Below are 288358 nucleotides of genomic sequence, written 5' to 3' on the forward strand. Positions count from 1 at the left end.
TACAAAGCAGTTACAGCTATTTTTCCATCACAGTTGATGAGAAAAGACAGAATCAGGAACAGGACAGTCTGTGATGAAGTTACCACTGTTGTTGGAGCAGCCGTGTGTGTTCTTTAAAACCCTAAAACAAATCTAGATCAATCTTTGTGCGCTATGGTTCCCCAAATAACACAATAAAATTAAATCAATCAGTAATTAAATAAATAAATAAATAACATATAATATAATAAAAATAAATGAACACTTATATTCGATCGTGTAGATGTCAATTCTCTTCACTTTTCAATAGTAGTATGCATAGAGGGAAAGGAAAGACAATAGCATAATCCTGTGTGGTATTAAGTTGAACTATACAAACACAATGAAATAGCGAATATGATATAGATAAAATAAAAATCATTATAAAAAGTTCAAAAAAAGAAACTTCACCGACTATTATTGAAAAGTGAAGAGAATTGAATACATCTACACCATCGAATATAAGTATTCGTTTATTTTTATTATATTATATGTTATTTATGTCATTACTGATTGAATTAATTTTATTGTGTTATTTGGGGAAACCATAGCGCAGAAAGATTGATCTAGATTTGTTTTATTTTGTATATTTGATTTGAGTGTAGAGTCTCCCGTTTTAATCCATCTGCAGCTGTGGTGTGTGGAGCGCTGTCAGGGCTGCTCATTATTGGCTTTCATCTTATTAAAAACCCTGTATCTTAATTGTTATAAGTGTCGAAGTCGTATAACTGGATGAACGAAAGTATATTGGTTAATATTGTTTCATTGTGCGATTGCACTCAGTACACATGGCATACGGCGATCACAAGGTAAAATACGCACGTACACACTCGCATTACAACATTTAGTTATTAATATAATTCATATTCATATTGGTTCCGTTACACAGTCATTTATGAGCAGATAGTATTTAGTTTATTATTAGTTTATATAATATGATTATATGTACACTTCAGTGTTATTTAAGGTTCAGGTTATAAGAAAGGTGTCATGTCTAGTATCATATTAAACCCCTTTTCACCAGCAGCTGTCCGGTGCATTCGGCGAAGAGATCGCACATTGCATACTCTAGTTATTGATGTTAGGGAATAAACCTTTAATATGATACTGACCATAAAATGCTAATAGACTAATTGTAACTGGAGAGTCAGGCGGGAAGAACAGAGCTCATCTCCTGGAGAGATGACCCCCAACTTTGGATTCCTTAGATTGAACCAGCCTATGACCTGTTTACCCTGGACCCATCTGATGTCTGGACCTATAGAAGCAAGCCACACCATCTCTATTGTTCACTCTGTAACACTGACTGTATATATAATCATAGCTGCACCCCCACCAGTCTCAGTCTACTCTGATCACAGTATTCAAGGGTGAATTACTGCAACTGGTGCCCGTGGTTAGCGCAGCGGTATGTATGAATCTTTTGGTATTGACTGTACTGTACTGTATCATAATATAATCATGTATTGAACTGTTAAACTTTGCATCTGCTAAAATAAATCACTTTGTGCGTTAGAAACACATACAATCACTTGGGCAATGCTTATTTGAAAACGATAGAATTACTTTAATATAAGTATTAAGCAATACACACGATTAGTAATTTAATCCAATAGTAAATAAAGTACATAAAAATGTATTATTGTGTAACAATGTAGATGATCATTTGGGACATGTGATATCAGTGTAAAGTAAAGATGACACATGATTTTAATAAGAATGGGTACTACCATCTAGCCCACTTGCCCCCTGATTCGTGGCTCACCAACTAGAGAACAGATTTATTAACAAGGTGGTACCAGAATGTTTAGAGAGTCACCTGACTTTTACTAATGGTAACCTTAGGCACACATCCTTCAACACAACAAAAAACACTTTTTGCCGAAACTAAGGTTACCTGACAGCATAACGCGCGTTGGCATTATAATAATAAGAGGTCTCTTAGATTAAGACGGGCATAGATACACTTTATATTAGGATAGAGACAGCATCCTATAAGCCGCAAGTGAGAACGTAGCATTTAGGAGGCAGTCAGCAAGACATCCCCTGCCATAGCAGTTATATAGCTTCCAGTAGACAAGCCTAAGGGGGGAATTCAATTGGCCGCGTTACTGTTAAAAGTAACGCGGCCTGCGCATTATTACCGCTATTACGGTAATAGTGCGCGTTATTACCGTTATTACGGTAGTTCTAATGCCGGCTTTTTGCCTGGTTAATATTACTGTAATAACGGTAATATCTTTAGAGTGCGGGACTTCGGGGGGAATTGAATTCCCCCCTAAGGGGCATATTCAATTGTCAGCGTTACTTGCAAAAGTAACGTGGCTTGCGCACCATTACTATTATTACGGTAATAGTGCGCGCAAATACCAGCTCAGGGAGCTGCCAGCTGAAATCCGGCTTAGAATTATCGTAATACCGGTAATAGTCTTAACGCCGCGTTACTTTTGCTAGTAACACGGACAATTTAATTCCCCCCTAAGTATAGGAATACAAATAGATACATTCATTTAACAGTTTGCAATATAGCAATCTAAAATGTTTCTTACAGGTAGAACAGGAGGATGTGCTGAAGTGTAGTAATGTAAGGATTAGCTGACATAATTTAATCTCTATTAATAAGAAAGGTTGTGAACAATATATAAGCCTCAATAGCATGAGAATATAAACCTCAATACATATAGACTACTGAAGTGCTTCCAGCAATTTTTAGTATGCACATTATTGTTTATTCACATACACTCTTCTTTTTATATTTCGCTGTTTTACTACATTGATTTTAGGAAATAACAAATAAAGGTTAATTTTTAAATAAACAAGATGTTTAATAAACAATAAAAATACAAAATAAATAAGGGAGTTCTTTGTGCACCACACTGAGCAAACTTCTTTATTTTATGTTAAAGCCTTCCAGTCTCCCACTTAACTACCTACCTTATCCTCTGCCTCTCCCCCTTCTTTCCCCTTCCCTGGCTCCGTCCCTCTACTCTCCCTCTCTCCCCTGCGTTTCTCCGTCTGTCCACCCCTCCCCTTAGATTGTACGCTCCTCTGAGCAGGGCCATCTCTCCTCCTGTTTCCACCACTTCTAACTCTGCTCTCCAGCTACTTTGCCCTCCTCCTTAAGGGCCCTCCTCCCCCCTCTGGGGGCCTCCCTGTCTTCCGCGCACTCCTTTTGGGCCCCGTCATTTGCGGATACTCCCCCGCCCTCACTAGCTGTGCATTGAGCTTACCGAGTTACTGTGCTTCATGTTTACTGTACTGTGCTGTCTTACCTTGGATTGTAATTCGTTTTTGTCCCTGTACGGCGCCACGGACACCTTGTGGCGCCCTATAAATAAAAATTATTAATAATAATAATAATAATAATATGTTATTACTATGGGGCATAATCAATTGTTGGCGTTACATGTAAAAGTAACGCGGCGTGCGAACTATTACCGTCATTACGGTAATAGTGCGTGTAAATACTGTTATTACTTATTATTATTATTAATTTTTCATTTATAGGACGACACTAGGTGTCCGTAGCGCCGTACAGGGACAAACAAAATTATAATACGAGGTGAGACAGCACAGTACAGTAAACAATAAGCACAGTAACTCAATGAGCTCAAAGCACAGCTAGGGTAGGGGGAGGGGAGAGGGGAAGATCCGCATATGACGGAGCCCAAGAGGGAGGGCATGGGTGACAGGGAAACTCCCAGAGGGGAGAGGAAGGAGCGAGAGGGGACAGGGGGAAAGAGGGTCCTCAAGGAGGAGGGCTAGGTAGCTGGAGAGCAGAATTAAAAGTGGTGAAGACAGGAGGAGAGATGACCCTACTCAAGGGAGCGTACAATCTAAGGGATTACGGTACCTTTCATGCTGGATTTCAGCTCGCAGCTTCGGCTTCGTATTACCGTAATAATGGTAATACTTTTAACGCTGCGGGAAACGGCAACAATTGAATATGCCTCTATATGTTCATATCTATTGTCCGTTTTGTATATTATTACTCTTTTTTAATTTTATTGCTGTTTTGTTTTCATTAACTGCTGGCAATCATAGCTGTGTGATTATTATGAATAAAGTACTTACTTGGTGCGGTAATCTCAGTGTTGGTCGTTATGGGACCACTAGTACTTAAGGGTGTTGTTCTGGGCATAGCCATATTACACCGGTCCGTATTGCAGCACCACCGGAGCATGTCACCAGTTAAAGTGGTATTGCAGTCCTGTGAATTCAAGCAATCCTTTTGCCGATTTTGAAGTCTTTCATCTGTTATGGAAATACAATGATACATCATTTAAAGCAAGAGTGTACGGCTTATTTAAAGCTCTGTGCCAACCAAAGTGTTGTGAGGTGCCTATTTCCAGGGCTCCTGGGCGCCTCCAGTTTCCCAGGAAAGTCAGGTTTTTGCCTCTAGATCTTTAATTAATGGGATGTAGACATGGGAGGAATATCCCCAACACTGCTGCCTCTCTGAAACAGTAGCAGCATAGAGGAGAGAAGGGCTGGATCATTAGAGATATTGGGGGGCCCTCCGGATCAGTGAAATGTTGCGTCAATTTGTCTACACATAAGGGTGGAAAAAAACAGACACCCATTTGGGATGCCCATATTACATATGGGGACTTGTTAGTATAGTAAGCCGTTTACCAGACACAAGGACCAATTGGATTTACAGTCCTGCTTGGAAATAAACCAAATTACTATAATTGCGAAATTCTTAAGTTTGTTGATTGATGTGGGCCATGGGTGCTGATATTTACCTGTATCGCTGAATGGGTGGACAGTATAATTCTTTAAATATGTCTCCGACTTGAAACGCCCCCTTGTGGTGTAAGAGTGTATGTGGAGGGGAGTTGAAAGGTTGATAAATGTGAGAGGTTCAGAGAATAAGAGGTCTGGGAAAGAGGACTCGGGTATCGAGAGCGTGAGAGGAGCGGAAGATGTTCAGAGTGAGAGTACTGAGGGGAGGCCTGGAGGATAGAGAGAGAAAGAGAATACTGAGGAGAGGCCTGGAGGAGAGAGAGAGAGAGAGAGTACTGAGGAGAGGCCTGGAGGAGAGAGAGAGAGAGAGTACTGAGGAGAGGCCTGGAGGAGAGAGAGAGAGAGAGTACTGAGGAAAGGCCTGGAGGAGAGAGAGTACTGAGGAGAGGCCTGGAGGAGAGACAGAGGAGAGAGAGAAAGAGAGTACTGAGGAGAGGCCTGGAGGAGAGACAGAGGAGAGAGAGTATTGAGGAGAGGCCTGGAGGAGAGAGAGTACTGAGGAGAGGCCTGGAGGAGAGACAGAGGAGAGAGAGAAAGAGAGTACTGAGGAGAGGCCTGGAGGAGAGAGAGAGTACTGAGGAGAGGCCTGGAGGAGAGACAGAGGAGAGAGAGTATTGAGGAGAGGCCTGGAGGAGAGACAGAGGAGAGAGAGTATTGAGGAGAGGCCTGGAGGAGAGAAAGAGATAGTACTGAGGAGAGGCCTGGAGGAGAGAGAGAGAGAGAGTGTACTGAGGAGAGGCCTGGAGGAGAGAGCGAGAGAGAGAGAGAGAGACTGAGGAGAGGCCTGGAGGAGAGAGAGTACTGAGGAGAGGCCTGGAGGAGAGACAGAGGAGAGAGAGAGGTCAAGTGTTTCAGGATGTGCTGTATAGGATCATTTAGTAAAGAATGACGTCATAAAATTAGAGGACAGCAAGGAGTGAAGGCATTCGAGAATTTCTTAGATTTAGGGACCTTTTAATAAAAGCGCATTAACTCCTTTTGCCAGTGAATACAGTTTTGCCTTTAATAGGACATGCTTTCATTTAATTCATTATACTGTTGGGGTAAGTACTGGCAATAACCACACCGGCAATGGCTCCTAATTGGGAGCCTGTTCATCAAGTATCACAGCAGAGCTTGCACTTCCACAATACCTGGGCTTTTAGATCCATTGCTCACGCACCAAGATCACATCTTACAAGATACATCATCATCATCATCAACAACATTTATTTATATAGCACAGGCAAATTCCGTAGCGCTTTCAAATTTGGACACGCATAACAACGAAGTACGGCCCGGCAAAGAGGTAACTGTAGTCACTCAGGCCAGTATTACCAGGGCAGCTGCTGTCCTGGCAATAACGTTTTCATAAATATATTAAGAAAAAAATGATCACTGGTGTAAGCAGCAATAAAAATGACTTTACTTGTCTCAATGATAAATAACGATCGTGATTATTATGCAACTAAGGTAAGAGGAAGACAAAAGGAATGAGTTCAGGAAAAAGGCACCAATAAAACTTATTGAGTGTTTTCTAAGACAGTCTGAGAATTAAGAGATCAATTAATAAGTGAAACCGATATCAATCTTCAAGTTGACATAAACACCCTGCAGATTATTTTCCTGAATAAGGCGGAGGGACACGACTCATTGTAACGTTATTATGGGACAGTTCACAGAACATTATAACCAGTATAACTCACTCCTCCACAATTCCATTATCACACATTGCATCTCCGGACCACATGTCTTAGTCACAGTAGCCATCTCCGTACAGTCATTTAAACATGAATAACACTCCAGAGAATAACCTGGAAAACAAAGCAGAGGTAACATCTAGTAAACGTTATTTTTGTAAAATGCTAAAGAGGTGGAAGGAAAAAATTCTGCACTCGTTCATATAGTTATACCCACCTTGGCACATTAAGCCATGCTTTTAGTCTATGACATTAATAAATAAGTAAAACTAGTCAGTCAATGTGCTCCCTTTGACTGCAAAAATGTGTTGCTGCAACTGGAGACAAAGAATGCTCAGAGCATAGTAAAGTTATAGCTATCACTGCGTCTCACGGAGATTATTGGACAGCATTTAAAGACATGTACAATGTGTAACCCAGTTAAAATAATTCTAGCAGAATCCCTGGATACATAGGTAGGTAGATTAGCAGTTGAAAGTAATTCACATTGCAGGTATGTAATTAGCCCTCACTAACACCACGTTCACACTGACCTAAAAACCCGGGATATTGCCGGGGCGAGACCTGACGATCCGGGTCATGCCTCAGTGTGAACGGGTGTCCCTGCATCTACCTGGGTCTCATGACCCGGGAATTAGACCCAGAACTTTTGCAAACTTATTCCCAGCTCCGTCCTCCGTGAACGGTGTAACCTGGGTTTTTCAACCCGGGTCTCACATAAAGGATCTCATTATGAGGATTAGGGACGCTGGTACATCTAATCAAAGCTCCTATTGTGTGGACTCACACTTAGTGCCAGGGCAGACCCAGGTTCAGTATGCACGGGGTTAACCCATTAATTTCCTGGGTCCAAGGTGCAGTGCGAACGGGGTCTGATGAGCTGGGATGCTCTGTGACACGGCAATATACCGAGTTCAAAAACTTGGGACATTGCAGTGGTGGCAGTGTGAACGTGGTATTACTGTGCTCAGTTCTGGAGATATCACCTTCAGAATGATAATGATAAACAGAAGAACATCCAAAATATGGGCTATAAAACAGTGCAGGGTCTTAAGACAACACTTCACTAAAAATCGCTTGAGGAACTTAAAATCTGGCTGAATAACTTAGGGGATAGAAGTGAAATTGGAGAACATAATAGAAGCAAAAAGTTTAAGAGAGACATTATTCAAAATAAGAAAAAGTCCACTAATAAGGAAAGACATTCTAAGACTGCTAAAGAAAGTTCAGCAGTAATAATTTTACTAATACAAAATACGCAAACAAATTACTAATGCAAAACACAGCACAGGTACAGTACAGACAGCAGCAGTGTCAGTCTCCTCCTCACACACTACTACACGATATGTATACACAGCACAGGTACAGTACAGACAGCAGCAGTGTCAGTCTCCCCCTCACACACTACTACACCATGACATGTATACACAGCACAGGTACAGTACAGACAGCAGCAGTGTCAGTCTCCCCTCACACACTACTACACCATGACATGTATACACAGCACAGGTACAGTACAGACAGCAGCAGTGTCAGTCTCCTCCTCACACACTACTACACCATGACATGTATACACAGCACAGTACAGTACAGACAGCAGCAGTGTCAGTCTCCCCCTCACACACTACTACACCATGACATGTATACACAGCACAGGTACAGTACAGACAGCAGCAGTGTCAGTCTCCTCCTCACACACTACTACACCATGACATGTATACACAGCACAGGTACAGTACAGACAGCAGCAGTGTCAGTCTCCCCCTCACACACTACTACACCATGACATGAATACACAGCACAGGTACAGTACAGACAGCAGCAGTGTCAGAGTCCTCCTCACACACTACTACACCATGACATGTATACACAGCACAGTACAGTACAGACAGAAGCAGTGCCAGTCTCCTTCTCACACACTACTACACCATGACATGAATACACAGCACAGGTACAGTATAGACAGCAGCAGTGTCAGAGTCCTTGTGCAGTGCTACACAAAGACATGTATAAACAGCACAGATACAGTACAGACAGCAGCAGTGCCATAGCCCTCCTCACACACTACTACACCATGACATGTATACACAGCACAGTACAGTACAGACAGAAGCAGTGCCAGTCTCCTTCTCACACACTACTACACCATGACATGAATACACAGCACAGGTACAGTATAGACAGCAGCAGTGTCAGAGTCCTTGTGCAGTGCTACACAAAGACATGTATAAACAGCACAGGTACAGTACAGACAGCAGCAGTGTCAGTCTCCTCCTCACACACTACTACACGATATGTATACACAGCACAGGTACAGTACAGACAGCAGCAGTGTCAGTCTCCCCCTCACACACTACTACACCATGACATGTATACACAGCACAGGTACAGTACAGACAGCAGCAGTGTCAGTCTCCCCTCACACACTACTACACCATGACATGTATACACAGCACATGTACAGTACAGACAGCAGCAGTGTCAGTCTCCTCCTCACACACTACTACACCATGACATGTATACACAGCACAGGTACAGTACAGACAGCAGCAGTGTCAGTCACCCCCTCACACACTACTGTACCATTACATGTATACACAGCACAGGTACAGGACAGACAGCAGCAGTGTCAGTCTCCTCCTCACACACTACTACACCATGACATGTATACACAGCACAGGTACAGTACAGACAGCAGCAGTGTCAGTCTCCTCCTCACACACTACTACACCATGACATGTATACACAGCACAGGTACAGTACAGCCAGCAGCAGTGTCAGTCTCCTACTCACACACTACTACACCATGACATGAATACACAGCACAGGTACAGTATAGACAGCAGCAGTGTCAGAGTCCTTGTGCAGTGCTATACAAAGACATGTATAAACAGCACAGATACAGTACAGACAGCAGCAGTGCCATAGCCCTCCTCACACACTACTACACCATGACATGTATACACAGCACAGGTACAGTACAGACAGCAGCAGTGTCAGTCTCCCCTCACACACTACTACACCATGACATGTATACACAGCACAGGTACAATACAGACAGCAGCAGTGTCAGTCACCCCCTCACACACTACTGTACCATTACATGTATACATTCATTCAGTCAGTCTCTGCATTGAATATTGAATTACCAATATGGCATCTGAGGAAGATGATGAGAACTGAGATTATACTTGTCGTCTGCATCTTGTGAGCTCTATCTGTATCTGTCTCTCTTTACTTTCCACTCTCTAATAAATTTCACATTTATGTTTCAACAAGTCAATGAGCTGTGTTTTGTCCCAACCAACCTCGCCCCAAATTAATTAATGACAATAGTTGGGTGTGTCGGGATCTGCCAAGAATTTGGTTTTTGATTTATCTATTAAACATTATAAACACAAGAAAACAAACTGTTTCTACGTAATATACCTTAGCTGGCTTGATAATGTGGATAGTGTCAGAAATATAGTGTTTACATTGTCTGAACATTATTCCAATAGTCTACGTTTAGCCTGGAATGCTTGCCTAATTATACATACAATAATGGGGAAGAGTACTATTAATGATTTTTATTTTATAATATCTGAAGTACAAATGTCAGGGTAAATAGCAATATTATTAGAATGTATATAAAACAACTATTTGTGTGATATTACAGAAGCCCAGTATTCTAAGTATCCTCATAAACGACAATGTTCTATTCATATTCTGATTGTTTTAAAGATATTTCCACACACAAAAAAAAATTCCTCTTTCTCCCGAGAGGCAGCTAATTAAACTGTACGTGAGCTGTTTATTACAATTGTACTTATTTTGGCAATAAATATTTATCCTTTGTCTGCATTCGTCAAAAAAAATACCACTGAGGCAGCTGGGTGTAAAGCAGCTGCCCTGGAAATACTATCCCAGAGTTCTAAGAATTCAATGCTGCTTCACCTGGCCAGTCTCCATTGTTGAGTAAAGGCATGAATTTTGATATCAGTACCTGTTATGTGCGTATTGTCGCTAACCAATAACGATTGTCGAACCTCGATTTGTGTTTCCAACACACAAAGATTTATTCGCAAATAGTAGAATAATATGCTCAAGCGAAGTGATAATAAATAAAGCCGTTACTTATCGCAGGCGCTCTGGATCCAGTGCAGTCATTCAATCCTGAAGTCTTGGGACAAGATGTCTGAACACTGGATGTGAAGCTGCTGCTTATATACACAATGAAATACAGTAATACAATGAAGATGGTATAGCTTGCATCTATTGGTCAGGTCTCAGGAAGGTCCAAGGGGTTGTCAATCATTGGCTAGTTCATCCTAAGGAATCAAAAGGAGGGGGTCACCTCTCCAGGGGGTATGCTCGGCTCTTCCCGCCAAGATTCCTTAGTCTTAAGAAGTTCATAATTCCCTATCATTCATAACTTGTGTATGCACTCTGCGATTCCCTCGCAGAGAGAACCAAACAGTAGGATATGTAAAGAGGTTTATTATGATACCACTCATGATATGATTCCTTCAACCTGTTCCGTGTATTTCACTAATATGCATGTAACTCTAATATAACATATAAATACTACTATATTTCGACATAACTGACTATGTGTTGCAACTACCATTAATGTGTACTATATTATTAGTATGCGTGTTTGTGCGAATGTATGGTAAAAGACCAATAATTGTTGCTGCCACGTGTAGTGGATGCGTACGCCCTTTCATGCCGTAGCGTGCCCATGTACGTCGTAGCGTATCGTACGCATCTTTTCAGACAAAGACAACCAAGTTTGCTCGACTTTAATTGAAATGACTTTATCCAATTTGCTGACTTCGACAACCATTTAAAAAAATAAAAATAAGATTTATTTAGAATAAATTACACATACATTAATGGTTTTAAATAGAATATTTAACTATTTTATTTATATTATGTTTGGTGTTAATGTAAATAAATATAAGCAATATAGGCGTTAGGTGACAACCAATATGTGATTTGTGCAAAAAACAAACCAGGTGAACCATTAATGATATTATAACAGGCTGCTTTTTTCTTTGCAAGCGCATAGCCTAGAAACAGAAGTGCCACACATAGTGTTTCAAAACATAATATGAATAGTGATTGATTTAATGTGATATAGCCACGTACCAAAATACAGAATTTGAAGGCTTGATTACAATTACTTGAGACAACAGAATGGAAAGAGGGGTATCGATGGGTGACTGTTGTTGTCCAGGCCCTATATACTTCAATTAAACACATTAAAGAAATAAAAACAATTAAATAATATTTGGAATTAGATAGGAGCCTAAGTAATTATCATAAAACTTTCATATGTGACCTGGCTTTAATTATTCTTTCACATAACTATTTTAAATTTTTGAAAGTGTTTTACCTCCAAACATACGGTACAGCAATGGGTACTGAATTTGCGCCCAGCTTCGCTAATTTGTATAAGGGAAAAATGGGAGCTTGATTCCTTCTATAATAATAACCCTTACTCTCAGTATATTATTTTTTACTGCAGATATATTGATGATATTTTAATTATTTGGGATGGTTCATTGGATATTCTTGATACATTTTTGAAACCATAAGTAATATTTAAATTACTCTTAGGTTTACTACTTTATCTAAGACAAATGAGGTTAGCGTTGATTTCCTAGATGAAGACCTTTATTAAGCAGGTTGATGCTAATAGTTACCTCCACTATGATATCAGCAGCAGCAGCTATTTATATAGCATCACTAATTCCACAGTGCTGTACAAAGAACTCACTCATATCAGTTCCTGCCCTACTAGAGCTTACAGTCTAAATTCCCTAACATATACACAGACAGACAGAGAGAAAGACTAAGGTCAATTTGATAGCAGCCAATTAACCTACCAGTATGTTTTTAGAGCGTATGAAGAAACCGGAGCACCCAGAGGAAACCTACGCGAACACAGGGAGAACATACAAACTCCAATAGCAGACACCTTGCTAAATGGAAGAATACTATCTCTCTTTCACTGTTCAATCTCATTAAAAGAAATTGCTCGGATGCTAAAACATGAGGAGCATTTGAAGATCTATGCATTATTTACAATAGTACTAAGAAGCTCTTTCTGCACCTAGTATGTTAAAGAATAGAAAAAACAATAAAAAAGAGACCTTTCGAGTGAAATCTATTAGTGTTTTTTCAAGTGTTCAACTTGCAATGTGTGTAAACTAGTGGATATTTCTAATAAAACCTTCTGAGACTTCTCTAACACTAATGAATTTAAAATTGAGAAGCTAATGAATAGTCAAAAAACCTCAGTTGTATACTTACTGGAGTGTCCATGTCATTTAAAATATGTTGGCAAAACAAAGAGAGTTATCAAACTACGTATTCAAGAACATGAACGGTCCATTAAAAATAAATCTGAATTACATTTGGTTTCGAGGAATTTTGTTAAACACCATAGAGCGAAAACTAGTGGTTTGAGGTTAAAATCTATTGAACAGGTTATGTTGGGGGATGAGAGGTGATTTGGCCAATAAGCTACCAGGTAGAGAGCTGTATTAGATATTCAAACTGGGCACCTTGACACCTTCAGAACTCAATGAAGCATTTGAAATAGCACCTTTTATAAACTGATATTACAAGATATTAATATGTATTTCTTTTATTTATTCTCTTCTCTCTTCTCCCTTTCTTTTACATCTAGATTTGTTTAGTATTAGTATTATCTATATGTGTTATCTTATTTTTTATATATGTATTTTTTAAATATGTAATTTTTATATTTGTATTTTTGATCTATGTATTCTTTATATATGTATGACTGTATTAACATTAAGAATGTGTTTATATGGCTGAAAAGAATGCAAGTATGGGCCCATGGTCACTAATAAAATGAATATCATAGAGCCCTGAATATGTTTTATTTGTAGAGGTTTTAACCTGATTTTATATATTATTTAGTAATAAAGATTGTAATCTTCCCTGTAGGGTAAAAATATCTGTTGCTAAAAACATTTGTAATTATAAATTGTCTCTATTGTCGCATTCATCTTCACTAAAATGGCGTCTATATTATGGTTATGGGATTGGATTACTGTTTCATAAAATTAGGTTTTGTTATTTAGATTAGTGAATATCTGTATAGTTATTTTGTATCCTTTCATCAATATGGATGTATTATATATGATGCATAGTGTCATTCTAATTGTGTGATATTGCTGTTGTCACCGATATGGATTTTATAACCACCAACAAAATGGCGATTTATATTCCGGGTTCTATATTCCATTTGAATGGTGTCCGTAAATTAATAATCGAAGATATGTTTTTTTCCCCCAAACACGTAATTCTGTCAATATGCAATTCCTAATTGACCATTTACAAAGAAAGAGTGAAGAAAGAACTTTCAGCATTCTGTATCGCAAATTAAGTTAATGGGGGAAAGTCAACTTCCGGTGATGTGGCGCGTGGACATCGGCGCAACGATGTCCGCAGCTCTCATTTCCGGCCATTATGGTGGGAATCTTCACTCATTTTTCTGCGCACCTCTATGGGTAAAAATGAACAGAGACGTTGACTTTCCGGAGACACCTCGCGCCGTATTGTATCCACCCAAAAGGTTTTCCTCAAACAATTTCCTTCAACATTTAGTTGTTTTTTTTTACATTCATAAAAATGGACAGTCCAAATACAAAAAAGGTATTTATTGTATCAATGGGAATGCAAGCTAACAGTATGACATTTTTACACTTTTGTATTTAGTTTGTACTTTCGTTTCAATTAATAAATGTGCCTGTGGGGATTCTAAAGACCAACCTGGTGTGATGACATTTTCTTTGTGCGTGCCTGTGGTCCGGAGTAGGAGGGCTCTTTAGTCTCCCTCTGGTGCTGCTGACTTCAAGACACTACCTTGCAAAGAACATACGATACCTAGAGACTGAGTTGGAGGCACTGTGCAACGCTGAATACACGGTAAAGAGTCTATTCGCAGACAGGACGCACAAAGATTGGTGCACACACCCTAGCAGAGTGAGTGAGTGTTACATCTATATATTTGTTATTGTCTGGTTTGATAATACAACTCTCTTACCCTGTTAATTATTATTATTATTATTATTATTATTATTATTATTATCATTTATTTGTTAGGCGCCACAAGATTTCCGCAGCGCCGTACACAGTACAAACAGTAGACTATACAGGGTGAAACAGTACAGAACAATAAACAAAATACCAATACTTCAGAAACTCCAGGCAGGCTGCTGCAATAAGCACGGAGCAGAAGAACAGGTGAGGAGACAGGAGGGAAGAGGGCCCTGCTCATGTGAGCTTACATTCTAAAGGAGGGTAGACAGAATCAGGCACAAGGGGAGCCAGAAGAGAGAAGGGAGAGCGAGTAGCGGAGGTGAGGGGTTAAGTAGATGGTTGGTAGGCTATGCGGAAGAGGTGAGTTTTCAGTGCACGTTTGAAGCAGCACAAAGTAGGAGAGAGACGGATGGAACGAGGGAGGTCATTCCAGTGAAGGGGGGCTGCACGGGAAAAGTCTTGGATTTTGGAGTGGGAAGAAGTGATAAGAGAGGAGGAGAGGCGGCGATCATTGGCTGAGCACAGGGAGCGGGCCGGAGTGTGTAATGCACACACTCCCCTTTTACTGGCTAATAGAAAATCTAGAGCCATTCTATATTGTAGCTAGAGGCCCTTACTCTCCCTGTTAGTTTACCTAATGCTCATTGCTCCACTTTGTCCTTGTTTAGCTAAGATAAGTATTTTAAACATCAAATGTGTTTATTACATTTTGGGAGGATGCTAATGAGAAATGGATGCATGCCCAGACTTGATTGAACACCCAGAAAATACACATCCTTTAAGGATGTGAATAAGAATTATAACATGTGAAAAAGAACATCAAGCTTATTTGTAGGTACGTAAAAGAACATTTAGTTATTGAAAGATGTTGGGAGGTTCTGTGAAATATTTGGGGGATATAGTTGTTTATGAACTAGAATGACTTTGCAGTCTACATAGTCTTTTATTAAGCGTAAGCTGTAAGCTGTATAAAAAGCTAGTTAAGAGGTAAGTGATATCAGAACATGATCGGCACTATCTAAGACGATTGCTGTGAACAAGCCGCCTGTGTCATATACTCTACTTCGCTCTCTTGTCTCCCGATTGTCAAATTTTCTAACACTCCCTTTATGGCTAGAAAAATCCCATCAGCAGGAAATAAGATTCTAAATGCTCGTTCTGTTTTCCTTATGATACTGTTGAATTTTTATTCCTAGCACAGTATTGAAGTCAGTATAAAGTAGAGATGCTCAGGCTCGGTTCCTCGGAAACCGAACACACCCAAACTTAGGGGATCTGAGTACCGAGCCGAGTCGCGCGCCCTCAGAATTGAAAACAAGGCAAAACGTCATCATGACATCGTCGGATCTTGGATCTCGCGAGTTTTGGTTTCCATTTTAAGATCCAAAATAACGGTTTAGGGAGGGTGGCCCCAAGGACAATTCCATCATGGGAGGGAGGGCGGTCCCAAAGACAATTCCATCTTGCACCATTTGTCTTTTCTGCCACTGCTGTGTGCCAATGTTTCCTAGATGTGCTAGGAACTGCCGTGTGTTTGTGTCATTGCTCTGTCGCTTACCATCCAGCCAGGTCGCTGCAATCTTTGTTCGAAAGTGTATTAAAATAATATTGTGACCTGTGAGGTGGTCAGAATTGACTGCAAATGAATTGAAATTACTGTTATTGAGGTTAATAATAATGTAGGAGCAAAAAAAAAGAGCACAATGAAGTGATTTTAGCATATTTTAGCAATTTTTCTAAAAAATACAAAACACACGAGGGTGATTTTTGCCAAAACCAAAACACGAAGCTAATCCAGATCCAAAGCCTAAACCAGTTCACGGGGGTCAGTGAGCATCTCTAGTATAAAGTGCAACATAGCTCATATATGGGGTTTTTTTTGGGAAATCTCTATAACAATGTTCTATATAACAATAGTATGGTCCCACATATATTTACTTAAAAACAGATTGGTAAGCATTATTTCTATGAGTTATTTCACAATAGTGTATAAATTGGCTGAAAGCAACCTTACGTTTCTGCTGATTCTTCTGACTTAAATGTATTATAATTATATATATGCAGCTGCATGTTCTAAATTTTATGACTCGTGTGAATTGTTTGTTTTTTTAATGTGTATCCAATAAATCAATATTGTTTGTATAAAAGTGAGGGAGTTTTCTATACATTGATGGTAATTTATCACTAATAGGCATGTATTTAATAACATTTTAATTTTGCTAATTGATTCACTTGAGATATTCACAGTTTGGATTGATTGCCATAATGAAGTACAACACCAATTAGCTACAGTAAAAACATTAGAACTGCAAATATTTGGGTTATATATGATTTTTGGGGGGTTGGCAATTACTCCCCTTTCTTCTGCAGCTGTTTTTTCTGTTGCCTTTTTTTGGAGCACCAATTAGAAGGACTTATTTTGTGTTATCCTACTTTCTTAAACCTACTAGCTTGTAACAATATCTTTCTATGAGCATAAAATAAAAATATTTTTCTAAGTTTGAAAACGAACATCAGATGCAGTCAATGGCCTGATTCATTAAGGAAAGTAAAGCAAAAAAATGAGTAACTTTGAACCTAGGCAAAACCATGTTGCAATGCAAAGGGTGCAAATAAGTTTATTATTTTGCACATAAGGAAAATACTGATAGCTTTATTTTTACACTGACATTAAACGTTGATCTAGGATATACCCTAACCCATTTATCTGTCATCACATTTTAACGATTCCGCTCCTAGTTTTCAACAAACGACTGTAGAGTATTTGTTTGATATTTTCATTGCTCACTTATTTAACACGAGAGTTCATTCAGACAGCTTTAAGACACTAGTGACGTTATGGAATCCTCTTAATATATCAATGGAACCTTGTAAATCTCAGAAGGACAGACTGATGCAGCAATTCTGTTTGATGTTAATGATGAAAGTGTACATTTATATAAGACCACTCATTTTTCTCTCCCTGCTTATATATGTAAAGTGCATCCCCAACACTTGAGATTTTGTTTCCTCTCCCTATGCTCTCTTTACTTTTTTCTAAGATTTGTACTAGTTTCTCCTTGTGATGTTCAATAAGGAAATAATTGTTATATTAGCAACGGGACGCAGAGGAACAGAGCAGGAAAGGTGTCCATCCCCGGCACTTCCTGTCAGTGAGGCAGTTCATCCTCTAGTGATTGACCTTCTCGCAGCCATAACACTTTATTTTCAGTAGGGGGTCCAGTGATCTCTAATAAAGTTTAAGTTTACCTAAAATTTCCATCATCTTGGAGGAGTGGGACAGCCAGTGGAGGACTTAGTACCATTGTAGGTTCAGTGGCTATGGTGTACGGAGGTGAGCAGGTTAATACTACCACACAAACTGCAAAGGCGGTATTTCCTAACACACATGGAGCAAGAGGAAATATCTAATATCTAAGTAGAATACTGTGAATAAAAAAAGACATGCTACTGTATCGTGTTTAGTTTCCTGCTCTCTTTGTTTGCTCTTTGGTAAATTACAAACTAATTAGGGAGATTTAAAGCAATTATGTGGTATTGCCTTGGATTAGGCCCAAACCATCTTGAGGTTTGTGTAATATTGACATACAATCTGTGCTGTGGTTGTAATGTTTACTTAATCAGCTCAATATGCTTATTATGTGAACACAATAAGAACTGCAGCCCACAACACTCCCATTTTTATAGAGAATGATCTTCAAAATATCATTTTGAAAGCTTAGAGCAAACAAAAGAAATGACCTGGAAAACGTGAACAGAATATTTTGCTGATGGTCAGCTTTTTTTACGAAAAAATTAAGGTATTACATTTATTTTAAATGATGTCTTATTATTTCACAGCCTTTAACATGAAATAAAAAATGGATAGGGTTGGGTATTTTGATTTGAACTGTTGTGGGGGGTAGGGTGATTATATAACTTGGGATGGTTAGAACAATTTTCATGCTGGTAAAAGTTGAACACATTTTGCAGAAATGTGTAACATGCCGTTCACTGGGGCAAAAAAAATAAGATACCAGCAACTACAAGCATTTGCCTTTCATATCATAAACTTTCGGAGGGTAGAAAACTCTAAAAAATCATGTTTTGCTCAGAGGCAGGGACCATGTGGATAGCAGGCATGTCCAGACAGCGGGATCGCTAATCCCGGCATCTGCAGTAATTTCAGAGCACTTTTATTGAATCTGTACTATGTTCCAAAATTCTTACAAAGCGCTCAACCGAACCTTGAGGCAAGATCAGCAAAAGAGAGATACAAATCCGATCATGGTACAACAATGGTCTGCTCCTGTTTTCCCTATTATTTTCCCATGGAAAAACCTGAGTTTCATTGAGGAGTTGGTGTTAAGTGGTGATCAGGGGCGGAACAGGGACCCATAGCAAAACTTGGGTAGGGTTTCAGCTGTAGCCTCAACTCAAAGGCCCATGCTCTACTCTGAACAAAACAGAGAGGTGGCCTCTTCTTAGCATGCAAGGTTTTTTTCAAAGCAGATCAGACTCAGAATAAGAGAGAGAGAGAGAGAGAGAGAGAGAGAGAGAGAGAGAGAGAGAGAGTTAAAGAGAAAGTGAGAGAGAGAGATTTAAAGAGAAAGTAAGAGAGAGAGAGCGAAAGTGAGAGAGAGAGAGAGAGAGAGAGAGAGAGAGGGAGAAAATGCGAGAGAGAGAGAAAGAAGAGGAGAGAGAGAGAGAGAGAGAAAGAGAGAAAGTGAGAGAGAGAGAGAAAGAAGGGGAGAGAGAGAAAGTGTAAGAGAGAGAAAGTGAGAGAGAGAGAAAGTGTGAGAGAGAGAAAGTGAGAGAGAGAGAAAGAGAAAGAGAGATGAAGAGGGAGAGATGGAGAGAGAGAGAGAGATAGAGAGAGAGAGCAGACATTGAAACAGATTTAACCTAAAAAGAATTTTGTATATAGTTAGCTCATAAACAACTTCTCTACATAATAATAGGCAAATTAAATGGTAAACAAAACCTGAAAATGTTATATCATAATGTAATAAACACACATCGGTTCTGTCAATGCAACTGTGTAGTCAACTTAAAGTATAATGTTTTACAAACCACAACACATCGCAACTAATTAATTAAATAATATTATATGTTTTTTTAATCACAATCCTGATATCAATAGCTATTCAGTCATAAAAGGACAAAATACACATAGAATAGTAACCATCCATGAACTACGTGAACTTATGTCTACATGTCGTGTATTAAGCAAAAAATGGCTCAACCAATAGGCAATATGTTCTCTACAGAGCAGCAATTAACTCATTAATGAACAGTTAACAGATGGGTGTGTCTGTTCTGTATATACAAATCTGCTGAACAATAAAACAAATATAACTAGGCAAGTTTATCATACAATTGTCTAAAATGAATGTGAAATGTCCTCTACACATGATGATAGTTCAGTAGAATAGTGAATTAGAACCTACAAACTTCATAACATGATGTATTACTCCTGTCCCGATTGCGTCAATAAATAAACTGCGTATCGACAGTGTCGTCTATTAGTAGGAACAACTTGAAACAGAGGTTTAAATACATGATATCAAACATCACTAATGCAGATTTCTATTTTTGTATATTGCCCATGGAAAGCGCTGCCTCGTCATTAAAAGTCAAATATAAATTTATATATAAATCATCTATGTAAATGTAAATCAAACTAGAGTATTTTAAAAGTCATATACCGATATACTACTCATCAATGCATTCTAATGATCCATATTTTAAAAACTGTGCTGCTGAAGTGCATTCTAGAACACTGTGATGAATATAAACACTATAAACAATATAAAGAGCGTCATGAAAACATAAACAAATAAATAATTAAACTTTCTCTATATGAAATATCACAATGTAAAGTCAGTACCTAATTTAAGAAAACAGAATGAGGTCAACTGTGAAGGGACATCATGTACTAAAACAAGTTTGTATCATCAACCAATAGTCTGTGAAATGTTTGAAAAAGTTATAAGATATAATTAGGAATAATCTATGAACTAAGTGAGTGTGTCCAAGAGAAAAATGGAATATTTATTAAAACCTAAATGCATCTCTACCACCAAAGGTCACTTAATAATGACAAAGATTGAAATTACTCTAAAAATGAAACTATATTAATATATTAATCCAGTCCATTGATAGTCAATGTTTAAATCCTTTCATCTACATGTTCTATATGTTGGAAACTAAAAGTCTCCAAATTTGTATTATGTATATTAATAAAATGTCTAAAGAAACTATGGGGTAAATGTATCAAGCTCCGAGTTTCAGGCAGGTTTGAAAAGTGGAGATGTTGCCTATAGCAACCAATCAGATTTTAGTCATTATTTATTTAGTGCATTCTACAAAATGACAGCTATAATCTGATTGGTTGCTATAGGTAACACCTTCACTTTTCAAACCTGCCTGAAACTCGCAGCTTGATACATTTATCCCCATGAGTTTGTAACCTATTCTCAATATTTCGAATATGTTCTTTTATACTAATGTTTAATTGTCTTGAAGTTTTTCCTACACAAAGCAAATTAGTCACATTCAATAGCATACACAACATATGCTGTCTTGGATCTCCTATTCAGAAATTTACATTCAGTGGGAGAATTGAACACAGATGCAACAGATTGATTCCATTTGGTAAGATAAAACAAGAGCTGGCTACTGTAGGTCCCTCATGTCATTTGGGAGTGTTGATTCTCCCTGCTATACAAGCAATTCTGATGAATTTGGGAAGTGCCTAAACAGAAGAAGATTGAAAACAATGGGACATGTATCGGCTTGTGCTGCCATTCCCTCCGTAGCTGACTCAAGTAGCTCTAGGGGACAAGTACCACACAAAGCCAGGTTATACTAGTACGTCTAGTAGATCTTCTGTTAATTAGCATTAAGTTATAATTTTCCCACATAATATGTCTAATATGCATACAGATGGAGAGGTGTGTGTGAGACGTTGGCTGTATCTGGAATTAATATGGGAAGAGGTGAGTCAAGATATCAAAGGCCCTGAAGGTAGATGCACAGTTTAGGACAACACCTGCACGGATGTTTTGGAAACAGCGATCTATCGGCATGACACTTCTCTGACTTTTATTCCTTCACCCAATTGTCCTTGTACTTTTTATTTTATATAATTGTGGGTTTGTCCTTATTCTCCAGAGTAGAAAGCTGGGAAATAAAGTCTGTTTGTTTTTTGCGTTTCACTTTGTGTACCTGCGGTTCTCCCATCCAGCATCACACAGATTCTTCTGTTATATGATCTAGATTAATGTTGGGCGGCAAGATAATTTGTGGCCATTAACTGGTTAATGCCTGGGCAAGCACGGTGGCTTAGTGGTTAGCTCTTCTGCCTCACAGCACTGGGGTCGTGAGTTCAAGTCTTGACCATGGCCTTATCTGTGTGGAGTTTGTATGTTCTCTCTGTGTTTTACGTGGGTTTCCTCCGGGTGCTCCGGTTTCCTCCCACACTCCAAAAACATACTAGTAGGTTAATTGGCTGCTATCAAAATTGACCCTAGTCTCTGTGTGTGTGTGTGTGTGTTAGGGAATTTAGACTGTAAGCTCCAATGGGGCAGGGACTGATGTGAGTGAGTTCTCTGTACAGCGCTGCGGAATTAGTGGTGCTATATAAATAATTGATGATGATGATGATGATGATGATGAAAGGCCAATCTTAGGGACTGGGTCCAATGTGGCATCTAGAAGCATTAAAGACAACAATAAATTCTGCTTGTAAAGGTCCTATTTATCCTCTTTGCGCCAAGTTTTGTGTATTTTTGCCAGTTCCTCTCCTGGATCTAACAGTGGCATGGCCATATTATGCTCTAACCGAAAAAAAAGGAGTTTGAGAATGACTTTTTATGGCCCTTTCAATTATAGGTTTTGGCTTTATTTCATATTGGCACATTTGATTTCACATTAAACATTTTGTTCTTTTCAGAAAACAATAGTTATGTAGCAAATGAAGATAGAATGTCAAACATCTCATGTTCTGTCAAGGTACAGAAACTTTTACACATACATTTGTCAATGTTATTAGTAGACCTTTTAAATAAGGCCACTTGGATTTTCAGTGCACTGGTCCTTTAAGGGTTGCACCGTGTAAGTCCACTACAAAGTCCTACAAGTTCACTTACCGGAATGCAGATTACTTCACATCACGACTCGCTGTGTTTTGCCGGCTGGAGAAAAAGACGTCATCACCAACCGTGACTTGGCTTAAAGCGGCGATGGACGGACCCGCCTGTCATTTATATCATGTAAGTATTATGTAAGTATTATTTTAGGGGTTAGGGTTAGGGTTAGGATTAGGGTTAACCCTAACTCCTAACCCTAATATCCCTAACAGCCCTAACCCCCGAAAATAGCACTTATATGACATAAATAACAGGAGGGTCCGTTCATCACCACTTTAAATGTGTGCTGAACTGTGTTACCTGTTTATGCTGAGGATGGTTATTTATTTCATTTTACTTTTTTTGTGTCCCACACAATCTTAGACTTTGATTATTTGCCAAAATTTGGGTTTTGAGTTTTATAGGCCTGTATTAATCTCTGCGATGAAATTTTGTTTTATTTTTCGTTATATTTTATTGTGTTTTTGCTGTGTATTCATTTATAATATTAAAGTAATTTAATGTTTTGTACGTATGCCAGAGTATCTAATTGGCCATCTGTATGTATATGGTTATTTTTTATAAGAATATATTATATATTTATTATTAATCATCTTCAGCGCTGTTTGCTTCAGCTGTTTTGTTCTATGTGTTGCAAATTCAGCTGCTGGTGATTATTTGGGTATATATTATTTAAGCTATTGTCTTCAGTTATCAGCCAATTTTATTTGCTGAAGTTGATTTCAAAATATTTTGTTTTAATTTTTTGGGTTGGATCTGTTTCAAATCTGGCTTCTCCAGGGGATAGCTAAGTTGAACAGATACAATTGTTTGATGGGCGAGCAGACCTAATGGATTACAATGTAGCCTAAAACATTAGTTCATATAAATTCCTAATATGTTTACAAATCTAAATTGGTCTTTTATTTGTAGTTCATTTATATAAAGTGTATTACATTTTAGGCTTATTGGTCAGGACATGTTAAATTAAATTGGTGTATTCTCTTCTATGCTGAGATTTTGTAAGCTTTGTTGGGATTTTTTCTCTTTCTTGTACCTTTGGGTAGTTTTACGGAATAAGTGTTGCGTGGTGTTGCGTGGTAAGCCTTTTAATATTTAGTTACATTTTCTACCATCTACTCACAGTTAAGTTCAGGTCTCCGGAATGAGTTGTAGCATGGTAAATTCCTAATCTGAGCCCCATGAAAGAGGGGGGCACAGGGCATGTAACCCAGTGACCCCCTTAATCTGACTTTGTATATGACCGATGTAGGAGGCCGAACACATTGTTGTTTGGCACATTGGCCAAGTGACAGGATAGGCCCACATGTGGCCACCATTCATTTTGATCACCATAATACTTTCTTTCAAACTTGTTTAGTACCAATTAATACTCTAATACAGCAGTTCCCAAAGTGTGCGCCGCGGCTCCCAGGGGTCCTGTGGCACTGTCACAGGGGTGCCGTGGCCAGGGGGGAAAAAAAAACAAAAAAAACGTACTAATCCGGCGGCGCCCGGGACCCAGCATCCTCCTCCCTCCTCGCTTCTCACTGAATGTCGGTCATAACGTCATCACGTCCGACATATTCAGTGAGCAGCTGCAGGAGAGAGGAGCTGGAAGAAAGAAGACGGAAGAGAAGACAGAAGAAATAGAAGAAAGAAGATCAAGTATGGTAGTTATTCAGGAGACCGTGGCATGGGAAGTTAGAGAAGCTGGGATGCTCTCAGTACAAATTGACACCACTCAGGATATCACATCAAAAGATCAGTGCTCTGAAATTGTTCGGTATGTAACAGATCAAATTCATGAGAAGCTCCTTGCAGTGGTAGATGAATGTACTGTGAATCTTCATCTGGAGAATACTTCCTTAACTTGGTAAAGCAAGTTCTACAGTCATGGAACATAAAACTTCGCACTGGCAGTTCTACTGATGGAACAGCAAGCATGAAAGGACAATATAGAGGCTTCTCAACATGGTTGTCAACGGAATCTCCAGACCAAATTCATGTCTGTGTTATACGCATGTACTGAATTTAGTTCTGCCAGATACCACAAAGGTAGTTATTGCAAGTGCATCGTTATTTGCTTTAATGAATGATGTTGCAGTATTTATTCGAGAGTCTTATCAGCACATAAATACTTGGCTTAATGTCAGCCAGGACCCTCACCATCGAAGACACTCTGTGATCGCTGAAACTCGCTGGTGGTCTTAAGATGCAGTACTTAGAAAAGTATTTGTACATCGACCTGGTTGGCACATTGGCAAAGATTGAAGAGAACTCAAGATCTAAACCTAAATTGCGCATAAAAGCAAAAACATATGTAGAATCTCTTCTTAAATACGAGACCATTCTCACAGCTCAAATATTTCTTCGTACATTTGAATTTACATCACCATTGACAAAATATCTACAAACAAGTGGTTTGGACATATTAAAAGCTCATCACATGGTGTCTGGGACACAGGAAAGTCTCAAGAAGCTTGTTGGGGATTTTGATGTGGTTAAGAACACTGCAGATAATTTCGTAATGTGGGCAAATGACAAACTGCAAGATCTTGAAAACTGTGACCTTGAAGTACAGACCACCCTGCCTCAAAAAAGGTTAAGGAAGATAAAAACCATGGCTGGCGGGTCTGCTCAAGACGACGTAATATGTGATACTATTACAGCATATAAAATACAAGTACACAATGTGATCCTTGATGTAATCACTGAGAGCATAAATCGATGTTTTCTTGCCAGTGGATCACCGTACGCTGACTATGCTTGCCTGGACCCTAGGAGCGTTTCCATCATAAGAGAACAAGGATTTCAGATCCCAGCAATGGAAGATTTAAGTAAAGTCTTGATCAAATTTGCTCAGCGCCCTGTCTCTTATCCACTTGTTAGTTCAGATGCCAGTGATACTGACCCTTGCACAATCTCCTTTGATTTTAAAAGGAAGAGACAATATATTTTTGCCTTGTCCTAATTAATTTACTAATATACTGTTACTACCAGCAGCCACTGATTGTCCTACACTTCCCTCTCTCACACACCAATCTCTCAGTACACATTAGGAGCAGACCGATCTGTAAATAAACTGATAAGATTTGTGCAGTAAAATTACAGTTATTTCAACATACATTGCGTCTTTCACCCTGTCCAAGCCACTTTATGAGCACAGAATTGCAGAAAACATCCTACCCAGATGCTATCACTTCTAGAATGGGAGCTGAGAACAGGAGGTAGGGCTATATATAGAATATATTGATCCAAAACTCACGAGATCCGACATTTAACCTCAAATGACGTTTGGCCTCGTTTTCAGATCCGAATTTGGCGTGAAAACCCGAGTCACGACTTGGCTCGACTCTGTACCCCAAAATTCGGAACTGTTGGATTTCTCCTTGTGATGTTTCTGTACATGGGAGAAGCAAAATACAAAATACACTTATGAGTGTGTTTAACCATTTGCATATGTCTGAATGAAAAAGAAACACTCAACCGAAACATTTGTTGGAAAAATATATATTTGTTTTTTTACACAAACCCTCAATGCAATTTAGTTCTAAAGCAGCAATTACAAAGGTTCAAAATATCTATTTTATATGGTGGGATTTAGGTGTATTTCAGGTGGGAGTTTTGACATTACAGTTTGGTATCTAAAACAAGCTCTAATATTCCTGTATCTGCTCATTTGCTTAGTGCTTCTCTTCCATGACCTCTTGTGGCCAACCGGTGAACTGCCATCCTCTGAAAGTAATATTGTACATTGTTTTCAGTCATTGAAATGCATTTAATTCAAGTAAAAAAAAATGTAACATTATGAATGATGTTGAAATGCAAATTAACATTTGACTAGTGGTCAGATCTAAAATTATCCTGACCCTTGATGAACCCTCATTATATACATTATATATAAATAACCCACTATAATTTTCATACATCTAAAGTCCTTAACGATTATTGACCAAGTACAGGATGTCTTGAACATTTGTATAATATGTCAAATAATAGTACTATATAATCTAGTTTTTCTAAATCAATAGCGCGACTAGGAGAATCGGTGCTGTCGATATTTACACCCAAAGACGTTTATCACATAATATCATCATCATCATCATTTATTTATATAGTGCCACAAATTCCGCAGCGCTGTACAGAGAACTCACTCACATCAGTCCCTGCCCCATTGGAGCTTACAGTCTAAATTCCCTAAAATACACACACACACTACTATAATATAAATGCGCACACCACTACATAATGTGACCACGCCCCCTTCTTGTGCATCCACAGACGAATTGCTGAGATTTACTGCATGTGAATATATATTTAAAAAAGGAAATTATTGTACAGTATTATGTCCATATCCAGTGGTCATATAATATTGGGAGTGGTTGGTTTACTGTACATTCCTGGTAAGTACTGAGACTACATAAATTAATCACATAATATTAAGACACGTAATTGCATATTTAATCTGAAAATGAGTTATGTTACTGTATATTTTTTATTTAAGCAATGTTGTTATGTGCTAGTCCCATCCTCTGCAGGCTGGCTACAGGGGCAAACGCAGGATATGAGGGGGGTTTCCACACCAGTGGGCGTGACCAGCATGCATGGGGGCGTGGCCATAATTTTAGACAGTGCTTGGCTGCTCTCCAACTCTTCCTGTCCCCATAATATACATGGGCAATGCTGCGTGTACTACTGTTAGGTGCACGCAGCTCTCCCTTTTCAAGCAGAGCCGTGTGAAATGGGAGCAGGATCCAGCCACCTCAATTATACAGTGCCCCAGGCCTGGAGGGGGGTTTCCAGGCACTAGGAACCCCCACCCCCCTTCCTCGGTTTACCTATGGGCTATGCCTCCTCTATGATATTAAGTGGGACCTTGCCATTGGTTTTTCCGATGGGCCCTTTATGCCCCAGTGCGACACTGCCAACAACAGACATGTTATCCTTTGCCTGCTTACTTCAAAACTTGGGACACAGAGACCAGCAGGAGACGAAGACTGATCACAAAACGGTTTTCTGACCCAAGTTAGCAAAAGTCCTATTAACAGCCCTGACTCAATGAGCCAACCCACGTGTAAGAACCATCCTCCCACTTACTGCATAACTAATCGCTTCTGATGCAGAGGTCGCTTGGTGTTAACGTCAGCCTAATGCCCTGAAGCACAGAGACACACAAAGTAAAAGTGCATTTTTAGCATAAATAGCAGAAGAAGATATTTAATGTCACACTTCTATTATGATTAATGGTTCATTGTTGTTACTGAAATTGCAAATAGGGCCTTGTAAAATTGTTATTTGTTTCGGAAGATAACCTTTGCCCAATCCCAAGGAAAATTCATTCACAGCAAAAATACTGTTAACTCTAAACATGATTGAATCATTTTGTATATCTGTATCTTTGTATATAAAGGAGGCCATACAGCTCGAGCGTGCCACCGAACGCCAGACCCATTCACATTTGGCCATACAGACACAACCAGGATCTAACAGGGCACCATGAAACGTCGGTCGGAATCGATGGGAAATGCTTTTGGTTCACATTTAGGGCCTGACAAATCTTCAGACATAAGTCTCGTTGTGTTCTGTATCTTACTCTGCTCGTCCTCAGATTACGCCACTGAACGCAATTCATGTCCAAACGTAACTGACACTTCTGATTGTCCACGATTTGAAGGGGGGATCGGGGGTGGGAATGCTCGGATGTACGCAGACAATGTAAAGTAAGGTCGTGCCGAAGTCGTGCATAACGCACAATCGGCCAATCCAAGATCAGCGCATCTCTCAGGTTTTTTAACCATATCACTTACACCAGCTACAGGGCAGGCGTCAGTGCCGACTGATATTGATGACTGACACGTATGCATGATAGAACATGGGTTTGCAAGTAATGGAAGCTATAAAAGTGGATTTTATGTACAGTACACATTAAGAACATCCTGAATTATGTATTTCATGTAAAAAAAATATGTATATTTTTTTTTACTTTACATATATTTTTTTACTGCTTATAGTATTATTAGTTGTAAATGAATTTGATAAAAAAAAATGTTTTTCATGCGTTCTGATAGGACCTTATATTGCACATATACATGTGCGTATCCTGCAGTCTGTTCTGTCTGTCTGCATACGGCAAGTAACGTATAGCAGAGCGTACGTATATCCTTATACAAGCGGAAACGTTTCTTGACATCCGCTTGAATATGGGCATACATGTGTGCAAGTTACATCCAATTTATTCAAACACAACTTACGTTCACATTGCATTCTAAGATGAATCGGACTCTTAGGGCTAGATTTAATAAACTGCGGGTTTGAAAAAGTAGAGATGTTGCCTATAGCAACCAATCAGATTCTAGTTATCATTTATTTAGTGCATTCTACAAGATGACAGCTAGAATCTGATTGGTTGCTATAGGCAACATCTCCAATTTTTCAAACCCACAGTTTAGTAAATATACCCCTTAAATGTCCATTCTGACCAACATCTGACAAATCCTAGTTAGATATTCGTTGGCGCCTGCTGTCTTTACACACAGTGATCTGCAGCCAATTATTTCTCAATCAAACTATGACTAAATACAATGTTTGTTTATAGGTCTTTGCAAACCCTACTGGTAGGAGACTGAACATTTTTAGAATAATGCAGGTGACTAAACAATTCTATAATGTCACAAGATCCCTTATAATTTTTTAGTCATAAAATCATCATCCTCAACATTTATTCATATAGCGCCAGCAAATTCCGTAGTGCTTTACAATTGGTTACAATAGTTTCCACATTATTTACCTCATAAACTGGTTGTATTGCTTCCTCTCCACTGTGCTGTTTCACAAGTCCCTGTGTTACATCATTAGGAATGAAAAAAAAACGTTACTGTGGATTAATTCAGACAGTATAGGTTGGTGAGACAGAAACGGAGAGACACAGTGAGGAGCATGTATAAAATGCACACGAGTTAAAAGTACCAACAAGTGAACATAAAGCACACAAGAGATGCAGTATATTTTAATTGCAAATATTATTTATGCTTCCCTCCTTGCAATTTCTTGAAACAGTTTGGATGGTAAAAAGGGGGAATAATTACCTTTATGAATTAGAGCAACACATTTTTAAGTATGTTTTATTAGTTCACTCAGAGCAAATCACTTCTTGCGTTTCTTCTTCAAACTGGCATAAGTGGATGTGTAGGAAATGGAGTGTGAAGAACTTCATCATCATCATCATCATCATCATCATCATCATCATTTATTTATATAGAGCAACTAATTCACCAGCACGTCAGTTTCCACAGAGACAGTGTCGTTGAGGGTGTTAAAGGGGCGATGCAAGGATGCGCGCTCTGTACAATGTCCATGACTCAGTAAAAATCTTTGCACGGCAGGCGAATCCTTGCATCGCTGCCAGGGGCGATCGCAGGGGGGTTTCTGGTTCTCCAGAAACCCCTCCCCTCTGCGAAGAATGGAGCTAAACAGTGCCCCTACATAGCAGCACTGTACTGTACAGCAGCCGCGGCGCTGTCAAAGAAGCGTCCGCGGACGTACTACAATACAGCACCGCCGCGGACGCTTCTTTCACAAATACTTGATAGTTTATTTGTACACTGAAATTTAAAGTTGATATTTGTGTGCTACATGAAAAAACAGTCAGTATTTGACTTATGTGCAAAACAGAACACTAATTTGCACCCCTTGCATGTAACATGGTTTTGTCCAGGAGACTGAAATAAGAAGTTTCTCAAGTTAAGATCCTTAATGAATCAGGCCCCTGGTTCTAAACAAGACACTTATGTGCATGTTTGGAGGTATGGTGTTCACTGTGATTGGTATGCGTAGGCACATGGGCACATGGGCACTTGTATTTGGATGTTAACAGTTATGAAGTTAAAATAATGGTAAGTTAAACTTCACAGTTTACTATATTTACTGCGAGTTTTCCCAAGCTGGTGTTTACTGTCACCTTTTACAGTCATAGTAATTGTTATTAATGCTGGCATGTTGATGAAAAAGTAAGATCTTTCGGTCATTGTCTACCCTACTATTTGTATGGAATAGGGCTGGACAAATCCTGGTTACTAGGTCGTTACGGCATCCAAGAAATGTGTCTTCATGACCAGAGCATTCCGTGCACCCGCCCTAGTCGCTGAGCGGAGAGCTGGATTAGGGTAGCAGCTCACTGTGCAGTACATAAGCGTGAACCTGGTTCCCAGCGATTGCTGCTCACATACACAACGTTATAACAATAATGCCAATGGACACACAGGCTGGCACTTTGAGTGTGATAGCGGCACAGGCTGCCACTGTAAATGTGACAGGGGCACAGGCAGGCACTTTAAGTGTGATAAGGGTACAGGCTGGCACTGTAAGTCTGATGGGACACAGTTTGGCACTGTGTATGATGGGGTACAGACTGCCACTGTAAATGTAATTGGATTCCAGTTGACACAGTAAGTGCGATGAGGACACAGCCTGGCAATATAAGTTGGATGATGCTTAATATTTGGGGTAATTATAAGTTGGTCATTATTACAGATTGAGCTATTTTCTCTGCTAAAAGCATCACAACACCCCTACAAAGTTCACCTAACTCGCAAATTGCTTGTTATAATATTGCTGCTGGTGCATTACGGTGTACAAACCGCACATAAGACCACGGGATTTTGCGAAATCGCACTTTAGAAAATCTACTCCTTTCAAAGGTTCTTTGCCTTCTGAGAATCTGTCACCCAAATTAGTGCCCTTTTTTGTAGCAGGTAAGTGGGGTCATTCCACGGGGATCCTTTGATACCTGAAACAATAGCTTTGTTGGTCTGTGAAGGAGACGATATTCCATCGAAGAACACGTTTTTCATTAGACACCATTCTTGGAGTATATCAGTGCTATTGTGACCGGAACTCAGTGTTTTCACTGCCAGCAATGTGCAGCAAAACAGAGAGTGTGAACACTGCACACAAATCTCTAAGTATTTCTAAATATTACTCAAATTCATTACCAGAGCCAGTTTTAAACCTGGCACCAAAAAGTCTGCCACGAATGAGGTACAACAACTTGATTTTTTTATGGTTCATTGGTACTTTTTACAAGGCTTGTTTTATGACAGGAAGGAATGGTCAACCAGGAAAAGAGATAACATAACCAGAAATAGAAATCAAGATCACATGTAAAGATGTGGAGGTTATATTTACAGCAATAAATTACATAAAAAAAAACCTGCACTTGCAGATCACACCTTCAAAATTCACATGAGATAGCAGAGTGTCTGCCGTTAAATTATAAAGGTACAAACAGCTGGCGCACATTTGTAGAAAGTATGTAAAGACCCACACTTATGACACCCACATTTTTAGAATGTCACAACAGGAACTATCAGCATTCTTTCCAACTTGTCTTAGGGGCTGATGGGGAGGAGGATGGTTAATGAATAGTACAACGAATCCACTCCGCTCTGCCACAATCCATCTCTCATTACCTCCTCCCATGCTTGCCTCCAAGACTTTCTCCGTGCTACACCCAATGTTTGGAACTCCCTACCACGTCTCACTCGACTCACCCCCAGCCTTCAGTCCTTCAAACGCTTACTCAAAACTCACCTTTGCAAGCTCTCCTATCCTACCACCTCCTGACCATCTTATCCATCATCTCCTCTTCCTTCGCCTGCCATCTGCATTTTCTCCCAGTTAGTCCTACTGTCTCTCACCACCCCTCCCTCTAGAATGTAAGCTCTCGTGGGCAGGGTCCTCTCTACCTATTGTCCCATGTCTGTCTACTGTCCCACTCCCTCGTACGTCCTGTCATGTCTTTTGCTGCACTTTTTGTGCGTTCCCATAACATTACTCATGACGGAAAAAAATAAGAATAAGATCATGCTGGACCCTTTTTTGGTAATGGTTAAATTCCGCACATCATTTATCCCACGAATATGGAATCAACTACCGATTAAATTGGGACATGAAAGTACTTAATTGTTGCATCTGATCAGGATTGTACTCCACATTTGATGATATCCTCATTCTTTGATTTGCAGCCGCATCCGGGTCTAATACATACAGTTGCATAAGCTTTCATTGGTCCTTATTTGCTGGATGCAACCTTCCTGCTCGATGGTAAATTTGACCTTTAATTCGGAAACAATAGTAACAGTAGCCAGGTGGCAGGGAAATATTAGCACCCATAGAGGCAAATGCTAAAGCACTATTAATTGATTTTATGTTGTCAAAGAAATGTGTTGAATATTCATTCCGTACTTTCACTAAGTGCTCAATAACAGGGCCAGAAATTATTGCACCTAATTTGACTTTACCGTTGTGACAGCATTGATTGAATAGTTTGTCAGATGGCTGCTCAGCCGCAATATGCTTAGCGTTGCAAAATTCACAAACACTGTTTATGGGACCACAGTTATGAGCATTAATATTTGTGTCATCAAATTTACCAATATCATAAATGGCGCGGCATCTTGTTCGCTGACTTTGCAGGCGTTGACGTGATATTACCTCTGTCCTGTTCGCTCTTCGTTTGTATTCTATGTGATGGGCAATTTGCTGAGAAGTCAGACTTGCACGGTGATGATGATCACGTTCGTGTTCTCTTTGGTCACCAGTCAAAGTTTGTCATCGGGCTTTATCCCGCTCCGCCCTTCGTCTTTTTGCTGCTTCTTGCTGTGCTCCCACAGCAGACATTTGCCTTTCATCTGGCATCGCAGTTACACTTTGTTGCTTAAATTAATTAGTAAATTCCTATTAACTTAACAGTAAGTGCAAATAAAACGAATGGATAAAAAATCGAGTCAATTTGGAGCAGCAAAGGTCGTTATAAATGATAACTGCCACACAAAAAACATAAATAATACAAACAAAATAAGCCCAAGAAATTAGGAAAATCTCATTAATAGCCATAGTCAAGTACACAAAAGAGTCATTTGCAAACATTTTACCAAATTTGTGATAGGGGCACAAGAAGGCACTGTATGTGTGATAGGGGCACAAGAAGGCACTGTAAGTGTGATAGGGGCACAAGAAGGCACTGTACCTGTGATAGGGGTACAAGAAGGCACTGTACGTGTGATAGGGGCACTAGAAAGCACTGTGTGATAGGGGCACAAGAAGGCACTATACGTGTGATAGGGGCACAAGAAGGCACTGTACGTGTGATAGGGGCACAAGAAGGCACTGTACGTGTGATAGGGGCACTAGAAAGCACTGTGTGATAGGGGCACAAGAAGGCACTATACGTGTGATAGGGGCACAAGAAGGCACTGTACGTGTGATAGGGGCACTAGAAAGCACCGTGTGATAGGGGCACAAGAAGTCACTGTACGTGTGATAGAGGCACAAGAAGGCACTGTACCTGTGATAGGGGCACAAGAAGGCACTGTACCTGTGATAGGGGTACAAGAAGGCACTGTACGTGTGATAGGGGCACTAGAAAGCACTGTGTGATAGGGGCACAAGAAGGCACTATACGTGTGATAGGGGCACAAGAAGGCACTGTACGTGTGATAGGGGCACAAGAAGGCACTGTACGTGTGATAGGGGCACTAGAAAGCACTGTGTGATAGGGGCACAAGAAGGCACTATACGTGTGATAGGGGCACAAGAAGGCACTGTACGTGTGATAGGGGCACTAGAAAGCACCGTGTGATAGGGACACAAGAAGTCACTGTACGTGTGATAGAGGCACAAGAAGGCACTGTACCTGTGATAGGGGCACAAGAAGGCACTGTACCTGTGATAGGGGCACAAGAAGGCACTGTACATGTGATAGGGGCACAAGAAGGCACTGTACCTGTGATAGGGGCACAAGAAGGCACTGTACCTGTGATAGGGGCACAAGAAGGCACTGTACATGTGATAGGGGCACGAGAAGGCACTGTACGTGTGATAGGGGCACGAGAAGGCACTGTACGTGTGATAGGGGCACGAGAAGGCACTGTACCTGTGATAGGGGCACGAGAAGGCACTGTACGTGTGATAGGGGCACGAAAAGGCACTGTACGTGTGATAGGGGTACAAGAAGGCACTGTACGTGTGATAGGGGCACAAGAAGGCACTGTACGTGTGATAGGGGCACGAGAAGGCACTGTACATGTGATAGGGGCACAAGAAGGCACTGTACGTGTGATAGGGGCACAAGAAGGCACTGTACGTGTGATAGGGGTACAAGAAGGCACTGTACGTGTGATAGGGGCACAAGAAGGCACTGTACGTGTGATAGGGGCACAAGAAGGCACTGTACCTGTGATAGGGGCACAAGAAAGCACTGTACGTGTGATAGGGGCACAAGAAGGCACTGTACATGTGATAGGGGTTCAAGAAGGCACTGTACGTGTGATAGGGGCACAAGAAGGCACTGTACCTGTGATAGGGGCACAAGAAGGCACTGTAAGTGTGATAGGGGCACAAGAAGGCACTGTAAATGTGATAGGGGCACAAGAAGGCACTGTACCTGTGATAGGGGCACAAGAAGGCACTGTAAATGTGATAGGGGCACGAGAAGGCACTGTACCTGTGATAGGGGCACAAGAAGGCACTGTATGTATGATAGGGGCACAAGAAGACACTGTACATATGATAGGGGCACGAGAAGGCACTGTAAGTGTGTTAGGGGCACAAGAAGGCACTGTAAGTGTGTTAGGGGCACAAGAAGGCACTGTACGTGTGATAGGGGCACAAGAAGGCACTGTACGTGTGATAGGGGCACAAGAAGGCACTGTACCTGTGATAGGGGCACAAGAAGGCACTGTATGTGTGATAGGGGCACAAGAAGGCACTGTACATATGATAGGGGCACGAGAAGGCACTGTAAGTGTGATAGGGGCACAAGAAGGCACTGTACGTGTGGCTGGTACTGTAAGTCTAATGAATGGGACACAGAATGGCAGTGTGTGAAAGGGCTCAGATTGGCACTGTGTATGCTGGGGTACAGACTGGCACTGTAAGTGTAATTGGAATCCAGTTGGCACAGTAAGTGCAATGGGGAACACAGGCTGGCAACATAATTTGGATGATGCTTAATATTTGAGGTAATTATAAGTTGGTCATTCTTACAGATTGAGCTATTTTTCCTGCCAACAAGCATCACAACACCCCTAAAAATTTTGCCTCACTCACAAATTGTTTATTATAATATTGCTGGTGCATTACTGTTTATAAACCGCACATAAGACTACCAAAAACCATGCAAAATCGCACTTTAGTAGATCTACTCTTAAGTCTTTCAAAGGTTCCTTCTGAAAATCTATCACCCAAATTAGTGACATTTTTGTAGCAGGCAAGTGGGGTCTCTCCACATGGATCCTTAGTTACTAGAAATAATAGCTTTGTGAATCTGTGAAAGAAAAAGATATTCCATATCGAAGAACACATCTAGAAGAAAAAATCTACAGATCATTATTAAACAGCATTCCTAGGGGTAAATATATTAACTTGCGATTAAAGCAAATCGCCGATATTCTGCGACTTTGCCGGCATAATATACACCTGCAATGTGTTTAAAGGCAATATTTGCCTTTAAACACATTGCCGTTTTAAATTTTGCGGCAAAGTCACCGAATATCGGTGATTTGCTTTAATCGCAAGTTAATACATTTACCCCTTAAAGTATGCCAGTGCTATTGTGACCGGAACTCAGTGTTTACACTGCCGGCAATGTGCAGGCAAACAGAGAGTGTGAATGCTGTAGACACAATGCTGGCACACAAAGTCCTTGTGCGTCACTCACTTTTCTTTCAGTTGTTGAATACAGAAACTATACACATTATCAGAAATCTAAATAATATCAATTTATTTATACCTGTATATTTTTCATTATCAACAATGTATCGCTAAGTGTTTCTTATTATTATTCAAATTAATTAGCAGAGCCAGTTTTTTACCTGGCACAACAAAAGCCTCCCACTAGTGTGGTACAACAACTTGATTTTTTATGTTTCATTTGTACTTTTTACAAGGTTTGTTTTATTACAGGAAGGAATGGTCAAACAGGAAAAGAGATAACATGACCAGTAATAAAAAAATCAAGATTACATTTAAAGGTGTGGAGCTTACACCTACAGCAATAAATGATAAAAAAAAAAAAAAAAAAATTTGCCCCTGCTGATCACACCTTCACAATTTAAAATTTGAAGAATGTCACAACAGGAACTATCAGCATTCTTCCTGATCTGTCTTAGGGGCTGGCTGGGAGGGGGTTGATTAATGAAGAGTACAAAGAATCCAGAGGAAATTAATTGATATCAATACATGAAGATCATTTCTCGATAGGCAGGAAGGGAACCCTGTGTCATGAAGGTCCATGGAATGAAGGGTGTGGAGGAGAAGAGGTTAATGAATAACTCTGAAAGCAGCAGAGAGGCCCAGGTTGATGAGTATGGAGAAGTGACACTTAGATTTTGCTATAAGTAGCTCATTGATCACTTCTGTGAGTGCGGTCTCAGTAGAATTTTGGGCTAGACTCTCTTCAAACCCAATTGAAGAGAGTCAAGAAGGTAGTGAGGGGAGAGGAAGTGAGACAGAGGAAGGGTGGTGGAGAGATGAGGATAAGGTTGATGGATTTTAGCTTCAAGGTAGATGGGAAGACCTAGAGGTCAACAAGGATCATGGATAGGTTGGAGAAGAACAATGAAGGAGGTGAAGGCTCCTTTGCAGCCCTCTGGCTGAGGTAATGGAGTAAGCAGCCTCTTCAGCTTGTACACATGGTCCAGAACACTAACAGGAAACCCTATTACATGACTTCAATAATCTCAAACGTAATCTCAGTGTCTGCTTTGCTCCACAAAACCAGATGCACCATTGCATCTATTCCACAGAATGTCCTCACAGAAAACACAAATGTCACAAGCTGTTTTTCGCAAACCCATACACTTTGGTGAAAATCTAGGCACAACTGTGCAAAGGGAAACACACATTGGGACCATAAATGATTTTGCACTCTGCGGTGGACATTTTGCACTTGGTAAACTAGTCACTTATATGTTAAAGAGATATGTAATGTACTCATACCACTGGGAAATACACCGGACAAGGAGAGACAGGTATGGGCAGGTGGTTGGTGTGCCCTGGTGAGGTTGAGATAGCTTAATATCAGACTGATTCATCTGCAGTCTGCCGTGTAAATTATCCAGAACAGACTAAAATGCTTTTTTCCAGGGCAACCAAATCAGTGCCATTGTTCTAACTCTTTTTAGCATTTGAGTAAAACTTGCTCACTGGTGAATTTTTTTTTGTTTCAAGAACTTGCTTACACTTCAGTCAAATTTGCTAAAATTGTATTACAGTTACTATGTGGGGGTAAGGGTCAGCCTTACAGCAAATGCCCATCGGCGGACCAAAACAAGCTGGAGCAAGAAGTGAGACAAGGGAAGAGAAATGATGTTCCGCAACCACAGTTGTTATTTAGACAAAGTCTGTCAAATGGAGTTGTAAGTGAAGGTGACCCAAGTGAGGGTAAACCAGGTGTTAAAGAAAGAAAAGGGCTTAAATACAAAAATGGGAGGGATTAATTGAAGGAGTTAAATATATTGAAGAATAATTACCAATTTGTGGAAGAAAGGTCAGACAATAACATTAAAAAACCTGAAATAGTTCTGAATTGGTAAGGGGGGTATTGGTAGATACGAATATATTAGGTCTACAGATTGGGAAGGGTAATCAAAGCAAGAGAGATATAGGGGGAGGTTAAGGGTAGGGGAGTGAGAAAAAGAGGGTAAGGAGCAAGTTGGATGGTATGGAAAGGTTGAGGAAAGAGGGAGTGGGGAAGGTAATCTAGACGAAGGCAGCTGTGGGGACTGTAAGATGGAGGAAGGAAAGAGTGTTGGTGACTCTTTAGAAAATCAGAAGGAGAGCTGAAGATAGGGGAACAGCGATGAGAGGCCTGGACCTATTGGTCATATTTAAAGGACCTTTTGAAGTGGAAATATTGGACCTTAGAGTAGAAAAAGTAGGAACTAACTTCATTCCTGTGAACCTAGAAGGGACAGTGTCAACTGTATCAGGAGAAGAGGGGAGACTCGTAAAGAAAAAAGGATAAAAGCAAGAATTGTGATCACGATATTTGGAGGTGGCAAACAATGAGTATGGGAGACAGCTAAGACGAACAGCAATGTCCTCCCATCTGGTGTAATTGTCAAAAGAAGCAGCTCTTCTGAGGAGTCTGGAAGACAGAAGACTATGTTTGCTGTTTCAAAGTTACATTGGCATCATACTATATTTTAGTAGTAACATTTGCAGTAAAATGGACCATCAGCCCATCTTCAGCAAATCATGTATGTTCATAGTGTATAAGTTCATGTCATAAATGTATATCCTGTGTTTACACATTTCAATATGTATATGCTATGTTAGCAGTGTATTATAAGTTTTAAATGTTTCCCCGTTGCCCCCCAAATGGACACATTTTGGAATATTTAAAAAATCTGGCCCTTCCTATTGAGTAAACAAATGGCAACAAGTGATCCTAGCTGTGTGGAATTTTATTTTAGATGCACATGTTCCTAACATCTTCTCTATTATGCCTAATCTCTTAACATCAGAGCATTTAGGCATCATGAATGTTCAACACATGTCCTTTGCTGTCTCTGTTATAAGTTTCATCTCTCTGTTTTATGTGCTATGCTCTGTTTGAATAAATAGAGCATAGCACAAAAATTGAACAATGATTCATTGTTTCTCTACTTTCCATAGATGTTGAGGAAGAATAGCCTTCACCACCATCCACAGGGCTGAACCTTCATCACCAGAGACACCCCAACACCTGTCCAGACATCTCCAGGGGCCCAAACTCCAAAGCTGCATCAGGGCTGCATCTATGAAACACAATGAACAGGTCATGGAGAATCAGCGCCAACAAGTGGCAGTGCAAGACAGAGAAGTAGAAGCTCTGGCAGGTTGGATGGTTTTTTTATACTTTCTTCTTTCATTTTTTTTGTATTTTAAATAATAGACTTACAGTTCGATTTTGAGGTTTTGCAGGTGCTCCCAAGTCTTCCCAAGAGAAATTGGCCTCTGCACATGAGAGCCAAAATATAATAATGCAAAGAATATTTTCTGTGCTTAAAATAATGAGTGGCTACATTATGGCATCAGCATCTGTCTTAAGTGGTCCATCTGGGGTGGGTCAGCCCAGAGCTGCAGGACTCAGACTGCTGCTTCAGCTCCTTCACCCACACCCAGATGCGCCCCCAAGCACCAAATCAAGGGCTTGTTTAAAAAAAAATGAAACAATCATGTTAAAAATATAATTTTCTTAATAAAATGTTTCTGCTTACACAAATTTGTGCTAGCAATATTTATATAGCCATACATATTGCCATATTAATGCATAGGGTATTATGTACATTTTGAACATTAAAAATGGATTTTAGAGGTATAATAATAAACATCCATGTTATGTTGCAGGGTGACAAATGTGTGGTGCCCTTTCAAAGTATGGAGGGTCTATTAAGCCCATTAAATAATTCAATAGCAAATAACTGGTAAACAGGATTTTTAGGCATAATGCATTACCTGGCCTGTATGTAATATTTCTTGAGCTTGGTAACCTCTGCATTGCTTCATATTCCAACATGATCTTAGCAGGAAAAATGTTGTGGTATATAGTGGTAATAATGTGTCACACACAATTTTTGTCGCATATATGAGTGCTCTTTCAGAGTGGTCAAGACAACAAAAATGCCCCTTGAGCAAGCCAAAGAGTCTTTCTATAATGAATCTGATAGAGGCATATGTCGAAATGTATGCCAATATAGGTTATGTGGCTGGATGTAACAGAGGAGTAAGGAGCCACAGTCACAAGAGGGTAAGCACTGTCTCCAGCATGAGGGCTCTTACAGAGCAGTCAAAAAAGCGTAAACACTCTTTGAGCAAGTCAAGGGGTTTTTCTATGACCAAGTTGGTAGATGCATATGCTGAAATATATGCAAATGCTTGCTCTGTGGCTGGATATAATAGGAGTGAGGAACAATGGTCTTAGAGAGTAAGCACTGTCTCCTGCAATTAGAATAAACACATTTTGAGACACAAGACCAATGTGTGTTTAACATGCATGTTTGTAAAGCATCACATAATATGCTGTTATTTGACTTTAAGCAGAAATGCGCATGGGTTGCCACATTTGTACGTGACCCTGGCATGTTGTGACCGAGAGGAAAGAAATGTGAACAGTTACACAAGAAATATTACTAAAAAAACACTTGGTGAAGTGGGTTGTAATACAAATGGACATCATTTTAAATTGCACAATGTTGGAAGCAATGTATTTGTATGCAGCAATCAAAAGCATAGTCTTTGCTTAGGGCACTGATCTTTACCACAACTGCCCTAAAAGACTGGAAAAGACATATTAAATACATTTTGCTACTCTCTGTGCATACATGTGATGCAACTACTGATAAGACAACTTTTGGTTGTTTGTTTTGTCAACATCACCAAAAGTATTAATGCAGACACATTATTGTTACACGATTAAACTTTTCCATACACGGAGCAATGTTCCAGCATTGGGCTTCCATGTATTTATATACATGCAGGTCCTAAGTCTAGGCAAGAACATGATACAGACACCATGGACATTTTGAATGAGTGCAGTACACACTTACAAAAATAGCCATGCGTGCCTTGTTAATTTTTGCCATATCCATGATTGCCTCATTAGGAAAAAATAATGGGTACTCCTAGGAAATGTGACAACCAGGCTAAGGACAAGGAGAGATGCATAGCATATAGCCTGTACATTCATGGAATGGTAATGTTTGCAGTTAATAAAGATTGACTCATTTCACCAGTGGTACAAGGGCTACGTGTGTGTCATTCACTGCTCCTATGACACGCAGAAAATCAGCAATGTTTTAAATTTGCTATTTTATATGCAAAAGGGAGTCCTTATCCAATGGGAATTTATGAAACTGACTTATATTTGACAGGAATGAGGTTTTACCTGTTTTAGTAGACGACTGGGGTTACTGGGTTGTGTGGAGTTTGTATGTTTTCCCTGTGTATGTGTGGGTTTCCTCCAGGTGCTCTGGTTTCCTCCTAAATTCCAAAAAACATACTGGTACGTTAATTGTCTTCTGGCAAAATTAACCTGTGTGTGTGTGTGTGTGTGTGTGTGTGTGTGTGTATGTGTTAGGGATTTTAGACTGTAAGTTCAAATGGGGCAGGAATTGATGGGAATGACAAATATTCTCTGTACAGCGCTGCGGAATTGGTGGCGCTATATAAATAAATGATGATGTTGATCCTTGCCACCACAACTACTGTGGTCTGGATTGACCCAAACACACAGAACTGTAACAAAAACAGCAATTTAATAAGTGGTGGTATTGCTCTGCCTACCATAAGCACAAGGACAGAGTTTCCAAGGAGACCTGCAGTGGGAGCTTTAACTGGCATCCCGAAAGAGGCTTACACATACCCTAGAAACACGCTCCCCTGCATGTGTTCCTGCTCACGAAGGCAGCACCTCCCCGTGAAGATGCACAATAGAAAATAAATCTATACGACACATGAATACAAAATACAGAAGAATTATGTTATGTGTCTTGCAAGTCTCCTTTGATAAATTAATTAAAAAAACATTTAAGGGTGTGGACCAGGCCAAAGCATGCTGGGGCTTGTAGTTTCACAATACTTGAAGAGCCACTGATTGGCCAGGTCTGGTGTAGACACATTCCACATTTATCATTATGTAAGTGTCTTAGTGTCAAGTGTCTTGAAACAGTATATATATATATATATATATATATATATATATATATATATATATATATATATATATATGTATGACATTCCAGCATGTATGATACATTTGCCAGATTTTCAACCAACTAAGTATTTTGTAGAAAAAAAACTTTTTAGTCGAATGTAAATAAAAGAATACAGAAGATTAAACTAAGTAATCTTGCTTGATTGTCAAAGAATAGTTCTGTTATAATGAAGATCTTGGCAGACACAGGTACTTAACATCTTATCTGTCGCAGTCCTTAAAATGCATGGTCCATTTCTTCAAAGAAAACAAATCTGTTAGATAAATTAGGCATAAAAGTGAATTACATAGATGTTTCTTAACGATAAGACAGTATATAGTATATGCTTACAGTGTTGTGTCAAAAATGCAGATACTGCATTTATCCACAATGTTATTACTATTGTGTGACCTGAGATCTATTCAGTAAAGTGAGAAAAAATACATTTTTACCATGTTCTTACAGTGTTACTAGGAAAATGCAGCAAACGCACTTAAGCATTACAATTGTAATTAATTAGAAACACCTTGTCACCTGTCCCCTTACCACTGTCTGAGTACAATAGGGATCTTATTTGCAATGATTGTCGTAGAGACTGCAAGTACAAAATATGAACAGTGCATCGGTAGCTACAACTCAAGAGATGGTCGGTGAATTCTCGAAAATTTGGACTCAGTTACGATCTAAACTTTTACAGTCCTTGGAACAGCATAAACTCCTTGCTGATTGTCACCGAAGGAAGATTCCAGTCCTTCACGTTGCGGATAAGGTTTGGCTGTCCACGCGCAATTTCAGACTCAAGCTACCATCACTGAAATTCACTCTCCGATATATTGGTCCCTTTCCCATTTCACATATTATTAATGCGGTTACCTATATGCTCCATCTACCTCCTGCACTCCGCGTGCATAATTTACTTCATGTTTCCTTATTAAAACCATTTGTCCTCAATGAATTTCCAACCCTCAGCCTCCGCCTCCTCCTATCAAGACGGCCTTGGCCGACGAATATGAGGTTGAACGCATCTTGAAATCACGATCTTTTCACTGTAAGACTCAGTTCCTTGTCCACTGGAAGGGTTATGGCCCTGAAGAAAGGTCCTGGGTGAATAAGAAAGATCTACTTGCTCCTTACCTGCTGTCAAACTTTTTGAAGAATCAGACCTCCGACTCTTCTTCTTCAGGGGAGGGGGTACTGTCAGGCGCCGTCTCCGTACTGACACTTGGTGCAGGAGACGGACGCCTGCACTCTCTCGGCAGCCGTGTCCTGTTGCCTAGCAACAGGAGGCTTCCTTTTTCCTCTGCACGCTGTGCATGCCCATGCTCACTTCAGTTGTTTCCCGTTACTAGGCAACAGGACGCAATCTCCATCACCCAATCAGGGTGCACCTTATGGTTTATATAGCGCCCACTGACACCTGTAAGGTGCCAGAGTATTGGTTCACTCTTATTCCAGCGCTTCCTGAACTTCTGATGCTGTATTCTTCGGTTCTGACTCGGCTTCCTGTTACCATTCTCCTGCGTTACGTTTCTGTACTTCGCTGTTCGGCTGGTTTGACTATTTGGCTTGACCTGACTCTCTGGATCCTCCCAGTGTACCACATCACTGGTTTGGCTTTGACCTGGACTGCTTGTCTATGCCTGTCTACTACTGTCGCTACACCGGTGACTGTCTTGGAGAACCGCGACCTGCGTACCCTCTGCAGTTAAGCCCAAACTCCCTTGCGGGAGTCCCTGGTGAATAACAGGGGTACGTTAAACTCTGCACCTCCCTGTTCAGTTGCACTAATACCGGTTAACGGCCATCTCTGCAATTCCGTGACACACAAGAGTTAACTTTGTTAGAAACCAATTAGCTTACCAATATGTCTTTAGAGTGTGGGAGGAACTGGAGTGACTGGAGGAATCAGACACTAGGAGAACATGCAAACCATGCACAGATGGGGCCCTTATTGAAATTAAACCCATGACATTGTAAGTCAGCAATGCTAACCACTTCCACCATCATGCCCTTATCGCTTCTTTAAAGGGTCAAGATATTTGAATATGTTTTTTTATAACTATGTTTAAGTTTCGTCTAAATTGTTTCTGATTGTAACCAACAATTTTGCTATTACTTGCAGTGACAAAGCCATGGATGGGCAGTTGGGGGCATGGGCCCCTGGGTGCCAATATACAAGTGGCGTCAAATGACAGCTGTCAAGGGTACCACCTAGCGCGTGTTCTGGGTTCCTTAGAATTCTGAAAATTCCTTGTAATCCAGGAGGAGGAGTCGCAGCGCAGCAGTCTAAGAGCCCCTGCCATGCTCATTTCACTGTGTCATCAGGAAAGGCAACATCTTTGCATTCCGCTTGTCATGATCGGGCAAACAGAGTAGCGGCATAACTCCGCCTGATTAACTCTCCAATCTCACTGGACCACCAGGGTAAGTGTAATGATTTATTCTGTTACCTAAAAACATTCTTCAATAATATATTTTATATGCACACAGTGCCGTAGCACAGAGACTGCAGTTAAAACAATCCCTGTCAGCATTAACTGTGGGGAAGGGGGGGAATGGGGGACATTAACTATGGGGGGGAGAGGGAGATATTAACTGTGATTGGGGGGGAAGGGGGACATTAACTGTGCTTGCGGGGAGGGGAGAGGGGGGCATTTACTTTGGGGAGAGTGGAACATTTACTGTGATGAGGGAGTGGGGGGGGAATGTACTGTGATGAGGGATAGGGGGTGCATATATCAGGAGGGGGGCCCCGCCAGATTAGTTAGTACTGGGCCCCACAGTTTCTAATGGCAGCCCTGTGAGGTGCGAGGAAGAGAGACTTGGTCACAGTTTGCTTGGATCTTTTTTTGCTGAATGTCAACTAAGTGCTGGCACTGTGCACACTGCCCATTTTACAGTTTATTTGGGATTGCCCAAGCATCACTCTTGCACAGAAGCAATAAATCATCCCCCTCTAAAGTTCAACCATCCAGAATAAACATAAGAAGAGTCAGCCTTAACGTATTATATTGTGCAAGAAAACTGGTATAAATACAGCTAAAGTGGGAGGAAAGAAGAAGAGGGTGTCACAATCTAACTGTAAGAACAAAATACAGAGGAACACTAGGACAAGCAGAGTGCCATGCAGCTTACACATCTCATACCAATCGGCCTTTTCTTTCTCCTCAATTGTCAAATAGGTAAGTATCGTGGAGAGGAAACTGACACTGCTGCTCTCTGTACTGTACCTGTGCTGTATATACATGTCATGGTGTAGTAGTGTGTGAGGAGACTGACACTGCTGCTGTCTGTACTGTACCTGTGCTGTGTATACATGTCATGGTGTAGTAGTGTGTGAGGAGACTGACACTGCTGCTCTCTGTACTGTACCTGTGCTGTGTATACATGTCATGGTGTAGTAGTGTGTGAGGAGGAGACTGACACTGCTGCTGTCTGTACTGTACCTGTGCTGTGTATACATGTCATGGTGTAGTAGTGTGTGAGGAGGAGACTGACACTGATGCTGTCTGTTCTGTACCTGTGCTGTGTATACATGTCATGGTGTAGTAGTGTGTGAGGAGGAGACTGACACTGCTGCTGTCTGTACTGTACCTGTGCTGTGTATACATGTCATGGTGTAGTAGTGTGTGAGGAGACTGACACTGCTGCTGTCTGTACTGTACCTGTGCTGTGTATACATGTCATGGTGTAGTAGTGTGTGAGGATGAGACTGACACTGCTGCTGTCTGTACTGTACCTGTGCTGTGTATACATGTCATGGTGTAGTAGTGTGTGAGGAGGAGACTGACACTGCTGCTGTCTGTACTGTACCTGTGCTGTGTATACATGTCATGGTGTAGTAGTGTGTGAGGGGGAGACTGACACTGCTGCTGTCTGTACTGTACCTGTGCTGTGTATACATGTCATGGTGTAGTAGTGTGTGAGGAGGAGACTGACACTGCTGCTCTCTGTACAGTACCTGTGCTGTGTATACATGTCATGGTTTAGTAGTGACCATGGGGTAAATGTATCAAGCTGCGAGTTTCTGGCAGGTTTGAAAAGTGGAGATGTTGTCTATAGCAACCAATCAGATTCTATCTGTCAATTTGTAGAATGTACTAAATAAATGGCAACTAGAATCCGATTGGTTGCTATAGGTACCATCTCCACTTTTCAAAACCGCCAAAAACTTGCAACTTAGCTTGCTTAGGCACTGAGCTCTGTATCTGTTGGATTTTTGACCGATTGTTTTTGACCATCCTTGCCTGCAGCCTGAACTGATCTTAGCCTGTTTATGGATTACCCTTGTCTGTCGCCTGCCCTGATTATGGTTTGTGACACCTACTATTCTGTTTGTCACATGCTATTATTTTGGACTGTACCTTTATATTCAGTTACAATTTGTCATCTGGTATTCACTCTTTGTTGTTTTTTTTTTGGGTTATTAGTTTTCAGTATATCCTTTGTAAGAACCAGTTTATAAATATAAACATATACTCTTACACTAATACTGAGTACCTGTGAGCATATATAGCTCTAGTGGGAAATAGGGGCTGCTATAGGTTAATACCAGACCTTCAGTTCAATATGTTTATTAAACAACTGTTGAACCTCCTTAGAACATCCTTCTGTATATTTCTTTTAGACTCTGGTGAGACCTGGCGAGTGAGCTGCCTAAATGGCCTACTCTCACCAGTTTCCACATGGTCCATCACCAAGGAAGTTCTACCTGGTCTTCCACAATATAGCTTCTCAGAAAAGTGCAGCACTGACTCCAGCTGCTCCCTCTAAGTGGCGATGAGCTGCCCAACCCTGGCAAGCTTCCTATATACCCCCCAAAACCCTTGGCATCAACAAGGAGGCCAGGTAATGGGTCACTACCTAGTTACACCATCAGTGAGCAGCAAGCCGCTGTTATCAACTTCATACACTTGTGGTATGTCTTGAGCAAGTTTATACGGTAGATGTGCTGCCACCTATTATGGCTGTCAAATGACACGATATATTTAGTAATACACAAAATAGAGGTCGTTCGATCAATTATGACAGGTTTAGGATAAGGTTATCTAGAAAAAACTATTTTTCTAAAAACGAAATTTTATGTATACATGGTTGTTCTATGTAGTCTTTTTTAGTTTTTCTTTACTGGCTGTGTGCTGGGGGATTTTTATTTTGTTTTTCCACTATGTAGTTAGTGTCACTCATGCATTCTGGGACCATGTATTGTCCATCTCACGCATAGAGGAACTTGTTCTTTGTTAAGATCCTGTTTGTTCCTGTGATCGAGACTATAGATATAATACTCTTATCCATATTTCGGATGTCATGCTTTGTGCTCAGCATCCTTTCTTGGTATTCAGCCTGATGCAAAAGAGTCTGGATCCAAAGTAAGCTGTTGAGGAGGAATTAGTCAGACAATAGTCCTGGAGCAGCTCTACACTCTACCCAGAACCGTAAGAGGTTCCAGATGCTGGTGAAGGAGCTTGATGGTGGCAGCAATCTCTTCACCATATTGTTACGTAGAGTAAACTAGCAGTTGGTGAGTAGCTGGTTTGGCCAAATGATGCCAATAGGATTGTTCAGTGATGCCGTCTAGCTAAACCGCAAAAAGCAGCTGATAAACTGACGGGGTAGTAGACCCCTTGAGAACATGGTGTTGCTTAGCTGCTCTCTGTCCAGTCCTGTAAATACATGTGTTAGTTTGCTAGCATGAGAGGGAAGGTAATGCAATTTCATGTCTGTATAATTGATAGTTTTCTATTTTCCATAGGTAATTCTCTGGACTGCTATGTATGTACCGACACACAGTGTAAAACCTTGGCCAGTATAACGTGTCCTACAGGGTTTGAATGTATGACTGCCGACACAATGATTGGTGAGTTCTTCTGACCAAAGATATTTTTATAGTATCCCTATCATATAATAAGGTTATTACATAGTCAATGGGAAGAAAAAGGACATGAAAGGATTATGAGGAGGCCGCATAAAAATGCAATTTGCGTAATATTTGTCGATAGCACTTGCCCACAACTTGCCCCTGTAGTTTTTGTTGAATGTAGGTTTTACTTCTGACCACTTGTGCTTGGAGTAAAACGTACATGTAAGATCAGTGCAGTAGAGGGATGGAGACACAAGTAAACTTAGACTTGCATGTCATTTAGAATGCTTATTTTTGCGCATCACGTAGGCCGGGTGCGACTCAACATACAGCCATAGGAATGTAATTGTATCAACACATTTTGTATGTATACAACTCCAAATATTTTTTTTATCTGACGGGAAATACTTTAACTGGATCCCATTAAAAGTAATGCTTAATAAGTTGCCTAAAGGTGCTGTCCCCATAGAGTTCTATACGGACAGCGGTAAGTGCCAGTAGTTAGGTTAATTAGCGATAACCCTTTGTTAAATAAGAAAAAGTGGTGAAAGAGCCTTTTGCAGGCGTTTACACCACTACTTTGTCTCTTCACTATTTGCCAAGTAGACCCCTAAAATAATATGCCTCAAATGAAGAAGAAAAAAAGCCTTCTCAATTTCAAAATAATAAAATTTGTTCCAGGATCAACATCCCAGCACTGTGTATAATAATTAAGCAAAAAGAACCACCAAACCACTTTAAATATCTCCAACCAAAATGTAAAAGTTGATGTAAACATGTGTATGATGGAGCTATATGGCTTCAAAGGTTTTTTTCATTTTATTTTTCTTCCTACTAAATTTATACTTTTTATGTTTTAACTTTTAACCAGATGGTTTGTTTTAAGTGTTAGCATTTATAGATTAAGTGTAACCTGGATTTAACAGCAGAAGATATATGTTAGATCCTGGTTACATTTTAGACAGATCTCCCGTACTTCTCCCTTGGCATTGAGATGTGTACTGCTTTCATATAAGGGTTTTGTATAGAAATCTGATGGTCGGGAAATATAACCGGGCCACCGAAATTGAGAAAGTCGATAGGTATGATCTAGGACATAACAGAGAACTTTTATTAAAGACTATTCTTAAACCAAGTTTGAAACCCACTGCTCTAGAGACTCGTACTTTGTCTGGGATGATGATAATGATGATGATGATTACAAATTAGACTGTAACATGTAACAATATATTTTCCTCTCTTGTGCAGAAAATATTAAAGTTCAAGTTAAGAGTTGCGCACCTAGCGGTACCTGCAACAATCCTGCTCTTTCTGGTTCTCCACTTACCACAACCTGCTGTAAAACAAACCTCTGCAACTCTGCCATCACCAACATGATGTCCATCGTTACTGCTGGGCTCTTGGTTCTGGTGTCTCTGTGTGTCTCCATGGTTTGATGGGATCCTGGGCACGCACCTCCAATGGCACAACTTGACACCAGCTGGGTGAACACACGACAGCATCCTCTATTGTAACATGTAATCCTTCACACTGCCATATAATGGTCACCAAAGCTGGTTTTATTGTCAGAATATTCAATAAATCGAATTGCATTTATTCTGTTTTAATTATATTAATATAACTGTATATCTGTGTATACAACTATGTATGTTTGTATTGGGTGTTAGTTATAAAGAGCAATCATGCAAACATAATTGCAATTCATTTAATTAGAAAATCTTTCATAGTTTTGATGAGATAAGAGTTTTAATGCTCCTTATCTTTGTCATAATAGAGTCAGCCATTCTGTAGGCTGAACAAGTGCAGCCTATCGGTCAACTAGCAGCTAGTGATAGCTTAAATATTTCTGCACACAAAATAGCTGCCCCTCCCACATTATGTGTTGGTAACAAGCCCACCTCAGTATTTTGCATTCTGTGTAAAGATTCTAGCCACCGAATGAACCTCTGCCTCTACAATAGTATTAACAATGACTCCTGTAGGTTCAAAGAATAAATAAAATCCTAAAAAGGAGAATTATAATAAAGAATACATTTTTTAATTATGCTTCTAAGTACATTTATTGCATCAAAATAATTTAACATAACATGCTAAAATGCTTTGATCATAAGAAACTGCCCATCAACATGCCTATACATTAATTGTCCCTCACTGGGATAATTCATTTTAAATATAAAAGGTGGATGAACCACGCAGCATTTTAGAAGAAAAACTGAAAAATTTCAGTTGAAGGAAGCGTTGGTCCTGAAGTTTTAGTGGAATGAACTTTGTGCATTTCCAGTGAGAAGCTCAATACTGTAAAAGTAGAAACAGATTGCAAAAGATTTAAAGGCTCAGTAGGAGAAGAAAAGAAGCGTAAGATAATGGTAGCTTAAATATCTCATAAAAAGAGAATACTAAGAAATCCTGTACAACTAAAATTATAATAAAGTGAAGTAGATTAAGGATAAATAGAACTAGTTATATAGAGAAATAGAGCAATTATAGGGATAGAAAAAGCCTTCAGGACCGATATGTGGTACGACTGCAACTTGCAAACCTCATCCACAAAATATTTCAAACAACTGATAAAACATAACTCCTAGGCAGGTAAATCACCTTTAAGGAGTGAGTGCTCCGTGACTTCCTAAGTAACAGGGTACAGAAACAAACAGTAAATACACGTACATTCAGAGCAAATGGAATACAGTTGTTCGGCAATTATATCAAAGTTGATAAATTATTCACAAACAATATATCTTCCATGGATCAATACAGTTGTTAGAATCAAGCATTTAAATCCACTTTGTCACAAAGGATGTATAAAAAAAAATAAACAGTTCTTAACTCATCACTTGTGTGACCTCACGCGTTTCTTCATCCTTGTTCTGCGATTTCTTCAAAGTAAGGAAAGAACATACACGGTTTCCCGGATCTGGGTTTAAATTAATGGGCTGAATCAATTAATTTCTACCACTATGTTCAAACAAACAATAAGCTTAAAATTTACAGATCTTACAAAACAAAACAAAGTGAATCTAATATCTACAACTGAGAAGTGTAGTTTTTTTACAGTTATATTTAAAATTAGTGAATATAAAGCTGGAAACACTAATTATATTGCTCATGCTGCAGCCGTCACTTATATGAGCTAGGAATCAATATAACCTTCAGAGGCATGTTTTGGGAGATATCTGGGTATATAATCCTAGGATCTTATCTAAAAAAAAATCTTGATTTTAAAAAGCAATAACTAATATTTAATATATTCAACTAAAAATTCAGAAGCATAAAGACAAGCATATATAGCCATATTGAATGAAGTAGATAAATATGAATATTACTAGAAATCACTGTTATAACACATGTGAAAGGGAATTATTAAAAAGAGAGAGCCCTTAAGAATGATTTTTTTCTTGCCATGAAGAAGCAAAGCAAAACGCGTGCCAGACATTTTGCCGTGTATCACTTCTAAATCTAATCAATGGAGGAATGAATGGCAGCTGCCTAATCTATGTATGAATGACCAGAGATAGAAATTTACTCAAACATATAGGAACAGAATGTGTGTGTAAGACAACGAATCATCTAATGCACACAACAATTGGTGTAAATGAATACAAGAGTCTCATTACACAGGATCAGTCCAACTGCTAATCAACTTCTATCAACTCCAGAGTTATAGTAGGAGAACTATACAAGCACGTAATCTACATGTTTTAAACAAACTATAAGAGCCCTTTTGTGATCAGCCAGCTCCTGATTGGCAAGGTCTCCCGAGAGAAAGAGCCCGAGACCAGAGGTGGATCAGGACTCTGGGGGGCCCGGGGCACTTAAGACACGGTGGGCTCCCTATGATGTCATATAGTTATCATTTTAGCCAGACTTTAGACAGATACACAGTCAATACTGTGTGCACTACTGTTCAACAGTACAGAAAAGCTCTGCTTTCAAGAGCACTACAGTGTGAAGGGGGACATACCTTTCAACTGTCCTTACAGTTGGAACAAACCCTGACTAAGTGAGACAGTTGCCCAAATTCTGCTGGTGTCTTTATCTCAGTTGCTGCTTTTCTTGATCCTGGAATGTAGGGGGCCCTATTTGGAAAAGAAAATTGTAACATGTGATACCCCACTAAAGTGGGATATCCCTTTAAGATATACTAGGATTGCTGGCAGCCATGTTTGTGGCATTTTGAGGGTGGCCATCTCTGTATGGCAAATTGTGCACTAGAAACCTCTCTCTATTCTACATATGTCACAAGATTTTATTCTGTATTAAATAGAGGTCACTAAAATGCTCTTTGTATTGTACAGAGATCGTTAGAATGATCATTTTATATTGTATAGAGGTCAATAGAATGTTCTCTATTGTTTAGATGTCATTAGAATGCTCTGTGTATTGAATATAGACCACTAGAATGCTCTTTTTTATTATAGAGAGGTCACTAGAAACCTCTCTGTGTTGTATAGAGGTCCCTAGAATGCTCTCTACATTTTATATCACTTGCTTGACAACAGGTCAATTGAGGCAATGACTGAGAATGGCTGGAAGCCTTAAACGTCGTCCATGTATCTTCACAACTCAAATTCTTTCCTTTTAAGGCTATGAATTTCTAAATACGAAAAGCAAACCATGCACACAAATGAAACACTGACAGCCATTTCTTCTACTCATTCTCCAGTGATTTGCATTTCCATAAATAATCTGGTTGGTTTCTAACAACCCAGCTTGTTTAGAGTCATGTAAGGTCACTAAACCTGCAGTCATGTTTTGTGTGTCTGGTTTTCGTCATGGATGATCGATAGTGTAGTGTGTCTCAGGTAAGAAAGACAGGGACCCTGTACAAATATCCAGGTACATGGCTACTATCAGAATGGACTGAGTGTTTATAGTATGATATATTACCCTTTCCGATCATTCCGGGCTCTTCAACACAGTATTAATTACAAGAAATCACCAGATTCTCTTTTGTTTAAATTGAGAAGAATCCTGGAAGTTCTCATCTCACCAGTCTCTACGGGAATTCAAAATAGTACATCTGCAATTTAAAGGCAAGAAAGTAATTCTCTTACCTCTCTGTCTGTATGTATTACCCAGTATTGTCTTATTAATGTTTGTTCCCAATTGTAAAGCGCTACGGAATTTGCTGGCGCTATATAAATAAATGTTGATGATGATGATGATACTTTGCTCATCTACTTACCATTTCACCAGAATCCAGAATTAAACTTACCACAATGTTATATCCCATATGAAATGTTACTTTGTATCCTTATGTTTTACTAGCAATGTAATAAATATATTGTCAAGAGCAGAATGATGGAGTATCACTAACACAATCGTCAGCAGGTGGCGCAATAGTGCAACAACACATTAATGACATTTCACATTAGAAGGAAAGCATAAAGATAGGGGCCTGGTTTTGCAATACACAGTAATGTATTAATTATTATTAACATTGTTGATACAGGACATAACGAGGACATAAGAAACGTTCTACACAGCAAGTTGTTACGTTTAGATTTCACCTCTTTGACATGTGTTAGGATTTTTTATGGAATAAAGGCAACATATATCTCTTTTCTATATGTTCAGGCAGCGGTTGAAGTGGGAATTTAGAAGTGTCAGTATGGAAATTCAAAGCGAATGGCTGGAGCTTTAGGGATTTTGATAGTATGAAATTAATTTTATATATGCCATTTAACATAATATAGTATATTATAAAATATATTCGATTATGCATGATTATTCTTACATTTTGTATGTACCAGTTTTAATAAATTGCACATTTTGTTTGCAAAATTAATCAAAGTTTAAGCTCAAAATAGAGCAAATGTATAATAGTTTATGACTGTGTGAGTAGTTCTTATATGCCTCTAGATGTGAGTGTGAAAATGTGGGAGCAAAGGTGGCAGTAGGAAATGCGGTATGTCTGTCAATATATAGTATATGAAATATATGAACTCAATAATAGCCACTTACTCATACTTGCCAACTTTTCCTCGTTTGGCTTCAGGGAGATCCTGGGAGAGGTGGGGGGTGGGGCTTGATGAATCGCATCATTTTGGCCTGCCCCCTAAACGATTGTCACAATTTTGGCCAATTACAGCTAAGATGATGTAGGCGGCATATGCGTTAAAGAAAAGCAGCTAATGAATCTCTAGAGACTGAAGTGTCTTTTACATTTCTGTCTCCATTACTGAAGTCATGTTGTCTTACCTGTCAGTCTTTGATTAAATCCTGGTCTCCATGAAAATGGCCACTTCCATAGGCATCAATACATGGACATAGGACACAATTTCTGAACTGTGTCATCATGCCACAGATGGCGAAGCCAACCACGTCTTGTACTGGCTCAGCATCAGTGAGAATGCCAGACTTTTCAGGGAGTGAGGGAGATCACCCCTAACTCAGGGAGTCTCCCTGACATTCAGGGAGAGTTGGCAAGTATGCACTTACTTTTAAGTAAGTAGCTCCTGGAGTGTCTTTACTAGTGTCTGGTCTGTGAGGGGAGGTGCTGCCCGGATGTTAGAGGAGTAACCCGTTCCTTTTTTATGGTGTGCTGTAGACAATTCTCTTTCCTGTGCGGATCACTCTAGTGATGATGTCATCAATGGATGTACGGAAGCCCAAAGCTCCAAAAAGCTCAGAAAGCCGTTTTCTCCTATGCTCCCCCTAGAACACCCCATCGATGAGCCGATCCCTTACTTGCTGCTCCGGCAGTGGTGGCTGTTAATGTTAATCACATGCTTTGCCAGCAAAGCACCTGCTGGCAGAGAATGAGAGAAGCTTTAAATGGAGTGGGGAGACGAAGTGCCAGTATATCATTTCAGCACATACCGGCCCACTTTGAGCACAATGTTCAGCAGATTCATGGATTAAAGTTTCTATGCACAGGGAGCCGGTACCCTTTACAAGGCAAGTTCATTTAACCTTTTCAACTAAAATAGGTATAATTGATCCAAATGATCTATTTCTTAAATGCAAGTCCTTTCCTGCTCATTACTATTAGTTAGGTACAATTTGTAGCACAGTACCTGTATCTGCAGACTGTCTTCAGTAGGAGACAGTGGTTGCGTGACCTTATATACGGATATAATCTACCTCTCCATCCCGCAACAGGTAACCATCACTCATACAATAATAGACACAACACCAATCAGTGTAGAGAAAATGACCACAAATTTTAACCCTTATGGTGAGGGCATACCAGGGAAACCCATGGCCAAATGCCACATATACAGCAGTGAATCTACAAACCAAGGATCACATTAAAGTTCTCATCAGCCAGCCACCTAATCATGGTGATAAATCCAAACTCTGGATTTTAATAACCTAAACCATCCATACACCACCAATTCAACCGGAGTCACTAATAACCGATTGGGACACCAATCCAACCAGGTACCCCTCCACTTAAATTGCCCCAAGAGGGATATTTTCCACCTAAAAATTGTCCTCTGCTCCCAAGCCACTCATTTGCCCTCTGTACTGCTCCATGTATGTCAGGATTCCCAAATATGAAGACCACGGAGAGTAGCGCAAGTGAAACAAAGTAGATTTATTTTAGCACAGGTCAATGCAGCAGATGGTAAGGCATTTAACATAAGTCTATAGAATCAGGATAGCTGAGGAACAGGAGTACTGTAAACAAGGCAAACAAGAATAGCTGCAGGTACTGGATATTAGGATACCAGGTTTAGCTGGGAATTTAGAGATGCTGGATATCAGGCATTATGGGTTAAATGCAGGTACGAGTTTAGCTAGAAAGTTGTAAACCAGGCATAACAGGATGACTGTGGGTACAGCTACAAAGAGACTGGATTACTAGGCTTAGCAACTGAAGCAAGAAATACTGGTGCACAGGTATAACTGATGAAATGCAGGAACAATGAGAGTCAGGCAAGCCAGAGGTCAGAAGCTGGCAGATCCACAATAATACCAGGGAGTAAGCAGGAGTCAAATACCAGGGAGCAAGTCAGGATCAGATCACAGGACTTACACAGAGAAACCAGCAGCAAAGACAATTGATCAACTGGCCCAGACTGCTGGGAGAGGCAGTCTCTTGAAGGCCAGAGACAGGTGATTAGGATCAGGTGACACACATGAGGGAGTATTAACCCCTTGCTGGCAGGAACAGATGAAGGCACAGCAGCGGCACAGGAGGAGATGCTGAAATGCACCCAGGGGCAAATCATGACCTTGTATGTGTATATTAAGTATTCCTAACCCAATGTCTGATACAGGCACTCCATCCGGCGGATATAAGACGGATGTTTTGTTGTCCAATTCTCAATGTCTGATTTTTCTACCTTCAGGCTAATTTTTTGTAATCACTTTAATTAAAGTTTAACAAGGTTGTAAGCAAATGAACATTGCCGTCATAAACAGTTGCAAGTGGCACAGTTAGGAAGAAATAACAGGTATCGATACAGATGACAATTTACATAAGTTTCTCTCAGTTGTAATATTTAAAAAATAACCACAGTAAATCAGCAATTTACAATAATCTAGGTATCTTAGAGGTGGTGAAATTGGTTTTCATCAATGCAGAGGGGGGGGGGGGGTTATTGGATGGCGTGATAGTGTTGGCAACATCCAGGATGATGCAGGGTCTGTGATGATGTAGTACTACAAGTTCCCGCATGCCTAAACACTTAATGGCTGGGCAGGATGGGACCTGTAGTGAATAATGGGCAAAATGGTTAATTCTATTTTTTACAAAATTAATCCACACCCACCACCCAGAGGTGGTGCCCTAGTGCTATTTAACATGGAACTGGTTAAACCTAAGAGGCGCACATTTTTTTGTGGCCTCGATGCCCCTAGGGAATCCCATCTCATGCTGACTAGCATACAGCTGGTTTGGCACTGGGACAAGGGGACCCCACAATACAGGTTCCCTGCTATAGTGTCACCAGCCCTGCTCGGCATAATCTAGTGCTGGTAGTGGTAATTTCTGTGGACCCCACTCTTTTTGTCCCCCCTGGATTTGCAAGTCCCAGAATAGGCTTGCAGAACTAGGGTTGGTTAAGCTTTTGATGTGGGGGTGTCCTAGAGGAGTAACTGCGGCTACTTACCCCTCAGTGTTAACTCACCCTTACTGTACTATGCCCATGCCTGCCCACACACTATGCTCCTGGTTCCACCTCTCTAGGCCTAGATGGGGCAATGGGGAGATATGTCTTAATCTGAGAGCAGCCTGAGATGTGCTTATATTGCGGTAGCACTCACAAGTGCCTTTCTCGCTTATGAGTCTGATTTATGTCCGATTCCACATGACCAGAGTCTGTAATTGGATGCAGAGTAGACACACTATCTATGTAGCAAGTCTAGAGTCTCTTCCAATGTTAGATACACCATACCTGTAGCCCACCTCCCAATGGCCGCGATTTTCTCAAAACACTCCCGATTCATGGTGACCAGAAGGGGTTGATATTAGTAGTTTCGGATGTGGCCTCAGGGAAAAGTGAGTATGGTTGGATGGATCAGTGGCGTGAGACTATTAGTTTATTGGTGGGACTAATCATTTAATGGGAGTAGGGGCTATTTATTTATTGGTGGGGCCATTCATTTAATGGGGTAGGGTCTATTAATTTAACAGGAGTAGAGGCTAATAATTTATTGGTGAGCCTAATAATTTTATGCGATTGGGGTCTAATAATTTAACAGGGGTATTGGCTATTCCTTTGTTGGTGGGGCTATTCATTTAATTGTGTTATTACTATTGTGGTGGGGGCTATTAATTTACTACTGGAGAGGTTTGGCTGCTTTTAATTGAATGTGGGACAGAGTTTGGCTAGAAGAAGGCCTATTTATGAAATGTGAATGCATTTAATTTAACGTTGTGGCCAGTAGGAGGGAAATATGCCTATTTGTTAAATGTAATCAATATTAATTTAATCTTGGGAAGGAGGCCTGATTATTAAACATGGGTTCTCTGATTTAATGTCAGGGCTGGTTAGAGGAGGGAGGCCTGAACTGTTCACTCGTTGCTTTGCTTTTCTTGAGAAGAATAATGACTATCACTTTTCCAAAAAGGACCCCAACAGGATCCATCCAAGCAGCAAGTGAGTTTAAGACACTAAACACAGTTCCAGGTAGTCAAAGCTGCAAAAACAGGTAGACAGCAGCACAGTGTTGGAGAACGGTCTAGTACGCCCCCACAGTAGAATGGATACTTCTCTTCCAGCAGTGCGCGCCTTCGGAGGCATTATCTACTCCCACCAATGATGGGGGGAGGGTGCCAGTGGTCTCTCCCGCTGATGTCCCAATTGTAAAGCGCTATGGAATTTGCTGGCGCTATATAAATAAATAAAATTTCTAATTATGACTCTGGTTGAGCGTATGTGAGTTGCGGGTGCTTGTGTCAGGGACCTGTTTTGGGAGGTGTGCTGTAGTCAGATCATCAAAATGTTGACAGCAGCAAATAATATTTCAGTAGATGAGTATTCTGGTGTCCTGTTCACTTGTGTGATTATGTTATTTGGGGACAGGGTTGCATGTGACAAGAACAGTTTGGGTCTGTAGAACTCTATCAGATCTTGCCATCTACAACAAACCGACCGATTTGCGGATTAATAAGTTTGCTGACTGTGGTTATGATAGACAGGGTTTAGGCTATATACACACTACAGTGTTGTCAGCCGATTATCGGGTAATCACACGATAAACAACCGTTCACACAGATATCACTTTAGTGTGTACGCTGCAACAATGAACAATTGCCGTTCCAGAGCCCATCATATCGTTGAACGAGACTTTAACTCAACTAAAAATCTATGATGGAACAATTTCGATCCAATCCTGCAGTGTGTATGCACTCACGACCGCAGTCTCCATAGATCTCTATGGCGTGTGCAGAGCCAGGAGCTTTTCAGCCGATGGTTATGAGAGATGAAGATCACAGATCTGATGATAAACTGTGTAATACTTTAATAGTGTGTACACAGGAATCGACATGCTGATCAGGACTTTTCTTTTCAGTCGCTGGTAAAATTGCTAAAAATATTGCATGGTTATAATTTCCCTGTAGTATCTACCCAGACTTACTACAAACAAAAGTGCAGTTAGCAGCAGGAGGTACATGGTCTCCCAACAGCACAAGGTCATGATGTGAGTCTCATCACACTGATGTGGCAAGATTGTGTTGTGAAACCACTACACGAAACAAAGGTCATACAAGCAACTTGTTGTAGTTTCTCTCGTCACACTGTTTATACACTGACATACATATACAGTACTAGTTCTGTAGTTACTTAGACTGGTAAATGACACAAATTCAAGTTCTACCACTTCTTAATTACGGTTACCACAAAGATGGTGCAAACAAACACACCTGTCACGTTACCTTCTGCCTGAAATTGGCTGCTGAAATCTCACAAACAAATAGTTGATGCAATTTGACGGATATGTTCTGGATAACCGACCTTCCTTAGCAACATCTTTAATCAAATAAACTGTAGACTGTGCTGCTCCCATGGATATATTTGTTGCTTGGTTATAACTTCCCCGTCTTTTTAATGAAATAAAGTTTATTTTACCCTATTTTTACTATAGTTTAATATTAAACTATAGAAAAAAATATGGTTAAAAAAAAAAGGACTTGTATGACTTTTTTGGTGACAGATTCAGGCGTGTAGGTGCACGCATGTTAGCTCTCTATGAGGCCCTATTTGTTCTTGTGAGTGCTGCTGGGAGGAAAACATTTATGGGTTGTCCAGTGTGGAATCATTGACCACAGCTCCACTTTTAATAGATTTTCTCTTTCCCTGGGAAGGAGCTTTGTGACAGTTTGATCATTTCAATGATTAAAGTTCATTATCACCGCCATAAGATTGCTGAGAACACAATGATGTTTCTCTAGATATTTCCTGTATTTTGCTGTGTGAATAAGTAAAGAAATTGGGGAAGTTAATATCAGTGTTCCTTGGCACAAGCATCGACTGGTTTCAGATGTGGCAAAACATTTTCCCACTTTCTGCTTGTAGTGTTAATACACCAGTTAATATCACAATGAATAGCCTGTGTATTTGTATAGGTGAGGGAGCTTATGACGAGTACAGAAAACAATTGTGTTTTGCAGCAGTGAGTGTGTTTGGAAAAATACGATGATTGAGATGACAATGAATTGCCTGTGTATTTCTATATCTAGCTAATGACAAGAACAAGAAACCATTGTTTTGGGGGAAGTTATTGTTTTGTATTGAGGGTGTAAAACAAGGAAAAAGATTAATCAGGCAGGTAACACTGCACTACTGACTACACAGCTATGTAGCAACTGAAGTACGCACATGCAGTGAACTCTGATAAATGGAACATTTTCTAATTGGTCAAAAGTTTTAAGTGGAGTACCTCAAGGTTCCGTTGTGGGGTCACTCCTTTTTAATATATTTATTAATGACCTTGGTGACGGTTTAGAGAGTAAAGTTTCTATTTTTGCAGATGACACTAACTCTGTAAGGTAATAAAATCAGAGCAAGTTGTAGCTTCTCTACAGAGGGACTTAAATAAACTGGAGGATTGGGCGGCCAAATGGAATATGAGGTTTGACATAGATAAATGTAAGGTTATGCATTTAGGGATCAAAAACAAGAACGCAATCTATAAATTAAATGGAATTAATTAAGGAGTATCTATAATGGAAAAGGATTTGGGAGTGCTTGTAGACAGTAGACTTAGCAATAGTGCTCAATGTCAAGCAGCAGCTGCAAGGGCAAATAAAGTATTTGCATGCATAAAAAGGAGTATAGATGCAAAGGAAGACAGTGTAATTTTGCCACTGTATAAATCGTTGGTAAGACCTCATCTTGAATATGCAGTACAGTTCTGGGCATCACTCTATAAAAAAGATAATTTGGAACCAGAAAGGGTTCAGAGAAGGAGGACAAAATTGATAAAGGGTATGGAGTCATTAAGTTATGAGGAAAGGTTAGCCAGTTTAGGCATGTTTACTTTAGAAAAAAGGCATCTAAGGGGAGATATGATTACAATGTAGAAATACATTAAGGGTCAATACAGAGAACTTTCATGGGAAATTTTTCCCCCAAGGACTATACACAGGATACGTGGTCACCCCCTAAGGTTAGAGGAGAGGAAATTTCACAACCAGCAAAGGAAGGGGTTCTTTACAGTAAGGGCAGTCAAGATATGGAATTCACTGCCAGGGAAGGTTGTGATGGCAGATTGAATAGACATGTTTAAGAAAGGGTTAGCCAAATTTTTAGCGGAATAGTGTATCCAGGGATATGACTGTTAATTAAAATGTAGGATAATAGTGGATTTAGGGTAAAAATAGGATTGCAATATTGGGTCTGGGGGGATTTTCACAATTGAAACAGATTGGCGGTTGCTTACTCTGGATCAATTTCAAATATAAGTGCAGGATCGCAGGAGATCGAAAATAGGTTGAACTTGATGGACTGGTGTCTTTTTTCAACCTCGTCAACTATGTTACATGTGTGTACAGCATACTTGCCAACTTTGTAAAGTTGGCCTCCGGGAGATCTGGGGGAGGTGGGCGGGAGGGGGCGCAGTTCAGTGAATTGCGTCATTTGGTACCACCCCTAAATGGACAACACAATTTCTAGCTTATTACAACGGGGGGCGGGGCCATGATGACGCATGAATCTTGTCATAAGCCCCGCCCCGCTACTCAACTAAGGTGGCCAAGGACCGGGAGGTTGCCCTGCTCTCCCCCAGGAGTCCAGGAGGACCCCCAGAAATTCGGGAGTCTCCCGGATGTTTCGGGAGAGTTGGAAACTATGGTGTACAGTTGTATGGGCTACTGATACCTGCAGTAACAGGGAACACCCGCAGACATTTTTTACTAATAGAATTCAGGAACAACTGGAAAGTCAATTATGCAAAAAGTCGCCATAGAGTGCACAAAAGTGAGATTCGATTTCTGCAAGTGTCCTAGATTTCCACTAAGAGAAAGCAAGATTATGGCGCTTGTGGGTGTGGTTCCCAAGTGAGGTGCTTACAGATCAGTGGTCCTAGTTCCAATGGAAAGTCATACAATGGGAAGAGTATGAGGTAACACTGCTCAGGACCACACACTATCATTCCCAGACCAGTGGTCTCTGTGAAAGGTTCAAGGAAGAGCAACTGTAAGGGGAGGACAATATTAGAGAGGTGGATTTAATGTTGTGGCTGATCAGTGTATACAGTACTAGTTACCTAGATTGGAAAATGTCACAAATTCAAGTTCTACCACTTCTTAATTACGGTTACCACAGAGATGGTGCAAACAAACACACCTGTCACATTACTTCCCTCTGTCCCCAGCTCCAAAAATGGACGTAAGAAGTTAACACATAACACACACACACATATATGTCTACACTAGCGCACAAACAGCAGCTCCGTCTGATCAGTGGTGACTCCAACATCGGGAGTGTTCGTGCTGGGAAAGAGGACAGAAGACTATTATAGAAAGATCATGCTGCAGTACAATGCTCTTGCAAAACCACTGAAACACTTGGGGGTAAATGTATCAAGCTGAGAGTTTTCCGGTGGGTTTGAAATACCAATCAAATTCTAGTTATCATATATTTAGTACATTCTACAAAATGATAGCTAGAATCTGATTGGTTGCTATAATGTTCCGCTATATCTCTACAGTGGCGATGTTCAATACAGGAAGTTTGAACCAACCAACGGTGAGGCCTATCGTTAGATGCTCTAATACAGGTAGACCTTACGGTGACCGGTCGCAGTCAGAGCATTTTGATAGTTTTTAGAAACAGATAACCTTATCTAATATTGAGCGGCGGAAACGTTTAACTGCTGTTTTTCAACCATAAAGAAGGCAGATATTTGATAAGAATGCATTACACATCACTGTATCAGGCTCAAAATGTATGTTAGTAATTCCTCTTCAATGGATTTAATTCCAAGGCTGAATTGCTGCCCTATTCTAGGCTACCAGTAATTTCCTTCAGACAGGATTTATTTCCCACGATTTCCTTCAGGACGTAGAGGAAGCAGTAAAAATCTATTTCAATAGAGGTGTAATCATCCAATAATAAATGTTGCACAAATAAGTGCTCAGAGATCAGCTCCACATGCAATAAGCAGAAGCAATGAAACTCACATAAAGTGGTTATACAGCCTCTATTACTTCTCTATATTCTATTCTCTGCATCAGAAGTGATCTAGTCCGTTCCCGCAGCTCCTGACCACTGTGTGGCCAGGCCCTTCATTTTTGACAGTCATAACTAATTGCGTTCCAGCATGGAAAACACTGTATCTAGGCGTCCTCTAACCTCACACAGATCTACCATGTCCTTGTAGGTAATGTTTGTGAAGCCTTCTCTCAGATGCAGTAGATATTTAGGCAGTAGGGTCTAAGCCTCCAGTGATGACCAAAAATTCAAGTACTGTACAGTAAGAAGCCATCAACTACATGATCTACCACAAGTGCGTGGACAGCGTTAGTTTATGTCCTGTCTATTTGGATGCGCAGCAAGGCAGAGCCTAGTTGGGTAGTAAGCACTCAACGATGAGGATCAATCATTGAATCAACAGAAAGCCAAAACAACACACCACACCTCACCTCTCTCACCACAAATATCTACCATCCATCATCCCAACTTATTTTTATTTTACATTCCAACTCTTTTATGTATCACTGAAAAACAAAGCCACACCTTGAAACTCCAAGAAGAAGCCCCCACATTACTCATGCTTACATAATCCACAGTCCTCGCAGTCATTTCCCAATTCCAGACAAAGTCCCCACAGGGCTGTGATAACAGTATAAAAGGTGAATCCAGGGAACACATCACCAGGTTCACATTCAGCATCGTTCCCTGATACACCACACAGAGTTCAATTCCCAAGTTCAGTGAGAGGAAGGATGGCTCACTATTCGCTGCTGTGCCTCCTGGCCATTTGTGGAGTCTACCTAGGTATGTACTTATATGTTCGGTGTTATATAGTGTTTAATCAAGTGTAAAAAGCTAAGTATTGTGTATATATTTCAACAATGTAGAAATATATAATTTGCATATCCCATTTTGTGCGTATATACATACATATATATATATATATATATATATATATATAGATAGATAGATATTTGCCATAAATTAACCCTATTTATGAAGCGCATTTGATGCACACTGCAAACGTTTTGGTTCTGCACCAACGTGACTATATGGTTTTTCACCAACGCGTTTTACGTCTACTCTTCGCTCTCAGGAGACGCTCACACACGCCACAAGTGCACCTAGTTTTCTGGAGCAGCTCAGAAAGATTTCCTTTGTGGAACAAGATTGCCGAAACTAGATAAAGGTATGGGGAATGGTCATTACTTGCCACTCCACAAGTTACTTGAATTTTGCGACCAGCTCAGAGCTGGCGGTCTTCAGGTCATGTCCTACACTTTTGACGAGACCCGTTTCGCACCCTAATGTGGCATTTTGGCAGAGAAACGCATTTCCAGGTGCCGAGCAATGTAATACACAGCAACACAAAAATAAAATTGCTACAGTCCCTATGGCCCCTCACTACCATGAATAATATAAGCCATAAATAAGTTTCAATCGAACAGTATTTTAGGAGAAAAATATAAAAGTTTATTTAAGGAAAAGAGAGTCACTAAATCATTGTGAGGTTGAGCCGTGCTGCTCTTGCAGTTTTCCTGCCTCTATGAACACCTAGGTGCACTATAGTTTGAGGACTAGTGTAACGAAAGCAGAGCCTAGGTATACACCTTGATGTGCACTGGACGCCGGGGACGCCTGGCAAATTTTAGCCCGGGGAGCAAGAATCGACTAAGGAGCCAATTAGGAACATTTTACAGGAAAGAAAATGCAGGTGGCCCAGTGACCCGGCCCAATTTAGCCCTTTAAGGGACAGGGATGGGCCCGGGGGGGGGCAGATGCCTCCCCCACCCCAGCCCAGCCTGCCCCTGACTGGACGCACCACCCAGAACAAACTGTGTAAAACCAAAGCATGTTACAAGTGTATCAAGTACTCTTGGTAAATAGCCTTCACTATGTACAGTTTGTGCTACACTAGGTGACAGCAAAACATGTACTATTATATATACATAAACAAGCACCTCCATAAGTCTACGAGGCAAACAGAGTAGAGATAATGCAAACGTCTACTACAGTATTATGAATGCCATAACCAGAGGCAAAAGGGGCGTTTGCATTGTGCCCATAGGGATAGAGCACAACACTAATGAAGAGACCCTTACAAGAACTAATGTCTTAGCTCTTATATATCATAGAAAGTGTTAAGATTCCCTCTTTCTGAAAGGGGAGTCTCCCCTTCAAGTTGCCTGACAAAGGTCAATCAAACAAGATAAAAGTGAATAGTCTTTGTCCTAAATCTGACCCTTCCCCAAGTTTTATCCCTAAACCTAAGGTTAGCCCAGTGCTCAGTCTAATCATGTTTTACCAAGTGGTGTGGGTCCCACTAAGGTGACAATAGCAGAGCAAGGGTTAATTCCATCTGTCTGAACATCACAAAGAGACTCTCAGAATGCAAAGCTGACTTTCTGGTCAACATATTCTTAACCTCAGTAAACATAAAGGTCTTTCTATTTATTTGTTACCCAATAGTTTCATCTTGTTATTTGATAACAATAATAGTAATATTCAATAACAGAGAATATCAGAGCTTGGGTGTGTTCATCTTTGGTGGGAACATGTTGATCAGACACATGAATGAGAGGCTGTGTGTGACAATGACACAACAACACAACAAACCACATTATAGGACACCTGCCAGAGAGCGGCGCGTCCTTTGCATTCTGTCTCTGACCACAGAGTGACGTCATTATGGGAGATGCACTAATGAGCACTGACTGCTTTTTAGATTGTCCTTAATAGAGGATAAATGTATACAACATACATATCGACTTACCAGTCACTTGCTAAGTTCATTTCAATTTTCATTGCCTACAAGAACTAAAAGAGTGAAATATATATATATATATATAGTTTTAATTTTTGTGACAAACATTATTATCTGTCCAAAATCTTTATGAGTGACCAAAAACATACAACAGCTTTCATTTGCTGTATACGAGTTTCAGCATTTGTGATTTTTCTAAATGTATGGAGCACGAGCATAGTACAACTTCTCCAATTCCAAATGCTGGATGTAATACTCACGATCAGTTCTCCCTATAATTCTGCATGCATTGGCAACTGTTCATCACCATTTTGCTAGTCCTACTTGCAGTATTTAATTCTTAATAGTTACTCTCATTTTGTATGTTCTTTATATATACAGTGACACTTATTTTGCTCTTTCTGCTTGGAGCAAAGCTCAGTAATAGTTTTTATTTTGTATTTTAGTCTTTGTCTGTGTGTGTATTTTAGGGAATTTAGACTGTAAGCTCCAATGGGGCAGGGACTGATGTGAGTGAGTTCTCTGTACAGCGCTGCGGAATCAGTGACGCTATATAAATAAATGGTGATGATGATGATGTTACATAAGTTATAGAGCATTTCCCCTTCAACAGTGATGCACTGTTATTAGTAATTCCAATCTTAAGTGTGGAATTCATAGTGTGGAATATGACCTGTTATTGGCTAGAAGCACATCGGGTCCAAAGCTCACAGCAAAAAAATCTACAATAGGGAGTGTTCACCTTCTTTTTTAAATTTCTATCTGACTCAACAACTGATGAAATGAGGTATATGTTTAAATGAAGATACACATTATGATCAATTAAAAGCCAGTGAAATGTGATCCTGTTCAGTGATCAAGTCATGTTGGACATTATATTGCTTAATGTGTTTAAAAAGGGCATTGTATGTGATATGTAAAGGAGCAGTGTGACCCAAGGAACTAAGTTATATATACATTTTTTTTTTTTTTAATGTGGCCCAAAAACACCATACCAACAGTGAAGTTTGGAGGTGGGAACATCATGGTGTGGGGCTGTTTTTCTGCATACGGTACTGACATACTGCATATGATTGAAGGAAGGATGAATGGAAAAATGTACCAAGACATTCTTGATAAAAATCTGCTGCCATCTACCAGGATGCTGAAGATGAAACGAGGGTGGACATTTCAGCAAGACAATGATCCCAAACACACAGCCAAGGACACTCTCAATTGGTTTCAGAGAAAGAAAATAAAGCTGCTAGAATGGCCCAGCCAATCACCTGATTGGAATCCAATTGAAAATCTACGGAAAGAAGTGAAGATCAGAGTTCACAGAAGAAGCCCACGGAACCTTCAAGATTTGAAGACGATTTGCGCTGAAGAATGGGGCAAAGTCACACCTGAGCAATGCATGCGACTAGTTTCTCCATACAGGAGGCGTCTTGAAGCTGTCATTACCAACAAAGGCTTTTTTACAAAGTATTGAATACATTTCTGGAAGCTTGCTTAATTCTTTTTTCCTGTGTCATTTCACATTATTACACAAAACTTCATTTATGGACATCTACGGTTTGATTTCTCTACATCAAGCTGCTATTAATTATTTATAATTCTACACAGTGTCATGGTCTACCATGGCAACCACAGTCACATGGCACATGATGTAGTGAGTTTTGGTACACCCTCTAAGTAGAGTGATGTTGAAAAGGAGATAATGATTTGTAGAAGGACAGCTAAGTAAATGACTAACATATGCATGCTTAATCGATACTTAACTTACTGTGTAAAGAGAAATAAAACTTATTTGGGATTAATGTCTAGTTTCGCATGCTTTATTGATAGGAATGGTCCTTACTGCCAAGTGTTCCTAATGTTAAGTTAATTTTGTTTGTTTTCTTACAGGACAGGTTCACACCAAAGAGTGTTATAAGTGTGACTTTATGTTCCTTTCCCAGTGTATGTTCACTAACAGCAGGAGCGTTCAATGTGTAGATGACACATTCAATTGTGGAAGAATGAGGTTCCAAATAGGTAATGTGTGTTCTCTTTTTACTTTGAAAAGTGGGTCAGTAGTATTGAAGCATTTAGCTTTAAAAACTTGAAGGCGGAGGGTGGAAAACCACTTTAAATGTTAATTGAACATATCAGCCAGACCCCCTGGGACTTTGGCTAAGAGTTGTTTATGATGATCTAGTAGGTGGTATTTAGAATTGATGTCAACTATGAGAGGAAGATTAGACAGATAGAATGCCAGTAGATGGACCCATAATCATTCTTTAGGTGTCAAATGGGATGGCTGGAAACTCTTATTGGATGATAACTCCATCTGATCGTCTATGTAGTCATTGTCGGACCATGTTAATGTTGGCCCAGGTGATTCAGGCAAATAGTCACGTCTCAAATATGGTCATACAAATGCATCACCTAAACATTTGAAAGATGTTTATTGGAGTATGGGGTGAGTATGACAAGATGATTGATTTGATGTTTCTTGTAGTAGTTAGTGAACATAAGTGAAAGATTTGATAGATGTCCGTTGGGATAGTTGGTGAGGAGGATCCAATAAATGTTTATATGGGCAGTGGTGAATAAAATAGGGAAATTTAATAGATTATTGGAGTAGTGAGCACAAGAGGAAGATGTGATATATGTTTGCTGGAGTAGTTGGTGATGGGACAGTTGGTGACGAGAAGAGGAAGATCTATCAGATGTTTGTTCAAGTAGTTGATGAAAATAAAAGGGAATCTATTAGATGTTTGTTTGGGTAGTTGGTGAAGAGAATAGGGGGATCTGATAGATGTGTGCTATATAGATTGTGTAAAGAAGAGGGAGGTCTAATAGATGTGTGTGTGGTAGTTGGTGAAAAGAAGATCTTTGATGCTTGTCAGTGTAGTTGGTCAGAAGAAGAGGCAAATCTATTAGATGTTTGTTGGGGCAGTTGGTGAAAAAAAAGAGGGCAATCTGATATTTGTTGGGGTAATTGGTGAGTAGAATAGGAGAATCTGATGTTTGTTGGGTATTTGGTGAGAAGAAAAGGAGGATCTGTTAGATGATTGTTGGGTTCGTTGGCAAGCAGAAAAGTAGGCTCTGTTAGATGTCTCCTGGTGCAGCTGGTGAGAATAAAAGGAGAGGAGGATCTGTTAGATATTTGTTGGGGTAGTTGGTGAGAAGAAGAGGAGGATCTGTTAGATGTTTATTGGTGTAGTCGGTGAGAAGAAGAGGGCGATCTGATGTTTGTTGGGAAGGTTGGTGAGTAGAAGAGGAGGATCTGATAAATGTTTGTTGGGATGGTTGGTGAGTAGAATAGGAGAATCTGATGTTAGTTGGGTAGTTGGTGGGAAAAAAAGAGTAGGATCTGTTAGATATTTGTTAGGGTAGTTGGTGAGAAGAAGAGGAGGATCTGTTCGATGTTTATTGGTGAAGTTGGTGAGAAAAAGAGGGTAATCTATTAGATATTTATTCAGGTAGTTGGTGAGAAGAAAAGGAGGATCTGTTAGATGATTGTTGGGTTCATTGGCGAGCAGAAAAGTAGGCTCTGTTAGATGTCTCCTGGTGCAGCTGGTAAGAAGAAAAGAAGGATCTGTTAGATGGTTGTTGGGATTGTTGGTGAGTAGAAGAGGAGGATCTAATTGATGGGTGTTGTATATAAAAAAAAATTGAAAGCAAAAAAAACCTAAGAAAATGTTATACAATTCAGGTGATCGATGTATAGTTATAGTCATTAAAGAGATGAGCTATGTGGAATTTAATTGCCTTCTCGATTGTAATTTACTATATAAATACCTAATTACTGCAAACTTGCTATCATACTAAATGAGTTAATGATTATTTTTTCCAGCTTTAAAAATGGTCTTTTCTTTTCCCCAAAACAGGAACCCAGCCTGTTTTTGAAAAGTATGGATGTTATGCCGAAGGATTTTGCAACAGAACTCAACAAGTGTCAGGAGTGCTTGATATACTCCAATACAATTCTACCTGTTGTATATCAAACTTCTGCAATGGGGGCTTCACAGTCCAAGCCCCTCACCTCCTCTTTCTAGCAACACTCAGCAGTTTTATACTGTACATTATATCTTGAAATGAACAATAATTCTATCTAGCTTTGTAATGAACACAGAACGCGGCTCATTCATATCTATATTCTCTTCTTGGATACATAGGAGTTTTTAACATTGTGCAAACGCAAGAAATATTACCTTATAAATGGGAAGATAGCAGCAATAAATGAAAGAAAACATCTGATTGGCTGTAAAACATGAAGCTATCTGCCCTCTGCATTTGTTTCAGATATGGACCCTCTGGTAGAACAGGAAGAGCCTGAGTGATACTAGCCCTGCCACTTATATTGGGTTCCATTCATTGTTCCATTGGCTGCACTAATATGATTTATATCTAATACCCTCTTCAATAATAGCCCCAACCACAAGACCAGCCAGGATATAGCCACTGATGACAATAGCTCATTGCCTAAAGATTTTAATGGGATAAAGTTCCAGGTTTGCACCATGTTAATACCATACTTGCCAACCTTATGTTGGCCGGGTCCTGGAGATACTGGAGGGCAGGAGGGGTGTATGGGCAGAGGGGGCGGGGCTTCACTATTTGCGTCATTTTGACCCCACCCCTGGTGATGTAATGCCTGTTTTGGGTCTTTTTAAAAAGAACCCAAACAAGCAGTACATCACTGGGGGCCCCTTCCCCCTCCACCTGTACATTCCGGCGCTAATTTTATTTAAGTGGGCAGATGGGCCAGATGTGGGAGAATCGCCAGCTCTCCAGGGAGTCCGTGAGACCGACCCGAATTTCGGGAGTCTCCCGGACATTGCGGTAGAGTTGGCAAGTATGGTTAATGCCTCACACTTTAAGAGCAAGGGTCGGGTGAACGCCATAAGTTAGTACTTCAGGGGCTGGTTATTCCTCCTGTGAGGCGAGAACCTTGTCTGGCCGCCCTTCAGTAACTGACGGCAGAAATATCACAGGTATTCTCCCTCTATTGCTTTGCGCCATTCACAGCGCTACAGCAATGAGCGGCCCGGAACGTTCACAAGACACTTTGCAGTGCAAATTTAAAAGAAATCTCTGCTCATTTTTCCTCACACCCCTATGAAAATGAGCAGAGATTACTACTACCGTATTTGCCGGCAAGGTGCGCGGCAGGATATCCACTTGCCACATCGCCGGCACTTTAAATCTCCCCCATAGATTGGAATAAAACAGTCACCCTAGTATGGTAACAGAATACTCGCCAGGCTCTATCACTGGAATAAACTATTTCTCAGACAGGCAGGTGCTTTTGTTTTAATCAATGTTGGGCAAATATTTTGTGTTATTTACTCAAGCATAATTTGCTGATATTAGACAGACCCCCTCATATGTATCCCCTCCTCTCCATCTAAACATACAAAAGGTGCTATAATTCTATAATTCAATCTTCAGGTCTATTTGCAGATGGGGTTAATGAGGGGTTAAATTGAGAAACCCTGAAAACTTTGCCCGTTGGCAAACTTTGAAGACCTTGGAGAAGGAACCAAATACTTCTTCTACAATCATATAGTACACCTGTCTCTTACACACCCAGTGAAGGCAGCCATTATGGGAGCTCAACTAATATTCATAGGAGCACAACTTAAATATTCACTAGGAACTAGTGACAACCACGAGGATGTCTGAGCATACTTGCCAACTTATGGCAGTCGGCGTCAGGGAGTTGCCGGGGAAAGGTTGGCGTGCGGGGGGCGGGGCTCAGAAAATCGCGTCATTTTGGTCCCGTCTCCGAGACATAATGACGCAAATGCGTCATTTTACAGCGGGGGCAGGGCCAAATGCCGCGATTCTCAGGGAATTGCTGCATTTTGGATTTAAGTCTGCCCACTTCACTAGAAAGTGAGCAGATGCGGGAGGCTTCTATACTCTCCTGGGAGTCCCACCCGGAATCCGGGAGTCTCCTGGACATTCCGGGAGAGTTGGCAAGTATGACATAGTGGAAGAAACAGTTTTGTAGGCTGAGCCACAAATGTGGACATTTATGTAAGCTGGACTAGACTAGAAAATTGACAGAACTGTTTGCTACAGCATTTTAATTTTGTACACCCCTTTTGTGATTTTTTTCTACCTCAGTGCAAGTCCATTGTTATCAGTTATCACTCAGAAAGGCTCCCTGCATCGTTGTCCAATGAGGTTACTTACAGGAAGTCCAATGTGCAAAGGGAAAATGCTTCCCCTTGATCAAATCCTTGTCCCAAATAGCTTTATTTCCTTAAACACTGACATATATAATTATAAATGTTACTATAACTTTTCTATATATTTAATTACATTTTGGGTTTAATGGACATTCAAATTGTTATTTTGATTGTACTCTATAACTGCCTGTAAATATTTTCTTAATTTGACTTGACTGAATGTAACATACTGATTATCTAATCACATACTGTAATGATTATATAAATGATTGTTGATGTTGGTGGTTATTGTCTACATACTATTTTAAAATAAAGGTCCAAAAGTACAGTAATTTTGCTAATATTTGCATTTATCCTTTTTGCTTCTGAAAATGTTTATTTCAGAGGCATCTATTTAAATAGTGTGGAAGTAATTACTGATTTTTAGCAAAATGGTCACTCAGGCACTGATTGTCCACAGTTCCAAACACAGCAAGGCCGAAACTCTCTGCAAACTAGTTAACCCTTGGTCTGGTCCAGACAAGATTTCTCTGCTTACAAATTCATCTAAAAGTAAAACAGCCCTTGTTGCTTAGAAGCGATGTTGTTTTTCATCCATAAGTCAAGTTAACAAGTTGGACATGTAAGTCTGGCTTCATATGTGCTCCACAAGCTACCAAAAACAGTTTTTGGGAACCTCATATTATTACGCAGTGATCCTGCACCTTCCAAAATCTGGTCAGTTTGTGACTTCCCATTTGCCTCCATGTTCCTTCTATCATCATACTACTGTCCTGTCACATACAGATCTGCCCTCGCTAACATAATCACATGTGTGAACAGATCACTGCCTCCCACAAAATCAGCACACTCCTCTCCTGCTGTGAACATCCTGGTGATCTGATTGGCTGCAGTTTCTATCCCATCCCACTTCGGAACCATGAAAACAGATGAGCAAGAGATAAAAACTAATATCAAAATGGTACTTTCATTATATCCTGTGAGGATACCGGGTTGAACTTAACCTTCTGCGCCGCGCAGCTGGCCTACCCGGTACCTACCCAAGGTTCAAAATCACCCAGGCAAATATCTGAAATTTAACAAATAAGTTTATTTAACAAAATGGTAGCACAAAACAGCAATAAACACATTTAAATAATAACTTGCACCAAATAACACCACAGTCGGGCACAAGCTTATCCCCCTCTCTCTTTTAAGACTACCAGCAAACATAGCGGCCCTAAGTCACTGTCACTCCGTTTTCGGCGGACACACAGCTCCCCAAGACCTGGAGAGGTAGACTAGGACAACGGCAGTACTACAGGGACCGACTGTCCCTTTCCTGTCAGGGGCAGAGATTTGTATCTCAACGTCAGCCTGAATTCAGCTATCACTTGGAAGTGAATGCCAACTTGCTGGCCTCTGTAGCTGTCTTTTAAGCCCAAAAATGACCTCATCGGCAATTCCAGGACCTGCCTGATTGGTCCTTTTTGTGTTTATATATATAGACAAAGGGATAGCAGATGAGTCACTCCTGGTTTAATTAGGAACAGGTATTGTTCTGTGGCGATACAGCAGAGTTTGTTTAAACAGGAGAGATCACAATCCAGACACATTTACATTTAAATACACAATGCAGTCCTCTGCCATTAAACATAGAGCTCTGTCTGTGGGCCTTTTCTTATGCTAGCACACACAGACCCACAGCTAAAGGACTACTTTCAAAATAGAATATACACAAGTGTAAATATGACTGAGAAATATGGGGATCCAGAGGGCTGGAACAGGTATATGGTTTTATAGTCTGCAGTTGACAGGTTGAGGTGATATTAATACCTAGTTTCCCCACATTCCTGCCCCACTTTTTAGCCCTGGTTCCAGGGTGGCTGTGGTATGCCCCAAGCAACTTTCTCCCCCAAGTCCAAAGTCTCTGGCCTAAGCCACTGAACTGAGCCACTGGTGTGTCACCTGGGTCCGGGGGGATTGTAGGCCGCAGTCTATAGTCTGTGAGTTCCCCACCAGTGTCCCAGGAAATTGGGCCAAACAAATCCCATGGTGGAAGGGCCTGCTTGATTGGACAAGCGTCAAGTTAAACAGTACATGTCAATATGTCCTGTGGCACTACACAAGTCTCAGCCAATGCATTCAATGAGCAACACTGGGGCAAACTCCAAAAGCACCACTTCTTTCTCCACTGGTCTGTGTTCACGGAATTCACAACCCCCAGCAAATATATGGGAAAACAGGGTTACTGCACAGCATTCTCCACTGGCCCTTCCCACCCAATAAGTCCCGGTTGGCTGCAGAGGAGTAAACAGACCTAAAGGTCCTGTAGTCAGCTCTCCCCCCTCAAAAGTCATGTTTCCACTGTTTAAAGTTAAAACATTGAGCGGTCCCAGCAGAATGCCATTCCCAAAACATCCAAAATAATCTGGAACAAGAGTTGGGGTACCTAGGTGCTTCTCACTGCCCGTGCTCGTCTCCTTCGCTTCTGGCACATCAGGAGGCAGTGTTTTTTCCACAGAGGCAGGGTTAACTGGACTGGGGAAACCAGATCCCTTTCCTGGGTGCAACTCTGTTGGTACCCAGGTTTACAGCAGGCTGCAGGGAGGTTAAAGTATCACGCCAACTCTCTTCCTGCCAATGTAACACAGCCTCTGGCCCGGTGGCAACAACATGCTCAGCCTCCTTTGTTCTTATCCCTGCCAGCCTAACTGCACTTGGGACCTTCCCCGGCTGAACATGCTGGGCAGCCGTAGATGTCGGGGCAAGGACTGGCTCCAATACTTCGCTTGTGGACGTACTCCCCTCCTACTGGAAATCTTCCATGGTCTTTGACAATGTGGCTTCTTCCCGAAATGAAAGAAGCGTTTGCAAGTGACAACTCCTGATGTCCACATGATCAGGGCAAGTGTTCCCTGCTGGTTCCATACTGTCCACTCTGCGCCCTTCTCCTTTGGACGGGAGGGTTTGCAATTTGTGTAACCTGGCAGTCACCTGTTCAATTCTTGTCTCCTCCAGTGTAACATTCAAGGCAGCTGGTGATTGGAATTCACTCACCAAGTCCTCATCCTCCAAGCCCGCAAATGGCCAATCGTAACTCAGCTCAGGCTGCTCACTGAGCGTTTCGCTGTGACCTTCCCCCAGTGAGGAGAGAAGGGTATAGCAGGTGTCGCTTCCTATCATCCACCTGGTCGAGGTCAGCCTCCTCTCCCTGGTAACATGGAATCTCTGAACTAAGCACTCGAATCTCTTGGACCAATTGTAACATCTCATGGGCTGTCCACTCCAGCGCCTTCTTCCACTCAGGTAGTTTCACCATGTGCAGGGTTCTGGCCTCTGCCTGACATTGCACAAATACATCAAACAGAAGTCCCAACTTTTCCTGCTTGAGAACTCCAAACCAGCTGCTGACCTCATTCCAGACCATGTAGAGGTGCTCCCAAGGCGAACAGACCCATTCATCTCTGGTGGACAGCGGCAGCTCTGGGTCCTGGAGGTATAATGGGGTGCCTCCATATATGCTTGTCCTTGTGCTGTTACTGCTATGGCTCTCTGTTCCCTTCTTCAGGGCCATCTTTATTGTGGGGTTGATACCCACAGTAATTGCTGTGGGGTTGGGACCCACTCTACTCGCAGCTGGCCTACAACTCACTGCAGAGTACTCTGTGGGGTTGGGACACACTCTACTTGCTGTGGGGTTGGGACCCACTCTACTCGTAGCTGGGTTACGACCCACCACTGCGTAATCTGTGGGGCTGGGATCCACTGGGGTTACGACCAACCACTGCATTTTACCAATAATTGTTATCACTTGAAGAGGGGGTCATGCACTCCGAAACGTAAGGCCTCGTTCCATCTTTAAATAAATACACTCCTGTTGAAGTCTTAACTATGCTCCTGTGTGCAGTTCGTGACTCTTCCTATGCAGTATATTACTTAAGAACACGTGGAAATGTTTTTTTCACTGGCTGGCACCAAATACAAATAATGTGTTTCAGTGGCAGTCATAGGTGCGCGCAGTTTTATTGTTGTATGTTGTTTCTTCCTACACACTCGGGAGCACCAGCTACAAATATGTAATTTGCAGATGTACCACTGACAACTACCAGGCAGGCATGTAGCCATTATTGCATGCAAGCACAAAGGGAGAGGCACCTTTATGAACTGCCTAAATTATGTTCCATTCAATTCTGTCAATATAAATTTGCAATTGCATACATGGATAAGCTATAGTGCAACAGACGACCCGTGGTTTGCAAATAGTTTTGTCACTTAAAGTCAAACTTACCCACTCTTCCGGAATGTCCGGGAAACTCCCGAATTCGGGTAGGGCACTATCATGCATCAGATTCAGAGCCTCCATGACGCAATTCTCAGGGAATCGTGTCATTATGCCCCCCTCCCCCCCTGCAGTAAAATTACGCATTTACCTTATTCCATCGTGGGGGCGGGGCCAAAATGTTGTACCTCCCTGATCCCCGCCCCCTCACATCCACCTCCCCCCAGGATCTCCCGGAGGCCAACACTGAAAAGTTGGCAAGTATGCTTAAAGCTATGACACTCCAGCATATTTAACCAAACGACAACAGATTCTTATTTGCTGTAGCTTCAAACTTTTATTTGCAGCCACTGAAGCCCTAAAAGATGAGGCAAACACAATCAAACAGAAACGTTCCAAACTAACCACTGATCTGGCACAACAAATGTCTAACGCAGATCTTAATCAAATTCTGAAACCAACGCTAAAATGATTAAGCTCAGAAGTGATACGAGTTAAGAAATGTTATGAACTTAACGGTGTTTATTCCAGGAGGAAGGACCAGAGTGAGAAATAAAGTTCCTTTCAACAACCTTGATGAAGGTTCTCTAAAAACACCAAAATTAAAGATAATGTATCCAGCAGCCCATTATCATCACCTTCATGGTGCGCATCTCTAACATATCAGATTGTTTTTAGATATGCTGGATCCAGCATCAGAGGATAATCAGCCACAGTAATAATAACAAAGGATCAAATTTTACACAGCAAACAATCAACTCAGAAAACCAACTAAAAGAAATAGCCAACCAGGAAAGACCTAAAAATATGTTGATAAATTTATCTAAAAAAGAACTTTGAACTTTGCATGAAGCATTAAGGAATGTGTATACCGCAGTACCCATCCTGGCATTAAACTGAACTCGCAAAATTCTTTACAGATGTAAAATGTCAAATATTTTACCTAAATTGGTAAATTATATATATGTAACAACATCACTGATTCCATAAATGAAAATATTTTAGATAAAATTACAGCAAACATTTAGAAATGCAAGTACATTTAATCATGATGTAGGTTGTTCTTCTGTAAGGCTAAAGAGTACATGGGAGCAGTTTCGTTTTGGAACGAACTGTTATATAAAACTGACACTATGAAGTAAATGAATAATATTAATCATTGTAAGTAATTAGAACATAATGCCACCACTTCCTTTGAAACTATTTTAGATGCCTGTATTACAAGTGCAGCTAATAATTAAATCATCAAATTCAGACACAAATTACTTTTTAGATAATGCTTACACTCGTATATCAGCGTTTTATTTAATACCTAGGGTACAGAAAGACTTAACAGGCCTGATTCATTAAAGAAAGTAAGGCAAAAATATTAATGTTTTCTCATGGGACAAAACCATGTTACAATGCAAGGGTGCAGATTAGTTTATTATTTTGCACATAAAATAATACAGGCTGTTTTTTCGTGTAGCGCACATATACTTGATAACTTTATTTGTACACTGAAATTTAAAGATGATCTAGAACAGTGGTAAATTACCCCAAATGGGGTAAAAATTAAATTCCTGGGGGTAATGCTGCCGATTCACATGCTGTCAGTTGGATTGTAGACCCCTTTTAAATGTGAAATTGCTGTTGTACCAGAAGAGCCTCAAGGGTTGGCAGAGGCACTTCTTGAGCTTCGATGCCATAATGAAGCATGTATTGCATTTGAAAACAAAGCAGATCTGTCATATTTTCGGATGTCAACAGCTGCAAAGGCATCAAAATTGTTGCAAAAGGCAGCAACTTTTTAACTGCCTCCTCATGTGCAACCTACATTTGCGAACAAGGATTTTCCACTCTTTAACGAACATAAAAACAAAGCAGAGAAATCGTTTGGACGCTGAAGACTGTATACAAATTGCTCTGACATCAAAATGCCCCAATATTTATGCTCTCGTATCAAAAATTAAGCAACATCTTTCTCCAAAACCGGAAGTATTGATGTTTGAAGCTTTCAAAGAAAATTTTGAATTCCAATAATTAATATATTAATTCCTTCCTTTCAAATCAAGGGGGTAACGTCAGCGTGTCTAAATATATTTGGGGTAAAAGATTAAAAAGTTCCCAGACTGCTGATCTAGAACAAGCTCTACCCCAATTATAAATCTGTCCTCACATTTTACATTTGCCACCCCCTCCAATGCAACATGGTTTTGCCAAGGTGCAAAGTTACTCATTGTATTTTGCTTTATTTTCCTTAATGAATCAGGCCCAACACCTCTACCCAACCCCTTATTAAACCCTAAAGGACCATTGATTAATAGATTCCTGCACCCAATGAAACACAATTCCAACTAATTGGGCCCGATTCATTAAGTAAGGTTAAGTAAAAAAAAATTGAGTAAGTAGTCTCCTGGACAAAACCATGTTACAATGCAAGAGGTGCAAATTAATTAATTATTTTTCACATAATACTGACTGTTTTTTCATGTAGCACACAAATATCAGCTTTAAATTTCAGTGTACAAATAAGCTATCAAGTATTTGTGTGCTATGTGACAAAACTGACAGTATTTATCTTATATTCAAAATAGAAAACTAATTTGCACCCCTTGCATTGTAGCATGGTTTTGTCCAGGAGACTACTTACTCAATTTTTTACTTAACTTTCCTTAATGAATCAGGCCCATTGTCTCAAAGATAACAATTTTTAAATTGCATCAAAGATATTGATAACATCCAGAATTATTATTTATTAGCCACTATTGATATCTGGTCACTGTACAATGATATTACTCACCATAAGGAGCGTACAGAAGAGCATTAGAATCATCTCGGATTTACCCTTTACTTGGGCATCATTTTCACTGCCACACAACCCCAACCATAATCTTTTGAGTTGTACTTTTTACCTGCAAGTCTCGTTCTCACCCCTCCGCTATGCATACAGGCTTAATTCTGGAAAATATTAATCAACCTGTTAATAAACATTGGTTTTGAAATATATTGAGTATATTTTTGTAAGAGAGACTAAAGATATGTATTACTTTTTACTAGATGTATTAAGAGTTATATAATTAATTAAATGCATCCATTTATTAAATATAATTATTCCATTAATCCTGTTAGTGTTGCTGGACATTTTGGTAACCCAGCATAATATTAAATTATCTACTGGTGTCTATTCAAACCCATGGATCATAATTGTTACCTACAAGCAGAAAACTTTTATGGAAAATGATTGATCCATAATCTCCCTAAGGTAGTACATTCAGTTAGGAAGGACTGCAGAAAGGATGATAACTAGGAACACACAAGTTACAGTGCTGTATAATATCCTCACAAAGGGCTGAGTTTAAATTTTGACAGATTTTTAAGCCATGTGACTGTCTCCTGCTTCCCTTTGTTGTATTCCCTACAAAAAGCTTGGCCAACCTTTGGCTCTCCTCTCCAGGTGTTGTGAAACTACAAGCCACAGCATGCTTTTACCAGTAGATGGCCAGTCAATAGCTGGCAAAGCATGCTTGGACTTATAGTTTCACAACACCCAGAGACACTCTCTCTCTCTCTTTAAATACATTTTTTATATATATATATTATGGTGGCTAAGTGGTTAGCACTTCTGCCTTACAGCAGTGGGGTCACAAGTTCAATTCCCGACCATGGCCTTACCTGTGAGTGTGTAAGTTCTCCCTGTGTTTGCGTGGATTTCCTCCAGGTGCTCCGGTTTCCTTCCACACTCCAAAAACAGTGTGTGTGTGTGTGTGTGTGTCTGTCTATGTTAGGGAATTTAGACTGTAAGCTTCAATGGGGCATGGACTGATGTCAGTAACTTCTCTCTACAGCGCTGCGGAATTAGTGGCGCTATATAAGCAAATGTTAATAATAATAATTATATGTGTGTCTGTTATACCAGTGTTGGCTAACCTGTGACACTCCAGGTGTTGTGAAACTACAAGTCCCAGCATGCTTTGCCAATATATATAGCAGCTTCTTGCTGGTAGGGTTTGCTGGGACTTGTAGTTTCAAACCACCTGGAGTGTCACAGGTTAGCCAACACTGTGTTATACTAATATACCTGCCTGGACTACTCCTAACACAATTAAAACTATAACTTTTTAAAAAGCAAAATGTCCCTAGAACAAGCTTAGACACCCTGCACATATTGTGGAACGACAAGTCCCAGCATGACAGACACTGTGAGGGAATTTCCACAGCAATCTGCTGCACAGTTTTCAATCAAGGGTTTAATACACGGCCTAAGGCTAGACAGAACCTCCTGCAGTGATTGATGTATTATCCTTATAATCATTATGTAAATGAATAGAATCATATTCCAATTATGTCAAACAATAAAACAAAACAAACATGGCGTCTCCGTGCTCCGACTTCCCACCACGTGACTTTGTGTTATGGCGGTTGCTAAGGTATTAAAACAGAACGGAGATTGCATCGCCCCGCCCACTGGGCCTGTTCTGTCAAATCAGATGATCACTTCCTTATGGATCAGACTCTGGATAGGCTCCGTTGTTGCTAAGCAACACCGGGAATACACGCCCCAGCTATAAACCCCGCTCCTCTCTCCAGTCATCGAGTCCTTGACATAATATAAAAAAAAACATGCCCCGCCCATCTGTCACCGAGTGTACCGCCCATCTGCCGCTGTTGTCCTGTGATTGGCTGAGCCGCCTGGCCGTCACAGCGCCGCTTCTTCTCTCAGCTTTACCCCCTAACGGTCCCGGCCAGGCCTGTGCGCACCATGGCGGCGGGGGGAGACGGCGTCCTGCGGAGGTGGCTCAGGGGGGCTGGCCTGCTCTATCTCTGTATACGGGGACCGCGGCTCTACCGGGTGTACCGGCTGAACGGGCGGGCCGCGATCGGGAGAGGACAGGCTGGGGCGGAGGGATCGCCCCAGAGATCGCCCGAGACGTCGTCCGAGACATCGTCCGAGGGCTCCTGGGTGAGAGCGGTGCATTGCCCTGTATACAGTGTGTGCTGTGTGTGTGTCCTATTGTGTGTGAGCTGGGCCTGCTGCCTAACACATGTTACCATGCTCACTATCTGCTTATATATATCGCCCCATACACACATATGTATATATGTATGTGTGTGTGTGTATATATATATATATATATATATATATATATATATATATATATATATATACACACACACACACATCCACACCACACCTATTTCTGCAGCTTCTATACTTTCTACTGCAATGTGTCCTAAACCCAGTCCTCAGGACCCCTGACACTGCATGTGTTTTATATCCCTTTGCTGGAGCACAGGTGTATTTGTTACTGACTGACACATTTTGAAAGCTGCAGTAATGGTATAATTATTTCCCCGGTGACCTGGAACACCTGCACTGTTAAGGTCGCTGAGAACTGGGTTTTGGGAACACTGGTCTACTGTAAGATCTTAGTAATATACACCGGTCAGCTGCAACATTAAAACCACTGACAATTGAAATTAATAACATTGGTTATCCTTTTACAATGGCACCTGTTAATGGGGGTGGGCGGGAGTTATATTGGGAAACAACTGAACAGTCAGTTCTTGAAGTTGAGTTGTTAGAAGCAGGAAAAAAAATGGGCAAGTGCAGAGCCGTAACTTAGAATTCTAGCGCCTTGGGTGAGAGATAAATGCTCCCCTCCTAGCACTCAATTTTAACCAAATGAGCCTAAATTGCGCCCCCCCATTCAGCGTTGTGCCCCGGGCGAACGGCCCTGTCGCATAGTCCTGCATACGGCCCTGGGCAAGTTGAAGGATATGAGCAACTTTGACAAAGGCCAAATTATGATGACTAGATGACTGGGTCAGTATCTTTAACACGTCAGGTCTTGTGGGCTGTTCCCGGTATGCAGTGGTCAGTACCTGGGAAGAACAATCAGTGAATCAGTAAGACGTTCATGGGTACCCAAGGCTCATTGGGGAGTGAAGGCTATCCCATCTTGTTTAACCCTACTGTAGCACAAATTGGTGAAACAGTTAATGCCGGCTATGATAGAAGTGTCAGAACACACAGTGCATCGCAGTTTGCTGTGTTATAGGGTGTAGCCGCAGACCGGTCAAAGTGCTCATGCTTGGGTCACAAAGTATTTGGTCAGCTTTACTGGGCTCGTCCAATCATCTTATGTCCTGACAAACATTCGGGTGCGCTGGTGCTGAGCATTCAATAAACAATGGAAGTTCTAACACAGAGAGAGATCTATCTACTGGTAGGGGGATGAGGTTTAGGTGAAATTTTCTTGTTCGTTCACCGTAGTTCGGCTGCACCAATATACATCTCTTCACTTGTCACAAAATATCCCTCTGCTCTTTCCAAGATCGTCTCCTCTCTTATACACACATGACCTGCCCCCATTCCCAGTTACCTGAGAATTCCATCATACAAGACTTTCCCCCTAGCCTTCCAGTGTCTTCTATTGTTCCTTGAAAACTCACCTCTTTAATTAAGCTTCTCAAATTCCTGAACCAGCTTCTTAACCTCTCTACTCCATTCTACCTGATTATCTCCCATAACATTATTCATTATCTATGCTCCAAACAATATCACTGTGTGATTGGATCATGACTATGCAGTTTGCAACCAAGCTATGCTGATATGCAATATGTGGATTATAACCTCATGTATCAATGCTCAATCTTGTTTGATTACTGCATCTGTTTCCAATTGCAAAGCACTGCTGTCACTATATAGATGGTAATAATAAGATTTGAGATATCATGAAGAACGTGATTAGAATCTGGACTTAAATCTTTTTTTTTTTTCTTTTTAATTCCCCAGGAATCATTTTATCAACCAAAGGCACTGGAGAAGCACACGGATAGCATATTGGCATGGGTAAGTCACAGATGTATTCTACATTTTCTAGAGCCAATAAAGCACATCTAGGCACAATTCAATTATTTATCTCCCATCGTCTTTAAGAGTGCAGCCCTTCTTCACTGGGATCACTACCAAATACAAATTCAGTTTGCTCTGACAGAAGATAAGCACTGAAATCAGTCTGCTGTCTATATAGGGGTCATATTCATTACACGCCCCCTAATCAGCAGATATCAGTCCCCTGTCCGGTCTTCGTCCCCTCCCCCCTTATCTGATGTCTGTCCCCTGTCCGGTCTTCGTCCCCTCCCCCCTTATCTGATGTCTGTCCCCTGTCCGGGCTCCGTCCTCTCTCCCCTTATCTGATGTCTGTCCCCCGTCCGGGCTTCGTCCTCTCCTCCCTTAGCTGATGTCTGTCCCCTGTCCGGGCTTCGTCCTCTCCTCCCTTAGCTGATGTCTGTCCCCCGTCCGGGCTTCGTCCTCTTCCCCCCTTAGCTGATGTCTGTCCCCCGTCCGGGCCTCATCCTCCTCCCTCTTAGCTGATGTCTGTTCCCCGTCCGGGGTTCGTCCTCTCCCCCCTTAGCTGATGTCTGTCCCCCGTCCGGGCTTCGTCCTCTCCCCCCTTAGCTGATGTCTGTCCCCCATCCGGGGTTCGTCCTCCTCCCCCCTTAGCTGATGTCTGTCCCCCGTTAGGGGTTCGTGCTCCTCCCTCTTAGCTGATGTCTGTTCCCCGTCCGGGGTTCGTGCTCCTCCCCCCTTAGCTGATATCTGTCCCCCGTCCGGGCTTCGTCCTCCTCCCCCCTTAGCTGATGTCTGTTCCCCGTTAGGGGTTCGTGCTCCTCCCTCTTAGCTGATGTCTGCCCCCCGTCCGGGGTTCGTCCTCCTCCCCCCTTAGCTGATGTCTGTTCCCCGTCCGGGCTTCGTCCTCCTCCCCCTTAGCTGATATCTGTCCCCCGTCCGGGCTTCGTCCTCTCCCCCCTTAGCTGATGTCTGTCCCCCGTCCGGGCCTCATCCTCCTCCCCCCTTAGCTGATGTCTGTCCCCCGTCCGGGCCTCATCCTCCTCCCCCCTTAGCTGATGTCTGTCCCCCGTCCGGGCCTCATCCTCCTCCCCCTTAGCTGATGTCTGTCCCCCGTTAGGGGTTCGTGCTCCTCCCTCTTAGCTGATGTCTGTTCCCCGTCCGGGCTTCGTCCTCCTCCCCCTTAGCTGATATCTGTCCCCCGTCCGGGCTTCGTCCTCCTCCCCCCTTAGCTGATGTCTGTTCCCCGTTAGGGGTTCGTGCTCCTCCCTCTTAGCTGATGTCTGCCCCCCGTCCGGGCTTCGTCCTCCTCCCCCCTTAGCTGATATCTGTCCCCCGTCCGGGCTTCGTCCTCTCCCCCCTTAGCTGATGTCTGTCCCCCGTCCGGGCCTCATCCTCCTCCCCCTTAGCTGATGTCTGTTCCCCGTCCAGGTTTCTTCTATTTTTCTGGAGTTCCCCCATGCCATTGAAACAGCAGATGAAGACAGCTCTCCGAGGGGGACGAGCACCATTTAACGAGTGTCGCTAAGACTTTTTTTTACTTTTCCTCTACCAGGTGTCTGTGCTGTGGACCATTTCCTACTACTCCTCCCCTCTGGCTGTCTTTTATTTGTACAGAAAAGGTAAGTTTCAGTGAGTAGTTACATTACAATAAAGTTATTTTACAGCTACTGTACTTGTCATGGCGGAAATTGTAATGCGAACATAGTACATTGGCGCTTTTATTTACATTACATTTGGAGCCATTATTACATTGTAGAGACTAGTTAGGAGCTACAGGTCTGTTGAAGAGAACAGGACTACATCCACCTCTGTAAGCTGCAACGCTTTACAGCTTGTAACAGGAAGAGCCCCAGGCAGGGTTCTCAGAGTTGGAGATATCCAATCGCTTTGTCTTGCAGGGTGCAGCAACATTGTTCTAACACTGTTGTTGTTTAGTTTTTTTTAACGTTAATTTGACTATTGGCCAAGTAAATGACAGGGATGTGGGAGCACAGACTCCTTCACACTCAATGCATGTCAGCTGAAACATCTAACTCACAAGTAGATAGGTTAGAAACAAATGTAATCCATTATTTCCACCAGCTGTCAGCAGAAAGTATAACAAGAATACATCACAAACCATTTTACTTCTTGGAGGATGAAAATGTCATAGGCTTTCTTTTTGTCATTTTTAGGTGTTGGTTTTTATTTAGGATTATCATAATTTCAAAAGACCGTTACCAACCTATATATAGCTATGACACAATTACTGAACGTGGCCCATATAAAAGATCTGTATTAATATTGGGATTTTTTTTTATTTTGGTGAGGATATAATAAATTATATCCTGTATTGTAACTATAATTTGTGTGCTACATGCAAAAACAGACATTGTTTTCCCTGCCTGCAAAAAAAATATATATCATTTGTACCCCTTCATCATCATCAGCAGCAGCTATTTATATAGTGCCACTATAGAAATGTACTGTACTGTATAGTGCCACTATATAAAAGCGCTGTATAGAGAACTCGCTCACATCAGTCCCTGCCCCATTTGAGCTTACAACCTAAATCCCCTAACATACACACAGACCGACACAGACCGAGAGAGACTAAGGGCAATTTAATAGCAGCCAATTAACCTACCAGTAAGTTTTCGGAGTGTGGGAGGAAACTGGACCACCCAGAGGAAACCCACGCAAACACGGGGAGAACATACAAACTTCACACAGATAAGACCATGGTTGGGAATTTAACTCATGACCCCAGTGCTGTGAGGCAGAAGTGCTAACCACTAAGGTCATATTGGTTTATCCAGGTGGAAATATGCACTTTTTAGCAGGACTTGCTCTTAACTCTAAATAACGCACAAAATATGAATTTACAAAGGATTAAGTAGGTGTATGCACCTTGTTGCTCACTGATCAGATCGACAAAGCAAACAAAACTTCATGTATCCTCAAATGTATTTATTCTTGGCATCGCTGTATCTTTGTCCCTCCATGCAGGAAATAGCATGTGTCCTGTCCTATTCCATTTATTCCTGTATCAAGTCATTTGGCATACATATTTTCATGTATATCTGTGTTACACCTCTTAGGGTATGTGTTCATGTGCTATTATCTCTCCTCTGGGATATACTGTGCAATCTATTCACCTGAAGTTTAAGCATTGTTCAATATGGCTATTAATCACTATGATGTACACTGATTCTGTAATCATGGAGGTTCTAACAAACTCTTGCGGATTATTGGTGCGATACAGAAGTGGAAGTTGCTCAATAAATTTATAGGTTCATAGCAGGTGCTTGAAAGGGTGGGGTTATCCTGAATGGAACAAATACAGAGAAATATCCCCCAGCTCACTGCTATAGCCAGCAAAGGAGCCGCTATTTCTACTTGTACATAAAGATGCAGAAATCTCCGTTGCACACATTTGCATATGTATGGTAAGCCACAGGCTGCAACCGCCATCCATCTGACATTTGGTTAATTTGCCACACTGAAGGAGTTTTTATTTTGTTGTTGGGGAAAACAAGCAAGTTTATATAAATAAATAAAATAAAAAATGCTTCACAGCCTAGTTAGGTGATGAGTTCTAGAGGGGCAGGAAGAGGTGAGTGATGAGATGTCATGTCTGGCTCAGAATTTGATTATATGGTACAGTCACGGTGATTAATTTGTCTGTTTGTATCTTCCCGAAAGGCTAAACATTCCTCCTGCCCCCTTAGCAGATTGGATCCCAGAGCATAATGAACTGTAATTTAATTTATCTGACATGAAGCATCTTAACAGGTCATTAGCTCTCTCGTGTAACTGCAATCAATCAAAGAAAACCCCCAACAACATTTCAGTCTGGGGTGGAGTTTTCTGAGTAGTTAATGGCTGTACAGGTTGAAATAGATCTCTGGAAACAGTCCCAAATTTGTTGTAATGTTTGGAATATATGTTATTTTGCATGCAATCTAGTCTGTAATGTTGTGGTCGATTTCTGCGTTGTTCTACAAGACTTACAGATTCTGCAATGATGACTAATGTCTAATGTACCCCTGATTGCTCCAAGCAAATTAGTTGCTATGGAATACAGCTGCACATTTACCCATTTTGCCTATTGTTGGTAAATAACATTATTTCCACCTCATCCTGTTATAAAGCAGAGATGAAACTGTCATTTATATTTAACCATTTTCTTCTCTGTTAATATCTGAACGGCTACATCAGTTCATACTCGCCTGTACTGTGTACTTTACCTGAAGGCTGCATCTCTGTCCCTGTCTTTATAAAGCTCAGTGTGTGATGCCAGTTACATGAGACAACGTGTTGTACAATCCTATACTTCCTATGCAGCGTTTATGTCCATGCTGACTATCCCTCTCTCTCTGTTGTAGGGTATATGAACATGACCAGACTGGTACCTCTTGGACAGTATGGTATGACGCTGCTGCTCCTGCTGGCAGGGGTGGCTTGTTTAAGAGGTGAGACCCTTTCATGATTGATAAATCGTTTTGTTCTAGTAAGTGATGGGCGCTCATTGTACACAAATCTGATGACGATCGTGTTATGGGAGCCCAAATACATCAAGCATCCCAGTTCTTTTTTTTTTTTCCTAAATATCACATCCTATAGCTTTCTTTAATACATTCTATGTTGTGTACTCATTTCTTATTTTAATATTACTTAAAAATGTAAAATATAGTTCATAAAGATTTTCCTTAAACAAAGTGAAACATATTAATAAAAGGAGAATTATTTCCGCCATAATAGTTGCATATGAGCGTTATAATATAGGGGAGAGTTCCCAATAGGAAACCACTAGCTGAGTAAGTGTTCCTCGTCACGGGCCCGATACTGTTCTACTGAGAAGAGTGCGCAGAATGAGCAGTGACTTCATTGTAACTTTTTAAATTCTATTTTTTATTATTATTATTATTATTTTATTTTTTTGTCTCTATCTAGGGTTGGGCAGATGGAGCAATCCTCAATACATTCAGTTTATAAGCATTTTAGGGAGAACCAATATAGATAATAGTCCAGAGAACAAGGTAAGAAGCCGTCGACTGCGTCTGTGTATAACTGTGTGTGGTGGTTGGAATAATTATCATTACGGTAATGGCACATGGTCGGTTTGTTGCCCTTATTGTTTTTTTTAAAACTTGGTAAAGGCAACAGAACTCACTATCGGGTCACACTGATGTCTTGTTGCGGCAAAATCAAAACTGATACAAGCTCTATAGACATGAACAATGGGGATATAATGGTGAGAAGCCCCTTACGGTGTCTGGTATAATTATTAGGAAGCTTTATCACCAGAGCCATTATTCACTTGCAAAAAAGAGAAGATGTATCTGACTTCTGACAGTAACATGACCACAAGTGGGACATAGAAGTATATATTTACATTGATTACAGTGGGGTCAAACCTGGGCAACACTTGTAATCCTCCATGTGCCTGAGCCCTTTATTATACTGGAGTGATCCCCCTCCAACATGGTCTACCGTATTTAATTGTTATCTTTCTACTGTTATGGTGTGGTGTATTTCATAGTTACTGTATGCCAGTGTTTGGGTGGGGGGGCGGGTGTATGCCAGGGTGGGGGGGCAGGTGTATGCCAGGGTGGGGGGGCAGGTGTATGTCAGTGCGGGGGCGGGTGTATGCCAGTGTGGGGGTGGTAGGGCAGGTGTATGTCAGTGTGGGGGCGGGTGTATGCCAGTGCGGGGGGGGTGGGTGGGTGTATACCATGTGTCAGCAGTTTCCTCCAGTGAGACTACAATACTTTTCATGTTGTATCCATTCTTTTAAAGATTGTAATTACATTTACAACAGTTGGTGGTCTATGAAATCACCATTTTAGTGGTCATGATCGTTCCCCATTATTACCTCTGGTGGGGTAACATTGATCATTGTGGTTAGGACTCACCATGGCCTCTTACTTTTTTATAATGTATTATTCTAATCCACAGAAAAAGCTTTCCAATTACAACTTTGACTTCCGCAGTTGGCCAATAGATTTCCAGTGGAATGAAATGAGCAGGTACGCATCCATTGTGTGGCTTCATGATGTCCTTGTGTAAGTGCATTGTGACGGGGTATACTGTAAAATGCGCGGAGGCTCATTCTCGGGATATATTAAAAATAACTCCTGCACTCTCCGGAGTTGAGAAGACCGCTGTGTTCCTGTGTAGTGTTGGCTCAGCAGCAGATCGTTCAGGTACCTGTCATTCTCGGAGCTGGAGAAATGTACTATAGTGCCTAAACATTGCTTCTTGGGCACAGCATGTCGCTGGTGCGGGCACACAGGGATACCGACCTTCATGTAACGGGCAGGTATTTATAGCTGCTGTCACTTTAAGAATGACAGCCTTTGACAACCTGGAGAACACAGCAAGTCACGTGACATGTGACAAACAATATGCTGGCTCTCTCCAGGCCTCCTGCTAGTGCACTGTCGGCTTCAGTGCCTGCAGCGGTCACTTCCACGCCAGAGAAGCGACACTGGATTGATCTACTGATGGTGGTAGAGGGTGGTGCACTGTGGGAACACTAGCTGTGTATACTACTCATGCATCATTCATTTTCCCTGACACCTCTAACCTTTTATCCATACACACGGCAAATTTCAGCTTTGGATGATTGGAGAAATACATCCAGGCTTTGGACATTTTGCTATATAGAGTGTTCAGTCAACAATTATTTCTTTGTCTTCCCCCAAAGTAAAGAGTACGAGACGCTCGGGCCCTCGGGAGGCGTGCCTTTGCTGAAGCCAGAGCCACGAACACGAGGAGCCGGTGACGGCTTATTACAGCGGATGCAGAAGCTGCCATGTCAGATCATTAGGTAATGCCCAAAGCTGGGTGTATGTATCATAATCAGTTATTATTTAATATAATACAGAACAGTATTGAACAAATCACATGGTAGTCTGATTTCCCCAAGTGCTGTTGTTGGTCAGAGGCTGCGTTGTGCTTTGCCTGTTGTATGCTTTTGTTTCACCCAGTAAACCCACTTGTGTCCCACAAAGTATTCCATCATGAAATCCATAACTGTTGAAGGCAAAGCACACCTACAAATTAGGCCTCCACATTCCAACACTGTTTATCATGATACCTTCCTCTCCGATTGGACCTTACTTCTGGAACTCCATTTGTTACAAATTCTGTAACCCTCCGTCCCTAGGACTGATGAGTCATGACAGCACCTTGAGCCTTCCTCTGTTGTTGGCACTGTTCCCTACCTATCTGCCTGTGTTTGTGTGTCTCCAACCACCTAAATAGTTCTTTAAAGCGGGGACTTCTTCCTTACTGTATTCTAATGTCTGAACTTGCTATTACTTCCCATTCGTTTCTCATGTTTGTATATACTTTTGTGTGGCCACACATAAAAATAACATACATACATGCAGGACTTTGTGTCTGGAGTGGTCTAATCTCCTCTTATCCTGTGTTTTCCTATAATATATGATAGTGCCACGTTTTCTACAAGAATTTTCACACATCTTCTTATCCTTGACAGTTATGTTGTCGCTCACTCGTTCGGGAGACGGATGCTGTATCCTGGCTCAGTATATCTCTTACAGAAGGCACTTATGCCCATGTTATTGCAGGGACAGGCTCGGCTTGTGGAAGAGGTTAGACTGTCACGTCAGTTTCATGTTCCCCTTAATGCTCTTCTCTGTCACTTCTCTGCCTCCCCATACACCTGTGACACCACTGCCGCATCCCTCTTATCTCCGTACTAACCCTCGTCTCGCTGTTCTTTCTTCTGCCAGAATAACGGAAAACGAGCCAAGCTGTTGGCGTGTGATGGGAATGAAATAGACACCATCTTTGTAGACCGCAGGAGCTCCGGTGATGACAAGGGGTCAAAGCTGGTAAGTGCAGCTTCTGATCACCGTTATTTCATTCACATCTGGGTAACCCCAGTCTAAATTGGTGGTCTGCATTCCCATAGATATTGCTTCAGCTCGCAGAATGACTGCCCCCTCTCATTGAGTGAGGTCATATACAAATCACACCTAGTCAGGTTAGCCTCATGTAACTGAAATTAATCCTGAATGCGGGATCACAGGAACTTTTACATGTAGCAGTTTTTTTGTGTAAAACTTTTTTTATTCTGATAATCGGAATCCTGGGGGCACGAAACACGTCCTATTAAATGTATGGAACAAGGCACAAAGACTGTTGGCTTGGAGTTAGTGTAAAGTACACGGGGTAAATTTATCAAGCTGCAGGTTTGAAATATTAGAGATGTTGCCTATAGCAACCAATCATATTCTAGCTGTCATTTTGTAGAATGTACTAAATAAATGATGGCTAGAATCTGATTGGTTGCTGTAGGCAACATCTCCACTTTTTCATACCCGGAGCTTGATAAATTTACCCCAAGTCCTTCTGCGGAGAGTGTAACTGGCTGGTTAGATGTCCACGCAGCAAGGGACAAACTGACAATGATATTCTCATTTCTATACTGCTCTGCAAAGCTCGACACACCAGTGGCTGTACTCCATACTTTACACCGGCACTCGCTGAACTCCACAACTGCCTTTGTCTTGCTTTATAAACCCATGTGTCTTGGCGACAATCTAATCGCATTTCTGCTAGGCACATGGCTGGTCTGTAGCAGGGTTTGCACTACACATTGGATGTTTAGCACTTTGTAAATGATCTCCAGTGGATACACTTTATGTGTTTGTAGTAAAGAAAAGCTTATTGTGCTCAGTTTAGTGATTTATCTACATAGGTCCTGCAGGCACTTTGTTTTGTAGTGTATGTACAGACAAGGTAGTCGGAATGGCCGGCTGTCAATGGGTTCCAGTTCCGTTCTCACCGGCAGATGAAGCAGTTCGGTTGTACTTTCTGTTTTGTATCTAACCTCATCCTGCTCCTTCTTACCCTGTTCCTCCCTCGCGCTCTCTCTCAGGTAATCTGCTGTGAGGGCAACGCTGGGTTCTATGAGGTCGGCTGTGTGTCCACCCCACTTGAAGGTCAGATGGCTCTTTTCTTCTCCATGTAAACATGTCTTTCTGTCTGTAACTATGGCATAATAATCTCCAGTAATTAAAGGGGAACTGTGCATTCAGAACACTAAAATGACAACGAAATCTCAAAGTGTACAAACTACATAGAAGATGTGACTCATTGCATGATCATTTATATTGTGTAAATAACCAGAACTAAACACTGTGGTTGATTGTATTTTCCTGATTAACAGTTAAGTCTTAAAATGATGATATTATAATTGAAAGATAATCTCACTTATGTATGATGTTTTGTTTGTTTTTTTTGTTTTTTGTTTTTCTTTTTAAATCACAAGTTGCGTTCAGATATGTATCCGGCCCTTACTGTTCATATAATTAATATATTGGTTCGTTAAGAATCTGATCTTCTGCTATAGTTATATATAATGGATTTATCTGTTACAGCTGGTTATTCTGTCCTGGGCTGGAATCATCCTGGATTTGCAGGCAGCACAGTAAGTTCATTTCTGATCCGATCCTGGACCATGTGAGAAGAGCTTCACTGTACAAGTTCTACAATGAGTAATGTTAATAGTATGATAATCTACCATAACTCACTGATCCAATAATACCTTCTGTGACTAGTGAGCCGACTTTGTATTCTGTGTATTTAGGGAGTTTCCTTTCTTTACAGGGTGTTCCTTTTCCTCAAAACGAGGCAAACGCCATGGATGTGGTAATACAGTATGCTTTGTACCGGCTCGGCTTCAAGCTGGAAGACATCGTTGTGTATGCCTGGTCTATCGGGGGATTCACAGGTGTGTAGCCAGCTGGGGGGAGGGGAGGTGCTCCAAGGACATACGACAGGATAGTCCGGGGAGGGAGGATCATGTTAAAGGTTGAGAACGCCAGGACGTTGTGGGAGAGACTGCGTCGGTGTTGGAAGTTAGAGAAGGATGGAAGTTGTAATGTGCAGAGATGTAAATCACAGTGGTGAGAGACCTGAAGATTCATTATTGATGTCTATCTTGCAGCCACGTGGGCCTCCATGTCCTATCCAGACCTCCACGCCCTTGTACTTGATGCCTCTTTTGATGACCTAGTTCCTCTGGCCCTGAAAGTGATGCCTGAAAGTTGGAGTGAGAAAATAATCCTCTGTTACTTATTTGTATCTGATTCTTTTGAGTTCTGATGCAACCAATTGTCAGACTCCGTTTCCCTGATGTATTGGTCCTTTGATAAAACACGTGACTTCCTATTTCTGTCTTGTTATGTAATATCTTCTCTTGTTCTCATTCATTTCCTATCACTGTGGCCATTAACTCCTGTGCTGTAGGACAACTTTTTGTAGCTCTTCTCTTAATATGGTCCTCTGCTCTTCATTGGACCTAGATTGGACATCACAGTAACTATTGTCGAACGTAGACCTGATGCAATGCAAGAAGTGGTGTTTGCATTGTGGTCTCTCTCTCTCTCTAGTATTAATTATTCCCTTACTTTCATGTAGGAGGACTGGTAACCAGAACAGTTCGGAAGTATTTAAACCTAAACAATGCGGAGCAGCTCTGCAGGTAATCTATCCAGATCTAATCGGATACTCTATTGGGGTCATTGATGTTGCTAAAGGGACCTAGTGATAGGGAGACCTCGGATAGCTGTTATTTGTACCTGAACACCCACTTTTCCTCTCAATAACTTAAACCCAAACACTACTGAGACTTGGCCTTACACAATATGTATTTATCATGTTGGTCAACTACATCTGTTGTCTCTACTGTCGTCCATCACTCAACCATCCACTGTTCTGCTAGTCTGTGGAAAGGAGAGGCATTTGGCATGAGCTGATGAATACAAATGAATATCATGTTTTATGCTTTGACTAACACACTCTTGTTTCTCCCCAAGGTATCAGGGTCCCGTATTGCTGATCAGGAGAACAAACGATGAAATCATCACAACGACGTAAGTCGACGTTACTTTGACTGTCATTTATACGTGATTGAAACGTGGCTGCCGTCATAAGTTCTCTATCCTTTACAGGAACCCAGAGGACATTGCATCAAACCGGGGGAATGACCTGCTCATCATTCTGCTGCAGCATCGGTGAGTATGTTTTAGGGAAAAGAGCTTCATGTATCTAGAACGGTCACCATAACTAAACAACCAGGATCCTCATGTGTTGGCTGGAACAAGATGGAACATTTACAGGCAGTGCTGCTGAAAGAGTTTGGATATTATGTAGGAAGCTTCATTGGGGATCTCATAGGAGCCTGGAGAGTCCAGTCTGGTAGAAAAGGAAGTGTCATTCATAAATCCTGGAGTTTGATTATCTGAGCAGCTATCATGTCTGTCTGGCATAGCTAAACCATCTTTCTCCTTCACTCCGTATCCTCAGTTACCCCAATTTAATGACAGATGAGAGCAGGATGGCGGTGAGAATGTGGCTCTCGGCCGCCACCCCAGAACAAGAAGGTGAGGCCGCCCATTATGTGTCAGTTCTGTTGTGCAGTCTCATGAGCCTGTTATCTCTTAATGATGAACTTGTAGTCCACCTGTACAGCCTCAATGAACCATTTTACTTTCTCCTCCTGCAGCGTCTGTACTAAGCCACTATGGGGTAGAAGAGGACTGGTGTCTGTCTGTCTTACACTCGTATAAGGCTGAGCATTCGGGGCACTTTCCATGGAGTGTAGGTGAGTGATAGTACCATGAAGACGTAAGTGACTAAGGTGGCGCATAGTCAGAGACTGGCATTTGTAAGGGACAATAAGGAGCAACATTGGAAAAAGAGAAATTGGTGATGCCAAGGGCTTGGATGGAAGCTACAGACTGATTTCTGTAATGTAGGGAATAAATCACATAGATATCTATCTACCTCTCAAAAGTGGTTAAACAAACTTAATGTAATAAACTTGCCTGCAATGATGCACATGAACAAGCGGAGGGTCACCTGAACAAGCGGAGGGTCACCTGAACAAGCGGAGGGTCACCTGAACAAGCGGAGGGTCACATGAACAAGCAGAGGGTCACATGACTGCTGACAGTTTTGCGGTACTACAGTAGCTGATTCACTGTTATTACGTATATTTTCCAGCGCTGTAACTGTTCCTGCCTGGTGTGGTTCTCCTGCACCATGCACCAAATGCTTTCTACAGACTAAGGCATATACCAACATAGTAGTTCTCAGGTGCTGCATGGTACACATCTGATTAGTAATCAATCAAAGTATATCTCTTTATAATATTGCAATATGTCTGTGCTCTCAACTCCCTCCCAAACCATAAAATCATTGGTTGAATTGTTCAACCATAATTTCATCATGTGTGGACAGCTTAATAGGGAATTCCTGTTATAGGCAGCTGTAGGACAGAGCAGGGAGGGAGGACAGTAACATTGTACATGGATAATATATATGTTGTCTTAACTACTTTCTTCTGTGTAGGGGAGGAGATGAGTGTAGAAGGAAGGCAACAGCTGGCTCTATATCTCGTACGTATGGATTATTGTGTTTGGTTCTGTCCCCAATTACATATACTGTAATGTCCCTACACTGTCACATCATACTCCCTGCTGCTCCTGTACCGGCTGCATGTACATTCCTGTTACTCAATGTCGTCCCCCCACCTTCCCCCCCCCCCCCCCCCCTTCCCAATCCTGCTTCTCTGAGCCCTGCCCGGCAGCTTCTCTCTATACCTGTAATTACATTTCCACCTTGCCCTGGGGCCTGTGCTATTCCTGTACTACTGTCAACTATATATTTACTCTGTTCTTCAATCACTGTACAGACTTCTAATCTGCAGTCTCTGCCATAGTGACCAGTCATCACCACAGCCCACTGTATTACTACTGTACTGCTATTGTATTGTACCGGTGGCCCTCTGCCGAACGGACCTGCACATAGTGTGCAGCCGCAGGCAGCCTTAGCTGTCAAAAAGGGGGCCCCACGTAAAATAAAATTCGCCCCTGTATTGTACTGCTATTTAGCAGAGCTTGCTATAATCCACCCTGAGCCCTTACACATTGGTACTCCTTACAGTCCTCTCTGTAGCTCTTACCCTGGGTCCTTACACATCAGTACTCCTTACAGTCCTCTCTGCAGCTTCTCTACTGAGCCCTTACACATCAGTATCCCTTAGTTCTCTGTGTAACTCTTACCCTGAGCCCTTACACATCTGTACTCCTTACAGTCCTTGCTGTAGCTCTTACACATCTGTACTCCTTACAGTCCACGCTGTAGCTCTTACACATCTATACTCCTTCATTCTCTCTGTAGCTCTTACCCTGAGCCCTTGCATATCAGTAGTCCTTGCTGCAGCTCTTACCCTGATCCCTTACACATTAGTACTCCTTACAGTCCTCGCTGTAGCTCTTACACATCAGTGTACTCCTTAGTTCTCTCTGTAGCTCTTACCCTGAGCCCTTACACATCTGTACTCCTTACAGTCCTTGCTGTAGCTCTTACATATCTGTACTCCTTACAGTCCTTGCTGTAGCTCTTTCACATCTGTACTCCTTACAGTCCACACTGCAGCTCTTACACAGCACCTTCTTGGGGCAGATATACACTTGACACAGAAATTGCACCATCATATGAGGTATCAGGAACAGAAATAAGAAATGGAGAAAGTACTGTTAAGCGCTACTTCCCTGGTCTCTAACTTTCTTCCTTCTCCGCAGGCACAGAAGCATCTAAGAAGTTTTGAAGCAACTCACTGTACGCCCCTCCCAGCCAGTGCCTTCCAAATCCCCTGGAGGATATAATATTGGAACTTGCTGTTAGATCTGCACACTGCGCTGTGTGGGTTAGATACACCTGCTGTCCTTCCTCTATCCCCCTCCATCCTCTGCGAACGGCAGCTAATACGGACAAACGGAAGATGGCCGTCTCTCCACCCATCTCTCATACCTCCTTGACCTTTTTTTTTAAATTAATGGATTTCTGTTGAGCAGGAAAGAGTGTAGTAACACTGAGGAGAATTTCAAACACCGCTATTAAAATGTGAACAATGCTTGGATGAAATGTCTGTCCCTGTCCGAACACTGAAAGGCCCCTGCCTTGGCTTTCTACGAAAGGGATCTCTGTCCTAGCAGGGCAAATTAATTTTTTTTTACATGTTGGACACTGAAATAATGTTGAAGTGCATTTTACCGTAATATAATGTTAATATCATGCACTCGCCCCATTTAACCACTGAGCCAATTTGTTGCTGAAAACTGGTGTGTGCAGCAATCCTGTTGGAGTAAATACTATAATATAAGCAGATACCTGGTTTGAGACAAAATGATTGAGCGCTGTTAATAAATTACTCGTTAATTTCTCCTGCATCTTCATTGTCAGAAACTGGTGTTTGTTCCTCTGGGGTCTCATAGAATAGGACATTTCACACAATTTTAACATTTCATGACTGATGGTAACATTGTCGTATTCACTCATCAGACGTTATTCATTAGTTTTACAATCTTAATAAATTCATATACATGTCTCCATAACTTGGTATTACTTTCTTAAATTCTTGTGGAATGTATTCAAAACTCTCACACATGGAAATGGACATTGTTTCCCCAACTAGCTGACATAGATCATGTGATAGACTGAGGTTGTACAACACACAATTCACCAGTGGCATTTTCACATCTTACGTTAGAGAATGAAAATGGATTTATTTGGAGTGTATATTCTAGTGACTACTACACCTGCTGAGAAGATGGGTAGCTTACTGCTGGCATGTAACAAAACAATAAAAAGATGAATTTAGAAAGTGATAGGGCTGTAAGACACAGTACTCATTTGTGTTTAATGTGTAACTGTCACATCCACCTAAGATGTACACTTATATGGTATAATTATTTTGTCTAAAGTCCCTATTTTCTTTATATTATCACTGTGCCTTTCATCTGAACTGCTAACAAAACGTAAAAGTGGTCTCTTTTGATCCAGAAAACGCTCATGTGAGAGTACCTAGGTTATAATGGAAGGGAAGTGCAGCGATTAAACAAAATGCTCGTGTGACATTAACCTTAGGCTATTGTCACATGAGCACTATTTCCTCCTGCCCTAGTAAAATGAACCTTGCTGTGAAACTGTTTGGTTACTTTGTATAACTTTCCAAACAGATCTATTGATGAGCTTCTTTCCCTAGCTGTTTGCCTGAGGCAAGGGGTGGAGTACAATACAAGTAAAATGCTGTTCTAATATGTCCACTGAAATTCTTTAAAAATTGGAATATAATTACTTCCAGAAAGCTGTCTCACGTTTATTTTGAAGGAGGGAATGTAGCTTAAAGTGAGTGTAATATTGTTGCACTCTTCATGCTATGCTTTTGTTTAAATGTAGGTCGTATTCAAACATCTGTTGCAGAATTGGAGAAAGCAATGCGCTGGCACCTACGGTCCTAGTAATGAGGAAAGATTACCCTTGTTACAATTTGTTATTATATGAAAGCATTTCCTACAGGATGACAAAGTGGACATGTACCCAGGGCTACAATAAAACAGGACAGTTTCATTTTAACTACAAGAATGTTTCCAAATGTAACTCCTCATTTGCACACTGTGGTTGCTGGCAACAAGGACAGAAGACTTCACACCTTTATAAAATTCATAAATATGTAATTCATAAATATAAGTACAAGCACAGGATTTTAATTGGAAATTTCCAGCTCAGCCTTTAACCAAAATATTCATATTCCATATAGGTAGTTTCTCTATAAAATGTATATACGGTACATATAGAGAACATATGTACATCCTGCTCTAGATAAAGTACAGATCACACTCTCCTGTACAAATGAGTCCGTGCAAGAGTGTGTTGAATGCTATACAGGAGTTCTACAGCATTTTTTGTACGTTAAAACAGTATCCCTAACCTGGTCTAGATGGGTGATTACTTTCTGGCTTCTGGACCCCCACACAGGCCTATCTATACAGACTTCTGGAGCAATGAGGTCCCGCTCCCAAAGGTATATCCTATTAACTATTGCTCATGACCAGCGTGGAGGAGTGCCATGGTCATCCAATCAGGAACTGCCTTGTCAGTAAACTGGACCCCTCCAGCAGAGGGAGCTAGTACAAGTAATTTCTTGGGACCGTTACATCTGGTAAAGGCAGGTATACCTAGGGGTGGGGAAATCCCACTAATTTTGTTTGTTTGGAATAAGTGGGCTGTGTACTGTTCCTGGCCTAATGTAATGTGTAGTTCCTGGGGAGCTGAAGAAAATTCCTTTCACTCCTTCTTTCTGATTGGACAGAACAGGAACAATATAACAAGAATGCGCATAATCTGTTCCCATCTGAACAGCAGATCCTGCTCTATATATGATCTATTCCAGGGTGTCTTACCCCTGTAAGAGACATGCAACACTTCACGTTGTAGCAATACTCTTATCATGCACACTAAAGATGGTGTTTCATTAAACATTGTGTCACTAGAGGAAAACTGCAAACTTGACATGACAGCTAGTATATTAACTGCCCTCTGCATTTCTTTACACAACCTCTGACATGTACATTACAAGTGTAATACATCCCACAGCCACATGGTGTCCCTAATAAAGATATAGAACCCCTGTAGTTACAACTGGTAGTCACCTGAAGACTGTTTTGGATAAACTATACACCTGTTAAGAGTGGGTGGGGATCTTACAACTCAGTAATTTAATGAGCTCATTAAAGTTAATGATTCCACCCTAGAAATCCCTGACTTCCCATGGCACAACAGAACTATCATACCACTGAATGAAGAGGTGAGTGTAGCAGGGGGTATGTGTGCCTGATGTTGGTACAGTGAAGTTATTAAATGCATTTTGATTCTCTGGAGAATATAAATCTGACATCATGGTAGTGAGCTTGAGTTGCACATGCTGCAGCAATCTGTAGAATGTTGCATTGCTCATTCTCTGTTAATGGCTAATTGTACAGAATTCTGTCCTATTGTCCAGGAAGTTGTGGCCAAATGGTCTACAATAATTAACCTGGCTGCTTGTGTTAACGGATCTTAGCCAGGGCAAGCTGAGATCTTTAGTTCCACACATTGTCTACTATATCGCTTTCTACGAACCTCCCCACTAATCTTGCTTTTCCTGATTGCATCAAATGTGTTTGGAAATCAAATGTGTTGTGTAAGCCTGTGAATAGTGAAGCCATGACCTGCTTGAGTTGTTCTACGTAGATCATTGGCTGCTGCCATGTTCCTGTGTCACTGACGTGTGTGGCCTAATTAGCAGCAGAGAACCTGTCCATGATCTTGGGTGTTTGCTTTTGGGATATGCAGCACAGTAATGAGCAATGATCATGGCAGCTCCTTGAGATAATACAACTGATGTGGGAATAGATTGCCTGTAGCACCTCTAATATTCTATACATAGGAGCATGGTATATCAAAGAACCTGTCAGCAAACAATATTGTTTTCAGTGTGTCAGTTAAATATTTATTGTGTGGTTTGGACTATTACCCAGATTTACGCCAGATGGAAATTCCAGACTGGATGTTGGAGGAAGCAGAAAACTCGGACAACGAGGTGAGATTTCAGCCTATTCCCCATTTATATGAAATTATGCTTCTGAGCAGTCTATAGAACGCGGATCATTGTAAATTATCATTGTCTGCAGACCAGCTGTCCACCTCTCGCAGATATCACACAGAGACTCCGTCTCCAAGCTGTCGCTCACTCTAGTATGTTATACAAGACAACGGGGGACAGTCTATAAAAGATGAAAAGGGTCTTTAATATTATCCTTTGTATTCTAAGTTCTATAGTATATCACCATGTCTGTTACACTAATTAGTAAAAATTGGGAGCGATTTAGTCAACACTACAATAAAACTTCCCTGTTATAAAATACAGGTTATATACTGTAGTTTTTTCTTTGGCGGTAAGTGTAGCTGGTGTTATGTATATTTTAGTAACTTAAGCCATTGTTTGGAACAGGTCTCTGTAGATAAAACCCTGCACTATCGGTTGGGCCCTGATAATCTGGATGACACCCTAGAATACGACCCAACAACCTGTGATCCTGCCGCGCCAATTTGTAAAGAAGAAAATGACGCCCCACCAGCGTCGGAATGAAATCGCTGATCTATTGCAGGTGATGGCTACCTGCAGATCGCTACTAAGAAACAGGACTAGCCTTAACTGTGTCACCTGCTAAACAGGATCAAGGAATTGTATACTAGACGCTGGTGTGAGGGCATTCACATGATCAATGCGGTACCACTGTAATGAGGAAATCACTATTGATTATAAGGAAATGTTTCACAGTATCTTACACATTTATTGTGGCGATGGGAATAAAATATTCACTGTAATGTGTATGCTTCTTGCCTACTGCCACCTCTGCAGTTTCTGCCAATGCTTATCTTAAATGATTGGAAACGTCCAAACTTTAGCCTTCCATGTGCACAGACAGGACGTGTCCAGTTGCCTCTAAAAGTCACTTTACATGTCCTTTAGAATGTAAATGCGGCTAAACTTGATCTGTACGCCAATCTTTTGTCAGTAAAAAAAAATCTATATATATAATCGTCAGTAAAAATGAGTGTCTTGAATAGAGTTGTTAACCATTGCTTCTAATTCCTGAGATATTTCTTTATTGCAGAAGTCTGTTATGATAAATCATGGTTATCAGTAATTTATTGGTTTTTATAAAACCCTCCATAAAAATGGTTGAAAAACCCACAACTCCGTGATCTATCTCCCCAATATTTATGTCCAATTATTTCTAAAGTTTGCCTTCTTGAAAGGAAAGAGTCCCTGGTAAGTGTGAGCTATAGGTGAATACCATTTAGAACACCACGTGTTCCGGTAGGGCAGTCTTTACATGTGTTTGTGAATGTTTATTTTCATAGTTGATCTAGTATTTAGGAGTAGGGACAGATTTATTAAAACTCCTAAAAGTGGAGGTGTTGTCCATAGTAACCAACCAAATTCTAGCTATCGTATTTTAGCATGTACTAGATAAATGATAGCTAGAATCTGATTGCTACGGGCAACACCTCCACTTTTCCTTATTGGAAGCTTAGTAAATATACCCCTTAGAGGTCTTCTAGAGCTAGTTATTTATGCTAATTGTACCACGCTTGAGACGCTACAAAAAGCTAATGTATTCTATCATCTAGTGGAGACTTAAAAACAAAGAAAAACAACCGTAATACAGACTTGAATGTATATCTAAATACATTCAACGGAGGTAATTTAAGAAGCACAGAATGGACATGCTGCAATGCACCGCAATTTGTGCGCCATCGTATCCACCACAGTTCATATGTTTATATAGTAACATTGCTGTGTTTGTGGAGAAGCAGCAGAGGTTTAGGAGTTAGACAGAGTGGAGGCATATCTAAATGCGGAGTATGGATTAGGCAAACCGTTGCACCTTGGTCTGCATAGCGGAAGTGATACTCTGCGTATCTGTTTTGAGGCAGAAAGTAATACACTGCAGTGGAGTTGTCGTTCTCCTCAGCCAGATGTGGAACCGAACAATGCTTGGATCAAGTCATATAGGGTCTGTAATACTGCGCAGGTCTTGTTGGCAACGCACCAAAGCTCTACGAGGCTAATGTCAGACAGGGACAGGTAGTGATGCTCCGTAGGTTGCTGTGCTGTGGATCTGTTGGCCAGTCACTCTAACAAGGTGTGTCAGTGTAGATGGCAGCTCATCTCTAGAATATCGACTAGACGTGCTCCTCGTTGTTATTCCATACAGTGGTCCTGTCTATGAGTGCACACCTGGTCTCAGATGAAGGTTGCTCGGTGTATGTGACGCTTCTCTAGCTCTCTGTAGAGCGCCTCGTTCTCTCTCTGCAGCTTCCACATCCTTTCATTCTGCACAGAGAGTTCCTGAAAAGACAGATCCATTTGTTATGCAGGTCCATCATCACACCTCAATTGTGGCTGACCTCCCCATCTACTCTTCCTGTATCCACGTCTCCACACAATTATAAACCACGGTTCATTCTGCTAGCCCTATGTATTAGCCTTAAAACTATAAAGATATTGTAAATATTTTGGACTCTGACAGACATAAGAGTCCTGGTCATATTTTATGTGAAGGAGAAGTCTGACTCGGGCTTTAGCCACATGAAGTGTTATTACTTCTTGCTAAACGCTTCAAATGATAACCTGACTGATCAAATCAGGTCTGTTAAAGGCTTGTATTTTCATAATGCAAAACAATCTAATAATGTACACTATTTATAAACCGTTAACGTGTGTACACCAGTGATGGGCGACATGCGGCCCCTGACTCCTTCCTGCTTTATTGTCACTGATGTTTGTTACAGCTGTAACACGTGTTTAAAATGACAGCTGATATGTTATTACAGATAGGGGTGTCTATCTTTTAATTAAATGTATTTTTTTACCTTCTTCCTGAGATTGAGGGTAATGTGCGGCCCTTTTGGACCTTAGTGGGTTGTCCCATACGGCCCTGAAGTGTATCGGGATTCCCATCACTGGCGTATACAGCACGTTCTATCACGGTTTGTTATAAATAACAACAACCCTCTCAGCTAGATGACCACCATCAGGCTAAGTGAGGGTACACACTACAAGGTTTTCAGTGGATTATTGGGCCAATCGCCCAATAAACTACTGTTTGGTCCGATATCACATTAGTGTGTACACTGAAACAATAACAGATTATCGTTCCAAAGCTCATTGTAACATTCCATTTGATTTTTAAACTGGAGAAAAAAATCTTGTTCAGTGTTGGCACAACATCCTTTCAATTCTGCAGTGTGTATGCACTCACGGTCAGGGTCCCCATACAGTTTACATGGGGGTATATTTACTAAACTGCAGGTTTGAAAAAGTGGAGATGTTCCTATCGCAACCAATCAGACACTAGCTGTCATTTTGTAGAATGCACTATGTGGCTGGATCATGTAGAAATAATTTATTTTAGAAATGTATTTCAATTAGTGGTGTAGGCACCAATGTATATAATGGCAAATGCACTTATAGTGTAACATTGGGATGTGTTTTATATGGAAATGTCTTGTTTGGGGTTGTAACTTTTCTTTGGGAATTCCCAAGTTAGCAATAGAGTGGAGGAAATGTATTTATTTCTGAGGCATATGCTAGGGGAGGAAATGTGTATTCTGCAACTGTCTGAAGAAAGGACCCCATGTTAATCTCATGTTAATTAGACCATTTGAAGTGTGAGTGTCCAACACACCTTAAGGCACAGGAAGGTTTAATTAGATTTGCTGTTAGATATTCTCTGTCTCTAAAACAGGATGCAGGAAATCACAGCAAGTTTTAGGATATCACAGATAAGTGTAAATTTTGTTAAGTATAAATTGTATTTAAATCCATGTTTGGGGAAACACATTGCATCCTGATACTAAAAATAACACAGACTTCAGGGGGCTGGTTTACCCCCTGTGAAGCGGTGTCCAAAACTGTATAAACAGCACTGGTTTGTACTGAAATGTATCATTCTTGTTCCATCTGACTTTCAGATCACTGGTACCTTCAACCAGTGTGAACCGTCCATGTTAGGACTACTTGAGCTAAATAAACATCACTTGCTTCAAAGACCTGCTGACAACTTCTTCCATGCTGAAATTCCTATGACCTACAGATTAGACCCAACTGTAATCCGTTTCTGGCTGCACTGAGGTTTGGACCCAGCTTTCTGTTACCATTGCTCTGCCCGCTATCCAGCAGCTCTGGCCAGTGTGAAAGGCCAGGGGGGATCCATCCACAGAAACCCTGATCTATAGGAAGAGGTCAGGGGTAGCAGCCCAGGTGCACCAACAAGGGGGTAAACTAGTAGCGACAGTTACCCAGAAGGAACCCGGTTCTGGATTCCACTAAGGAGTCCAGTGGTGGCAGCAGCTTAAGCCCCTCCTACTGCGGTTAGAGGGTGCATTTGGGATAAAGAAAGGGAACGGTGGCACAGTAAGCCCAGCCGGTTCCCAGCAACAACAGACAGGGTGGCATAGGCGGTCCATCCTGTCACACACTAAATAAAAAAGCTAGAATCTGATTGGTTGCGATAGGCAACATCTCCATTTTTTTCAAACCGGCAGTTTAGTAAATATACCCCCTGATCTTTTCAGCAGATGGTTTGTAAAATTGTTATAGCCAACACATCCAGAGAAATTTCTGTAGTGTGTACCCAAGTCTTGAATTTACCTGGCTGGTGATCTGAAACCCTTGTTCAGTTTAAAACAAGGAAAATATGTAAGATCTTATATACTAGGGTTCATTTTTCTGGAGGTATAAGCAGATTTCTCTTCTTGCCCTGCACCAGGAGGACATTATAGAACTTATGGTGATGTACACAGTTTGTTTTAGGCTATCACTCCTTTTTATTCAGTTACTGTTTACATTATTCAAAAGTGCTCCTCTACTTGTAAGTACAGGACTTAACTTTATTAAGCAGCATTTTCATATATTCAAAAATCATGCTTAGAAAATAACTATTGTTTGGTGAAATTAACCTATTGGGCAATGTATAAAACATTTGACTGCTGAAAATTGATGTGGTAAATTACATAACTGTGTAATAAATGCTTTATTGCACCCCTCGAAGCCCTGCCATTCTCCCTAATGTCTACTCACCCTTGTCAGCACCTGGTTCCGGTATTTAAGGGTGGTGATGGTGTCGGGGTGCTTTGTTGAATAGGGAGACTGTCTTCGAGGGCCCTTAATATACAGAGACGACATATCAACAAATGTGGATGCAAGATGAATGTTACAACGGTAAATTGCATATATGTTATTTAGGAATGGCTGGTATAATATAAGCTTGAGCTGATTTTACGGTGATACTATGTCAAGACCAAACTGCAAAGCCATTTGTTCTGGGCCCCTGGCATTACCAGGGCCAATGGTTTGGTTGTAAATTCAATGGGGGACATTAAATTCCCCTTTACTACGGTAATTATATCGCAGATTTTCGTTCACGGCGCAGTCACAAGCAAAAATCAGAGTTGAAATTACTGTAGTAACGGTAATAATGCGCATTAATTACCACAGTAACAAAATGGGGAATTGTATCTACACCAATATGTTTATAATTATTATTTTACATTTTAACAATAGCAGGATTTTATTAATTAGAATTTTAATGTAGCTGCATATTGGATTCACGGTTGTTTTATGCCCTGGTATATATCATGCTTGGTCTTTCTCTAAAAAGAGAGTTTAAGACTCACAACACTGTATTCGTATGTACAGGTTATAAGTAACACCACAACTGTTGCATTTGAGCAAGGTACTAAACCACCTCACTCCATAATAACCTCAAGGGCCCTGGCCAACCTGTGGCTGTTGTGAAAATACAATCCCCAGCCTGCTTTGCTAGTATAAACAGCTGGCAGGGCATGCTGGGACTCGTAGTTTCACAACACCTGGAGAGCCACAGGTTTGCCAGGTCCTTAAGGAAAGCAAAGGCCTGAGAGAGGTTCATACGGGGGTTGGCACCTGTTCTGGAGAGGAAATGAGGTCGCTCAGGAATCTGTTGACTTCCTGGATTTGCACCAACAGAGTGGAACCAAGGAGAGGAACCGGAGGGGCTTGGTCCTAATGATGAAAAGTATAGTTATAATAATTTCATATCAAGGCAGCAGCAGACATCATGGAGAAGATTGATGGATCATGTAGGGGGATAACAAGGTGATCTTGCATTATGCTGGAAGAACAGCCATTATCCATTGCAGCATCTTCTCCTGTGTCACAGTAAAACGTTGCCTTAGCACACAGGAGAGGACACGATACAGGCAATAATGTAATGCATAAGGAACACAGGACTATGTATAATGTCAATAGGAAAATACAAGTGTAATGTATCATACCAATGTGCACTGCCACTCCCTCTGCTGCTCCGCTTCTTGCAACCTGTCCCTGTACCATTCCCGGGCTTTGTCAACCAGCTGCACGCCGTCTAGCAGAGCATCTCGCTCCTGCTCCAGTTCCTTCATGCGACGTAACTGTGGGAGAAAGTAAACATCTGTCAGGGCTTCTCCTGACACTGCGGAGCCGAGAGGGGAAGGACGGTCTCTCCTTGGAAAGGTGCAGCGAGATTGATGTGCAAGACAGGTGGAGGTGGCAGACGTATTAAGAAAGAAAGCTCCTACCGTGGACCTGTCAGTCCACATAAAAATACACTGGTGGCTTTAAAATATATAACAAAGAATTATCCAGCTCACTCTCAGTAATGACCTTTTAATTCCATTGTCTGACAATATAGTGACCTAAGCCATCTTTCTTTTTAATCTAATAGAATGTTGCTGAATGTGTTTCATCCCTCATTAGCATATAATGCCATTGGCAAAGTATTCTAAGGAACCAAGGTCACCTGGCAGGCTCAGGAAAAGAAGAGTGAACTTTCATATCTCACTTTACCAACACGTGGTAAATGCTTAACACCCCCAAAATCCAAGACCAGAAAAAGTAATAGGACATAAAAGAATTGTACCAAGCACCAGATGTTACATTAAAAAAAATCAGATGAAATTATTTACTTTATTTCAGTCCTTTATCAAAGCTACATTAGAAAAATTCTCAGCTGAAAAGATTTTGGAGTCTTTTTTTGGTAGTACCATAAACAGCTCCAGCCTCCGTGAAATGGGACAATGGCTGTAAAACATCTGTTACTTGAGAAGAGCCATTGAAACGCCACCTGGGCCATGTTGTATCATCATACTACTCCTCTGGTGCTACTGATGTGAAAATGTTCTAAAATCTTTGTTTCCTAATGCTGCCTTCATTAAGGACTCAAAAAATAAATTGAATTGAAACAATAGGCACAGTTTTATTTACTGTTTTCTTCATTGTCCTCGTTTATATTGTGTTTATGTTAAAAAGTGATTTGTCATTTGTGTCAGAATTGTTCACATTCTATAAAGCTGTCTGTACAGGATATGGTGGCATTTCTCCAATATCTGAATAATTAAATGCATGAAATATTTGTTGATAAGATCCAGTGTCTTCCCCAATTCTTGCTTATGAACTTTATGATAAGCAGAGAGTAAATGTTAGTTTATAGTGACTCGTTAAACAATGCTGGACAGTGATAGATACAGACAGCAGTGCTATATTGTGGAATAACTACAACTAAGTGAGAATAAAGGACTGTGTTGACATGTGGGGCATAACTCCTGGGTATTACTGTTTCTATCTAGTATTAAGAGAAGTCATCTGCCTGCCAAAGCACATAAGAACAGTATTATTATTATACTGCATAAAGTAAGACACACATAGAAGTTCCGCTAAAGACTTCCAAGCTGATGCACAATGGGATTAAAGTACTCTTACAAACAGAGGAAGGAAATATAGTGGATTTCTGCCAACACACATCTCTAGACATATGCCCATTATTTACAAGTCGTCAATATCAGCGAGTATTTGCCCCTGCCCTATAGCAAGTGTAAAAGATAAGCCTCCTATATGCATGTTTCTGCAGGTCTGCATGAGCCACATTTTTCGCGAACACGTCTTACTGTAATTGGCCATTGTTAGAACGCTCCCACCTTCCCCCGTCCTACCTCTCCCAGCGCTGTCAGGCGTAAGTGCCAGAATCACACAAGTCTGCATAGAATGTCACACAAGATGCGCTATGCAAACTGGCATGCATCCAACATCACCCCTCAGCAACTACTCGTTGGGTATTGTAAATCTTCGCACTTTCAGTGCCTGTTATTTAAGAAGTTAAAAATAATGAGCGTTGGTGCCAGAGGAGGAGGTGAATGTATGATTTAATCACTGTCCAGTTAAATTATTTTAATTTCCTGATTTGCACATAGCAGCTAATAGTGAATTAATAGACTATATAGTATAAATGTGTGTGACTTTTTGTGTTCCAAAGAGGGACTAATGTGAATGGCTGCTCTTCTCTATCTGTACAGCATAAAAATATTATTATAGTGAGTGATCCAATTCCTTATAACTGTAAGCTTGCGAGCAGAGCCCTCATCTCTTTGCCAGTCTGTATTACCTATTGTTTTATTACTGTGTTTTTTTCCAATATACTGGCACTATATAATCTGATGATGATCTACTTTTATGTTTTGCTTTTATGTTTTTGTTTTTATTAGGGGTTAGCCATACTCCCTTGAAAAACAACTGCAGTGGCTGGCAGTAAAATAGTATAGGTAAATATATATTGAGGTAAAACAGTGTTTTATAAATTGTGTGAGAGCATTCTCTGTACAGTGATGTGTAATAAGATTAGCGCTATGTAAATAAACAATAATAATAAATCATGATTATTTATTCAGGCCTTTAAAATATCTGCCTCCACTATGTGCAGTTTAAGTTAAGTGTTCACCACGCTATGATTCCTCCATGCTTGACTCATTCCGCAAATGTGTCACTGTCTGCAGGGAAGATAGCTTAGATTTAATGATGTTGTTAGGATGGGTGAGCTGGGATGGGTAGTGGGGTTTGTTTAGCTGGGTGTTAGTTGGTGGGCTTTCACTTCTCGTAAGACGACTACCTCCCTGTTTCCCATCCCACAGTGTGTGTGTAATATATATATATATATATAATATATATACATACAGATCAACCACGACATTAAAACCCCATGCTTAATATTGTGTAGGTCCCCCCATGCCATCAAAGCATCTCTGACCCACGAGACATTGACTCCAAGACCTCTGAAGGTGTCCTGTGGTATCTGGCACCAAGACGTTAGCAGCAGATCCATTAAGTCCTGTAAGTTGTGAGGTGGGGCCTCCATGGCTCAGACTTGTTTTTCGAGCACATCCCACAGATGATCGATCACATTGAGATCTGTTGAATTTTTAAGGCCAAGTCAACACCTTGAAATCTTTGTCATGTTACTTAAACCATTTCTGAACAGTTTTTGCAGTGTGGGAGGGCGCATTATCCTGCTGCAAGAGGCCACTGCCATCAGGGAATACCGTTGCCATGAAGGGGTGTACTTGATCAGCAACAATGTTTGGGTAGATGGTACGTGTCAAAGTAACATCCATGTGAATGACAGGACCCAAGGTTTCCCAGCAGAACATCACACTGCCTCTGCCGGCTTGTCTTCTTCCCATAGGGCATCCTGGTGCCATCTCTTCCCCAGGTAAACAAAGCACACACACCCAGCCGTCCACATGATGTAAAAGAAAACGTGACTCATCAGACAAGGCCAACTTTTTCCATTTTTTTTCCATTGCTCCGTGGTCCAGTTCTGGTGTTCATGTGCCCATTGTAGATGCTTTTCATTGGTAGACAGGGATCAGCATGGGCACTCTGACCAGTTTGAGGCTACGCAGCCCCATATGCAGCAAGCTGTGATACACTGTGTGTTCTGGCACCTTTCTATCACAGCCAGCATTAACTTTTTCAGGATTTTGTGCTACAGTAGTTCTTGTCTGGGATTGGACCAGACGGGCTACCCTTCACTCCCCATGAGCCTTGGATGCCCATGACCCTGTTGTCAGTTCACCGATTGTCCTTCCTTGGGCTACTTTTGGAAGGAACTAACCACTGCATACCGGGAACACCCCACAAGACCTGACATTTTGGAGATGCTCTGACCCAGTCGTCTAGCCATCATAATTTGGCCCTTGTCAAAGTCGCTCAGATCCTTACACTTTGCCCATTTTTCTTGCTTTCAACACATCAACTTCAAGAACTGACTGTTTACTTGCTGCCTAATATATCCCAGCCCTTGACAGGTGCATTGTAACAAAATAATCAATGTTATTCACTTTACTTGTCAGTGGTATTAATGTTGTGGCTGATCGGTGTATATGGTTATGTTGTGATATTATATTGAGCATGAAAACAGCAGTAACTTCCATACTAAGGAAAGATTTATGTAATGCAGGGAATAGTGCTGTACAGAGGAGGGTAGGAAATCACATCTCTGATGAGTACAATACACTCTATGCATTCTTCTGGTAGACAGAGTTCAGAGCACGGACAATAATGTTGTAGGAAGGCGCACAAACTGCTACATGTGTGCATGCACTGGCTGCTATAACCTCTCGCTGCAGATTGGGGAGGGGGGGGGGGGCGCTCCTCACACAGGGATAGAATTACAACCCCTGTAATGCTGGAGTATTTGAGTGAAACTTTGCCGCTTGGGGATTGCAGTTATATTAAATTGTCTCCTGCACTCTTTATGTACGTGTACAGTGTAACAACATGATAAAGGCTTGATGACTATATGGGATGCTGGTTAGGTCATACCTTGATAGTTTATAGTGCACAGTAACACAAAAAGTACATCATTATCTTGACATTACAATCTCGGTCATGCTAATAAAACGAGAGTACACTCATTCAGTACATAAGCTATTGTAAAATAAATACAACCAGTAAAAGACAGGTGTGTTAGATAAACAGCCCGTGTGTGGGGTTACATACGTGTGCTGCAGTGACACAGCTGTGTGTGTAAGAAAGGAGGAATCATTATAATAAGACAGAATGCTGTGTACACATTGCTATATACATACCAGGGCCACACACACACAGACTGAGATATTACAACCCTATAGCAGATTAACAGATTTACAACATGTGTCAGCGAGGATGAGATTAACAGGGAGGCAGACACAGCGACAAGGAGAACATCACAGGAGTAGGAAGAGAGGGAATAGTGTAAGAGATATAGACAGACATGAAGTAGATATGTAGACAGATAGACATTTTGGTCATTTCACCCCTCTACCCCTCTAATTGAGACTCACCCACAGGTAGAAGGACAGGGCCTCTCGGCTGCTGTGCAGGGGGAGGATGAGGATGGTGTAAGCAGCTTGTAAAGCCATACATAGCATGGGGAGCAGAGTGCGTCTAACACAAAGGGCGATCTTTGTGCGTGTTTAATAAACATGTATGTGGCTATACATGTGTGTATCTAGCCTCTCATCCAATAGTGTCTTCATGACAGTGTATTGCATGTGTAAATGGCAATCTATGTGTTACAGCATGAGTGCATACGTGTATGTCAGTGTGTGTCTATGATCTGCACATGTGGCTGAATAACAGTGGGTGTATGTATATACTCCCTATGGAGTTCTAGGCGTGTCTGTGTACATACCTGTATGTTCCTCCCTGTCCTCTCTGGATTTACAGGTTGTGACTACTTCCCTCCCTCCCTCTCCCTCCAGCCCCCTGAGTAATCCTCTCTTTCTTCCTCTAGCTCCTTCTGGTTCTAAATATCCCACCTGGTATTCACTGTACTTCTTACCTCTTCCCCCCAATTACCTGTATGGCTACTCTCCTGCCTTATTCCTCCACCTGCAACTATCTGTGATGTCCTCTGCCCCAGAGTGTCTGACACCCTCTCCCCAGTCCCTGTTGTCCGGCTAGAGCCGCACAGACTTGTCCGCCTGTTGCTCTCAAACAGCAGTCCTGTGTGAATAGAGAAGTTATGTGAGTAGAGCTGACACTCCCTCGTCAGCCGCTCTTTCCCACCCCTCCCTTATCTGTCTACCACTCTCACAGCCCCCCATACACCCTCTCCCCTCTCCCCTCTCCTGTCTTCATGTCATCCTTCATAGGCCTCTATGAGGAGGGAGAAAGAGATGAAAGGAGAAAGAACTAAGACCTTGTGCACAAGGGTGGGTTGGGGACAAATAATTTGGAAGTGTTATCCAACATTACTTATACCCAATAATGCTCAAAAGACATGAATGCTTTGCAGTACTAGGTACCGTGTTGTAATCGATCCCACTTGTCAGGGTATGACGCCGTAGGCGCTGTTCTTGGCGTGTGAGGCGCACGGTGGAGGGGACATCGTTGTTAATGCTCTGGGAACGCGTGACGCCCTTACAACCTGGGAGAGAGGGAGAGAGAGAGGTTTATTACGACTTCCATTTATTAATACTGTATTAATACTTATGATCTATGTGGCATGAGAACCTCCATGTAAAGGGGATGAGAGATGTTTGAATAAGAAGGATGTTTATTATAAGAGGCTTGATATGTCTCTCTCTCTCTGTAATTAATGTTTTGATCTCTCCATCTGCTCCCATCTTATAAACCTGCATCTGCTCCGCTGCAATGAAGAGTTCACTTCAGTTCTCAGTATAGACAGATTGCCATCTCTGAGGCTGGATCTATATAGAGCATGGTAATTACTAGAACTGCATATTATTCTGAACAGGATATTTCTAGGACTAGAGGTATAAAAAAATGGCAATTCTACGGCTAGAACATCAGATATACAAATCCTATAATATTTGGGATCGACAAGGACTGTAGGTGTATACATAGAACCTGTCTCTTGTAGAATTGGATGTATATAAAATGTGGTAATGATATAAGCACAGTGGCTCAGTGGTTAGCACTTCTGCCTTACAGCACTGGGGTCATGAGTTCAATTCCCGACCATGGCCTTATCTTTGTGGAGTTTGTATGTTCTCCCCGTGTTTGCGTGGGTTTCCTCTGGGTGCTACGGTTTCCTCCCACACTCCAAAAAACATACTAGTAGGTTAATTGGCTGCTATCAAAATTGACCCTAGTCTCTGTCTGTGTGTGTGTGTTAGGAAATTTAGACTGTAAGCTCCAATGGGGCAGGGACTGATGTGAATGAGTTCTCTGTACAGCGCTGCGGAATTAGTGGCGCTATATAAATAGATGGTGATGATGATGTATTCACAAATTCAATAATATGCAGAGACTGGCAGTTCTATGACCAAAGAACATCATTTTGTGACATGAAATATACAACTCCTAAAATCTAATTCTACCTAAAGCTGGGTACACACTGATGCAATTATCATGCAAATAAACGACCATTTGGTCAGATATTGCATTAGTGTGTCCTCTCCCACAATCATGTTTTATCGCACCAAAGCACATCACATCTGTTGATTTGGTTTTCTAAACTTTTTAAAGAACCAAATCAACGGTGGAATGATGTCGGGAAAATGTGGAAGTGTGTATGCACTCAGGACCAGCAGCTTAGACAGATATCTGTAGAGTGTGCAGGGTCACGATCTTTTCAGCAGATGGTTATCGCAGATCTGAAGGTAAATCGTGTAGGTGTGTACGCATGAATCTGCATGATCATCCGGACATTCAGTCGTTTGTAAAATCATTACAGAAATCGCACCTGAAGTAATTTTCTATAGTGTGTACCCAGCTTAAGATTTGAATAAAAATTTCCATGGCCAAGTTACTGCAGGGAAGGTGAATTTTTGTGGGGTACATAGCACTAAAGCCCCCCAAAAAAGATATCACCATTGGACATGCTCCTGATATGTTGACAAGTAAAGCCTTGCTTATAAAAGGTACAGACAACTACGTGGCAAAAAGTCATCAGTCATGCAGAACAAGGTAATTGATGGATTTGGCCAATATTCAAAACAAAGAACATTTCCAAGGTCACCAATTGTTAGACATCCACTTTTGGAACCTTGGACTATGCCTGGAAATGAAAGACAACTCTTTACTATGTAATACAGAAGCTGCTGTTTGCAGGACTGGAGATGCATAAAATGTGGTGAGTCTGTTTATATAAACCTAAGCTTAGGATTGCCACTAAACTTACTATATGAACTTCCAGTGGGCTTCAAACCTAAATAGGGAATAAAGATATGGCAAAAGTGACTGTATAACCCCTGATATAACAATAATGTTGTTGTTATTATATTTACAATACAGATTACACTTTGTCCACATATATCTATTTATATATGGTGTACATAGGTTTTACAATAGGTATTCTAGGTAAGATATTGTAATGTTGACCTTACAGTGATTCCTTGACAATGTACTTTATAGGGCCTGATTCATTAAGGATCGTAAATGCTGATATGTGCCGTATTTTGTGTAATATCACTCTGAACATGACCAGAATATCGGAGCATTCGCCAGTGAACGCAGCAACGTCCAATTCATCTTCAAGTGCAAAGGACAATTACTACATTCTATGATTTCATGGGCAGAACGGGGAGGAGAATGGGCGTATACACCTAGTCAATGTACAGTCAGGGCGCACACAGCAACGTCTGATCCAAGCTTTGGGCATCTCTAAGGTACGTGATTTTCAGTCGTATCACTTGCACCAGCTACAGGTCTGATGTAGCCGTCATCCCTATTAATCGGCATGATTAATAGTGATGACGGCTATGTATGTATGCTAGAACATGTGTTTGCAATCAAGAGCAACTGTAAAAATGTATTTTACCTACATCATAATAAATGCATTTTATGGAGGGAGGATGAAACAAAAACAACACTTTAAAATTTTTAAATGTTTTGTCATTAATGACTATAATATTGACAGGTGACATTATTTGAATTGTTTATTTTACATTCAACAAATGTATTGGACGTATCCTACAGTGTATTGTCTGTAAGAACATGAGTGGACCTAGACCTGTATTCATTAAACCTATCTTTAGATCCGCTTCTTGTTGAATACGGACAGGCGTATGCCCTATGTACCTGATTATTTTTTTTTTAAAAAACCTGACATTGGGTCAGATTCAATTCCCTAAATATCCGCGGGAGGTGCCTCCAGAACGACCACAAGACACCTCGTACGGATATTTGTTGACAGAAGTAACTCTGATTTTCACTTGCGCCCCATAGAGGTGTGAGCAAAACTCAATGTTACTTTTTACCATCGTAACGGTAAAAAATCTCGTCCTAAGAACATCAGACAATTGAATCTACCCATTTATGTTTTGTATTTGTTAATGAAATCAGACCCTATTGTGTGCACTGCTTACCCCATCTCGTCAAAACTACAGTGTCCAGCTGCCCAATTTCCAGGGTTTCAAAGTTTTGTGCCTTTTAAAATACCCCTATTTTTCAATATTGACCAAGCACAATCAAATTCTTATTGTTCCTACATATTAGATGATATTCTTACTATTTATACTTATTATATGGGTTTAATAAGTAATTTCTGGAAAATAAATATATAAAATGAAAAGAAAATGTTATAATCTACTTCAGTAAACATGACAAGTTGGGAGTTGTAGGGCACCAAGGTCTGAGACAGAATCAGACGTGATTACGTGGGAATCACGTCATTATATGGGAATTCTGCAACTAGACCATGGGATATATAAATATTATCATATCTATAGCCTACTACATCAATGCCTGGGGATACATAACATATGGTGATTCTGTGACTAAGTAACAGATGGTTAGGTCCTAAGGAGAAGCTGTAATATCCTGTCCTTCTAGGACTGGCACTCTAGAACGGACAGTGGTTGATCTGTTTATTGCAGTTACATTATAACTTGGATTAGAATTCCCCAGCCCTACGGTTCTAGAAGTTGCATAGAAGCTAAAATACTACCTGGTAATTCTGACGGCCTTAAACCTTGGCATAAAGAAGCTTCATGGGCTGGAAATGACAATGGCTAACCACCATGAGTGGGATTTAAAGCTATGCATCTATACTACTATGAAATGAGTAAAAGACAGGGCCTCAGTGTGAACCATTCTAGATGCAATATACGGCCCTACCAACATAAAATTTGATTTTAGAGTCAGATAAGAACTTAAACAGGGCAAAACAAAAATCTAGCGGGGCATTGTATCACACAGAATGAATGTATCAAATCAGAGCAAAAATTATATGTTACATATAAATGTAAACATTTAATGCATTCAGTATGGCAACGGAAATACCATGTCCATGAGACAATTGTCCAATCAAATACCCCCATTTAGTTAATATGTCAGTATAGAGGCAAGAAACCTCCATTTACCTTCCTTACAGCCAACATGTCCATGTCTTTTCATATGTATTCATTGTTTCTGGAGGTATATGAAACTATGTAATATAGCCAGGTTAATCTGGAAAAGACTTAAGGGATGTATACATATAGATTATGTTTTTCAGGTTTAACCAGAAAAGAAACACACTCTGGGCTTTCCTGGCGTTCTCAGTTAAACCCAAAATGAAAGAAACTGGATTCCTCAGTGCGGCTTGGAAGAGCCCATGTGAGCAGCAGATCAGCTCAGGAGCTTTACTGCGCTACTTCCCACGCCAGCACACATGTATTTATAAGATGCCAGGTTGGTGAAAGGGCTGACCTGTCATATGTAAAGAGAATGACACAGACAGAGTATGGAAAACTATTTTACCCTCTCCCCTTACACCCTGCCCCTCTCTCCTGCTGTCTGTCCCTCTCCCTTCCCCTTGTGTCCTCTTCTCCTTCCCTGGCAACCTGCCCACTGGGATCTTCTCTACTGTCCCAAGGCACCTTCTCACACTCTATACCTCCCTTGAAATCATTTCCCCTAAGAACCTTTCACATCTCCTGGGATCCATCCCCAGTCACTGTCCCATCTCCCCTGGCACTCTCTCATCTCTCCCCTGGCACTCTCTCGCCGGTACTCTCTTCTCTCTCCCCTGGTACTCTGTCCTCTGGTACTCTTTCCTCTCTCTCCCCGGGCACTCTCTAATCTCTCCCCTGCCACTCTCTCCTCTCTCCCATAGCAATCACCCCTCTCTCCCCTGGTACTCTCCTCTCTCTCTCCCCTGGCACTCTCTCTTATCTATCCCCTAGCACTCTCTCCTCTCTCCCTGGTACTTTCTCCTCTCTCCCATGGTACTCTCTCCTCTCTCTCTCCCCTGGCACTCTCTCTTATCTATCCCCTAGCACTCTCTCCTCTCTCCCTGGTTCTCTCTACTCTTTCCCCTGACACGCTCTCTCTCCCCTGGTACTCTGTCCCCTCTGTCTTCTTGCACACTCTCCTCTCTCCCTGGTACTTTCTCCTCTCTCCCATGGCACTCTCTCCCCTGGCAATCTCTCCTCTCTCTCACGGCACTCTCTCCTCTCTCCTCTGGTATTCTCTACTCTCTCCCCTGGCTTTCTCTCCTCTTTCCCCGGTACTCACTTCTCTCTCCCCTGGTACTCTCAACTCTGGTCATCTCTCCTCTCTCTCCCCTGTCACTCTCTCCCCTCTCCCCAGTAGTCACTCCACTCTCTCTCCTGGTATTCTCTCCTCTCTTCCCGGCTTTATCTCCTCTCTCCTCTGGCACTCTCTCCCCTGGCACTCTCTCCTCTCTCCCCTGGCACTCTCTCTTCTCTGTGGGCGCCCATGCACATACACAGGTGCCTCCATTCTGATTTCCTGAGCTGACTCTCTGCAGATGCTCTGCATAAACATTTGTTGATTGCAGTCCATGATAAACAGGACACTTCAAATTCCTATCTACTGTCACTTTGGACAATTCCTTAAACAATTCCAACTTTTCTATTTTACTCCTAATATACTGCTTGGTGAATTAGTGTTTATATCCTACATAAGTCATGATAGTAAGAGGACATGTAACTGTTTATTTCATGTGACACGTTTTTATCAAATGTGACAATGTTGCAAAAGGTGTCCTATCAAGGACATTTGGAAGTCAAAAGTGTTATGGACACCTGCTACACTGTGACTGGCCCCCTACATACAGAACTCGTTACAATATCTTATCCCACAACGCAAAATCTCATTCTGCATTTGTACAAAGAATTAGGTGCTTTACTGTAACCAGCGCACATTCAGCCAATCTCTGCACAGATCCTCCATTAGAACTCTTGGAACCATTGAGTCGCCCCCATCTTGAGGCACTAAGTTATTCTCACATTCACGAAAACTGCTGGAAATCAACGCTATGCAACAACACTTTTCTGCTTTCTATGTGAACCTTCAAAACTAGTGACCACAAAACAGATATATATCTACCGCTATTTTTCGATCTAAAGATAGAGAAATAAAAATGAAGAAAACCTAAATAGACTTATTTCAGCTCTAATAACTAGAATAGTAACATAGACACGGGTTCATTTTCAGACCTTGTCTATATCCCACCAGAGAGTTATATAAATGCACATTTATAAATCCCCATCATGGTGGTAATAGGTTTACACTGTCATCATTGCCAGCTGTACACATGGCTCACTTACTAACATGCATTAGGGACAAAATTTGCGCTGAACCACAATAACCATTAAGCAATTAGTTTTTATCTGTCTAATGCAAGCCGGACCACACCTTCCTACTGTTCCCAAGAGATGTGGAGGTGGGGGGGCATGAATAGAAAGGGTGGGCATGAAATGATGACACGATTTACATCAAGAGAACGGGACAATATCTATGAGGATGCAAATGTGGCCATTGTGGACCAGCACGAGGTTTGATGATGCCATTAGCATTATCACTTGGGTGTGTTAAGGCATGATGATGCTAATTTTGTCATCGTTCACCTACCCACCTTGCAGTCAGGTAAGTGCGTTTGCGGATAAATTGCCTAATCTCTCTGGAGTTTGGGAGGTCTGGCTTTACTTTGGGAGTCTCCTGGATATTCCAGGAGAGTAGACAATTGTGTATTGGACAATGAAATCAAGTTTCTTATCAGTTGCTATTGTTTAGTGCAAATTCTGCGTCCATGGAAGACAACTGCCTCTGATGGCCAAGGACAGTCCTAATTGTTAAAGGTTGATCCATGGAAACATCTCAATCATTTCTCCTGCAAAATACGGCCAATTATCAGTATTATTGTTTTGAATGAAGGTAAAAGTCTAAAGTTATTGCTGCCCCCATACAGACACAACTAATGGTTCAACCCAGTACCGTGTCCTGGAAATAATTTGTATACATTGTCAACTATGAATGTTCATGACAATGGGCATTGGGTGCGATACATATTCAACATGTTCGACAGCTAAAAGATCGACATCTATATGGTCGACTCCATAATATAGATAGTTAACAATAATGGCATTGACGATATTGTTAGGTTAACTATTGAAATGTAGACAGTGGGCCTGATTCATTGCGGATCTTAACTTAAGAAACTTCTTATTTCATTCTCCTGGACAAAACCATGTTACAATGCAAGGGGTACAAATTAGTTTTCTGTTTTGCACATAGATAAATACTGACTGTTTTTTCATGTAGCGCACAAATATCAACTTTAAATTTCAGTGTACAAATAAGCTATCAAGTATTTGTGTGCTACATGAAAAAAAAGTCAGTATTTAACTTATGTGCAAAACAGAATACTAATTTGCACCCCTTGCATTGTAACATGGTTTTGTCCAGGAGACTGAAATAAGAAGTTTCTCAAGTTAAGATCCTTTATGAATCAGGCCCAGTGTTATTAGGTCAACAATAATATCCCTTCCTTAACTCTAACCATATAATATTGTCTACTTTCGAATTGTCGACTTAACAATACTGTCGAACTTTGAATGGTCGACCTAATATTTGCCGACTTTCTGGATGTTGACCAAATGAATGTCTAGCCGTTGACCGCATACCGCACCATTGTGTTTGGTAGTGGGTACCATTACTGCATGCCAGCTTAGGCGGTTGCAATTACATGATATATCTGTGTTATTATTGTTAATGTCCTTTTTAATTAAGTTTTATTTTGTTATAAACACACCCAATTAAGCTTAATGAATGAATGTGTTGTTTTGTTTTATATTTCATAGTTGTCACACAGTGTGGTAGGCCAGTCGCTGTGATATTATTTTGATATGTATTTCCAAGAAGTGTTTTTTATTTGTTGGAAATGATAGGTTGTGTGTGTGTGTGTGTGTGTGTGTGTGTGTGTGTTAAGTCATAATCCCTCTCTGCCCATTCTCTCTCAATGCACAGATTGCACTAAGACAGATGGTGCAGATTAAAGAGGACTATGATACACAAGTGTCAGACCAGGGATGAAGGAGAGGGAGGCAGAGACTGGGGCGGACAGTGGTAGAACACGAGGTGAAGACAGAGTTGAGTGGAATATAAGAAAAGTGGAAACTGAAACATTTATGCAACAGAGGAATAACAGATGAGACATCAATTAAGACCCACCAGATCCCCCACACTCACCCCTCTTTCTGGCTGTAGCTGTGTCTTGAGGTTCTCCAGTTGTCAGCGCTTGTGTCAGGCCCCTCACCAGCCGGGCGAAGCTCAGGTATCCTCCGCTTGAAGCTGTTGCATCTCTTAGCGCCTGTGGGACCCTGGAGAGACTGCTCGGCCCTTCCCAGAGGCCTTCAATATCCTGCACATGCACCCGGCCACCCCCTTCCTCCTCCAGAATGGCGTATAGAATACGAAGGCTGTGGAGAAAACCCCGGGAAGGGCAAGGAAGAGGAGAGGACTCGGGGCCCTGTGCACCTGGGGGTGTAGGGCCAACGGTGGAAGAGGAGGAGGGGCTGGGGCCACAAAGGGGAGAGGTAGGGCAGGAGTCTAGCATTGTGTTCATAGTGACCTGTAAAAATCTCCCTTTAAATATATACCACTACAATCACCTGCTATACAGCTACTGCATATGGTATAAGATTTAATGTTTGGCACAAGTCCAGGCAACTTTCTGTACTCTCTCTATGTAAATTATCTACCTATATTTTACTTTGACTGTGAATATTTCCCCTTCACGTCTTTATACAAACTACAATGAAGTATCTGTATCCAATGTAATTGTCTCCCTCTCTTTCCCACACTGTGCTATGTGTCTGGGCTCTGTCTTCTCTCTGTAATAGCGATGATTATCTTTGTCTACGGTCTTTATCCTATGGAGTATCTCTTCTGTGTTATGAGCAATGATGACCTCTTACTGGTTACACATTGTCCCTATAGCACACACCTCACTCTGTGGTCAGTCTCCAGCACACTGTCACTGTCACTATCCCTGTGTGTATGAAGCCAGCACACTCTCTCTCTCTCTTCTTACTCACACTCTCTCTCCTAGTCTGTTTGTCTCCTCCAGTCTTTACATCTGTCAGAATAGCTGTCCCGTGCTCCTGTCGGATTAGCTATGGTTGCTGTCTCTCTCCCACTTTCTCCTTGCTCCTCTTCCCCGATCTCTTGGTCTGTGTCCGGGCCAGTTAGCTGCCTCCCTCCCTCCCTCCCTGTATAATCTCTCTGTGATTCTTGCTAAGTCTCTACCTCTTTCTCCTGTTTGTTAGCTTGTGATGTTTCATGTGGCTTTCAGAGACTGTCACATGTACAATGTCTCTTTAAACACAGGGGACCTCTGGACCAGACGGGACCAGAAACAGACTTCTCTCCCATCCCCCATCCCATGTCCCTTCGGTCTTTGTCTATCTCCCTCTTTGTCCCTCTGTATATTCTGTCCCTACTTCCTCCCAATTCACCTGTCCATGTCCCTCTGACACACACTCACACACCCTTCTGACTTCTGCATCTAAAAATGTTTAGACAAATAAATACTTTATTTATTGATGCCAGTGAAAACACGTACGATTTAGTCACAAAGCTGATAGATTCACTGCAATGTAAGAACCGCAAGAGTTTTAATAGCTGAAAATGCAAAGAGTTTAGTCTGAAAGAAAAGACACAACCAAATTGGGCAGAACTTCTTGCGGAAAGTGAATTGTCTTATAGCCAAACTATACACATTGCTAGAGATGGGAGAACTCTTTTGCATTATTTTGTATTTTATGTGAATAAGACCAGTTCAGGGAGACAGAGCACGATGCAGTGCAGATTTTGCATAGAGTGAATCCATTATAGGTCTACTACCACCTACTGTAAAATGTTACTGACCTGGCAGTCAATTTTTGAATCAGCCCCAATAAGTGCGAGTGGTAAGAGCCTATCTTATGGAAAGATCTGCATTTTCTCCCAATGTCCTGCTTTACCAGGGCCTGATCAAGGGTTCAGATCACTCTAGGCCAGGGGTCAGGGAACTTTTTTTACCCCCAAATATATTTAGATACGCTGACGTTACCCCCTTGATTTTGAAAGGAAGGAAATCATATATTATTAATTATTGGAATCCAAAATTTTATTGAATCTATTCAAAACTTTTTTGAAAGCTTCAACTCCAAAACTTCAGGTTTTGGAGAAATGCTGTTGCTTCATTTTTGATACGAGAGCATCAATATTGGGGCATTTTGATGTCAGCAATTTTGGATACAGTCTTCTGCGTCCAATCAATTTCTCTGCTTTGTTTTTATGTTCGTTAGAGTGGAAAATCCTTGTTCGCAAAGGTAGGTTGTTGCAAAAGGCAGCAACTTTTTGACTGCCTCCTCATGTGCAATTGTGAATGCCTTTGCAGCTGTTGACATCCAAAAATATGACATCTGCTTTGTTTTCAAATGCAATACGTGCTTCATTATTGCATCGAAGCTCAAGAAGTGCCTCTGCCAACCCTTCAGGCTCTTCTGGTACAACAGCAATTTCACATTTAAAGGGGTCTACAATCCAACTGACAGGATGTGAATCTGCAGCATTACCCCCAGGAATTTCATTGTTACCCCATTTGTGGTAATTTACCACTGTTCCCTGACCACTGCTCTAGGCTAATACACTTGTAGCATCCCATCCCCTTCCACACCAAGTTAATACGCATTAGGTAAAAAAGAACTCTCTTAAAATCCGAATTCCTTCACCCCCATCCACCAAGGTTTATGTTCCTGAGTTTTAAGACTCGGCTCCACTTGGATTTTCAAAGGGTCACCGTAATCTTTGTCACTCGTTTTGTTTTCAACAAAATCAGAACTGTATAACAGAACAGAGGCATGAGTGAGCGCTACTGAGAGCGAAGATGTGAAGGGGGAGGGGGCTGTCACACCTGAACCTATCGCCGTCCTTGTCTCTCCTACTCGCTTATCCTCAAGCGCTTGCCCAAGGATAACTCATTGCCTTCAGCCTTTGACATGGGAATACGTCAAAATTAAAACCTTACTACATTTTCCTTTCATGTTTTCTTTTTACCCTGGAGAACAACTATTCTCTTATAGTTCGAAGTGAATTTCAGTTTATACCTCTCCCTGTCACAATTTTTCAGCCCCCAAAATTCCACCCACCCATAAAGTCTTGCTCCTTAGGCTGCAGCCTAGTCAGCCTATTGGATAATCAGGCCCTGTGCCCTATCTGTGAATTAAACCCGCCCCGTCTGTTCATAACACATCATGAAGTCACTGTAAATAAAATTGGAGATGGAAGGTATAATAAAGCTACTCATAATAATAACAATTCTAATTATTTTGTAACTCTTTTTCATTTCAAAGTGGGAATAGACTAAGAGAGGCTTATTGCCAAAGTACAAGAGACAACGTTCCGCAATAACAAAGGATAGAAACTAAAGGGGATTTTAGTCTAAAAATTTGCTGCAACATGCTCCCCTTTTATTTTCTATTTCACAACACACATACTGATCATGCAAAAACAATGTTCGGAAACATGCACGCAAGTTTCCCAGAAGAAATAGCTGAATATATGTTGATACTTTAAATTTGATCTGTCATTGGGAAAATGCAGTAATGTCGTTTTTCATTAGTTTGTTTTTTTTACCTTTCAAAGACATTTAGAAAAAAACAGCTGTTTTACAGTGATCGGAATTTCTAGAGGTAAATACCTCTAATTGTCTGGCGTTTAAGTCATTTTAGGGCTTATGCATACAAGTAGTATGTCTTGTAAAAACAATGTCACGAAAAATGCCTTTATTCTTAGGGCTCGGTGGGACATATATTGTATTAGTTTAACTGCTATTTTGCCCTTATGAACATCTTTCAAAGATGTTAGGGGTCATATATAACCGCTAAACAAAACACAACAGCAGATATTAGGTATTTGTGCTATCATTGCACTTGTTATTCCTGGTTTCTTTGCCTGGAACACTGAAGGCATCTGGAAGTAGACAGATTGGACGATCTATAGATGTAACTAACTGTTATAATGCGGTGTACTTGGTCGAACACAGTTCACAGTAGCCACACTGACCGCAAAGCACCGTACTCATGGTGCTGTGCAAGAAGCCGGGGGTGTGTGACTATGGGGAGTGATAGTAAGCTCCTTATTGATCCACGCGATCACAAATACCCCCTCTCTTTCCCAGGCTGTGTGTTCAGAATGGCACAGAAACCCTGGAAAAAAAACTAACATGGGAACCCCACAAGCTACTTGGCCAAATGCCCCAAAATATTAGTCAAGCCATGCCGCTGCCCTCCTCTGTGTGGCATGTGCAGTTCACAGGGAGTGGTATCCGGCTGGGCCGCCTAAATCAGGGCAGTTGGGAGCGATACATTAAGGTTCAGAGCCAGTCATGTAATGATCACGAGTGAGAATGTGTGATTCTAGTTGTTATTTTTCCTTGGCCTCTGTTTTGTGAGGGCAATGGTAATACCTGAGCCGTGGGTTACTCCAATCAAGTACAAGTGCTGCTTATGCTAATATACTGAAAGACAGATGATCCCCTAGGGGCCTGAAGCATAGTTGAATGCACGCTGGTTTTTGTAGCATAAATTGCATGAAGTCGCTCTGCGCATGCTCACAACAGCAAATACCTATGCTTATGCAGACATGCATGCATCCACTCTTGTGCCTGCTTGCACCTAAAGAGGCGTGACGGGTAAGGGAAAGGGGCGTTCTAACGTAGGCAGAGTACAGTAAGAGAGTGTACCGCAAATTTGTAAGTCGATGCAGACCCAAACCTCACCTCTGAGGCTCCTGGGTGATTTTTTCATTGTTCATGCATATATTATAGAATTTTCTGTGTGTATTTAAAAAAATAAATAAAAATTATATAAAAATGTATTTATCCCTATGAAAACAAATGTTTACAAAGTTTTATTGCGCTTAAGACCTGGCACTGTGTATGGGGGTGTAAGTACGCCTGCTGTAAACATGAAGCACATACTACAGATGCAGAGCTGGGTACATCCTCAGATGCGACCGGCTCAGCAGATTGGCTGAAATATGCTATTTTTGCGTGACCATTTTTCAGCTGTAATTTACGTCCATATTGCATTCAACTCTGCATCAAGCTCTGGAAGTTTAATGTAGCTTGAACAATATAGTGATCCAAAAAGCTGCCACAAGTGCTGTTATAATACTTGTGGACATTTTAACAAGTCCTGGTCTGTCCTGTGTCTCCTTCCTTAGAACAGCTGGCTCCCTTCCACCCCTGTCACCACACCAAACATCATACCACAACACCAGCCCTTGTCCTGGTGTGCACGCCAGCAGCATACACCTGTAACTAACCAGGATGCTTCAAAAGTAAGAGTAAAACTGAAATATCCAACATACAACAGACACAGTTGGATGCATTCATGGTCTTGGTACTGTAATATAACAGTGCTATTGATCAGTATTTTGTGCTGCACGCTGAGTTCACTATGCAGTAAATGCATCATCAACATGATTATCTGAACCTTGCTCCCATCTCACGCCTCTCACATGAATTGTTAGGTAAAGCATTCAGAAAATGAATAGAACAGCTAAGGCCCTTTAAATCCTGTCACCACCCTAGCACTCACAGCAGAAGGTCCCTGGGTGCTGGCTAGGACCAGGATAGCACATGCCATGCACCTGAGCACTCTCATGGAACCCTGGTCCCAGTTTCAGACACATTAATCAAAACACATTTCTGTTTGTCCCCCATTCCCTGATATCATTGACAATAACGGAGAGGGACATGGACAGTTAAACATTTGTGCCCTAGCCCATAATCTGCTACTGCCATAAACAGGAAAAGCAATTGTAAAGCGCTACAGAGTATGCTGGCGCTACAGTTAATAATAATAAGCATCTGACATGTTTTAATACATAGTTCCTTTTCTGAATAAGCAATGTAAAATAAAAGAGAGAAAATGTCCACATTAGCTGACTGTTTACAAAACAGCTCCAACGCAAACAAGTAAACAGTAAATGCGGTCTAATTAGGATGTCTATTAATATTTACATTCATTTTGCAACATGTCAATGAAAATAAATACAGCAGTGATTTCACAGAGCAATAAAGAACATATTCACCATCTGCAAAGAACAGCTGCTGATTTTTTTGTGTTCAATGACAAGCCAGTATATGATATTACAGAGCAGACTGTATTGGAACATAGCCAGAGACATCTAGTTGTTGATTACTGTATCATAGTAGTAATTAATCTGATGTGTTATGCCACATTCAAATGACGCAAATTAAATAGGCAAAACTCGGCGAGGGTTGCATCATGTTTAAAGGGGGCCTCTGACACACCAGGAAAGAAATACTAATAAATAATCAATTATATTTTATGAAATACATTTTACATGACTGCATTTCTACATTGCATGTGTGCAGTTTGCTGCATATTAACTATAGTACTACATGAAACAACAAAAAAATACTACTAAATAAGAGATCCACTTTAAAAAATAAATCCATAAAAAATAAATGCAGACATATGAAAGGGTTGGGGGCTGATGTTATCGAAAGTCAAAGTAGTGACCAAGGACCACGAAAGAGGAGAGAGAAGACCACATGAAGCCCTCAAATTTACAATCTCAAAAGTCTATGTTAACTGTACACTACTGTCATTATGTTTTCCAAGAAAATATTTGCATCTCTTATTCTTTCTTTACATTTTATATCTCAGTTTCTGTTGAGTTCTTTGTAGAATCCACACCATCTGATAATTTAATCTTTCTAAACATGAGGCTCGTCCTCCCAGATTGACAGTTCTCCCATTGATGACTGTTTAACTGAACTACTTGTTTTGTCATTCTATGTTCAAATTTCCCTCCCTGATTGTACAACGCTGCACTTAATTAGAGAAAGTCTGTGTGATTCTTGTGAGATTAAAAACGAATACCCAAGTCTAATTCACTAAGGACCGAACTCAATGCTTAAAAGACTTTAAGACATACAATGCAAATAGTTTTCACTCCCTTTTTTTTTCTCTTTTATTATGCACAAGGTGGGCGAAGATGGCTGTTTCTGCATATGAACGCCAAACAAAGGATGTATTGCAGCAAAGGGGGAAGCCAGAAGAATTACAATCATTGGCAAGAGCAAAGAACAGGGCATAACCTTTATGCAGAGAGTGGTTTAGCAGTGGAACTTGCACAAGGAACTAGATTGGTGCTTTCCGAGGAACTTCAACTCTGGATACTGGTTTTGTCATATTAAATTCCATTTAATAATGTTCTGTCTTTGTGTTCTCAAATAATTCATATGTCAGATAGGCTTGCTTTTTATAATGTTACATTTATGCAGGGAATTCATTTATTTACAGTAAATTAGGTTGTGATTGCATCTAGGATAAGTCAGGGAGTAACTGAATACTTTCAAAGAATATATCTTAAATTAAATATTAGTGGTGGCAGCACTTTCTGTTTTATAGTAAGTGTTAGGTAGATGTTTGGAGGTTTTTAGTCATTTTTAGACAGACCAGGTGGGTTAGATTTGATTATTTAATTTACTCCTATGTGTCTTGCATGTCCAGGTCCATCTTGTAGTGACAAAAGGTTTAAAATAATAATAAAGAAGTACATGAGAGATGGATACAGAGAGTCAGAAAAGGGAGGAAAAAAGAAATTGGCCTTTAAACTCATGTTGCAATCCAATTGCTACATATAGTAGCTATGTTATTAAAAATGCACAAATATTGTTTATGATTATGTCCTCATTAATGGTCACTTCAAGGATGAATAACAAGTGCAAGAGGCCAAATCTGAAGAGCAAGATGGGTATGTTGAAGAACTGTAAATATATATGTGACGCTAATGGTTGTTTACGAACTAAAGGGGCAACGCAAGGACCCTGCAAGTGCTGTTGTGACTCCACTGAAATATACTTGAGGGTAATGCTATATGTATAGAACTGCACATGAATGCTTACTGAGAAATATGAAAAGGGCAAAATTGTACACAAGGTGATGTGTGGACCTGGGTGGATCATATGCTTCAAAACCAAAATTTCATTTTGTAGGACAAAATATTGAAATGAGCTTTGGGGATCGGGAATTTAAGTCACACAAACTTACCAGAAACATACACCATCTAGAAGTAACAGACATCAGTATATTCTAAAGATATTTTTAAGCAAGTCCTGTGCTTCCAGTAGGCACAAGTATGCTGCAAGTAATTCCAAGAGACTCTTTGATGCATCAGAAATATAGTGTGGCATATAATTATATAAATATGGGTTTTCAGTTATTCCCACAGAGCATACACAGCTTTCTCACATCCTGTCCTTCACAAGTGTTACATAACAGATAAGCTGTGGGTATAGTGTGACAATTTTATCAAACTATATAGTATCTCTCCCAACCACCTCCCTGTGTTACTACCAGTTGCTCTGTGCGGGGAATATAATGCACATGACTGTAACAAGTTATAACTGATAACACTAGTAACAGCCCCCTGTGTCCCTGTGTTACTGCAGGCTGCTCTGTGCTGGGATGTACTGCATAGAACTAATGCTACGTGCTGTGATCTATTGCCCATAATAATTAATAATAACTAATAATACTAATCACAACTCACTGCATATTACAGAACAGTCTGTACAGCAATGTACTGCACTGATTAATAACAACTAATAATACTATTATATAAAAATAATTACACAATGATAACTAATAATACTCCCTATACTACTGTATTACTGTACAGGGTATTGGGTGTATACAGCCTGCTCGTCTATGTACATGTTTTTTGAGAGTGCACCGTGGGGCTAATCTGTTCAACAAAACAGCGGGGAGGGAACTAGCAGTGTCAGCAGAGCAGGGATTAAAAATCATCAGCAGTCACAGGAAAACAATGCCAGTCCCATACAGGGTTCAAGTAACTGGGATATGCTCAGTGGCAAACATGTTACATATGAGAAGACATGTGGTGGTGTATTGTTGTTTTATAATGTAATATTTCTCATAAATTAACTTTCTGTGCCTCTTCTGCTAAGCTGCACAAATATATAGGTTTGTGGTGTATACATATACTGGGGATTGTAGTCTACCTGTCACCTACACTTGCTGTAGGCAGCCTTATATTCAGCCTATCAAATCACTCGGAACTAGTGACACCACTGAGGCATTTACCACAATCACCATCTTGAGCCAGTTATAAATTATATAACAATCTATCCTAGTGCAGTTATTCCCAACCGGCTGCTTCAGGGAATATTTTTCATCAGCCTCACAAGCATTCAAGAAGAATAATAATGAAAACTCTTAAAATATATGGGATATATGCAAAAGGAGATTATATTTAAACTACATTGTAATTATACATGACTCACATTAGCTGTAATTCACGTGGTTTTCAAGCATGCAGATATTAATTCATGAATCTGGTTTTATTTATTACAATATTTTATTTAACAGGTGTGTCACACAAAAATCAATGGTGTGGCATCTGCTGTAGCAGATGTGTCACAAAAGGTTGTACTAATGCGTGGTCATGAACAATGGTCCACAAAACAGCTATCTCCTCGCTGTGAAGGCAATAGGTGCACTTTTAAGACTGCTAACTTGCAAGCAACACCGATGTTCCTGTATACAGAATAAGGTGATTGCCAGCAGAAACGTTAATCTAGCCCATAACACAGCACAGAGAGCTGTGCAGCAGTGTCAGCAGATCGGGGATTACTAACCAGTGGCCAGGTCTACAATGTCCTTTCTGAGTGAGAGGGTTAGTCTAACATAAGCGCATAGTGAATGAAAGACAGTGACCGCCCTTTAATGGGTGAAAGGGTCAGTCTAATGCAGGAGCGCTGTGAGAGACAATGATAGATTTAATGAGTGAAAGGGTCAGCTTAATAGCAGTGACTGGACTGTCTTTAAAATATTTATTTTCATACCTAAGGGAAGCAAAGAATTTTAGATACTTCTCTAATGTCACAGCATGAAAACCATTATAAGATTGTGTAAAACTGACATTCTGCAAACAATGTGGATAGGATTGTACAATCCAACTATGGCTCCAAAACCTCAGCTCTGCTACATTTCTGCCACACCACCATATACAAATACTCATACTAGTTTATTAAACACACTGATATATATATATATATATATATATATATATATATATATATATATATATACTGCTTACGATATTGCTTCCTTGTATTGTAGATGCTTACTTGTATTGTAGAAGGATAAACATCACCTCCTCTTCAGTGCAGTAGAGCGCTTGGATTGATCTTGTCTCTGGAGGGCAAATTACATATATATATATATATATATATATGTATGTGTATATATATATATATATATATATGTATATAATATCTCTCTCTCTCTCTCTCTCTCTCTCTCTCTCTCTCTGCGTGCATGCATGTATATATATATATATATATATATATATATATATATATATATATATATATATACATGCATGCACGCACCCAGTGGTCGAAGTAGAAATTTAGTAGTGGTGGTATGCAGGGCTGCCAAGAGGAATTTTGAGCCCCAGTACAGCAACTTCATGGGGCCCCCCTATAGCTGGCTAGTATGTAAAATTATGCACGCCATCAAAGGGTGTGTGGCCATACCATTGGGGGCGTGGCTGTGCATCATTACATGTATAAAATGTAATATATAATCATTAGAGGATTCTTGACACCCCTGGTGGTAAGTAAAATATGAGTGAATGGAATGTAATAGTTTTACAGTGAAGGCAGTAGGAGAAGTGCCGGTATATCATACCGCCATAAACTGGTCCACTTCCACCACTGTATATCTATTCATCTATTTAGACATATATAAAGATTATATAAACAGAATATGTATATATATATATATATATATATATCTCTATCTACTATATAAAAGCCTAGTGGCGTGTGTCTGTGTGTGTAAAAAAAAAACCAACAAGCTGCAGTGCCATCTGCTGGGCGAAGTTATACACTGACCTACTAAATTCTTAGTGTGTGTGGAAAAAAAAAAACTCAGAAAGGGCTGAAATTTGCTGCAGCGCCACCTGCTGGGCAGAGTTATACACTGACCTACTAAATTCTTAGTGTGTGTGGAAAAAAAACCTCAGAAAGGGCTGAAATTTGGTATACTAAGATGTTTTTAATTTGTTAATTTAATTTGTTAATTGTTAAAAGTGTTTATAAAGATTTAAAAAAAATATATATATTTCTTGAAGGAGAAGTGACAGTTGGGAGTGGTTGGTTGTTGCCGGGGGTGACAGAGCGAGAGGAGTGTGATACTCAGGACCACTGAGAGAGATCCCTGTGTCTGGATAGACATCTGGACAGATGTGGCGATAAAGATGAAGGATGAGGTGATGGAGAAAAATGATGAGGTGGTGACATGTGGACAAAACCACGTTAAAAAAGGGCGCTTGCGTCGGGAAGTAACGCTCTTCCCCTGAGGAGGCCTGGGCTATGGCCCAAATGCATGACAAGAACCTTTTTTAACACCTTAAGTAGCTTGATTTGACTAGAATGCATGAGTATCATGCACGGGTTAACTTGTAAATATATATTGGGCTTGGGGCTTGCCCCAAATACATAGCGAATTACACTTGATTGGAGCAACCACCATTCTCCTCTCTCTCTTTTTCATTTATATTATTTCCTAATTCTGGAATATGTTTATGCAGAGCAGTTGAGGTCAATTGGAATGAATCCACTGCTCATTATAGTGCCCTTAAATCTATTACACAATTGCCTTCTATTATATTCATAAAAACTATACGTAAACCTACCATAATGTACAATGACAGAGATATTTGGCCTTTTCATTACAGTTGTTCTGCAGCCAAACAAGTCACCGTGTCCTTCAGCTGCATTGCTGACGGATAGTCTGCAGTGTATAGGAAAATACCTGCACCGATGATCTCTCTGAAATACTTTCCATTCTAAGAAGCTGTTGAATCTATTTGTGAATGCTGTTAGCAGTGCTTTTATATAAGCAAACCTGTATTTTAGATTTACTGGTCGTTTAATTATAAATTTATCTAGTAAGGGCTTAGTATGGACATCTGATTCATAGTGAGCCATATATCGGGTTGGGTGGTTTGCACTGCACATGCTCAGAAAGTGAATATGCGGGTGTTGTAACGTAGGCAATGTACAGTAAGGGGTGTGTTCGAACAATTGCATATAAATTCATATCTGGATGCTTCTATAACTCTGAATATAGCATACATACACACAAGTTATGCTTGCATTGTACTCTGAATCAGGCCTTTTGTTAATGCAGCATAGCAACCCCAGTTATTGTTCCTACCCCAAAAAGAGAAGCTTGAGACTCAAAATGCTGCAATTCTGGGGTAGCACTACTAACTTTTTATTGATTTTATGTTAAATCATGCAATATGCATTGTATCAAGTAGTTAAGAGATTCATATGTAATACTTGTCTGACTGATTCTTCTTAGCAACCATAAACAAGTCAGTGTGAATAAAACAAAGGGAACGTTGCCTCAGACCTGACATGTGCCTGGTGCTCTTCACTATGTGCCCTGCTGTCACTGCAGCCTGAGACAGCAGCTTTCCATGAGAGGTGACTAAGTGTCAGCTGTTGTCAAGGAAAGAGCATGGGCTCTTGTGTACCAGTTGTATATGTCAGTGGGGTTTAGATAAATTAGGTTATCAAAAAGTAATACGTATATTTCAATTAATTCTGAACAAGCATAACAAACGTTACTCTGCCTCCCTTGTAGTTAGACTTGTGGCTTATTTTCAGTTCAGTGTTGTTATGTTTAACATCTTAAACAATGAGTGCAAGTAACATCTGTCTTTCCTTTATCTCTGTAATCTCTCCCGGTGAAGCAGAGTAAAGGGCTGTGTACAATCTGTTTGCACACTGCTCCAAGAAACCATGTTTGACCTGGTTGGAAAGCTTTTTTCGTTTGTTGAATTACCATATATTGTGTTAATTGACCAATTTTTTAAAAAATGTGCTTCTTTTTCCAGAATACTAGTCTCCATAGTATGGAATTTGACCACTGCATGTATCTATTAGCCTTTGTCTTCAATTAGTTAGGCTTGCAGGTCCATATATAATAACACATAAGTGCTGTACACATAGATATATATTTGACATTAAAAGGAGTCCAATACTTGCATGTAATGTATCTCACATTGTCCAATCAAGGTTTATTGTTTCCTCAGTAAGTGCTCTGGGCACAAAACATCGAACATCAATAGTATCCATGACCACAGGAAAAGCCATATCAGTAGCAGAAAAGGAACAATTACATATTTTCAGCATATATATTGTGTACATATATAATCCTTACATAATCTATAGATATGGTGCACAATGATAAATATAAGACATTCTTGTTAAAGGTGACAACAGGTTTGATTCTCACTATGAATTATTAACATTTTTTGGATTATTTAGAAAACCTTTGTGTGCTGGTTTCCTGGACATATATAGAGCAAAGAAAGAGTATACAGGAGGGACAAAAGGTTAAGTACTTTATAACACATAAGCACATAACAAAAACATCAACATCATATGCAAATATCATGTGATACTTATAAGCGCCCAAGTAAGAATTTACTAGACCATGACAAACATTAGTATGACTAACAGAAGCCACACTAATCCCAATATATTTAATGAGAACAAGATGTCACTTAAGACTTAGGGGCCGATTCAATTCGGTCACATTAGTGTGGGAATAATGGGGCGCTAATTGTATTACCAGTTCCGAGGGCTGCGAGCAAAAATCAGTTTTGAAATTACCGTACTAACGGTAATACTGTGCGCTATTACCGTAGTAATGGTAATAGTGCGCAGGCCGCGTTATTCCTAGAATAACGCGGCCAAATTGAATCGGCCCCTTAGAGACAGATTATATAATGAAATTCCTTCCTTCTCATCCAGGAAACCATATTACTAGAAATGCACTGGTAGACAATTCTTAACTAATTACACCACAAAATCCTGACTAAACTTTTCCATAGTAATCGGGGGAGGACTGATGAGAATCTGCTCACAACAAACACAAAAAGTTCCCTCTCATGAGACAGGCGGAATTGCTTAAGGACCTCAAAAAAAGATTCAAAATTAGCACTGTTAAAATGCAACGGTTTCATAAAATAGTGGCAGTATTTAAATACAACAAAATGAACATTATTTACACATAAGTATTCTAAAATTATGAGACATTTACTTTAAAATATTTTTTTTTAGCGCCAAACTCAAAACTTAGTGTTTGGCATTAAACCCAAAATGTTCTGCCTGTCTATAATTCTACACTAAATCAATGTTTCCCCTCTAGAATAAGACATTCATCCATGCTGTACATTAGTGGTGGTCACCGTCATACAACAGGGCTCTTTGCAAAATCTAACAAGTGTGATCTGACTTTGGTAACTTTTGTAAGTAATATTATAAGAAAGTTCATAATATGGAAGAAAAGGGTAGGACCTCATTGGTTAAATATTTTTGAAGGTCGACCTGTGGATCATCAAGATCTAGACTGAGAAAGCCGGAGACCAGTTTCTGACACCTGAGAGGAAATTGAGAGAAGTGTGTAAGAGGGATATGACAAAATGCAAAGGAAAGATTTATCTAGATAAGTACAAATGACAGCAGAAAAATGTGGGTATTATGGAATAGAGGAGGCAAAACAATATTCCGGAATTCTGTTTACTTAATACAAGTGTGGGGATCAAAGAGTGGCAGCATTGAAGCCCCAACTATAGCAATGCCCGGATTCTATTCAGCCCCCTAAAACCAATATTGGTTTGGAGGTGCCGCTAGGCCCTGGGAACCAAGTTCCGGAGGTCAGTTTGGTGGGATATTTTAAAATACAATCTCTCAACCCAGACTTGGTAGCTCCAGGTCTGACAGGGGATTGTACCACGGCTGCACATGGACATTGAGCCAATCATAGGCCTCTGCCACTGAACTACATGTTAAAGAAATATAATGATCCAGACTGACCCTAGGAGATAAGATTTACAATCTGTATTGGTTTGTGGCATAGAGCGCTGGTTTATCCCTCTCCAGCATACGTGTTCTGTAATGGTGTAAAATGAGGACTTGAGAGTCCATGTAAACTGTGTAACCATAACTAACTTCAAGTGGTGTAACAGATATAACAGATGACAATAGGAAATACAAATATTTCCTACTCTGTTCCTGTGAACTCAGATTGAAGCTAACACTCTAATCTATCTTCCTGCATTGAGCGCTACCCATCAATTCTGATCCAAAGTAAGTGGGTAAGCAGTTGGTTTGCGGGAACTGACCATCTAGAGCTGAAGTTATCACCTCTCACAATGATTTGATTAAAGAAGACTTAGATGACAGATAGAAAACAAACAACATTAAAATCTGGGATATGTCTAAATCTATTGAGCTAGTGTCACTCGTCATTGGCTTTTACCTAAGTGCTGTATATAACAACTGTTATCTCACATCATCTTTCCTTATGCTAAATGAGGACCCCAACGTGTGCCAAAACTACAGGCCCAGATTATTTTACAACACAGACTTAAGGATTACCCTAAAGATCTACCCAACCTAATCAAGAAGACCAGGAGCTGGCAAAACCACAATGCTGCTCAAATGCAAACCCAGAGAGTTATTCCCTTGTTGGTGGAAATCACCATTTGTCATTGAAACTGTTGGACTGTTCCTGATAGAATGTGCTGTCTGGGGAGGCATCTAGTAATTCGAAAAACCATATTTAGATATATCTTTTATTTTATTTTAACCAACAGGGTGGTAGAATAAGCCTATCCTGTCTCATATATCTGTATTCACTCAAACAAACTCATTCATATAAATGATAATAACTAAAATGCATAAGTAAAAAAGACTGAGAAGTAACACAAATACAGAGGATGGAAAAGAACAGAGAACCACTATATATAAGTGCAAACTTCAACATCTCCCTTACTTCTCCAGTTTTTCTTGCTTAGCTGTCTGATTGAGGCATTGTATGGCCTGACCTCTCCTGAACAGCTCTGAAACCTTGAATACAAAGTGAAAATTAACAAAACTGTTAGTCAGTGTCATAAGGTTGAGGATAAACAGAAATTTAAGATAATTTTATGAAAACCATATTAAAAAGGAAGCAGGATGAGTTGCTGACAAATAGTGAAGTGTTAATGCTATAATGCAGTAATATAAGAAGTATTCATGATCAGAGTACTCTGAATGTCCACGAGAATTAGGTAAATCCTTAAAAAGTATCTTAAATGAGTACATTATATCCCTTTCTTCTCGGTCAACAGAAAGTGTTGGGCTTGCAAACCTCAATGATATTATACTTGGAATTAATTTCCATGTGTAAGGTAATATTTTTATGGTCACTTGCTGACTGTAAAGCAAAATAGGATTATAAGCAATAAGGAGCATGCAGATTTTGTTTAACTATAAGTCCCAAAAAGCTCTAAGATGCATGGTAGTTGGACTTAGTCCAACACAGAAGTGCAAAAATAGGATTTTTGTACTCACCGTAAAATCCCTTTCTTGTAGTCCATTGGGGAACAATGCGAAACAAAAGGGTATAGCTGGTGGTCACGGGAGTCAGGCACTTAAACAGTTAAATCTGTGAGTGTAGCTCCACCCCTGCTATGCCACTCCCACAGAAGGAGAATTCAGTTTATGTCTATCAAAGCCCTAAGGAGGGTCAAAGTAAGTCAACCAACACAACACAACATAGTCAACCCGTAAAACTTTCAAAGTGTGGGTGGGCACGCAGTGTCCCCCAATGGACTACGAGAAAGGATTTTTGTACTCACCGTAAAATTCCTATTTTCTCTTAAGTCCTATTGGGGGACACTGCGAAACATAGGGGACATACCAAAGTCGCCCCTAAGGGAGGGACTGCTCTGAAACGGCTACACGCAAAACTTTACGGCCAAAGCTAGCATCCTGAGATGCAAAACCCTGTAGTCTGTAGAATTTTACAAAAGTGTGGACAGAAGACCACATAGCTGCCCTGCACAGCTGTTGATCTGAAGCTCCATGACGCGCCACGAAAGAGGCACTTATCGACCTGGTTGAGTGAGCAGACAAACCGTCTGGCACCAGCCTAGCTGCCTTCGTATAAGCCAGCTTGATGGTGGAAGTGATCTAATGGGCTAAAGACATCTTGGAGGCAGGCCAACCACGTCTGTGTGCATCATACAACACAAAAAGATCTGTGGTTTTACGCAAACCCGCAGTGCAGGCTATGTAACGCTTAAGGGCCCTAACCACGTCTAAGAATAGCAAGGACTGATCTAAAGACCTAGACTTCGGAGTGAAAGCAGGAACTACTATTTCTTGATCCAAGTGAAAACGAGAAACAACTTTAGGAACAAAGGAGGGCTTGGTATGAAGTACCACCTGATCCTCATGGAAAACAAGGAAAGGGGAAGACAAGCCAAAGCACCTGACTCGGATACTCGCCGCACCGAAGACACTGCCAGCAGGTCACCTTCCAAGTGAGATACAGAAGGTCCGTCGAATCTTAATGTTCAAATGGTTGTTGGACGAATGCCTGAAGAACCAGATTCAGATCCCATGGTTCCACCCGGTGTACAAACGGAGGAAGAATGTGAAGCGCTCCCTGTAGGAAAGTGTGAACTTCTGGCAAAAGAGCCAACTTGTGCTGGAAGTAAATAGATAGGGCAGAAACTTGCAACTTCAAGGAGACTAAATGTAATCCTTTGTCTAAACCTGCCTGAAAGAAGGCTAGTAACCTGGAAAGGTTAAACCGTGACGTGTGAAATTAGTGAGTTTCACACCAAAGAACATAAGTCTTCCAGATTTTGTAATAATCTTTCGCAGACGATGGCTTTCTAGCTTTGATCATAGTTTTCACAACTGCTGATGAAAACCCTTTAGCTGTCAAAATCATGGTTTCAATAACCACGTCGTCAAAGCCAACTGACCTAATGAGTGGCATCGAAGAGAACCTTGAGTGAGTAGGTCTGGAAGATGAGGCAATCAAAATGGTGGTTGTATTGCCATTCTCAGAAGGTCTGAGTACCAAGATCGACGCGGCCACTCTTGGGCCACCAGTATGGCCTGTACTCGTTCCCTCTTCAGGTTTTTGAGAACCCTTGGGAGCATTGGAAGAGGAGGCAATAAATAGTCTAGTTGAAACTTCCATGGAATTACCATGGCATCCACAAATCCTGCTGCGGGATCCTTGTATTTTGCCCAGAAAAGAGAACCTTTGGCATTCAAGCGTGACGCCATGAGATCTATCTCTGGACAACCCCACCGTTTAACTAGGAGATCGAACACATCCTGATGTAGAGACCATTCTCCTGGGTGAACCTTGTTGTGGCTGAGAAAACCTGCTTCCCAGTTTTCCACGCCGGGAATGTAGATCACTGAAATGACAGAAGTGTGTTGCTCCGACCACAGCATTATCCTGTAGGATTCCTTCATGTCTCTGGCACTGTGAGTGCCGCCTTGATGGTTTATGTAGGTCGACTGCTGTCACATTGTCTGATTGCATTCTGACTGTATTTCCCTTCAGAAAAACCTGTACCCGGACTAGCACATTGTAGATGGCCCTTAGTTCCAGAACATTGATGGGGAGAGACGTTTCCAGAGGGTCCCACGAACCCTGAAATCTCTGATTTAAGGTGAACCCTCTCCATCCCGACACCCGACAGACTTGCATCTGTGGTGACAGCTGTCCACTCCCATATTTGGAAGGATCGACCTCTGCAGAGGCGAAACCTGAGAAGCCACCAGGCAAGGGACTGTCTTACAGGATAGGAAGGAATGATCATCTGTTTGTCCAGTTGTAAATGGGATTTTGACCATTTTCGCAGTAGTTCCCACTGAAAAGCTCTCAAATGAAACTGAGCATAGGTTACTGCTTTGGATACTGAAACCATTGTGCCCAGCAGTTTTATAAAGCTCAGGAGAGAGACTTCTCTTTTCTTCAAGATTTCCCTGATTTTTTTCTGTATTGAGTGAATCTTGTCCTCCGGGAGAAACACCTTCTGACACCTGGTATCGAAGTTCAGGCCTAGAAAGCGCATTGTTTGTGCTGGTATTAGGGCGGACTTTGGTCAATTTATTATCCAACCATGAGCTTCCAAGAAGGATATGGTTGTTTGAAGATAGTGGGATAGAATTTCGTAAGACGGAGCTTTGAGAAGAAGATCGTCTAAGTAAGGTATTACTTTGATACCCTGAGAACAGAGACTGGACGCCATGACTGCCATTACCTTGGTGAAAACCCTTGGTGCGGTGGCTAGACCAAAGGGTAAAGCCTTGAATTGGTAATGGTCATCTTGTATGGCAAATCGAAGTAAACACTGATGTCTCTGCTATGTGAGAACATGAAGATATGCTGCCCTTATGTCCAGGGAAGCTAAGAATTCTCCCTGTTTCATTGTCGCAATGATCAACCTGAGGGACTCCCTTTTGAACTTTAGTACTCTGACCTGAAGATTGAGAGATTTTAAATTTAGGATTGGTCTGAAAGAGCCGTCCGGCTTAGGGACAAGAAAGAGGTTGGAGTAAAACCCCAAACCTCTTTCTACTGGTGGAACTAGAATAATTACCCCCGACTCCAACAGGTTGTGGATCACTACTTGCAGAGCCCTGCTTCGGAGTCCACAGGTTGGGAGGCCAAAGGTGAAATATCGATTGTGAGAAAAATGGGTCAGGTCTATAATATATCCCGTCACGACAATGCCCCTGATCCAGGGGTCGGTTGATAAATCTAGCCATTTGTCATAAAATACAAGAAGACATGCTCCCACCACATTGCTGTGGTTCGGAGTCGCGTCATGTAGAGGCCGACTCAGTTAGCTTGGAATTTCTGCGTCTAGAGGAACCATGGCCCCTGTGTAAAGTACATCTTTAAGGAGCATTTGACTGCTCTCTGGCTGGGGATGTCCTTGTCTTGTTAAATAGGCGAAAGGACCGAAACCTAGGATTTTTAGGTGTGGTCTGAGTAACTGGGAGAAAGGGGCTCTTGCCTCCCGTTGTTTCAGATATGAGCTGGTCTAATCTAGCTCCAAATAGGGATACTCCATCAAATGGGACTGCTTCCAGTGTGCGTTTAGAATCCGCGTCCGCAGATCAAGATCGCAGTCACAAGGAACATCTAGCAGCTATAATGTTTGCCGAAAGCTTGACGGTAATAGAGTTAATATTCAGAGAAGCCTGACCCATGAAGTCAGAAGCCTCTCTGATATGGTCTGTCAGAATTAATAATTCATCTGCAGGGGAACCATCTCGGATTCCTTTAGCTAACTCCTCTGCCCAAGATTGAATGGCCTTATTTCCCCAATCTATGGACATACCAGTTCTGAAAATAGTACCAGCGTCTTCATATGCCGAACGGAGCAAAAAAAAAAAAAAACACATTTCTTGTCCGTGGTATCTTTAAGTGAAACTCCCCCTTGCACTGGCAAGCTAGTGGTTCTGGTCAACCTGGCTATGGGGGGAGGGGTCTACTCTTGGGAGAGTCTCCCACTTTTCAGAGTCTTCTACCGGTAGAGGATACATTTTCCTGGCATGTGAAAGCGGGGGTCAGGTTTGTTCCATGTCTCCGCAATCATGTCCATTAATTGAGGAGAGGCAAGGCAATAAGCTGTTTTATCTGACTTTTAAAAAGCAAGAAACCAGCAGCAAGTGAAACCTCTGGGTTGGCAAAACCTAATGTATGTCTAACTCCCAGTACCAAATCCTCAATACTGTAAACCGTGGATGTGTCATCCAAAATAACTGAATCCTCATCACCAGAATCTCTATTAAGTTCTCCTTCCTCATCCAATGAAATATCTGGAGTAGAGTCTGCTACACTAATGTTATGTAATATTTGACGCTTATGAGATGTTTTTCTAGCACCACTCAAAAGGCGTTCCAGTGAGGAAGTGGCTTTAACCAAACCCTGGGTCGAGACCGCTAGAGTTTGGGCCAAAGAGGATTCCACCTGAAACATCTCTGTAGAGGTCTGTCCAGATTGTGAGCCTGACTGTTGTGATGCAGAATTAGAAGTGTAAGATTGACCTCAAGGTGTGATATTACCCTTTTCAACTTTGTTCAACGGACACAGCCAAGCAGGTTACTCTGCGGGTGCAGACACAGACTGAATCTGGCTGTGTTCCCAGATCTCCACTTCACAAGCTGTACACAGGGCCCCCGGATCAGACTGTCCACAAGATAATTATAAATTACATTTTGTACAATTATAATGTGTCACAGACCTTGCAGCAGTTGCCTCAGTGGTCCCTTTGTCAGGCATGGTGAAATATATATATATATATATTATAGGGATATATGACACCAATGTTTATTCACATAGCCACTATTATAAATTACTGTTCACCAGAGAATATAATAGTAGAATATATGCAGGAATAAATATATTATGGGTTGAAATATATGACTTAATAAAGAATATATGATGCCCCTCAGCTGTAAACAGTCTGTATTATATATCAGCACTGCATATAATTTAACCAACTAACAGTCTCACAAGCAGGCACAATCTAAAAGACATTCAATTATTGCAGAAAGGGTGTTTAAAACAGGAAAAAAAACTGTCCTGTCAAGAGGAGCACAGCAGGGTCCAATGAGGTGGTGAGGTAAAATGGCACTGAAAAGTTTGTTATCTCCAGGAAGCAGGGGGGAGGAGTCTAGAACCTCTACCTTCCTTTGTATTGTAAACTGGCTGCCCCGCTGAGGAACGGAGAAATCTCTGTATCTGTGCCCTCTGTTGGCGCTGCAGGCACAGCTGTACTCTCTGATTCACTGGAGAACTTGCTGTGACTGCTTAGGTTAGTAATATTATGTGATTATTTATTAACTATAAAACTCAACCTAAAATTGTAATGTCAGTGTTAGATATGGTGATTATTTAAGGAATGCTACTTATTCCATTTACCATGACCAAAAAATCTCTCAGCAATAATGGATAGTCCACTTTGTAGGTGCTGCCAGACAAAATGCTTACAACTGTAATATTAATGCCAAAGGTCCAGACATTAGGGCTGAATTCAAAAGATTTTAATTTATTAAGAACATCACTTTCCTAAATGTATCAAACAGAAGGAACAAAAAAGAAGATTAAAATTATTCTTGCATTAAGTCAGATATATATCACTAGTCTTTAATCTGATTCTTTGTTCATGCGGTTTGAAAATGTAAGTGATATAATGATTACATTGGCATTATAAGTGCAAGCATTTTTTGGGCTGTTTTTGTTCTTTGGTGACACACAGAACTAAGTCTTTTGTATAGGCAAAACGAACCTAAGCACATAGATTTCAAATAAATAAAGCTGAGAAAACAGATGTATTGTGCAGTCCTTCGCATGTCCTAGCTATAATCATATGACGCCAACAAATATTATTTTTCATTATAGTACCATCAAACATTAAAAATAATGATAACACATTTACCTCCAACCCCCTCTTGATGATCTCGTCTGGCATGCCAGCCATGGCAGCGACCCTAGCTGCTTGGCTCACTTCTGACACTCCATCTTTAAGCTGGTAGAAAAAAACTAGTTCCTCCCCATCAAGACACCACTCAAAAGTCTGTAGACCATAAGATAACAACATTGGCAATTTACATGATGTTTTTCTTATTGTCATTACATTTGAATTAAATGCAATAACACCAACATTGTTTGAAGTTCAGTTTATAATGAGATGATTAGTAAGAGTAAGCAGAAAAGGGAATCACAAATAAAGACTGTAACATATCCAAACAGTATGCACTTCTTATGTGTCTTATTTTATCATCAATATTCATTTTAGAAAAATATTTTAAATGACCCCAAATGTGTCTTCTAGACCCATTATCTAAATAAATCGAGTCCAGCAAAACTAAATCCGGTTTCTGCCTGCGTCTAGCCTGCAATCACTAAGGAATGCCTTAATCTGTCTCGCATCTCACACCAGAAGATTGAAAATTTTGCTCTTGTAATGGCACCACCATCTTGGCCAACAAATTAATGTGTTTCACTATATAAATAGGTACAATTGAACAATAAAAGGTGCGTGACACAAAAAAGGCATATATCTTGTAGATTTACAATTTTAAATGACTGCTAGTGTGTAAAATAGTGCTGTTGTAGGAAGAAAAGCTCAAATGACAAAGTATAGTAAATGACTTATGTTTGTGGTGACATGGTTTTGTCCAGGAGACTTAAATAAGATACTTCTTAATTTAAGATCCTTAAAGAATCAGGCCCCTAGTAAAGTACTTCCTGGCCAAGACAAAGTGCACTTTTGGTTGGCCAAAATGATTTCCTCCTTAGGGGCAGTCCAATTCTTTCAGTTCCACTCAAGGGAGTTTCAGAACAAACGCATATAAAACTGGAACAAGTGGTCCAATTTGCAACTAACTTCTCAGTGCATCTCCCTGTCACCCAGAGAAAGTAAATTTCCCTTGTGTTGGTTGAGGAAGACCAATCTCATCCGGGGGTGCCCCTTCAACATCTTGGATTGAACTCTCCTCATCACAGATGCCAGTCTCTGAGATTGGCCAAAAGAAGCTTCCAGGCCATAATGGCTGTGTTCATCCCCGGGATGGACAACTGGGAGGTGGACTCTCATCTGTCAGGTCACTCCACACCAAGATCTTCCAATCGAGGCTTGATGGGGTCAGCCAGACGTCGACTTGATGGTGTCATGGCTGAATTACAAGATGAAAGAGTCCAGGGACCAGGGGTACTTTTAGTAGACTCCATGGTGGTCCCTTGGGATTTCCCTCTTGTTTACCTCTTCTCTCCAGTACAATGATCCAGAGGGTCTTAAAAAGGGTAAAAAGGGAGGAAGATCACATGGTCTGGATTGGCCTAGAAGGTCTTGGTACTTCAACCTGATCGGTATACTGGAAGCCCCTCCATGAAGACTTCCGTTGCAGCCAGACCTTCTCTAGCAGGGCCAACTTCTGCATCAAAATTTAATACAGTTAGTTTCAATGGGATGGCTACTAAAGCCACTATCCTAAAAGCTAAGACCTCTCAGATAGTGTGTTGCAGACCATGCAGAGGGCCAGAAAATCAGTCTCTGCCGGGAACTATCATAGTGTCTGAAAGGCATACATTTCCTGGTGCCCGCAAAAAGAATTCCCTTCGTCTATCTTTCATCTTCTCTCCTTCTTGCAAGGGGTTTTAAATCAGGATCCCAGACTCAATTCCTAACAGGTCCAAGTGTAAGCCTTGTCTGTATTTTTTCATAGAAGGCTGGCATTATTGCCTGAGATTCAGACATTTCTCCAGGGAGTAAAGCCTCCTTATGCTCTCTGGTGGGCCCTTAGGACCTAAATCTGGTGCTCATTGTGTTATAACATCCACCTTTTCAGCCATTGCAGTCAGTAAAATTAAAATATCTGTCCTGGAAGACTGTATTCACTCTGGCACTCTGGAAAACTCTACAGGGTCTCAGAATTGGGGACGTTGTCTTCCAAATCCCCTCTCCTGGTGTTTCATTAGGATAGGGCATTTCTCAGGACGAAACCTTCAGGTACTTTCCAGGTTTCACCTGCACCAGGAAATTATGGTTCCGGCCTTTTTACCAGGACAGGTCCAAGACGGAAAATACCTCTTTAGCTTGGCTGGACCCGGTATGCTCCTTGCAGATCTACATTCAGATGACCAAGGAGATGCACCATCCAGATGATCTGTATGATGCGCAGAAGAGAGGATGGCCAGCCTCTAATCAATCTGTTACCAGATGGAAAAAGGCCGTTTATCCATCAGAGTGAGTCAACCTGCCCAGAGAATGTGACAGCCCATTCTACCCACTCCCTCTTGTCGAAGTCAGCAAATTGGATAAAGTAATTTCAATTAATATCGAGCAAACTTGATTGTCTTTGTCTGAAACTATGCGTAGAGCACGCTACGGCGTGGAAGGGCGTATCCAGCCACAACACGTGGCAATAACAGTTTTTACACTTTTATGTACATTCGCACATACACACACGTTTGTAAATAGTACACATTAATTGTAGTTGCAACACATAGTCATTTATGTCGAAATATAGTAGTATTCATGTTTAATATTATAAGTTATATGCATACTAGTGAAACCTATGGTTCAGGTTAAAGGAAATGTGTCATGTTTAATATCATATTAATCCCCTTTACATCAGCAGCTGTCCGGTGCATTCGGCGAAGAGATCGTACATTGCATACTCTAGTTATTGATGTTAGGGAATAAACCTTTAATATGATGTTGACTGTAAAATGCTAATGGACTGGTTGTAATTGGAGTTATGGTGGAAAGAACAGAGCACATCCCCTGGAGAGATGACCCCCACCTTTGGATTCCTTAGATTAAACCAGCCTATGATCTACAACCCCCTGGACCTTCCTTAAACCTGGACCAATAGAAGCAAGCCACACCATCTGCATTGTTTTACTGTATTTCTGTTTGCATATAAGCATGAGCTTTTCATCCAGTGATCAGACATCTTGTCCACAGACTTCAGGACTGAATGACTGTTTACTGGATCCAGAGCGCCTGCGATAAGTAACGGCTGTACTTACTATTATTTAGCTTGAATTATTCTGCTACTTTTTGAGAATAAATATTTGTGCGTTGGGAACACAAATCGAGATTCGACAATCGTTATTGGATAGCGAAAAAACGTGCATAACACTCTCTTAGGGACAGCTTTGGGACGTCTCCAATGTTCCCCATAGGAGGAAGGGGAAAATTAGATTTTTGTACTTACAATTAATCCTTTTCTCTTTATCCAAGGGTGACAACTGTTCATTTTTTGAGTTCAGGTTTATTATATAACTTTTTATCCTCTTTCTCTATTGGTTGTTACACTTGTTAGACTCTTTTTGGGCCATTAATTAAACAGAGATTACTGTGGGTCAGTATAGGTATAGAGGGGGAGGATATTGTCTATATGAAGAATTATTTAAAGTGCCAGAGCTTCTCACTCCCACATCAATATCCAATGTCTCCAGTGTCCCCCATAGGATAAAGGAGAAAAGGATTTTAACGTAAGTACAAAAATTAAACTTTTGCTGCTACCAATAGAAGCTGAACAGATTCAATATGAAATTGTTGTAAATATACAACATGATTCCTGCTATTTAATTAGATGAAAATTGTGGTACTTACTCTACAACCTTTTCACAGCTAGCAGGGCGCTCTTATCCCTGCTAATCGAGAGAGACCTTTAACTTGAGAGAGGAACAAATCAATAATGGAACAATGTGGCGAGGAAAATGCACAGAATATGGCTGGCATGAGGCATGAAGCTGCTTATGTGTGAGAGGGCTATATTTATTTAGTGTGAGTCTGAAAATCCTGTGCACAGAGCTAGATATGATGGTACTGGACTGGTGAACATGAAATCTGGGCATAGAGCTGTATGTGATAGGCTTCAGACTGGTGAGCATCAGGTTGTTGTCTTCCGACAGGGCTGTATCTGGTGGCAAGGAGATTGAGGCATTGAGGTTGGTGTTGAGCAGTAATGAGAATGATGATGTTACTCTATCAATTTCTGATAAGCATGAAGCTACTGTGCTGGGCACAAGACTTTACTAGTGGGCAGTGGATAATGGTGGGTAAGAGGTTGTTAATTTAGCAATAGGGCAATATGTGGGGGCTATATGGCTGTTCTGCTGTGAACAAGGCTTTAATGATGGACATAAATTAGTGTTGAGCTGCACATGGGGTGAGTAGTGTTGTAAGTGGTGGGTATCAGACTGCTACGCTGGGAATGGGTTGCATGTGGTGCCGGTGGGGGTGCTATGAACAATATCTACTTTTATGCTACACCGTGTATACTATTTTTTCGTTTTGCGTTCTATAGCTGTTTTCATGTATTTACATTTTGCCATACTGGTACCCTTCATATTCAAGTAATACAGAATTGTATGCCATGCAATACAGTGTACAGGTTTAGCCACATTTTACCTGTTCCTTTTATTTTTCTTAGCTCAATAACATGCCGGAGTCGTTAGTTATATCAATTATTTGTCAGCATGTAAATTACTTCAATCCGCCCACCATGTTTGCCCTTTTCTCAAAGAGAGAAACACTTATATTTAGGTAAAAAACTATTTGAAATCTCTCAAAGATTTTGTCCTATAGAGTTATTACAACTTTGTGTGCTTCTGTGGGACAACCTACTAAAGTAAACTGCAAAAAAGTATATTTATATATTATTGCCACTGTTTAAGTTTAGCGATCCTTCACAAGTCGTGTTTATGGTTAGCCTGCAGCATATAACATTAAATCAGGTTTAGTTTTATTTTGTTATGACTTGTATAGCAAGACCGACAACATTTTTGCATGGGCCTAAACTGTCAGAACAAGTATGGGATGTATTATCCGGAATGCTTGGGACCTCGTGTTTTCCAGGTAAGGGGTTCTTCCATAATTGCAGCACAAACATATTATATTACACTGAAAAATGAGCCCTATCTTTTAAAAAACTGCTCCTACACCCTCATTAAAGGTTAATTCCACCCGAACTGAATTTCCATTTATGGGTGGAATACTATAAATTAAGCATGAATGCAAAATGTTACTTACCTGGACTCTGGCAATCCACCCAATCCAGTGGCTCGATCAAAATCTGCTGTGGTCAGGAAAGGGTGTCCTTGCTCTGCCGGCAGTAAGTTTTCAAAGAACAATACACTGATTGTATGCGAGACAGGTGCGAGATAGCCTGCCTCCATTGTGGCAGATGTTGTGGGACCAACCAAACCCGGTGGATCGATAGGGTGCAGGTAAGTAATATTTATGATTAACTTATTGAACTCCATGCAGAATTTAATTTTAAGTTTTCGATAGAGTTATCTGTTAAGTAGCTTTGCAGTGCTCCTCACAGTGACTGTACGAGGTAACACTTGGAAATCATGACTCCCTGTGACATTATCCTTGCAAAAGCAATTATTTTCTTTCTTTTTTTGAAATTTTCAGTATAAGAGTTTTCTAGATAAGAGACCCTATACCTATAGTTACATTTATGTAAAAGCAATCTGTCTTCATATCCAGCAATAAAATGTGGTACTATGTATTCAACACATGGATCATTTTGTTATGTGCCTTATTCTCAGTAATATTAGATTTACACATCTATTTACCCTGTCCAGTTTGCTCTCACCTGATATTGCACTGTGGGATTGTCTGGGAGTATTTTGAGCTGTATCAGACTGTGAAAGTTAGTAGACAGGAAAATGTGGGGGCTGGAAGACCCCTTATTTATCCAGTATCTGAGGATGGCAGCTAAGAGAGAGAGACCATCCACCTGGAAATACACATATAAGAGTTACTATTGATACACACAATTAAATTATGTACTCACTGGGCGCACAGTTCAGTTAATTTGTACACTACATTTTGCTTCTGGATTTGCACCTTTGCCCCTCTTTTTTTCACACCCCAAATAGAACTATATTTGCCAATGCACACACATGGTGTTGATCATTCATTTTAACTCATGGCTTTTAACAATGTGTTTGTATTTTACAGTGGAAAAGTAAGGTGAAAATACAGCAAACACATGGGTATATTAGCATCTTAATAAGGACTACGTACATCATGTGTGCCCAGTAAGGGTAAACAACAGTATAGTGAAAGGAGCAGTTAATGGCGCCTCAGAGGTATAATCAAGAACTCATTTCACCTTTATTGAAATTTAGGATTAGTTATTAAAAGTGCAACTTCCAGGGCTAACAGCCTTAATATAAATGTAATTAAATTAAATGTTAAAAATGAAAATTGGAATAAACAGAGAAGCTTTCCCAGTATTGTATCCTCCATTCGGTATAATAAAGGAAGCAGATAGAGCTTGGTTCAGCACAGGATAAACAGAGTGCTCTCTCAACATTTATATACTGAAACATTAAACTTCCAGACAGATACGTGATTAGAAACATTGCGGAGATAAAGTGTAATAGTTCATTATGAGTTAAATATGTAAGAGTGGGGTGAAGCAGTGACATTTCTCACCGTATTAGTTCCTTTTCCAAATTCATCAATTAAAATAAGTGAATTCACAGTTGCATTATTCACTGCTCTTGCCACCTAGATAAAGGAAAGAGACCATGGCATTGATATGTTTAACCCGGGATAAATATTTCAATTGAAAATGAATTCTTGTCTTGCAAATCCACAATGACTGAGGGAAAAATCAAAATTGTAAATATAATCAATAATCACAGAGGACATTTATCTCAGTAGAGAGGAGCCCAGTTCCTTCATGCCCTGAAGTATGAAGCAAGAAGTTATGTTTAATGTCACATATTTCTTACTGTTGTTAAAACTAATATTCGCTTTTACAAATTGCTGTCAGTAATGTTTGCAGGTCATTTGTATATAAATGAAGGTGTATTAAACTTTACGCACATAACATACACACACAAAGTGGCTGCAGTAAAGGGACATAGGGTTCAAGCAATGTTTTTCCTCTTCTTTCAAAAAGGCAACTAGCTGTAGAGTTGAGATAGCCATTCTCCCAGATGGAGAAATAGACCAACATGAAACTTGTTATTGGCTGACAAGTGAAGGGGACTCTAAGCTTTAATAATCTAGCTTTGATCAGCGGTAATGTGCGTCATGAGTTATTTTTTGTGCTTTTTTGCCATTTGGGTGACCCTGTTGCCACTCCAAAGGTCCCAAACACCCCAGGTCCTACAGCTCAGGGAAAGGGGAGGGGGAGAAAAAGCCCTAGCTGTTTATTTGGCCGCTCACTATAGAGGAACCAATTTACAACCATTTGTCTTAGCCCAGTCACTTAAGTGGAAATGTGAACTTCTGCCCCCTACTCCAAGAAACAATATCCAATATTAACACACAGGGGAAGGATAAGCTGTTATTCCACTGCACCTTTACCGTAATCCTGTTCAAGACCCATTGGTTCAGGATCAACAGCCCAAACCTCCTCCCCAGGGGGGAAGGGGAAGGACCAGGTGATCTCTCAGTCTCCAGTCCAATAGGGACCTGGTATCCCCGGAAAAAAGAAGAAGAAATCAACCAAGGGAAGGTGCAGGAGTGAGAAGTGGAGAGTTTAAAAAGTCTCAACCCTGGAAAAGCAGGTTCTGTGTTGTGATTCTTCCTTTTACAAACCTTTACTGGGGATTACACTTTCCATTGTACTATATGGGGTACAATTGTGGACAATTTACCTATTAGAAGTGTGGAGTGTGTTCGCACTGGTAAGAGCACATGTAGGCATCCAGAGAAAGCCCATCAAAAGTAGTGAGACTCTGTGGCCTGTTGTCTGCCTGAGCTTAGTGGCAGGAGAGGGAAGTCAGAGCCTAGAACGTGCAGATATCAAGATCCATTGCCAGGAGGACTAAAAAAAAGGTCCGGTAATACTACTTGATTGCTCATATTCAGAGGGATCATTGTCCTATTTCTAATGCACACTTGGTTTAGGGTGCAGGTAGAGCACAATACATCAAGTTGCACTACTACCACCTATGTAATTAGCATATTAGTCTAAAGTGAGGTAAGGAGGATAAGACTTGATTACCTGGTTTAAGTCAATCATAAAGGTGGACAAACCAAGAGATACAGATTCACGTGTCTGTAAACGAGTGAAGATCCCATCAATGGGTCCAATCTCAGCATATGAGGCAGGGACATAGCTTCCAATCATAGACATGAAAACGATGAGACCCACCTGAGAGTAGGAAGACATATACCATCAGACATGGGCAGCACTGAATAAGGCTGACGGATGACACAGGAACATAGAAGGTTACAGAAACTCAAATGATGTCATCTTGTTAGCACCAGTTGTAATTTTATGAATGCTTCAGGATTTCGGAAACTGAATGAAACACATTATAATTTCTTATCTTGCCATCCAGGATCTCCCTGTGCCGATTCTAAGGATTTTCCTTGTACTTTCCTAGTACTTATTACCATTCTGTTCTACTTTTAGGACATTTTACCTCTCAAAACACATCAACGCTTTTCATTTTAGTATGTGGTTTTTGTCATCGTCTTGCACCATCCTCTGCCAAGCTCCCGTATTACTGTATCTTTACTCTACTATACCTTCATCTCTCCAGTTCCTCCTTTATACATGGCTATGTTCCTATCTAGAGTACTTGCTGATTCCTCTGTCATTTGCTCCTACTACCTGTTTCAGATACACACTCTTCCCGCATGAGTTGGGCCCTGTCAGAATTTTTATTCTCTTCTCTTTCTCTCCTGTCTGAGATGGATTTGGGACAAAGGTTCCAGAGCAAAAACCCATAAGGGGGTGTCTGTAGGAGAGTGAAAAAAAATCAGAATATGGCAATAAGTCAAATATAGTTTCAAACTATTATAGGTACAAGAAAATGGAGACAGAGCTGTAATGAATGTGGAGATCTGTCAGAAATAAACAAAGATCAGTACATTTATCTCCTCCTCACCTGCCTTCCTTGATATTAATAGTGTTGGCTAGTGTGTAGCAGGGGCGAACATATCCATTCTCTCGGGCAGCAATAGCCATGGCAAGGAGAGTGTCCAGCTGCCCCACATACTCAGTCGCATCTTGTAACACAGCCGACTTCTCCAGGATTAGCATCTGCAGCTGATGCATAATCATGGTCTCATGGTCTGTGGTGGGAGCACACATATTTACTCCATATATACTAATACACCAGACTAATGTGTAACCCCTGTATCCTGCTTCCAAAAGTATGTCATCCTTCATGTTCCTCAGTTTAAACTATATGTGCGGCTAACGTTACCTACCAACACTCATATTGCTTTCTACCTCAGGTCCATCTTTAGAAGAGACATTCTCTCTTTTGCACCCAAATCCTCATGCCCCCACTTCCTTCTATATTGCCCTTTTATATGTACTGTCTTTGTATAAATGCCTTTCCCCTAATTAATGTCATATCCACACTATGTTGTATATTTACTAAACTGCGGGTTTGAAAAAGTGGAGATGTTGCCTATAACAACCAATCAGATTCTAGCTGTCATTTTGCAGAATGTACTAAATAAATGATAACTAGAATCTAAATGGTTGCCATAGGCAACATCCCCATTTTTTTTCAAACCCGCAGTTTAGTAAATCTACCACTATGTATTTTCTTGCTTTGTGGTGTATTTGTGTATAGCTAGTTGTGCTACTTGTGAATTTGTGAATTTGACAGTGTACATGGTTGAGCATGTGGGTCTATAAACAAAAGCAAATGTCCATCTGTTTACATTAATGTATAAGTGTTCATCTTTGGTATTTTAAAATGTAGGGATTGTACAAGCATGTACTCGTTGTCTAAACACAGTGGACGCAACCATTTTATGTGTTGAACCAAAATTTGTAGGGATGTAGCTTTTTCATTCACTGACACATAAGGCACAAAGGGGCCTATTTATCAACGCTTTTTCCTGTTAAATCCCCGAAAACAACAGTTTTTGGGCATTAACCACTAAATTGCTATTTATGATTGTAGCATCGCTTAAGCTGGCATACATTAACATATTTGTAAAGATTCACTGCCGGCAGCTCTGCTCCGAAGAGCAGAGCTGGACAGCGCATGTGTGGAGGGATCATGTGATTTCTCCCTGTCACATGACCCACCATCTTGCAGTCCAGATCTCTGTGCGCATGCCCGAGCTTTTTGGTCGGGGCATGCGCACAGGGATTCAAAGCAAGCCGGAAACCGCATCACAGAGGACCGCAAACGAAGTGCCCGTGAAAGGTAACACAGGAACAACCGATTTTCGGAACGGGTGTTCCTGTGTTGATTTTTTAATAAATATGAGATACATTTCAATCCTCATCTATGCGATGAGGATTGAAAAGTATCTTTCATAAAATGCGGTGCTACATAAATAGGCCCCTAAGTATGTTGTGACTATGGATGCCCCTTGCTGTGTTCTGAACCCCTTCTGCATACAGACTCACCTCTAATCTCACAATGGAGATCGCCAAGAACTGTATCCAACTCTTTGGTCCGTTCACTTCTGTAATGGAGTCGATCTTCTGACAGAAACTGCCGTGCAAAGGGAAATATAACACAGGTAATTATTGCAGAGTATTGCAAGAGTAATCCATAATAGATACAAAATACATATGTTGTCAGTGCCAGCATATGAGGGATCAACACCTTGTTGGAAGAATTACACAGGTAAATATAAGAATGATGTACAGGACAATATTCCAACATGGAACAGTGACCCACATGAAAGTTCACTAAATTCTGAGCAAGTGAAAAAGTCCATTGTATATAGCCAGATATCAAACATTTTAAATTGTATTGTGGAGAAAATAATAAATAAATTCACACAGACAAATATGCTGTAAACTGTGAGAGCCACAGCACTGACATCTGAAATAATGCTATAATAGTGGTAAACAATCTATGGCTCTATGGAATGCACATCCCAGGAAGTTTTACAAATTGCTCTAGTGTGTGCCACAATGCCTTCAATCAGCTGATAGACAAAGCAACACATGAAGGCTACTACCGAGTACCTTGTTGTGGCACAAAGTTTCTTTATAGTCCAGTCATGGAGCATTGGGTTTTACAGAAAATTAAAGATTATACTGAAGATTAAAAACTGTTGAACTATTTGAAAAACCACTTTCCTCCACAAGGTGGCACATGTGTAAAACTGCACTGCACATGCATTCCTTTTATTTGGCAACGATCCTGAACTGTGTACAGGTTTTGATGTAATCTGGATGTACATCTGTGGATTGCATCAGACTGAGAAACAGAAACATAAGTTATATTATATTTCATAAAGTGAACATGATTTTAGGGTGTCTTTTATTCAATTAAGATTTCATTCAAAAGTAGTTTTTGTAAATAATTTAGAAAAATGGTCAGCGCACCAACCCCTAACCAACACCAGTGCTAGACAGCCTGGGTTGAGTATAACAGGGAGACCATGAGTGTGGGGTTTCCCTGCCATAGAGCAAACCAGACTGGTAAACGCGGGGCTGCTGCCTCTATGGGATATGTCAGAGACAAAAAGAGCTGGAGCTCATCCTAGTAAATTTTATGTGCCCAGCCCCCCCCAGCACGGCGCTCCCATTAGGCAAGGTTAGGCACTTGCCTAGGGCGCCGGGCTCTGGAGGGCGCCACAGTATTCTAAAATACTTTAAAACTGTGCGGTGACCGCTGACCATACCTGTCACGGCCGCCGCACACCATTCAGATGGATGGGGAGGGGGGAAAAGAGGCTATTTTGTCACCACCGTCGCCTCTCTGCTCCGTCTCCTCCCCTCCACTTACTAGTGTCAGTGAGTGGAGGGGAGGAGACGGAGCAGAGAGGCGGCGGTGGTGAGACAAGGTAATGAAAGGAGGGAGGAGGGCGGCGATTTTTGCGGGGGGAGGGGGGGCGGCGATTTTTGCTGGGGGGGGGGGCGCCGCTTTTTTTAAAAATGCCTAGGGTGCCGTGGACCCTAGCACCGGCCCTGCCAGCCCCCCACCCCCGCTGGCATTGAGGGACCTGCAAATATTTTGGAAACCCTGAGTAGCAGCCAGGGTAGCAACTGTCACCCCAGTTATCACAGTATAATAGACAGGGTTCCTAAGACCTCTGTCCGTTATGGCAAAAGAGTAAAAATATATAACCTGGCTATCACCTTTATTAAATCTAAAATAAAAATGTTTTTTTACCTTCTTGATCCCCTGTTGTCCAAATCGAAAAAAAATCCCCATAAAAAAGACCCACCCACAGGAGATGAGCTTGTCCAAATATAGCTATTTTTTGCACAAAATTCTCCTATTTATTTTATATTATGCTACACATAGTGATTTATACATTTGATTGTACGGGCAGCACAGTGGCCTAGTAGTTAGCACATCTGCCTCACAGCACAGGATATTGTAGATGTTTATCATAAAGCTACCCAGATGCAATTAGAAACATTAGGAAACTAGAACACACATTGGTGAGGTGCTATGGGAACTAAGTAAGTTACATAGGAAATGCAGCACATTGGCCTAGTGGTTAGCACTTCTGCCTCACAGCACTGGGGTCATGAGTTCGATTCCCAACCATGGCCTTATCTGTGTGGAGTTTGTATGTTCTCCCTGTGTTTGCGCGGGTTTCCTCCGGGTGCTCCGGTTTCCTCCCACACTCCAAAAACATACTGGTAGGTTAATTGGCTGCAATCAAATTGACCCTAGTCTCTCTCTCTCTGTCTGTCTGTCTGTGTGTAAGTGTGTGTGTATATTAGGGAATTTAGACTGTAAGCTCCAATGGGACAGGGACTGATGTGAATGAGTTCTCTGTACAGCGCTGCGGAATTAGTGGCGCTATATAAATAAATGATGATGATGATGATTGTTTTAGAGCACTGAGCAATGTTTTCTTTTGTTCTCACATACATGGTGGTCTTAATTGTCCTGGCTGTCCTTTCAAATGATTTTATCCACTTGTACACATTTCATTAATGTAAAGAAGCGCACCTTGTTTTCACTAAGACCCACTCATTCACTATGGATTTATTTATTTATCATTCCAAATCAAAAGATCCAAGGACCATTCTTGCCCTCTCACATGACATATCAGACAGGTGCCCACATGCATTGTGCTGGACACCTAATTTATCAGTGATGTGCAATGCCTGTGACTCCACAAATAATATACTAACCAGATTATTGTACCAGCCTGTGGCCGCACAATGTACTAGGTGCCCATGTCATGGGTGCTATGGGAGACAAAGTCACACAAACCACAAACCCACTCCCACCACCTCTGGTACTCACCCAATCATGAGGGATAGGAGGCTCATCGTGTTTTCTCCAACGACAATCTGGAAGCCTCTCCTTGCGTTGGTTCCCCCTCCTGGTTACTGCCATGACCACCTCACTTCTGACCTCCCGTATCCACCGGCAAAGCTGCTCCACAGGCCTCTGCCTGTGGCCTGAACCCTGGCTTTTGAGCCTGACTAATGGGGCACAGAACTTTGGGTGCCCTTCCGTAACCGGAAAGAGGAGTCTGGTATACTACCTCTTGACAACCTAGCAGTAACTAAAAGAAGGTAGCATCTGTCCCTCTTGTCACAGGACTTAGTACCCTCCTACTCTATCAGCAGCCTATAGCTCCTCTAACAACCAGGGCCTAGCACTCCTCCTAACAAGCTAAGGGCCTTGTGCTCAACTCCAACTAAAGGGCCTTGTGCCAAACTTCAAATAAAGGGCATTGTGCCCAACTCCAACTAAATGGCCTTTCGCCCTAACTAATGGGCCTGGTCTGGTGCTCAACTTTAACTAATGGGCCTGGTGCCCCACTTACTACTATAAGGGGCCTAGTGCCCAACAAAATCTCCCTACTGTGGCCACCCTATCTGCTGTTTGTGCCTAATGCCCGTTTTGTGGCTTGGGCCTACTGCCCAGTGTAAAAAAGGGGTGCAAGTGCAGGCGGGAGCCCAGGTGAAGGGGAGCCCAGGAGGGCTCTACCTGATTCTCGGCCTCTGCCGTCGTCCTCTGCCGGCTTCTAGTAGGCTGCTATCAGAATTGACCCTAATCTCTGTCTGTCTGTGTGTATGTTAGGAAATTTAGACTATAAGCTCCAATGGAGCAGGGACTGATGTGAGTAAGTTCTCTGTACAACGCTGCGGAATCCAGGGCGCTTGCGTATGTATCGGCTGTACTTATTTTTGAATTGTTATCTGTTGCATCCTGCTATATTTTGCTATTAAATCTAATTGTGCGTTGAAACCACAGATATCGCAGCGGACAATGATCATTGGTAAGCGGTAGAATGACTTTAATAGCCCCAGTGGGGCAGGGACTGATGTGAGTAAGTTCTCTGTACAGCGCTGCGGAATTAGTGGCGCTATATAAATAAATGGTGATGATGATGATGATGATGAAATGTGAGAGAATTGAAATAATTAATTTCTCACCATGAATTCCAAACCTTCAATCTCAAAGTCGCTTTTGTCCTGCATGAAGGAGAGACGATCGATCGATAGGAGGAATCCAATCTAAAGGAGATTACATGTTATTAAACATAAAGACAAATAATCCAACACACATACATTAAATGGTCTTTAAGTTGCCAAAAGGGTTCAGGACGCCTTTGTAGCATATCTGATTCAGTTACATTACTACTGTACTCTACCAGCTTGAATTAGCAATTGAATTATCTTCCTCTTCATTTCTCTCACCAGTGGGATGTATATTACACTACATGATGGTATCTGAACGTCCAAGGTCTCCAATTCTTTGCGGGCAACCTCGGTAAGAAAGTCTGGCAGTCCCCGCAGCTGACGTTTCTCTGTCATATAAGAGGACAATCTATGAGGAAAAAGTACCCTTTATGGGCGCACAGTCCACATTCACATGTACACTTAACACTTTAATTTTGTAATGATTCGGATAAGGTGCTCAAGTTCATATTGTGGGGTTTTAATGCTACCTCATATTATGCTTTTTTAAAGCCAAGAAATGTCCCCATTGTAGATCCTTAAAAAGCTCTTTTTGTCGAGTAACATGAGGACATATTGTCCATGGAGGACATTACTCTATCCGCATATATATATATATATATATAATATATAAATGCTTAGTGGCGTCTGTGTGTGGAAAAAAAAAAACAAGTTGCAGCGCCACCTGCTGGGCAGAGTTATACACCGACCTACTAAATTCTTAGTGTGTGTGGGAAAAAAAATTCAAAAAGGGCTGAAATTTGGTAGGGCTCAAACTCATTTTTGTGAGGTAATTTTACCTCATGAACACACATGTGTAGAGGCGTGCGTTAGTTTTTTCCACACACACACACACACACACACACTATTTTCTCAGAAAGGGCTCATCCAATTAACCTGAAATTTGGTATACTGACATTATTTGACAAAAAAATTAGAATAGTCAAGTCAGTTAACTTCCATCATCCCCCCTTCCCCCCGTGGGAGGGGTAGTAAAGGCTAAAATTACGAGTTGAGGGGTCAAACTCATTTTCGTGAGGTAATTTTACCTCATGAACACACATTAAAAAGGGCGCTTGCGTCGGGAAGTAACGCTCTTCCCCTGAGGAGGCCTGGGCTAGGTCCAAATGTATGACAAGAACCTTTTTAACACCTTAAGTATCTTGATTTGACTAGAATGCATGAGTATCATGCTCGGGTTAACTTGTGTATATATATATATATATATATATATATATATATATATATATAATAACCTAAATAACATGATGGAGGGAAGCAGCTGGTATGTAACAAATCTGATTGGAAAGCAAGTTTGCATACACTGTCAGACATCTTAACTGCTGTCACTTAGTGCCCACACCAAAATGATTTCACATCATGTGATCAAATCCTCAAAACTGTCTCTGAAAGGACTACATATGCAAAGAGGAAAGTGTCACTCACTATCATCCACAGTTGGGTCTACATATGGTTTAATGCAAAATCGCTTTTCTGTCTGGCTCTCCTCAAAATCCACCTGGGTGAAACAGTTGGGGGAAAAATAAAGAGTAAGAAGCAGAGGTTAGGGTCAGGGAAGTTATTACAAATAATATGAGTAACAAAGTGTAACACCCCCTGAGGCATGAGACTATGTGACATTTGATGGGTGAGAAGTTTGAGTATTCCACAGTGGAGAGATTGGTGTGAAGAAAACATTCTGGTTCGGGAAGAAGAAGTTCCATTACAAAGTTGTAAAGTTGAGTTGAGTTCGTAAGCATCACGGATGAGTTCTAAGTTGAGAAAGAGATCCCCAGGGGAGAGAGGAAGCTAAAAAAATTACTAATAATGTCATGTCAGGACAGCGCATCCGGTAGGGTCGCTCATGCGCAGATGACATTTGCAGAAAACAGCGCAGAGGAGAGCACCAATGATCCCTCTCCTACGATGCCCTCCCCATAGATGGCATTAGCCATCAGGGTCAAGCTCTGAAATGCTTCATATAACTGCCCAGGCTGCAGTCCCCATTGAGTTTTATGGAGACTGCAGTTTAATGTAGTAATTTGCTAGTTAGGCTATTCTTAAATTAACATTTTTCTTAAAAATGCCTAAACCATGCAGAAAAAGCAGTTTGCACATGGTTAAGGGCCCCTAAGAGCTGTCACTATCTGTTTGACATTTACAGCTGAGCTTGAGTCAGAAGGTATGAGAGTCCACTAATGTGAAGATGGTATTATAGCGAGTAAGAAATCATTGCTGCCATAATTAACAAGATCAACAGGTGTAGCTTCACAAACGGTGTTAAGGTGGAGCAGACAAGTAGGGTGAGTATTACAGTTCTGCAAAGTTTGATTCATGTGATTTATTCTGCATGTGATGTAATAAAGTAATCCATGCTACCATATAACACGATAAACAACATAATTGGTGTTGAGGTATATTTAAGTAATAAAGATAAAAAGACTATTTTTTAAGTCTGTAAATAAATAATTTAAATATCCGTCAAACATGACCTGGAGTTTATTGTTTTCATCAGTGGTAACTGTGCAACATAGCACCTACTGCATGTGTGGTACATCTGTTCATCTGTTATCAAAACTCCATGTGTAGGGACACCTGTTTCCTACCTTTAACTTACAAGATTCTAAGGTGGGAAAGGATGAACAACAGGTGGGTGGTTGACCTAAGAGTAATGCTAGGTAGGAGTTATGCAAAACACTGTACCAAAAAAGCACCAAGCCAGTAGGGGGTTACATAGGGAAAGGAAAATAAAATATTGTGGAGGAATTGACAGAAGCCAGGGTTGCACTCAATAAATTGCTTGAGAACAAAGCTAGTCTTTGATCGATGCAAACACAAATATTTCCAATGGGGAAACAACCCAGGGAAGCTGTTAGCACGGGCACTAAGAGCCCAACGCGCTGCCTCTTTCATCCATTCGGTGAAGGACAGTAGTGGGAATGAGAGCCATTTGACAGGGGAAATAGCATCAGCCTTTCACGCTTATTATTCCCATCTATATAACATAGCAGGCTCGTCCTCACTGGTGACCAATGACTCTAAATGGGAACTGATTAGCGAATATCTCCAGAAACGCACTTTTCCCAAGCTCTCGGAGTCTGACAGGGAGATGCTGGATCAACCCTTTACCCTTATAGAATTGGGAGAGGCTATCGCCTTCACGCCAAGTGGCAAAAGCCCAGGATCCGATGGGTTTACAATTGGCTACTATAAGATGTTTGGCCAAGTGTTAAACCTTCTTCTAAGTGCCTTCAATGAGGTCTCAGATAAATCCAGCTTCTCCTGGCAGTCGCTCGAAGCGCATGTTACGAATATTCCTAAGGACGGTAAGGACCCCTCCCTGTGCTCCAGCTATCGCCCAATCTCCATGTTAAATGTAAATCTAAAATTTTTTGCAAAAATGAGGGCCAATTGCCTGAAGAGCCCCTTACCAGACCTCATAGATAGCGATCAGGTGGGTTCTGTCCCGGGCCGCAAAGCGCGGGACAACACAAACAAAATTATAGACCAAATGCATTTGATAGATAGTAAACGCACCCCGGCATAGTTACTGTCAACTGATGCCTAAAAGGCCTTTGACAGGGAGGATTGGCGATTTCTTGAAGGGGTGCTGGAGCACATTGGACTGGGCCCGTTCTGTTTTCATAGAATCCTCTTCCTTTACAGGAATCCTACAGCTCGCATTAAAATTAATGGCTTTTTGTCCAACACATTTTCCATCTACAACGGCAAGTGTCAGGGTTGCCCACTTTCCCCATTGATATTTGTCATGTGCATGGAGGCTCTGGCTCGATATATCAGTAATAATTGTGATGTGACGGGATGGGGGTGGGAGAGTCGGAGCACAAGTTGGCAATCTATGCTGACGATTTGCTGGCAACGGTCACCATCATCATCATCAGTTATTTATATAGCGCCACTAATTCCGCAGCGCTGTACAGAGAACTCATTCACATCAGTCCCTGCCCCATTGGAGCTTACAGTCTAAATTCTCTAATACACACACACACACACACACACACACACACAGAGACTAAGGTCCATTTTTGATAGCAGCCAATTAACCTACTAGTATGTTTTTGGAGTGTGGGAGGAAACCGGAGCAGCCGGAGGAAACCCACGCAAGCCTACGGTTTCACTGCCCAATTTAATGCTCGAGTTTAAGAGATTCCGGGCACTGTCAAACTTTAAAATGAATTATACTAAATCTATGGCTTTGACTCGCTCTATCCCGCCACATGTTCTTGATGGTCTTCAGTGCTCATTCCCCTTCAACTGGCACCCTTCTCAGATTAAGTACCTAGGGGTATTACTACCTAGGGATCTCTCCGACTTGTATAAAATCAACTTTGTTCCTCTAATTCCAAAGTTTTGCGCAGAATTTGGGCGCTGGCGATCCTGAGGATTCTCCTGGCTTGGAAGTACGAATATAATTAAAATGAACATTCTACCGAAACTTCTATATCTTCTCAAAACCCTCCCAACTCACATCCCCTCTAGGTATTTCCAGGATCTTCAAAAATTGGCTCACAAATTTATATGGGCAGATGGGCCCCTCAGATTCCGCCATAATATTTTATATAGACAGAAGACACAAGGGGGTCTTCAGCTTTGCTAAATACTGTCAGGCTGCTCTCCTTAATAGAGTCATGGAGTGGAGCAGAGAGTGTCACCATCCAGGCAGTGGGTTCATATGGAGGGACAGGTAATGAAAATTTCCACCGCTGTCCTCCCCTGTCTGCCCAAACTCCCACACTCCTCTCATTCCACTATTGGATCCACACTTCAATGCTGCTCCAGATTGCAAACTTTGACATTTATCTCATCTCCATTATCCCCCTCACTTTGACTGAAACTCCTCTTGTATATACCCTCCATGCAGGGAACTCGCTTATTTTTCTAACCAAGTCGCACAGGAGAGGATAAAGGAAAGGAGCGAAGAGAGAGCAACAGTATTCCCCAAAAACAAACTTTGTATGGGAGAACAAGAGCGTTAAGGGTTGGCACGCATTGTCCCCCAATAGATTCAGAGAAAAGGATTTAACATAAGTACAAAAATCCTGTTTTCTCTTACATCCGATGGGTGACAATGATGATGGAACTTCCCAAAGCTGACCATACAGGTAGGTTAACTTAGCAGTTACAGTGCTTGTAAAACATAGTAAACGTATAAATCGAGTACTACTTGGCTGTCCGACAAAGCTGCTCAGCTGAGGCTCCATGCTGTGCCATCCACAAGCCACTTACAGACCCAGTAAAATATGGTTCTGACCTGTGAGGAACAGGTTCCCCTTTCCAATGAAATCATGTCGGATCACCAACGTAATCCCTCTTGCAAATGTTTGAACTCTGTGCATCATATAAGAATCCAGAGACTATAAATTTCCCTCAAGAGTCATATTAGTTCAAATCCCAAGGGGCTATATGAGTGATATATAGTGGTTGTACATGAATAAATCCATGCAAAAAAAAGTCTGCACTTCTGGTAAAGTGCCAACATCTTCTGAAAGAAGACACAGCTGACAATGTTGAAAATTTACTTCCACCCAACACATGATCATGTTAGTTTCTGCCATTGCAAGGGGGCTCCTTATTAATGCCGAGTCTATATTGGATAACCCCTCAGCAGAAGATGTCTGACTACAGATTTTAGCAACGCTCTTAGTCCTAGCTAGCACATTTAAAGACTGTCAGTGCTCAGCATTAACGGCTGGAAACTATGGTCTAATTTTCCAACGCCAAATAGCATTTGAACGGCTCCTGTTCAGGCCGTCTACTCTGCGCTATCACAGGAGCGAATAGTGTGTCTCTGGAGACGGTTTTGTGTGAAATGGCTGGTCAAGTAAATGTGAGACTAGTTCCATTTCAATATAAGCTTTTTTTTGGTGAGGACAGACTGTCAAGAAGGAGGTGCTCTGGGCTCTAGACTGATAGACCCTGAGGTAACCTGGGTATTCTGAATAGTTAAAAAATGTAAAAGATCCTTCTCCTCTGGATTTAACTCTGGATTACTTCTTTAATCAGACAAATTTTAAAACTTCCCTCAGAAGAGGAGGAGCTGGGTGTGCCTCTGTCTGACAGTTTTGGAAGGCTAATCTCTCTGAGGAAAGGCTGCCAAGGGGGATGTGCTAGGCTGTCTAGGGTTTTGCACATCCCCACAATGCCTAGCACTGAACGTGGCCACAGCCCAGAGGACGGACCCTTATTAGCCAGACTGTGCCTAGTGATGTGCTGCTACTTAAAAAGTATGGAGGGGCTATAAAAGGGGGAGGAGTTTCAGTCTTAGTGAAGAAAATTTAAAGTGCAAACTTCTGCCTGGACCCGCCAGAGCCCATCGTCAGTGTACCCATAGGATGTTTTAAAGAAACTGGATTAAAAAAAAAGGAAAGCTGAGAAAGGGTGGCCAGAACAATAGATATAAAAGAAATTAACATAACAGTGAAGAAGACAGCAAAGACTTGTGGCAGGGTGACTATGTGAGGTGTCAGCCTACCAAGAGGTGGATGGACTGAGTGAGAGAAGATGGTTATAGGATACTAACCACTTTGCTAATGACACTGGCAATGTAGTGTAGGTCACTGCTGAAAGCAGAAGAGATGCGTGAGAACAGAGTCACAGTCTGTGGTAGAGAGCGGCAGATGTCTCCTATACAAACAGCATTATACACTGTCTGCAAATAAAAAATGATGAAAGTAGAGAGAAAGAGAAATGATATATTTACTCTAATAATAAACAGAAGATTAAAGCAGATAAATTGCAGCAATGGGCACTAATTTACCTTGTATAGAGCCTGCCAGTCTGACACCTTGGTGTTAGAGAGTGCCATGCGCTTCAATATCAGCTGATGGAAGAAAAGAAAAAGAGCAACATATTAAATATTTAAACAGAAAGGTAAGAAAAGTCAAATATATCAGGTATATATATAGATGGCAGCATAAGAGTCAACAATAATGATCATTCATCAAAATATGCCTTTCTCTGATTTATAAATTAGGTGCTTCTTAAAAGTATGAAGCAATGGCATTTCCATAATATTTTGTTGTTGGCTTGAAAAAGAAAAGATCCAAATGTTCTAAGTATTGAAGGTAGAAAATTTTATACTAATATTTTGTACTTATTTTAGTGATTTCAAATGTAAAGACACATAGAATAAGACTGGAAATCTTTGTAAAAAAAAAATAGACACAAAAATGCAGAACTAACATGTTATGTCCAATATAAAGAACCACTTAATTTAGTTTTATTCTGTATATTCAAAATAAACTAATTTCTTAATAATTAAAAAAAACTGCAAGTGTTAGTTGCAGTCCTGATACCTAAAATAAAGTATAAAGCAACACACAAGGACTATTTTTTGGCAGGCGTTAAACTCAAACCCTGATGTGACAAAAATTAATTATTGATACACAAGGGTTGCATTGTGCATGCCTTTGAGAGTAGCCTAGCCTACACCTAAATGAGAAAAAAAAATCAAACCATTGGTTCCCTAAGTGTCTTTGTACCTATGCTGTGATATAAGACAGATAAGACCTGCAGTGAGAGCATAGTGACTCACTGGGATATTTTTGATGTTCTTCAGACATCCCTGAAGATTGTCTGTGGTTTCCTGGTTGCGGGGTGTCATGAAGAAGTCAATCACATCCAGTCGACATGTCAGCTCGGTCTGGTTCCGTGTAGGCCTCATAAACCACAGTCTAACATGGATAGAAAGCAGTGGTGAAAGGTACGTAATGACAAATATAATCTTTAAAAAGACAATGGCCATTTGACTTACCTCAAAATGTTTTCTCCCCATTTTGATTGGCAACGATTTAGAAGACCTAAAGTATTACAATATGTGTGTGGATATACATACAAACATAAAAAAGACTACATAATTTGCTGCTCCTCAAATTTCCTCATCTGTCGACTTCATTTAGCATGACATTCATATTGCAAATCCAAAATCTGCCACAAATAGCACTGAGCTGCAATATATTTGACATCTACTATGAGGTTTCTACAGGTCATTCACATCTCTGTGGCATTAATCTCAAGCAAGTTAGATAGAATAAAGTTTGGGTCATAATATTACCAAACAGGCTCAGTCCTTCTTTAACACTGGAGCACATTTTATACACAGATGGGTGGGCCTCACTTTTGAATATCTGCAAAACACTGAGAAAAGAATAGAGATATATAATTAAGTTCAACAGCACGCCACTAAATTATTACTGGTGATTTAATTGTGCTGATAAGCTTGATACTGGTTATACAACACAATATATGGTCTTGTATATACATACCTATCAATAATCCAGTGTTTGGTGGGATAGTCCACATAGATTGTAAGCTTGCGAGCAGGCCCTCTTACCTCTCTGTATGTATTACCCAGTATTGTTTTATTACTGTTTGTTCCTAATTGTAAAGCGCTACAGAATCTGCTGGCGCTATATAAATAAATGTTGTTGATGATGATGATAAATGACTAGCATGGTATGAGTTTGACCATCCTCAAGGCTATGTGGATGTGACTTTAGGGGAAGTAGACATGGCTTGGGTGAATTATGAGTGTGGCTTACATTGTACGATGTTTTCCTTTTAAAATATTGCAGGCTCAGAAAATCCTCAAACTAACTGATTATTTACTGTAGCTTGGGTTATACAAGGGAGCAACAAAACCATTATAACTTGAGTTTTTGTACGATGTATTGAGCAACATACACTGATAAATGATGTGGATAATGGCATCTGGGGCAGCACAGTGGCCTAGTGGTTAGCACGTCTGCCTCACAGCACTGGGGTCATGAGTTCGATTCCCGACCATGGCCTTATCTGTGTGGAGTTTGTATGTTCTCCCTGTGTTTGCGTGGGTTTCCTCCGGGTGCTCCGGTTTCCTCCCACACTCCAAAAACATACTGGTAGGGTAATTGGCTGCAATCAAAAAAAAAAATTGACCCTAGTCTCTCCCTCTCTGTCTGTCTGTCTCTGTGTGTGAGTGTGTGTCTATAATAGGGAATTTAGACTGTAAGCTCCAATGGGGCAGGGACTGATGTGAATGAGTTCTCTGTACAGCGCTGCGGAATTAGTGGCGCTATATAAATAAATGATGATGATGATGATGATCTGCTGTTTTGTTCAATCCTTACCTGAAAGTATCTCGGTCCATATCCAAAATATCGGTCCTAGTCACAAAAACATAACAAACATAAATTACTTTCTTCTTAGGGAGACAAACACAAATCATGTTCTAGGCTCTGTTTCCTGGGTCTCAGCCATCCTTCCTGAACAGTCTGCCCCAGACAGCACATACAGGGAAAGATGGAGAGAAATTTGTCAAACAATCCCTTGTCAGAGGTCTAATAGGACAATTATTATTACATTTTACAGTTAGAATTTGTAACTATGACAGTGCTGTACTGAATGTCACTGGAATAACATATGACAGCTATGTAATTCTCACACACACACACACACACACACACACACACACACTAGTCTATTACCTATATTTTGCAGTGAAGACATATTAGAGAAATGTTAAAATGCTTTGTTATGAGCAATCTGTGTGCAAATTGTCTTTTTATGTGGTATTGAATTATAAAGAGTGCTTAAAATAAAACCTTACAAATATAGCGAATAGTACTTTCACAAAATGTCACAAAAATGTTGTAAATAGCCAAGTTGAAGTAAAATAAAACTGAACTGTTGTTACTGAATTGTGCAATGAGCAACACGTTTGTACTTTGCTTCTCCATTATCTTAAGAAATAATCTTGTCTATGCATGACTCATTTTCCTTAAAGATTCAAAAAAGCCTCCAGGAAAATAATGAAGTTTCCCATATGCCTTTTCTCCCTCTTTGTAACACCCTTTCATAACACCCTTGCCTACCACCAGGTATATTCTCTGCACAAATGGGTACTAAAATGTATTATTTCCATTAAATGTCACACACTTTATAACACCACCCCCATTGAGAAGGAGCATTGCATTAATAAAAACAATGAAAAACACAAAAAGGAAGAGATCTGCAATTATGATTATATGTAACGTACAAAACGTATTTCTTGAAGCTTAGGATTGGAACTGCTACACTGCTGTCCTCCAACTCAATGCCAATCCTCCTCCGTTCAAGGAACTTTAGAAGTCCCCCTAGAGCACATATCTATACAAATAAGAAGAATTGCAGGCATGAAAGGCAGGATTTTCCTTAACACAATACATCTCACACTCAAAACTGCCACCACTAAGAGTTGATTCCAAAGCTACCTTGAGGAAGTTCTTGACTTATTTCCCACAACAATCAAAACTTAAATCAACCAGAGATATGTAGTGTTATAATAACCAAACTATCTAGCATATGAATATATTAAGAACACAAAGACAGAACTTTATTTAATGGAGTTTAATATGATGAAAATGTCACAATGATTAAGGTATAAAAGATATATTAAAATGACATACTGTAATATTTATGTAAATGAGTTCCTTAAAATAAAAGGCAGAATGCAGAAACAGAAAAAACTCACATAATTAAATGATCTCTGGTGCTGGGCAGGCAGTAATTTTTGGGGCAAATCCTCAATAATACATTGATCCCCAGATATTAAACAATTTCCCCATATGGTGTGCTCATTCCTCCCCATCCATCCTCTTCTTGTGACCTCACTGAAAGAGGTGTGGTAGAAAAACTTAGGTGTGGTGAAAAGGATGAGTTTATTACCCTGGGGGATCCCTTTTGTCCCAACCATTTCAGGAACTTTTTAGAAATTAAATATATTTTTTTCAGGGCATCATAGAAATATAGTTTTACATTTAATGAACAGAGCACACAAATGCATATGAAAAATAAATATGACATATTCATTATTTGGAACAATATATCTTTTCTATATTTTTACTATAAAAGTGATCCCTAAGCTTGACATATGTCATGGGCCTATTTGTACTGACCATAACTATATACAGAAATTTATACAACTAGGAAATATGAACATTTCTTTAATGTTTTAGCTTTCCTATATGAATAAATAATAATAATAAAAAGACCTACTCTACTGTACAGCTATTATCCCTTTGGTAATTTCAAAGGATTGCCCCTGTGGAATTGTGCTATAAACAATATCTCCCAGACTGATTTACAGAGATTTTCAGACTGGGTGCATATAAACTGAACACATACACTCTAGGGGGAAAATGTATCAAGCTGAGAGTTTTCCAGTGGGATTGAAAAGTGGAGATGTTGCCTATAGCAACCAATCAGATTCTAGCTGTCATTTTGTAGAATGTACTAAATAAATGATAGCTAGAATCTGATTGGTTTTTCAAACCCCAGGGAAAACTCTCAGCTTGATACATATACCCCTAGGTGACAACAAATGTCTCCAAATATGCACATTCAAGCTTTTGATGCAGATCAAACTAGCTATCCCCTGGAGGTACTAGCATGCACTTAGTTCATATATTAAAGTCATTAGTATCTGTTTAAGTAATAAGTTATATATTTCAGATTTTATTATGTCCTTAAGCCCTGATCATGCCATAACAATGACAACTGCATAAAAATGGCCAATGAGCCAAAGTGATGTTTTTGAAAAAATTCTGTTCTTTATGTATTTTTGTTTCAATTACTTTTTAAAACAGCTGGTCTAGGTCAAATAGCACTTCTGCCTCACAGCGCTGGGGTCATGAGTTCAATTCCCGAGCATGGCCTTATCTGTGTGGAGTTTGTATATTCTCCCTGTGTTTGCGTGGGTTTCCTCCGGGTGCTCCGGTTTCCTCCCACACTCCAAAAACATACTAGTAGGTTAATTGGCTGCTATCAAAATTGACCCTAGTCTCTCTCCCTCTGTCTGTGTGTATGTTAGGGGAATTTAGACTGTAAGCTCCAATGGGGCAGGGACTGATGTGAATGAGTTCTCTGTACAGCGCTGCGGAATCAGTGGCGCTTTATTAAAATGGTGATGATGATGATGATTTACAAAGTTTTTCAGCAATATTTTTTCCAAGGAGTTTTCTACTTTTTATAGCAGTGTTTATGTAAATTTATACAAATATTACAATCTTCTATTTTCTAAATTTTTATAAATCCATTAGTACAGTGGTTCCCAAACTGTGCGCTAGTCTCCCTGGGGTGCCTTGGAGATCGCACAGGGGTGCCTCAACCAGGGCCAGTGGTAAACAAGGCGGGGGACTACTTGGTCATTATTTTGGCTATGGGGTGCCTTGAAAACATTTTGGAAAACCTAAGGGTGCCTTGAACTAAAAAAGTTTGGAATCCACTGCATTAGTATATCTCAAAAGAATGGGTCTGTCATTTAATAATATTGTGATAAAAAATAAATAGTTCAGTTCGCAATCTTTGGCATTAGTCCCAATTTGAAACTTCCTGTTCTAAAATCCGAGCTGTCATCTTCGAAGTTAATAAATTTCATGAGAATATGCAAATTAGAAAATAAATGAATAAATGAAAGGTATAAGCAAATCATTTCTGAAGAAAGAAAACATGTATTCTGTAAATAAGTGTTCTTAGTCCTCACCATAAGAGGGCAGTCAAAGGGAATGATGGAGGAAAGATGTACAATCTTCTGTGGTTCAGTGAGGTTAGAAGGCAGGGAAGAGAAATTTCCTGCGAGGACCCTCTGCTTACAGATGGGCAGTGCTGATTATGACACAGAGAAACAAACTACTGTGAGAATAATTATTCCAGTTTGTCTCCCTTTACCGCACTGAGACACATCTATGAAGCCAGTGCTAATGTAATGACATCATTTTTCCCATAACAGAGAAAAATGAGGAAATTTGTGTTACATTTTTTAAAGCATCGCAATGTGCTGTATAAATGGTAAGCCAGCACAGAAAAGATATTCAACAGTACATTTAGCATTATAACACTATTTTACAATCATTTATATGAAATACAGTATACCATTATTTATTGTAATTTATTTATTTTTTATTTAGAAAATGTAAACACAGAAGCTTATTAAACATTATTGGGATAATCACAACCTTTACAGAACCTCATAGCTCAAAAGGTCCACAAATAACATAATTTAAGAAGTAAAAAAAAAATAATATAACTTTCCTCATTACTCTCTAACTATATAACACTCAGTGACGCACGCAGGGGGGGTTTCTGAGTCTCTAGAAACCCCCCCCTGCGCTAACAAAGTGGCCACTGTCCTATACAGCAGCCGCGGCGCTGTCAAAGAAGCGTCCGCGGCGGTGCTGTATTGTATACAGCACCGCCGCAGACGCTTCTTAGACAGCGCCGCGGCTGCTGTTTAGGACAGCGCTGGCGAAACGGAGCTCTCTCTCGTGTTTTTTTTTGTTTGTTTTTTTTTTGGGTCGGCGGGGAGAAACCCCCCCCGACAATCCTCCATGCGCCCCTGAACACTCTAGAATATCAGATAGGTTTTTGTTAGCAGAAGCATAGATTCTATTAACATTTAACCTATTTTAATACCTGGTAAAAACCTCAAGATTAGTTTTTGAGACGTACTCAAAAATAAGCATTGCAGGCCATATGTTCTCTTTAAATTTTTTCTCTGGACACCTCTGGAACACTTTGTAGCTTCTATGCTATATGTGGCTTTATCTTTGCCCTGTGTTTTTTGCTTAAATATTCAAGTTCAGACACCAATGGTACACTATTGAATATAGAGCAGTAGCATCAATTTACAGCCACAAACATTTATTATGTCACTTGGAGTAAACTGGAAAAAAAAACACACAAATAAGATATAAAACAAATAAATAAATAACATGGTTAATTTAATTCTGTGCGATCTTCTATTTATTTTTCTCTGTAGTTGCATTAATGTTGCTTACTGTTAAGGCTTTAGAAGCTTACTCCATAAAATCATATATGTATTAGAGGTTTTATAAATGGTGACAACTTTATTATTATAAATGTCATAAAAGGTGACAATATAAAAGTGACTAAAAGCATGGACATTTTGGATTCTAAGATATGCAGGCACAAGATTACTAACCTGTCACCATATCATACTGTATTTACTTACAATCATCTGCATTTATACTGTGTTTTAACATTGAAAAATGTCATGCATCTAAGATTAGCTGGAAAGCAGGAGACTCTGGTTTTCCAAGTTTGACAGGTGACTGCAGGCATAGGATGTCTGCATTACCAGATTGAGCTGGTGACTCTGGTTTTCCAAGTTTGACAACTGCAGGGAGCCAACTAATCCTCAACTGAGCAGGCTGAAGGACACGAAGATGCCTTAAATACCTGAGAGATGAGTGGGAGGAACAACTAATCAGGCTATGGCCGGGTGACAGAGGAGATAAAAGATGTGCAGACCCGAATCCAAGTTGGCATCCAAGCTCGCAGTGTCTCGGCACCCTGGAGAAGCGGTGCCCTGTTCCACCCTTCAAATAGGAGAATGTTGGAAGCGTCATTTGAACTTTAATTGTAGGCACTTATATTCACTGGAGTAAAGTCCATTTGTGAGTATGCGCAGAGCAATTTCACGCAAAATACGTCACGCAATGAGACTTACGTTCCTTGATGGATCGCGTTTTTAGGAGTATGCACACCATGTAACAATAAAAAGACTTGGTAGAAAATATGAAAAAAAATGGAATAACTTTGCATGACAAATCAGCAATGACATGGTACAAAGCCACATAAATCTTGTAGATGAGGCCATTACAGCACTCAAAAACAATGATAAATAGCAGTTGACATACAATGATATAACAGATAACAATACAGCAACAAATACCCCTCTCAGGCGGCAATAACTTGAATATAAATGCACATAATAATTACAATATGAAGAACAGCTATGACCTCATACAAATGGGGTAGCAGCAGGCAATATTAAATACCAAGTACCAAGCATTGCATCATGATGTTTGGTTGTACTAAATATCCCGCTATGACAGGTAATACAAATTACTTGGGATAATAATAAAAGTATCTCTAGTTCAGGCAGGCCACTGTAAAATGTTCAGTTGTAACGGTGACTCACACAAGCTGTGGACATAGACTAGTTCTGAAGTCCTGGATGTAACTTGAAATAAGGCTTCTGGAGGTCTCCAATGACTCTCCACAACAGGCCCATGAGCAAATATAATAGCAAAGCCAGGCACCTGGACATCCTAGGGTACCTGTACTGCATAAGGACGACCTCTGGACCAATTGTCTTTCACAGAATAGCACTCTCCTCCCTGGCAGCTTTATCTCTGAAGATGGCAGCTTTTTCTCTGGCATTCAACACTCTTATAATTGCAGTTGCAGGTTTCCCTCTTGATAGTGAGAACTGCCCAGTCTGTGTATCATGGGAGTGGTCATAGATTGTAGGGAAATACAGGCTCATTTAAAAACAAATATATGTATTTTTTATTTTCTTATTTTAACAGTAAGAGAAGTCCTCATAATCAACTGCCAAACTTGTGCCTGTCTTAGGTAGGTGCAAAATTTACATGTGAAACTACTGTATTTAACGTATACTTTTAACTCCAACTATGACAAATTTTGAAGGGAATTATGAACTTGCATGTACATACCCTTACAGGACTCTGATTTCATGTGACCACCCCTAAACCACCTCTCCTGGCACACAGTAAGAAACATTTAATTCTAAATACGATTGAAAATTTTGTGCAGTGGCAAAATTTGGGCACAATGCATTTCTACATTGTGCAAAAGGATTTCCTAACTCCTAATGAGGCCCTTTATGCTCATCTCAATTGATGAGGGGTCTCTGTCCATTATACTGGCACAGCTGGGGTCCCATTGTTGTCTGTGAGTGTGTGTGTGAGGGGGGGGGGGGGTCTGAAAATCCCCAGTGAAAACCACAACACATGGTATGTAGTCTCTGGGAGAGGGACTGGACACAGTGTTTTTGCAATCTCCACCCACAACAGAGGCACTACAGAAACCAACCAAAGCTGTCTAGTGCTGGGGCTGGTTGAGGATTTAGGGAGTTGCTGCCTGTTTTATTATTTTATTTTAAATAGTGTCCTATGCATGTGGATTTTATTTCAGGTGCCAATTTTATTAATAATGTGTATGACACTACCTACAGTGCTCCTGGATATGCGCTTCTGCACCGAACAGAAGACCTGATAGACAGGTGACAATGTTCCAGTAACTTATATACATCTGCTGATTGCATTTACTGGCAGGCCCAATAATGACTTCTAGGATCATTTTTGTACATTGTGATAGTTCAAAATTATGGTGATATCAGACCAATATTCTGGCCAGCAAAGCTTTCCAAATACAACTTGAGATTTTTTCCCTATTTTCACTTACTGTACTTTATCCTTAATTTTTAAAATTCAGAGTTATCTGTGTTTTATTATACATAATAGTGCTGCTCGTTGTTTGTCAAACTTGCAGTAGCAGTAATTTTATAGCACAAATACTTGAAACTTATATTTGTATGTGTCTTACACCAACTACATAAAAACATATTCATCTCATTGTCTCATGGCATTGCTGCTTTAACTATGTAAATAAAGATTCATCTGTATATTCTGTAGATCAATGGCGGAAGTGGAAGAAGCAGAGAAACAAAGTTAGCCAATAATCTAATATCTCCAAATGAAAAGTGATCATCTCAAAGACAAATCCTAAGATACTTGACCTGGCATTAAAAAGGAAGATGCTAGATTATATGTAGATGAAAAAAATATTTATTTGTAAAGAACATACACATTTAAAAAAAAATACAAGATTTTGCATCCACTCTTCTTAAACACCAAGCTAAAATTAGTGTAATAGTAAGAGAGGAGACATAACCAGAGTGGTGGAGTCCCATATTTACCATTTTAGTGAAATCAGCTACACAGCATGAACATAGTTTCACCCAGTGTTACACACAAAAAAAATAATAATCCTATGTTGTTTGCATTTCTACTTATACATAGCACCTCATCTCAATTACTGCTGTTCTCACTGTGTCACTGAACGAGTGGTGAGAATATAATCAAAGACAATTTGCTTCCGGAAAGGGGATACAGAAAGTGTACTGTTTAAGACTGATTACCAAAGTCCATACGTGGAAATAGAACTATCTCAGCTTTGAATCTCCCATCAGCTTCTCCATCTGGAGCAGAGTCTAGAAGAAGATAACACGTCAGTGGAGGTTGAAGGAGTTATAAGTAGAGGATATTGCTGGGTAATTTAAATAAGGAATTCAGTTTTTTGATGACAGAACTAATGTTATAAGAAAAATAAGTTATTATATGGGATGAGAAGATTCATGATATAAGATAAAAAGGAAGAGGGAAAATTAAAGCAGGGCTTTTAGGTAATTTAATTCACTCAAGGTCCGAAGAAAGTCAGAGAAATTCTGTTCTTGCTTTGCACTGGTCACAATACATCTTGGCTGCAAATCAGCAATCACTAGAAAGGGAAAGGGATGAGATTGTGGATACAATATAAGGAATTAAAAAAATGAGTAGAAAGGTATTGCAAATAGCTTAAATATGCAGTATCATTAATTGTACATTTTCTCAAAAGCTTAAGAATCACCGATATTAGGGTGCATAACAAGATATAAATCCAATGGAAAATCAAATCAAACGAGAGCCCTGTGATATCTAAGTTTGGTTTACTAAGTATATGTTTTACAGAAAACCTAGATGCGCTCAGACCTCATCAACTTGCTTGAAATGACTCAATTTGAAAGTGTTCCACATTGGAATGTATAACAATAAGTCTAGGCAAACTGTAGTCAATACTTGTGACTAGGCAATGATTATAGAAGAAAATAGCATTTAGAAACAATAGAAAAAATAGGAAAAGCGGAGAAGTTTGCTCTATATGAAAAATAATGTTTATAATCAAAATTGCAAAAAGATATCACTAAGGAAGGTGGCAATGCAGAGGCATTACAGGTAGAGATATACATGGCAACAAATACGTGATTTAAGTACTGATTGGAGTTCTTCAACAAGCATAACAGATTGTAATACAATACAATTATTAATGCAAGTCCAGTCCTCATTATGGGTAATTTAAAGTATGCAGATATAAACTGGGATATTGGTTTTGTCAGGCTAGTAAATACAGAAATATGTTTAAGATTAATTTGTCATAATGATGGTTACTCCCAAGAGAGAACCACTTGGCTGGGACAGCTATCAGAGACTTGTGCTGAAATGAGACATACAGTCAAGTCCATAAATATTGGGACATCGACACAATTCTCATATTTTGGGCTCTATACATCACCACAATGGATTTGAAATTAAACTAACAAGATGTGCTTTAACTGCAGACTTTCAGCTTTAATTTGAGGATATTTACATCCAAATCAGGTGAACGGTGTAGGAAGTACAACGGTTTCTATATGTGCCTCCCACTTTTTAAGGGACCAAAAGTAATGGGACAAACTAAACTACATAAAACTTTCACTTTTTAATACTTTGTTGCAAATCCTTTGCAGTCAATTACAGCCTGAATTCTGGAACGCATAGACATCACCAGACGCTGGGTTTCATCCCTGGTGATGCTCTGCCAGGCCTCTACTGCAAATGTCTTCAGTTCCTGCTTGTTCTTGAGGCATTTTTCCTTCAGTTTTGTCCTCATCAAGTGAAATGCAGCTCAATCAGATTCAGGTCAGGTGATTGACATGGCCATTGCATAACATTTCATTTGTTAGCCTTAAAAATCTCTTTGGTTGCTTTTGCAGTATGCTTCAGATCATTGTCCATCTGCACTGTGAAGCGCCGTCCAATGAGTTCTGAAGCAATTGACTGAATATGAGCAGATAATATTGCCCGAAACACTTCAGAATTCATCCTGCTGCTTTTGTCAGCAGTCACATCATCAATAAATACAAGGGAACCAGTTCCATTGGCAGCCATACATGCCCACGTCATGACACTACCACCACCATGCTTCACTGATAAGGTGGTATGTTTTGGATCATGAACAGTTCCTTTCCTTCTCCACACTCTTCTCTTCCCATCACTCTGGTACAAGTTGATCTTTGTCTCATATGTCCATAGGATGTTGTTCCAGAACTGTAATGGCTTTTTTAGATGTTGTTTGGCAAACTCTAATCTGGTCTTGCTGTTTTTGTGGCTCACAAATGGTTTACATCTTGTGGTGAACCCTCTATATTCACTCTTGTGAAGTCTTCTCTTGATTGTTGACTTTAACACATATACACCTAACTCCTGGAGAGTGTTCTTGATTTGGCCAACTGTTTCTTCACCAGGGAAAAAATTCTTCTGTCATCCACAACAGTTGTTTTCTGTGGTCTTCCGGGTCTTTTGGTGTTGCTGAGCTCTCCGGTGCGTTCTTTCTTTTTAAGAATGTTCCACAGTTGATGTTGATCAACTAGTCTGCATTTAAATAGGGACAAGACTGTATGTAAATTGCTAAGTTTGCCTTTTCTGATTATGTTCATCATTCCACTGTGAAACATTTTACTAATGAGAAATCAACCCTTCAGAACCGCTTCATTGCACAAATACTAGCGGAGCGATGAGATATTAAACAGTCCTAATGATCACAAGAGAAGTAAAGTGAGAACAGGCTAGGAGTAACATGCAAATAAGTAATGGAGAAGATTTTGAGAGGAGTCTAGTAATGAAACGTATTTTCCACCTACCTCTGCTAAGCAGCTGTAACTGTTCAGTATCTGGAGTATCTGGCATGAAGTGAATGGAGCAGTCACCTGATATGTAATATGCGACAGCGAGAAGTCCAGACTGCCATAACACACTAAGGTATATCTGAAGCAAACACACCACAGGATGATTTTATCCTATCAGGAGGCATTAACAACAGTATTCATTCACTGAGCCAGAGTGGAAGCAAGATCGAATGAGACTTTCAGGCAGCATATTAGTAAAGAATTGTGAGTTGATGCTTTTCTTTAAATGTTATAATACAGATGAATAATTGTTCAAAAAAACCCCAGCAAAGATACACATATTTTTTTTTTTAAATTTGCCCTGCATCATAACATGACCTATTTTTTCCTGTGTGTATGTAAACCTTACACTTAAGCTGCTAGTACACATGCAGAGCCAGCCTGGTCCCCAATAATCAAGATCTGTGTCTAATTTGAGCATACACCTGGCCGAGCATCTGGCGTAACTCAATTATGACTGCACACAATAACATATGTTTAGGTAGCAAATGTTGTTTTGGGACCACAATCCTAGCAACCTAAAATGAGCAAATTGGTTGCCCAACTACCTGTCTAAATGGACAGCTGTAACAATAACCAAAGACAATCTCCAGTACCCTACAAATTCTGACACACATCCACCTAACAATGTTGACACCAGTGGAAACAAACTGAGTCATTTAGGACAGCTGTAATGGCCCAACCAAAGCTTGGAATAATGTGTTCCTCATTCAATCAGTGATTGCTAGACCTGATATATGGGAATATTTAAGAACGCAAAACCTCTGATGGTTCCTCATCTTCGTCTTGACAGTCGGTAACTATGAAGTTCTGTGTCATCTGCAAGTGATTCATCAGCGAACAATCAAAGACTGAAGAAATAAATATACATGTGAATCAAAGACTTACAAGGATTAAATTATAACATGTATAACAAACAAATATCTGTGGTGTAAATTTTAAACAGATAACAAAACATGTTGCATTTGTAAAGGGGTTGTACATCCTGCCTTCTGTAAATGCCTATAATCCAGTGGATCCCAAACTTTCTCAGGTGGAGGCACCCTTAGGGTGCTCATCATTTTTTCAAGGCCCCCCCTAAGCCAAAATAATTACCAAGCAGTCCTCTGCCTTGCTTACCACCGGCCCTGGCCGCAGCACCCCTTTGAGATCACCACAGCACCCCAGGGAGCAGAGGCGCACAGTTTGGGAACCACTGCTATAATCTGTTGTTGGCAGGGATCGGTGATAGAACTTTGAAAGAATGAGGTGTGTTCAGTGCCATTAAGAACAGCATGATTGCCTGTGAGGCAAACAATTTTTTGTACCTTTAGAAATATTGTTTAAAAAGTCACCTTAAAATGTACTAGGAGCAAGGAAACAAAACATTAGCTATGAGATCAACCAGGTCCATATAGTTACCATAGCTTTGTTCTTCCAGTATTACAACAATGCCATTCTTTGAAAACATGCAAGAATTAATAAGGAGAACCCGCACATTACACTATGCATACAAGAAGCATTTAAACAATTTAAGAAGTAGGAAACATAAAGTTTACATAACACTGAATTTAGTTACCAGTAGATTATAGTCTAAACCTCTAGGTGACACTACAGGCACTGGGATCATCACCCTGTGCTGTCTTGAGGCACGACGAAGAAAACCTGAGGATATACACTAAGCTCTGACGTTTCCTGTATAAACATCTGGCCTAGCAAGTTTCTGATCTCATTGATAAAAACAGATAAAAATAAATAAAATTAAGAGGAACTAACTGAAATGAAACTTACATTAATGTTGGATCAAAGCTTGTAACAATAAGTAAAACCACTTTTTTTTCTTTAGTAGTTCGTTAGAGCCAGCTGAGTGCCTGATAGAACAGAGTTGTCCATCTGTCCTGCATGTCTATGTCACAGTGTGAGTCACACAGATATGGAGGACAGTCAACAGAGTCAATGCTGCATATGATAGACGGGATATGGCTCTCCCCACCTTAAACCAGCTCTGACAGAAATGGATGTTTGCCGCCCAATACAATTATTATTATTATTATTAATATTTATTTATAAGGCGCTACAAGGCATCCGCAGTGCCGTACAGAGACAAACAAAATCACAATACAATGGGAGACAGCACAGTACAGTAAACACAGCAACTCAGTACGCTCAATGCACAGCTAGAGAGGGCGGGGAAGGGGGAGGGAGGATCCGAAAACGACGGGGCCCAAGAAGGGGGGCGCGGAAGACAGGGAGAACCCCAGGGGGGAGGAGGGAGCGAAAGTGGACGTGGGGTGGAGGACCTTTGAGGAGGAGGGCTAAGTAGCTGGAGAGCAGAGTTAGAAGTGGTGGAAACAGGAGGAGAGATGGCCCTGCTCAGAGGAGCGTACAATCTAAGGGATTACAATCAGGCAAATGTCATTTGGGTGCCCCATACAATCAGGCACCTTAGGCTTTTGCCCAGACCATAGCTTGTGCCCTCACTGGTATTAGTGGAGATAAACCAGAACAAAAGACATCCGAGTCTAAAGTCGGTGGGTTGGAGAATGTATAATCATGAGTGAAAAAAGCCAAAGTTGATAAACAGGCAAACAAAATAAGAGTCTCGAAGCAGATAAAATTCCAACTTTACACAAATGCAAAGATTGGTAGGAGTGAGGGTCTTATAAATGGTGCATACTAAGTCCTAACTGACCTTGCTGATTGCAGTAAGTGAAAAAGAATGTGCAGTTGTCAGTGTAGCCGGTGCACTGCCACCTAACACCTGTAGCTAGTATTGCGGTGGATCCTCACATGTTGCAGTTGTCAGTAGTGACGGTGCACTGCCATCTGTAGCTGGCATTATGAAATATTCTGATACATATGTAATGTGTCCCACATCCCCTTCCTGTACCCTCATAGTACCTAATCCCCTAGCAAGAGATTCTCATTATAAAAAATAGAAGAACTAGGGAATAACCTTCTCTGGTACCATTTTCTATGTTTACGAATTGTGAGAGTGAGTTGTTCAATGGTATAGGAGCCTGAGGGTGGTTGTATAAAGCCATAATCCAATTCAACATAATAGGACCCAGTCCAGGTGCTCCAGTGAACATTCCATACAGATCCAGTCACTATGATTGAAGACCTTCTCAGCTTTCATGGGAATATTTTTCATCTCTGTATTATGTAACCAGCTGTAATGTTAGTACCTGGCTTCCAAGCCTCACCTATTTTTTATGGGGTTCATGTAGAGTTGGACGCATTTTCTCCCTGAATGTACATAGAAAAGAAGCTCACAAGAAAAAGCGTATTTACGTACATATGTTTAGCCAGATGTTTCTCAAGAACTCAGTAACATTACCGCAGGTGTACAAGTATGTATTCTTACACTAAACAATAGCGCTGAGATGTGAATAAACAGTGATAATAGTGGATGCTATTTTAGGACTCTCATGTTTGTCCCACGAGTGGGAATGTTGGGGGAAGGGAGATGTCTTATGGGCAGCCAAGTCCAGCCATCTGCGGGCGTGACTTCACACAGTGTTATCAATGAGCCTCCCCTGTATTCTTCCTATTTCATGCACAGAGAGGGGGCTTCAATTACACCCCTGTATGTATAACACACAGATGATAAGCTGGGGCCCATTAGAGAACAAGCAGATGGGGAAATTGCTAAAAGGGAGCTTGGTTCAGGAAAAGACAAATAGAAAAAGAAACAATAAAATCAGAAAAGTACAATGTGTGTGTGTGTACAGAATATATATGTGTGAAAAATTAAAAAATAGGCAGAAAGTAAACTGTACATTGACTAAAAACAAATTAATATTAACCTCCTTTAAACCTTGATAATAATAATGTAACACTGTGCAATGTAATACAATTTTCTTTTTACTAGTTTCTCTCCTCTCAATTAAACAAAAACAATTACAATTAGTGTTAATTACTCACCTAGAGCTTAACCTCACTCTCAGCAGCTTAGAAACTGCTAAAGAGCACAAGTAATACAGGTCAGGTGACAAGTGCAAGAGGGGGTGTGAGGACGCCATCGTGTCACCATGGCCCCAACCCCTGTTATGAAATACCAAAATTCATGGTATTTCAGGGGGCAGGATTACGCAAATTGAATCATTAAGCATACTTGGCAACTTTTTCTCATTAGCTTCAGGGAGATCCCGGGGGAGGGGCTTGATGTATCTCAACATTTTGGCACCACCCCTAAACGATTGTCAAAAAGTTGACCAATTACAGCAGGGGGCGAGGCTAAATGACACGATATTTGCGTCATTAAGCCCCGCCCCACTTATCTATTGTGGGGTCGAGAACCGGGAGGTTGCTCTGCTCTCCCGGGAGGTCTCCCAGAAATTCGGGAGTCTCCCGGACATTCCGGGAGAGTAGGCAACTATGCGTTAAAGAAAAGCATCTAATGAATCTCTACAGACTGAGCTGTATTTTACATTTCTGTCTCCATTACTGGTCATCTTGTCTTATCTGTCAGTCTTTGATTAAATCATGGTCTCCATGAAAATGGCCACCTCCGCAGGTGGCCATTTTTTTTATGGACATATACATGGGCATAGGACACAATTTCTGAACTGTGTCATCATGCCACAGATGGCGAAGCCAACCACGTCTTGTACTGGCTCAGCATCAGGGAGAATGCCAGACTCTTCAGGGAGTGAGGGAGATCACCCCTATTTCAGGGAGTCTCCCTGACATTCAGGGAGAGTTGGCAAGTATGCCATTAAACCCCGCCTCCCCCAAGACCCAGGAGGATGCCTACTCTGCTGCCCCATAGTTCGGGGAAAGTAGGCAAGCATGAAATTACTTTTACTGTATTTTTTTTTCCCCCTAAACTCACAGAAACACTAGAGACAAATATAAATTCAAACATGGTGGCCATTTTGTTGAAGCCAAAGTTCACTAAAACATAAGCACATCAACACAAAAATAGGCCGTAGACTGCAGACTGAGTCATATTGGCTTTTTTAATGCAGACAGGAAGAGGGGTTTCCTGCTTCTAAACCACAGAACGGTCAAAATTACCTGAAGGCCGCCCGGCACCTAATACTTGATTTTAAGTTTTGGGCAGTAGTATCATGCAAATCATTGGGTGGGCTTGGAGAAATAAAAGTGTTGGATGTTCCCTTTAAGTCAGCCCTAGTGATGGCAATTGTAAGACAGGGGAAGAAAATCTGCTGTAGAGCATTGGAGGACATTAATGAAAATTGGTGCAAAACAAAAAGTTGCAGTAACCCTTGGCAACCAAGGTCTATCCATAGTACTTCTGGTACTGATTAGTTGCTGCACCATTCTCCTGTGCAAAATGTAATCCTGTCAATGTGAACTGAAAAACTTTTCAATGAACAGCAACTGAAAAGTCACAGAGCATAAGGAAGCTGTGACTAAGTAACTGTACAGTCTAAAGCAGGGAAACTGTGCTAAAATAATATTTAAACACATTATTATGTGATAAGGAATAACCTGCAACAGACTAATGTACAACCACATTTCCAGTGAACCTACGTCAATGGTCAAAATGGCGCCGGCTCGCAGCTGCGCTTTTCCCGCTAAACCACAGTCCTAGCTGGAGTCCCGCCCACTTCCACCGCGCGCCACAGAGAGAGAGAGAGATAGAGAGAGAGAGAGAGAGAGGGGACGCCAGAACCCATCCTGATTGGAAGAGACCGTGAGGTATGCGTTCCAAGCCTCGTCTTCACACGTGCTGCTATAGAATGCGCTCCGCCTATTGGACACACGAGGGCGCGAACAATGTGTCTATTTATAGCAGTATATAAGGACGTGACACGTTCTATAGGAAGCCGGCAGACGCACGCAGCTGCTCCACAGGATAGTTATTGTATAATGGCAGTCCATAAAGCACTCACTGTTTACTGACTAAACCCATAGCTGTGCAGCTGACTCATAGTGTAATGTTTTCTTATAACCTGAGTTGAACTTACTCCCGAGATAAGAAATGGTTTAACCCTAATGAAACATTAAGCTCAGGTCACTAAGGAGAATAAAAAGTGAAGGTGACAAGAGTGTATAAATATTGGTGGAAAATGTCCTCACTTTATGCAGTTTCTTGCAATACAAGGCTGAATATAAGCAATTACAATGTCATCAAAGAACTTCCCCCACCTCTGGGAAACACTGAAGATAGTGGATGGTTCAGAGATGAGTGATAGAGGGTGGAGGCTGCTATTACACGGACCAGGCATGATTAAAGACTAGCTGCACCCGTAGTTATTATGTAGGTAGGGTTACGTGAAAAAACCATTAAGCTTCTCATTCATTTTGTTTTTGATGTGCGGGTTGTGGTATTATTTTCTCTTACAAGTTATTAGTAAAAAGTTACCATACATTGAAGTGAGGTTAAAAAAATAAAGTGGTGAGGTGTAGTTTTAAGGTAAATCTATGGCAAGTAATGGAACTCTGTACTTTGTCAAAGTGTATAGTGAATCTGGGTACACACTACAGGGTTTTTGTCCAATAATTGGCTCAACCAGCCGACATACAACCGCTCGTACGTTAGTCGGGTCAGTGTGTGTAGTGACACGATGGTCGAAAGTCTGCCCAAATGGACAATTGTCGCCTCATTTGGTTGGTCGTACCGTTAAATATTTTCGTTACAATCTCGTTTCTGTTGTGTAGTGTGTATAAACTTCCGACCGATTCATGACAATCCTCCGATACTTCCTCGACCTGGGGGGGGGGTGTGTATGTAAATTTGTGATGCCTGTACCAGTACCACGTGGTGTGGTATCCGCACATCACAGGCTTGTGTTTTGTATAGATGTGTATTGCACCTGTCTGGCTGCAGACCATTACACTTGTATAAATCACGTGTGTTATTACCCTTTGCATCTATGTTGGGAACCTATTCATATTTACCCAGTGTTGCCTTCTCTTTTTATGCTGCTTTGGGTGTTAACTATAGTGAAAGCTCTGCCCCTTTATACTAATGTCTTTGGTATATCGTTACATGCCCCACAAATGATGCTTCAGTGTGTATGAAATTAAAATTAATGCTCACGACAACATGGCTGTAGAAAGTCGCTAACGGGACGGCCGCTCTTCCCTTTATCGTCTAAAACAAGGCAGGTGTGTATGCAGTCCATGGACTGAGCGATCGGACCATCGATCGGCATAAAAACTTGGTGGAAAATTCTGTAGTGTGTACCCAGCTTAAGTAGATAGTTTGAAATTGGATCTTAGTGCATTACTTACTATAATCTTATATCTAGTGTCAAAACCACTGAGCAGAGCCATGTCTGGTGCTACACTAGGAGGGGCACATAGATAACCCTCTTGGCTGCTGAGATGCCAATTGTGGGCCTGGTGTGCTAGGAAATACCCCTCTCTGCTCCCTACCCTGAGCCCTTGTCCTTAAATTTGCAACTCTGATTTCCCATGCTGCCCCCTTTTGCTCACGGTTGGGCGCGTCTGTACTGCACATAGCAGTCACCTGCGTCAACGTTCCGTCAATCACAGCGTTTGTGTAGGTTGCTGGGATTGGGGGTTAATCATCTGTGTCAATGTGCCCCCCTCTCCTCCCATTTGAAAACAATAAAGAAAATGAAAATATAGATTTTATGCAGGGATATAAAAACATTGCCACGTACACGTGTAGCTGGTCCACATGGACTTGGCGGCTATTGAAGCATAGGATATGGCAGTTACTCCCTGTGAACTGAACTGCTATGATTTAGCTGTTACATAAGTGGCAGTCAATGCACCACATGTCCTCAGATCCCACATGTACTCCAAAACTCCCTTCAGACTTCCCCACATGCCACTCAAACCCCCCCACTAATTGATTGCTGCTATTTGGTAATAATGTAGTACATGTAGACATGATTACCAAGTGCCACAGTGAGAAATACTGCTAAATAAAGGGAAAGCTGGGACAGACTGGAGAAAGATAGAGCTAGATCTAGCATGCTAAACAGTCTTATCATACTAATCACAGCCACTGCCACCCCTCTGCACTCTGTTCGCACTTAGACCTGTGGGAATCGCTGGCGCGGCACAGGCGGTGGCGGGACAAGGATGTATACAATTAATATACTGAGCATACTTCCTTTCTGTCAGCCTGAGAAGTGAGCCCGGAAATAGTGGGAAGAGGGAGGGGGTTGAACAGACTGAAAAGCCTGTAATTAACATTGGGATCTGCAGGTCACTTCTTTTCCGCTTTTGGACAACCCTTTAAGCCAATTTTCCCCCTATGTATATCAAAAAGGGTGGGCTAAACAAACGTGGGGGAACTCTCAACCTTAGGGGGTATTCAATTTTGAGTGAAGTTCCACATGAGCAGACTCTGTGGGATGTTATGCTACTAAAACATTGCTGATTTTTTTCTCTCACCCTTAACACCCGGAAGTGTGCGCAGGCACACATCACGTGAGGCTCTAACAGAACTTTGTTCACAATTTAATCACCCCCCCCCCTTAGAGAGTGGAGTAGCCCTTTTGTATTTTGCAGCAAGTAGATTGCAGACTGTTTGTAGAGCTCTAGGGAGGCACTTGCATGAAGCTCTATTTTGAGCTAGCGGTGGTGGAAAAGGCAATATCAGGGACGAGATCCCAGTTTTACAAGTGGACGCACAGCATTTTTCACCATGCAAAAATACCTAATTATTCTGCTTCGTCCTATCATTTTAATGGGGCGCAATTTGCACCTTACAATTGCACTTCAGCGCACATTTCTAGGAATATTTTGGACAATCTAATTTAAAGCTCCAAACACATGAAACCCCCTCAAGTTTCATTTAAATGAAAGGTCTGGTTCTGATGTGGAAAGAGGTTGCATTGTTCATGTGACTTCTACACTGCGACTCTTCATATTTTTAAAGCCGAATTGGTTTGTTTGCTAAATCTAGTGCCTCATTAACCCTACAGTTCATTATAATTTGTGCAAGTAAAAATTGCAAAGTATAACTTGCCAACCCAAATTAGGACAAATGTAATATCATATAAAACCCTTTTACTAGTTAATTGCATATAATTGCTGCAATAAACATGAGTTATTGTAGAAGGGATTATTCTTCTGTACCCAGTGTTGCCTACTTCTGTACTAACCACTTTAAATCATAACAAGACAGTAGAATCCATGTATGGCCCAAAATGCACGCAAAGCCAAGCAGGGAGGAAGTTTATCAGCCCTCCCCCCACACACAAACACGTGTCAGGGACATTTTTTTCTAATTTCCGCCCTTACACGTTACCCCTCCTTTTCTTCCTTCCTCCTGACTCTTGATTTATATTAAAACCTTGGGCACACTCTTTTTATGTCCTCATTATATTCCTTTACATACAAAACCCAATAAATACACTACAAGTATAGTACTAATGACGATGATCATTAGCTCTTTAAAACACAAATTGTGATGAAACATTAACTAAAATATTTTGCGGGTATTGTTAAAGGACCATTAAACCCTAAAACTTAAAATTTTCAGACAAGAACCATAGAGATAAAATACATTGTTCAACCTGAATCTGGCTTTTCACTGTAGCTTTGTTAAAAAGTAATGTGTTATCTCCCCACTCCGATACGGTTCCTTCCTGATATTTAGCTGGGCAAAAAGGTCAGACTTCAGGCATTTGAGTGAGGGTAACATCATTGGTCCTGACACTGTAAATGAATGAGCAGATCTTGTGTATTTGGAATTGTCAATATGAGCAAAGTTTGCTTGGTTCAGTCATGACTTGGATGGATCGGGGGTTGCTCCTGATTGTATTCCAATTTTTTTTGCTCTGACTAGAAAAAGACAAACACAAACCTGAATCTTTTAAATGTTAGTCAAGTCCAATTACACAAATGAGTCATTTAAACTATTTTATGACTTGTTTTGTTGTCAACGTTCCATATAACACAAAATATTTAACTTTTTTTTAACACTTTTCCACCAGTTACATTAATGGATGGTTATATCCCTTTTCAAAACTAGGGGTAAGTAGCAAACGTAGCCCAATGTCACATACTGCTGCGCTCAGTGGCATTCCCGAAACAGCTCTGATCTAGCGCTGGGTGTGATGCGCGTTAGAACCTCATATTCATTAAAGTTACCAGGGACTAGATTCAAAAGTTCACTTGGTGCACAGCACTGGGTCTAAGCAACAGGCTCTTTTGGCAGAATTGTCTGAACTGTGCGGTGAGATATACGCCGCTATGCATATGGCTGCGAAAGCTAACGCATTTTGCCACCTGGAATTTGGCCATAAATGTTCACAGTCCCACCCCAGCCAGACCACACTACAGAACTGACTGATGTCATCCCACCTTTTCATTCCCCGCAATCGGGGAGCAAAAGCGGAACTTGAAGATTATATTGCCAGAACTTCATACCACTGCCAAGCTGCCTGTTCCGCCATGAGAATCCAGCTCGTCTTCCAACCATCCCACCTTAATCTTTTGCCATGTCTGACAATATTCATGCCTTGTACATTGATTTCTGGTACTGCCTAGCATGGCGAACATGGAGGCCACTACCCTTTATTTTCCTGCCACAGATATAACATCCTTGCAGGTTCCTAGGTAAAGTCTTATCTATTATACTCTGTCTCAGTTAAGTCAGCACCAACCTCAAGTGAGTCAGCACCATTTGCTTGGTGGCATCACAGTGGGTCCCCCCTACAACCTGGGACATATCCCACAGTCTGTGACAGTTTGGCCAAGTCACAGACCCTGGTGATGTGCTGTCGCCTACGGAGAAGCAGGAGGTCAAGCAAGGTCACTTTATACGGTTCCTTTGAGTCTATGGGGTAAATGTATCAAGCTGAGAGTTTTCCAGCGGGTTTGAAAAGTGGAAATGTTGCCTATAGCAACCAATTAGATTCTAGTTATCATTTTTTAGAATGTACTAAATAAATGATAGCTAGAATCTGATTGGTTTTTCAATCCCGCCGGAAAACTCTCGGCTTGATACATTTATCCCTATGTGCTTGTATTCACGTCAGGTTTCTAGTGCTCCAGCATCCCACTTTCATGTGCTAATTCTCTCCCTTTTGTACAGCCAGGTGCTTCCTTGCACATTTCCTTACCCACCTTGTTTTAAATGGGGATTCTTGGCCCGCAGGTGTTTCCTCAACAGGTGTGCTTCGTAGTTTGTGCTTTAGCCTGGGAACTTCTCTCAATGCACCAAAGTGACATCATAAGGAAAGGTTGCACCATTTTGAATAGTTTTGAATGACCCCAGTCCTCTTCTGCAAGTCTGCTATACCTGCGACAGGGTAGTACGATAGTAGATACAAACTCTTTGGCTTCCATCTTCCAAATCCACTACTTTTTCTTGTCCGTTGCAGCTTATCTGTGTTCATCTGTCCCTAAATGAATGCTTACGCAGACGATTCTTGCGTATGTGTACGGACTGTGGCACTGAAGCCTGGGAAATGCCAAGGCCTAGGTGGTGTGACAGAAACGCTGGCAAAATCATTGATGGACTAAGTCTCACGTTTCTGACTTACATGTTCTGAACAACAGGGAAAATTGTTGGTATTTGGAAAGACAGCTTTCATAAAAAACCACATACATAAAAAGGTAATATAAGCAACTTATCTGTAGTGTTAGTAATACAGTAATCCAATCCTAGTCATCCATAGATAAGACTCTTTTCACTGCCACTGAAAGTCCAATCCAGGAATAGCAAGGGAAGGCAGCAAAGATTGCCTCAGGAATAATAATAATAATAAGATAATCACCCAGGAAACAGCACCCCCTACGCGTTTTGTCACTGTAGACTTTGTCAGGGGAATGTGCTGTTTTCTGGTTAGAGTGTTTAATTAGAAGCACCTAACTAGTGTTTGTGTATAATAGACTATACTATCATTGGTGTTCAGTCATAGCATACTACGTTTAGTCCATGCATGCGCTGTATACTTGGAAGTACTTTTTACGCATTTGAGCAAGTCTTCTAATAGAGGACTGTACATGTGCCATAGTATATTAATGGATGCAGCACAAAATTAAAGATGGACTTGGGCAGCACGGTGGCTAAGTGGTTAGCACTTCTGCCTTATAGTACTGGGGTCATGAGTTCAATTCCCGACCATGGCCTTATCTGTGAGGCGTTTGTATGTTCTCAACGTGTTTGCATGGGTTTCCTCCGGGTGCTCCGGTTTCCTCCAAAAACATACTAGTAGGTTAATTGGCTGCTAATAAAAATTGACCCTAGTCTGTGTCTGTGTCTGTGTGTTGGGGAATTTAGGCTGTGAGCCCCAATGGGGCAGGGACTGATGTGAGTTCTCTGTACAGCGCTGCGGAATTAGTGGCACTATATAAATAAATGGTGATAATGATGATGGACTGTAAGATAAATAAGGTGTATTTATTTATGAAGTTATTTATACAGCACCAACATGTTATACAGCGCTTTACAGAGAGTAACCACATCCGACCCTTCCCTACAATCTATACTCCCTACCACACGGACACACATTATTATAAGGGATACTGACAGTATAAACCTGTAAATTGATGGGTTTCCTTTCGTAAACAGGATCAATTCTACATTTCTTTGCTTCATTCCTTGCTAAAAATAATGCAATTGGGTTGTACCAGGCATGTCAACAACTTTGTAAAAACGAATTAATTTCTTAGAAGCTAATTAACCTACCAGTATGTCTTTGGAGTGTGGACAGAAACCTGAGCACCAGGAGGAAACCCACACAAACACGGGGAGAGCATACAAACATCACAAAGACAGGACCCTGGTCAGAATCGAACCCATAACAATACTACGTGAGGGAGCAATGCTAAGGTGTATATAGATATGTTTTATTAACCTGGGAAGTGAAAAGGTGTTATTTAAAAAAATAAAAAAGATGGAATCTTTATATTTGGTTTTAATTAATGAATAATTCACTACTGTAGATGGCTCATTGGTGTAATGATAAAAATATAAGGATCATCACTTATCTAAAGCACATTTAAATTATATTAAGCTATAATGGATCTCAGGAAATAACATAAAAAACATTAAAACAAAAACGTACAACAGAAGGAAGTTCTTAAAAACATAAGAAATTACAGAAAAGGAACAATTGTATAAAAGTTGTACAATGGTTTAAGATGGAGGGAGATGGAGCTAATGCATTTAATACATCTCCCTTTGGGACAGTCTTTTTGTTTCATGGTTTTAGTTTTTAAAAGAAACTGGTCATTTTTGAATAAATCTGACCAGTCATTCAGGCACTGGATGATATAAGTTCTTCTCCAAAGTATCTTACAAATCCCTTTGATGTGCAAGTTGACCTCAGCGCCCCCTGCTGGTGCGGGCTCAGTGGCAGTAGGGTAGCGTCACTTCCCATCAAGGTCCTCACCCACTGTTCCGCTAGGCTTAGTCAGTCAGGATTTAGGATTGGGATAATATTTAGGTTGAGGTTTAGGAGTTGCCCTAACATTGTGACTACATAATAGGCTTAAAGCCAATTAATTAAAACTTATATGTGCAACAGTTTGAATTGCCAAGTTGGTCATTTTAGGTCAATATCGGGTGGATAAATTGGACACCGGCCTAGTTCCCTTGTGTTGGGTTAAGTAAATGGATCTGCCTAGGTATAGACTGCTTACAAGTAGGACTATTATGTTAAGGTTCGGTCAGAATTATTTTCCCATTTTATCATTCACTGCAATTTATTTACTTACTAGCAAGTTTAATGACAGGTCCATGGCGAACTACCATTTCAGAACACAGCTCTCCTTTCCTTGGCCATAGTCGGGTAGTAGTTGTTGAACATATGCATCTCTTATATCAGTATCAGTTTCATCCCTACTGGTGATTGGATTATTCTGAAGGGTCTATAACTTGTGTATAATTCTTCTTTATTCATTCACCTGTATATACTACAGGGCTCTACTATCAGAGACATCAGCCCCTACCCTGTGAAGCTTACAATCTAATTATTCTATCACAGGCTCATGCATACCTAGACCAGTTTAGCCAAAAGCCAATTAACCGACAGGAGTAAAACACACAAACACAGCACAACATTAACTCCTTTCTCCCTAGAGGATAAATGTATCAAGCTGCGAGTTTCCGGTGGTTTGAAAAGTGTAGATGTTGCCGCCAGCAACCAATCACATTATAGCTATCATTTATTTAGTACATTCTTCAAAATGACAGCTATAATCTGATTGGTTGCTATAGGCGACATCGCCAGAAACTCGCAGCTTGATACATTTACCCCTAGGGAGGAATGGAACCCAAGGCTCCAGAGTTATGAGACAGCAATGCTAGCCACTGTGCTGTTGTATCTTTCAACATATGTCTATACCGAACATACCCCTATGACACAAATCAAGAGTTTTTCCTGTAGGTCCAGCTTTTGTTCTATGCAGAAAGTAGCAGTGCAACAAACTGCAGTATGCAAATGCCCTAAGTGAAAAATAGTGCAAATGTTTAGCATATCCACACCATGCAAACCTCAGCAATATCTCTGGGACAGCAGAACAGTAGAAAAAAAACATCCTAATATTTATTTTAAAAAGACTGAACATAATATACAAAAAAAAAACAACAACAAAAGACCATAATTCAAAAAAAGACATTACTCTTCTCTAGTAATGTAGCTTATCTAATTATTCTGAATCTTGGCTTCTAATTCACTGACATGCGTATCCACCAATTGAATTCTGCCTCTCCATACTTTTATTTGTCCAGTATTCCTGTGCCTGACACTGATAATCACAAAAATGCAGGTTTATCAAGTTACATCACAGGCAAAGTGCTGAAGGTGGTCAGAGATTCAGAGTGCCATCCAATGCAAAAACAGAGGGAGCAGGGAGAGTCTACAATCTACATCAGAGCTGGTTGTCTACAGATAAAGATGGCCTGTCAGTGTTGAAGCAAAGGTTATTGCAAGAATTATGATGAAAAGTCACCTATAAATGCAGAGTAGAACATGGACACAATGTAATACATTCTTATCAGAAACAATTGTGACAAATACATGTGGCAATAAAGTGTGAGTTAGGTCTACTAACAATTATAACTTTCTCTGACTAGGGTTGATTTTGAGCAGCCTCATCCCTGTCCATTTAACTGTACACATACTATACAATGATCAGTGCACGTTTGGCCACTCTCCATTACAAACAACAACTTTCCCCATAAGTGTGAACTTTCACCAATTCTTAGCTGCCTGCAAACATTACAAGCTGTCAGCAAGGCAGCAACACACTCCAGCTCCTCTCTGGCTTCTCCCACTGCCTGCTGCTGGACAAGTGCTGTCTAAAAACCCCTGGCACTCCCCCCGCTCTCCAATCCCTGCAGTCATTCCTCCACCCAGCCCTGCTGCTGTCTCTTCCTGCCCGAGCCACAGACCCACCCCTCCTGCAGTCACTTCCCACCCCACCCTCCCTGTCTCTAAAGCTCCGAGGCAGCACCCATTCACATCACATTACTCTGGGGCTTTTCTGCAGCAAACTTTTATTGATCTGTGGGCTGAGAAGGAAAAGAATCGAGAGATAATCACTATCGGGCAACATGTCAGAGCAGCCAGAAGTAGAGTTGTTTGTGAAGGTAAGCCGGGCACTTGTTAGTACATGGTGTGTTATTTGTGCTGTCTGATATATTGTTGCCATGAGTTGGATGCCCAGTAGCAGGTGCCCATCTAAGTGTCTGCACCATGCTAGAGTTTGGAAGGAAAGTTGTGCCAGGGCATAAACTTTAATCATTGTGCATTTAATCCAATTTACAAAGTCAGGGGTGATAGATGTGAGAAGCCATTTGTCAAGGTGACACAGTATATTATGCACACAGTTATCAGTAATTATTGTTACACCCTAGAAATGTCCCTTTTGTCCCTTTTTCAGAGTTCACTTTTTTTAAAAAAATATTTTCTGAGTTTTAACTTTTCATGCTACAATATAAATAAAATAGCCTTGATTGTAAAGTTCTGTTAATTTTGGGGAGAGGCACTCCCTTTTATAGATATCATGACTTTTGGGGTTACCGGTAGAAATATTTACCAATTGTTGCTTTTGATGTTGAATGCATTTAGTTGACTTGATTGTTGTGAAGAATGTAAATCTTCTAAAATCATTTAAATAGTGCAGTGTTTAAAACATGGTTAATGTAGCCCAGAAGTGAGGAAGTGATTGAAAGGGATCTTGAAACTAAAAGGACTGTTATAGGAACTGACACTTTACATCCTCTGACTAATGTGGTTGTTTGATGCTGATCAACTTTTCTTCTTTATTTATTTTGCACAAAACCTTTGACAGAATTTTACTGGCCTGTTTAGATTGCAACAGGTGTAAGGAGATAAAATGCAAACTAACATGCAAATGATTTATATGTTTGTGTCAAATAGAATTGTGGATGTATATGTGTGTATAATATATATATATATAATTTATGCTCACACACGCTGTTAACCTATTCTGCGTGTACTACTCCTATGTATAATGATTTCACCGGGTCTTCTGTAGAACAGGTTTCTGTTGTTGGCGGAGGGGGATGGGGACTCCATGGCAAATACAGAAGAGACAGAGTGTCAGGTAGATTTGGCAGGTAATGTCAGGATATTTTGGCTGGTGTACAGGTGAATGGCCTAATTTACTAGCGCAGCTGTCTAGAATCCCTGGTATTCTCTGCAGCCTCTGCCTAACCGCCTCTATATGCTGGCAGTAGATGAATACTGGCGGTATAGCCATGGATTGCTTATAGGACAAGCTCTTTAATAGAGTTCTGTTGAAGTTTTATGTACGGATGTCAGTGCCGTGAGCTATGGTATGAGCTGGCTGTCCACTTCAGGTAATGAGGGGGGGGGAGATGTTGCCTATAGCAACCAATCAGATTCTAGCTGTCATTTATTTAGTGCATTCTACAAAATGACAGCTAGAATCTGATTGGTTGCCATTGGCAACATCTCCACTTTTTCAAACCTGCAGCTTAGTAAATATACCTCTAAGAGATTTAGGTGGAGCTTCCTTAGGGAACAGTGATGCCTATGACAACAGCTCTGTTCCTGTTACAGATTACATTTATTCTCTCTGGTAAACCCAATAACGCAACCACATGTTACAGACTGATGTGCTGCACCCCTACCTACATAAAACTACTAATCTGGGCCACCGCTGGTTCTTTAACACAGAACCAGCATATGAATTTAGGTCACCAACTTTAAATGATGGCGGGGGTGAATAATAGGTCTATAGATTACGGCATGTAACTTGCCCTTCCGCTTACACCCCCCAGGTTTCCGATCAGGTAAGCTTGCCCCGGGGCTCACAGGCTAGTGGGTAGGGCACATTAGTAAAATCTTTTCTGTACGTGGTCGCGCAGTGTAATGTATTTTAACTGCGTGCATAGACGATCATGTCCTCACCCTAATACCGAAAAACTGGATGAGTGACAAAATTCTCTCTACTCATTGATTGACAAATTGCACCAATTACAACCAGGTCACAATGCAGCAGTCCATCCCTCAATGTCTGGGAATGACACACATTCTGACACGGTAAATGGGGTTTTAGTTTGGGTTAATTGACATATGCTTTGTAGCCGTGCCCAAGCAATTGCTCTCTGTTATCATTTCATGCTCACATCAGCTCATTGTGTTTTCCATCAACAGATTGAAAGACATAGGAAGTCATCTGTGCATAAGAAATAACACTTTCACTGCAGTCTCCGCTTTATCTCAATAACCTTCATTTGTGAGAAGTTCCTGAAGTGTCCCACTTTTTATTTGTGAACGTTACTGGTCTTTGTGTCTTAGAAGGGAAGCTTGTATTTTAGGTTTAGGGTGCAATGACTTATTGAGAGGTAAAAGTCATGTTTCTTGGACAATTCTCTCCCTTTGAGGGAAACGGAGGTATCCTCATCAGTGGAATGACCTTTGTTGTCCGGTATATTAAATCGCATGATCTGTGAGTCGACATGTGAAAAGGAGAACGGGGAAAGATGGAAGGATGGAGACCAGGAGGTATATTTTTTTTTAAACTGCGATTTTGAAAACGGGGAGATGTTGCCTATAGCAACCAATCAGGTTCTAGTTATCATTTTGTGGAATGTACTAAATAAATAACTAGAATCTGATTGGTTGCTATAGGCAATATCTCCACAGTTTGGTAAATATACCCCCAGAGGTGTAAGTAGTTTGTCCCTGATTTTGTTTCTCCAATAATTATTCTTGTTTCCTATTTCTGTCCAAAGAATCTTTATATTGGTGTTTTGTTATTACATAGGACATCTGGGAGCTTCTTGTGGTAACCTATCGAACTATATAGCTTTTTATTTGACATCCGTTGGCTTGGGAAATGCAGACGATAATAATGAAAACGTATACCTTTTCCATAATTTTTCCTGTGGTTACTTATGATTAATTAGAAAAGTCCTAGAGATCCCCAGACGTGTTTGCTTAGTTCCCCCAAGTACATGGACACCAAATATTTGTACTCTTAATCAAAGTCTTGGGAAGCTATAGGAACAGAAACAGGGATATGTTTTATATTGTTTGTGTGTCTTTTGCTTTTCTTGATTTCCTTTTAACCAAGGATCCTTTGTCGGGGAACTATATTCACTCCCCAAGTGTCTGTGATGACGTTTTAAAATGACAAACACGGCACCAATAGATGATGTTTCTAAACTCTACTTGGCTTGAAGGGGGTTAAATAAGACCTTATGATAAGGGGAAGACTGGTGAGTCATGAGCACTTAAAGATAGTTGCCTGCATTTCAGGAGGGTTAGAGTGAGACCTCCCACATTTTTGGCAGAGGAGGCATTATTTCTGGTAGGGTACTTGCCTGCAGTAATAACACAAATTGCACCATCAAGCAACGCTAACCTCAGCGAGCAACGATTGGACAAGGGTTTTATGATGAAGTTGGCGTTCTTAATCGGCTTCCCCGCTCACTCGACGATGAAAGTCACCCCATTATGTCACACCCACTTCTCCTTTCCATACCTCCACTCCACAACTCAGGAAGCAAGGGATGGAAAGCTGGGAAGTATGAGGCGTCTTCTCCCTCAGCGATGTCACCGGTTTCTAGACTGCATCGGATGTTGGCTCAGTCCTCAAAGTGGCGGCCTACGCTATGTAGAGGTGACGGGCACACATTCAGACCATGAGGGTGAATATATAGATGAGAAGAATAATACCTGCGTGCATTTACAGCTCTAGGATTCCTTAATCTTTTAAAATAAACATATTTGGTATCGCTACACTTAAACTGTAAATGTTTACAGTGTAAATGGAAGTCCATTATTAAGGTAACTTTGCAAAAACTGCAAAACAGAATGTTGTACTTCCCTTTAATTTCCCCTTTTTTTCATAAATGATTGACTTAAAAGTAAAAATATTTATAACTATAGGCTGTCAAAAGCCCTATTTCCCTTGAGAGAAGAGCACTGTAAAATTCACATTAGTAAACTAGGAAAAAATTGTGAATGAAAAGGAGGTCCCCTAAACCTGCAAATTGTTTTGGTCGTGATGAGGTTAAATAAAATAAGGACCACAGTCTATGACTTGGAAAGTCTTCAGAATGACTCTCCATTTCCCTGTGTTATATTTACATGACATATCGTTTGTTTCCTAATGGATGTGGTCAGCTGCTGAATGTGTTCTCTGTACCTTAGTTGTCAACATTCTAATATAGATTCTAGACTCTATATACCTATAGATACATACTGTGCTGTTGTGCTGATTCTCATGGTGTAGTGTGGGTAGATTTTTGCACCCTGCAACACCAATAACCTGTTTACTGAACACATAGTATCCAGCATACTCCCCTTCAATAAACATTAACCTACAGAGTGAGAACAGAGAGAGTATAGTAAACAGTATTATTCAGATTGCATTGTTATGTTTTTCAGTACTGAAAGATAGGGACACTCAGGGTCAAGTAACTCCAGAGTCCAAAACCTTGTAATGTCTGCGCAAATTGAGGCCTGTTATCAACTGTTCTCTCCATTAATAGGAAGTTCTGCTGTCAGAGTGCTTTGTCCTGGTTGTGGGAGTAGCAACGTTTGTGCCTCTGTTGAATGATTACAGAACGTCTTTCTTACGTGAAAATGGTTTTAAAAATGTGGTTGTAGTTTCAAATGCATAAATTTGGAGAAGACCGGACACAGGGATGGAAGGATATTGTTCTATAAGGTTGAACAGTTTATAAGTAGGGGTGGACTTGTGAATTATGGCACTGTGGGGGTGGGGGGGTGAATAGGAGATAATGGGGCCGCTTCCTGTGAGAACAGCTGTCCCAATCCTGCAGGAAATATGATTTATCAGCAAACATCCTGTGTTCACATACCAAGACCACTGTGTCTGCTTAGTATACTGACTCACTGCTTCTACTACTTTGTTACAGACAGTGCCTTATGTTGCACTAGTATTACAACATTGTTTTCAACACTTTAAACTAGTTTCCTTGGACACGCTAGTGTGCTGAGTAGTGTATCTAGACACGTGTCACCCAATACTGCCGTGGCTGATCTTGAAGCACTGCCCAACCCATCATCTCCTATTGTATATCTTAGTGGTCCTATTGGTCAGCAGCAATAGTTGGGTTGGTAGTGGTTTTCACCTCTTAGCAGGCCCTTTCCCATAGAACTCAATGCGTTTGTCAGTACTCCGTTGCTCCCAGGTCTTGCACGTGATACTATAGCTGCTGGCCGATATGAGGTACGTATCAAACCAGACCAAGCCGACATTGTCAGATAGGCAAGGTCAACGCAGTACAAAACAGTCAGGGAAACGAGCCGAGGTCGAAAACAAGAGACAGGTTCGATAGTCGAGGGTCAACGACGAGTATCACAGAGTGGCAACACACCCAGGTAAGGAATACAAAACATATAACAGGAGCCTATGTGATGCCAGGCTTGGTCTTATATAGTCACCCAGTAACTTACATGCATAGACCAATGATGGTGATAAACGGTGTGTATGAGAATTATGTATATTTTCTTGGTTTGATTAGGTGTCACTCCCGTATGTGTGGTAACCTGCCATCACACTACCACATCAATTCCTAGTCTGCCGGAATATTTCTGAGACCCAAATTATGTGAGAGATTTCCCAAAAGTGCAGACCGTTCTCCCGCTAGGTGGGCAGTGAGGTGCAGTGGATCTCGCAATTTGCTTGGTGAAGCCACGCTCACCTTAATGAACACTGGTCAGAGGCATAAGGCAGTAATTGGTGTCATCATTCATATGGCCCTGCCCGCTTGATGCCGTGAATGGTGTCACCAAGCCATGCCCACCTCTTCATACCTCTCCTCCACTAGAGACAAGTCCGTGTATGATGCAACCAGATCTCTCCAATTTAGCAGCCCACATGTGTAGGCCGTTTGGAAAGAGATCCTATTGCTGGGTAACTGGGCCAAGGGTTGGGTTTGGCCAACGTATGGTCAGCATTAGTCTGGGATAGGCCCAATTCTACTGCCCCTTCTCATCCATCTATCACGTCAAGCTTTATATGTTGTCTGTGATGTGCAAATGTTTAATAAACCTGAAACTTAGAGATCTTTACTATCTGTTATATTACTTTACTGTCTAAACCAGTCCTGCCCAAGTTGTGGCTCTTCGGGTCTTGTGACACTACAGACCCCAGCATGCTCTGCTGGCAGATAGCCAGCCAATAGCTGCCCAGGCACACTGAGACTTCCCCACACCTGGGGATTACCGGGCCTGGTCTAAAATATCAAAATTGGGCGTTCTTTCCTTCCATCCGGGCTTCCTGCCATGACTGGCAAAGAGAGATCACTTATGTATTATAGTGTGAACACATCTCTGCATGTTCTCTGACGCCGATACGTGTTTAACACATCTAACCATGCACACCACAAACCACTACGATGTAGGGACTGTTCTGTTGAGCTAATGAGGCATCAGGAAACCAATCAAACCTGAAAGAGGGACATGTAGGAAGGAACAGGGGGCAGGAATATTGTCCAATAGCGGGCCAGTGTGGTTATAAAGGTGACCTCGGGTCAGCGTTGAGGATGTGTGACTGGGATGTTCATCACAATAGGAATTTAGTATGACTTTCCCTTGGCTCCTGCCCTGTACCAGTATATTGTGAGCAGCCAATTTTGCTGTTTAATTGACACTGATATAAGGGCGCGTGTAGTTGACAACCTTTTAAAATCGTTTTCCAGGGACACTTTGCTGCCGAGCTTAAACATCCCATGCAATGCTGTCTCTGTGGACCGTGGTGCACTATAATCCCCAGCATGCCATGTTCACTGAATTTGCTAATAGTGTTTTTTGGGTTTTTTTCTTTTGCATTTCAAACACTATGGACTCATACATATGGATGTATTTCATTCACTGAGGGTGTGGTCAAATGCATTTAAGTATGCGCGGAGGAGCTTTATAGGGGCTGGTTCATGGCTCTGATTGTGCCGTAAGCCCTATAGCGCAGGCGGACTGGTTCAGTCTCTGGACGAATTGTAATGTAAGCCCTCCTGTCCACCTCTGTGTCCTTGTCTATTTCCTCCTGCATGTTCTTTACAACGCTTGTTATATACCTTGACGTCTTTGGCCTAATGGCGTGACCTGATGCCGCTTGAAGAGCGGAGCTTTCACTGGATCGTGTAACACTAACTCCGCCAATTCAGTTCCTACGCTGAGTGTACGGTGCATTGAGGGGTTAGCAACACGAGCAGCCCCTAGTGACAGATAGTAAATGAAGTATACTCCATCTGTATGTCACAGAATAAAGAGTCCATTTAACCTGTTTATATCCTTTTCTATAAATATTAGCATAAGTAATTTTGTGCATTGACAAACACATGTTCGAGCATTGATCACAATGGCCATTATGCAGCAGTAAAATTATTTTCTTGCGGCAGGGGTTGGGGATTATCCTCCCAAAGCTGATTGAAACATGTTTTATTGGGTGTTTTCCGTTCTGGGGATTCTGAGAGTGAAGGTGTGAACTTGATGGACATATGTGTGGTGGGGGTTTCTTTGGGCGGGGGTGTTAACTCAACATAATGTGATTCTGCCCACAGGCAAATCTTAAAACCCCTGGGCGGGGTAAAATTTAAATCTTCATTGTAAACTCTGATAATACAGCGACCCAAGAACGCATATCATAGAAACAGTTTTCCACACCGTAACTTTTTGTGCATTTTTGTGTTAATCAGAAGACTAGGCATTGTAAACTCAATGTGCACCTTGTAGTATATGTGTTTACATGAGACAGGAAGCAGTTACTACAGAACAATGGCCTATCATAAATTCATTCTAGCATCAGTAATCCGCCATCCCTGCTGCTTCCTGCTACACTTTCCCATATTTGGAGGTTTTGCCCAAATATATCCAGTCACTGCAAGTTCACTTACAGGGACAAAGATCATGAAAAACATGTTCTTACTAAACATATGATAATGTGCTGTGGTATGAAGGCAGATAAGGACAAGGTGTATTTATTGTTATATTGATTAGAAATTCCTGCCTGTCTTTGTTGTGTCCAAGTCTTGCTCCAGTACGCCCTATAGAAATACAGTTCACAGTAGATGTTTACGGGAAATCCATATTTTAGCTCTGGAATTTACTAATCTTTATTCTTGAGTGTACTTAAATGTTTCCCTTCCATACAATAAGAGGCCGTTCCGCTCACCCCAGAGATGTCCTATTCAATATGGTGGAAGAAATGTTCATTGATCCGATAGTGTAACATTTATGCTGCATGTACTTACAGTAAATGTTACAACAAGGTATTAAAAGAAAAGTTGGGCGTGACTCAATGGCGATGTTCCCGGTCCTACACCGACCACACCACACGGCTTAATGAATTGATTGTCATAGTGGACCCAGCTGTAGCCATGTGCTATAAATTCAGACTATAGAAAGACTGCATGGAGTGGCAAACCGAAGACGGAACCGGAAGATTGTGTTCCCGGATTCTGCGCCTCTGAGAAACGGCCCGTTCTAATGCGAAACTCCGTTTGTGCCAAATCTGGCAATTGTATTGCTCTTCTGTACCGTAGTACAGCAGCCCGGAGACTGAAGCATCTTTGCATAGACTAGTGGGGCGATGGGTTCCACTAGTCTATGCATTGCATACAGGAAATACATAGCTAATGTTTATATTTGGTGGGAGAACCCCTTTTATAACATTCCTAAATTTTCGACATGTCCCCTTTTAATATTTTGTTCCCTTTAAAAAAACAAAATTACTATTTGTTAATGTTCCACGTGTTACCTCACTTCTCCCACTTTCCAGATATAGTTACAGATGATGCAACTGCTGTTGATGGTTTTTGGAACAATACCCTTAGCAGGAACCTTTTAGATGTCTTCTCAAGCTAGGGAACAAGATGATAGAACTGACAGTTCTGCCCACATACTGTAGTCACATGGTGTCACCGTGCTGTCACATGACCTTCTGATACACTCATTAATAGAGTAATTTGGACACGTGGAAACTCCCTAGACTTATATTTGGTGGTTAGGGTAAAATGCTTATTTCTCACATACACTGATGAAACTTCTTATAAAACAAGTATATGTAAAAACTCCTGTATATATCTGATGTCCTAACTTACAATTGGTGAGGCCATCACGTACGTGATAATAATATTTATTTATTTATATGGCGCCACAAGGTTTCCGCAGCGCCATACAAATACAAAATACAATACAAACGGTGGATCGTACAGGGTACAACAAAACAGAACAAGACAAGTAAAACTAAAACTCCAATAGCTCAAAGCACAGCAAGTACAATTGCTTAGGAGAAGAGAAATTGAATTCAGACAGAAGGAAGGGGGTCCTGCTCGTAAGAGCTTACGTGCTAAGGGAGAGGAAACAGACAGCAGACACAAGAGGAGTCAGCAGAGGGTATGCAGCACGAGAGGAATATGAACAGGAAAGATGGAGAAGGTTAGGTGGAGGGCTGGTGGGTTTTGAGGAACAGATGGGTTTTGAGTGCCTGTTTGAAGGTGCTCAGATTAGGGGACAGACGGATGGAGCGAGGGAGGTCACCCCAGTGGAGGGGGGCAGCTGGGGGCTTTACGCGTTCATTAGGAACATTTGTGTATTATAAAGAGTAACGCACTCCCTATTGTAAATTATCATGGATCTCATCAGTGGTCTGTGACCTACTTCCCCCGGCCTTTATATGGTCACAGAACTCGGGGGTGACTTGTACTATCCTTCTCGCTGGCTGCAGGGGTTACATTATCCCATATATTATAAAGTGAAGAACTTCACGCCCATCCACTCTGGGCAATAGGCTGTAGATATTCTTGTAAATCAAAACCCAAATATGACCCTGTCACTGCAGATTTTTGGTACAGTGGAATAAACGTTGGATAATCCTTTTCTGTTTTCCAATATGCTTTCATTGGAAAAAAAGTCTTTATTTCATGTTTTAAAGACATGTAACTGCGGTTTACTGGCCATGTCAGTGGAGGGCTTTACTTTACATGTGTTGAGATTTGGTTCAATTGTCTGAAATTTTATGGACATTGACCTGCAGATTTTCCTGTTCTACTCCTACCAAGCCCTTAGTAGCATTCATACCGTCTTCTAATTACTGTATAAATTGTTATCCTGTCTCAGGATTTTCCCAATGAGCGTTCGAACTACAGATTATTTTGTGTTTGCTATGGGTAAAATTGAATCTGCTCTCGACTCTATAGCCCAGCACTTGTCATAAACAAATCAATAACTTTTCAAAACAAAGTTTCTCAGAGATTTGGTTGCTCTTTCTGTTGCATTTGACGGTTGTGTTGTGATTAAAGCTAGGTACACACTGGAGAATTTTCCGACCAATCCATTATGTACAACGATTGTACCTGAAGGTCCGACCGGTCGGGCGATTAATGCATACACACCACACGATTTACCATAGATCTGTGCTCTTCATCTAGTCCTATAGTCATTTAGAGAATGACAGCACAATATGCATTCATTACTGTCACAATGATAAACCGAATTCCGTTAGCTTCTGTGACTCTGAAACAAAATATTCAGTCTCAGAGTGAACAAATTATTCCATCTACAGCACTCTGTACATTTAGTTACCAGGGCATGTTCATTACCGGCATCCGTTGAAAAGACCATGACACTGAACTCTATGGAGATCGAGATTGTGAGTGCATACACACTACGGGGGGTAAACTTCCCTTTACAATGCAGCGCCGCTTGAAATTTAATCGCCGAACACGCGGGTGTTGAAGAACCCGCATGTTCATACATTTACCCCCGGGCCTGATTCATTAAGGATCTTAAATTAAGACGTTTCTTATTTAAGTCTCCTGGACAAAACCATGTTACAATGCAAGGGGTGCAAATTAGTTTTCTGTTTTGCACATAAGTTAAATACTGACTGTTTTTTCATGTAGCACACAAATATCAACTTTAAATTTCAGTGTACAAATAAGCTATCAAGTATTTATGTGCTACATGAAAAAACAGTCAGTATGTAACTTATGTGCAAAACAGAAAACTAATTTGCACCCCTTGCATTGTAACATGGTTTTGTCCAGGAGACTTAAATAAGAAACGTCTTAATTTAAGATCCTTAATGAATCAGGCCCCACATGATTGGAAGGTGATTGAAACAAAATTAATAAACAGTACGACCAACGAAATTAAATGACAATCGGCACTTTGGAACAACTATCTTTTCATTGTGTAAGTAAACACACTTATGTGATATGTGGCCGAGCAGTCGTTTATCGGGTGATTGGCCCAATAATTGTCTGAAAAATCTTCCAGTGTGTACCTAGCCTAACTCCTTCCCTGATTGGCTAAAGATTAGTCTAGCTCTGTCAGCGTTCTAGTGCACTTGTTACAGGATAGATCTAGTTTTGGCCACTTCAGAGTCTCTTACCTATAGCCGTCGCTGGTAAAAAACCCATTATAAAAGGCACTTGCCTTTGTCCATTGTCAGCCCACCAGCCACACTAAAGTGCCCCATGTGATCTGGCTTTTGGCCTGAGCAACGAGCGGCTGAACCTTTCCAATTTGAACAAGGATGTTGACACATTGGAAATGTATTCTGTTGCTCAGGCCGAGTGACCAGATCAGCCCATGTGCGGCCTGTTTAAGGGACCGGCAAGGGAGCAATGAACTCTAGGAAAAAAAAAATTCTGTAAGCAAACTAGATTATACCTCCAGTAAAAAACAAAAAATCTGTTATGTCATTGGAACAGGATGCAGCTGCTTCGGACTTAAAATTTAATTCCTAGACTCATTAGCAGCCCATGGAGTAGGAGAATTGGCCTCTTCTGACCAGAGTGTCACTTAGGTAAAGACGGAGAGCCCGGGGTAAGGCGGATCCGCCCTGTGTTTGCTCAGTAACGGGCCAACACCTGTTGTCAGTCACCCTGACATGTTTACTAAACCTCACTGCTTGTAGTCAGAAGAGCAGAACAGTTGGGAAGTGAAGTTAATCTGCTGCAATCTCAGCCAGGTTTACCTTTACATGTCATTATTGTAGGGCTCTCATATTAAAACAAACAGGAACAAAATGGCTTTGTGGCTTGAGGTTTGGCCAGTCTTTGTAAGCCACCACTTGCCTCGTTTAGAGTGACAAATGCTGCCAAGTCATTGTAGGATCCTGTGCCCACTGTCTTTGTTAATTTGGTTGTGTAATTTTGTTAGAAACCGTCCCTCCAAAAGAGGTATGATGACAATGAGGCACACCGTCAGCAACTCATTGAAATGTATATAAATATTTTGTTAAAGAAGAAAAAAACGGGTACATGTAGGTGTTCCAATAATCACTGCTTGGAATGTTGAGTAATAGAGTTGTGCGTCGGTCACATCACCAGCTGTACACATGGATAGATGTCACTCTAAAGGTAGCGGCACACAGGCACTGATCACACTGTGCTTTGAGTGTGTAAGCTCTACATACACCAAAATCATTAACACCTCATGTAACTGGAGCAGCTCTGTAATCACTGCCTGCAGCCTTTTGGGAAAGCGTAAAAAGCGTTTGTGCCAAATGCCATTCCATAGTTGACATTTAAAAAGGCAGCGTTTTTAGAAAGTCGCGAGCGCACAAAGGGCCTGTGTGACACCATCATCCGTGTGCAAAGTACTCGCTGTGGTTCTGCCGCCCAGTTAGGTTCTTTAAACCTAACTGATATCGAATCACAGCATGTGTGGCCCCAAAAAGACCACTGACCCCAAACATCTGACCGGTGTCTTTCAGATGATTACCGCGTCAGATCGCGAGTGGTGTCATTTTCCGTCTGTGCCCTGTAGTATCTATCTTTACTGGTAGATGTGGGCACCTCTTTAAAGGCTGTTCACTCAAATGCACAGTGCACACTAATTTTGTTAATGAAAACTTAGTACACGACGGTGTTCCAATAAATGTGTTATAATGCCCCACAATGCGAGCTTATATAAAATCATCTGTGGGCTGCTACATTTTTTTAAGTTTTTCTTCTATAGTGAAAAAGTAGAAAAGAGCCTCAAACCCATGTTTTTATACAAAACATAACATATTATTATGCCTTAGGGTGGATTATTTGATTGTTAAAGCACAAAACAACAAATGCATTTACAAAAATGTATGTAAAACTGCCTTGTTCTTAAAGCCACCAAACCAATCTAGTTGCGTCAAGAAAATGGCGTGTTTATACTGCACAGAAGTGTTTACATCACAGCACACGGGCTTGTGAGTTACTTTTCCAGTTATAATTGTTCTGCATGTTGCGGTACTGAGTGGATGTCATTCCACTAATATCATACTTGCACTCCATTAGGTGCGTGGGAGAGGTCTACAGATAAGGGTGGGGATGTCAGGGGGCACCATTCACCTCGCAATATCTTGTCCATTGCTGCATCGCATTCCGCATACCAACGTGCGATGCTGTGAATCCGTTGTAGAATGCTTTTAACATGAGTCCTTTAGTGATCTGTGTGTTTTTGCAAAAGAGCAAAGAGGGACATATAAGATTTTGTTACAGCAATATACATTTCATGCATGTATGGGCAACACATGCTGTTGCCCTGGGATATGACACAGCTTTATTATGTTACATTGGTTATAGTTGTATGTCCCAGCCCTTGGCTATGCATACAGCTTCTCATAAAACACTACTGGCTTTACTATACATGGCCACAAACACCACCATGTCAAAGGGGCCTCCTCCTCTGGGTCACTGCCTGTCCTCCCTGCACGATGTAGAGGAGGTCGCTTACACAGAAGTGTAAGTGTCCGATAAGATCGTGAGCAGCCGGCTGGGGGCCGCGGGTGAAGGCTCTGCGGGCCATCTACCACTGTATTAGAGAATTGGGGCTATATTTACTAAACTGCGGGTTTGAAAAAGTGGAGATGTTGCCTATAGCAACCAATCAGATTCTAGTTATCATTTTGTAGAATGCACTAAATAAATGACAGCTAGAATCTGATTGGTTGCTATAGGCAACATCTCCACTTTTTCAAACCCGCAGTTTAGTAAATATACCCCTTAGTGTTCACTCAGGTACTTTTAGGGATAAGTAGAGTTTATGAAGCTATACATCACCCCACATAAGGCCCTTGTATGGGTCTGATGCGCATAGATCTATAAATAGACTTCCCTGTAGCCTCTTTAAATTGGCAAATTAAAGAAAATACACAGGCAGTTTAGTGTCTAAAATAGAGTTTATGCTGTGGGTGGAATAGTTTAATACACCTGTTGTTATTGCTTAAATACACAATATGGACATTCAGCTGCTTGGCAATGCCATAAAACCCTTTATAATCCTGAAGTAATGAGTCTCTGCTTCTGTGCACAGAAGTGACATCAGTACTTCCTGTCCGTCTCGCTGTAACGCTGGCAGTTTCCAACTGACTGGATGTCTCATATATCACAGTCTGCGGTATCAGCAGACACACAATATGAAAATCAAATGTCAACCCCCCCCCCCCCCCTTACTCCCTTCATGGTCTGTGTTCTCTGTGATGTCATCAACAATAGATGGCTATTGTCCGTAGTGTTTGTGGGATGTTCCATTTGCTCCCAATCAGGGAGGCCGATCGCTCAGTGGGAAGCTGTATAGATGCATTGACGCTTGGTCATGAAGAAAAATATAACATTATAGGGACTTTAAGCAATGTAGTGTGACATCAGTTTGAGTGTTGTGCTTCTGAACACTGATTTAACTATACCTGACCCCCCACTCCCCTCTAATATCAGTGCTGACCTATGCTGCTATGTTTAGTGACACAGGGCTGTTATATACAACTGTAACCAATATAACATACCAGAGCTGTGTCCTCTCCCAGGACAACAGAAAAAACAACGGATGACATCAATATATGACTAAAGCACAAAAGGAAGCCAAAAAGATAGTGCCGTGTTTAGTAAAGGTTGCAGGGGGGCGTGTACCCAAGATAAAGAAAGAAAATCGGTTATCAGAAAAGTAGTGTAAAGTAGACCAGTCACCTAAACATGGTGGTGGTGTCAGTGCTGTGGGCTGAACTAGTGGGCAGCCTATCAGATTGCTAGGAACCTGTGACATCACTGAGGGGATCATGACTAATATTCATGAGGCCCGACTTCTATTCATGAGACGCTGGTTTCTAGTGAATTTATAGTCGTCATTCTCGTGAATATAGTTTTATCCCACAAACTGGATGCCTCTACACTGTAGAGTCTACAGTGTGTAGGTGACGGATCTGCTTTACAATGGACTGTAATGCTATTATGTTTTGGGGGTTTGATTTGCAGCAAGGACAATATTGTGTGATTACCATGAAGTTGTGGGTTAACTGTGTACATCACAGATGGGTAATCTCTGTCTCCCTTAGGTAGGTTTCAGATGTGTCCCGCTTTTTTTGGATTTTATAAATCTGAAACGTGCAATGATAGGTTCCCTAAAGTTCATTATCTTGATGCCTCTGGATTATGAGGATAAATGGAAATCTGTCTCTATAACAATTGTATTGTTTTTGGCACCCAAGTAGAAGCCAGAAGTGGCTTTGAGAGCCCTTTCACGCATGCCTAAACACGTGTCATTTAGAGAGAAATACTCATTGTAAACAATATGCATTAGTTATAATGGGTAAACATTCCCATCGTATGACTAATCTGATACGTCAGTTTAAGAGTAGGATGTCGGAACTTGTCATTCAGTAATAAAACAAACGTGCATATTAATGTAGGCGCTAATCCTCTCGTGCCTTCATTGCATGTCTTTATTAATCCGTGTGTTAGATGAACGTATGAAAGGTCGATGAGCAAACTTTGTAAAAGGAATTTATCAGTTTTATGTTTAAAAATGATTGGACCCAAAAGTGGGACTTTCATTACCCCCAAAGTTCCTTCACAGCTTTGAGTGATCAGACTCTGCGAGATGTTAGAATCCAGTTAGTCGCGAAGTGTCTCTGGAAAGTCCGCAAGACACCTCGGGGCGAAGACCCGCCAGAAATCTCCGCTCGTTTTGAGAAGAGATTTCTGCCGTTATTGCTAACAATGTGAGGGGCACAATGTTCATGCGTCACATCATTGTAATTGAACCCCCCCAAATAACATCACAGATTTTATTTTTTTTGCTTGCATCTCATAAATGTGTGATCAAAACTCAGCCAAGTTTTAATTCCTGTAACGCCCTGAAATGCGCCCAGGTGCGCATGACATGAGGCTCCGACAGGACTTCAGATGTAATTGAATTCCACCCCAATCTCTGAAGCTTTCGTGGAACTACCCTACCATGCCTTGTGCAGGGACTTGTAGTTCCACACCAGCTGATGAACCGCAGGTTGCCCCAGCGTGATGTAGACAATCTAGAACTTGGCAAAGCTGTGGAATGTCTTCAGCATTCTATACGGTTTCCTTTGTTACTCTTCTCTCGGACCGCCTGTGGAATATGGCAGTGGCAGCATGCAACGGTAACAATACAGAAGGTTGACCATCCGTGCCTTAGCAGAATATTTTTAAGAGCGAGCATTCAAAAGGAAGCTTCCAATTTAATGATCTGCGTTGGCTATTGTGGGTGATTTAAAGGACCAAGTTTACTTCTCTTAAGTAGCTCCTAAAAACGCCCACACATACATGTAAGAGTCTCAGCAGCTTGTTTAGAACTTAGGGCCCCTCCGGCAGGGGCCAGTTCTGTCCTGATTGTCAACTTTGGAATGTTGCAAATGTAAATACAGTGTCTTATATCTCATGTGGTGTCAGAGGCATGGAGGAGACTTTATATATAATGTATCTGTGGATGTTACAAGTTACCTTCAGTAAGGAAAGGTTAAGCAGCTGGTCCTCTCTGATGCTTTGTATTGTGTTATTGTTCTACAAAGATCTGTACCTAGGAATAGGGTAATGTTTTCATGTGACCCATGTTTCAGCCCTGATGCATGAGCCTGTCACATCCCTAAGACGATTGTACACCAGATCAGAGTCATTAGACCCTTAGGTGGTCCACTGCTTCCTCCAAGGGGGGTCCTGGTTACCAGTAAGCTAGCAGTAATCTAGCATCCTTACAAGAACAACCACAGCCCAGACATGTCCTTTCCTATGGGAGGAACCCGATGACTAGGAGCTCCACCCTATACAGGATTTACTTAATGACATCATCTCTTTGTAGGCCTGGGTGGGGCGTGTGTACTCTCACTTGCTCACAGCTATTTCTGTACAAGGAGTTTTTCTATTAAACAGTTTAAGGAGTCATTTATCCCATTTCTGTGCCCTAAAGTCATACTACCGCTGCACCTTCCTACACAGACCTTTTCTTTTTGTTTTTCTTAATTATTGATTCTTCAGTCTGCAAATAGTACTTTAAGATTCCATGTGTTTGACATTTCTTTTCGGTCTTGTGTGTTTTTGTTTTGCTGTAGATTACAGGTTTGCCGTGTTTCAATGCCTGAAGTGTTTTGACCTCTTGTGTATTTTTTGACTTTGTTGCACATTCACTGTTAATTGGGTGTGTAGTGCACGTCTAGACCGCCCCATCCCAGTGCAAAAAGAAAAACACACTTGTAGCCTTGCATAATAATGTTACAAATGCTGCACTACTATAAACTCTGTACAACCATTTATCTTACACACGGCAATGGCTGTCACATGTGCTCCTGTATTGTTGCCTTTAAAATGTCATACATATGCAATTTTTATTTTTTTACTAGAATGGTGCAATTGGCAGGGCCGCAGTCCTTTTTCTTCCAGCATTTGAAAATTGTTTCATTTGAAGAAAAAAAGATACATTTTAGTTACAATCGTAAACACTTTAGCACTGTACTGATCATACCTATTGGAATGTTACAATATAACACTTTATACCACACGCCTAATCCCGTGTTTACAGATTGTATTAATGGTGCACAGATCCTCTGTTCCTGAAATAAATTCTTGCATGTCCCCAGCCGTATCTGTTTACACGTTTGTCAGACCGTAGAATAGAACAGTGTGGAGTCAGAGGGCAGGGTGTAGGCCGAGCCATTTAGGGTACCTAGTCACAGAACACTGTACCACCAGCCATGTCATGTTTGTCCTGCCTTCATGGAAAGTTGCACTGTCTGCCCTCTCTCCAGCCCTGCTGCCATACTGCCTGCCCCCCTCTCTCCAGCCCTGCTGCCATACTGCCTGCCCCCCTCTCTCCAGCCCTGCTGCCATACTGCCTGCCCCCTCTCTCCAGCCCTGCTGCCATACTGCCTGCCCCCTCTCTCCAGCCCTGCTGCCATACTGCCAGCCCCCCCTCTCCAGCCCTGCTGCCATACTGTTTGCCCCCCTCTCTCCAGCCCTGCTGCCATACTGTTTGCCCCCCTCTCTCCAGCCCTGCTGCCATACTGCCAGCCCCCCCCCTCTCCAGCCCTGCTGCCATACTGCCTGAACCCCTCTCTCCAGCCCTGCTGCCATACTGCCTGCCCCCCTCTCTCCAGCCCTGCTGCCATACTGTTTGCCCCCCTCTCTCCAGCCCTGCTGCCATACTGCCTGCCCCCCTCTCTCCAGCCCTGCTGCCATACTGCCTGCCCCCCTCTCTCCAGCCCTGCTGCCATACTGTTTGCCCCCCTCTCTCCAGCCCTACTGCCAGCCCCCCCTCTCCAGCCCTGCTGCCATACTGCCAGCCCCCCTCTTTCCAGCCCTGCTGCCAGCCCCCCCCTCTCCAGCCCTGCTGCCATACTGCCTGCCCCCCCTCTCTCCAGCCCTGCTGCCATACTGCCTGCCCCCCTCTCTCCAGCCCTGCTGCCATACTGCCTGCCCCCCTCTCTCCAGCCCTGCTGCCATACTGCCTGCCCCCCTCTCTCCAGCCCTGCTGCCATACTGCCAGCCCCCCCTCTCCAGCCCTGCTGCCATACTGCCTGAACCCCTCTCTCCAGCCCTGCTGCCATACTGCCTGAACCCCTCTCTCCAGCCATACTGCCTGCCACCCTCTCTCCAGCCCTGCTGCCATACTGCCTGCCCCCCTCTCGCCAGCCCTGCTGCCATACTGCCTGAACCCCTCTCTCCAGCCCTGCTGCCATACTGCCTGCCCCCCGCTCTCCAGCCATGCTGCCATACTGCCTGCCCCCTCTCGCCAGCCCTGCTGCCATACTGTTTGCCCCCCTCTCTCCAGCCCTGCTGCCATACTGCCTGCCCCCCTCTCTCCAGCCCTGCTGCCATACTGCCTGCCCCCCGCTCTCCAGTCCTGCTGCCATACTGCCTGCCCCCCTCTCGCCAGCCCTGCTGCCATACTGCCTGAACCCCTCTCTCCAGCCCTGCTGCCTGCCCCCCGCTCTCCAGCCCTGCTGCCATACTGTTTGCCCCCCTCTCTCCAGCCCTGCTGCCATACTGCCTGCCCCCCTCTCTCCAGCCCTGCTGCCATACTGCCTGCCCCCCGCTCTCCAGTCCTGCTGCCATACTGCCTGCCCCCCTCTCGCCAGCCCTGCTGCCATACTGCCTGAACCCCTCTCTCCAGCCCTGCTGCCTGCCCCCCTCTCGCCAGCCCTGCTGCCATACTGTTTGACCCCCTCTCTCCAGCCCTGCTGCCATACTGTTTGCCCCCCTCTCTCCAGCCCTGCTGCCATACTGCCTGCCCCCCTCTCTCCAGCCCTGCTGCCATACTGCCTGCCCCCCCTCTCTCCAGCCCTGCTGCCATACTGCCTGCCCCCTCTCTCCAGCCCTGCTGCCATACTGCCTGCCCCCCTCTCTCCAGCCCTGCTGCCATACTGCCTGCCCCCCTCTCTCCAGCCCTGCTGCCATACTGTTTGCCCCCCTCTCTCCAGCCCTGCTGCCATACTGCCCCCCTCTCGCCAGCCCTGCTGCCATACTGTTTGACCCCCTCTCTCCAGCCCTGCTGCCATACTGCCAGCCCCCCCCTCTCCAGCCCTGCTACCATACTGCCTGCCACCCTCTCTCCTGCTTGGGGCCTCTCTTATTCCCTCTGCACACTCTTGCTGCTCCCAGTCAGAGGTGGGTGTGCCCCGAGATTTCTTAGGAATTCGCTAGGATCAATGTGCCAAGTGTGGGAGACCTGGCTACAGCTCACTTACTTTTCCAGCTCATCCCTCCTCCACCTCGCCCTCATTCCCCAAATATTTTCTCGGCAACCAAGTTACAGTCTACCTCTGGCCTCGTTACTTCTCACTCGTTTTTCATTCCTATTATTTACACTTTACCTTTAACTGTCTATTTGGCCGCGTTCCCTCCCTCCCTCTCTCTGTGAGTCACTTACACTTCTGGCCACTCTCTTGGCCTGTTCATCTCTTGCACAACGCGTTCATTGTTAATGTGTAACTTAGATGCCCAGTAGTGAATCCAAATCTCTCTCTGGGTCTGGCTGTAGAAAGCCCTGCTGTTCTCTTTAGTGCTGTAAATGCATTTTTCACTGTTCCAGCTTCTGATCCCCTCCCTGTCTCTCTCTTCCCACTCAGGCCGGCAGTGATGGACAGACCATAGGAAACTGCCCCTTCTCACAGCGGCTGTTCATGGTCCTCTGGCTAAAGGGAGTTACGTTCAATGTCACCACAGTCGATATGAAAAGGTGAGACACACTGGTTTATAATAAAGGAAAAAAATACACGTGTATTGTTTATAAGTCGTAGGTAAGAAGAAAATAGAGGTGAGTAAAAGTGAAAATACATATTGGCCCTGCACACCTAGGGTGAATACTTTCTTTTCATACTGTCCAAATGTTGGTAAAAAACTTGAACATAGTAATAAAAAAACAAACTGCGCAGTAGAAGATATTTTGCAGGCTTGGCAATTCTGATATAAATGTGTGGTGTCCTGTGGCTCGGCTCCATGTTGTCTGTGGTCCCCAACTTACTATCCTAGTATTTATTGTATGGCAGCTTGTATTGTTTTATTTTTACGGCTATTCCTCCTTCTTACCTCTTACAATTTAATATGCAAATCACATAATCGACATGAGCTTAGGGTACATTCCTTGATCATGTTGTGGCAACGGTTTGTTTTGGGTTATTTTGCAATTTAACCAGACAAAATATAACGGCCAAGAAAGCGGCATTTAGACCGCGTTGTGCGTGTTTATGTCAGAAGGGGCGAAAGACTAATCGAACCGTCTAGTAGCTGGTTCCCTCTGAAGTTGGGTGTTCCTCCACCTCGCTGGGTGTTTCTGCCCTAGGATGTGTTGATGAAAGGTGGCTGTATGCCATAGGACACAGTCATTCATAACTTGGCACCGCTGGCACTGTCTCCACACCCAGAACACAGAGCAGCGAGGAGATGCCAGAGGTTTAGTTGTGAAGCGTTACTGCTCTCCATTCTTGTTACCATTACTCCTGACGCAGAAACCAGAACATAACACAAGACGTGTTCTGTTAAAGGGCTACTGTTTACTTGCACATATTGTGTGTAAAAGCTTTAGGAGCTTGTAAGCACTAAGGATGAATTGTTGTGTTTATAGTGTTGAGCTTTTCCCCCTAGGTGCCCAACTTACTGTCTTTACGCCTTTTGGAAAGTACCACATTTAACCTTAGGAGGCTGCTAAATAATTACCGTATTACATAAAATTTAAATAGTGTCAAACACACCAAGTACTTTTGTGGTATCGTAACTTTTTTACTTATTCATTAATTTTTTTATTTTTTTTTCATTTGATTCATTTTTATTATTTACATTGGAGGTCCTCAACCTATTAAAGCATCCACTGTGTATATCTGGGCTGCCAACCCTTTAAATATTTTTTAAATGTTTTATGTTATGTTCAACCCCTGCGTGTTCAGGAGGTCTTCATTTTTGCAGTGGTCGTGAATAGAAGAGCCTGTATCCAATCAAATCACTGGAATGTTTACAGCAGCACAGATTATTTCAGATGATTTAGTGCTGCCTTTAGGTGGCAGTGACCTGTCCTCTGTATGATGATGTTGGGGACGACAAACCTAACCTTACGATGTGTGGGGTCAGGGGGGATTGAGGAACACAGGAAGTCACAGAGTGAGGGTTGGACAGTGGAAGTATCAGGGTCCTCCTGCAGCTCAGAGTAGTAATGGGAGTCTCCAGTCAGTGGCGCATGGATACTCCGGTGTCAGATACCTCTGTATATAAAATGAATGACCTATATTCAAATTATTAAACATACAGTCAGTAAATGTACTGATTGGTTATAGCTGCCAATGTATTGACGCAAGTAGCACGACTGACACACGCACTGCAGGAGACTACTAGACCACTCAATAGTGTGTAACCTGGTATAAGTTCTATCACGGTATGGAAACTGTAATCTATATTATCTATGAATGTTTCTTTCATATTGGATGACCTTTTATTTCCGGCTTTAGAGCCTTATATGTGTTGAAGAATCTACAGCTGCCTATTAGGCTTTCGCCCATTTTGTAAATTGACATTTTTTGGTCCCACAGGAAGCCGGAGATACTGAAGGACATCGCTCCCGGAGCCCAGCCTCCTTTTCTGTTATTCCGAGGAGAGGTCCGAACAGACACCAATAAGATCGAGGAATTCCTGGAGGAGACCCTTTGCCCCCCTAAGTATGTGCATTAACAGGAGGGTAAATTAATTCACTGCTATAGCCAAATGTTACTGTAGCCCACGCACGTAACTGTGCCGTTACACAGAGTGGGGTCACTAGTCATGACAATGCAGCCTATTAATTTGTTAAGATCCCACTGAGGAAAGGATTGGTGGGATAATTATTGGTTCAGCCCACAGAAATGCCCACCTGTGTGGAGTTTGTATGTTCTCCCCGTGTTTGCGTTGGTTTCCTCCGGGTGCTCCGGTTTCCTCCCACACTCCAAAAACACTGGTAGGCTAATTGGCTGCTATTAAATTGTCTTTAGTCTGACAGTATGTGTGTGTGTGTATGTTAGGGGATTTAGATTGTAAGCTCCAATGGGGCAGGGACTGATGTGAATGAGTTCTCAGTACAGCGGAATTAGTGGCGCTATGTAAATAAATAGATGATGATGGTGGGAGTAGAGGATTAATAACACTGGGATGTAGTTACACTGCGTTGTATTAGTATCTATCATGTCTGTATCTCTCAGGTTCCCAAAGCTGGCTGCTAAGAACCCCGAATCTAACACTGCTGGATTGGACGTTTTTGCCAAGTTCTCTGCCTACATCAAGAACCCCAACCCAGGACTCAACCAAAGTGAGTACGAGAGAGGTTATTGTAAATAGTCTATTATCTTCGTTAAAGGACCTCTACCTCGGGAGCTTATCGGGATTAAAAATTCTTGAGATAATGTAATTGCGGGGGTTGTTCTTTCCTACGCACAGTCGGCTTCCTGTGAGTAATTCCATTGAAGGACACTGCGGCCAGCCACATCTACCCACCTGTTGCAGAAAAAATGGCTGATAAGATCCCGATCGATTGTACTCGACTACGTGGCAAATCTAAATAGAATGTACAAACTCAAGTTCAACTAAATCTTATACATACATTTATATTTGTAAACATTAAGTAAAGCAGCTTAGAATTTAGGATTCGTGGTCTTTTGAGAGAGCTCTGTCTAAGCACTTGTGGACACAATTGTTTTTTTAATCCACTTTTTGTTTGTTTCTATTCCCTTTTCTTGTCACCTACACACATACAGTGGAGGCAGATTTTAGTTTTAATGTCTATCTGCCATGATTCCCCCCCCCCCTCCCAAGCTCTTCCCCTTCCTCTTCTGCTCATTACTCTCTTACTGTAACCCCATTTCCTTCATCCCCCAGCTTTGGAGAAAGGTCTCCTAAAAGCCCTGCGGGTCCTGGACAGTTACCTGAACACTCCTCTACCAGATGAAATAGACGAGAACAGCGCAGAGGACGTGGCCGTGTCGTCCCGAAAGTTCCTGGACGGAGATGAGCTGACACTAGCGGACTGCAATCTGCTCCCTAAACTACACATCGTACAGGTAAGAGGGGGGGTATCCATGTTCCAATTCCCCCAAAACTTGAGGGGAGGGCAGTGGGGTACACATAAAACTGGATGTAGGGCGGCCCTTCTATTTACAGGACTATGTTAAACCTTAAAAGGGACTTCAGATATATCATTGTTGTTGTCCTGTTTTTTTTCTGTGGCCTGTACATGTGGGTTCTTTCATTGACCCATAGGATGTTCTATATCAGATGTGTTTCTTATTATAGATTTGTAAGGCACCACAGTGCTCCGCAGCACCGTAAGTAGGGAGAACTGGACATACATACAACAGGGATACTCAAGGTAGACAAAATAAATGCAGACATGAAAACAAAGGGTATGGAGGACCCTGCTCATTAGAGAGCTTACATTCTAAGTGGGAGGGGGCACAGCTGAAACAAGAGGAACGGCTCAGAGCGCAGATTGGGATAGTTGTTAGTGTGAATAGTGTTATCGGGGATAAGGTCACCTCTGGTAAAGAGATAGGTTTTCAAAGAGCGTCTAAAGATTTGAAGGCTGTGGGGGAGTCTACAGATTGGTAGCCGCAGCGTAACAAAAACTGCAAATAGGGTACGTTATACCCTGTAAGGGAAGTGCCAACAGCGGCCACAGGTCTTTCAGAGTGAGTGCTGGATGCCTGGGCACAAAGTCCCATGGTCTGTCCAGTGGTCATTGGGAATTCTTGTGTATGGACACAACTTTTTTTTACATAGGAAAGCCATTTTTCTGTAGAAGTGCGTGCACCTACGGAGATCAATTCAGATTTAATGTCCCCTCAGAGCCTTGTGCAATTCCTCCCCAAATAGTTTTAATTTATTGATGAAGGCTTGGAGCGATAGAAAATCAGTAGACGTATCTATATTGATATCTGATTCAGTGAGGATGGTAGTTTGTCTGAGCGGGTGATCTACGGAGTCACCTTGGCTGGCGTTTCGCTCTTACCCGCTGTCTTCTGGTGGTGATGCGTATGTCTAATAGGGGCTGCTATTCCGGTACTAGCAAAACGACAGAACCTGTTTGTTACAGCACCTTTTTCTCTGTGCGACAGTTTTTCAAAAATGTCCCCCAGTGTATTAGTGAAAGTATATATCCATCTCTATCCATGTCCCTCGCTGACCCTGCAATCTCCCCTCTCTCCTCCCCCTTCAGGTGGTCTGTGAAAAGTATCGGGGGTTTAAGATCCCGGTGGAGTTCTCCGGAATACAGCGCTATCTGGAAAATGCCTACAAGCGGGAGGAATTTGTTAGTACATGCCCGGCCAATCCTGAAATCGAACTTGCATATGCCCTGGTGGCCAAACACCTCAAGTAACCCGTGCCGGCTCTTCACCAAGGCGGAAGAGGAACTCCTCCTATTTAAATTCCATACAAGAAAAAAAAAAAAAAAAAACGTTCAAATTCCCAGCTTTTTGTTGCTGTAAGAAGGACAGCGCATCGATTGGCCTGTCCAACTGCCATTCATATAGTTGTCTCCTCCCCCTTCCCTTCATTCAAGGCACTGCTGTAGTACACTAGGATCATTCTAGTTCCTGGACATCACCACTAGGTGGCATTTTACTTTAATTACCCTCATTGGCTGTGTCTGTTGTACTCTACCAATCCTCCCGTTCCCCTACAGGCCCAAAGACGAGAATTCATTTCAACTGTGCTTCAAAGGTTTTCATTTTTCTTGGAAGGAATTTTTTTTTTTACTACGGCTGACACCAGTTTTATTTGCGTCATTTGCATTAGTTTTTTATTACTTTTTGTTTGTTTGGAATCAAACACACGCTTCAGCCGCTCCACCAGTTAGTGAGATGATCCGTTTCAAACTGGTTCTCACAGACATGGGTGATCCAGCTATATATTATAGCTAGACATACGCAGTGTTGTCCTACCAAATTATCCAGGTCACATTGTCTTATTACCTAAGTTACCCCTCAACCCAAAGTACAGAAATGCATACGTGCATGTTTCCAGACCTAAACATCTTATCTATGCAGTTATTTGCCGTTTACTGTCATGCCCCCTAAAGTGCCTTTAATAAATACTATTCTGCGGACAATGTAGTCAGGATGTGGGAAAGATCTCGCGTAGGAAAACTAGGTGCCATTATTAATACATAAACCATCTCCGCTGCTTGTATTGGGGTTTCTAGTAGATTGGGGACTGTAAGTTTGTACACATCCAATCTGCTCACTGGATTCAAGTATATGCAAAATAGAAAACGTGCGTGGTATGAAGACGAGGCTAAGGGAGGGAAGTTAGAAAGGAAAACTGTAGTAAAATTGCAGGAAGGTGTATATACCAACCAATACATTAAAAGTGATTTGAAGGTTAAAAAAAACCTTTTTAAGGAAACAAAGCTCATGTATTTTCAGTTTAAGGGACCATTTAACCTAAGTACAAATGTTTTTTAGAAAACAAGTTTAGAATCTTCTCGTGTAAAGTTTATCAGAAGTAAAGGTCTCTAAATGCAGAGTATGGTCATGGGGGGGGTGCTATTTTTCCCTACTGGGATCATACTTCCTGTCAGTAAGCCTACTGAGTGACTGCAGGGAGAATAAAGTGTCTGATATCTAAGAAGAATATAGTTTAGAATGGTTACATGCAATTTCAAACGTCTTAACGCCTTTCATTTATTGACCTTTTCAGTCTATATTTGCAAATGTTATAAAGTGCCTTTTTGGAGTAACGTGTATATTCGGTATATATTAGCACTTCTTCCCGATGAAAGATCAGCAGTGACTACTCCTCTATTACCCTCCTGTGGGCTGGGGGCAACTCTGTTATCGCAGAGATAGGGGTAACGTTTATAAGACGTGGTTCTCCCTTCTCGTTATATAAACTCCGCATAGACGTTGTATATTTAATATGAAAGTAAATCATTCTGACAATTCACATTTGTATTAAAGACAAAACACAAAAACAAAAACTGTGTGGTCTTTATGTATAGAGTGTTTGGGGGTTTTTATGTATGCAATGTTGGTTTGGAGGGGGGCAGGAAATCGTAGTTTCAGCGATAGGTAGTACATGATGTCAATGCTTGCCTTGCAGAAGGAGAAGCACTTCTAGACTGTGCACTATGCAGGGATAAAAAAGAGGATTTCCATTGTGGGGGTTGCACATTTTTAGTTTTCATATTACAATATAGTTCCGACCATGATGAAATGCACAGTTATGCATGTACCAAATAGTTACAAGGGAAGTGCAACACGTACAGAGTAACATGTAATAATTCCAAGTCCACCAGTACCTAATGCAAATAATTTTGGCACATTTCTGTACATAACTTTAGCCACCTGCTGGATGGAAGTGGTATAGCAGCAGCTGTTACAGAACAAGCTGATCTATTTGTCCTGAAGGCGTCCAGCTTGGGGTATTTCATACTTTTTTCTTTTTCTTCTCATGTGTTTTTTTTTATTTTTATTTTTTTTTAACGTTTTGGCATTTTAAAAGGGGTTATCTGTTAATCTATAAATGCTCAAGAAATACCCATTTTTTTTGGTATATATATTTTATGCTTCACTAATAGTCATTTTGTTGTAATTTTTATCACTCGACTCTGGCAGATGAAGGTACTCGTACAACTCCTATCAGATCCTGCACTCATACAAGCAGTGATTGTCTTATTTTCTTACATACACAGCCCAGTCCATGGAGGCACTGCAAGGAATCGGGCAGTGGTTGGTGATGTGGTGGTACATGTATATAGTGGAGGAGGGCAGAGTGACTTGGTCGGTGCCTACATGCTTACACGTTACATGCGTTATACATACACTTTATTATGGATTACTAAGTATGGTGCACACACGTAATACACGGATCTGTTAAATCAGAACGTTTTATTTGTACAAAGTGTCTTGGGCCCTGGGCCCCCAACTAACTCGGCGTAGTCGGACTAGAAGAGCGGACTGAGGGCTTTACGATGGGAGCAGGAGCAGCAGAGGGGGTAGCAGGGTGAAGCTCAGGGTCATCTTGGCCACAGTGGCAGAGTTGCAGAGGTCGGTATCGCAGCAGGCGTTGTGGTATGTGACGTTGATGCCCAGTGACGTTTTCTCACCGCTAATGCCACATAGAGAGGTGGCGGCACAACTCATCTCGTGCAAGACAAACGGGAAATCCTCTGTGGGAGAAAGGTGCTGTTACTGTATCCTGTAATATACTGCTAACACGCTGACCTTGTTATGTTTTGTGTCATAGTCCTATGAATTCACCGCTGGCTGGGCGTGGAAAACCTCATGTTACTATCTCAGTACTGTAAGGAGGCAGCCGCACTACTAAAGTGAGCGTGAGCGATCTGCATTACCGTTATCTCTAAGGGGTATATTTACTAAACTGGGGATTTAAAAAGTAGAGATGTTGGCTATAGCAACCAATCAGATTCTATATATCATTTATTACATTCTACAAAATGACAGCTAGAATCTGATTGGTTGTTATAGGCAACACCTCCACTTTTTCAAGCCCGCAGTTTAGTAAATATACCCCTAAATGTTTGCCAGTTTATAAAATCGTGACAAAAGTCATGAGGGCGGCCCAATCTTTAGCCCCGGCACCAGAGGTGGCGGTGGGGGTGTATATGGTGGCCATACTGCCACTTATTTTACTACCTTCATTGTATCAAATTACATTCACTTACATTCTCATTACATTTTTCATCCGGCCACTTCTAAAATTCTGCTTCTGCCGCTGTCCAGCACCGTAGTACTCTGGACGGGGGTTATTCCCACACCCCTGCAGAAGTTTCAGATTCACCTGTACTGAAGCCAGCAGTGCCGCGTGTGACGGGGACTGGGCAGGTACAATATAGGAGACGTCACACTGGGTCCATCCGCACTTCCTGTTTCAGCGGATGACCCACTATGATGGGTCCAGTACCGCTGTGCCGACAGCAGACTCCACATGCAGTGCTGCTGGCTGATTGCATGGACTCGGAAGTGTTATTGGGGTTGGTGTAACTAGCTAAAGAAGGAATCGGAGATGCCCAAAAGTAAACAAATCCTATAACCCTAATTTATAAATGTGTCCTTTTTATTTCTATGTAAGCGGTTGCCTTAAAAATTCCAAAATGTGTTACAATTAAACATTCTATGTGTTAGACTGAAGCTACAATATCCACCAGCACATATTCAGATTGGAGGTAATCCACACAAACACATGGTGAACATAGAAACTCTGTTTTGAATCAAACCCATGTCCCCAACGCTGTGAGGCAGCAATTCACAGATGTCACATCGTAGTTTAACCTATAGCTATAGGCGTTGGCTTCTGTACAGGAGCTGGTGAAAACCAATGCGAATGTAAAGACTGACCGGACATTCTCAGTATGGTGTGTGTGTAGAGAGCTCTCTCTATCTCTATATATGAGATATAATATATATATATATATATATATATATATTTTATATCACCCACCGGCAGTACTTGGCTAACTTTTTTCTATGGCGGATTGCCCCTTTAACACTTTGATTTCTGTGCTCCTATAAACTGATAGTAACCAAAATGACAATGGGAAAAATGTCAGCTAGAGCATAATCACACTACAGATTACTTAGAACTTGTGTCACATGTCTTAAAAACATTCCATAATACAAAGCATAACTGTCCGAAAAGGCAAAACACACCTTGATAGTAAGGTTTTCTTTTTCCTTGTCCTACTATTCGGTCTTGGGCGGACTTTAAGTAGTGGATATGTCTAATAATAAAGCATTGAATAGTGTAATACATATTCTGACCACCAGGGGTCTACCACTTACTTGTCCTTCCTGTGGCTGTAGACGAGAGGCACTTCTCCTTGGGAGCACAGGTAATGGGGAATTTTATACAGTCCATTGGGGAGAGGGTTGGAAACAGGCAGGTGTAACACCTCAGGCAATGTCCTGCACGGTTAAAGACAGTATTACAGCCCAGCAATCCATCTATGTCCTAATCATCATGTAGGTTTTACTTTATATATAATTTACATTTACACTGCTTAGGGTGGTAGAAGAGGATACTGTGCAAACAATAAGAAGTTAGTCTCTCCTTGTAGATTTATATATGTCACTGAACACTTGCAGGAAAAGTCAACTATTGGTATATTTTATCTGTAAACGTAACAATTTTTTCCGCTTCCTAACTAAAAGCTGTTATCTCCAAGGGACTGATTCGGTAAGAAATGCAAAACGAACACAAGTTGTAAATCCACTGCCGTATACTGACAGACAGAACCTACTGGAGGATAGGCACAATGCATATGTATATATAAATTATTATAGACCTTAACACCTGTTACTGATATAATCGTTCATAAAAATACTTTAAAAAGTTGTGTTTTTTTGCTCCATGAAATCCAGTTATCAGGAGGTTATGAAGGACTACTGTACATAAAATGCATTGTTACACTTGCTCTTGATTACAAACACATGTTGTAGCACCGTCATCACTATCACCTGCCCTGTAGCCTGTGATACGGCTAAAAACACGTACCGCTGAGATGGCCAGAGCTTGAATTGAACGCTGCTGCGCCCGTCCTTGGCACGCCCTTACTGTACATTGACTATGTGTGCATATGCCCCTTCCCGCCCCACCCATGAAATTGTAGGCTGATGTACGTGTCCTTTGTGTTTGGAGATTATTTGGATGCATTTGCATTCACTATTGTATAGTCCGTTTCTGAGCATGCGAAGAGCAATTTTATGCAAAAACGTATCAGCATCTATGTTACTTAATGAATCCGGCCGAAAATGTGCTGTGTGCACAATTGGGCTAGAATCACCCTATCGAACCACGAAGGCATAGAATCTCATTATGCAAATTCTAATAAGAAAATAACGAGATTCTGGTTACTATTGGTTACAGCACATCTTCATTTCATACTGTATTATTAAATGCTCCCCATAAATGTACAATTCATACTCCTTATACTCCATACAGTTATATCTCACATAACGTTCAGACTCTGCTCCCTACACCTACAAGTATAGGTAAATGTCCTAAAAATAAATCTGCTTGGATTTAGTGCACTAATTAGACCAAACTGATTGCTTAAGATAATAAGTGTAAATTAGATTAGATATGATTTGGAAAAGCTGAAATAATTTTGGCATAATACAGTACCCGTATGTCTAATGTCCCAGCAACATATACCTCTCACTGACTTACGCTCTGAGTTTCCCATAATATTGCTCTCTCTATAACATATGATTCTCTCATTAATCTCTCTATATAAGGAACGCAGTCATTACTTACCACTCTGTACTAAAAGCACTAGGGCTGTAATCACAGTGACGAACTTCATGTCTGACGATCTGTTCATTGCAGTCTCTCTATTGCCCCTTGTCTCTCTCTTATATCTACTCCTCTCTCCCTTATTGCCGACCTCCTCCTCCTAATTATCTCTTAATTCCATTTATTTCCATCAGTTTGTCATACAGTTACTGCATCCTGTCCGCAGCCCTGGAACTTAGAATGGATGACAGGAACAAATTGGTCTTATCCTGTTTGCCTATTTTTCTCTCTATATTGAGATGAAAATAATGGGGACGTGTGGAAGAGTCGGGGAACACTGGCAGAGATGTATACTGTGGGCAGATTCTATACATGGAATGATCCTGGTGTTCTGGATTCTTCTACATTCCGTTATGGAACACTGATAATAGTCATATGACACAAGTAGACAGGCCCTGTTTAATGGGCACGTAAAAACCACACATCTAGTGGTACAAACAGTTGGGTATATTTGGAAAGGGGGTACTTGTCATGGTTACCAAGTGTCAGTAAAAGTCTTGTGTCCATCAGCAAAAAATAGTTTAGTCCAAATATGACAGGGAGCACCCGGAGGGGAGACGAATGAATTGTGTGGATGGAAGAGGGCGTAGTGTGTCAAATTGTGTAATTTTCCCCACGATGCAATGACGCAAAATCATAATTTTGACAATGGGCGGGTCCAAAATGACGTGTTTCACCGCAAAGCGCGTCATGTAGGCTCCCATCCTCCGGGGGACCTACCCAGAATTCATGAGTCTCCTGGACATTCCAGGAGACTGGGCAAGTATGAGTAATATTCACGTTATATTCACCACAGGACTATATTTATCAAAAATAAATCTCCTCCTGTGTGGAATGTAATGTGAATATTACTCATACTTGCCCACTAAATAAATAAGTAACAATAATCAAAGGTGAGGTGCTGCCCATAGCAGCCAATCAGATTCTAGCTATCATTTATTTAGTACATTCTAAGTAAATGATAGCTAGAATCTGATTGGTTGCTATTGCCAACACCTCCACTTTTACTTTTTAGGAGGTTTGCTAAGTCTATTTCCAAATTCTAAAACGCTTTGTCCTCTGATGTTCCTATTACATAAAATAATATGCAAATTTTGATCATCAGCAAATTTTCTTACAATTATTAGAATTAAAAACTGCTGCAAGTAGGTAGTTAATATGTAAATGTAATTTGAGTTGGAAGAGAAATGAGTGGGTTTGTAAGTTACTGGGTTCAGCCCCTGTATAGCATCTTGCACTGTGACTCACAATAACTCTGTGTGAATATCCTCGTGATTATCACAAGATGCAGGGCTGGGACCTACCATGTGCAGGAGGGGGTGGGGGTGTTTCTTAGACACTGGCCCTTTTGTCAGTCTCTTCTATTTCTTTTCCAGTTCACTTTTTTCTCCCAAACATCCCATTATAATGTCCTTTTCTGGCTCTGTCACCACTTAGCTTCTCCTCTGTGCTCCTTGCTCACTACTGCCCCCTTCCTGTACATGCTGTGTACCGTACCATCATCCCCATGTACACGTCTCATTCACAATCCCCCTCTACACCCCACTCCCAAGTCATCCTCATTTAATTATAGGCATAAATGAATAGATTGGAACAGAACAGAGGAAACATGTGACAGCAGTTTATTTAATTCTTAATGAGACTGGAACAGAGTAATCACGTTCCTCAATATTCACAGAGAAGACAGAATAATATAACCCAATGTGCAAGCGTTGACCACAGCTGGTATAAGAAACAGCCCCACTAGCTGGTGACTTGGGGTCTAGTGAAATAATTTACTCCTACAGAGCTACATCGGATCCTACGTTTTTGTCACCAGAACTTAAGAGCGGGTTTTTTTTTTTTTCAATTTTAATTATTTTGACACCAGGGATTTAAAGTGTTTTACTTTGACCCCTGACAAGGTTATTGTGTGTTTCACTGAATTTCTAATTGAGCAGAACTTAACACAAACTGAATCACCACATCTGTCTACACATTTTAATATACAATGATCATTTGTTAAATTTAACAGATTGAAACCACATAAAAGAGTGAATGTGGTATGTGTAAATATTTGGGCACCTTTGGGTTGATTCATTAATACTTTTTTTTTATTAAGGCCTCAATACTTGATTGTGATGGGATTGTGAGGCCTTAAATATAGCCAGGAGAAGACCATTCCAAAGTTGAATAAGTACCCTGACCCGTCTAACCTCTCAGTATTGTCTGCGGAGTCTCAATAGCCGTGGGATCCTCCACACGGATGACTGAGGACTCAAAAATAAAGATAATCAACTGCTAGAAAGAAGCGGAAGGTCATAAAAAAGATGTCTAAACGCTTCCAACTGGAATTTCCACTGACAGAAACATGGAATGGAAGTTAAGGGGGATGAATGGGTGAAGTCAAGGCAACATCTGAAAAACTTAGAAATCTCCCTGAGCTATTCACAAACTGGTGAGAACCTTCCCTGCTCCGGTCCTCCTGTCTTCTCCCAGCTCATCCACCTGTGCGTCCTGCTATCTAGTCTCCTGCTTGTCTCCTGTTATATTCCTTGTCTACTACGTCTTTTGTACAGTATTATGTTTCTTGAAAGTCCAGTATTTTGCCTACTGGCCCTCTACATCTTTGATATATGCTCTACTCCGCCACTGTGTGGCGCTGCAGAGTCCGAGAAGCTCATGTCCCTGGCCAATGAAAATACTGACATACCTCCCAAAATGTAGAATCCTGATAACGGGACAAATTAAGACCCACCCAAACGCTGCCCACAAATGGTCAATTTATTTAAAAAATGTGTGACAGTATTCTTGTGGTCTGCCAATCGGGATGTCTTTCCAAAATCTGGACCATTGGGAGGTATATACTATATATACCCCCTTTGTTTATTAATATCCAGTCTTGCTCCTAATTGTCAAGTGCTACGGAATATGCTGGCGCTACATAAATACACGCTAATTATCTGAAAAGAATTTGGATATTTCAGCCATCCAAAACATAGCTCAAAATCAACCATAATGTACTTAAATAAATGAGAGAGTGAGATTCTGTCCGTCCCAGTCTACAGACTAAAATACTACAAATCTTTGGGACGATCTCAAGCATTGCAGCGCTGCAAGTAGACTAAGGGGTATATTTACTAAACTGCGGGTTTGCAAAAGTGGAGATGTTGCCTATAGCAACCAATCAGATTCTAGCTGTCATTTTGTAGAATGCACTAAATAAATGACAGCTAGAATCTGATTGGTTGCTATAGGCAACATCTCCACTTTTTCAAACCTGCAGTTTAGTAAATCTAGCCCTAAGAATGTTTCTGAGCTTGAAAAGTTCTGCAAGGAAAAGCAGAATATGCCAGAAAGAGTCTTCGCTGGCTACAAGAAAGGTTCTACTAAGTACTGACTGACAGGTTCAGCAAATAAGTAATAATTGGCATTAAATGTGCAGAAATATGTATTATTTAAGTTGTTCTTACACTTGAAACATGCAATTTAATCAGGGATGGACCACAACTTTGCATACAACAGTGTGCAGTATATAGCTATATATACACCTACATACCTGGTAAGCAAAAGGTAACACATTAACTTTTAAATAGAAGCAATGGTCCCACCTATAGGTTATAAGGTGTACTGCAACATTTTTTTTATTTCCACTTGTGATTAATACCCTTTTTCTGCCCCTTGTCCAATATCCCCTCAATTGAGCAGCTCAACTTCCTGTTTTTCTCTTCCTTCTATTTAATCTTCCTCCTCCACTTCATTTGTGGTCTCTTCTCCTGACTCCATTACTTTATCTGCCCTCTTCTTTCCTTTCTTCCCCCCACAGTGACACCTCTTCACCCACATTACTTGACGGGTGGTCTTTCGGCCAAGGTGGGCGCACTGAAAAGACACTGGCCGTGTCGTGCTCATCGAAGGGGCACAGAAACGCCCATCTGAGCAGTGGCCACAGAATTTGGGAAGCATCGGGCGCAGGGACAGACAGTCGCGGTAACGAAGGTGCAGTGGCTGGGACCAGCGAATGACACGACTGCAGACATTGGTGGTCTTCAGGACCTGCCACAAAGACAAGAGGATGATGGGACTGTTATAATGCAATACATGGCTGGGAGGAGAGACATTACTAGTATATATGGTGCCTGATGCTCACCGTGTAGTTGGCGTTGGCGTATTGCCCCTTGCAGGGTCTGATCATGCACAGCCTCCTCTCCGCTTTAGGGGTACAACTTTCTTTCTCATAAGTTATCCGCACTGAATTCCCAAATCCACATGAACGTGAGCATGGGGTCCACTCAGTGTCTGGTTTACACAGGGGCGAGTCCTCTACTGACACTGGATCCTCTTCTGTATCTGTGGAACATAATGATAAAGTCACTGCCCTTAGTTTTGTGCCTCTACTGCAAGTCTAACCTCAAACGTGGTCCATCACTGCTTCAGTATTGTACTCCGAGCACTCTGAGCCAATCACTGCTCTCACAGTGTACACACTTCTCAATCACTGCACTCACAGTGTACACATTGTCCTATCACTGCACCCACAGTGTACACACTTCTCCATCCCTGATCACACAGTGTACACACTGCTCTCACAGTGTACACACTTCTCCATCACTGCACTCACAGTGTACACACTGCCCTATCACTGCACTCACAGTGTACACACTTCTCCATCACTGCTCTCACAGTGTACACACTTCTCCATCACTGCATTCAGTGTACACACTACTCCATCACTGCACTCACAGTGTACACATTGTCCTATCACTGCACCCACAGTGTACACACTTCTCCATCCCTGATCACACAGTGTACACACTGCTCTCACAGTGTACACACTTCTCCATCACTGCACTCACAGTGTACACATTGTCCCATCACTGCACCACAGTGTACACACTTCTCCATCACTGCACTCACAGTGTACAAACTTCTCCATCACTGCACTCACAGTGTACACACTGCCCCATCACTGCACTCACAGTGTACACACTGCCCCATCACTGCACTCACAGTGTACACACTTCTCCATCACTGCACTCACAGTGTACACATTGTCCCATCACTGCACGCACAGTGTACACACTGCCCCATCACTGCACTCACAGTGTACACACTGCCCCATCACTGCACTCACAGTGTACACACTTCTCCATCACTGCACTCACAGTGTACACATTGTCCCATCACTGCACTCACAGTGTACACACTGCCCCATCACTGCACTCACAGTGTACACACTGCCCCATCACTGCACTCACAGTGTACACACTTCTCCATCACTGCACTCACAGTGTACACATTGTCCCATCACTGCACGCACAGTGTACACACTGCCCCATCACTGCACTCACAGTGTACACACTTCTCCATCACTGCACTCACAGTGTTCACATTATCCCATCACTGCACGCACAGTGTACACACTGCCCCATCACTGCACTCACAGTGTACACACTGCCCTATCACTGCACCCACAGTGTACACACTGTCCCATCACACACTGTCACTGCACTCCTACATACACAGCCCTCACACTGTACTGAGAATATCAGTAGACGTCTCTTCTGTATATACACTTATCTCAGTCACTACATGCCCTCTGTGATCTAACATTTACACTATCATTAGATTGAACCTCCCAACATTTGTCCCACTTTGGAACAAAATATATGAGACACAATAAGGGTTGTAGTAATGGCACACTCAGCGCTTCCCCTAAAAAGACCTTTGAATTGTGTCTCACTGTGATGAGTGTGGACGTATCTGCCAACTTCCCGGCAGTCAGGACGAAGCGGCTCCTGTGCAGTCAAATTGGGATTGTCTGAATCCTAATCTAACACTCATTTCTCTGACCTACTCCCCCATCTCCACACACAGAGCCCTCTCCTCACCTGCAGCAACACTGGCATCCTGAGGGTTAATATCACGGGGTTGGTGTATCGTCCGTTCCTGAATCCTGCCAGACTGCTCACTGCACCTCCACTGCAGGCAGCACTCACCTGGAACTGAAGACGGGACAATCATGGAACACTGACATGTGGGCAAGATAATTGTGCAATCGGCCTTTTACTTAGTAGCAGCTTAAATGGGTGACAAAAATGGGCAATTCTGCTGACAGTAATCCATTACAGTAAACACCCTACATAATATTATAGTATGGTGGGGTCTGGTGACTGGGACCGCCGCGGTTATTTAATAAAACCCAAAACATTTATAATCAATGTATTAGTGTTAATATAAAATGGGCAGCACGGTGGCTTAGTGGTTAGCACTTCTGCCTCACAGCACTGGGGTCATGAGTTAAATTCCTGACCATGGCCTTATCTGTGTGGAGTTTGTATGTTCTCCCTGTGTTTGCGTGGGTTTCCTCTGGGTGCTCCGTTTCTTCCCACACTCCAAAAACATACTGGTAGGTTAATTGGCTGCTATTAAATTGACCCTAGTCTCTCTCTCTGTGTATTAGGGAATTTAGACTGTAAGCCCCAATGGGGCAGGGACTGATGTGAGTGAGTTCTCTGTACAGCGCTGCGGAATCAGTGGCGCTGCATAAATAAATAGTGATGATGATGATGAATATATCACTCTGGGAAGAGCACAAGCCAGGAATGATGGGACAAGCTTGCAATCTCAGGTAAGCGAAATACTCTTGATAGATTCACAAATGGGCAGGTTAATGTCACAGCAAACATAACCGACATGCTATGCTTTGTCATTTAAGCTTTTTGTACTATATCGGCACCACCTTAGATACTGTTTTAAATGGCAGTAGGATGTTGTTTCATCTCTTTCTGATGAAGGAACAAAATACTCCAGCACAATGTACACATATACAAAATTACAACTTCAACACAATTACAAACAGTTCATGTTAAACTGGTACTGAAACATTAGGCAGCAAGAGTTAATATTCAGCAAGCGTCTGTATAAATGGGGGGCGTCCTCACCAGTCACTGATTGTACTTCCTTGCAGTGGGGGATGAGAGGTGGCTGGGTATCGGGACACAGGGGCACACAGTCTATACTGCCATCCTCACACTTGCAGGAACTGTCGCACGCAATTCGGAATTCTTGTCCATGTAGAATCTCGCTGCCATTCTGAAAGCAGGAGCGACGTTCCTCAAGGACTACGGGAGAGAGAAAAAGATAATATTCAAATTTAAGATAGAGAAATGAAATAAGGACAAACTAGTTAGAATTGATGCAACACTGTAAAAAATTTGCATATGCCAGAAAAAAATATGATGATAATGACTTTAGTTTGGGGTCTAATCCTAGTTGTATACTGTACCCATAAACCATAGTGGGACTGGCCGAATGCTGAGCAGCACTAATATTCAGTACAATGCAGCCTATCAATCACTAGACGTCACACTGTGGGTCTGATTTAGAGTTAAAATTTTACGTGATTGCAAAAATGTGTACGCAGAGCGTTAAATCTAATCTAGCGTACGTGGAAACGTCCAGCATAAAAATGAAGAAACTTGCTACAGGATGTACAAAGCTACACTTCCTAAAAGGGTTATTTTAAAGGTATGTCTAAGTCAAAATCGTACACATCTCTATGGTTGACTAACGTCTCCCCATCCTTACTCTAATGAACTTACACGTGAACAACGCTCACCACCTCTCCCAGCGCAACTTGGAGAAGGTCTAAGATAAACTCACATGCACATTGCGAAAAATTTTACACCCATGGCGTAAATGGATTTGCCTCTGACTCTAAAACAGCCCCGTGTGTGACAGTATTCTAATGAATATGGTTTCTGCTGACTAAATTGCAGCCTTCAGAGAAACCCACATAAATATCCTTCATTATCCCTATGATTCTGCCATCATTAGGCATGGACACTGAAGGGTTGCCAATGTAAAGTATAACATCATCCTCACAACAGTGCCACCTAGTGATGACATTATCATGAACTATGAGAAACCATTGCTGGTCATTATCAAGCAATAACATTCCATCAACACTCGGATATGGGAGTTGTCTCTTGTTTCAGCTGACAGAGATAAAGAAAGTCTTTTTTTTTTTTTATAATAAATAAGTATTAACATAGACAACATATACATAGGTGAAATGTGTGTGTGTGTGTGTGTGTGTTGGGGTCCACCTTCATGTGACTTTCCAATTTCCACTTCGACCACTACTTGGGATACAATATAAATGTACCATGATCTGTGCTTGGGATGCACTTGCATCCAGAAAGCAGCTTTATATCCCATTAAAGAACAAAGAGGAAGCAATTTCTTTCCCTGTTGTCTTCATTACATGACTAACAATTCCAGAATGGATACAAAGTGCAACCTAAAACAATGGAAGTGAAAACCATTTCGGAGCCCGGTAAACACACAGCTTTAAGATCACCCACCCTGGCACACTCCTTGCTGCCTGTCAGGGTCCCTCCGGTAGTCACAGGTCAGGTTCTTGGTGCGGTCACATGGTCTGAGTCCATTGCACTGAGCACCAAGGTCCTGCATACAGACTTCGCATCCGCACCCACAAGTGTCCTGCACCCTGGGCGTCGCCGGAGGACATGGAGGGGTGTCAGGGCAGCTGCAAATTTCTGGACATCCCTGAAGGAGAAAAACAAGAACCCCACTTTTATCACCATTCAGGAGGGAGAGGAGCATAGGACATAAAAGACAGACTACCCAGAAAACCAAATCTTACCAGCCTCTCTCCTGTTGTACAAGACACAAATATTAAAATAAAGCCGACTCCAGTATATGATGCCATATCGAGGAATTACAGCAAATGCCCCAATGTATTTCCCATGAGATGTGGCCAGTATATATATATAAGGTAAGGTGGCACAATCTCATTGGCCAGCCAGGCACTTGTGTCATGATGTACAGAACTTTGTGGCTCAGAATTTAGAACTGTGCCATGAATATATATAGGATGTCTGCACTCTGAGATAGTGGTTTGAGTGAGACAGGAGGATAATGTTGAGATCTTTTTTTAGGAGCTGTTGTTTTAAGTGTTCCTGCACTTTCTGATGACTAATGATGCTCAGACTGCCACAAACCTTTTAAAAACCTATTAAAGAAACAGCTGCAGTACCCTCTGCTAGTCAATAGGGGGCAGTGTGTTTTGCTATCGGTAGAAAATACACACAAACACACATTTTGGTGCATGAACCAGTATTCGCAAAAATGTGGTCTATTGATATATTGGTAACGGTGCCTCATGAATATTAGTCTTGCCGCGATATCTCTGGATCCTAGTGAATGGATAGGCTGCCTTCTCAGGAATATTGGTCCAGTTTACAAAATGGCTGCCTCCGTTGTGCGTGGGTGGACAGGCGAACTATTAATTGGTGACAACTCTTTCTCCATATTTAATGACAGTAGTTTCACAAGGCGTCTTCTTTTCTAGGGGGAAAGGTGCCATGTGAGGAAAAAAAGAAAACAGTGTTGATACACCCTTCTACATTTTGTGCAGGTAAATGTTTATGTAAGTTTTAGTATCTATTAGATGCTTGCTCACTCTCCCGAAGAGTCCGGGAGACTTCATGGCCTTCCTCCCGCATGGGAGCCTCCATGACGAGATTCACGGTGAATCGTGTCATTTTGACCCTGCGCAAAATGACACTTTATAGTCATTTCGTCACAGGGGCCAAAATGACGCAATTCGCTGCGCCCTGCAACCAAATATGATCTACTCTTATATACACAGTATAATTCATTTCTGTTGTTTTTCATAATAAAGTTATTCTCATTGTCTGTTCTTGTTGCGTATGGGTGGATGTACAGCTTGATCTGTATGCTGGATATAATAATTAACAGCTATGTATATGGTGCCTACATATTATATCATAGGCAAACCGAGGGGGTGGGGGGTCCTAGTTCCTGGAAACTCCCCTCCAAGCCTGGGGCACTGTGTAATTGAGGTTGCGGGACCCTGCCCAGCTTCACACGGCTCTGCTTGAAAAGGGAGAGCTGTGTGCACCTAACAGTAGTGCATGCAGCATTGCCCATGTATATTATGGGGATAGGAAGAGTTGGAGAGCAGCCAAGCACTGTCTAAAATTATAGCTACGCCCCCATGCATGCTGGTTACGCCCACTGGTGGCGTGGTGTGGAAACCCCCTCTACAAATCCTGCGTTTGCCCCAGCATATTATACACAGTGCATTTGGAGAGTGGGAGAAAACCAGCACAAACACAGGGAGAACATACAAACTCCACACACACAGAGCCCTGGCCAGGTTCAAACCCATGACCTAGCGCTGTCCCGTAGCAATGTTAACCACTGTGCTGCATTGTTCTCATTTTACCGTATGAGAAAATTCACAGTGATTGTTGTTTACGCTAAGTAGAATTTCTCAATACTTGATGTCATTTTATGTGTATAAAACAACTGCGCAGAACCTGTTCTCTTGTTCTGTGGGCTGGATATCATTCTCAGTATCTCTTACTTTCTGTATAGATACATATTCGTTTTCTCTTTTAAGCTCTCTATTTTTTGAACTGTATCCAACGTAATAATAAGTTGTAAATTTTTGAATAACAACAATAGCAAATGAAATAGTTCAAATACCAAACATAACAGATAAAACCACAATATAGCTGCTAAAAAACCCATTAGTGAAGAACAAAACATTAAACAGAATAAAAACCAAGATGTAGAGTTTTTTAATTATGTTTAGGAGGGTCGACTTGATGGTAAGAAGAGAGGAACGTAGGAGAGGTAAACGGCAGGGAGTTATTAGGGTAAAGTAATTCATAGGGTAAGAATATGCTGATAGCTTTATCTTGGTCAGCCTTGGTAGATAGCTCACGGGTAACTCTGGTACAATGATGTTGCCTACCCATTACTTGAGTTCCAATTTGGAATGCTAAGAAACAATGTGATTGAGTTGGGCGGCAAACTAGTCGTTCAGAAGCAAAGGAAGCCCAAGACCTCCGTTGTTTGCTGATTTTGGTATTGTTACATTTTCAATGATGAATTAAATATCTCAGTATCTGATTTTTGTTATGTATTTGTGTACAACATAACTGGCCATCAGGGAATTCTGGCAAATGCAAGAATGGCCGTTCCCCACATGGCTGGTCGTGTCGAGGAGCCTCTGCTGATGCAAGTGCTGTGGCTGCTGCAGCTACTAGTGGGCCACGAACAGCCCCCGTGTCCTCTCTTGTGACCTCAGCAACCCCAATCATTGCAAAGGGAAGGTGGAATGTGATGTGGAACAAACAGAGGTGATTATTTGCACCACTTACATTAACCTCAATAACTGAAATCACTAAATGGCAGAGTGACCTGGAGCAAGTCATCCCCTCGCCAGCCCAAACTGGGGGGAGAGACTCCACCGTACAGTCACAGATGTGGGCTGTTGTGGTTTGTATGCCAGGGAAGCCTTTCAGTTCTATGATACGACCTCCCAGGATGATTATACATTGTGCTCCAATGCACGTAAGATACAGAGAAATACATCTTCAGTACAACCTCCTAATGAGGTGCGTCGGGGCCCTGCCCAGCTACAATTCTCGTTTACTTTACTTATATTTAGCAATAATTCCTCTGGTTTATTTGTGTAAAAACCATACAGGATGAGATACTAGAAATAAACAGTCACCTCCCTTTTATAAAGGCCATGGGAAATATGTTATTCACTGATATAACAAAGTCATGTGCACAGTCTGTGTATATATATATATATAATATTCATGTGTGAGTAGTGCTGTCACTCCTGTGGATTATAACTGTATATTTGGTGAGTAGTGATGTCACAGGACTCATAGCGAAGTTGTTCCGTGACGACTGTATAATATGTGTGGGCAGGAATATTACACCTGGATATGAGGATGACCTGCGACTTGCTTAGGCGAAACTTGTGCATTATTGTATTATCCACCGGGTTTCCAGCGTTAATGAATATACCCTTAAAAAACACATGTATAATTTGGTGTTTATCATTTAGATAGAGGAGAGGGGAATGTGTCAGGGAACAGGATCTGAGGGTAAGGGGCTGTGTGCCAGGGGAGAGGGGAGGTAGAGAGCAGGGAGCTGCAGTCAGAGGACAGATATATATATTATAAAAGATCATTTTTCCCCTTTATATATGCTGCCCCCGACCTGCGAGGTTATTCGGAGGTGTCTTTGTATTAATATGCTTCTTGCTCACTATGTCGGTTATGAGTCATTTGCGTCGGGTCTCTTAACGGATCACGTTGAGCGGTGTCCTATGAGGATTTATTATTTTCGGTACCCATTGGAATGGCTGCCAGGGAGAGCCTACAGGTGCCAACGTGGAACTAGGTGGGTAAATAAAGAGGCATAAAAGGATATGCAGGGTGCATTTATTTAGAATAAATATATTTTTATCCACGGTGACTGTGGTTTCCTTAAAAAAAATATTTTTTACGTGCAATACAGATCCTAGCAGGTCCAGGGGCTAGATGTATCAATGTACAGATTGATACATTTACCCCCTAGGATTCTAGTGCATGCTGGCACTTGTAGTACTACAAGTGCCGGCATTCCCCATACACTTTATGGTGGCCAGGGCATGCTGGGATCAATAGTGGAAAGATGATTTTATATAATTTTAAATGTATTTATTACTCCATTCTCATCGCACCCACTATCAGTGCGGGGGTGTTTTTTTAGGGGGGGGGGGTCATATTCCTTACACCCCCCTAGGGAATTCAGCCCCGCATTGACTGGACTAATGCTGGTTCTCACTATAGCAGGGGGACCTCCAGCTATAGTGTCCACAGCCCTGGCTGGCATAGCCTAGTGCTGGTATTGGCATTTTCAGGTGGACCCCATGCTTTTTGGTCCCACCTCCCCCGATTTTGAAGGTGCCAACCTAGGCAGGAGCGCTAGTGCTGGTTTGGTTTGGTTTTCTTTTGTGTGGGCATATAATTATATATATTTATGTTTTTTGTCTCTCTTTTTTCCGCCCGGTACCGCAAGATACGTTTTCAGCATATTATATGTTGATATCTTGCTCAAATGTACACACGGAGCCGGATTCATTAAGGAAAGTAAAGCAAGAAAATGAGTAACTTTGCACCATGGCAAAACCATGTTGTAATGCGAGTAGGGATGTGCACCGGCGACTTTTGAGGTCTCGTGTTTTGTGTTTTGGATCCGGATTTTCGTTATTTTTGAGGTTCGGATTTGTCTCGCAAAACACTTGACGAAAGGTCTCGGTTCGGATTTAAGGTATTGGATTCGGATTTTTTTTGAAAAAAACATAAAAAGTTTAAAAATCAAGTTTTTGGGCTTATTTTCACTCCTAGGCTATTATTAACCTCAATAACATTCAATAACAAGCATTTCCACTAATTTACAGTGTATTCTGAACACCTCACAATATAGTTATTAGTCCAAAACGTTGCAACAAGGTATCTTTCTGGACTGCGTAGAGGAGTGGGTCACCACAATATATATTAAAAACCCTGAACTTTTATGATTCGCACCAATAATTGTACCTGGACTGCGTAGAGGAGTGGGTCACCACAATATATTAAAAACCCTGAACTTTTATGAATCGCACCAATAAATGTACCTGGACTGCGTAGAGGAGTGGGTCACCACAATATATATAATAAGAAAACCATCAACTGGTTTGATTCGCACCAATAAATGTACCTGGACTGCGTAGAGGAGTGGGTCACCACAATATATTAAAAACCCTGAACTTTTATGAATCGCACCAATAAATGTACCTGGACTGCGTAGAGGAGTGGGTCACCACAATATATATAATAAGAAAACCATCAACTTGTTTGATTCGCACCAATAAATGTACCTGGACTGCGTAGAGGAGTGGGTCACCACAATATCTTAAAAACCCTGAACTTTTATGAATCGCACCAATAAATGTACCTGGACTGCGTAGAGGAGTGGGTCACCACAATATATATAATAAGAAAACCATCAACTTGTTTGATTCGCACCAATAAATGTACCTGGACTGCGTAGAGGAGTGGGTCACCACAATATATTAAAAACCCTGAACTTTTATGAATCGCACCAATAAATGTACCTGGACTGCGTAGAGGAGTGGGTCACCACAATATATATAATAAGAAAACCATCAACTGGTTTGATTCGCACCAATAAATGTACCTGGACTGCGTAGAGGAGTGGGTCACCACAATATATATAATAAGAAAACCATCAACTTGTTTGATTCGCACCAATAAATGTACCTGGACTGCGTAGAGGAGTGGGCACTGGGCACCACAATAAAATATATAAAAAACCTTCAACAGGTCTGCATTACACTACACATACGGCTGCTCCTCCATCCTCTCCATCATATACATGTTGGAGTTTTAGCATGTGACAACCTCTTGTTTTTGATAATGTCAGTGCATTTTGAATATTTTTCAATTTGCCCCACACCACTGAATGTACTTTATCTATGATACGCATCTATCTATCTTGACTGCGTAGTGTGGTGGCCCCGGTACACAATTTGGTACCGAGGCCACAATATAATTAAAAAACCCTCCACGTGTCGGAATTCCACCAAACAAGTATCTGGACTGCATAGTGGGGTGGCCCCGGTACCCAATTTGATACCGGGGCCACAATACCTCCTCAAAACATGCTCCAGACAATTCGTCATTGACAGACCCCAGACAGACAGGGTCGTAGTGTTACTGTTTGACTTTGTAAACCCAAAAAAATGTCCCTGTTGCACTTGCACATAGTCGTGCAATCAAGACTGACTTTTTCATTTAAAGGCACGATCTTTCAAGTGTCAGAAAGAGAGAGAAGACACAGGAGAGGAGAGTTGTAGCTGGGGACCTGGGGTGGAAGCTCCCAGGCTCCCCCAGCATTGCCTGGAAGTCTGAGCGTGGTGACTGAGCCAGGGCAAGGAATGTGTGCCCTGGATGAGGGGGAGAACTCCATGCCACTATAGTGAACCCAAGAGAGAGGGGGACACTGCACATGGAAGAGGCCCTGGAGTGAGGGCTGCTACAAGAGGCATGGTAGCTGTAGTGTCAGATCCTGAGGCTGAGAGTACACAGAGTGACGTGTCAGAGCACAGGAGACATTATCCCCGCAGAGGAGGGATGAGCTGCAGTTGAGAGGTCTGCTGTTGAAATAGGACATGCACACTTTAACAAACCAATCATTTCAGCGACAGGGCCTACCAAACAACTTTGACTGAAATGATTGGTTTGTTTGGGCCCCCACACCAAAAAAGCTATTCATCTCTCCCTGTACAGACTAAACAGGCTCTACTGAGGCAAGATGTCGTCCTCATCCTCAACCTCTGATTCCTCTCCCCCTACAGTGTCTACTTCCTCCTCATCACACATTATCAATTCGTCCCCGCTGGACTCCACAACCACAGGTCCCTCTGTAGTATCTGGAGGGCAGTGCTGTACTTCATTGAGGAATTGATTATTCATTTTTATAAACATCATTTTTTCAACGTTGTGAGGAAGCAACCTCCTTCGCCGCTCACTGACCAGGTTCCCCGCTGCACTAAAAACTCTTTCCGAGTACACACTGGAGGGGGGACAACTCAGGTAAAATAGAGCCAGTTTGTACAGGGGCTTCCAAACTGCCTTTTTTTCCTGCCAGTAACAATATGGACTGTCTGACATGTCTACTTGGATGGTGTCAGCAAAGTAATCATCCACAATTTTTTCTATTGTGACAGCATCCAATGCAGCGAGAGTAGACATGTCTGCAATGGTTGGCAGGTCCTTCAGTCCGGACCAGATGTTATCAGCATCCCCGCCAGTGCCTCTTTTGGGAAAACTGAGCTTTTTCCTCGCAGCCATAGATGTGGAAGAAAATGAGGGTGGAGCTGTTGGCATGTCACGGTCCTCTTCAGAGGACAATCTCCTGACCAGCAGGTCTTTGCACCGCTGTAGATTTGTGTCCGCCGGAAACAGAGACACAACATACGCTTTAAACCGAGGATCGAGCACGGTGGCCAGAATGTATTCCTCTGACTTTAAAAGAGTGACCACCCTCGGATCCTGGCAAAGCGTACGAAGGGCTACATCCACAAGAGCTACATGCTTGCTGTAATCGCAATGGCTTACCAGCTCCTCCCTCACTTTCTCCAGCTGCTTCTGCAACAGCCTGATCAGGGGAATGACCTGACTCAAGCTGGCAGTGTCGGAACTGACTTCTCGTGTGGCAAGTTCAAATGGCTGCAGAACCTTGCACAACACGGAAATCAGTCTCCACTGCGCTTGACTCAGGCGCATCCCCACTCCTTTGCCTATGTCGTAGGTGGCTGTGTAGGCCTGAATGGCCTTTTGCTGCTCCTCCATCCTCTGCAGCATATAGAGGGTGGAGTTCCAGCGCGTCACAACCTCTTGTTTGAGGTGATGGCAGGGCAGGTTCAAGCTTTTCTGATGTGCCTCTAGTCTGCGGTAGGCACTGGCTGAATGCCGAAAGTGTCCAGCAATTTTGCGGGCCACCGCAAGCATCTCCTGCACACCCCTGTCACTCTTGAGGTAATGCTGCACCACCAAATTAATGGTGTGGGCAAAACATGGGACGTGCTGGAAATTGCCCATATTTAATGCCCGCACAATGTTACTGGCATTGTCTGACACCACAAATCCCCATGAGAGTCTAAGTGGGGTAAGCCACTGGGAGATAATTTCCCTCATTTTCTCTAATATGTTGGCAGCGTTGTGCCTCTTATTAAAGCCTGTAATGCACAATGTTGCCTGCCTTTGCATGAGCAGCCATTTTGTAGATGCTGCTACTGATGCAGCTGTTGCTGTTGCTGCGGAAGGGGATGCATCTACCCAGTGGGCTGTCACAGTCATATAGTCCTTCGTTTGCCCAGAACCACTTGTCCACATGTCCGTGGTTAAGTGGACAGTGGGTACAACCGCATTTTTAAGAGCACTGAGGACACTTGATCGTACTTCTCTGTACATTTTTGGTATCGCCTGCCTAGTGAAGTGGAATCTCGAGGGGATTTGGTACCGGGGACACAATACCTCCATCAACCCTCTAAATCCCACTCCACTGATGGCGGACACCGGGCGCACGTCTAACACCAACATTGCAGTTACAGCCGCAGTTATACGCTTTGCAATAGGGTGACTACTATCGTATTTGGTGGTCATGGCAAACGACTGTTGGACGGTCAATTGTTTGGTGAAAGACTTAGCGGTCTTACGACTTCCCCTCTGGGAAGATGACCGACTAACAGCAGCAACAGCAGCAGTGGCAGTAGTAGGCGTACCGCTGCAGGATTCCTCGGATGAATCCCGTATTGAGGAGGACTCAGTCTGGCTGGTGACTTGGGCTGCAGGACTGAATCTGATGGAGATTGTGGAGGAAGTTGACGAGGAGGGTGTTGCTGGTGTGTATCCAACTGGACCACGGGATTTAGGTGTCCCTGTACCGATGAGGGTCCTAGCCCCAGTTCCTGAACTAACCACTGAACTATGAAGGTTATTCAGGTGACGTATAAGGGAGGATGTTCCTAGGTGGGCAAGATCCTTACCCCTGCTTATTTGAGCTTTACATAAGCTACATATTGCCATACATTGGTTGTCTGGATTTGGATAAAAATAACTCCAGACCGAAGAGGTGCATTTTTTGGTCTTCTGACCAGGCATGACGATGGGCTTTTTCATCCCATGGACATCAGCTGTTTCCCCCCCTGGTGCCTCATTTACAATAACCACATCACCATCCTCATCATCAAGTTCCTCCACAGCGCCAGCTACATCATCAATAGCCTCCTCCCGAGCCACCTCTTCCCGTACAGTGATGGGAAGGTCAGGCTTGACAACCACCAACACGCTTGGACTCGCCTTGGGGATTTGTGATAATTTCTCTTTAGAAGGCAGAGTTGTTTGCTGTTTTGTTGCTGACAGCATAACTCTCTTCAATTTTTTGTAGGGGGGGGGAGGAGGAGGAGGGCTAAGATCCGTGGGTGAAGCTGAACCACTAGTCATGAACACGGGCCAGGGCCTAAGCCGTTCCTTGCCACTCCGTGTCGTAAATGGCATATTGGCAACTTTACGTTTCTCCTCAGATGATTTTAAGTTTCTCTTTTTGCTACTTTTTCTTAACTTGGGCTTTTTGGATTTTACATGCCCGGTACTACGAGATTGGGCATCGGGCTTGGAAGACGACGTTGATGGCATTTCATCGTCTATGTCATGACTAGTGGCAGCAGCTTCAGCATTAGGAGGAAGTGGGTCTTGATCTTTCCCTACTTTATCCTCCAAATTTTTGGTCTCCATTATATGTAGCACAAGATACTGCAGAATGTGTGAACTTGGTAATATTGCAGTACCAATGGACTTATAATGCTGGATTGGTTTTGCAAATTTGGTTATAATTATTATATATATTTTTTTTTTTTTAAATTTTTTATTTTTTTTTACTTTTTTTTTATTTTTTACAAACTTGGGAATAATGGGGAAATAACTATGCCCTTAGAAGCACAGAGCACAGGACACAGCACCACTGGACTGAACAGGACACGGCACAGGACCCAGCAGCACTACGGAACTCAGCAGGACAGAGCACAGGACACAGCACCACTGGACTGATACTGCAGAATGTGTAAACTTTGTAATATTGCAGTACCACTGGACTTTTACTGCTGAATGTGTGAACTTGGTAATATTGCAGTACCAATGGACTTATAATGCTGGATTGGTTTTGCAAATTTGGTTATAATTATTATATATATTTTTTTTTTTTTTAATTTTTTATTTTTTTTTACTTTTTTTTTATTTTTTACAAACTTGGGAATAATGGGGAAATAACTATGCCCTTAGAAGCACAGAGCACAGGACACAGCACCACTGGACTGAACAGGACACGGCACAGGACCCAGCAGCACTACGGAACTCAGCAGGACAGAGCACAGGACACAGCACCACTGGACTGATACTGCAGAATGTGTAAACTTTGTAATATTGCAGTACCACTGGACTTTTACTGCTGAATGTGTGAACTTGGTAATATTGCAGTACCAATGGACTTATAATGCTGGATTGGTTTTGCAAATTTGGTTATAATTATTATATATTTTTTTTTTTTTTTAATTTTTTTATTTTTTTTTACTTTTTTTTTATTTTTTACAAACTTGGGAATAATGGGGAAATAACTATGCCCTTAGAAGCACAGAGCACAGGACACAGCACCACTGGACTGAACAGGACACGGCACAGGACCCAGCAGCACTACGGAACTCAGCAGGACAGAGCACAGGACACAGCACCACTGGACTGATACTGCAGAATGTGTAAACTTTGTAATATTGCAGTACCACTGGACTTTTACTGCTGAATGTGTGAACTTGGTAATATTGCAGTACCAATGGGCTTATACTGCAGGATTGGTTGTGAAAATTTTGTGGTAATTAAAAAATATTAAAGTAGTTTTTGGTATTTTATAAAAAAAACTTTTTTTTATTTTTTTAAACACAGGGGAATATTGGGGAAATAACTATGCCCTTAGAAGCACAGAGCACAGGACACAGCACCACTGGACTGAACAGGACACAGCACAGGACCCAGCAGCACCACTGACCTCAGAAGGACAGAGCACAGCACACAGCACCACTGGACTGATACTGCAGAACACAGCACAGCACAGCACAGCACAGCACTAAACAGCACAGCACTAAACAGCACAGAACTAAACAGCACAGAACTAAACAGCACAGAACTAAACAGCACAGAGGACCACCTAACACACCCTCCCTCTACCCTGATCAATGCCCGAGTGAAGATGGCGGCGACTAGCGGGGAATTTATAGGATCCGAGTATCGCGAGATCCGACAACGGGATTATGAGTCAGAGCCTCAGTTTCACTTTTGAATTTGGCGCCAATACCCGGATCTGTCTCGGATCCGACTCGGATCCGCAACGTTCGGGTGGGCTCGGATTTCAGAAATCCGAGCGCGCTCATCCCTAAATGCGAGGGGTGCAAATTAGTTTATTATCTTGCACATAAGGAAAATACTGGCTGCTTTTTCATTTAGGAAACAAATACTTGCTTTATTTTTACACTGACATTTGAAGTTAATCTAGGACATGCCCTACCCCAATTATAAATGTGTCTCCACATTTTAAATTTAAAATGCAACATGGTTTTGCTAAGGTTCAAAGTTACTCTTTTTTTTTGCATTACTTTTCTTAATGAATCAGGCCCAATGTGCTTACTATGTAGACATGTAGGTAATCTTAATACATATGTAACTGTGCATACTACGCAAAGTGTCTAGTTTTCACGGCTGTAACTTACACCTATGTTTTCAGCATAAATTGCACCCAACTCTGCATAGGCCCAGGAACCAGAAACATGGACATTTGGAGGTATGCTTACCTACCCTCCAGAACAGTCTGGGTTTGCAGTGGACAGTCCAGATTTTCTGGATCAAAAGGGGCGTGTCCACTGTGATTTGGGGGCGTGGCTAGGATGTTCGAGACTGTTGCCTGGGCAAATTGGAAATAATTTTATATTGCTTAACGATTAGGTTACCTGCTTCAGCTGTTCATATGCAAGCATGTAACATGCATGTGATCTAATGACAGTGAAACCATATTACATGTGCATCTGGATTTACATTATTATCATTAACACTACTGAAAGTTAATTATTGTGTTTAAATTACGCACCCCCCGAACTGTTCTCGTATAATGCAGGTTGGAACGTAAAATTAATCATCTGATTGGTTGCTATAGGTAACACCACTTATCCAGTGCACTATTCTTCAGTAAAGTCCCCAAATGCATTTAATTTAGTCCAGTTCAATTGGAGAATCAGTGGAGAGGCAATCTTAGAGCAAAGGCTGACAGGACACATGTTAGCAGATGGGGACAAACTTAAAATAGCTGCTGATCTGTGTTTCAGGTTCTGTAAGATCCTGCTGAAAACTAGAGCAGGCTTATTAAGCAATGAGGATTTAATAAGAGAAGCCACACCCGTGTGTCAGCCTGGAAGGGTTATAAGGGTAATTAGACAATGGCTTCTTGTGCTGATCTGCATGTGGTGGTAGGTAATGGGGGGAGTGTTGGTAGAACTGGTTAATGTCTTGTCCATTGTTGTAGCGCTCTGTTTGGTTATGTATACAGGGGTACCTGATGGCATTTTATATAGCCCAAGACAGATGTATTTTTATTTACTTCTATCCTCCTGTAGACTAGTCTCTATCTGACCACCATCAATGTTCAGCTATATCTTAAGGAGGCGTAGAGACACCCGGTGGATTACAATGTAATGTGTTGGTGTGATTGATGATTTCCTGGTCACTTTGACCAACACACTAATATTGGGACTGTTAACCTGTAGTGCTGCTGATGTGTGTTTATATAGCACCAGGATACTCTATAGTGTTTTACAATTGGTGATAAACTGTAATAAAACCATCCTGGATATAGCAGACAGGGGTAAGGGAGCCTGGACTGCAAGCTTGTAATCTATAGGGAAATAGGAGTATGATACAAGAGGGTAAGTGCCTCTTCTTGCATATTGGTGTAGTTATGGGGTAGAGTGCTTAGCGGGGCTATGTGATCCAGTCAGGGGGTCTTTGAATACAGGAGAATAAATGTGTGAGCTGTGTAGTGTGGGGTACAATAGCCGGGAGGGGGTGTTAGGGGTGAGGCCTAGGCGGTGAGCTTGAGGGGTAGGGTTTATTTTGTGTAATTACAACATGTGTGGACAGTCTTACAATGTTTGGTGGAGGTGCCCTGGGTGATGTTACCAGATGAGATCTGGCTGTTTTGGTTCAAAATGACAGAGACCAATTTTATAACATTAGTTGTGCCACAACCTGTATTTAAAAGCGTAGACTATGAACAGAGTCCATATTACCCCAGTGGCAGAATTAAGGATATCTGTTTTGCAGGTATAAAATTGTGGAATTTGGTGTTCTGTACTTGTGTAGAATATTAGCAATGTTTATTGAAAGGTGTGGACTGGTATATTATCTGTATCCTGTGTATTGGGTTAATGCTACCTGTGTACTAGTGGCCTGCCTTTCCTGTATTAGGAGAAGGAGGGTGTACTAGTGGCCTGCCTTTCCTGTATTAGGAGAAGGAGGGTGGCCTGTGGCCTGCCTTTCCTGTATTAGGAGAAGGAGGGTGGCCTGTGGCCTGCCTTTCCTGTATTAGGAGAAGGAGGGTGGCCTGTGGCCTGCCTTTCCTGTATTAGGAGAAGGAGGGTGGCCTGTGGCCTGCCTTTCCTGTATTAGCAGAAGGAGGGTGGCCTGTGGCCTGCCTTTCCTGTATTAGCAGAAGGAGGGTGGCCTGTGGCCTGCCTTTCCTGTATTAGGAGAAGGAGGGTGGCCTGTGGCCTGCCTTTCCTGTATTAGGAGAAGGAGGGTGGCCTGTGGCCTGCCTTTCCTGTATTAGGAGAAGGAGGGTGGCCTGTGGCCTGCCTTTCCTGTATTAGGAGAAGGAGGGTGGCCTGTGGCCTGCCTTTCCTGTATTAGGAGAAGGAGGGTGGCCTGTGGCCTGCCTTTCCTGTATTAGGAGAAGGAGGGTGGCCTGTGGCCTGCCTTTCCTGTATTAGGAGAAGGAGGGTGGCCTGTGGCCTGCCTTTCCTGTATTAGGAGAAGGAGGGTGGCCTGTGGCCTGCCTTTCCTGTATTAGGAGAAGGAGGGTGGCCTGTGGCCTGCCTTTCCTGTATTAGGAGAAGGAGGGTGGCCTGTGGCCTGCCTTTCCTGTATTAGGAGAAGGAGGGTGGCCTGTGGCCTGCCTTTCCTGTATTAGGAGAAGGAGGGTGGCACGTGGCCTGCCTTTCCTGTATTAGGAGAAGGAGGGTGGCACGTGGCCTGCCTTTCCTGTATTAGGAGAAGGAGGGTGGCACGTGGCCTGCCTTTCCTGTATTAGAAGAAGGAGGGTGGCACGTGGCCTGTATCCTGGGTGTTATGTAGAAGTGCCCTGTGTATTAGTGGAATATGACTGGTAAATGGCCTGCTTTCTGTGTATTCTGGGGAGGTGAGTTTTATACTGCCTGTGTATTAGGGGAGATGAGTGGTATACTCCGTATATTATGGAGGGGCGAGTGCTATATTCCCTATATCCTGTGTATTAGGGGAGGTGAATGGTATACTCCCTGTATCCTGTGTATTATGGAAACTACAGTGGCATGCTCCCTGTGTATTAGGGGAGGCGAGTGGCATGCTCCCTGTGTATTAGGGGAGGCGAGTGGCATGCTCCCTGTGTATTAGGGGAGGCGAGTGGCATGCTCCCTGTGTATTAGGGGAGGCGAGTGGCATGCTCCCTGTGTATTAGGGGAGGCGAGTGGCATGCTCCCTGTGTATTAGGGGAGGCGAGTGGCATGCTCCCTGTATCCTGTGTATTATGGAAACTACAGTGGCATGCTCCCTGTGTATTAGGGGAGGCGAGTGGCATGCTCCCTGTATCCTGTGTATTATGGAAACTACAGTGGCATGCTCCCTGTGTATTAGGGGAGGCGAGTGGCATGCTCCCTGTGTATTCAGAGGACGAGACGGTCCTTGTCCTGTGTCTGTCAGAATGGGGAGCGGTGTATAATCTGCTTTGGGCGTATAGTTTTGCCTCTGGATTTCCAGTGCTGTCTCTGTAGGAGGAGAGAGCATGAAGCTGCTAGTGAGGGAGGGGGGAGCGATGCAGAGAGAGGGGAGGGATGAAGGGGGAGATGGAGAGAGGGGAGGGATAAGGGGGAGGCAGCAGGAACGTTTTGGACTGGGTGACCCCCAGGGTTCTGCGGTTTGGGGACAAGGGACAAGGACTTGTCACGTGCCTGTGGTGAGATAGATATACATATATATATTTGTTTTCCTCTTCCCTCCCTCATCCATGTCTCAGGCCCTGGTCTTCCTGCCTCACCCTGCTTCTCTCCTCCCTGCAGCCTGGCACATTCCTCCTCTCCCCTGTGGTACTCTCTGCTCTGTGTGTGATGCTGTGCCCCCTCCACCCTGTGACTGGGTCTCATTGCCCATGTGCCCGTCCTGCCCTACACTCTCTCCTCAAAATCCCTTCACTGTCTGTCCTGTTAAATGGTAAAAACAAAAGGCCAGATGTGTGTGAGATCCCTGTGACCCGGAGGGGCCCTAACGTAGATTGTAAACTGGTGGGTTCAGGACCACTTTCCTCTTTCCATTAATGTTTGTAACACTATCCCCCTAAATACCCAGCTCTATAATGTGCTGGTGTTTTAATAGTAGAATCCTATTAGTTTAACCCTGTCAGCACCAGATAATGTGAGAGTGCTTAATTCACCTTTTCAGCATTAGGTGGGAGATGCCTTACTTAACCCTTTAATATCAGGGGTACCAGGAGGATAGCCCAGGGCTAATATGTGTAATATTGGGAAGGGGGGGGGGGGGGGAGGCCGAATCCTCATTTAGCCGTCTATAGCTCTTCATTTAACTTATCCCTGTCTCAGACTTCATCACTAAGTGACGTGGAGGACATTAACCCCTTCAGCTCTGGGTGGATTCACAATGCTCTGGCTTAACTGTTTCAGTGCTAGTGGGAAAGCAACGAGGCGGCACCGTTATAGCTGGAGGCGAAACCGAGACATTTCGTCTCTTCCTGGACAGGGAAATCCCAGCTGTGACTTAACCCCTTCAGTTCTAGCTGTGGGAAAGAACATTATAAACATGACTTGGATTTGCCATGTTGGCCAAAGCCTATACTGAAGGCCTGAAAACCAGACCATCCTCTGTAGGCCCCCCACCAGATATGGACAATACATTACTGCCCCCTAGGACTGATGAGTGGAGCATGGTACAATCCCAAAGCTACTAGTGAAAGCATGCTGCCGTTAGGGATAGCTACTGCCTCTCCAAGTGGTGCCACGGATTTATTTTGACTTTGTGCTACACATAGCTGCTGTATGTGTAGATTCAGAAAATAGTTGTCATTCCTTTTCTTCCAGGATGTGAAGTCAGGAAGGAAACGGGAGGCTCGAGAAAGAGAGAGGAACTTATCCAGGCAGGAGACCAGGGAGAAGAAGAGGAACGGGCCACTATCTCCACTCTGTTTGAGGCCATAAGGGCTACAGACCTTGGTACCCCTTCCTGGGGCGTAAGAAATGACTGGTAAATACACACACGCTGTGGTGAGAGGGGTGCCCTCCTCTCTGGCACAGGAAGGAGATGGGCAGGTGGACCTTGCAAGGGCTCAGAGAGAGAGTGGGGTCTTCTGTGGCATCTTGAGGCAGAAGTTGGGACTTCAGGTGATGGAACTACCTCCAAATGAAGATCTACCACGAGGACAACTGATCGGTGACATGGCAGTTGTGATAGCGGATACAGCCTTAATCACTCGCCCGTTGAATCCTGCAAGGAGAAAAGAGGTGAATTAATGATCTGTCGGCCTGTCTGGGTATGATTCATGTATGCGTGCCATCCTAGCTTAGTAATCTGCCATCTGTTCTCCGATTCCTTCTCACACTCTGCTCTTCTCCATCTTGCCCTCAGACAGAAGGTTTGCACAAGTTGTTTGAAGAGTTGAAATTCCGTGTATGTGAACTTAGTGATGAAAACGCCACTTTGGATGCCAGTGATATTCTGTTCACAGGTGGGTGACTGTCCAGAGCCTGCGGTAGCTGCCAGAGCTTACCTGGGTCATCAGGCTAAATGATGAATAAGTGCAGCGTGAGAGAATTGCTGGGGTTTGAGAGGAGGAGTGGAGGCTGTCGCATTTGTAAATGCATAACTGGTACTCTGTGTGTAGAACAGCAGAGAGGAGCTATGAATTCACCAGCTAAACCTCAACACCTCCCATGGCAGGTCAGTAGAACACCAGAGAGATGACGGTATTATCGTAATCTTTCCAGGATATGAGGATAACAATATATATTCTCAATCAAGGGTTTTATCAAGGTACAGGAAGGAAACATTCTACAAAGGAAGAGAAGTATTAGAACACGAGGACATGTACTGACACTGGGGGGAGATGTAGAGTCAAAGGACATTTATGAAAAAACTTCACAGAAAGGGTAGTGGGTAAGTGGAATATCCTTCCATTAGAGGTGGTAGAGGCTAATACAGTAGAGCAATTTAAAGATGCTTGGGATAGACATTAGGATATCCTTACAAAGAACTAAGGATCAAATGGGGTTTGAGTTACCATAGGTTAAGTAATGGGCAGACTAGTTGGGCCAAGAGTTTCTCATCAGCAAATTCTATGTTAAATAGACCTATGTGAAACCCTCTATCCAGAATTTAACCCCCGCAACCCCCGCCCCCCCCCCCCCCCCCCCCAAAAAAGGATGGAATAAGATTCTTCCATCAATATGATTTATTAAAGGGTCTATTTATTAATCTGCAGGAATAGCGCTGACTTTCTATCGCTACTTATCGTAGTAATAGAAAATAATTTTTTGTGTAATCTGTAAAAGAACATCGGGCATCTTTGCCGGGCCAGTCTCCCAGGATAGGCGCATGCAAATCTCCTTCGGGGTGGTGTCACCGGCAATAGTACTTAGTATTTTCCTACGGTCACTGTGTGGCGCTCTGCAAAACAATTACAATTAAATGAGGTGATTACCAAAGGCAGTGTGTGTAAACAGGTAGTTTTAAAGTGCATTTTAGGCCTGGTAATCCAAGTTATGGGGAAACCCCAAGTTCCAAGCATTCTAGCAACAAATCTGAATTTAAGTTGTCTGATATTTGACCATAGTGTGTCTGTGTGTTTAAGGAATTTAGACTGTAAGCTCCAATGGGGCAGGGACTGATGTGAGTTCTCTGTACAGCGATGCGGAATTGGTGGCGCTATATAAAGAAGTAAATGATGTGTATAGTATGTTTCACGCTGAAGGCAGTGGTGAGTGCATGAATAGGAGAAGTGAATTAGAGGATAGTTGTATATGTGACCCTGAAGCATTGAGCTCTGGGAGCTGGAGAGATTGGAATGCATTCTGCAGCACAGTCTTCATAACTGGGGAACAGATGTAAGAGGAGGGAAATATGTTCTGTCTGAGGCAGCAGGATGACATGAGAGGAGTCGGCTGTGTGACAGTCAGGAATATGTGCTGGAGATGAGACATTCGAGAGAGAGACTGATGTATCATCCACATATAGATGTTACTGAAACCCAAAGGAATTAATCAGCTTACTCTGTATGTGTAGATCAGGGGGAAATGGTCTAAAGACTGATAACAATAGTGTAGAAAGACCTGGAAGAGTTGCCAATAGACTTTAATAGTTCCCCCTATTATCACTAATGGACAGTATGCACAGACCCATTATTGCAGAGGAAAGATAATTCAGGATAGATCATCCTGTGTGCACAGACATTTATGGCTGGTAGGAGCAGATCTTTGCATCCTTGCGTAAGCACCACAATGCCCAATAAGATCCAGATAACTCATCCCAAAATGCTGCACTATACCATGCTCTAACATTAGCTTAACTGTCCAATACCTCTAAGATTATGCATCTTCATGTTAAAGCATGATGTCTTGCATATCTATATCTCCAGTCTGTGGCTTGCGCTTTCTTGGGGTCCACATAAATAGAGAGGGCACAACATTTTTGGGGGTGCGGAATTGACGCGTGAGAGGTATAAATTAATTTTAAAATATGAGTATAGGAGAACCTGAAAGAAAAATGTAGTAATGTTCTAATCTTGACATATTCCCACGGTAAAGGCTGAGGATAAGTGAGTAGAAGAGACGATGAGGACAACGGGGGCAGACATGACAGCGCCCTTTACCCTCGGTAGCGCTCGTTCATGCCTCCCTTCTGATATTAATGAAAATGGAATGAGTGGCAACGATTGCCTTGACCCTTTCAAAATGCCAAGTGGCATGATATTGTTTTTTACCTACTGCAGATAAGCTTGGCGAGGGGGGTGCTATGAACATATTGGCCTAGGGTGGCTAAACCGTTACAGGCCCTGCCACAGCTTCCTCTATTGATCCTTTACTGTTGAACAACCAATGTCTAAAATGTCTCCAGACTGTGATGTTTCATAACCAGAACAGTTGTGTCCTGCTTCTTTGTTTAGATACAGGGAGTAGTCTTTGTGAAATTCTACTTGCTCTTGTTTGGACAAACAAAATATTTTCTCCCTCCCCGTGTTTTTTTTTTTTTTTTTTTTTTTTTTTTTTACCAAAAGCCCAAAAAATGTTTTATACCATATGCTGGTAAAACCCATTTGCCCAGGAAACAGATCTAAACTTTATTTAGGGAGACTGTAGTGTAGTGCACGAGGCCCAACATTATTTCTAATATCCTTTGTTACAGCAGAGGGTACATTATTTAGAATACAGAAGCTTCCATTGTAAGCAAAGATACTTGAGATACTATGAGAGATGTCCAGTTTCACCTTCACTGGTTTGTACTTTCATTATGGATCACGTTCACCATGACCTCGCTGATCACAAGAGTTAAGAATGTATCTTTATTGGCACATAGTGCTAGAATAATCTAATGGGAATAATGTAGTTCCTATATTGGACACAAGAAGTTCTGTCACTATATAAAGGCATGCAGTCAGATGTGACTTCTAATATAACTTCATTTTACAGGATGGGGTACTCTTTCTATTATATTACACAAGTTCACCTTCACCCTTTATGGACCCTGCTGGTGGTATTTGTAGTAACACTGCACTGCCACCTAGGTAAAACCTATTCCATGGCCAGTGTCTGCTACATGCAGCCACATCTCTTGGGGCTATTTAATGTAGATCTGGCAAACTCATTTCATTTGTTGCCTTAAATTGGAAGCGGAAAGTGGGTGTGAGCTGGAGGACCAGTCACAAACTGGAATCTCTGGATGGCGACTAGTGGTTGGTCCTCCCACTCACACCTTACATATCCTTCTGGTATCGGCTGTAAGGGGAACATAGGAGTACTTGGGGAGAAACTCTTGCTTGTAGCTCTGGCGAGGGGGCGGGAAATGCTGCTTTAAAACCATTCAGCTGACTGATCCAGTTTTCCGGCCATGTCCGATGTGCAGCAGGCTTCTTCTAACCACTGTAAGGCTCTTGGTCACCATATTGTTTTGTTTTACAGGTACCGAGGTCTTTGTGGGTCTGTCGAAATGGACCAATCTCCGAGGAGCAGAGGTGGTGGCAAACGCGTACCAGGTATTAAACCTAATGCTGTCTCTTCCACAGATGGCATTTATTCTGCAACTGAACCAAACCTAGTTCTCTCTAAGTGACTCCATCCAGCAGCCAGATATTCGTGTGCTTACTGCTGTCTGCTATGGCATGCAACCAGAGCTGTCTGTCTGCCTATGGGGCAGCCAAGGTTTCTGCCTAGGGCCCAATGGGCAAGGAGGGCTTTGAGTTACTTTGATTGTGAAGGGGTCCCAAACAAGTTTTGCTTAGGACCCCATGGGGTCTTTAAAGCTCTGCATGCAATTATCATTATCCCAACTCCATCCTATTCCTTTGTTCACTGCACCCACCTAAAGACCATGGACACATTGATCTGACTTTCACTTAACGGTCTACTTCTTGTGTGCTCAGGGGTACACAACACTTGTAAAATATATAGATTTTTCTTTCTAGGATTATGCTGTTTCCACTGTTCCAGTTGCTGGAGACTTGCGTCTAAAAAGTTTCTGTAGTATGGGCGGCCCGGACACCCTGGTGATCGGCAGCAGCATTCCTGCTAAGAAAGCACTAAAGGTGAGCTGTTCTCTATCAACGGAGCCCCGGTGTCGGGGGTGGTTTCTACTCGGAGGGGTTACTTTAGTAACAGACTTGACATGTGCAGTAATCCAATCTGCAATCTGATCTGTGCAATCTTGTTGTGTAATGCTCTTTTGCAAAGTAAATATGTTTTGCTGCTTATTTCCAGGGCAAACCACACTGCTTGTATGAGGTGATCCTCATACCAAGTTGTTTCCTCCATATTATGGTGCAGTGACTGACAGTGGTATTCTACTTCCTACCTCTCTCCTGTCACTGCACTGTAGTGATTACAGTGAGCAGAGACTCCTGCACACTCCTGACAAGTTAGGGGCCAGGTGATGATCTAGTCTCTGCTGGCACTAGGGCTGTCTTCTCATTGACAGTAATGCAAAACTAAACACTTTCAGAATGAGTCCTGTGACAAGTGGAAAGGGCTTGTATCCTAAGTGATATTGAAGATATTGGAACAGCACATGGGCTATGTGGTTAGCACTTCTGCATTACAGTGCTGGGGTCATGTATTCAATTCCTGACCATGGCCTTATCTGTGTGGAGTTTGTATGTTCTCACTGTGTTTGTTTGGGTTTCCTCCGGGTGCTCCGGTTTCCTCCCACACTCCCAAAACATACTGGTATGTTAATTGGCTGCTATTAAATTGACCTTAGTCTGTCTGTGTGTGTATGTTAGGGAATTTAGAATTTAGACTGTAAGCCCCAATGGAGCAGGGACTGATGTGAATGAGTTCTCTGTACAGCGCTGCGGAATTAGTGCCGCTATATATATATATATATATATATATATATATATATATATATTCTCTATCTCTCTGATGTTCAGAGCCCTTATGTCACAAAGCACCTGATGAGTGTGGTAATCTGTACAAAGATTATTAAAAATAAAATACCCGGTCCCTCACTTGGTCAGTAGAAGCTGGCTCCATCTGGGACTTGTAGTTAATCCTGGATAACAATGGGTGGACTAATTCAGAAATGTTTGTTTGCTACTTTTGTATTCTATCCTTGCTGGTGTCATAGTTTGGATCAAACTGGTTTTGTCTTCCTTCACAATGCCCTGTGGACATAGTTGTGAGAATGTGTGTAATTCTTAAGAGGCTTCCATTCCTGTAGATACATCTTTACAGGATGTCAGAACCTATACATACTTTTGTTTGCACCTCAGCGGGGATTATAACCTTTTTTTTTGTAACTAAACAAACTGTGTGTGTTTGTTTGTTTTTTAGGAGAAACATGTATTTTAGAAACGATCATGATGGAAATGTAGTATAACTCCTACATTACAAATGAAACCAGAAGTGCACAACCTGTGGGTCGGGGTCCCAAATAAGTCCCCAGAATCCTGTTTGCGGGCTACCTGGCTGTTGGCTATACAATACTCTGTTGGGAAATGGCCAGAAGAATAGCATGCTGGGTGTTGGGGTACCAGCTGATGACTGAGCGCCACTGCATTAGACCTATAAATAGTGCATTCAAAGTGAGCGCATTATTTCCATGTAAGGATTAGTTGTGATCCCTTTAAAATAAGATTTATATTCCATCTTTCAGGTGATGGAGCAGCTGACGGATCATCACTACGAGACGCTGACTGTGCCGGATGATCCTGCCGCTAACTGCATCTACGCTCGCGTTGGGCCCAAAACCAATGTCTTGGTTCACCGTAGTGCAGAGGAATATCCAAACAGTGTCCAGGTAACCAATACTCGGCCCCCAGCATTGCAGATAAACACATTGCTCCACTTCTGGGGAAGGGACATTTCCCAGAATACTCTGCACATATCTTTATCCTTGTACAAAGCAGTGTATAGTGGCTCTGTATCAATATACAGAACCGTTTAACCATTATTGGTGTATAGCTACTTACTACCCTATACTCTGGATATATTAAATCTGCTCTATATCTCTTGCATTCAGGTCTTTCAGAAGCTGACAGATTACACGCTGGTCCCAGCATCCTGCACAGAGGTGTCTAAGATTGGAGGTTGTCTGACCGCCTGCTCTGTACTGATAAACCGGAAGCTGGACATCTGAGTTCTAGTCCTGCCTCCGCCAGATCGCTCACACTGACACTAGGCTATGGCTATAGAGGCAGTCTTCACACATCTTTATACAACATAACATTTCAGCCCATGGGTTTATCATCCATCCATACATTACACTAAGACACACACCTGTAGCACATAGTGAGTGTGTGTATATACATATCTCCAGGACCTGTATGAATGTCTAAGGCTGTCTGTAGAGATCTGGACTTAAATATTTTCTATTTCTCTCCATAGGTGAGAAAAATGTAGACCTACTTGGTTACCAAGCGCTGTTTTGTCTTCATTTTATATAGTCTAATCTCATAATTAATTAACATTCTAGCAAAGATGACCCATATCTGACCAGTTCATTGTTTGTGTACAGTTCAGGGGTGCATAGTGAGCTTTGATTTATTTAGAGTGAAATTTCTCCCTGTAGGAGTCCCTAACACGACTCATGCAATATATGATATGGCCACTAGATGGTGCACAAATGTATCAATGACTAGAAATGGAATATATTTTCATGACCTCTGTCTGGGTTTTCACCACTTTGATTTAATTTAGCCATTTCTGCGGTGCAATGGCACAGACTATCTTGCTAATAACGTGGTATATTTAAGGGGAACGAATAACGATGCTTGATTGCAAACTCTTCTGGTGCTAATTAGAGCCCATTTTTGTCTGTCTTCTGTCCTCCACATCTCTTGGCCTCTTTAAAGTGCGCTTCCATGGGTAGATGAAAAGCCATTTTGCATGTAAATATCTGAGAATCCAGCGCCTCCATTCAACGGGGACTAGTGGCATCACTGAGGCAACTTTGTGCCTCGTTCCTCAATGATGTCACAAGTTCTTAATGAATTGACAGGCTGAATATTAGTTACACCCACAACATGACTGCCTCCATTGTTTGTTTGTTGGTGACAAGTAGACTTTAAATCCCTTCTCTTAGAACTCCTCTTTTCTTTTCTTCTACCTCATTCCTTTTCTCTACCTCTTCTACTTAAATTTCCTTCCAAACAACCTCCTTTTCCACCCGTCTTCCTTTGCTGGATTCCCTTCCAAAAGATCTTAAATGTGTAGAGTATTTTATAGCGAGGTGACGTCTTAGTTCAATGTCAACAACTGAGTAATCGCAAAACTTGACCGAAAGCTGTTACAAAGACTGTCCGTGTAGAATACTTTTGGTCAAACTCGTCGCCTGTTTTGAATGTAGAAATCATGATTGTCAGCGACACTTCCTGGCTGCTATAGCCTAGCGGTCAGTATTTCAGTATTGCCTCTTGGTGCTATTTTTAGTTTAATAGGGGAAATAATACTATGTGGTTTCAGTAAGTACATGGTCTTCGTTGATCTTATAAGAATCTATTTGGAAGGTTCTTGTGTCCCTCTAAATCCCTCCTCTTTTGGGGGAAAGGGGGAAGAAAAAGCATTAGAACATGTGTAACTTATATCCTCCCTTCAAGCGTCTCATCTATTATATGCTAGAAAATGGTTTTGTTTTTTAACTATCTGAATTTATAAATAAACTGCTTCAAGAGAACTTGTATTGTTTCTTTTGTAAAGTTTTCATCTTAAAAGAACACATGATGTTTAAAATGTGGAGGGTGGTTTAATATTGAGAAGCAAATTGTTTTGTGCCAAGGATTTGTAGAAGGTACAAATAGGCATCAGTCCCCCGTTGGGGAAAATCTAAAAGCTTCAACTGACTGTCTGCACTGTTAATTCTCATTATTAGCACCTCACCCTCTGCATGCTTTGAAGTTGGCGTCTTCTCTGCATAGTCTTCATGTTGCAGCTTCGGAGATGTATCAGAGGTATCCCTTTTACCTACCGGCCTGTTTAGAAAATGTCATGGGTCAAAGTTTCTGATGCTCAAGATATCTTTGTGTTGCTCTTAGCTGCCCCACTAGGTTGATAATGCAGTCCATCAATTCACTAGGAACTCAGGAATATTCTTATCAATATTGGCTCACCCCACAACATGGCTGCCACCACTGAATGTAAGTGACCAGTTCACTTGGAAGGCCTCGAGGGTAGCTAGCCCACTTCACATTTTTGCCCCATAGTGGCCATAACCTTGACCCTATGGATGTTCCTAATATGTAGTTAATTTCCCAGTTTCATGTGATTAAACACTGACCTCACCAGTGTTCACCTAATGTGCCTCAGTTTTTAGGTCATTGGCATCAGCTGAGCCAATCTACCTTGATCACACCTCAAATTCTTAGGCCCCTGCCCCTTCCCCCATCCCCCCCTGCTCACAGTATATGGTGTGCACAAAAAACAGCAGATGTACCTATTCAATGATGATTTTTCATCCGGCTACGCACAGGACATGTAACATTGTTGGACTTCAATTGTAGGCTTACAATGCACACACTTCAGTAAAAATCTAATGTATTGAATGTAGGCATTAGCATTCTACATGTGCTCTATTAGCATGCACTTGTCTGTCAGTTTGTGGGTGTTTCCTCCTGGTGCTCCAATTTCCTCCCACAGTCCAAAAAACATACTGGTGGGTTAATTGGCTGCTGACTAAAATAGACCGTAATAATACATTACCTTCTTGTAAACTGTACAAAGAGAAAGCGGTGGGGAAAGTAATACAAATTGGCATAAAACACAAAATGTAAATGGAATATTTTCATATATTTTGCATAATATACATTTAAATGTATCGCTAAATTGCACAATTACACAACATATGGGAATTACAATAGTAATATACTTTGAGATTAGATAGTATTCATGCTGGAATGCTGTTGGTAGCTGGGCACAGCTACTGTGAATCCAGGGGTGATGTTAATGTGGTTAGATCACAGCTCAGAAATTTTGTGCTACCAATATCTTATCCATTTTTACTTCTTGCTGTACTTTACATTCTCCTAGAGCAGTGGTCAGGGAACAGGGGTAAATTACCCCACATGGGGTAAAAATTAAAATCCTGTGGGGTAATGCTGCTGGTTCACATGCTGTCAGTTGGATTGTAGACCCCTTTAAATGTGAAATTGCTGTTGTCCCAGAAGAGCCTGAAGGGTGGGCAGAGGCACTTCTTGAGCTTTGATGCAATAATGAAGCACGTATTGCATTTGAAAACAAAGCAGAGCTGTCATTTTTGGATGTTAACAGCTGCAAAGACATTCAAAATTGCACGTGAGGAGGCAGTCAAAAAGTTGTTGCCTTTTGCCACAACCTACCTTTCTGAACAAGGATTTTCCTTTCTAACGAACATAAAAACAAAGCAGAGAAATCGATTGGACGCTGAAGACTGTATCCAAATTGCTCTGACATCAAAATGCCCCAATATTGAAGCTCTCGTATCAAAAATGAAGCAACGTCATTTCTCCAAAACCTGAAGTTTTGAAGTTGAAGCTTTCAAAGAAATTTTGAATAGATTCAATAAAAATTTTAATTCCAATAATTAAATATATGATTTCCTTACTTTCAATTCAAGGGTGTAACGTCGGCGTATCTAAATATATTTTGCGGTAAAAGGTAAAAATGTTCCCTGACCTAGAGGGTTATGTATATAGCAGAAGAGCGGTTTCAGAAATAATAGGTAGAACAGCTGTATGCCTGTGATCACTGCAGCTATGATTCCATAGTCCCAATATGATGCAGGCTATCGCTGTATATTGTTCCTATAATGGTCTTGCTGGATATACCATCATGAGATACCTGATTAGTCCAGTAATCTCTGTACATGTTTGTGTACACAGAGCTCTATCTAAAATGTGGTAGCAAATACAATTCATAAAAATAAGCAAATAAAGTATTGGGGAAATTAGATTGTAAGCTCCACTGGTGAGGAATTGATGTGCCTGAATAAAGTCTTCTGACGACGATGGTAATATTTGTTTGGTGTCTAGTTCTACACAATAGGCCGTACTCTGTACACATGTCATTTACTACGGACTAATTCTCAGAATTGACCAATTCAAGTCACATGATGGTTGCATATATAGTGGAACGAGGACTTGGGGTTTTTTGTAAGGGGGGCATTGGCATCACTTCTAGCTCCACATAAGATACTGCATCCTGTAAAATGAAATATAAATGGATATTATTATTTGCATGCAACTCTCTGTAGTGCCAGTAGAGGGAGACATTAGTCACTAATACTTACAGGTTCCACCTTTGGATCACTGGTGTCAGAATTACATTTTTCTGTGAGCAGAAAATTGTCAGACTGCCCTCTGCCTAGAACAGAGAGGACATATTGAGGAGCGCCCGGACACACTAACTCTATCAGCAATCTGTTTCTGCTGTTTTAGAGCACAGCCACAAAGGACAACGCACCAAAACACCTGTTTTGTAGTACATACTTGTCTATTATATTACTTTGCATTTTAGAATTACTGTCTGTCCTATTTTTTTAGCTCAGATAAACGCTGCATCTTTGCATAATAAAAATGTCTGGCCTGTAGCATGCACCATAATGTAATGTGTGTTTCATATAGGGTCTGTATTACATTGCCTTTCTAGCAATCTCCTATATAGCATGTGAACTATATTGACACTATACATTCATAACATATAATATGTCGCTAGATTGTCTCTTATGGTCCAATTGCCTTATACGCTGCTTACTAGAGGTCCTGCTACTAGTGCTGTGGTTGGTTACAGACATACTTGCCTACTCTTCCAGAATTCCTGGGAGGCTCACAAATTTCAGGGAGTCCTCCCGGACTCCCAGAAGAGCAGGCGAAGCTTCCCACATTTGCAGAAATCTACGGCATTGAATGAAGGGGGCAGGGCTTAATCTTGTCATTCAATGCCGTGAATTTCGGCATTTCATAGTGGGGGCGGGGCGATGTCACCCTGCCTCCTCCTTCCCCTTGTCACATGACTTCTCATCTTAAAAGTTGCCAAGTATGGTTACAGATTAATCTGATAACATAATTTACCTCTGACATCTGCATGTTGGGGTGATGTTTTTCTAAAGAGGATTAAAGAAAACATAATATTGTTATAGAGACATGCGGAATAACGTAAATATATACAGCACTCTTAAAAGAATTGCCTCTACAGAGTTTCAGCTACGTGGAGATATTTAGGGAGCCTTAGATATTTCAGACATTAAAGCCGTGATGGACAACCTTATACAGTTCAGGGGCCGGGTGGTCGGGCCCTCTAACCTTCAAAAGGGCCACACGTTACCCTTAATCTCAGTTATAATTTAAAACAATACATTTAATCAAAGATCTGTAGTAACATAGCAGCAGGAACTTAATACACGTGTAACGAGATAAAGAGGACATATCTCGCAATAATGCGGGAAGGAGCTGGGGGCCGCAGGTGAAGGAGGGTCGCCTGTTACCCATCACTGCTTTAAAGCATCTACGCCTGTATTTAAGCAGAACTGGTTTTCTGTGTCCGCTTTGCATGATGTTCGTCGCCAAGTTATAATACAAACACACATAAATAGCATATTGAAATAAATGGGGGGGGGGGGGGGGGTTGTACTCATTCTACAGTGAAATGCTCATTATGTAGTGAAAACCTAGAATAAAGTGGAAACAAAAATATATTAATTTGGATGACAAAGTAAGTGCAACCCCAGATATCTGCTCCACAAAGCGATCAGCTATTTTTCCTGAGTAGAACGATACCAAACATGTACGGCGTCCCCTTCCTTTCCTACACTGCGCCGATGGAAGAAGGTCATTTTATTATTTAAGGTGGGGCAATGGGACCTTTAATTTAATGTTGAGGTTGAGTTTGGGGAGAAGGAGGGGTATTTATTAAATGTGAATATTAATTATCTAATGTTGGGGATGGTTAGGGGAAATAGCTCTGTTATTAAATGGGAATACTATCAAATTAATGTTGGGGCTGCTTGCAGGGAGGGAGGCCTTTGTTAAATGTGGGTGCTATTGATTTAATGCCAGGGCTGGCTGGGACTTTGTCAATTTAATTTTCCTGTCTTTTTCCCAAATAGGGCTCCAACATTCCAGGATCCAGACAACTAAAGACACCAGCAGCCGCAGATAATGGAAGCGACAAGAACAGGTAGGAGAGAACAGGAGAGTCTGCCAAATGTCCTGAATCTGGTGCGGCAGTCTTGAGTTTGGGTGATCTCGCTTAGTCAGGATACGGTCTGACTGCAAGGACAGTTGGGAGGTATTTCCTGCTTCACACTGAGGGAGATCCCGACCTTGGCCTCCTCCGTACCCCCATAGGGCTCCATGGGGACCGGGCAATTCCCTTGTACTGAATACAGGACACTGTGTAACTGTGATCAGAGGAGCTAAATCATTCAATACCTTTCCCTTACAGGTACCTTGGTCTGGCAGTTCAGTGATGTATGGACCATGGCAACATAGACATATTTACACACACACATGTATATAATATATATATATATATATATATATATATATATATATATACACACAAGTTAACCCGTGCATGATACTCATGCATTCTAGTCTAATCAAGCTACTTAAGGTGTTAAAAAGGTTCTTGTCATGCATTTGGGCCATAGCCCAGGCCTCAACCACCAACCACTCCCCACTGTCACCCCCGGCAACCACCAACCACTCCCAACTGTCACTTCTCCTTCAAGAAATATATATATATATTTTTAAAATCTTTAGAAACACTTTTAACAATTAACAAATTAAATTAACAAGTTAAAAACATCTTAGTATACCAAATTTCAGCCCTTTCTGAATTTTTTTTCCCACACACACTAAAAATTTAGTAGGTCAGTGTATAACTCCGCCCAGCAGGTGGCGCTGCAGCTTGGTTTTATTTTTTCCACACACACACAGACAGACTAACACACTCCACTAGACATTTATATTATATATATATATATATATATATATATATATATATATATATATATATATATATACAATCATTTTAATCTTATATGATTACTGGTTATAAAACCCTGCTTTATCACAATTAGCAAACAGCAAACCCCCCCCCTGATATATTGCCCTAGAAATCTCAGACTCTTAGGGACCTATTTTACAAGCTAATCCCCAGAATACAGCAGTTTTCGGGGGACCACTGTAAATGTAAGTATCCCCTCTACTTATAACTAGGGGATCGCGGCAGATATCAGAGATATCTTCTGTGGTTCCCCATAGGTTTCTAAGATTTCCAGAACTTGTGTCCGATGGCCTTATCCGTTGAAGCCTATGGGGAGAGCATCGTGGTAGAGGGATCTTCATATCTCTCATCGAATCTTTCCTGCTCTCCTCTCGGTGGACACTTCCCCATAGTGACCATAGAAGAGATAGGAGATAGGTGTTCATCGGGGCAGCCGTTTATCATGACTGCTGTCCCAGTAGAACTCTTTTCATATATGGTCACGATCTTTTGTTCCTTATCATTGCGATAAGGAATAAAAATCACAGTGCCAAAAAAAACAGTCATTGTTAAATATGTCCCATAGTCATGTTCATTTATTGAATATGTCTGGATAACATTAACATATTATCAATATTTGGATTTGATCTATACCGTGCATCACATTAATGTATGTATAGTAACACAACTGGTCTAATTGTACCTGCACGGTCCCGTTACACAGCGACTTGATATAGTTGCCGTCACTATAATGAGGGTGATCAGTAAGGCTGCTGCAGTTACGATTGTTAGAATAATTCTGTATGAGACGATATAGGCTGGAACAGAGGGCTCTTCTTTACCTGTAATTGAAATAGAGAAATAACTAGATGAACTGTATGAAATCAGGGGCAAACGCAGGATTTGTAGAGGGGGGTTTCCACACCACGCCACCAGTGGGCGTGACCAGCATGCATGGGGGCGTGGTTATAATTTTAGACAGTGCTTGGCTGCTCTCCAACTCTTTCTATCCCCATAATATACATGGGCAATGCTGCGTGTACTACTGTTAGGTGCACGTAGCTCTCCTTTTTCAAGCAGAGCCGTGTGAAGCGGTGGCAGGGTCCAGCCACCTCAATTATACAGTGCCCCAGGCTTGGAGGGGGTTTCCAGGCACTAGGAAACCACCCTTGGTTTGCCTATGGACATCTTGCCTAGTCACATCCAGCAAGGTCCAGATCAAATGTCCGGATGACTTCTGGATCCCTGCAGCCTTTGCGGTCTGGAGATGAGCGCATACACAAGCAGGCAGCGGTCAGTCATCTGGTGACAACATTTTCCGCCATAATAATTCTCTCAATTTGTAAAGGATCATTATTTAAAAACGCACATTTACACACACACTTATCAGGCTTATTGATATTGACTGCACTTTTGCAAGTTGATATCATGAGAACTCTAACGGGTCTCAGCCATGAGAGCCCTGTGATTACGCTGGATGGAAGGAGTGGATGATTTTAGGTGGAGTTCCTCTTTAAAATAAGGCAACTGCTGTACCATAACTCATAGGAGTTGTCACTGTCTCAACCTGCAGGGGGAGGGGCAAAGTCGTATGTCCCTTCTGTCTGTGCCACCCGCCAGAGGGAGGGACAGGTTCACAGCTCCCTCTGCCTTTCTCACCCACCAGGGGGAGGGACAGATCCATACTTCCTTTTTTCTTTCAATATACTTGTTATACCTACTTGTGTCTCTCTTCTTCTCTGCTGGTGGGGCAGACGTGGGAGGTCCTAGGTAATATTCGGCACTGAGATCAGGATACTCGTCCACTTTACATTTCCACAAACCAATGTTGTTCTTCTTTTTGTCTAGGACATATAATGCTCTTCCCTCGCTCCTTCTAAAGAGACTTATCAGATGCCCATTTAAGGAAAAGGTGAAGGTGTACAATTGAGAGGGATGCTTAGTCGTGTTCAGGCAGAGGTGGCACATCAAGGTGCTAAAGTACAGAGGTGGCCCTCCTGGGAATGAGGAGAGGGAGAGAGGTGGGAGACCAGAGCAACCTGAGGGCAAACGGAGAGGACCTGTGAGACAAACAGATGGCAACCAAATAAACTGTGACAATGAAGGAGGAGGGAATGGGGACAATGGGTGACACCTGAAGAGAGGTACAAGGAATGGAAGGAAGGAGAGATTAGCTGCAATAATTAGGATAAATGCTTATTTGCAATCACAAGTAATTTCCGAGGGTTGATTTTACCCAGGGCTGAATTACCAGACACCAGATCTTTTTACACCTAGGGGTATATTTATCAAGCTGGGGGTTTAAAAAAAGTGGAGATGTTGTCTATAGCAACCAATCAGATTCCAGTTATTTATCTAGTACATTCTACAAAATGACAGCTATAATCTGATTGGCTGCTATAGACAAAATCTCCACTTTTTCAAACCCGCAGTTTGATAAATTTACCCCCTAGTGACATATAAAACATGGTCCTTAGTGGTCATTTGCTAATAGCTCTAAACCAGGGTTTCCCAAACCCAGTACTCAGGGCTCCCCAACAGTGCAGGTTTTCCATATCTCCTTGCTGGAGCACAGGTGTATTCAATACTGACTGACACATTGTAACAGATCCACAGGTGGTCCTAATTATGTCACATGTGATCCTGAAAACCTGCACTGTTGGGGAGCCCTGAGGACTGGGTTTGGGAAACCCTGCTCTAAACCATTGTTGCTAAGCTCCTGCAATAAGAAAGCAGGCAATTCCCGAAGGTGGCCAAGTATGGTACAGAAACTGTAGAGGGACAAAACGTTATCAACAAAACATACTAATATTGAGCTACACTTAAGTAAATTGCAGCCTTAAGGGTTCTATTTATTAAAGTAAGAAAAAGCCCTCTATCCGATGACAATAGGTGTTTTTGAGGCACAGTTGCCCAAAGCCCCCTCTACACTGGGTTAACGACAGTTCTGTGGTTTATGAGGAAAAATCAGCTTCTAGGAGCCTCCGACTACTATCTGCATTAGAAAACTATAACATTCAGTCTGCAGTCTAAGTCCCATTTTTGTGGAGATCTGTCTATGTAGTAATGAACTCAGACTTCAACAAAATGGCCACTGTGATTGTTTTTACATGGCTCTAGTGCAGTGTTGGCTAACCTGTGACACTCCAGGTGTTGTGAAACTACAAGTCCCAGAACACCGTTCCAGCAATAAGCTGCTATATATTGGCAAAGCATGCTGGGACTTGTTGTTTCACAACACCTGGAGTGTCACAGGTTAGCCAACACTGCTCTAGTGTTTCAGTGACATAAGGGGAAAAGAAAATCCAGTAAAAGTAAGTTACTTGTGATATTTAGCAATTTCTTGACTGCTGAGAGATGTGAAACACTTGGGGCCTAATTCCTTAAGGAAAGTAAAGCAAACAAAAATTGAGTAACTTTGAACCTTGGCAAAACCATGTTGTTTTGAAGGGGGAGGTAAATTTAAAACGTGAGGACAGATTTATAGTTAGGGTAGATCATGTCCTAGATCAACTTTAAATTTCAGTGTACAAATAAGCTATAAAGTATTTGTGTGCTACATGAAAAAACAGACAGTATATATATTATGTGCAAAATAATAAACTAATTTGCATTCCTTACATTGTAACATGGTTTTGTTCAGAAGAAAACGTATTCATTTTTTTACTTTCCTCAATGTATCAGGCCCTAGATCAGTAACTAACACTATTAATATTTGTTTTATTTATCTGTCTGTGAGGGGGGAGACTTGTGTTCATTATATTATCTAAGGTATTACATTATATTCATTTGGTAATGTCAAGACTGATTTATTTAAAGGAGGTTAATATTAATGTGTTTTTTTAATGTACAGCTTTATGCCTCATTAAGCATGTGGAAGTCATCAAGCATTGCGGGCCGCAGGGCCGCCGAGAGGGTACCCCACTGCTGAAGGTTTTTCTTTTATTCTTTTTTTAATCTTCTTTTCTTTTCTTTTTTTTTGTGCACGGAGGGGGAGGGGGCCTCAGGCGCCGCGATCGTGTGAACATACAAATACTCACATGATCGTAGCACCGGCGTCCCTCTTCCCTCCTCCGATTGCACTGAATGTTGGGCGTAATGTGATCACGTCACGTCCAACATTCAGTGAGGAGCGGCGCAGCAGAAAAGACAGAAGAGAGAAAAGAAAGATGAAAGATGGCAATGCAAAGGTAAGTAAAAGAGTGGAGGAACGCAGAAAGGCGCAGGGTGATGATGGGGGGAGACAGAAAGGCACAGGGTGATGAAGAAGGGGGAGAGATAAAAGGCACAGGGTGATGAAGGAGAGTGGGGAGCAGCATGGCATAGGGTGATGGGGGGAGCAGCATGGCACAGGGTGATGGGGGGGAGCAGCATGGCATAGGGTGATGGGGGGGAGCAGCATGGCACAGGGTGATGGGGGGGAGCAGCATGGCACAGGGTGATGGGGGGGAGCAGCATGGCATAGGGTGATGGGGGGGAAAAGCAGCATGGAGGGCGCAGTATGATCATAAGGAGGCACAGCGTGGTGATGAGGAAGGGGCACAGTAATGTGTGTGTGATGGCACAGGGAACTTTTGGCAATGTAGTGTGTGTGAGGTCGGTGGTGGCTAATTAATGGGTGCTATTTTGTTTGTGGGGTGATGGTGGGTTAATGTAATAGTGGGGATTAATAATCTAAGATGGGGTGGTTTGGGGGCTATTGAATGTGGGGGTGAGTTTGGGGAGAATGAGGTCTCTTTATTAAATGTGACTATGAGTTATTTAATGTCAGTGATGGTTGCAAGAAATATTTATGAAATGTAAATAATATTAATTTATTGCTGGGGCTGTATATAGGGAAATAGGTGTATTTATTAAATTGGAATACTTTTATTTTAATGTTAGGGCTGGAGGAAGGCCTAATTATTAATTGTGGGTGTTATTGATTTAACACCGGGGCTGGTTGTAATATTCTAAATGTACCCATTTTTTTTTCCAAATAGGGCCCTCAACATTCCAGGACCCAGACAAGCTGCAACTAAAGAAACCAGCAGCCACAGGTGGTGAAAGTGACAAGAACAGGTAGGAGAGAGCAGGAGAGTCTGACATGTTGTGATTCTAGTGGGACAATGACAATTTTTGGTGAGTGTTCTGCCCAATGTAAGGTGCAGGCCAAGACTGAAATCTTTATGTACACACTGCATTCTTTATATAGTACACTGTGGTGCTAGATGTCCTGAAAGTCAGGAGTGCTTGGACATATGTCACGCTCTGGCAATATCAGGGCCTAGCGCTTTACCCCGCCAGCCACGCCCCAATGATGCTTAGTCACGCTCCCAATTGTATAACCACACCCACTCACAATTTGTATCGGGGCCCTGAATTCCTGTTGGCAGCCATGCGCGGTTGTACGTGTACCTCAATAATTGTTCTATTATCGTCATCTTAGGATGGCTAATAGCAAGAAAATCAATTAAAAAAATTATTTATTGAACTTGAATACATTATTTTTTTACTCGTCAATATTTTTAAAATGAGTTGATTTATTTTTACGTATTTTTATCTTTTTTTGTTTTCAGTCAGACAGGAGATATGAGATATACATATTTATTTTACTGTTATTTGCAACTCAAGTATCATGCTAGAGTGAAGTGGAGTGAAAATAAAGAGTTGGTCTGGTGCCCAAATCACTGAAACATCTGTGAGCACCGCACCCTAAGTTACCTCAGCTGTGTCCCAACACCTTACATAGAAATCCTGCATGTGCCGGGGAGCCTGTGGTCATCTATACCCACACCAGAGAGCTGGCCAGGGCAGAGGACAGTGAGGGAGTGCATTGCCACCTATACACCCCAAGACCACACACATAGTGGCAGGGGGTTACATGTGCAATGATTCAATTATGTTATAAATAACTTATATATACTGTACCAAATAGCATCATTTGTCCTATAGTTTGTTGTTTTTATTCAAATTTAAAGTTAAAAATAAAGTTGCAATCATGTATACATTTTCTGGCATGTTACTGACTTTATTCCCCAAATTGCTGATAACGTGTGTTTCTATGTTTCTTGAAATGTAATTAGAGCTTTATGTTTTAACACTTTAAACACTGGACATAACTCATTTTGATCCACAATGTAATGAATAACCCTAAACACCTAAACACAGAGCTTGAAAATGTCAGTATACCCGAGTCTGATCCTCACCTTCTGTGTCACAATGTATCAGAAGCCCGAACACCAACATGAACCAGAAGTCCATCTCTTGTAGTTGTCTATGTTTTCTAATTATTTTACTCTTTATAATATCTTTTTTTTCTTGTCACTGTCTGTATCACCCGTCTGTCTCTGTGTCTGTATCACCTGTCTGTCTCTGTGTCACCTGTCTGTCTCCTGTCACTGTCTGTGTCACCCGTCTGTCTCTGTGTCTGTATCACCCGCCTGTCTCTGTGTCTGTATCACCTGTCTGTCTTTGTGTCTGTATCACCTGTCTGTCTTTGTGTCTGTATCACCTGTCTGTCTCTGTGTCACCCGTCTGTCTCTGTGTCTGTATCACCTGTCTGTCTCTGTGTCACCTGTCTGTCTCCTGTCACTGTCTGTGTCACCCGTCTGTCTCTGTGTCTGTATCACCCGCCTGTCTCTGTGTCTGTGTCTGTATCACCCGTCTGTCTCTGTGTCTGTATCACCCGTCTGTCTCTGTGTCACCTGTCTGTCTCTCTGTGTCTGTGTCTGTGTCACCCGTCTGTCTCTGTATCTGTTTCACCCGTCTGTCTCTGTGTCACCCGTCTGTCTCTCTGTCTCTGTATCACCCGTCTGTCTCTGTGTCTGTTTCACCTGTCTGTCTCTCTGTCTCTGTGTCTGTGTCACCTGTCTGTCTCTGTATCACCCGTCTGTCTCTGTGTCTGTTTCACCTGTCTGTCTCTGTGTCATCTGTCTGTCTCTCTGTCTCTGTGTCACCTGTCTGTCTCTGTGTCACCTGTCTGTCTCTCTGTCTCTGTGTCTGTGTCACCCGTCTGTCTCTGTGTCACCTGTCTGTCTCTCTGTCTCTGTGTCTGTGCCACCTGTCTGTCTCTGTGTCTGTTTCACCCGTCTGTCTCTGTGTCACCTGTCTGTCTCTCTGTCTCTGTGTCACCCGTCTGTCTCCTGTCACTGTGTCTGTATCACGTGTCCATCTGTTACTGTGTCTTCATTACCTGTGTCACTGTCACTCTTACTGTGTCCTCACCACCTGTCCGCCTGTCATGGTCCCTCACAGTCAGTCTGTCCTTCTGTCTCCCTCACTCATTCTTCTCTGTGTGTTTTTCTCCGGTTCTCTTCATCCAGCTTCAGGAAGAGATTAAGAAGCAGAATTTTCCCTTTATCTGTGACAAACAGCCCTAGTATGTCATGTTCTCTATCTCCGGGATGTCAGTACCCTAGTATGTTATGTGCTCTATCTCCGGGATGTCAGACTGGCTATATATGAGCCTCAGAAAAGCCACAGAGGAATGAGGCAGGAAATAAAGGAGATGCCCAATCAATATTTTATTTTTATTTTTTTATATTCCCCAATTGCTAATTGGATGATCGGCAAACATTTTGTTGTTTATTTTTCTGCTTCCTTAATACACAATGGGGGAGTTCAATTGCCGGGGTTCTGGCGTGAAGCATCACATCACAGGCAATTACGGTAGAACTCTCTGCTCATTGTTCGGTGCGAGGAAAAATGAGTGGTGATTTTTTGCAAATCTCCGCAGCAAAATGGCTCCAGAACGTTCTTGAGACACTTTGCGGCTAATTGAATCCCCCCAACGCGTAAAAGTATCAGCTTCTCTGCACATGGATTTACTGTTCTGCCGCAGTAAGGTAAAACACTAGCAGGATGGAGGGGCCACCAAGGTCTATCTAGTTCTAGTAAGTATTGGTATAAGAGCAAGGACTACTGTCTTCTCACTGTGCATTTCCAGTAGTCCGTGTGGGCTCAGTAGAGCAGAGAGTGGGCCGCTGGAGGACGGGTCACATCACCACCCCCCATCCCCAAAACTGTTCCTCTGGACACGGGGATAATGGTGCAATTATACTCCAGCCAGTGACACACCTGCAGGAAGTGCGGTGATTGCTCATAGATTGTGGAGCCGTGAAGGTGGATTTAGCCACATAACGGGACCTGAATCGAACACCACCGCAGAGATGGAGAAAATCCAACTGTGTCCTCCTTCCATCTAGATACAAATACTCCATAAATGTGCATAAGTGTATACTGTATATAAATGTATATTGGGAGAAAGCTAAAATGATGGAGCTGGGATACAATTGATAAAAGCTTAACTAGAAAGTGAAGTCCAGAAACAAGTTAGTAAATTGATCTCCGAAGTTCTATTTCTAAATGCAAATTGTTATTTGTAAATCCAGAATGTACTTATGCCCATATGATTCTGAGTTAGTTACTCCGCTCTCCCTTTCGTTTCCTCTTTTGCCTGGTGAGCGTGTGCTCCTCTGGTTTGGTGAGCTGCTGGTGCTGCTGGGTGTGTCAGGTTCTCCACTGGTCTCTCTATTCTTTCTTTCTTCAGTTCTGGAGGCTCTATCTTCAAAAATACATTCATTAAAAAGGAAAAGTCCAATAAAGGGTATAGGCTGCATAACAAAACATATCAGAGCTAAAGGTACAGTCTACAGGAGACAAGGGACAGAGCTGATATAAACTATTCCAATATAGCACATATATTAATAAAATTCAAGAATGTGGTATTATTACATGTAACGCCCCCTCTGGTGTCAGTGACACCTCCTAGTGACTGAGTGTGTGGGCGGCACTAGGACCCAGAGGAGACACAGGAATGTTGCTTAGCAACATACGGCTAGTATGAGGGCATCTGTGTGGTGAGTGACAGCCGGGGACCCGGGGGGGGGGGGAGGTCCTGGGACCCCCCTGGTAATTTGGGGAGCTGGTCTGTGCCTGCTGCCACGAGGGGCCAAAGTACAACATCACTGACAATACTAGTGACATGGGGCAGATATGAGGGAGAAATTACCTCAGAATGTGGCAGGATGATAGAAAGGAGAGAAGGGGTGAGATATACCCCCCACAGAGGAGGGGTGAGAGGTATTACCCCCCCCCACAGAGGAGGGGTGAGAGGTATTACCCCCCCCCCCACACAGAGGAGGGGTGAGATATACCCCCCACAGAGGAGGGGTGAGAGGTATTACCCCCCCCCCACACAGAGGAGGGGTGAGATATACCCCCCACAGAGGAGGGGTGAGAGGTATTACCTGCCCCCCCCCACAGAGGAGGGGTGAGAGGTATTACCTGCCCCCCCCCACAGAGGAGGGGTGAGAGGTATTACCCCCCCCCCACACAGAGGAGGGGTGAGATATACCCCCCACAGAGGAGGGGTGAGAGGTATTACTCCCCCCCCACACAGAGGAGGGGTGAGAGGTATTACCCCCCCACACAGAGGAGAGGTGAGAGGTATTACCCGCCCCCCCCACAGAGGAGGGGTGAGATATACCCCCCACAAAGGAGGGGTGAGAGGTATTACCCCCCCACAGAGGAGGGATGAGAGGTATTACTCCCCCCCCAACAGAGGAGGGGTGAGATATTATATCCCCCACAGAGGAGGGGTGAGAGGTATTACCCCCCACAGAGGAGGGGTGAGAGGTATTACCCCCCACAGAGGAGGGGTGAGAGGTATTACCCCCTCCCACAGAGGAGGGGTGAGATATTATACCCCCCACAGAGGAGGGGTGAGAGGTATTACCCCCCCACAGAGGAGGGGTAAGAGATATTACCCCCCACAGAGGAGGGGTGAGAGATATTACGCCCACAGAGGAGGGGTGAGAGGTATTACCCCCCACAGAGGAGGGGTGAGAGGTATTACCCCCACCACAGAGGAGGGGTAAGAGATATTACCCCCCACAGAGGAGGGGTGAGAGGTATTACCCCCCACAGAGGAGGGGTGAGAGGTATTACCCCCACCACAGAGGAGGGGTAAGAGATATTACCCCCCACAGAGGAGGGGTGAGAGATATTACGCCCACAGAGGAGGGGTGAGAGGTATTACCCCCCACAGAGGAGGGGTGAGAGGTATTACCCCCCACCACAGAGGATGGGTAAGAGATATTACCCCCCACAGAGGAGGGGTGAGAGGTATTACCCCCCACAGAGGAGGGGTGAGAGGTATTACCCCCACCACAGAGGAGGGGTAAGAGATATTACCCCCCACAGAGGAGGGGTGAGAGGTATTACCCTCCCACCACAGAGGAGGGGTAAGAGATATTACGCCCACAGAGGAGAGTGAGAGGTATTACCCATCCCCCCCACACAGAGGAGGGGTGAAAGGTATTACCCCCCACATAGCAGGGGTTAGAGGTATTACCCATCCCCCACACAGAGGAGGGGTGAGAGATATTACCCCCACAGAGTAGAGGTGAGAGATATTACCCCTGCAGAGGAGGGGTGAGAGATAATAATGCTGTAAGACATGAAAGTGAGCTAAAATGAGATCCAAGCCCCCCTCCGCCTCAGCAGGGGACTTGGCATCTCTCAACATGGCGGATCCTCAACCAAGTGCAGCGCTCTCTGCCCATGGCAGCGCCGGACCTGTTGGGACAGTGCAGTGATAGCCACATAGCACTGTCACTGCCCACAGTCTAAAGAGTATGCCCCAGAGTGGATGAAGGAGAAATGGCCAATAATCAATTGCACATCATGGTGTAGTCTCCTCTATTATGTGGAATCCTCCACCATAAACTACTCCACAGTAAATATGCGTACCAAAAGAATCTAATATATAAATGCTTAGTGGCGTCTGTGTGTGTGTGGAAAAAAAAACCAAGTTGCAGCGCCACCTGCTGGGCAGAGTTATACACTGACCTACTAAATTCTTAGTGTGGGTGGGAAAAAAAATTCAAAAAGGGCTGAAATTTGGTAGGGCTCAAACTCATAATTTCGTGAGGTAATTTTACCTCATGAACACACATTAAAAAGGGCGCTTGCGTCGGGAAGTAACGCTCTTCCCCTGAGGAGGCCTGGGCTAGGTCCAAATGCATGACAAGAACCTTTTTAAGACCTTAAGTAGCTTGATTTGACTAGAATGCATGAGTATCATGCACGGGTTAACTTGTATATAATATGAGCTTATCTGTGTTGTGGTTTGTCTTCTTACAATGGATCTCTCAACAGTTGCTTGTATATATGGTCCTTCTAGATGTCAAATCCTTTTTCATAAGTACCAAAAAAGACAGAAATAATCGCACAATAGTGCATTATCTTCAGACATATATGGGAAACTTCACCATAAGATACCCCAAAATATATGTGCGTACCAGAACAATAAAGTATAAAAGCGTATCTCAGTAGTCTTATCCAGATATTTTTCAGAATTATAAAATCATCATCATCATCAATTTATATAGCGCCAACATATTCTGTAACGCTTTACAATAGGGGACAAAAATAGTAAACTAATAAACAAACTGGGTAAAACAGACAAAGATGTGAGAAGGCCCTGCTCACAAGCTTACAATCTAAGGAACAATGGGAGTTTGACACGGGAGGCTAAGGCTAGGTCTACATTTTGCATTTCGGCCCAGCCAGGCTGCAAAGGTAAAAGTGACTCATAAGCTAAATGATCCTGTCACACAACAATGTTGGTCAGGGGGTAGTTGTCTTGTGTGAAATTGTGTAACGGGTGGTAATAGGGTAAGGTAGTGAGGTTAAGAGGGTGGTTGAATAATATTATAAGCTTGTCTGAAGAGGTGGGTTTTCAGAGAACCCTTGAAAGTTTGTAGACCAGAGGAGAGTCTTATTGTGCTCCTCTTCATAAAATGAAGAGGAGCGCATATATGATAAATGCAAAAAGATTTAATGATCTTCAATAAAAATGCATCTACTCTATATGGCTAGATGCCAAATATAAAACATGTATATAGTGTTCCAAAACAATGCATAAACAGATTTTGCAGGCATAAAATACATAAAATATATAAAATATCAGTGTCTGAAATCAAAGTTAAATCAGACCCTCCAGCCAGCGTGATTACTGGTATATATAGACCCTTCAGACAAACGGGTATAACACACAAGAAAAAATCGCAAGTCTAGAGTAAACTTCCCTTTACAAGGCAGCGCCGCTTTAAATTTAAGCTGTCAACTCGCCGAACTCGCGGGAGTTGACAAAATCGGGGTATGATACATTTACCCCCAGATCTAGATATTCTACTTGTTTTGGATTAGATGTTACTGTAAACTTTAAATTTAACTTGTTTATGCCAATATATAGTATAAACTGTTGAAACATCCCCTTTCCATATTAGTAGAATATCGTTAATATATCTTTTGTAAAGAACAATGTTATCAGAAAATTCATTTTGATCTAGTATGTATTTCTTTTCCCAACATCCCATTAATAGGTTAGCGAAACTCAGTGCAAATACAGTGCCCATAGCAGTCCCGCATATTTGCAAATAGAAAGTGTCAAGAAATTTGAAATAGTTATGAGTTAGTATAAAATTAATGAGATCACAAATGAATATTTTATGAAATGTGGAATCTGAATCCAAAAATTGTCGACATGCCTCTATACCTTTGCCATGTTGTACTGATGTGTATAACGATTGCACGTCTATAGTTTCCCATATATAATCACTTGACCATTCAAGATCTTTAAGAATTTGTAAAACATTGTTATGTTAAAGTGTCCTTTAAATAAGATGGTTATTTTTCTACATATTTTTTAAGAAAAACATCTATGTATTCTGAGAGGTGAGAAGTAAGGGAATCTATACCCGCAATGATAGGTCTACCAGGCGGGTTCACGATACTTTTGTGTATTTTTGGCAGAAAATAAAAAATTGGAATGATCGGATAAGTAATGAGAAGATATTGGTATTCATCTTTTGTTATAATTTCCTCATACAAACCTCTTAGCAAGATTTGTCTCAATGTTTCCACATAGCATTTTGTAGGGTCTCCTTTCAGTACAATATAAGACGACGTATCACCTAGCAATTTCTCAGCCTTCTTGATATAATCTATTCTATCCATGAGAACTGTGCCACCTCCTTTATCCGCCGGTTTTATAATTAAATTTGTATTTTCTTGTAAATGTTTTAAAGATTCAGTTTCTATTCTTGTTAGATTTCTATGCATTGGGTTAGTCTGGTTGTTATAGCATAGATAGATCCTGAATTATTAAGTCCTGAAAAATGTTGAGATGGCTACTCTTCGATTCAAGAGGATACAATTTTGAGGGTGCTTTTAAACCAGATTTATTCAGAAAGTTAGAGATTATGGGCCTGATTCATTAAGGATCCTAAATTAAGAAGTTTCTTATTTAAGTCTTCTGGACAAAACCATGTTACAATGCAAGGGGTGCAAATTAGTTTTCTGTTTTGCACATAAGTTAAATACTGACTGTTTTTTCATGTGGGCGCTAATGGTAGTTGGCCGCAGGTCACTGTCCCCTTAGAGACACCAGTAACTCCTTGGTCCTTCGGTGAGGAGGGTCCCCTGACCGGCTCGGTGAGGGAGTGCAGCATGAGTTTAGAAGGGGGGCAGTCACTCTGACGCCAATTCAGCGCATGATAGTTTTGGGATGAGATCCTCATGGTTAGTGGATGTACGGTGGTTTTGTCAGTTTCCATGTTATCTGGTTATATCAGCTTGGGACCTGTCCCGCAGTGCCCTTTCTCCGCCACCATAGGTTAGTTAAAAGTAATATAATTAATAAAATATGTCCTCCAGTTTTTTGCAACTTATACATGACTCTGTGTGTTTATTTTATATAAGTGGTTAAAATTTGAAGGTGTTGTGAAGGTAAGGAGGACATACACGGTGAGCCCTTTAATATACATACTTTCGTTTTATTCAAACACTTCTGTTTTTCCTGGCGTTTATACTATCAATCATAACAGTGATGTGACTTTCTGTATGTAATAACATTCTGTCTTTTCTATTTGTAGAGACAAGAAGATGGAGATTCAGGTAAGTTATTTAACAAGATGACATATGGGATTGGTGAGGGGAATAGTACATGTTTCAATGTTTAGATTTATTCTCTACTTACCCATTTGTTTACTTTTATAGGTCAAAATCATCATAATTAAAGGTACGTTCTGAGATGTCATGTACCACTAGTATATGCCAGCTAACATTACTGAAACAGGGTTTTTTATGTAAATTTTTTCAATATACTTTTTTTAAACTATTCATTTTGTTTTTCAGAGGCCTGGCCTGAGATAAGGTAATTATATTATTAATTATATATTTTAAAACTTGGACATGTCATTTCTGGCATGTGCTCTATTTTATGTTTCTTATATTTTGGATGACTCACATAACTTGTGATTATTTCCATGAATAAACTCAGTTACACATTTGCAATACTTTGGGCCTCATGTGATGCTCTCATGACCAGATTTTCATGTTTGATCTCTCGATGGCCCATTCTTGACAAGACCATACCCCCACCTGCCCTGATTCTCATGGGGCTGTCCTGGATTACAGTGGGCATGGCCTCCCTGGAAAGGGTGGATTATGGGTAGATTGGGGTGTTGTCTTGATGGATTGGGGTCATGACCTAATGTGTCTCAATTTTTTATGTTGGGAGATTTTCAAGTATGTCACTGTTAGACGATGGTGATCACTACATTCCCTACCACTTAATGTTAATGTGACTCCTGTCTTTTCTTAAAGGTGTTGTCCACTTTAGTCCAACCACTCGCCTTAAACATTCTATGTAAAGTCCTATATAATATGTTGGCACTATATAATTATAGAGTTATAACAATTAAGATACATTACAACCAACCTGTATGTCGTACATTTTATTCATAATGTAATCAATTCAAAGTAAGCAAAATTGTACTTCACAATGTAGCAGAAAACACTTAAGAATAATGTTATAGCCGTTATATATCGCAGGTATAATATGTTTTACATTCTCAAAATCTTTTTTTACTCTATCTCTAATAGCCCTGAGGAAGATTCTCAGCCGAAGTAAGTATATCATTGTAAAATGTTGTATAAAGAAATAAGATATTGTAGGATACTAGACTCAGTAATTACTATACCTCCTATTCAACTATCTATCTATCTATCTATCTATCTATCTATCTATCTATCTATCTATCTATCTATCTAATATATATTTATCTATCTATCTATCTATCTATCTATCTATCTATCTATCTATCTATCGTAAACTAAAGTAATCTGAAGGTAGAAAGCCTCTTTACCTTATTTTTACGTTTAACTTTTTTATACTTTTTTCTTTGTCTAACAGATCGGAAGTCACATACGATCCTGTGGTGCCGTTCATGTATATATCATACAGATAAGATTGGTGCTTCCCCCTTCATATCCTCTGTACCTTTCCATCCTCCTTCTTGTATTAGTATATAACTTGTCCCTGAGCTACATACTAATCATACACCCGAATCTTCACCCTAAATACCCAGATATGCTTCGTATACCCACACTATCTCTGTAATTTGCACCTAGTATTATCAGAATGTTTTCCCTACCGGTAGGCCTCTTCTCCCGACATACGTCTCCCATTTCATTTGGTTGGGCTTTTTCAAATTGATTCTATATACAAAGAATTTGCTACTCAATTGTCATGCATCCCCTTACTGATTTGTACCTATATCTAAATTGTATAATGCAGGTCTACCTTGTAAATTAATTTGTTCAAAACTGTTTATCTGGGTAAATAAAGAATGTAATTGACTGACATGACCATTACTTCAAATGGCTTAGCAATGCCAGCCTCTCCTTGCCCATTGATTACAGTGCTGCAATTGTAATAAACCAAAGCAGCCACACAGGGCTAACAACCCTCAGATTGCCCAAATATGTGATGTGACTTCTGTAGGTGATAACATTCTCTGTCTTCTGTTTGTAGAAGGGAAGATTCAGATTCGGAGGATTCGGTAAGTTATTTAACCACTTAACATATGAGAATGGTGAAAGGAATTGTACAAGTTTCAGTATTTATATTTGTTCTCTACTTACCAATTTGTATTTACTTTTATAGGACAGCTACAGCATTAGGAGAGGTACATTCATAGATGGCACCCTGCTGTAACACTAGTGCATACCAAGCTAACATTATTACATCAGTTTTATTTTATGCAACTATTTTCAATACAATTATTCTAAACTATTCATTTTATTTTTCAGAGACATGTCGAGAGGTGTGGTAATTATATTATTAATTATATATTTTAAAACTTGGACATGTCATTTCTGGCAAAACCACATTAATATTAGCACTATCTTACAGAAGCTGATTTTTCTGTCAAAATATTTTTTGCACTCTGTTGTATGTTTCTTATATTTTGGATGACTCACATAACTTGTGATTATTTCCATGAATAAACTCAGTTACACCTTTGCAATACTTTGGGCCTCATGTGATGCTCTCATGACCAGATTTTCATGTTCGGTCGCTCGATGGCCCATTCTTGACAAGACCATACCCCCACCTGCCCTGATTCTCATGGGGCTGTCCTGGATTACAGTGGGCATGGCCTCCCTGGAAAGGGTGGATTATGGGTAGATTGGGGTGTTGTCTGGATGGATTGGGGTCTTGACCTAATGTGTCTCAATTTTTTATGTTGGGAGATTTACAAGTATGTAACTGTTAGACGATGGTGATCACTACATTCCCTACCACTTAATCTTTATGTGACTTCTATCTTTTCTTAAAGGTGTTGTCCACTTTAGTCCAACCACTCCTCTTAAACATTCTATGTAAAGTGCTATGTAATATGTTGGCACTACAGAAATATAGAATTATAACAATTAGCAGCCAGGTATTCAGAAAGTAAAGCTCTTTGCAGCTAATTAAGATACATTACAACCAACCTGCATGTCGTACATTTTATTCATAATGTAATCAATTCATAGCAAGTAAAATTGTACTTCACAATGTAGCAGATAACACCTAAGAATAATGTTATAGCAGCTATATCACAGGTATAATATGTTTTACATTCTGAATTTTTTTTTCCTCTATGTCTAATAGCACTGAGATAGATGCAGAGCCACAACCACAATCTGAGTAAGTAGATCATTGTAAAATGCTGTATAGAGGAATAAGATATTGTAGGACACCAGGCACAGTAATCACTATAGCTCCCATCCAACCCTCTATCTGACAGTCTGTACAGACATCCCATTGCAGTCTCCCTATAAGAGAGTGAACACAATTAAATTATCTATCTATCTGCTGATCTCCACACAATGTGAGGAAAACCATGAGATTTGCTAAAAGCCCAATCTACTCAGCATCTAGAGAATACCGTCCTGATGCTGGGGAGCACTGGGTCCTTCCTGGTACCCCTGGTGGTTGAAAATATAGTGGAACCTCTTGTGGCACTACAAGTGCCAGCATGCACTGATAGCCCATGACAGTTCTTGCATGTTGGCACTTGGGCACAAGTGTACACGACAAGTGTTGTCCCTGTAATAAATAAAATAACAAATAGTTGTAGTAGCCCTGTAATAAATTAAATAAATAATAGTGTCTCTGTAATAAATACATTAAAATAAATTATGTCCCCATAATTGAGGGTTGTGCCCTCTTACGAAATAATAAATTAATATTGGCGGTTTAATAAATAAATTATTATTGCCCCCATAATTTATAAGCAAATGTTGCCTCCCTTACAAATACTTACGTAAAATCTTCTTCCTATCTTGGTCTGTCGTAATCCAATGGGAAGAAGGTAATCCCCCCAAAAAATTGTATGTACCGAACAGACTGCTCTTGAGGAGAATCCAGCAAAAATAAATTAATCTCCGGTGAGCCTGGCGATTTAGTCGCCGGCAGCCGATCAGGAGTGGACTATTACACTACTCAGTCAATAACAGATGAGAGGCCGCTCGTGAGCAACTCCCCGGATTATAACAGGCTCACCGGGGATTAATTTGTTTTGCGTTGTGTGCTCCGATCAATGTGTTTTTTTTCCTCCCCATATGGATTACCGTCTTCCTACTGGATTAAGTCAGAACAAGACAGAATGAAGGTGTTAGGTAACGATATTATTATAGGTGCAACTTTTCATCCTCTGTTTACGCCGGCCAAAACAAACAATTACTATTTATTAGATAATAAATCCTGCGGTGTGGATGTGAAAACTTCATCCGCTGTGTGGCGGTTTGCAAACTGCAAAAAAACCTGCAGGTTAGTAAATCTCACCCCTGTCCTTTATTTATCATTCATATAACTGGTGAAAGTCAGTGGACATCAGGCTGCTTTTATTTCAAGTGTTAAATATTCCCTCTGTTCCAGTACTTTGGGTTACATGTGCATAACATCAAGTTAAGAATGCCTCAAGCTGCAAAACAAAATCTTGTTTTTGTTTCATCCTATCTGGGGGACACTGCTACCATGGGGTTGTATGAGGGGAGCGTGGAGTTGGCACTTAAGTAGTTAACTTGTTAAATGTAACAATGCTGACAGACCCCTCCCCTCTACAATCCCCTGCAGCCTCAGTTTAGACTAAGTGCTCAAGGGAGTTGGGCTTACTTTTTATAGCTAGGACAGTTTTTTCTTTTATTTTCTGTTTTATTGTTTTATTTTTTTAGGGAAAGTTTTTTTTTCAGATTTTTTATCTGAGGAGTGTGCTTTAGGGTATAGAGCGCTGATAAGTCGGAGCGATGGTGGCCGCCATCTTGCTGGGCATACCAAGTTCCCCCTTCAGGCACAGGAGGGGGAAATCATGGGGAAGCTGCAGACTCTCCAGTCAGGAAGGACTGAAGAAGACACAAGCAGGAAACAGGCAGGGGCGCAGCTACAAGTTTAGAGCTCCCCCACTCCTTCTGGCATACTTGGACTCCCCCAGCGCGCCAAGAATTGCCCGGGAACACAGCAGACTCTCCTCAGCAAACATAATATCGGGGACACTGCTGACTGACTCTTCTGCTTCTCAGACTTAGCTGGAAAGCTAGGTATCAATATTATATACCTTTTATATATGTCTTGAATAGAAGGCTATAGATAGATAGATAGATAGATAGATAGATAGATAGATAGATAGATAGATAGATAGTTGGTTTGTTTTTTTGAAAAGGCTGCAAGTAGTCTAAATATCATTGTATTCTACTTAGCCATATTACTTCCACTTTTACATATTGCTTGTTACATTATACAACTCTGTCATAGATTAGTTGTATATCTGTATCTAATTCAAGCTATATCTTGTGTGTTTGACATTCTATTTACTCGAGGTGTTTTCCCTTTAAAAATATGTCTGATAAAATAAAAGCACCACTTGCAAAATATTTCACCTGTTCAAAATGTAAAGTTAAGTTACCATTTGGACAAAAAGACCCTGGGGCGCTTTGTACTGATTGTGACGCAGGGGCACTCACGTCACAGGCCCAGATTAACGTTATACCACTACCGAAATACCAGCATGGGCAGCTCCTCTGACGCCACGGACCGAAAGGTCGAGAGTCACTTAAAATCAATCTATGTAGCTGCAGGAACCTCTTTCAGACCCTTGTTCTCATCGGCTTGGGTGGCCAGAGCGATGGAAGCATGGGCTGAACAGTTAGCCGAGGGATTGTAGGATTCACAATTTCTTCCTCTTGTCCTGCTTGTAAAGGAGGCGTCTGGATACTTATATGAGGCGGCCTAGAATGCAGCCTCTATTTTGTCCTCCATATAGGCTTCAGCAGTGGCAGCTAGAAGGTCCCTATCGCTGAGGTCCTGTGACGCAGATACAGAATATAAGAAATCGCTTGAAACATTACCTTATTCAGGCTAGTGTTGTTTGGGCCCAAATTGGACAACATCATTTGCCAGGCAACGGGTGGAAAAAGTTCTTCTGCCAGTAAATGTTCCCAAGGCAAGACCTCCTCAATTTGGCTAATTCTGCCAGCCCTTTCGGGGGGGCTCCTTTACTAGAGGTCAGTCGAGTAGAGGCAGACCAACGGGTAGCAGGGGACACTCTTACAGAGGTAGGTTCTCCTCTACAAGGCGTCAGTCTGCAAAGGATCCGGAAAAACCGGCACCCTGACTGTCAGCCACCCCGTCTTGCGATAGCAAGAGTGGGAGGGGGGGGGGGGCGATTGAGTCTGTTCAGGGAACATTGGTTAGCGTCCTCCCAAGACCTTTGGATTTGCAGGATTATGATGAGAGGGTACATGATAGACTTGTCAGGTCCAGCCCCACGTTACTTCTTTGCAACATCTCTACCCCGCGATCCAGAAAGAAGACAGGCGATGCGGCTTTGCATCGCTTTTCTTCTTTCTGTAGGAGTCATTTGTACGGTACCAGACAACCAAAAAACACAGGGGTTTTATTTAAACCTGTTTCTAGTCCCGAAGCCAGTTGGATCATTCTGACCCATTTTAAATTTAAAAAGCTTAAATGTACACCTGAGAGTGGACAAATTTCGCATGGAGTCCCTCCGATCAGTAATCAATGGACTGGAGGCAGACAAATTTTTAGAGTCAATAGATATAAAGGACGCTTATCTTCACGTCCCTATTTGGGAAGGCCACCAGTCACTTCTCAGATTTACAGTGGGCTCAGCACACTACCAGTTCTGGGCACTCTCATTAGGACTTTCTACAGCGCCCAGAGTTTTCACAAAAATCATGTCCGTAATGGCGGCTTGTCTTCATTTAAGAGGGGTTCAAAATAATACCATATTTAGACAACCTCCTCATCAAGGCCACATCAGCGAAACTGTTAGAACAGCACCTGGCTCTGACCATCAGGATCCTGGAGGACCATGGATGGTTAATAAACTTGGATAAATCTCAATTCATTCCCTGCCAGCGGATGACCTTCCTGGGGCTCATCATGAACACCAGAGAGAAGAAGGTGTTTCTTTCGGAGGACAATGCCAGGTCGTTACGAGAATAACTTCACAGGCTTTGGTCACGCCGAGTCCAACCATTCACTTAGGCCCTTTCCGACGTCAGGACTTACCTCGGCTGACTTTAACGGCATGGCTGTTGAGGCCAACCTTCGGCAGGCTAGAGGATTCTCTCCTAGAGTTGTGAACACATTGCTATATTAAAGTAATTCTATCGTTTTCAGAATAAGCATTGCCCAAGTGATTGTATTGTGTTTCCAACGCACAAAGTAATTTATTTTAGCAGATGTAACATTTAACAGTTCAATACATGATTATAATACAGTACAGCCAATACCAAAAGGTAAATACATACCGCTGCATTCGCATGCGCTCGCTGCGCTCCCACGGGTACCAGTGGACAGTATATCACTCTAGAATACTGTGGTCAGAGTAGACTGAAACCAGTGGGATCACAGCTATATCCTGACTATTGCATATACATCAGCTATGTCCAGGGGTATTGTGCTTCTTGTGAGGCTGAATTGTCCTGATTAACACAAAGTTCCTCTGAGGTCCTCTACATTATTCATCAGGGGAAGAGTAGATTCTACAAAGCACCTAATGGTCACGTTTTCTGCTCCAACAACTATTTACATGTCAAACACGTACACAGTACAGTTACACTGTAAGTTCCTTCTGTTCTATAAAATCTTTGAAATTGGCGCAAAACCAAAACCCGTCCTTTATATATCAACATATGTGTTTTGTTTCTTTGCAGAACCCCAGAAAGGTGGACATGCAGATGGCTTAGGTCCAAGCTGCCAAAAATAAAGTAAGTAAATAAATACCAGGCAGGATATAGACATTAGAATTCATCAAACTATAATTCATGTACAATAACAGTAAATGATTTTCAGTGGTTCAGCCATAACATGTCCTCTTTAAGGCAAAATTTTTACCACTACAAATGGGCAAAAAAAATACAGTATAGAAAAAAGTGAGAGATCAAGAGGTTTCTTCTATAAGGCCAAACATATTGTTTAGTCACACATTTGCTCATTGGGATATATATATATATATATATATATATATATATATATACACAACATATAAATAATTACAAGGGGGGTTATGGATTATAGGGGTAGAGTGTTTCGGGAAGCTGTTAGAGTATTTATGTACATGTTATGGCTAATGGTAAAAGTTGTGTAACGTTTTCATTATCCAGCTAATGTAATGTAATATAATATAATGTTCCACCTTCAGATTCTCTACATTGTAAATCAGGGCTGTGGGCAGAGCACATTCTGCAAATCACACATGTGGCCTCTTTCCTACTCCATCCACTAGTTACATAAAACACATACACAGTACACTTACACACATTTACACATGATAGTATGTTTTCTTCACAGTGATAGAGCTGCAGTTCTATAGAAACCTTGCTAATTAGTACAAAACAAAGTCCTGCCTTCATGTATTAACAGATGTGTTTGCTTGTTTGCAGAAAGCCAAAATGGAAAGTAAAGCAATTTCTAAGATATGTATTTGCCCCACGAGTAAGTAATTATTAGAAAATGTTCCCTTCTGTACTAGAATCCAACAAATTAGCTTCAACTTTTTATTGTTTTCAGATTTTCAGAGATACTTGTAGGAACATACTTTCATGTACAATAACAATAAATACTATTCAGTGTCGGATGTGGAGGTAGAGAAGGAAAAGGTGGACGTGGTAGACGTTAAGGAGCAGCAGGAGGAGGAGATTCCTCTTGTAGTTCCCTTTTACCATTAGTAACCTGCCGATACTGATCGCTCCTACTGGTGTGACTTGTCCACCAGACACTGACCGACTGTGAGTGCCAACTGCACACTAGTTGTAGGAGAGTAGTCACTGGCACCTGGGTGTTGTGTATAGCTGCTGCAGCACTTCTTTGCTGGTGACTGTGGCTGGTTACCAGGATCAGGAATGCAGGGTAGCAGACAGGTCACAGTATTATACCACATAATATATACATTATGCAGAATCTTGTAGGAAGGATAGTTTTTATTGCTCATAAATACTCCTTACAAGGACTGTTACACAGCCCGATGTGGGTGAGATGTTCACCCAGATGGGACACAAGAATGTACATCCACAATACAGCAACGCGATCTTTATATAGAGCCAAAACCAGTATCCACTCCACTGCCACACATTCAAGGTAAGCACTAAAAACTGGACAAACATCTGAGTGAATGTTTGAGCAGAGTGGCCAATGTGGGAGAGGCTAGACTTCACTTAGCCAACCAATCAGGACTTGACAGGCCAGGGGCAAATGGACAGAGGCTTTATGCTTGCGTGCAGTTCATTTCTTCCCTGACCAGTCACAAAGGCAGAACTCCGGTAAAACATGATAGCTTCCAACACAGGGATATTACCTGCTAATGCTTAGCATCAGGGTGCAGCCAGTGGCGGATCCAGGGGGGGGGGGGGGCGATCGGGGCGATTGTCCCCCCCTAGCAGGGGCTTGCTGCCGGCGGCTGTACACTATGTGCAGGTTCGTTCGCAGAGAGAGTTAGGGAGAGAGTCCTGCCCAACTGCTCTGATTAACACAATCAATAACTCTCTCTGCCGAACGGACCGGCACATAGTGTGCAGCCGTCGGCAGCCTTAGGTGTCAAAAAGGGGGCGGGGCTAAATCGCCCCCTGTACAATTAAGTTCTGGATCCGCCCCTGGGTGCAGCTCTAGCCCGGTAACGTGTGATTTCCACATCTGTATGTTCCATCATTGGAACATTTTCCCTATTATCTCTAAGACTCATATGGACCCCTGGGAGTAAATGTATCAATCTCCGTTTTTTTCAACTCGCGGGAGTTCCGCGAGATGATAGTTTAAATTTAAAGCGGCGCTGCCTTGTAAAGGGAAACTTCCCTTTAAAAGGCAGCGCCGCTTTAAATTTTAGCTGTCATCTCGCGGAACTCCCGCGAGTTGAAAAAAACGGAGATTGATACATTTACCCCCTGGTATGAATTCAAACTAAGGAATAGTGATGATTAAGCCAACACCACCCACACCTGGCCTCAGACCAGATGCTAATTAACATGTAATTTCCTGTCTCAGTTTTACACCATGCGGTTGTCATATTACCTTAGAAATCAATACACATTTAGCATCTATAATATAATAATATACCAGGCGTATTGTATAATAGAATATTATACATCAGGGCTGCTGTGCCAGTAAGAGAAATACATTTATACAATAAGTTATTTCTTCTCAGTTGCATGTGGGGAGGTAGATCCAGCCACAAACACCAGCAAATTAATATTCTACATTACATATAATAGATTACATACATTTAACATGTTGCACGGCTGTTACTATCTGCATTTCATGCCAAAATGTTGCATAATATAAATGAGTGTATATGTGCAACCTCATATGTTATCTGGCATTTTACAATCTCTCCACCAGCAGTGCAGAATGATTTGTCCATGTGGAAATATTCAACCCATTTGGTAGCTTTATCTGACTTTATCTAAGATTTCAATCTCCAAAAGGAGTCTTCTCTTAATTCATGTTACAATAGGTAACTGCAGACTTTGAGGGACGTGTGAATCAACCCATTAGGCAACTGGAGAAACAAATAAACGCATTTTACTAAAAACTTTTCCAAAATTGATTAGGACACATTTGAAGAAGCAATGATATCCCGAGAAACTTCAGTGCTATAGGCCCTCAAGGACGGACGTGTTGTATTTTCTGAATATGTTCAAATTGTGCCTTTATAAGCATATTAATATTCTAATAAATATACACTTTTAAAGAAATGCTGAAAATAGAGTTAGAGCATGTGATGTTATATTAAGAAAACAAAAATAAATTCTATGTGACATTTATGGTTAAATTAAATATGTTGCTTCTTCTCATACACAGAGACGACCAGAGACCGCCCCGTGGGGGATTCGGGTGCTACTTATGGCCATAATTTGTGGGACAATTATTATATTTTTTTTTTAACATTATTAAATTTATTTTATAGTTTTACAAAAAGTTTGATTGTATTTATTTAAATACATTACATTAATTCTTTATAAAGAAGTGACAATATCTGATTGTATTATTTTTTAGATATTATATTAGTTTTCATAATGAGCTAACATAATGCTGTACTACATTGTCAGTCATACTGTATAGAAAAAATAACAAAAGCAGTCTATTCATTTTACACCTTTCTGACACTTTTCTTCACCCCTTTATTGAGCCTATTTTGGCACTTTTTGGGGTGGCCACATTCCATCATCAATGTTAGACATTTTTCTGTGCAGTAATATCATCATCATCTGTTTATGAGGCTCCACAGATTACGCAGCGCCGTATAATCTGTTATACACAAACAGAACATAATACAAATAAATAATGGAACGAGAGAAGAAACAATAGCAGAAGACTCAACTTAGAACATAAAGAAACATTTACAGGAGGACAAGGAGATGAGGACATCAGGTGAGAGGTAGAGAGGGCCCTGCTCATGACAAATAACATTCTAGATGGCCACGAAAACAAACAGAGACAAATGGGGGTGGTGGAAAATGAGTGGAATTGGCTGGTGGAGCGTGCAGAGGAGTTGTCTTAGGATGGGAAGGGCTAGGCATGTGTGCAGAGGTGAGCTTTGTGGGAGCACTTGAAAGATTGGAGGTTGGGCACGGAGCTCCAGAGGTAGAGAGCTTTGTGGGTGAAGTTGTGCAGACAGAACTGTGATGTGGTGATAGGAGAGGAGCAGAGGGTTAGGTCGATGGTCATTGGCAGAATGGAGGGGCCCCGAGCGAGAATATTTCTTGACAAGGTCAGATGGAGGAGGAGGAGGCTTAAAGAGGACTTTATAGTTGAGGGTAGGATTTAATTTTAGATAAATTGGAAGCAAATGGAGGCTGTGCAGAGAGACACAGCAGAAGAGGAAAATCGGGAGAGGAACATTAGATGTGATGCCACATTCAGGACAGATAGCAGGGGAGGCAGACACTTCTAATTTACCCATTTTGTCCTACTTGCTGTATGGTGCTGTAGAATACTTGGGGAGCCATAGGAATAGACAGTGATATTACAATAATAATAACAAACAATATCCCATTTTTCCAGCTGACGAGGATCAGGAGAAATGATACAAAGTCTGATGTTTTTGCTGAACAATCTATGATTATTTTTTTTTTTACAAAGGTTTGAGGAACAAGAATTCCCAAGATCACTGTTGTTAGATGATGAGAGTCAGAAACATGGACAGACAGAGTTAACTTACTTAATAGAAAATGGAAGATAGGATTACAAGTAATGACAAGATAGTCTGTCCCTTTATTTAAATATAATCAATCAGAGAGTTATTAAGAGAATATTGGGAAAACACTCGGCTATTGAAGTTGAACGCTATTTTATCAAAATGTAAACTTAATACACTGTAATGAAGGGTAAAATAATTGTTTCTCAAGTCTTGTTTATTATAACAC

The 288358-nt window shown here is 41.5% G+C and overlaps 8 protein-coding genes and 5 long non-coding RNA genes across 20 annotated transcripts in view; 8 read left to right on the forward strand and 5 right to left on the reverse strand.

Annotated features, from left to right (window-relative positions):
- The window catches only part of CD59 (CD59 molecule (CD59 blood group)), a 12700-nt gene extending 2964 nt beyond the window's left edge, over positions 1 to 9736 (reverse strand). Inside the window, exons 1-3 of the mRNA XM_075186591.1 lie at positions 9596 to 9736; positions 6453 to 6560; positions 4093 to 4272 (exon numbers count right to left, since the gene is read on the reverse strand). Coding sequence (XP_075042692.1) covers positions 4093 to 4272; positions 6453 to 6560; positions 9596 to 9650 — 343 coding nt within the window. The 5' untranslated portion in view covers positions 9651 to 9736. The remainder of the gene's footprint in view (positions 1 to 4092; positions 4273 to 6452; positions 6561 to 9595) is intronic.
- Positions 9737 to 63981: 54245 nt separating this feature from the next.
- LOC142102055 (uncharacterized) lies at positions 63982 to 71032 on the forward strand. The gene is made up of 3 exons (XR_012679194.1): positions 63982 to 64113; positions 67961 to 68089; positions 69931 to 71032. It is a non-coding gene; the product is annotated as an uncharacterized LOC142102055 (long non-coding RNA).
- A 10115-nt stretch (positions 71033 to 81147) lies between these two features.
- Positions 81148 to 97597, forward strand: ABHD16A (abhydrolase domain containing 16A, phospholipase). The gene is made up of 20 exons (XM_075186592.1): positions 81148 to 81443; positions 83280 to 83336; positions 84892 to 84958; positions 87707 to 87793; positions 88275 to 88360; positions 89280 to 89350; positions 90031 to 90153; positions 90829 to 90943; positions 91085 to 91186; positions 92236 to 92299; positions 92738 to 92787; positions 92967 to 93090; positions 93307 to 93411; positions 93780 to 93843; positions 94178 to 94234; positions 94313 to 94375; positions 94668 to 94744; positions 94867 to 94965; positions 95715 to 95761; positions 96950 to 97597. The coding sequence occupies exons 1-20, from the start codon at positions 81243 to 81245 to the stop codon at positions 97031 to 97033; spliced, it is 1743 nt and encodes a 580-aa protein (XP_075042693.1). The 5' UTR covers positions 81148 to 81242; the 3' UTR covers positions 97034 to 97597.
- A 2725-nt stretch (positions 97598 to 100322) lies between these two features.
- On the forward strand, positions 100323 to 101576 carry LOC142102060 (uncharacterized). The gene is made up of 2 exons (XR_012679196.1): positions 100323 to 100788; positions 101200 to 101576. It is a non-coding gene; the product is annotated as an uncharacterized LOC142102060 (long non-coding RNA).
- Positions 101518 to 122031, reverse strand: SAPCD1 (suppressor APC domain containing 1). The gene is made up of 6 exons (XM_075186593.1): positions 121036 to 122031; positions 112899 to 113020; positions 107076 to 107210; positions 106705 to 106803; positions 105841 to 105924; positions 101518 to 103107 (listed from the first exon to the last, which is right to left on the reverse strand). Exons 1-6 carry the CDS (start codon positions 121409 to 121411, stop codon positions 103003 to 103005), a joined length of 921 nt encoding a protein of 306 aa, XP_075042694.1. The 5' UTR covers positions 121412 to 122031; the 3' UTR covers positions 101518 to 103002.
- Positions 112993 to 128084, forward strand: LOC142102059 (uncharacterized). The gene is made up of 4 exons (XR_012679195.1): positions 112993 to 114691; positions 114973 to 115226; positions 120814 to 121382; positions 127864 to 128084. It is a non-coding gene; the product is annotated as an uncharacterized LOC142102059 (long non-coding RNA).
- Positions 128085 to 133963: 5879 nt separating this feature from the next.
- MSH5 (mutS homolog 5) lies at positions 133964 to 182950 on the reverse strand. 4 transcript variants are annotated; one of them, XM_075186594.1, is made up of 25 exons: positions 182760 to 182950; positions 178041 to 178129; positions 177234 to 177357; positions 174935 to 175015; positions 174657 to 174728; positions 170172 to 170293; positions 167688 to 167797; positions 166780 to 166815; positions 165726 to 165808; positions 165426 to 165471; positions 165207 to 165345; positions 164430 to 164492; positions 164193 to 164321; positions 159098 to 159170; positions 157892 to 158001; positions 157628 to 157708; positions 153668 to 153755; positions 152178 to 152364; positions 151901 to 152027; positions 151286 to 151435; positions 149761 to 149835; positions 148913 to 149056; positions 143230 to 143367; positions 136758 to 136831; positions 133964 to 135359 (listed from the first exon to the last, which is right to left on the reverse strand). In XM_075186594.1, exons 2-25 carry the CDS (start codon positions 178110 to 178112, stop codon positions 135251 to 135253), a joined length of 2433 nt encoding a protein of 810 aa, XP_075042695.1. In that variant the 5' UTR covers positions 178113 to 178129; positions 182760 to 182950; the 3' UTR covers positions 133964 to 135250. The 4 variants fall into 4 exon arrangements, with proteins under 4 accessions (XP_075042695.1, XP_075042697.1, XP_075042698.1 ...); XM_075186596.1 differs by lacking the exon at positions 174935 to 175015; XM_075186597.1 differs by lacking the exon at positions 182760 to 182950 and having other exon boundaries at positions 177234 to 177389; positions 178041 to 178120.
- A 9636-nt stretch (positions 182951 to 192586) lies between these two features.
- On the forward strand, positions 192587 to 219352 carry CLIC1 (chloride intracellular channel 1). Its single transcript, XM_075186599.1, has 6 exons — positions 192587 to 192759; positions 212988 to 213097; positions 214938 to 215063; positions 215580 to 215686; positions 216253 to 216434; positions 217589 to 219352. Exons 1-6 carry the CDS (start codon positions 192724 to 192726, stop codon positions 217748 to 217750), a joined length of 723 nt encoding a protein of 240 aa, XP_075042700.1. The 5' UTR covers positions 192587 to 192723; the 3' UTR covers positions 217751 to 219352.
- A 5943-nt stretch (positions 219353 to 225295) lies between these two features.
- LOC142102063 (CCN family member 5-like) lies at positions 225296 to 232448 on the reverse strand. Its single transcript, XM_075186600.1, has 6 exons — positions 232340 to 232448; positions 232038 to 232242; positions 230613 to 230792; positions 229560 to 229673; positions 227819 to 228018; positions 225296 to 227724 (listed from the first exon to the last, which is right to left on the reverse strand). Exons 1-6 carry the CDS (start codon positions 232403 to 232405, stop codon positions 227407 to 227409), a joined length of 1083 nt encoding a protein of 360 aa, XP_075042701.1. The 5' UTR covers positions 232406 to 232448; the 3' UTR covers positions 225296 to 227406.
- Positions 232449 to 247268: 14820 nt separating this feature from the next.
- On the forward strand, positions 247269 to 256811 carry DDAH2 (DDAH family member 2, ADMA-independent). Its single transcript, XM_075186601.1, has 7 exons — positions 247269 to 247377; positions 248513 to 248932; positions 249057 to 249156; positions 252602 to 252675; positions 253105 to 253224; positions 254793 to 254936; positions 255159 to 256811. Exons 2-7 carry the CDS (start codon positions 248669 to 248671, stop codon positions 255273 to 255275), a joined length of 819 nt encoding a protein of 272 aa, XP_075042702.1. The 5' UTR covers positions 247269 to 247377; positions 248513 to 248668; the 3' UTR covers positions 255276 to 256811.
- Positions 256812 to 258709: 1898 nt separating this feature from the next.
- On the reverse strand, positions 258710 to 268851 carry LOC142102065 (uncharacterized). 5 transcript variants are annotated; one of them, XM_075186605.1, is made up of 7 exons: positions 268764 to 268851; positions 268285 to 268652; positions 263818 to 264156; positions 262800 to 262938; positions 260179 to 260210; positions 259398 to 259471; positions 258710 to 259309 (listed from the first exon to the last, which is right to left on the reverse strand). In XM_075186605.1, the coding sequence occupies exons 2-7, from the start codon at positions 268337 to 268339 to the stop codon at positions 259214 to 259216; spliced, it is 735 nt and encodes a 244-aa protein (XP_075042706.1). In that variant the 5' UTR covers positions 268340 to 268652; positions 268764 to 268851; the 3' UTR covers positions 258710 to 259213. The 5 variants fall into 5 exon arrangements, with proteins under 5 accessions (XP_075042706.1, XP_075042703.1, XP_075042705.1 ...); XM_075186602.1 differs by having other exon boundaries at positions 268285 to 268539; positions 268609 to 268851; XM_075186604.1 differs by having other exon boundaries at positions 268285 to 268467; positions 268590 to 268851.
- Positions 268852 to 270863: 2012 nt separating this feature from the next.
- LOC142101448 (uncharacterized) lies at positions 270864 to 278252 on the forward strand. The gene is made up of 8 exons (XR_012679011.1): positions 270864 to 270936; positions 276019 to 276040; positions 276143 to 276164; positions 276281 to 276299; positions 277031 to 277054; positions 277341 to 277376; positions 277962 to 277989; positions 278094 to 278252. It is a non-coding gene; the product is annotated as an uncharacterized LOC142101448 (long non-coding RNA).
- Positions 278253 to 279081: 829 nt separating this feature from the next.
- LOC142101449 (uncharacterized) lies at positions 279082 to 286965 on the forward strand. The gene is made up of 4 exons (XR_012679012.1): positions 279082 to 279122; positions 283655 to 283708; positions 284384 to 284435; positions 286794 to 286965. It is a non-coding gene; the product is annotated as an uncharacterized LOC142101449 (long non-coding RNA).
- The last annotated feature ends 1393 nt before the right edge of the window (positions 286966 to 288358 follow it).

Source organism: Mixophyes fleayi, chromosome 9 (genome assembly GCF_038048845.1).
Source record: "Mixophyes fleayi isolate aMixFle1 chromosome 9, aMixFle1.hap1, whole genome shotgun sequence".
Taxonomy (NCBI): Eukaryota; Metazoa; Chordata; class Amphibia; order Anura; family Limnodynastidae; genus Mixophyes; species Mixophyes fleayi.

What these genes read in the sequence shown, in the direction of transcription:
- ABHD16A (XM_075186592.1), top strand. Translation starts at nt 81,243, where the DNA reads ATGGCGGCGGGGGGAGACGGCGTCCTGCGGAGGTGGCTCAGGGGGGCT. An exon ending in CTGGATTTGCAGGCAGCACA is followed by an intron (nt 92,788 to 92,966) that starts GTAAGTTCATTT and finishes CTTTCTTTACAG; the next exon opens with GGTGTTCCTTTTCCTCAAAA. An exon ending in AGTGATGCCTGAAAGTTGGA is followed by an intron (nt 93,412 to 93,779) that starts GTGAGAAAATAA and finishes ACTTTCATGTAG; the next exon opens with GAGGACTGGTAACCAGAACA.
- LOC142102065 (XM_075186605.1), bottom strand. Translation starts at nt 268,339, where the DNA reads ATGGACTTCTGGTTCATGTTGGTGTTCGGGCTTCTGATACATTGTGAC. An exon ending in AGAGAAGAAGAGAGACACAA is followed by an intron (nt 262,939 to 263,817) that starts GTAGGTATAACA and finishes TTTCAATTACAG; the next exon opens with GTAAAGAAGAGCCCTCTGTT. An exon ending in TGTGTAACGGGACCGTGCAG is followed by an intron (nt 260,211 to 262,799) that starts GTACAATTAGAC and finishes AATCCTCTTTAG; the next exon opens with AAAAACATCACCCCAACATG.
- DDAH2 (XM_075186601.1), top strand. Translation starts at nt 248,669, where the DNA reads ATGACTGGTAAATACACACACGCTGTGGTGAGAGGGGTGCCCTCCTCT. An exon ending in CTGCTAAGAAAGCACTAAAG is followed by an intron (nt 253,225 to 254,792) that starts GTGAGCTGTTCT and finishes TCCATCTTTCAG; the next exon opens with GTGATGGAGCAGCTGACGGA. An exon ending in AATATCCAAACAGTGTCCAG is followed by an intron (nt 254,937 to 255,158) that starts GTAACCAATACT and finishes TCTTGCATTCAG; the next exon opens with GTCTTTCAGAAGCTGACAGA.
- LOC142102063 (XM_075186600.1), bottom strand. Translation starts at nt 232,405, where the DNA reads ATGGCATCATATACTGGAGTCGGCTTTATTTTAATATTTGTGTCTTGT. An exon ending in GTACAACAGGAGAGAGGCTG is followed by an intron (nt 232,243 to 232,339) that starts GTAAGATTTGGT and finishes TTTCTCCTTCAG; the next exon opens with GGATGTCCAGAAATTTGCAG. An exon ending in GGATGCCAGTGTTGCTGCAG is followed by an intron (nt 228,019 to 229,559) that starts GTGAGGAGAGGG and finishes TATGTTCCACAG; the next exon opens with ATACAGAAGAGGATCCAGTG.
- MSH5 (XM_075186594.1), bottom strand. Translation starts at nt 178,112, where the DNA reads ATGAATCACTTGCAGATGACACAGAACTTCATAGTTACCGACTGTCAA. An exon ending in ACTGGCAGGCTCTATACAAG is followed by an intron (nt 164,322 to 164,429) that starts GTAAATTAGTGC and finishes TTTTATTTGCAG; the next exon opens with ACAGTGTATAATGCTGTTTG. An exon ending in TTATGATTGACTTAAACCAG is followed by an intron (nt 149,836 to 151,285) that starts GTAATCAAGTCT and finishes TCCTTTATCTAG; the next exon opens with GTGGCAAGAGCAGTGAATAA.
- SAPCD1 (XM_075186593.1), bottom strand. Translation starts at nt 121,411, where the DNA reads ATGAACACAATGCTAGACTCCTGCCCTACCTCTCCCCTTTGTGGCCCC. An exon ending in TCATTTCCTCTCCAGAACAG is followed by an intron (nt 105,925 to 106,704) that starts GTGCCAACCCCC and finishes CTGTATATTAAG; the next exon opens with GGCCCTCGAAGACAGTCTCC. An exon ending in GGAACCAGGTGCTGACAAGG is followed by an intron (nt 103,108 to 105,840) that starts GTGAGTAGACAT and finishes CTGTCTTTTCAG; the next exon opens with GAACTCTCTGTGCAGAATGA.
- CLIC1 (XM_075186599.1), top strand. Translation starts at nt 192,724, where the DNA reads ATGTCAGAGCAGCCAGAAGTAGAGTTGTTTGTGAAG. An exon ending in GAGACCCTTTGCCCCCCTAA is followed by an intron (nt 215,064 to 215,579) that starts GTATGTGCATTA and finishes TGTATCTCTCAG; the next exon opens with GTTCCCAAAGCTGGCTGCTA. An exon ending in CTAAACTACACATCGTACAG is followed by an intron (nt 216,435 to 217,588) that starts GTAAGAGGGGGG and finishes CTCCCCCTTCAG; the next exon opens with GTGGTCTGTGAAAAGTATCG.